This window comes from Centropristis striata, chromosome 8 (genome assembly GCF_030273125.1).
Source record: "Centropristis striata isolate RG_2023a ecotype Rhode Island chromosome 8, C.striata_1.0, whole genome shotgun sequence".
NCBI classification, from domain to species: domain Eukaryota; kingdom Metazoa; phylum Chordata; class Actinopteri; order Perciformes; family Serranidae; genus Centropristis; species Centropristis striata.
The window spans coordinates 7,720,833-8,009,190 of NC_081524.1; the positions used below are offsets into that span (position 1 = coordinate 7,720,833).

General features: G+C 39.6%; 9 protein-coding genes across 13 annotated transcripts; 5 read left to right on the plus strand and 4 right to left on the minus strand.

Moving 5' to 3' along the window:
- Nucleotides 1-13,585: 13,585 nt before the first annotated feature.
- hamp (hepcidin antimicrobial peptide) lies at nucleotides 13,586-14,695 on the minus strand. Its single transcript, XM_059339265.1, has 3 exons — nucleotides 14,383-14,695; nucleotides 14,205-14,282; nucleotides 13,586-14,042 (listed from the first exon to the last, which is right to left on the minus strand). Exons 1-3 carry the CDS (start codon nucleotides 14,467-14,469, stop codon nucleotides 13,935-13,937), a joined length of 273 nt encoding a protein of 90 aa, XP_059195248.1. The 5' UTR covers nucleotides 14,470-14,695; the 3' UTR covers nucleotides 13,586-13,934.
- Nucleotides 14,696-23,595: 8,900 nt separating this feature from the next.
- LOC131976329 (upstream stimulatory factor 2) lies at nucleotides 23,596-45,687 on the minus strand. Of its 2 annotated transcripts, XM_059339311.1 has the most exons (11): nucleotides 45,452-45,687; nucleotides 44,957-44,997; nucleotides 42,402-42,502; nucleotides 41,142-41,261; nucleotides 37,400-37,553; nucleotides 31,717-31,804; nucleotides 29,784-29,822; nucleotides 26,146-26,204; nucleotides 25,699-25,793; nucleotides 25,474-25,602; nucleotides 23,596-24,589 (listed from the first exon to the last, which is right to left on the minus strand). In XM_059339311.1, exons 1-11 carry the CDS (start codon nucleotides 45,484-45,486, stop codon nucleotides 24,500-24,502), a joined length of 951 nt encoding a protein of 316 aa, XP_059195294.1. In that variant the 5' UTR covers nucleotides 45,487-45,687; the 3' UTR covers nucleotides 23,596-24,499. The 2 variants fall into 2 exon arrangements, with proteins under 2 accessions (XP_059195294.1, XP_059195295.1); XM_059339312.1 differs by lacking the exon at nucleotides 29,784-29,822.
- Nucleotides 45,688-51,422: 5,735 nt separating this feature from the next.
- On the plus strand, nucleotides 51,423-59,920 carry LOC131976235 (nuclear inhibitor of protein phosphatase 1-like). The gene is made up of 7 exons (XM_059339164.1): nucleotides 51,423-51,475; nucleotides 53,098-53,158; nucleotides 53,503-53,656; nucleotides 54,128-54,345; nucleotides 55,577-55,721; nucleotides 56,487-56,551; nucleotides 57,759-59,920. Exons 1-7 carry the CDS (start codon nucleotides 51,423-51,425, stop codon nucleotides 58,110-58,112), a joined length of 1,050 nt encoding a protein of 349 aa, XP_059195147.1. The 3' UTR covers nucleotides 58,113-59,920.
- A 550-nt stretch (nucleotides 59,921-60,470) lies between these two features.
- Nucleotides 60,471-81,339, minus strand: LOC131976232 (cytochrome P450 4B1). Of its 2 annotated transcripts, XM_059339162.1 has the most exons (13): nucleotides 81,197-81,339; nucleotides 79,402-79,461; nucleotides 70,629-70,773; nucleotides 70,421-70,465; nucleotides 70,194-70,321; nucleotides 68,974-69,098; nucleotides 68,687-68,841; nucleotides 68,394-68,500; nucleotides 65,424-65,614; nucleotides 64,393-64,526; nucleotides 62,870-62,934; nucleotides 61,898-61,980; nucleotides 60,471-60,958 (listed from the first exon to the last, which is right to left on the minus strand). In XM_059339162.1, exons 2-13 carry the CDS (start codon nucleotides 79,441-79,443, stop codon nucleotides 60,781-60,783), a joined length of 1,398 nt encoding a protein of 465 aa, XP_059195145.1. In that variant the 5' UTR covers nucleotides 79,444-79,461; nucleotides 81,197-81,339; the 3' UTR covers nucleotides 60,471-60,780. The 2 variants fall into 2 exon arrangements, with proteins under 2 accessions (XP_059195145.1, XP_059195144.1); XM_059339161.1 differs by lacking the exons at nucleotides 79,402-79,461; nucleotides 81,197-81,339 and adding an exon at nucleotides 74,496-74,763.
- On the plus strand, nucleotides 77,072-79,663 carry LOC131976234 (uncharacterized). Its single transcript, XM_059339163.1, has 7 exons — nucleotides 77,072-77,206; nucleotides 77,344-77,655; nucleotides 78,389-78,613; nucleotides 78,718-78,942; nucleotides 79,026-79,142; nucleotides 79,265-79,305; nucleotides 79,410-79,663. Exons 1-7 carry the CDS (start codon nucleotides 77,140-77,142, stop codon nucleotides 79,545-79,547), a joined length of 1,125 nt encoding a protein of 374 aa, XP_059195146.1. The 5' UTR covers nucleotides 77,072-77,139; the 3' UTR covers nucleotides 79,548-79,663.
- On the plus strand, nucleotides 81,217-84,171 carry med18 (mediator of RNA polymerase II transcription, subunit 18 homolog (yeast)). The gene is made up of 3 exons (XM_059339165.1): nucleotides 81,217-81,356; nucleotides 81,536-81,638; nucleotides 83,498-84,171. The coding sequence occupies exons 2-3, from the start codon at nucleotides 81,566-81,568 to the stop codon at nucleotides 84,052-84,054; spliced, it is 630 nt and encodes a 209-aa protein (XP_059195148.1). The 5' UTR covers nucleotides 81,217-81,356; nucleotides 81,536-81,565; the 3' UTR covers nucleotides 84,055-84,171.
- A 6,223-nt stretch (nucleotides 84,172-90,394) lies between these two features.
- LOC131976988 (forkhead box protein O3-like) lies at nucleotides 90,395-123,001 on the plus strand. Its single transcript, XM_059340226.1, has 2 exons — nucleotides 90,395-91,759; nucleotides 121,269-123,001. The coding sequence occupies exons 1-2, from the start codon at nucleotides 91,271-91,273 to the stop codon at nucleotides 122,982-122,984; spliced, it is 2,205 nt and encodes a 734-aa protein (XP_059196209.1). The 5' UTR covers nucleotides 90,395-91,270; the 3' UTR covers nucleotides 122,985-123,001.
- Nucleotides 123,002-215,369: 92,368 nt separating this feature from the next.
- LOC131976565 (polycomb protein SCMH1) lies at nucleotides 215,370-247,181 on the plus strand. Of its 3 annotated transcripts, none has more exons than XM_059339662.1 (17): nucleotides 215,370-215,428; nucleotides 216,011-216,143; nucleotides 220,415-220,486; nucleotides 221,272-221,349; nucleotides 221,623-221,693; nucleotides 222,116-222,350; nucleotides 223,565-223,653; nucleotides 224,202-224,448; nucleotides 231,391-231,635; nucleotides 232,474-232,668; nucleotides 234,021-234,147; nucleotides 234,919-235,119; nucleotides 236,514-236,684; nucleotides 238,202-238,324; nucleotides 239,615-239,743; nucleotides 243,073-243,206; nucleotides 245,868-247,181. In XM_059339662.1, exons 3-17 carry the CDS (start codon nucleotides 220,462-220,464, stop codon nucleotides 245,985-245,987), a joined length of 2,190 nt encoding a protein of 729 aa, XP_059195645.1. In that variant the 5' UTR covers nucleotides 215,370-215,428; nucleotides 216,011-216,143; nucleotides 220,415-220,461; the 3' UTR covers nucleotides 245,988-247,181. The 3 variants fall into 3 exon arrangements, with proteins under 3 accessions (XP_059195645.1, XP_059195644.1, XP_059195646.1); XM_059339661.1 differs by lacking the exon at nucleotides 215,370-215,428 and adding an exon at nucleotides 215,557-215,753; XM_059339663.1 differs by lacking the exon at nucleotides 215,370-215,428 and adding an exon at nucleotides 215,892-215,912.
- An 11,178-nt stretch (nucleotides 247,182-258,359) lies between these two features.
- cited4b (Cbp/p300-interacting transactivator, with Glu/Asp-rich carboxy-terminal domain, 4b) lies at nucleotides 258,360-261,174 on the minus strand. Its single transcript, XM_059339381.1, has 2 exons — nucleotides 260,938-261,174; nucleotides 258,360-260,019 (listed from the first exon to the last, which is right to left on the minus strand). The coding sequence occupies exon 2, from the start codon at nucleotides 260,008-260,010 to the stop codon at nucleotides 259,237-259,239; it is 774 nt and encodes a 257-aa protein (XP_059195364.1). The 5' UTR covers nucleotides 260,011-260,019; nucleotides 260,938-261,174; the 3' UTR covers nucleotides 258,360-259,236.
- Between the last annotated feature and the right edge of the window lie 27,184 nt (nucleotides 261,175-288,358).

Genomic DNA, 288,358 nt, shown 5'->3' on the forward strand with positions numbered 1-288,358 from the left:
GAGCCCTTAGGTCATCCTGGCATTCCTCTAACACACACGTTCACTGTGGAGTGTGGCTCTAGCCGAAGGCGGCACTGCACAGATCCATAATTATGACAAATAGTTACCTTCATGACACTGCCGGCAATATCACAAGTAGCTGAATTTAATCCTGGAAAATACATTTGACTAAAAGGTAGTTTGAAGCAGATGATGGTGTTTTAGTACAAGCTAAATCCCCACTGACAAAAGATATCATACCCAGCTAGATTAAAAAAAGGCTAGATTAAAAGATTTAAAATATGACCTTTGTACACATAACTGTACAATTATGTTAGTGAAAGTGTATCACTGTCTGTGTGATGTAGATAGAGAGAGAGATTGTATGTTTCCCGAAGATTTTGCCATCAACATCAAAGTGTTTTAGAGACTCTGTAGACACAGAGGCCTGTGATCAGTGTAAACACACAGCTTTCTTGGGAATGATTCAATTTTTAATAACAAATAAAAACCAAAAAAAAAAAAAAACTAAACTGTGTAAGCTTGAAAATAGTAACATGAGAATTGTGACGGAGTACCAAACACTCACCAGTACATCAAATATTGTCCCTGTAATGGTCACAACAGCACCATCTCCTTACTATCTGTTGGAAACACATTTATCTCATATATGACTTATACATGACAGGCTACAGTCTAGGATCACAACCTGAAAGACGATAATTTCAACAGCTGTAGATATCTTCTATCACACAGGATTTACACCACATGATTGCAATGATCACACATTTTACTGTGCCACCTCCCCCAATACAGTTTATGATTCTGATTATTTATCACACACACACACACACACACACACACACACACACACACACACACACACACACACACACACATAGTGATTCATTCATTCTGCTCTCCATAGGTAGACTTATAGCAAATAAAATACAGTCTATGCAGCAGGGTTTCCATCATATCACATCCTGGCAAAGATACAACAGCCCAATGTTTTCCAAAAACATCAAATGTCAGCTGCTTCTCATTGTAAAAACACAACACCTTGGGGACAAGAATAAATAGACCAAATTATGATTTAGGCCTAAATGTGTTTAAATATTATGGGGGAAAGCCTCCGGTGTTTCCATTATATGTAGCAGCTGCTTCATAATTTAAAGAAATATCATGAAGTTGACTTCAAACAACTCTAAGAACTATCTCTCTACTTTGAGGATGAGCAACTGGAATAGTGAAAGTATGTCAATCACTCACAAAGTCAGGACAACCAACAGGAGGACAGTATTTAATAATAGATAGATAGATAGATAGATAGATAGATAGATAGATAGATAGATAGATAGATAGATAGATAGATAGATAGATAGATAGATAGATAGATAGATAGATAGATAGATAGATAGATAGATAGATAGATAGATAGATAGATAGAAAGATAGATAGATAGATAGATAAAATGACTCCAACCTACTCCATGAGGTGCTGATAGACTCAGGAGCACCTTCAGTCAGAGATTGCTGGCACCAAGATGCTCCACAGATAGACACAGGAAGTCTTTCCTACCTGTGAGCATCAGTCTCTACAACTCCTCCCTCAAAATATCAGACGCTCCAAATCAGGTCCAAAAGCTTCCAATCTTGTTGGTGCAATAAAAGAGGACTATTCCCTCACATGCATACTGCACTTTAAACTATCAGTGTCTCTGCTCTGTACAGTCTCCCATAAACACAAACTATCTTATAAGGTTTTAGATTTATATATTGCTCGCATTGATTTTCTTTCTTTCTTTTTTATTTATTTAACAGTTACTTGGTTTTTCAGGTTAAGGTTACTTGGTTTTTACTGTCACTGGTTTTATTTAACTGTTATTTATGCCCCATGTATATAGTGTTACATTTTCAAGTGTTAAAGTTTTTTTTCTCTCTTTTTGATGTGATCATATGTATAGTGTTCAAATGTGTTTCTCTTCTCATGCCATTTCTGTCTGATCTATCTATCTATCTATCTATCTATCTATCTATCTATCTATCTATCTATCTATCTATCTATCTATCTATCTATCTATCTATCTATCTATCTATCTATCCATCCATCCATCCATCCATCCATCCATCCATCCATCCATCCATCCATCCATCCATCCATCTTATTTTCAACATTTAGACTCTATTGTCAACGTTTCAAAATTGTTCTCAAAATATGGACTTTATGCTTGATATTTGAACTTTATTCTCCACAATTCAACTTTATCCTTAACATTTGGATTTTCTTCTCACCATTTCTACTTTATTCTAAAAATGCTTTTTCCTCTCCGATTATTTTTTTCTTATAATAACTTTGACCTCGTTCTCCACATTTGAACTTCATTCATTTCAACTTCTCTCTCAATATTTGGATTTTAGTCTCACTGATTTTCTTTCTTTCTTTTTTATTTATTTAACAGTTACTTGGTTTTTCAGGTTAAGGTTACTTGGTTTTTACTGTCACTGGTTTTATTTAACTGTTATTTATGCCCCATGTATATAGTGTTACATTTTCAAGTGTTAAAGTTTTTTTTCTCTCTTTTTGATGTGACCATATGTATAGTGTTCAAATGTGTTTCTCTTCTCATGCCATTTCTGTCTGATTTATCTATCTATCTATCTATCTATCTATCTATCTATCTATCTATCTATCTATCTATCTATCTATCTATCTATCTATCTATCTATCTATCTATTATACATATACATAAATATGTATAAATACTTTTAAGCTATTTTCACTTATCTGTGTGTGTATTTGTGTATATATACACACATATCCATGTTATTATTATTATTATTATTATATTATTTTAAGTTTAGTGCTGCTTAGCACACACACAATACACAAAACTTGAACGTTGGTTTCGCCACAGGCAAGCATTAACAAAAACCAACAACAAATGCAACGTTATACAGATACATCTCGTTGCTATGACTACAGCCGGTTGCTATGACTAGAGCCAATCACAACTATCCGACATACAGCCAATCACAATTGTCCGGCGTACAGCCAATCACAATGTACTCCCATTAAAGCGTACAGCCAATCATATTGTGTGACGTTATCAACAGACAAAGGACCCTGAGCAGAGGCAATCTGGTACCTCCAGTTGACATCACTGTGCTTTGAACATATACTATTTGGTTTCACTGACTTTCCTTTTGCAAAGGAAAATCAATACTATATAATCAATCTTATAATACAGTTGGCCAAATGGCATATCCATAAATGTTGCTACATTAATCGAAAAACCTCTCTTTCTTGTCTTTGTAAATGAAACCAAACAGTATATTGAGTCTATTAAGAAATCTTCCAATTTGAAAGCTGTAAAAACTTTGAATTCATGTAAACTTTACAGTTTTTTCGTATGAGGACTTGCCTATATATTGTTGAGACCCCCTGACGGGGACGGCGTTTTCCATTGTTATTGTATTGTTGGTGTATTGTCTTGCATTGTTTTGCTTCAATAAAGTTTAAAAAATAAAAAAAACCTCCAGTTGACAGCTGCCTCTTAGAAACAGTGCTGAAACAAAATTAGCTCGCTAGCTAGCTGTCCTGACCCACAAAGTAAAATTCCGCTGCTGCTGAGAAACTAGTCCCTCAAAATGTTTTAACATTGAAAATGCAAGGTTGGTTTAATTTCTAAAATTATTCTATCAACACAGACATGTATATCGATCGTCCGACGTTATAATGCATTTGTCTCGGGTGTTCTGCGGAGCGGGTAAAGCTGTTTTTAGTGACAGGCTGGATGTTACTATTGACGTGCGCTAGCTCAACGTCAGTTTAGCAACAGTGACTTGTGCAACTATAAGGACTGCATAAAATGTGCTGAAAACGGTCTCCACCGACCTATATCAAACCGGCTAAGTTGGAAATTAGGTCCTATGTCCAAAATTCCGAACTATTCCTTTAAGTCCAGTTCAGACTGTATTCCCAGTTCAGTTTTCATCTCCGCGGCGGTGCTAGAAAACGAGCGCTCCCCTCGGCGGTTTGTTTGTCACTTGTCACCGGCAAAAGTTTCAACATCCAAAATCTCCCGGTCACCTGACCTCTCAACGTCATCATCATGACAGGCACGGCCAGCAACCAATCAGAATATAGCTCTTATTTCAAAATAAAGTAACGCTGCATTCATTGGTTGTTATTTTAACACACACTAAAAATGTATTTGATGTGATTTTGAAAAAGAAAAATAAATAAGATAGAGAAGAAGAAGACAGGATAAGACAGAGTTGGTGGGTTTTTGGAGGCCCCCAGAGGTTGGGCTGACAATCCATGCTTTCTGCCCTCCTAAATGTGCTAAAAAGTCATATCCATGTGCTATTATGTTATGATATTTTATCTTATTTTAATGCAACAACACATCAAATTCTATTTCTTAACTTTAAGAATATGGTGTGCCAGAGTGCATCAAAGACAGAACTGACTGCAAAAATGTATTGGATTAAATGTTTACTTCCTCCAAATTCATGTGAAAGAAGGCTGTTTTTGTTTTTGTTTTTTGTAGGACATATTTCGTGTGCTTGATCCTTTCGGTTGAGGGCCAGAGGGTAGAGTGTGCGCATCCAGAAATGTTTTACAGGGTCATCAACTAAAAATAGAAACAAACAAAAATTGTGGCCAATAAATTCAACAGAATAATTTTATAATCTTATGGAGTTAATTGGCCTTTTTTTCACAGGAGACATTCTGATATGACACAGTAAGTATTTTGACATGTTATAGCATGACAAGCTGGGGTGAAACAAATGTCCCTGACAATGACTCAGTTTCATTAAGTTTCCCTATAAGCCATGACAGCATGACAGTGAGCCATCAGGACCTCCCCTGTGCAGAATGCTACCATCATGAATGTTCCTAAATACACCTGTGCTTTTTATGCTTTGACAACAGACAAATGTTAGGGTTTGTCAATAACACATTGCAAAGCAGAGCTGAAAATACTGTGCTCCAAATCACACACTTTTTCTTTGATGTGCAGCAGCCACCCTTACAAAGTACCTACTGTTGCGTGCAGTACACTGGAAAAGAAAAGAAAAAAATCTGGTAGTAAAAGCTGCCAAACACTTACCTTCAAATAGCAGTAAACAACCGGATCTGTAGAATAATTAAAGTTTGGTTTTAACTTTTGGCAACATTTGCTGCCAGACTTTTTACTGTTGGTTTTTTTTTCACGATTTCTTTGCACATTTATTTTTTAAAATTAAAATGTAAAGTTGTCATAATTTTACATTGAGCAATATGATGTGTATTTTTTTTTTTTAATTTAATTGACTGACATTTAACAATCAAGACCATTAAGCAATTGAATAATACTGTTAAAAATATGTTAAATTGCTGCATTAACTATAGCTATTTTGTATTTTTATAGGGACTTTTCTATTTCTGTAGAATAACTAAAGTTCGATTTTAACTTTAATATATGATGATAAGTTTTTGGCAACATTTGCTGCCAGACTTTTTACTGTTGTTGTTTTTTTTACGATTTCTTTGCACATTCCTTTTCTTAAATTAAAATGTAAAGTTGTCATAATTTTACATCGAGCAATATGATGTGTATTTTTTATCTTATTTTATTCACTGACATTTAAAATTCAAGACCATTAAGCAATTGAACAAAACTGTTTAAAAAATATGTTAAATTGCTATATTTTTTAGGGCTCTTGGAGTGTGTGTTTGTTGAAATACGAACCAAATAATCTAATTGGTTGCTGGTTGTTGTCATGGTGATGACGTTGAGAGGTCAGGTAACCGGGAGATTTTGGATGTTGAAACTTTTGCCGACAAACAAACCGCTTTGGGGAGCGCTCGTTTTCTAACACGGCGAGGATTAAAACGGAACAAGAGTGTGTCAGCAACACTTGAACTCTTTTTTATTTTATTTTATTTTTTTACTGGGAATACAGTCTGAACTGGACTATTTTTCGAGGACAAAGAAGACCGGCATATAAGGTGGGGCAGCTTTTTATAGCAGCGGCTGGGCTATGCTAGCTAGCTAATTCTTCTTTCACTTGTGAGCTGATAAACCCCAAATAAATCAAATCCAGTGCCCAATATCTCTTTTTTTTCCAAGCTACTGGAGCTATTTCGCCAGAGCCGCCCGTGGCACTTGGTTTTTATAGTAACACAGCCGTCAAGGCGTCACTCTGCTTGAGGAGAAAATACTGTACTCCTGTTGTTTATTTGGTTGTCCTGACTTTGTGAGTGATTGACATCCTGTCACTGTTGCAGTTGCTCATCCTCAATGAGGAGAGAGAGTTCAGTGGAGTCCTGCAGTGGCAACTCATGATATGTTATAAAATTCTCAAGCAGCTGCTGGATATAATGGAAACACTGTAGGCTTTCTCTCATATTATTCACACACATTTAGACCTGTATCACAGATTTGGTCTATCATTTCTTGTTTCCAGTGTGTTATGTTCATACAATGAAAAGTAGTTGACATTGGTTGTTTTAGGAAACATTAGGCTGTTGTACCTTTGCCATGGTTTAAGATTTGCTATATACGGTCATGGAAAAAATTACCATTGTTTTCTTCAATTTTATATTCATGTTAATGCCTGGTACAACTAAAGGTGCATTTGTTTGGACAAATATAATGATAACAACAAAAATAGCTTATAAGAGTTTAATTTAAAAGCTGATATTTCGCCATTTCCCATGGTTTTCTTGTTAATGATTTTGGTTATTATCAAGAAAATGAATGTACCATGAACAAGAAATGTAAGGAAACAAGGGTCTAATATTTTTTTCCATGACTGTATGTACCTATGAGCAGTATAAATTGATCACTGAGTGTGTGATGAAAATTAATCATAATCATTTAACTATATTGGGGGAGGTGGGACAGTATGTGCTTGTGTATGCCATTGAGCTACACCTTGTATGCTAACTTGATATTGTTGCCACTAGCCCAGTAAACTATTGTTGCAATCATGTGGTGTAAATCCTTTGTGGTAGAACATATCTACAGGGGTTTCCAACAGATAGTACACTTCAGACCAAAAGTCTAAATAGTAATGTTCGACTACTGGATTGTGATGTTTGGATGTAGTGTAGGGTGTGGAGCGGCCTCAACATTTTTATTCTTGGCCCTAACCGGAGTTTTCTGTGGCTGCCCACTTCTGCTGTCGTCTGATCTTGTACACTTCACAGGCGAGGTGCTTTGACTTTGGCCTTCTTGCTCATATATGCAGAAAACAGACAGAAAAGAATGTTGGCCTCCATATTGTAAAATGTGACAAAATGCAGTAGGAAACCCTGGTGTTTCCTCTCCACTTCCATCCACTGTACAACACTGAGGCCTAAATATTCCAGATATAGGCGCTGCCATCCTGCGCTGATGATGTCACCTGGAGCCAGAGTCTGCGTAGTAATCACAATATCCCTCATTTATCAAACGAGCATACGACAGAAAGTGAGCGTAAAGTGGGCGTACGATCATTTCTACACAAGGCTCGGCATTTATCAATTTGGACGTGAGCGGAGGGTATGATCAGATCTCATAATCTCATCTCTGATTTCCTTCCTTTTCACTTTTTATGCTGCCAAACAAAACCAGTTTGTTTTGTTGCAGCTGTTGGACCTCAGCGTTTCACTTTCTGCCTCTGAGAAATTTATCTTTTTTTGCGATTAAATCTTATTTTAAAACATTGTTTACCTCCTGGCTGCAACCAAAAAGCTGTGAAAAAAAAAGTCTGTGCTACAAATGTAAAATATTCAGTGATAAGTACATTCATATTCATAATTCATAAATCTCCATTGCTGCATATTTCTGTAAAATGTCTATTTCGCTCCTGTTGTTATTTATGACGGTGCACTTTACTTATAAAGCTGACTTTAAAAAGTTTTTAAAAATCCTCTTTTTGGCCGTATTGCGTCCTTGAGTGGCATAAACTCTCGGGGCGAGCCATCTGAGTCGGGTATATTTTAGGGCGTTGTATTTAAATACCACTTGTTTCGAGCCGCCACATTTATCAACAGCCAATCATTATTACGCTGTGATTGGAGAGATACCAACGTTTGATAAATCCCATATGAACCCTGTCGTAAGACGAAAACTGTCAGATCTGAGCTCGTTTCTACGCTCGTTGGATAAATGAGGGCCAATGTGTGGAGCCCACTGAGCTCCCACAGTCGTGTGTCAATTACAGCCACCAATCATGGTACAGCTCCATTTTTTTGTACACTAAATAACGAATTAAAACCAAACCTATTAGAAAAACACTTTAACAAACACCAGGATGGTAAGAACTACCTAAACTGACAGAAACCATCTTTGTGAACAATTTATTTCGTTTAGTTTTGCTTCTGTCCATCCATGAATGGACAGGTATGATTTCTAACCTATAATACAGCCCGCCTCCAGGGGGTGATCAAGATGTTCTTGCCTCACTAGTGTCTGTCATGTCCTCCATCTTCATATACAGTCTATGACTGGGACATACTGAATAGCATGATAATATGGGAACTGGAATGCACCCATACACTGCATACAACCAACACTTGTTACTCAGGTGGTTGCAATCTTCATAATTAAAATGAATCTGCTCCCCAACTAAACCAATTACAAATGGACAACACAATCTGATGAACCCACAGGGGACAAAATGTCTCTTTTTATATGCTCTACAATAGATAAAATTATAACAATTAAAAACTGATTAATTTTGACTGAATGGGAACCCATGAGTTTCTCTCCTAGGCTTGATCCAGTTGTGCTTTCCATCAGGGATTCACCTCTTCCCATAGAAAATGAATAGAAGTGGTGTCTTCACACAGCTTGACACATTCATTCTGGTTGTCCCTGCAGTGTGTTAATTTCCCTGCCATGCCCTACCTGTCCACCAGACACCCTCAGTGAGTTTCACCTGACACCTGACTGCCTTTGTGATCGGCCACCTGCCTGCACAGCTGCTTCTCATTTGCTTATTAACTCCCCAGCATATAGGGAAGGAGAGGTTTCCACATCATTTATGTTGTGTGCTGGTTGAGCTGTTCATGGCTGCCTGCTAATTTTTTCATTGTCAATTCTAATTGCCTGCCTGTAACCCCGATCTTACTCAAAACGTGTATCTGATTCCTTTGGCTGTTATTCGTATCCAGAAGTGGTCTCTTCACCACGTTTTTCTCCTCTGACGCATAAAATTCCACACACGCATTATCACACTCGATGAGGTAACTTTAATTTGAATGGAATCCAATAAACAAACTTGCCTGAAGTGGAACCGCTAAGCTATCAAGGATGAGACTACACAGGGATCATTGTGCTTGTTATGCCTATGGCATGCATTCTTGTTGTGCCATTAAAAATTCTTATTGAAGTAGTATTTGCCTTCAACCATGTTGATTTTCTTTTGATGACTCTTTTCCTTGCTCCTCTCTAGCATTTCACTATCTCTGACATTTTTTAAAGGCTGGGTTTTGGCTTTATTATGCTGGCCAAATTAGTTTATTGGATGGACTAGAGCTTGGACTGAGCTCTCACTACTCTACTCCTGTTGTTAAGTACTGAGAAGTACCCCATGATGTGCAGCTGTCTGGCATTGGCAGCCACTTGATTTCTAGAATAACTCAAGGTCTGGGTCGAAATGCCTCACAAGGAGGACACAAATCTGGATTAAAATAACTTCAGTGTACAGTGCCAGGCTTAAGTAACTCTGAAATTAAACATTTTACCTGCTTTTCATTTCAACAGACACTTAAATGAAAGGAAATGGTTTTCCATTAGAAACTAGAAATTTGTCAGGCCATATATTCGGGTTATTTGATTCTGGCTTTCTTGGTGCCTTAATTTGATGTGAAAATCAGCAGTTGATCAAATGTAAAACTGATTCATGAAAGCTTTTCTTGTATTAAACAGGTTAAGCTTTTCTGAGAAAAAATATCTGGCTACAAGAAGGGTTGTAGTTTACATTTACACCACAGTGATGGCTATTTATCAGCTAAATAAAAAGGGGGGAACATTTAACTTTACCTACCCTCACGGACTGCTTAACAAACACATAATCAGGCCAAAAATGTAGATTCCACATTAATCCATCATGTGAAAAGAGTGACACAACAGAGATGGCTGTTGTTAGATGATGATAAATGTTGATGGATGTCAGTTGCAATCTTACACTTGAGTGTGCATGGTGGTTGTGACGATGACAATACAGGGAAGACATGGCAATATATAAAATTATCTCCCATCATTAGACCCTGAGTGTCAGAGCTGAGTGATTGCAGTGATTTCTCTGTGTGTGCATATGCTCTGTTGCAAGCCAACAGGGGACATTCCAGAGGTCCATGGCTGCATTAAACCATGCTAAAATTATTTGGCGAATTTCCTTTAATTGTAGCCAAAAGAGTGTTTTTTTCTATTGTTTTTATTCTATCTATCTATCTATCTATCTATCTATCTATCTATCTATCTATCTATCTATCTATCTATCTATCTATCTATCTATCTATCTATCTATCTATCTATCTATCTATCTATCTATCTATCTATCTATCAAAAGGGGACTTTCAGGTGTGTGTGTGTGTGTGTGTGTGTGTGTGTGTGTGTAGATAGATAGATAGATAGATAGATAGATAGATAGATAGATAGATAGATAGACTTTATTTATCCCAAGCTGGGAAATTACAGAAGTTTTAAAGTTCAAACTCAGATGTGCTGTTTTACTGTTTGTTGCATATGAGGTTGTATGATTTGGAGGACACGTTGGATTTGTTAATGCCTCTGTGGAATATATAAAAGTTTCATGGCGTGTTGAAGGCTGTTTGAAGTACTATAGTAGTTATGCATGGAGTATATGTCTTGGCTGTTGCAAAATAGTGTGAAGTGCTGTGAGGCATAAATAAAAAAGCTAAAAGAAGTAAATTGCAAACTGGTAAAAGATGTTTTTCTAGCAGTAAAACACTTCACGTTTCCCTCCTTTCAAGCATCAGTCACTCAGCCTGTGAGAACTCAGTCCTTCACATTTCTCTCAATTTCGACTGCATGATTTTTTTTTGTGGCAGAAGTTTCTGTATGTGCTGCTCTTCCCTTCCCTTTTTCTCCAGCAATGATGGCTGTCTCTGCTTCTTCTTCTTTTTTTTCTTTTTTTTGCTCGTGGCGCACGTATGCAAGCACACACTCAAATACTCCCACACACACGCATCTTCTCTGTCGAACATACAAGGAGTGACATTATGACAACCAAGAGTATCTGTTTGAGATCTCAAATTCCCAACCCCAGCCATACTTAATGTGTCTTGACACACCAGCATGACATCTCAAAATAGTTTTTGCCTTGAGCAGTTAGTTAATGAAAAGCAATAGCAGGAAAGTAACCCACGCCATGCGACACACAACAGCTCGTTACAGTCTGCAGTAAAATAAAACGGGGGTTCACAGATGATCACGTCTTGCAAGGTTACATGCCAGTCATTCATGTGGGATAACCCCATCACTGTTTAATCTGACGGTCCATCAATGATATAATTTTTCAATTGATAATCCAGATTGGGAATTCAATCTCTGCTGCCTGTTTCTTTTTTCTTTTTATGTGAGAACACCATGGGAATTCTCACAACACAATCGTATTTCTTTTCACAGGCTTTTATTGATTATGATTCGCCACGGTTCAGTAGTAGATATTATGCTCTCTGAGGTGGAATAGTGAGGGCTACATCTTTGAGTTAACTGATTATTTTCTCACCAGCTGCAGTAACTAGCAGAGCAAGCAGGGGGCACACTGTTGATACTGGTAGTGTGAATACCACGGTGCTTTACTAAATTTTTCAATAATATGTTTCACACAGATAGTGAAGAAGCATCTCTGCTCCGACAGATCACAAATGATGTATGGATTTTTTTTATTATTTTGCTTCCTAAAAGTGTTGATGCTGTGTAATTGTGTTGATATCTGAGGCAATTGTAAATAAATATGAAGTTGAGCTGCTTTTGAGGTCGATAACATGCATTGCAACAATATTTTTTCTAAAAGGCAGCGATAAAAAAATTGAATGTTTTACTGTTAAGTTGTAAAAAGGGGTTCTTCTGACATTATTTAGAAAAATAATTGGAAAGCAGGAAATCCTGTCTGCACTTCCTTTTTCCATTGAATTGTAACACTGTTGACTAATTATTCATTCTTTTAAAAAATGTTGTATAATCTGGGGTAAGTTTGCTTTCATTTTCTGTAAAATTGGTTAAGTTAATTTGTTGCCATATGGCAACTGCAACCCCAATCTAAAAACGTTGTTACCGTGTAAAATGTAAAGAAAAACAGAATGCATCAAACTCAGTTGTTTATTTACAGAAACAAAAGTTTATCAGTTTGAACAGAAATATATTGTCTTGGTGCAGTTTTCAACTGGATGTGTCACAAGGGATTAGCAAATTATGGAATTCTGTTTTATTTACGTTTTAGACGAGTTCACAACTTTTTTGGAAATGTGGTTGTACATGCAAATAAAGTCATGGATTCTTAAATTTTTTGTTTACTTGAATGCCTGGTACAACTTAAGGTACATTTGTTTGGACAAATATAATGATAACAACAACAATAGCTCATAAGAATTTAATGTAAGAGCTGACATTTTCCATGGTTTTCTCGATAATAACCAAAATCATTATCAAGAAACCATGGAAAATGTCTAGATATCAGCTCTTAAATGAAACTCTTATGAGCTATTTTTGTTGTTATCACTATATTTGTCCAAAACAAGTGTACCCTTATATGTACCAGGCATTGAATGAACAATTAATTGAAGAAAACAAGGGTGGTCTAATATTTTTTTTCCATGACTGTAGAAAGTTGCAGATCAGGAACCAGGTTGTCTCCAGGGGGACTGACTAGCTGGGGCTCCAGAGTTTATAACTTTTAAAATGATATAAATACTTTATCATTTCAGACATTTTTAACCTTACCTTAATATCTGTACTACAAAATTCCACCACTTGAAATCAGAGGAATTTACAATATACCACACAAATTATATGCTGGTTCACTTTTTGTACATTTCCAGTCAGGCCAGGACAATTGGTGCCTATGCTATTTAAGACATTTTTTAACTTAAATTTCATATGTGTACATATGATGTTCGAACAGCACTTTTTAAAGCTTACTGTCCTCCACTCTATAGAGCCCACTTGTGGTGAAGTAAAGTGACGCATTCAGAACATCATATGTTTGGACAAGTAATGTCCCACCTTTTTTAGACTGTGCTGAGTTATTTTAAGCATAACTGACTCAAAGTGTTTAAAAAACATGTAATCATAATGGCCTAACTGACCCCAGTTTTCATCTTGTTTTGGAAACACTGGAACAAATGTCTGTATGTGTCTTAAAGGACTTATGAAATGCAGTCATTAGATCTATGTGTTGCTATGTTCTTTTTGTATTGTACTGTATTTTATCATTGTTATACTGGAGTGGACTAGTATATGTCTGTACATACTATTAGATTATATTAGAGTATATGTCTAGAATAAAGTTAAAGTTATAACATTTAAGGAATGCCCTGATGATCATGATACCGGGTTAATAAAGACCTACTGCTGTTAAATATTAGACACAAAAATCCTTTTTGTAGTTGCTTCAACATGTTAATTATTTATTCAGCACCGAATATTAACTTGTTAGACTTAATTTAGATGAAGAAACAGTTTCATCTGGATTATTTATAGAAACTAGAAATTTACATATCATTGAGCTTACAAAAAGACTTACAGGGTGAAAGTATTAAAAACATAGAAAATAAATACATTTTTTCCCAGTGCTCTTGCATGAATCATACCTCCTTTAAAAACAATGATACAAAACAGTGTAGCACAGGCAATGCATTGGAGAAAGAAGTCAAGAAAAGGTAGTTTTCTTGGGGTTAAGACAATAAAAGCGTAATAAATTAATATTCCAAGGTGGTTGCGGGAATCTTCAGAACCTGCAGCAGAAGCCACAGCCCTTGTTGGCCTTGCAGCAGTTGCAGCAATACCGGCACATGGAGAGCTGGCTCTGGCGCTTCTGCCTGATGTGATCTGGCATCTGTGCGAAAGACAAGAGACATGAGCGGAGCGTTCATCTCCAGCATTTCATCCTCTCCTTGCGTGGAGAGAGCACCAGGGCACTCCACGGGGAAAACACATCCACTTAAATTTTAATTTGCTCACGGTAATTGGCTTAATTCATTCAGTCAATTGAACATACCATCCTCGATTCCATTGACATTTCTTGATATGCCGCAACTGGAGTGTCATTGCTCCCTGCCTCCTCCAGCTCCTGCACCTGTTAATGAATTATGCACATTTAGGAGCCACATCTTAGCATCCTGACAAAACATTTATAGCTAATAAGCAAATGAAGTGAGTTTAAGTCAAATTCTTACCCCGGTGAATGGGACGGCGGAGCTCTCCAGAATGCAAATAAAGGCGAGCACGAGTGTCACTGCAACTGCAATGCTGAATGCCTTCATTTTAATGGGCTTTAAATGGTTTAGTTATTAAATCCTTTGAAGGTTAGAGTTGATCGGTCTTCTTTCTCATGGGTGTCGGGCCACCGCAGAGCGACACAATATCTTCAATGTATTCTTCAGCTGCCGTGATGGATGGCGATTGTCTGGGGGAGAGGATTTCTTCAGATCTTTTGGTGACCCTTGTCAGTTCTTTAGAGTCCTTTGGCTGTCTGATGGCTGAGTATGCAGAGCGCTCTAGTATTTATACACACTGGGGCTCAGTGTTGCCTCATCGCTCTGGGAGGCCAGGCCCTTTCCTGGCAGCAGTTACCTAACTCCACTGGGGAAGTTTTGACCTCTCTTCTCCTCTCTCCGTAGTGCTGCAACACTCACGGAAAATCCTCTGCTCTATCTTTGATTGTGGGCCCCCACTGTTCAGCAATATCAAATCAACTATGAACTTTTAAATTAAATTACTTTCCGCACACAGAACACATAATCCCACACATGAACAAGCTGCTGCTGCTGCTGCTGGAGACCATCATTTTTTACAATATATGAGAGCAATATGTATTCTGTATTGACGTAGTGTTTCATTCTTGTTGAAATTCATCTAAAAATGTGACTTTTTTTCTGGGAACAAGCTGGAGATTCCCACAGCAAAGGCCAACGCTGCACGGGTCAATCTATTGCACGGCCGACTGAGCTGCACTTGTTACGACCCAGGAAATCCTTCACTAAGGAGAGGGAGCCACTTTGGAATATCCATTGCTCAGTCTAAAGGATGTAATTACAACCTCTCAAATGGAATAATTAGCCCCTCATTTTCAACACATTCAGTTTTTGCATAATACACAGGAGCCTGCAGTTGAACCAAATTAAATCCCTTTGAGAGCAGCGAAATAGTAGCCAGGATTAAAATCCTCTATTTGAGAGTCAAGGTGTTTCAGTATGCATTAGTTTAAAATGAATAGTGTGATCTGATGAGGTTTATTATGTCTGGACAGAGATGAGTTGCATTTCCCCACAACAAAGAAAATCTATTGTATATCGTGACTTTTTAGTACATGATACAATTTCTCTTTTTTATGCTCAGTCTGTATTTCAATATAACAGAAATAAATATACTTACAAAATGACTAAAGACAGCTGCTTTTGTTTCATTAAAACACCATTAGTAATTTCCTGGCACACAGCATGTTAACAATTGATGGGTTGATAAATATTTCAAACAGTGTGAAATTACAACAGTGTGAATTTAATGACAATAACATAATAACAATCACAAACCCAGTTCGGTAACAATTGCAGAAAAACCACAGCTCTGAAATTGTAAGAATAATTTTCCCCCTTATCACTGAAGCAGCGATAAACACCTTAAGATTAATTAGCCTGTCAGGGTAAGAAAACTATTCTACAACAACATCAGGCTGTGAATAAATACAAAAATCAATAACGGTGGAAATGAAATAACAGAAAAGGCGAAATAAAGGTACAAACTGATAAACGGTGGGCTGTGCACGCTGATAAAATCAGGGGGCCATTTGAATTCTCATTATACCTTCAAAGTCTCTCCAAATTGCCTGTGCTGACTCAATTAGTGAAACAACATGTCGTGGGACCCCTGCGTCAGTCTGTCTCGTTCACTGATAACCTTGCTGGCCCGCATGCTTGCTTTGGATGACCACAACATCAATGTCAACAAATACAACCATGAATGGCTCCACGTTTGTTGGAATCTACCCATGCTTGTCTCATATGTAGGGAGAGCATTGCATCTTCAGTTTATGCTTTTTGTGTGTGTGTGTGTGTGTGTGTGTGTGTATGTGTGTGTGTGTGTGTGTGTGTGTGTCTGACTGAGAGACATAAATGGGCTCAAGTCCACTACTTGAACTAGCACATCATGTCCACTCACGATGAACACATGTCATTTTGTTTTCCATGCTTCACTAGGCCTGACTCATCTCATGAGAAACCTGAATATGACACTGATGGACTATACCAGGAGAAAAAAAATATTATCCAGGTTCACTGTGAGTGTCAGCACATGGGCTCACATTAAAAAAATAATAATTAAGGACTGGGTATGTTGATCATATAGGCCTAAGATCAGATTTTGTTTGAGTTTTCTTTTTTTGTTTTGTTTTGTTGTAATTGTCTATGTATATGCATGTCCCTTTTTCTTTATTTATTTTCTTTCAGAGAATTAAAGTGAAAGTCCCCCTTATGTTTGAATTGTTCATACTGTTAATACATAAAAATGTTTTTAAAAATTGGGCCTGGGAAGAAAACTGATGTTGATATATACCTATGGATACAGATGGAAAATCCTGACCGTTATCTTTTCTATGATTTTCTTTTCCTTTTCTTTGCTTTTCCTATGTATCAGGAACCTGTAAATCCAAGATAACTTATGTTTTGTTTTGTTTTTTAAAAAGGAAAAATATCCTACATTGTATGAAACCTGTTGGCCTCAATAAAGATAAAATAAAAATTAAAAATAAAATAAAAAAGAGCTTTTAGGTCGGGGTTTTCCAAGTGTGCAGAATTTGATCTGTGTTTTCCCGAGCATGTGTGTCTCCTATCAGCCACTGAGGCTATCAGCAGGAATCTTCTGGCCAAACAAAGACAGGCACCAGCATGGCGGACAGATTCACCTCAGCAGGCGCCACTCTACCTTTTTCTCCTGGTCGAGGGCATTGCCCCCGTCTGTCCCTGTTGCGTCATCGTCCTCTGTTCCTGTCCCTGTCCACTTCTCACCCCCTTTTCCCCTCCTCCTCTCTGGCCCATCTGCTTTATATGGAGCTGCAAGACACTCCACATATCCAGCTCATCCTCTGTCAGCTTTTCTGGTATCAAACCCACCAAACACAACACTCAGCACCCCCACAAAACACAGCCAGACACGTGTCCCATCTTTAATCAAAAGTAGGACATGGAAGAGCCAATGTTGATACAACAGTAATATGTCAATTTGTAAATAAACACGAGAACTTTTAGTAGCAGCCTGTGTTAAACAGGTGCAGTGTCACTTTTTAGCCTCAGGGGGCAGTATAGAGCCCATGTCTCTGCATGCTGGGAAGGGTGGCTGTGGGGAATTCCCCAGTTTGTGAGGAATTTGAAGCATGTTACAATATTTCAGTGGAACTTCCAAAATGTCAATCCTAGTGCTATTTAAGAATTAACCAAAATTCCCTTAAAATGCTTATAATAACGAGAGGATTAACCCACAATCATATGGTGCCTTTTCATAAAATAATGTAGCTCAAAGAGATACTGTAGAATCTGAGGGCATGGATCCTCCAGTCCAGTGTTTGTCCATTTGATTTTAAGTTTTTACTGCCTGGATTTAGTTCTAATCTGGTTGTTGTACAGGGCTTCAACTATTTTATGTACATATATAAGTAACTGATCTACTATAATTAAATGTTAAAATTTAGATAAATACTATAAATAAGAAATGAATTGCATTAAAAAATAAATTGAAATAATAACTTCTGCAATAGTATCTTTGATCTTTTTCTGATCAGAGTCAAATGATGTTCCCATTTCCTAGGAAAACAGAAACATACCCCTAAACATCTTTTTCTGTAAAATAAGCACAGTAAAGAGAGAGTGCAGATCTACCTAAAAGCAAACAGTCAATACAGACAGTAATACTTTAATAAATATTGTAGAAAATATCTGCATCAGTGATTTGAAAACCCCATATAGATGACCACTAATCTTGGTAAAACCAGGTCACGATTACTGAAAAAAGACACAACTGTTGAGTTTTTCAAACTCTGTAGCTTTGAGCACCACAAGCAAAGAGCAATCTAGTTCCATTATATTCAAGGGAAGGCAAACATCTAGACTGATAAATAGCAAGAGGGAAAACATGTAGCGTAACTGTATCCCAAGTCGGACATTGTTCGGCTTGCATTCTATCAAAATTTCACATTAACTACGTATATAAATGATCATGTAATGCTTCCTATAAATTAAATGGTGTGAAACTAAAGTCTAAATTATTATCTTTCGATATTGTTTTAACCGTGTGCGTTAGCCTTGGGTTTACCAGAGTCGGCTAAAGGATGCTAATGAATTAGCCATGCACTAACTGTATCCCAAATCGGACACTTTTGTCTCGTTGCTGTAAAACAATGGGGGCTGCTGAGTTTTTGGGGGAAATTGTATGTTTCTGGGTAAGCCAAATAAATAACACAGTTATCAACCATCGTTATCAACACAGCTGGACCGTTCTTCTGTCCTTCACATTAAAATACAGTTCAGTAAAAATAAAGTGTCACTGGAGCGTTCTTACTGCTTTCTCTCATCAGATTAACTTTCGTATTGTAATTAGACATGTAAATCTCCATGTACAAAAATGAAATTTCACACATAGATAGTTAAATATGTATAAATCAATGATACCTAAACTGATGGTGGCAATCTTGTAATCTTGAAATGAACGTGAAAACACCCGATTTGCAGATGAGTCCAATTTGGGTTACAGTCTCTACTGTTTGAACTTCAAATAATAGGTACTTAAGTAAATAAATAGTGACATTTTTGTACTATTCTCCTGAATTATATCATAAGCATTCGTTTCGGAAACTACACTTGCCACTGTTTCTTCTTATTTCTTCACTGTGCTCCCAATATTTAAGTCAGAAATGCCCACGTCTTACATCAACATATTCAAATAAAATTCGCCTGTCAGTAGAATCAAACATCCAACACCATGGCAGCTAGAATAAACTAGAATCTGAGCTCATACCTACCCTCCGATCTCTTGACAGCAGCAGAATACATACCTTTGTGCTGATACTACTATTACGAGCGAGACAGAAGCTGTGTAGTTATTAATGTAGGCCCAGGAAAGATGAGAGTCAGTGTGGTATACAAGGCATGAGGAGCATTGTATGTCAGATGGAATAAGACTCTTTCTGTCAGCCATTTTTCAACAAATAACAACCTCTGAGAGAGGGAATGTGAAACAGGCTGAGGCAGTGGACAATACATGCTCCTGACACAGTGCTCCTGTAGCTCAAAAAGCACAAAGGCAAGACATGCCTGCAGGACATGAAACTGTGGCTTTCCAGCAGAATGTGTTGGCCAGCACGGGTTCAATGAAAATCAGTCATCCATGTGCTTTTTGTAGACGTGCCTAAACACAAATCTGAAATGGTATTTTCCAATTCGCATAAAGGATTTTACGACAGGTGGCTTTATCCCACCCTGCAGGCAAAAGTGGAAACATTCATTTGCTCAGTACTGACCAGACAAGGGCCATTGTTTCAATTCCATTAAATATAATTTCAGCAATAACAATTTATTGCTCAAAAGCGGAGACACTTTCCCCTTCCAATTAATACATGAATTAATTGTAAGTGAGTTATCAGCACTGAGAGATAAAAGTGACATTCGCTGGTACTTGCATCATATTACATTTATTAGGGGGAAAAAATCGGCACGTCGTTTTAGATTTCTTTCCAAACTGACATCATTTCAACTCTGCATGGTTCTTTTCGGAGAGCTTTTACAGGTTTGGGTTGAAAGAGGCAGACAGACAGACAGAGAATAGTATGTCCCAATCAGAAAGGTACGTGGGATCAGAGATCAGCCACTTCAAATAGAGACAGGGACACACAGACGCCTGCCTGGCTAGCTGTGTGTGTGTGTTTGAATGGCAGCTGGAGACACTGGAGGGGGGCAGCAAGACAAAACCAAGGCAAATTCAACACTAATGAATACTGATAGATAATAAGAGTGTTCGTTATAAATAGTCTTACTGTTTGGGCGTGTACAGCATCCCAGTCTGCACTTAATAGATTATCTAAATCATGGCTGCTCTCTTTTTAACAACAGCAGAATGATGCTTAAATGCCTTGACCCGCAAAGTCAAACTCAATCTCACTGAGGGCTTAGATGGGCCTTTTATCCACCATTGATCTTTCTCACCCAAGGTGCCCTCTGTGTGTTCTAACTACTCACTGGTTTCAATTTTACCAGTGTGTTGATCAATCGATTGGATGAAGTGAAGAGTTCGCAGAGGGTGCATGCTTTCTCCAAGGATGCATAATCCTCCTCTAAAAAGAACATTTAATCTTGCTGATTGGATGAGCAATACCTGCCTACCATGTCGAGGAGTATTAGAGCTTTGTGCACTAGTTTATTGTGGGATTTTTCAAAGTAGTTAGACTTTTGCATTTGTGTCCATTCAAATGTTTAATGTTGCTGTAGGACCATCTGTAGGTAAACATACTGTTCTTCCCTCCCTCCATCTGTTTTTCCCTCATACAGTCATGGAAAAAATTATTAGACAATTTTTTTCCTTCAATTTCTTGTTCATTTCAATGCCTTGTACAACTAAAGATACATTTGTTTGGACAAATATAATGATAACAACAAAAAATAGCTCTTAAGAGTTTAATTTAAGAGCTGATATTTAGACATTTTCCATGGTTAGGGTTAGGGTTAGTAACCAAAATCATCATCAAGAAAACCATTGAAAATGTCTAAATATCAGCTCTTAAATTAAAGTCTTAAGAGCTATTTTTTGTTGTTATCATTATATTTGTCCTAACAAATGAACCTTAAGTTGTACCGTGCATTAAAATGAACAAGACATTGAAGAAAACAGGCATTGTCTAATATTTTTTTCCATGACTGTTTGTGTAAAAAATTTGGTCAAGTCCATGTGCAGCAGCTAATCTCAACTAAGCCACACAAACAGGACATTCTGCATGTTTTGAGGAATATTTTGGGTCATCTTAAAGGAGCAGTGTGTTTTTAGGATTTAGGAGGATTTATTGGCATTAGTGTATAATCACATGAAACTAAGAATCGTTGTGTTTTCGTTCGCTTGAAATGAACCCTTAATTTATTCATTAATCTACATATAGAGCAGGTCCCCTTCCACAGAGCCTGCTATGTTGCATCACCATGTTTCTACAGTAGTAGCCCAGAATGGACAAACGAAACACTGGCTTACCCCAATCCCTCCCTGATGTTCTGAAAAACCACTGAAAAACCCCAATATGTTCTCTCCATGCTTGGAAACAGAGGGTTGAGGGGAGGGGTATTCAGTCAGTTGCAATCTGCAGCCTCAACCTCTAGATGCCACTAAAATCCTTCAACATGAACACTTTTTTTTGTTTTGACAGATGTCTGTATTGGTGTTTAATCCATTTTTCTCAGTTGGAAACAGGTGACATATTTCTGCACACCAATCAGAATTCGGCATTCAGTTGGCAGGTTGTTTAAAAAACAACTTGCATTTTCCCCTCCAAACTTTATCCTGAGAGTTTGAGTCACAAATATATAAGGTTATAGAGAAATGCCTAAGCGGCTTTAATACCTTGCGTGCCAAATTTGGTACTGGATGGGTTGAATGAAATGAACAGTTGTAAAAAGCTAACAATTCAAGTTGGCCGACTATGTTAAGGTGGAAACAGGCAATGACAGCCATATGTAAGTCACATGACATGACTTGAGTCAGAGTCGAGTCACATTTTTGATGATTTTAGACTTGAAATACTTGATATCTTAGCCCAAGCCATGCTATATGCTATTAAAATTTCAATGTCGCTGCTATTTTATGAATACGTTATTTTAAACAAATAAATTCAAATTTAAAAAGCAATAATTTTTGTATTTTTAATATATTATTACTAACTTATTTAGGACTCCAAATTCACAATTTAAGGCTTGAGACTTAACCTGTGACTTGCAAAACAATGACTCAATCCCACCTCTGATGAATTAAAACCAAGAGAGCAAGCACATTATGTTTCTTCTCACAACTCATGAACTGTGACGTGTACAAGCAAAATTAAAGTGAAGCCGATTACCCAAGTTTCACTCAGATCATTTGTAATATTTTAAATACCCTGGTAAAAATGTTGACAGAAGTCACAAAGTATTGATGTTTGTATATGTCGACCTGCAGAAAGAAAAAGAGCCATGACCAAGTCAATAAAGGTTAATAGCTAGTGAAAGTTTTATTTTCCACCATTTTACTTAGAAAAGATGTCTTAAAATCTAACCTGAGAACAGTGAGGCTGCTACAGAGAGAAAAGGAGTCTTTTTTTCTTTCTTTTGCCATTTCAAAAAAGAAACGCGAGAAAAAAAGAATTAGCCACAAGTGACCTTTCATTTGTGAACATCCTTCTTCCAAAGCATTATTCATGTCTTCACATTCAGATTCACATTCTCTGCTCTGCTCTGCTCTCACTGAGGTGTAAAACATTCTACTGCAAAACATCTATCATTCAACTTTGGCTAGGAGCCTCGTTTGATAGATCAGACACTTGCACTATCCATATCAGATTTGAATCTAGCAGTCGTAGCAGAACAGCACTTCCAAAGCCCAAGCTGTTAACTTGCCGAGTCTGAGATATTAAAATGTGATAGTCTGCCTGATTTTGCCAGGGGTCTGAGTGTTGGTTTTGCTTTGCTGGATCCTGAGCTGTTGACACAAGGAGAAGCAATCGCGCTCTAATAAGTGGCTCCGAAGCTTGATATCTCTCTTCCACTTCCACTCACATCGCCCAAAGCGGAACAAAAACACATCATGTAAATTCATTCACAAAATCATCAACAATGTTAATATTGGCATTTGCTGTTTGTACAACCAATTACAGTTTAGGTATTGTTCGCCTGAGTGGGTGGAGAAATGTATGAGATCATTTCCAAGTTTCCCCACTTTCAAACTATTCCTTCATTTCATGGAGAACGAGTAGCGCTCAACTAAGGAGTGCAACACAGAATTTCTGTGTACTCCTTTTCCATAGTGAGCAGAGAGTCTTTGAGTGCCGCTCTCCAGGGTGCCTCCCCCCCTTGTGCGTTGAGCTGCATTTGAAGTGTTGCAATACCAAATAGAGCAAACAGCTAGAAATGAAACATGTGGGGATTATTCTTACACGTATTGAGACACCGGTAAATCACACATGAACAAAAGATGAAAATAAACCCACAGTATCTATATATAGTTTGGCAAAACTTGGAATTTGCACCCGCCCGTCTCCAGTCCACAATCCAGCGTGCCGGGTTTGTTAAACATGATCCACACTTGTATACCACGCTATAATTAAATAGTATTTGAACAGTCGGATCTTTGAGTGATTTTGTTGACTTTTGAGTTATTTTTCTGGTTAAGCAAATGCCCAACAATTCAAGTATACCATATTTTTTTTTCTCCAATTTAAGCCCCACGATTGCACACACTTCATGCTAATTATTATGACAAAGGGCCAGCATGAACTTAATGAGTTATTGATTGTTTACTCCCAGAGATAATCTGCTCTAACATTCTGTAACATCTGTATTAAAACACGAGAAGTCTTATTTACATAAATCAGCCCAGAAGCACAGGCCAGCACAGCTCCTTGTTTGTCTTTGGGTGTAGGTAGGCTGCGTGTGTCACATTATTTCTGTCTGTAGAATCATAATGTTTTTGCTTTGCTTTGATGTTTTTCTCACTTAAAATTCAATCTGTTTCTCTGGGGGTGCATGAGCTTCTCTGTAACTGGTCTCCATCAAGGCTTCTGTCAGCAAGCGGACTAATAAATTAAAGCAGCTAAAAACAACATATTAATACAGAACTCTAAAACACAAACACAAAAAAGCATGAACTAAGTCAAAATCAATAATTTTCGGGGGAAAAAAATACACTGACGGGGAACAAAATTAAATGACAAACATCATAGTCCATGAGTGAGGCTACATAAATACAGAACAAAGGAGGAGTTCAGCAGTGGTTCTCTTTCAAAGCTAGTGCTAGTGAAGCACTCTGATGGTGGTGAGAGGGCGTCTTTTCTTGAGCACATTTCTACTGAGTCGTAACGGGTGGTTATCTCAATAGGGTCGGAACAGTCAAGTACAGCCGCAATTGGCCGGTAAAGGGTTCGCAAAACCTGGGAGACCCAGGGAAGGATGCGTTCACTAAAAAAAGAAAGTGATTCTTCACAAGTCCTTTTGTTCTCTCCATCATCTCGCCTTCTTTTCCATCATGCCGGTGGTATGTCTGGGTCGTGGTGCTGCTCCTGTTCCTTTTGTCTCGGCTTCACTGCGGCGGTGTCTCTCCGACCATCTCGATGCCGTGCTGCTGGAGTTGTGCTCGGAGCAAAGCATTTTCATTCTTCAGCTCTTCAATCTAAAGAACAAAGAGCAAAAAAAAAAAAGAAAAATCTCATTATCAACATCTTCATCCCCGTGACAGCTAAATATAGCTCCAAGTTTACAGAGCAAACTTTTTCGTTTGAAGACTGAGAGTGCGTCTGTGTGTAATGTACACACCGGGCTATTCAATCCCTGGGATTAAAGAGTAGTATGTGCTGCCTTTTTTTAGAAACACCACTGTCAAAAACCAACTGGATTATGAAATCTTGAGGTATGTCACTTCCCCTACATTTCCCTTGGGTGAATCCTGAATTCTCTGCCTCCCCACTGAGGGACTGAGGAATGGATATTGAGCTTTGAGCATCAGAATAAGAATATATTGCCGAGAGCCTCGCAGACCTGGGATTCAATGGGGAGATGTGGCAGCCTCGGAGCTGCAAAATTTCACAATACTTTGAGTGCATTAGCATGCAGTTAGTTCTCACACAACCCCTGTGTATACTATTCCCACAGTCTCTCAAAGAGCTGATTTCAGGTAACTCTTCTTATTATATAAGCGCAAACTCTTTTGATCCTTTTTGTCAGGCTGTGATGATCAGCTACACAGGCTCAAGTCGCAGGGGGTTTGTTTTGGAGGAATGAAGATGCGTGTGGAGCTAGGTGGATTTCATGCTTATGAGACTTAAGTGAAAGGATGTTGCAATGCACTCCAAAGCAAACTAATCTATTCAATGCAGTGGCAATCTTCACAGACACATATGCAGCCTACTATGGCCGCCTCATTATATATGACTTTATTTATCTGCTACACCCGACCACCTCAAAGGAAGATTTTGACATTATCATTCATAGGCCTCCTTTACCCATTATTGGTGTCCTGGAAACCTTGCTTGATGCAAATATTTGTAGACTTCATACCTGCTGCCTGCACAACTCGTTGTCCACTTGTATCCTCTCCACCTCCTTCAGACTTTCCTGCAGTCGCTGGTTGCTTTGCCTCAGCTCACGGATGTAGTCACAAGCTTTAGACAGGATGCCTCCTTTGCTCTTGAAAGACAAAGATGATTGGTGACCAATTCAAATTAAAAACAGACACGTCAGTGGAAAGTCTGCAGCAGTGCAGAGTGACGTAAGACTGCTTACTGCTCCGGTCTTGGTGCTGTCCATATTACAGTCTGGGATGATCTTGGAAAGCGTGACAATCCAGTTGTTGATCTTGTCTCTTCGCCGCCTCTCAACTGACAGGAAGTTGAAAAATATAAAATATATATATATATACAAAAACAAACAGCATTTCCTGATTTAGATTTTTTAGACTCAGAGATAAAAGGAACTTTGGTTTAAAGGAAAAGGTTTAATTTCCTACATCTTTTCATTTTAAGTGCACCATAGATGCCAAATACTGTCTGACTTCTACAGATCAACAGCACCCTCTAGTGGTTGGCTCATAAACATGTTATCTATTCTTAATATTTTTGACGGGCCTTGGTGATTTTCTTTCAATAAAAAAAATGTCCATTTATGCACCACACTGCATTGTGTTGGACAGTCTGATGAAATCAAAAGCCACAATCATTGCTAATTACCCACCTTCATTATGTTGCGCTCTTCTCCTTTCATCTCTTGGTGTTCGCGGGCCGTCCATTTTCCTGCGGACAGACAGGAAATAAAACACTTTTCACACGCTACAATATCTCCCATCTCTGGCTACCCTACAATCAGGAACAAAATCCAATTCCAATCCCCCAAATTCACCTAATCCTGAGCCTATTGAAAACCATTCTTCACTGTTATCTTTAAATTCAAGCCTTTTGTAATCACAGCCATTGCCTCTACCAGTGAGTTATTTAAAAAGGCCGTTGTGTAGTGCCTTTGGTAGCAATACTGAAAGATGCACAGTCATATGTGGCTGCATATGCAGCCCTGATGCCCTGAAGCCGGGATGCTTTGACTGGAGTACTGAGCCCGTCCAACCTTCTTATTCATGTTGGCTGTCCTCTTCCCAGGTGCGGCCCGAAGGGAACTCTCTGCTTTATTATGCTGTAAAATTACAACACTGTAAAAAACCAGATGCTGTCTATTGGAGTCTGGGCTTACGGCTAATGACACAACTGTCTCTTGTCTGTGTCCTCCCTTAGGTATTCTGTTAATTAAGTTCCCGAGACGTGACAGGGAGACTTATCCAACCGCCCATCGCAGCATGAAGAGACCAATAACACACTCCCATAATAATCATATAGGTGGCCTACTGAATATCTTAACAACTCACTCAGTGAAGTTTTCCCCCTTTGCTACAGAAAAAAACCTTTAAAAATGCAACTATTGTTTATCGGCTGAATTTCTGCTTACTCGTCGCATTAAGTTAATAGTGTCCTGTAAGGTCATTCTTGTTCCTTGTCTGTCTCTCTGCGACACATCTTCATTCTACAGCAGTGAATGTGTGACCCATCAACACAACTCCACTGCTGATATCTCTGTTTGAGATAGTCAGCCAAGCCAAACTGCAGTCTCTCTTGTATCTCAACGCATCTTAATGGGATTTCAGCTGTATAATGGATTCAGCCCAACAGTACTCTTAGGCAGAGTGTAAAAAAAAAATGTGGATGACTGTATGAATAACTAAATGTACAGACCTAGAGGGACGTCTTTTTCCCCCCCTTTAACAAGTTATAGAGGCACACCTCATATGAGTGCTCCTGAGAGTAATTGTTGCTGGGGAAATTCAGAAAATGAGCAGTACACAACCCCCGCTGCTGAAGTGCTTTATCCATATAATTGAAGCATGGATGCAGAAGAGGACTAAATTTGTGTAGTGTTATATTGATCCTCGAAGGAGAAATGCAATTGTCACTCCTTCTGCCCTCCCGTATCATTAGGGCTGCAGAATTACACCAAGGCAGGGCCTTGACAATAATTAAGTTAAGTGTACATTGAGATACAAGTGACTGCAGTTTGGGCTTGATATTCTCTCAATTAGATGTTATGAACAAAGAGGAGCCAAAAGGCCTTTTCACACCGGGGCTTTGACGAGTAAACAACACTGAAAAGCAAAAAGACTAGCCTATTACTATTTCCTACTATTCACACTGGCGATTTTGCAAATTTGCAATACAATTATCGGATCGGGACCGGATATCGGCAACTTTTCTATTACAGGTGCATCTCAATAAATTAGAATATCATAGAAAAGATTATTTATGTCAGTAATTCAATCCGAAAAATGGAAATAACACATTATATAGATCCATTCCACACAGAGTGAAACATTTCATGTCTTAATTTCTTCCTATTATAATCTATTATATAACCTATTACGGCTTACATAGGCCTGTCACAATAATTAGTATATCCACTTATTGTTAGATATATAAAAATGTACACGATAGTTTTTCTGGACTCAATATATTGTCGATTAAATGCGTGATTTTTTTCTGCTTTTTTGTGTTGTTTAAAGTAATGCTGCAAATGTTGGACTGGCACTACGATTTGCCAAAAAAAAACTATATTTCCCAAGCAGCCATTCCAGCTGTTTATATGTTATTTTAACAATAAAGTAATATAATACATAATGATTATCTCATTGCAATGTTTTGTTATCAGAGCCTGAAAGTCTATTTTATTCATTTTGGTATGTATTTATGTTTTATTTATATAGGATATTTTAATATTTATTGTCCAAATTTTATTGTCAATTTTTAATATTTTTGAGATTTAAAAATTCTTTGCTGTGGAAAAGGATGTACTTATTTTGCTCTAATATCATTTTAAAACTAAAACAACATCGATACAACGATACTATAGTTTAACGTGATAGTTTCTGGGAAAATGTATCGTCCTAAAAAATGTGTTATCGTGACAGGCCTAGGCTTACATTTAATGAAGACCTAAAATTCAGTGTCTCAAAAAAATGTAATATTACAAAAACATTTTAAAAAGTATGTTTATTATGGAAATGTTGGCCTCTGAAAAGTATGTCCATCTATATGACTCAGTACTTGGTTGGGGCTATTTGACTTGAACTACTGGGAATCGACTTTTTCCATCATATTCTAATGCATTGAGATGCAGCTGTAAATAACTCCTGGTGGGTTTTTTTTAAATCGCACTATTATAATATTCCTGTGATAGCACTCAGGACAAAACACTTACAAAAATATGTATCGACAAATTAACTGTACAAGAAAAAAGGCCCCCGGTGTGTAAAAGCCTTTAATGGCCAGTTCGTAATTAACCACTTCTGTGCTAACAATTAGGCCTGTCACGATAACACATTTTTAGGACGATATATTTTCCCAAAAACTATCACGATAAAGGATAGTATCTTTAAAGTCGTTTTAGGACCATTTTATGCCATTGATGATAATGAAATTAGAGCATAATAATCCAAGTATATCCTTTTCAACAGCAATTCATTTATAAATCATTGGAATTGTAATTGAATTGTGGAAAAAAAAATGTTAAAATATCCTAGATAAATAAAACACAAATAATTAGACTACAATCAAAACAAATCAAAAATAGACTTTCAGGCACTGTTAACAAAAAAAATGCAGAGATAAATTTTAGATAATTTTTTTCGGCAATTCATACTGCCTGTCAAACATTTGCAGCATTACTTTAACACAAAAAAGTACGTAAACGACGATATATCGAGTCCAGAAACAAACTATTGTGTCCATTTAATATATCGAACGATAAGTCGATATAGTCATTATTGTGACAGGCCTACTACCAATCATGTAGAAGAGACAAGCAACACAGTTTCCTTCCTTCTTTCTTTCTTTTTTCATTTGCCCCAGTATTCCTGTCACAGCTACATAATCCAAGCAAATACTGTAAGTAACTCATTAAAAACTAGGCTAACTGAGAACAAAAATCTAACTACAACAGAGGACACTTTGAAAATCATACTAAAATAAAAGTGTGGAACAAGCCATTTGTTTCCAGACGCTGACCTAATTCTTTAAGTCCTAATGGAGAAACAAGTTTGCCACGAGCACAACTAACAACAATGGATCGGGGTCAGCAGTGAAGAAACACTACATCTGTGTCTTCACACATCAAGAGCAGGGAGAATCACCAGGGACTGATGGGAGGGGAGGTGCGGAGAGGAGAGGAGGGCATAGGTTTGTGTGCTTCTTCTCTCTTCTTGTGATCTAATTTGATTGGTTCATTTGCGTGTGAGAGTGTTCATTTGAGTGTGAGAGTAATGTGGAAACTGTCCTCACCAGTTTAAACCGTCATGCTGCAGCAGCTCGTTTTCATCTCTGCGAACGGCACAGGGTGGGAAATTTTCATTCATTTTACTCACATGTCAACGATAATGTCACTGTTCATTAGTTTACACCTAAATATAACTCTGACGCTTGTGTCAAAAATCATAAATAATTCATGGAAGAGGAAATAAATATAGAAACAAACATATTGCAGATAGGCATTGTGAGAGATGAAAAAAAACAATTGACTTTGTATTTCAACACATTGCAATGCAGACGTACACAGCCAACAAAGCTCGTTCTTTACTCTTGACTGAAAAGCTGTCTGTTGTACGCTGTGAATATCAAGCGACATCAAAAGCGGCAGAGCTGCTGCCAAAATTTAAGGCGGATCTACAACTCCCCGTAATGCTGCCCACAACAAAGGAGACTAAATCGTTGAGGAATCCAAAGTTCTTGAAAATCACAGAAGCAGTCAAAATCCTTGTAATGAAATCATATACGGTTTTACCCAAAGCCAACAATGATAAATGAAAGACAGAGACAGCTAATAGTGTGTAATGTCAGTCTCCTGGAGTGTTTTTGTTAAATAATTATCATAAAGAGAAGATAAACAGGAGCTTATGTGCTAAATTGAACAACCAGTGTTAATACGCTGTGTCCTTAAACAACTGGTAGTCTCTCCTAATGGGTGTAATACAGTTTAATATGCAGTTTCACGTGTGAAAGTTAAAGCCTTGTGGGAAATGGAGGGATATTCACTTAGGTCAATGCTAACTCAATTGGATAATGGGTCATGTGGTCATTTTGGATGACCAAATGAGCAAATTGCTGTGCTTTTACCAAACAAGGGGAAAAAACATAGTTACAGGACCTTAAACTAAATTGCATTTCTCAGCACTGTGGCTCATGTGTCAATGTGCTTAAGCACTCAAGTGAACTCTGAATCTGCAATAAAGTTTGTTAGAATACCTTTTTCTGAAAAATATCTGCAGTAGGCCAGGAAAAAGGCTGGTGTCATGCATTTAAAATGACAACTCAGTTTGTCTTCGCTCACGTGAGCCTGCTGATTATCTTAATAATGGCAATCACCAGCATGTGGCTAACAGTTGGAGAGAGCCTTCTGATGCATGATTATAATGATCCATGTTGTGAATTTTAGGAATAAACAACATAAGGAGGTTTTGGAGAGGGAGAAAAGCCTGGATGTGCTAAAATAAAATTAAAAACGTCAATATAAAATAAACCTTCGGAGCAAACTGAGGAAAAAGATGATGTAGACTCCGGTAGCAGCAACACTACAGTAGCATGTCATGCTGCATAAATTGAGCTTCATGGTAGCTCAGATAGGCGTGGAAGTTGTTTTATTGTCATTATGTCAATCCATCGCTCAACCATCAAAGGTGGTCCACATTAACAGATCTTGGTGCTCTTTCTCTCTGCATACACCTCTGCAAAACATCAAATCCCTGCACGCTTCCCAGCTATTTAACTCCCTCCACTTCCCCAGCCTCCTCCTGCATTAGCATTTAGATTTATGTGAATTCAGCATGCTTTGTTCACTCGATATGTATTGATGTTGATTTAAGTGTTGTATATCTCAGGATTTGCCAGGTGGGGTTCCTTGATCTGAGAGAAGTCTGTGTAAAGCTTATGGGGATTTGTTCTGGAGCGTCACAAACTCTAACGTGTGTTATTCCTCCCAAAAATGGTTCCAACTGTGACAAAAATGTCATATCTGAAATGTAATGCAATTAATAGCCGTGAATGGCTCAGAATACTAAACATTAAATAGCAATTCGTCCCACTTTTAAACTCTGACCAGAATTCACCTTCAAGCATTTCACGAGTTGTCTGCTAAAACCAAATGACCAGTTTCGAGTGGCATTTCCATGGAAGATAATAGTGTTTTTACAAGACGGCGACTGTCAGAGCTGATACTCACGCAGGGTAGGGCTGTGTGCGTGGGGCGATGGTTCGCTGTGTGCCTGTCTGAATGACATCGGGGGGGGTCATCATCACATAAAACTGACCTGTGGAAGGCATAGCAGTCATCAGTTAGCAATGTGGAAAACATAAAAAGGGTAACATGACATAAAAGACTGACTATTGTTGCTTTAATGAAATATCGCACAACAAATAAGAGTATTTACACTGTAAAAAAAAAAAAAGTCATCACACCCTAAATCCTCAGGGACAACCACAGCAAACAACACTTATTAGGAATAAACAACACTCCTGGACGCTGTGCAATCTAAAAAACGTCAAGACTCCCCTCTGCCTGCTCTGGAGACAGTCGCAACAAAAACCTCCAATATACATTTTTGAGAGAAAAATTCATTTTGCATAGCATTTAAAGACATGAGCCCAAAACTAAAAGCCTCTACATTTAAAACCATCCACATAACAAGACAGGTACAGCCCTGACTCAAAAAAAGTTTGGACGTTGTCAAAAACATAAATAAAAGAGAATAGAACATAACATATATATATACAATTTGAAACTCTAGACAGACAATAAACAACTTTTTTTTCTCTTTCCACAACTTTATAGTATGAAAACTGGGTTTACAGTGTTCTCTTGCAGCATGAACAATCCACTGATATCTGCAACCCGCCAATGGTTTTTAAAAGATATGTCTTTTTGTTTTTTTTAAATCATCAAAAGTACAATATTTATTTTAGAAAAAACTGAAATTGTTGGATTTTTTTTTTATTTCAACAGTCCAAATCTTAGATTAAAATAGTGATATTTTGTCAAAATCACTTTATTCTATATGTTGCATTGAAATTTTTGTCAAAAATTGAAATAAACAACAACTATGTGACAAGAATTCAGTGAAACTTGGACTGAACTGCAGCATTATTACACAGAGCAGAGAGGACAAGGAAGACTGCAAGTAGTTAAATATGTTTATGCTTATGTTATAAGCTATGCATATTGTTATAAGCTTATATGTGCGTTGCCTTTAACGGCATAAGGTCACCTTTTTATCGCTCTCCATAACTTTCATATGTGAATGATTTTTGAACAAGAATAAGGTGTAGAGAAATCCTTGTCTTTATTTCATTGAACTGCTCTCACTAAAAGCACAATTCTATATATTAAAAAAATTCAAAATAAAACAACAACGAGACAACAAACATCTTTCTACATTTATAATAAATGAAAAGAAAAATTGTTCTGGAAGCTTTTTTTCCTTCCATGATCTGTTATTTCCACCATTCAGATTTATTATCGATATTATTAAAGTTAAAAAAACAATATATATATATTTTTAAATATATATACTATAGATAGTATATAGTATAGATACAATTATCTTGTGTTTATTTTTATTTTTATGATCTCTCGCTTCGTGCCAAATTTGTGCTGTTTGGTGCGTGATTTATATATTACAGTGAAAAATAAGATCACAGTGAGTATAATGTGACAGGAGCAAAAAGACGTTTGTTTTTTTTTGTGCAAAAATACTGTTGTAAAAAGTGAGAATCTGAAATGATGATGGTTGCACAAGGACATTTGATACTCGGCAGAAAGGTTAAGCACTTGCCACCCCTGGATCTAGTCGGGCCAGAATGTGCTTCATTGCCAGAGCCCCATGCACAATCCCACACTATCCCTCACCTCATAGGAGATGGCAGCTTGTAAAGCACTTTCCACCCACACCCGACAGTGCACTCCTCAGCCAGTGTGTCATGCCTGCTTACACTGCCCCAGGCTCACAGAAGAGACAGACAGCTGCCCACTTCCTCCTGCAAGGCTCTGGCTTCAGTCGTTACCACAGCGAAGACACCACATGGTCTTCTTCCCTTTCTGTGGTGACACCAAGCAGCCGCTCACAACAAGCAGCTGGTTTTTTGGGTTTTTTTGTGCTGCTGCATTTAAAGTGTATCTTAAAAGTTATAATTAAAGTGTGTCAATTGACACTGCTAACTGGCCTTAAGGGCGTCAGACTTCTCTGAATGTGCGTCATTAGGCGTGTTTCCATTGAGTACTTTCTGAGTACTTTTTGGAAAGTGGCTGAGTGTTTTGGCTCCGCCCACTAGTTAGTTACCCTCGGCCTCCGTACCCATACAGGTACTTTTGTAGCGGCTAACCAACTGGGTTTGAATGTTGCCAACTTAGCGACTTTGTCTCTATTTATTTATATATATATATTATATTTAGCGACTATACAGACTTTCAGACATTCAGCAACTAGCGACAAATCTAGCAACTGTTTCTGTTGTTATTGGAGACCTTTGGAGACTCGTTCCTACTCTTCTTAACAAGTTGCAGGCGCCGTCCTAAAGCACTCACAACGGCCCAGTCTTACCACTGTTGCATTAGCCTCAAAAGATGTTAATAATGGATGAAATGCAAGAAAAACTTGTTAAAGAGGAGCTCATCAAAAATATAAAATAAAAAAGATTCAGGGAAGGCTCCCCCTCTGAAAGAACATAATGACCATGACCAAACAGATTAATTACTAAAGGCAAGGTAGAACAGATATACTGTTATGAAACACTGTAGTTCCATGTGCAAACGTGAGTAAAACTATTAGCTTTTACAAGCTGCATTTGTTTTGTGTCCAGCTCTGCTTTACTGTGTATGCCTCACATGAATATATTCATTGCCAGTTGACTAGTCAGGAAATATTCTGATAATTCCTTCATTGTTTCTATTATTTTTCAAGCAAAACTGCAGAACATTATCTTGTTTCAGCTTCTCGAATGAGAGGATCTGCTACTGGGTTTTTATCATATATAGCAGTACTTTGAATATCGATGGCTTGTTGTGTTATCCGGACAAAACAAGCACAATAATCAAATTTGTTTTAAAAAAAACATTATAGGACTTAATTAAGAAGATAATGCAAATTGATAATGAAAAGTATTGTTAGTAGCAACCCTGGATTTATATACAGCCATGAAAAAATGATTAGACCATTGTTTTCTTCAATTTCCTGTTCATTCTAATGCCTGGTACATATAAAGGTACATTTGTTTAATTTAAGAGCTGATATATAGACATTTTCAATGGTTTTCTTGATAATAACCAAAATCATGAATATGTTGTATATGTATGTATATTTGTCCAAACAAATGTACCTTTAGTTGTACCAGGCATTAAAATGAACAGGAAACTGAAGAAAACAAGGGTGGTCTAATATTTTTTCCATAACTGTACGTATATTATATCCACAAACAAATCTCTCCCTGTTTTAAAAAGTAATAATTAGGATACATTAGATCAGATGGAATCAGGTCTTGTTTAGGCCTCAGTTTCATGCCTGTGCAGAACAAAAGTCCGGGCCAACAGTGCGGCAAAAAACACAGACACTAGCAGAAACACAGGGTGATTAATTACAAGGTCCTCTCATAAACACTGTCCAGGCAACAGTATGCCAGAACAAGCAGATGCTGCTTGTGTCTAACAGAGCCAGAGGGCTACATCCTGCTCTATAGGTCCACTTTGCCCTGACCACGTCACTGACAGTCCACGCGCCTCATCCCGATCACCACCACAAAACCACAAGGACACTTAGTGGAGCCAGACGGGGACATATGGCAGGAAAGAGGAAGATAAGTAGAGTGGAGGACATGTGACATGAAGCACACAGTAATATGACCAGCGTAACCGACATCAGTTCAACCTCTTATGACATTTGACTTGAACTGTTAGAGGAAGTATATTTCAACCACTGCAGATTGATTTTGGGCTGTTTTGGGGTTTTATGCCTTTATGAATAAGTAAAGTCTCAGCTTTAAGACAATGTTAACATTAAATTTGAATTTCAAATGATAAGTATAGTTTTTAAGCTCTTAAACTTAACGTTGTCAGAAAGTTTTTTTTGTGGCACACAGCTGTTACAGACAGAGGCTGAATGATGTGGTTGTCACATAGTGGTTGAACATCGCTAGATTAACTGGATGGATTAATGTGAGAAGTACATTGCAAAACTTTTCAATTTAATCAGAGTCAGAGGTGCTACATGTGATGATAACTGGACAGAGTTAATTATGGACTAATTCACCGCACCGGTAGGTGATGAGAAGAGAGAGAGAGAGACAGCGGGCCCTCCGACTAGGACGAGGATGGTCCGGCTAACGTTAGCCAAGATAATGCTGGAGAGAGTGAGTTGGAGGAAGATGAGGAGGAAGATATTGCACTGGTGGATGAGCCCATGGTAGCATACAATGTCTCTGACTGTAGTTATCTAAACGAGGACAATGTTAAAGAGACTGAGATAGCACGGGAGTACAAGTGCAGCCGCAAACTTCACAACTCCACCAAGTTTAAAGAGATGACTAATTGTAAGTGTTTATAGTTTAGCTACACAATCCTCTTTTTCTAAGGGCTAATAAAAATCATTAGAGTAGGCTAAGAAAGCAGCTAATAATGCTGTGTGATAACGTCAGTGTGTGTAACGTTAGCCCAGGTGTGTGTATCAGGTGTCTACTGTCTCCTATAAATAACCTTTATTAACATAATGAAGAAATGCAGTCTTTCATTTACTCAAAAAAGTGTTGTCTCTGAACATAATCCAGGCAGTGATTATCTTATCACCACATAACTTAATATTTATTAAGCAGTAATATACAAACATAATTTGTAAGAGACAGGTTTGCTGTGAGAGACACAAAAGGTGAGGAGATCTTTAGGCTGAAACAAAATAAACAGCCTAATGTATGGTAAAAGTATTGTTAAAAAGATCTGATATGGTGAATCATAAACTGTATGGGGAATATGTTATGTTTCTGAATATGGGGTCCTGTGCAGTCTGTCTATCAGTGAATGCACTGATCATATTGAAGCAATAACACGGAAATGATCAGGCCTCATTCAACCATGATTCAATATGATTTAGCCAGCCCCAAAGGTCATTTATGCGATCTTATTTTGTAGATGAAAAACATTTGGTCCATCTTGTGAAGCTCCACATGACTCTGTCAGAGGATGCAGTGTGAGAAGCAGCAACACCAGAGGACTGCCTACTTCCTTGATGCATGTGACAGTTTAATTATGAAATAATAATAAATAAATATGAAATAATATAAAATATATTCTGTATTATTATTATTATTATTATTATTAATATTATTATTATAATAAAAGGGCAATTGTCTGTATGTATATATTTTTGTATTGTTTTTGTATCTAGACATTTTCCATGGTTTTCTTGATAATAACCAAAATCTTTATCAAGAAAACCATGGAAAATGTCTAGATATCAGCTCTTAAATTACACTCTTATGAGATAATTTTGTTGGCTAAACAAATGTACCTTTAGTTGTACCAGGCATTAAAATAAACAAGAAATTTAAGAAAAAAGTGGTCTAAATTTTTTTTCCATTTTCCATTCCATGTATGTCTACTCGTATCACATATCGTATCTCATTGATAGTATTTAGAAAAAGAGGCAACATCATTTATATTCCAGAGTATTTTGTAGGGTCTTGTTTTTTTCTCATCAGCTGAAACTGTGGGGATCTTGGTTTACTTACAACCACTGAGAAAAGGGCTGCTGTTCTCAAATTACGGTACTCAATACACTCCTGTTTGCTGTGGGGCTAATTTAGACATTATTCTCTGTGACTCTGTGGTGAGCTTCAACCCAAATTAAGTGTGAGAACCGACTCACCCCCTGCCTGTGTGAGTGTGGGGTCCGCGGCGGCCTGCACAGACACAGTCCCGTCGCTCACCGCAGTAGCAGGGAAGTAAGCGAAGCGTGTCTCCCCTCCCACCGCCTCTCCTGCTGGGCTTCCTCCATTACTGAAAGGGTTTTGGATCACAGCCTGTGACAGATAAGAGAGACACAGAGGAGAGGCTTGAACAAGTAGCAATGGAGCAGTCACAGCAGGTAAACGCACACCTCAGTCTCTGTCAGACTCAATACTGGTATCCCCCTCCGGACCCCCAAGCAAGACACAGTTCAGTTTGACAACTGGTATTGATAGAGGCAAAAAGAAGTAGCAGTGATCTTGTTAGCAAAGATAACAACGAGGTCAGTGATGTTATCAGTGCACCGCAAATAAAAACAAGTTGAGATCTTCCTGCAAGGACAATTGTCTGTTTTTAACCAAAAATATGACCATCCAATCCAATCCCCTTTATTTATATAGCACAATTTTAGCAAACACAAGGTTTCCAAAGTGCTGCACAAACAATAAATACATAACACAATACAAAGAGATGTAGTAAACAATAGATCAGTAAGATGCAATAAATTAAAAATGGGATAAAAATAAATAAAATAAAATGTAAAATGTACTGCCCGCACAAAATAAAATATGCATGAATACAATAAAAACAAAAAATCATAAAATCATAAAATCAACATAAAATCAACATAAAATCAACACTCTACGTGGTGTTAAAAGCCAACGAGAAGAGGTGGGTTTTAAGAAGAGATTTAAAATGAGACAGTGAAGGAACTAATTCATTAATAAATTTATACATGTACTTAGGAGACAATAGGTCCAAATAAAACACTGCCAAATTAAGCTTGTTTATTGAATATTTACAGTTTTTAAAGATAATCAGTGTTACAGATTAGCTTCATTTCACTGTCCATGAGCTGTGTCATTTCAGACCATGAGCTCTGCTTATGTGCCTTATTTTGATTAAAAAAATCAGCAACTGTATTTTTAATTAGGCCTGTCAAGATAATTACAATATCAACTTATCGTTAAATATGTAAAAATGAACACTATAGTTTTTTCTGGACTCAATATATTGTCGTTTACATGCGTGACTTTTTCTGCTTTTTGCCCAAGCAGCCATCCCAGCTGTTTATGTTATTTTAATAATAAAATAATATAATACACAATGTTTATCTCATTGCAATGTTTTGTTAACAGAGTCTTAAAGTCTATTTTATTTGCTTTGGTTGTAGGTTATTTATTTATGTTTTATTTATCTAGGATATTTTAATATTTCTTTTCCAGATTTTAATTCCAGTGTTTAATATTCTCAAGATTTAAAAATGAATTGCTGTGGAAAAGGATGTACTTATTATGCTCTAATATCTTTATAAAACTAAAATGACACTGATAGTTTCTTGGACAATATCGTCCTGAAAAATGTGTTATCGTGACAGGCCGAGTTTTAATCTCTGCAAGAAGCTCGGTTTTGTACCAAGGTTATAATAGTTTTGGATTTTTCATTATTTTTAGTTTTAATTTGGTTGTGATTTTTTGTTTTCAAATTCTGTCAGTTTTAATTAGTTTTTAGAGAGAGTTTGCTAGTTTTAATTAGTTTTTATTTTTTGGAAAATGCTTAGTTTTGGCTTAGTTTTTATTAGTTTTAGTGTTAGTTTTAGTTTTTTTTGTAATGGGGTATTTGTTGGGTGCCAGATTTAAAAAAGTCACAATAAATGTTGCCTTTATTTCCTTTGTCTGATCCATCTCAGCCCCAATAAGTTTATTAAGTCATAAAACCAGATAAATGAAATAGATTTCATATCAACCAAAAAGGTTTATGTATGAAAAAAGTTGACAAAGACGAAAACGAAGGACATTTTCACGAAAAAATCTTTAGTTTAAAGTTTTTACTTTTATTTCAGTTAACGGAAATGTTTTTTCAATTCTAGTTTTCGTTATTTCGTTAGTTTTTGTTAACTATAATCTTGTTTTGTACAGACATCATGCTCAGACACATGCGTCACTCTTTACACTGCTTTGCTAGTTTGACCTTCACCTGCAGCTTTAATCACAACAGAGGAATATGTCACCAGTACAATGGAAACTGAAATTTGTGTTTGTATTCAGTAGTCTTTCCACAACATAGGGTTTTGTGGAATGACAGATATTAGGCTGTCTAGAGATTCTACATTTCTTAGCATGCGATGAGTTAAATTTCTTTAGGCAGACTGTTGGAATGATACAATCTAAAATCAGGCTTCATACAGCTTTTAAGAGTAAAATTCAAGCACCTTTGAGCACATTCAAGGTTCTCTAAGCCTATATCACATTTAAAGTTCTACTATAAATGCATATGCCTTTAATTAATAGTCAGTATTGTATATTGACACTGTTATTTTACCAGCTGTTCATATTAACTTTGAATAATCTTAATCAAAGTTTGCTTATTTCCAGAGTAAGGAATCATCAGTTTATTTATCTAGTTAGAAACAAAATTACATCTTTCCTTCACTGAATCTTACTGCTGTCAAAAACAGACTTGTATAATTACATTTTTAATAATTTAAAAAACAGTTTCATGTTTGCATATAACAGCGAGTGCAGCAATATGTGTATCTGTTTAAACAACAAAAAGGGTCAAATAAACAAAATGATCAGATTATCCTGAGAGAATATTTACTAGGGTTGTAAATAAGAAGTTTTATCGAAACATATTTGCTGATATCACAAAGTCCGCCACTTTACGATTACAATTTGAGTCAACTCCGTTACATTTATATAAGCCTACAAAAAGCAATTCATTCTGATGTCAACATTTAATTATTGAGCTCTTACAGATATTTTAAATAAAAACAATCTATTATTTTTAATATAAAGTGGACATTTTAAAATTAAGGCTTAAAAAAACATGGATGATATGTATTGATATTTTCATTTTGCATCGATGACAGTGGTTGGATCACTGACTATTGAACAGATAGCCCTAATATTTAGTAGTCATAGCAACTCATTCGGTTCTTTAACTTTCTCATTAAGGGTTAGGGTCTGCTCTGGTCTGCTCTGGTCTGCTCTGAGACAGACAAACAAATAAGATGACAGGATTGTTTCATTTCAGATGTTTTGGTGAAGATGAGACACCAAATTGTTGGGGAAAAAACAAGCATTTTTTAACCTTATAAAGCATATTTTATCATACTTTATACACAAGTTTTTGAGACCTCTACATCATCAGTGTGATATTTTTTTCCTGAAAAACCTGATGTATACATGTGTTGAAGATTTAAAAAAAAACCCTGAGCAACAAATTGCACAAAAGTAACTATTGAAACAAATGACTATCAATATAGTATTAGGTCATTTAATTTTAAATCAAATTTGGATGAATGAGTAATTTTTGACCCATTTGTGTAAAACTGATGTAATAATACAAAAACTATTTTTCTTCATAAAGTATGAAAGGAAAAATGGATATAATGATCAGTTGTAATAAAAAAAAGATATTCAAAGAATACTTGGGATATTCAATCATAAACTAAATTGATTTAAAAAGATGGAGCAAAGAAACACACAGCAAGCATTAAATAACACGGAAAATGAATGCGGGTCATTTTTGACCTATGTTGTGCATTAGAAGGGGTGTCAATATGTTGTGCATCAAAGGGTTAAAGACTGTGGTAGTACTTGAAGAGTAAAGCATGCAGTTAGTCTGTTCTACCAATAAAAAGGAGGGGGTTTTGGTACCTGAGCCACAGCCTGAGGAGCCCCAGTGAAGGCGGCTGAGGAGACGACACTCACTGCTCCTCCACCATCGTCTCTTCCCTCCAGCTGCTGGTCAGTCACATGAACAACACGGTACGTCACCTGCAAGGTGGAGACACGAACACAGACAGAAGAGAACATTAGAGGGAAACAAGCAGGACAAACATTTGCTTTTTATGCATTTAACCACAGTCCATATGACAGATCCAAATCAAAACTCTACCTGACTTGTGGATTTGTTAAGCATAGCTAGCGCTTCAGTTCATCCGAGCCTAGTTTCTCGCAGTGGGGCATTGATCTCACTTCAGGCACATTCTGAAGCATGAGCATATTGTATCCCTCTCAATTTGCTTATGCTTCAGAATGTGCCTGATTCAATTTTGAAAACAGGTCAAGAAAATGAGGTTGTTTGTTCCAAGAATCAGTATTTGTATCCCTCCATCATGTGACTCTCCCCCTGACTGACATGTGACAGCAGCCCCATGCCAATCCCAGACCAGACTGGAATCACATGATCGCTCACGCTCCCCTTGTTTATGCCAAATGAGCCACATGGGTCACTGACTTAATTCCCGCCTGTTTAAATCATCCTGATAGGGATAAAGCAACTTATTTATCACACATTTCCTATGTTTTTATTTGCGTCACTGTCCCATTGTCCATCATTGACCACCTTATCCTAACCCTAACCGCTGGAGTGAATACCACATTAGTGGACGGCGAGGAGAGACACTCTTAAAGGTCAGCAGTCAATCACGGGACTAGAAAAAGAAAACCACACATTCATACCTTCAGGCAATTTAGAGCCTGCTATCCTCCTGACTTGTCTTTGGAAAAAGAGGGGGGAGCCGAAGCGCGCTATAACATAACGAGCAGAACACGCAACCTTACACAGAAAGGACTGACTGTGAGATCGACTCAGGTTTTTTCTCACCATGAGGGAAAACCAAAACACTCAGTCACAAAGCCTAAATCACAGAGAGTAAGTACATGTGGGGTGAATCAATGTGTAATGGAGTTCTGTCAGATGCTAATTATGCTTCTGCACAGGACATTTATTTATTCAACCTGACACTCAAAGTAATTCTGGAGTGTTCTGTTTTCTGTGTGCTGAGTGCTGAACTGATGCAAGCTTACCCTAAAGCTCTAAGCCAATATGCAATTAGGTGCACTTTGTGTCTTCTTTTAAAAAAATTGGCCATAAAAAACAATCATAGGTAGTGCCATCCATCAGTTACTTACCTGACCACCTTCTGTGCGGAACTGATATTGTATGTTATGTTCACCAAATGCCTGCTGAACACTGGCTATCGTAACAGCTGCCTGCTCTTCTCCTGTTCCGTCTCAGGGGGGGAAAAGAGGACAGAAAAAGCCAGTTGTGAAAATGTTGTAAAAAAGTAAAACTAATAAAAGACAGCTACCTTTTAGATCAACTGCAGAAAACAATATAGGTGCTTGTTGCATATTTTGTAACTCAACGTATTAATAACATAAATCAGGTTTGATTTATGTCGAAAACCATCCGTTATATATTAAAAAGCAATGATACAAAATATACACATCACTACTGTGAGTAAATAAAGTCATGGAAAAAATTATTAGACCACCCTTGTTTTCTTCAATTTCTTGTTCAGGTACAACTAAAGGTACATTTGTTTGGACAAATATGATGATACCAACAAACGTAGCTCATAAGAGTTTAATTTAAGAGCTGATATCTAGACATTTTCAATGATTTTCTTGTTAATAACCAAAATCATGATCAATAAAACCATGGAAAATGTCTAGATATCAGCTCTTAAATTAAACTCTTATGAGCTATTTTGTTGTTATCATTATAATTGTCCAAACAAATGTACCTTTAGTTGTACCAGACATTAAAATGGACAATAAAGTGAAATAAAACAAGGGTGGTCTAATCATTTTTCCATGACTGTAGGTGCATGTTGCATATTTTGTAACACAACGTATTAATAACATAAATCAGGTTTGATTTACGTCGAAAACCATCCATTATATATTAAAAGGCAATCATACAAAATATACACATCACTACTGTGCAGGCGCCAGATGTTGTCAGTGACTAATCAGTAAATAAAATCATGGAAAAAATGATTAGACCACACTTGTTTTCTTCAGTTTCTTGTTCAGGCACAACTAAAGGTACATTTGTTTGGAAAAATAATGATAACAACAAAAATAGCTGATAAGAGTTTAATTTAAGAGCTGCTATTTAGCCATTTTCCATGGTTTTCTTGATAATACTCAAAATCATGATCAAGTACAGTTAAGCAGGCACTTTATTGTCCCAAATCACTTTCTGTCTAGCCCTGCTGGAGGCATAATAATACTCATTTCATTGCTCCATGACACCCTGTAGCCTCTCATGTCTACGCTGAAGAACATCAACAAGGTTTTCATCTGTTTTTTTTAAATCATATTCCAGTCTTATAGTTGTTATAAAAGCCATCTCACTTTATTTATTTCTAAACAGTGGCAGATCCAGACCTTGTTGACATTCAGGGCTCAGTCAAAGCCTGGAGGGTGGTCAGAGGGCATGTAGCTATCTGCACTTCAGTCATGGAAAATTTATTAGACCACCCTTGTTTTCTCCTTGCTTTCTTGTTCAATTGTTCAATTGTTTTTAATGTCTGGTACAACTAAAGGTACATCTTTTTTCGACGAATGCAATGCAAAAATAGCTCATAAGAGTTTAATTTAAGAGCTGATATCTAGTCATTTTCCATGGTTATCTTGATCATGATTTTGGTTATTATCAAGAAAAACATGGAAAATGTCTAGATATCAGCTCTTAAATTAAACTCTTATGAGCTGTTTTTGTTGGTATTATTATATTTGTCCAAACAAATGTACCCTTAGTTGTACCAGGGATTAAAATGAAGAAGAAACTGAAAAAAACAAGGGTGGTCTAATGCTTTTTCCCCATGACTGTATGTTGCATGTTGCATTATGTTGTTGCATATCGTCACACTGTTAAAATAATCGCCTAAGTCATTTTTTGTCAAAAAAGTTGTTTTTTTTGTGTATAAATCATCTCCTCATGACGCCGGCCACCTATGGTAAAATCACCAACGTCCTCAGTTGATCGCATCATGTGATTTTACCCCTTTAAGATCATCACTTCTTTGACAATTTGCAACATTCATAGGCATCAGATAAGAACCCAGCAAAGAAGAGCTAGAGGGAGGTTGTTTAGTTATCAGTTTAGTTTATCAATGTTTTATTGTTGACACTAATATTGGTAACGCTTTATTTTGAAGGTGTCTACATAAGAGTGACATGAGCGTGTCATAAACATGACATGGGATGTGTCATGAACATTAATGACACTTTGAAGTAACATTAATGCTCATGATACTTGTCATGTCATGTTTCTGACAGGCTTGTGTGACTCTTATGTAGACACCTTCAAAATAAAGTGTTACCATGTCTTGCTTAAGTCACAAAGGCATGTTCAAAAAATTGCCTAAGTCATTCATTTCTCTTAAGTTACATAATTTACACACAGTGTTATTACTATGCCACTAGCCATCCTTTGTTACATCCTTTTTGAGTGAAATGATCGATAAATGTCATATGTTACACTTTTGGTAAATTTTTTGTGTTTCCTCCAAAATTTGAAAAAATGAGTTAGGCGATTATTTTAACAGGATGACGATATTATGTTGCCTTATGTTGTTGCATATTTATGTCGGAAACCATCTCTTATGTATTACACAAAATATACACATCACTAGTGTGCAGGTAGCAGCTGTTGTCAGTAAATAGATCCTTACCTTCAGATGCCTGGACAACCTCTTCTTCTTGCTTTTCTTGGCTGCAAACCAGATAAATATACACCTTAGTTTTAAATTAACTGGATAAAATAGTCCATTCACTTTGTCTTAGCTGAAGCCAAACTTGTGCCAGTAAACTGACAGTGTAAAACAAACACTGCTGCTGTCCTCAGGTTACCTACAGTTGTTACCAATAACACAGTTGTTTGTGTTTTAACAGCTAGCTCAAGCTAACTAGGCTATTGTAGTGTTATTAGCTAGTAATCATTGTGTTTTTCACCACTGGATATCGGTCTTCTGCGATACAACTAGTCAACTGTCTAGCTCGCAAAGTCGTCCACTTCTCTATCAAACTTACTCTTTAAGATTTAATTAGTTTTGAAACGTTATTTTTTTTATAGGTCAGGCCTTGCTTAGCTTCTAAACTAGCTATGTGAAATAGCATGTTGTCGCTAGCTTGCCCCAGTTAGCCATTTTGGAGCGACTCTCGGTTACCTTGCGCTGTCCAGACTCTGTTCGAGCATATCCATCAGTGTGAGGATAAAAAGTGATATTCGGTGTCACAGACGGAGATGGAAGTGCTGATCACGGGAACAAACACTCGGGTCATGTGAGAGAGACAGCCCAGGACACGTGAGGTGCGACTCGGTGTCGGAGAGGAAATGGAGGCCGCTGCTGCCGCCGAGTGACCCGAGCTGACTCCTGGAGCTCACAGCTCAGCGGAGAGAGAGCAACATTAACACGTTCAAACACTACTAGCTCCTCTTTCTACACACACTGATCACAATGCTGTGAACCACATTATCAGCCCAATTCATACAGTCATGTAAAAAAAAATATTAGAACACCCTCTTTCTTCAATTTCTTCTTCATTTTCTATTGTTTTCTTCATCATGATTTTGGTTATTATCAGGAAAACCATGGAAATGTCTAGATATCAGCTCTTAACCCTATAAAGCCAAGTGTATCATATTAGATACAGTCATTTTTGAGACCTCTACATCATCAAAAACCTGATGTATACATGTGTTGAAGATAAACAAACTGAGCAACAAATTGCACAAAAATACCAGATGTAGCAAAAATGATATGCAGGTTCCACGAATGGATCAGTCATTGCTGCATTAAAAAACTTCATATCAGCAGATGTATGATGTTGTGTTATATGGAAAAAATGTGTATTTTGCATGATTGAGGAAAAAGGAAAAGTCAAAGTCTTAATAGGTTAAAAATGTTAGGGTTTATATGTTTTTGTTAGTTCGAGAAAAACAAACTTTGTGAGCAACAAAATGCACAAAAAGACCTGATGTATCAAATATGATACAAATTAGAATTCATATATGCAATTTATTTATTTCTTAAAATTCGTCAGCAGGTTAATAAGCACTCATTTTTTACAAAAATTGAATTTTCTGGCAATTATTTCATGTTTCAGGCTTTATAGGGTTAAATTAAACTCGTATGAGCTATTTTTGTTGGTATCATTATATTTATCCAAAATATGTACCTTTAGTTGTACCAGACATTAAAAACAATTGAACAAGAAAGCAAGGAGAAAACAAACCCTGAATGTCTACAAGGTCTGTATCCACCACTGTTTAGAAATAAATAAAGTGAGATGGCTTTTTAACAACTATAAGAATGGAATATGATTTTTTTTTAATCACAGATGAAAACCTTGTTGATGTTCTTCAGCGTAAACATGAGAGGCTACAGGGTGTCATGGAGCAATGAAATGAGTATTATTATGCCTCCAGCAGGGCTAGACAGAAATTAAGGGCAGCACAGGAAGAAAGGACAGTAATTTTGGACAATAAAGTGCTTGCTTAACTGTACTTGATGATGATTTTGGTTATTATCAAGAAAACCATGGAAAATGTCTAGATATCAGCTCTTAAATTAAACTCTTATGGGCTATTTTTGTCGTTATCATTATATTTTTCCAAACAAATGTACCTTTATTTGTACCTGAACAAGAAACTGAAGAAAACAAGGGTGGTCTAATAATTTTTTCCATGACTGTATTTACTGATTTGGCACTGACAACATCTGGCACCTGCACAGTAGTGATGTGTATATTTTGTATCATAGCCTTTTAATATATAAAGGATGGTTTTCAACATAAATCAAGCCTGATTTATGTTATTTATACGTTCAGTTCAGTCATAAAAAAAAAATGATTAGACCATTGTTCTCTTCAATTTCTTTTTCATTTTAATGCCTGGTACAACTAAAGGTACATTTGTTTGGACAAATATAATGATAACAACAAAAATAGCTCATAAGAGTTTAATTTAAGAGCTGATATCTAGACATTTTCCATGGTTTTCTTGATGATTTTGAAAGAAAAAACATGGAAAATTCACCATTGTATAAAACGTTTATGGACTTTTTCGCATAACATTATTATATTATTGTTGTTGTTTATCTCCAGAGAATGATGACTAAAGGTGTTCCTGCAAAATGCAGCATGCTGTTGTTGGTGTCTTTCTTCTGGTCATTTTACTTATCATTTAATGTAACCATCAGTGGTGGAATAATTAAATCTTAGTATTTTTATTCGGGTGTAGTAAAAATGTTAAATTGTAACTTTAAAAGAAATTGTGCTTGGGTGAGATGCTGATTTAGTTGCAGTTCCACAGTCGTCCAGTAGGGGGTGCTGTCGTCAGATACAAGGGGTAAGAACTGCAGGTCTGAATCTGCAGTCTCTTGCAGTTCTACGTCCATCCGGTAGGGGGCACTGACAGGTCCAGAACTACAGGTCTAAATCTGCAGGTCCAGGTCTGCAGCCTCCGGGTCTGCAGACACAAGCCGCATCGACTGTGGAGGGACGTGCCTAAAGCGCCGCCATCTTGGTACAGGGCTAGCAGAGACAGCGTAGCATCAATTTACAAAGGAAAGAGGTAATCCTCAATCTCAAAGTAGAAATATTCACTGAATTTTGGACCGATTTCCAAACGTATTGATTTGTTAAAAACATCACACATGAAGCTATGATACAGGGTGCTTGGGTATTTAAAAAATGCTGCTTTTACAACCCAAATACAAATTCTACTTAATGTTATCAGCTTCTGACGGAAGATCTGTGAATGAAAAGATGTCGGTTTGTTGTGCCGCGTTATGGCGGAGATCCGCTGTTCCTCACGGGAGCACACACACAGCGAAAACTACATTGTAAGGATTCCTATGGTAAATTCCGAATTAAAAACCATATAACACTCTTTGTGTGCTTCATCAATGACGATATATAACCTGCTGTATGAAAGTTTAGACTCAACAATGTTTTTTTAGACTGATTTGTTACATTTTTTTTGTTTGTTTTGTTTTTATTAAAGTCGGTCAAATAGTTGCTAATAACACCTTTTGATTCCTTTCGCAGTTTTATTTATTTTATATGCATCATCCTTAAATCCTGTTACCTTGTTATTAAATGAATGTAACTCACACCATCAATCGAAAATGGCTCAATATATGTATTGAAATAAAGTTACAATGTGGATGCAATATGCAGAGGTGGGACTATATTTTATTACCTGCCGAGGTCTGCATCCCCCTGTTATTTCAGTCAATAATAATAAAATAACATAATTATAATGATAAGAATAGTAATGATAATTATATATATATATATATATATATATATATATATATATATATATATAATTATCATTACTATTCTATATATATATATATGTATATATATATATATCTTTACAACTGAGCGATTTATTATCACTTTTACTGTTAGGAACACCATTCCTCCATAGACGGCCCTCCTTCCGGCCCTGTGCCAAGATGGCCGCCCTGTAGGCACGCCCAGAGCACGCCGCTCCAGTGGGCAGCAGCAGTCAATGCGGTGTCTATGTATAAATATAGTTGGTACAGGTGCATTACCGCCACTTACTGGACTGGAGTGTGGAGCAGATTGACAGGAAAACGAGGACAGAAAATAATAATACTGATAATAAAAAATATATAATAAAATAAATAATAATACAATTAAGAGAAATAAATGATTTAATTTAACAATTTAATGAACAATTGTGTGAATAATTATATATGACATATATGATATGCACATTACAATACAAATATAAATAATTAAATACATAACTAAATTCTCTTTATTATTTCCCTCCAGTAATTAAACAGGGGCTTGTTTTCTTTACATGATTTTTTCCCAAGAAGACTTTCCAGGGTGTTACTGTGTTTTTCCCATCCTCTAGAATCAAATCAAATCAAAATTACTTTATTTATCATTGAGGGGAAATTCATTAAGTCTGGTAGAATCTCTGTTAGAATGAGACAGCCTGATGGCTGTAGGAGTGAAGGATCTTTTGTATCTCTCCGTCCTGCAACGGAGAGAGAGGAGCCGTCCACTGTTGCTGTTTTTTTGGTCCATAAAGGTTTTGTGTAGCGGATGATCTGGGTATTTCAGGATGGCCTCGAACATCTTGACAGTGCATCTCTCCACCACCTCCTCCAGTGTGTCCAACCTGGCTCCAACCAGATGGATGCCTTGCATCTCTGTGTCTGATGCTGCCTCCCCAGCAGCATAAAACAACACACTACCACCACAGACTGATAAAACATCTGCAGCATCTTACTACAGATGTCAAGAGATCTGAGCTTCCTTAAGAAAAAGAGATGGCTCTGGCCCTTTTTGTAGAGAGCGTCAGTGTTTAGGGACCATGTGCTGGCATTCTACCAGCACATGTTTGACTGTTTCTTGTTCATTGCAGTGGCTGCAAAGCCCTGTAGGGTGCTTGATAGAGGAGACATAAAATAAGAGACATGGGATGCACCATGAGTCAGAAATCTGGTTTCTAAGGACCTCCAGTGATTGTTGAGGGAATTTAAAGGTTTCCTTGTTTTCCTCCCTTGCTGTTAACTCACTATTATGAAAATTTCACCCAATTTCAGTTAAAATTGTGGACATAATATGTGTATATGTTAGATTTTGTGCTTTTATTTGGATGTAATAATGTTAGAATTTTAACCCATAAGAACCCAGACCCAGTAATCCGTAAAGGAAGATTATGGGGGTGATACCGAAGACCAAGTGAACCACATAGAACACATTGATGATGTTTTTTAAATTCTACCCCTAAATGTGAAAGATCTGTGATATGACATATATTCGATACATTGGGTGTTTATGGTATTTGTGTTTAAAATATTTCTTATTTTAAAATAAAAAAATAGACACATTTTCTGCTTACAGAAACACACATTTGTCTTTTTCTTTGCAACTCCACAACATGTATCAAAATTGTGACATTAATAGTGCTGTTTAACAATAAATCATTTTTCAGATTTGTTTTTAAGTAACAAAATAAGAAAAATCAATAATAAAAACAAATGACCATTTGCCTTTTTGTTTGCATCTCCATAACATATCAAAATGGTGACATTAATAGTGCTGTTTAACAATAAATTATTTTTCAGTTTTGTTTTTAAGTAACAAAATAAGAATAAATCAATAATAAAAACAAATAACCATTTGCCTTTTTGTTTGCATCTCCATAACATATATCAAAATTGTGACTTTAACTTGTTCAGGAAATATAGTCAGAACAAGTTAAATGCAACCCAGGACACCCTATTAACGGATTAGAATTGTTAAATAGGTTTAAACCTTGTAACAAAAAATACGCTTTGTGAAATTAGCTACCTTTTCACATTTCTGTTTCCAGTCACACACATATTTTGGAGACGTTAGTTCTTGTCACAGACACAGTCTTACTAAGGGACTTAATGAGTTATGGTGAAGCATATAGCTGCAGAGGTGGAAAAAGTATTCAGATCTCTTACTTAAGTAAAAGTACTAATACCACACTGTGAAATTACTCCACTACAAGTAAAAGTCCTGCATTCAAAATGTACTTAAGTGAAAGTACAAAAGTATCAGCATCAAAATGTACTTAAAGTATCAAAAGTAAAAGTACTTGTTATGCAGAATGGAGCCACTTAGATTGTTTTATATATTCCAAATATCATATTATATTATTATTATTGATGCATTTATGTATACAGCGTTTTAATTTTCTCAAGGTAGGGCTCATATTGACTATTTAATATTCTGTTATGAGGTTTATTTAAAAAAGTGTCTAATCACCTAAATTTATTGTGTTTTTTATGTTAAACCTCGAGTGAAAAGTAACTAAAGCTGTCAGCTAAATGTAGTGGAGTAAAAAGTACAATATTTGCCTCAAAATGTAGTGGAGTAGAAGTATAAAGTGACATAAAATGGAAATACTCAAGTAAAGTACAAGTACCTCAAAATTGTACTTAAGTACAGTACTTGAGTAAAAGTACTTAGTTACTTTCCACCACTGTATAGCTGTATATGGGAGATTCTAGAATGCATGTCACCAGGGGTTCTTATGGGTTAAGACTACAACTCCCAGTCACCCAACGTGACGTTTACCCATCATGCAGCTCGTCTATGAGACGATAAGGCAAGATGGCGACTAAAACAAGCAAAGAAAGTGCTCCTCCTTTTGATTGTCCAACATGGTGAGAAAATGCACATGCTAAAGTAGTAACTGGTTGTTTGTAACGCAGTACCTGTTGCAAATGAGCAAAGCAGCGTTCACTAATTTACATCACTGAGCTTTAAGTCGCAGTGAAGCTTCTAGTTACTAATGCTAACGTTAGCAACCAAGCTATCTCACAAGCTAACCCGTTAACGCCGCCGTTGACTTACAAATGGCGTTGGATGTTTTGCGTTTTTTAAGGAGATGCTTTATATGTTAGAGCTTAAAAATGTCATTTATGTCTAGGAGATGCCCTGTGATATAGATTGGGTATTTTAACATTTCTAAATATTTGTCTTGCTCCTGCAATGACGACCGCTATCAACGTTTCCATGAGCTGATGGAAACGTTACAGGTCCAAACACTCATTTTAATGAATAAACCCTTTATAGGGCACATTGAAAACATCAACCCCGAAGTGTTATTGGAGGATATTACAAGATTTTTTGCAAAATGTTTCATTTTTATATTGCAAATCGAGGTCAATGAATTGAGTCATTATTATTACTAGATCGTCACAATGTTAAAATAATCGCCTAACTCATTTTTTCAAGTTTTGCAGGAAACACAAAAAACTACACCAAAAGTGTAACATATGACATTTATTGATTATTTCATTCAAAAAGGATGTAACAAAGGATGGCTATTGGCATAGTAATAACCATGTGTGTAAATTATGTAACTTAAGAGAAATAAATGACTTAGCAATGTTTTAAACATGCTTTTGTGACTTAAGCAAGATGTGGTAACACTTTATTTTGAAGGTGTCTACATAAGAGTCACACAAGCCTGTCAGAAACATGACATGACAAGTATCATGAGCATTAATGTTACTTCAAAGTGTCATTCATGTTCATGACACATCCCATGTCATGTTTATGACATGCTCATGTCACTCTTATGTAGACACCTTCAAAATAAAGTGTTACCATATCTTGCTTAAGTCACATTTTATTTTGACTTAGGCATAATAAATCTGCTTAAGTCACACACTTGACATAGGCCATTATCTTAAAGGGGTAAAACCACATGATCTGATCAACTGAGGATGTAGGCAATTTTACCATAGGTGGCCGGCGTCATGAGATGATTTAGGTAAAAAAAAATTACTTAGGCGATTATTTTAACAGTGTGACAATATTTATTATAGTCTCTTTCCCACAGCAACCCTAAATAGACAATGACACATCATTTGCATCCATCTCCACTTTATCTTTTACCTTTAAAGTATTTATTATCTTTTTAGACTACTTATTACATATGCGTAATGTCTGAATGTCTTTTTTTAAAGCACCTTATATATGAGAAGCACACGTAAATTTAGTTGTATACTTTTTTAATACAATGACAATAAAGGAAAGCTTGAATCTTGTATGATTTACTGATTGGTCAGGGATGTAGAAATCCATATGGTTCTATGACCTCACGGAGAGCGAGGAGACCTGTTATAGATGTCCACTCAAGTTACCAAATATGGTTCTTTGCCTGATGAAGGGTTAAGCATGTCAAGAGAAACACAGCTAGGGCGTTTATTTATCACCTCTATTTGCATAAATGTCCAGAATACAGACTTTTTATTTAAAACCAACTGTTTTCTTTCAGGGCAGGCAAGCCGCCCCAGGGGCTCCATTTAGACGTCATGAAGGGAGACAAACTGATGGAGGTAACGTGGAAATTGTTACTTCAGGTCACGGCGACCTTGTTACTATGTTAATGTAATGTAGCATTTAATATGGATATTACTGTGGGGTGTGGGTTGATTAAACGCACCAGATACGAGCCTGACAGTCCACTTTTTCCCAGATGTGTTGCACTCTGGGATCTTCTATGGCTGCATGGCTTCAAACGGTGCGAGAGCAGCATCAGCCCTGAGATTTAAGCTTTTCAGTGGAAAGCAACACTGTTAAGTTATGGCTCAGAGGCACAGATACATTACAGACTGTTTTATAGACATTTTAACAAGCCGTTTGCATCACCATGATTCACAGAAACTGCCTCTCCCCATAGAAACTGATCATAGATGAAAAGAAGTACTACTTGTTTGGAAGGAACCCCGACTGGTGTGACTTCACCATCGACCATCAGTCATGCTCACGTGTCCACGCTGCTCTGGTCTACCACAAACACCTGAAAAGAGTCTTTCTCATAGACCTCAACAGCAGTAAGACATCATTCACAATCACACTTTATGTTTACAGGGTCCCCACAAATGCTGGAAATCCTTTAAACCACTTGAATTTTAATGATTTGTTTTCAAGCAATGTGTGCAAAGCTTTTACCTTCATATGCCAACCGCTGAAAAATGAATTAAAAAAAGCTGCAAAGAATAATTTGTACTGGTCAGGAAATACACATTTTTTTATAATTGTTTTGTCATTTTTAAAGTAAAAAAATAAATAAACTTCCTCTGGTTCCAGCTTTGTAAATGCGAGGCTTTCCAGCTTTGTTATCTCTATATAGCTTTTGTTTTTAAAACTATTTTGACATTTTATAAACAAAGCAATTAGTTGCTTTGCAACATGCATTGCCACCAAGACTGAATCAGTTCCACATTAATGGATCATTTAAAAACTATGAATAATCTGTCTTAAAGTATGTAAACATCTTATTAATTTGATTGTCTCCATTTTAGCACACGGTACTTTCCTTGGACACATCCGCCTGGAGGCACACAAGCCTCAGCAAGTTCCCATAGACTCTACAATATCTTTTGGTGCCTCAACGCGGACCTACACCATCAGAGAGAAACCCCAAACCCAAGGCACCGCAGGCACGGGAGACAGTAAGACAGGAGAGGATGAGGAGCTGAAAGGTCTGCTTGGGCTTCCAGAGGAAGAGACAGAGCTGGAGGTACATTTAATGTCTCATTAATAAATAAGGACTGAAGCAAGGCACATAACTCCTCCCACTGCTCTTAAGCATGGTGTGTTCACTGGTGTGTAAAAATGATTGGTTAAATGCAGAGGTTAAATTTCCCTGTTGTGTGACTAATAAGGGAATCTTAATCTTAATAACGATATTCTCAAACATGATCTCATGGATTAAAGTTCTCCGTCGCTATGACAGATTTCCGTCATTTGGAGTTCACAGCGACCACTTATGAGATCATTTTAGCCTAACCCTAACACCAACCCTAAGGCTATGCCCTCTCAAATGTCCGCTCACTCTGCGTGTCTCCATTACAAAAAGGTCCCCAGAGGGATTTACTAGACTCCGGAGGTGACATATGGTTTTCGACCGTAGCGTAATCGCTTAGCGACAACCGTGATCACATGGCTAATTATGCACAGCATCTCCGCTGATCATAAACATTGTGATAGTGAATTAACTGGCATCTCTCGCTGTGCACAGAGTGTCCTCTGCTTGTTGTAAACAAACAGAGATCACTAAGAACACCTCCTGCAGCAGCAGCACATGCACACTGTACTGCTACAGAGCTAACTGTTAGCCTATTAGCAATTTCATTGTGGTGTTGTTTGTTTGGTGCTTGTTCTGTTCGTTAAGTTTTTTGATAAGACAAAGTTTTTTATTTCTATTTTCTTATATATAAAATGTTTACTTTAAATAATAAGGAAAATAAAAACATATAATGAAAAGTTATGTAGATGCTTGATTTTTTTAGAGAGTAATGACCAGCTTTGCAAAAAAAAAATAATAATAATTGAAAAGACAAAAAAAAATGCAATAGATTCAATAGAACAGCTGTTTAAAATCCTCTTCCTGTAAAACAGTTTTGGTTGAGCATTTAAATGTGATGGCTGCATTTGGTGCTGAATTCTTATGCATTAGTATTTCTTAAGCAGATGTCAAATAACCTGACCTGGAACATGTTTCACACACTGCACGTGACTTGGCTGTAACGCGCATAAAATTTCAGTCAGAATATTTTTTTTCACTTTAATCCATGTGAACTACATATAAGAGGAAGAAAATGGCTGAACAGTTTACATCTTTTCTATTAACAAGTAATCTTTTCTTAGTTTCATGATTCTACCACTTATTATCCTGCTCAGTCGAGTATATTGTTTTGTTATAAAGTAGTAACACAAACTTTTTCCTTTTGCCGTCTGCCTCCTGCCAGAACCTGACAGAGTTCAACACAGCTCACAACAAGCGCATCTCCCTGCTCACCATTGAGGAGGGTAATCTGGAAATCCAGAGGCCTAAGAGGAAACGGAGGAACTCCAGGGTTACCTTCAATGAGGAGGACTCCATCATTAACCCAGGTACGAATCAAAGTGAAGGCAGTCTTAAACAGGGTTCGTACGGGTGCTTTAAATACTTGAAAATTCTTGAATTTAAATGTTGTATTTTCAAGTTGTATTTTGGATAAAGTGCTTGTAAATGCTTGAAATTCTTACTGTATTTCTCTTGCAATCTGACTATATCCATCCATAGACTATAGATAATCACATGTTCAATGTGAAAATAATGAGTAGCCTATCTAAAATGAAGACCGTTCCTCCTAAAAGTGTAATACCATCGCTGTTGGTATGGTTCAGTGAAATCTCCTTTTAGTATGTAAAACATGCAATTTACAACAGGTGTAAGATACTGGAAAAGCTTGAAAATTGACCTTGAAAGTCCTTGAAAAATGCTTGAATTTTGCCACTGCTAAAGTGTACGAACCCTGCTTAAAGTAAACACAAAGAAACACTCATACCATGAAACAAATCTTTGTTTTACTAACAGTGTCAAACCAAACTTTTTGGGTTTTGGTTGATTTCTCTCATTTTGAAATGTTTTTGTAAGCTTTTTAAGATCCTTGTGTGGAAGTTTTACAGTGTGTACCTAAAGAAAATTAAACTAGAGCAGCCAAGACTTACAGTTAACATTTTAAGCAATTTTCTTAATTTGATTGGAAAGGTTTTTAAATTAGAAGCCTCCTTTCATGCTGTACACCTATATCACTGATTACATATTTATTTACACTTTTTAAGGGTAGAAATGTATTCTTCTTTTTTTAACCCTTCTACTTTTAATACTTACAGAGGATATAGACCCCTCGGTGGGACGGTTTAGAAACATGGTGCAGACTGCTGTCATCCCCATCAAGGTAAGCTTTTTTTGTCATTTAAAAATGTCTAATTTAGTTTATACATCAAGTGTAATGAGCAGGTGGGTGGGTACATTACTTTTAATATGTTTAAGAAAAGTCTCGCTCACTAGCTGAGCATGGCACCAGTATTATCAGAATCTGTGGTTCTGTTTATAACAAAAATAAGTAGTGTACTTCTAAAGTGATGTATAACAAGTTGAACATTTACAATGGTTGAGATGCATGGCCTGTATAGGTAGTGACTGTGTAACGTCAGGGGCTACATGCATGACCTATCAGGTTAAAATTATACTATGCCAGATATTCTTAAAACAATAACAAGGTATAGACTCATATGATCTACTAGGAGTGTGTGTTAGTATCTGTATCTGCAGAGACCCCACCTACTGCCTGTATTTTCTCTTTTGTACTTCGGTTACTTTTTGTATTTCGCTGTGTTTTGGACTTTCCTGGGCAACAGCAAAGAGGCCTGGGGCCTGATATGGGTGTGTAACCCCCAGTTAATAACACTGTTCGGCCCATTCTGTTCCCAGGTTGTCAAATATTGCCGCTTCCTCTTCGCTCCTCTGCGTCTGATATGGATGCACAAGGGTGCTGTTTTCTGTTTGACCAACACACACATACAGTGACAGAATGAAGCTCTGCATTCACATAAAGTCTGACAATGTCGCCTCTTATCGCAGGGTTGTACACAGGTGTGGGTCTGTTTACTTGTGCTTCAGGCTGCGGCCTCACATACATTTTTGCCTCCCATTCACTTCTATTCTGTGAGAGCAAAGGGACAAAGAAAATATTTTCTTCCAGTGGTAAAGCAAATTTGTGTCTTTGCATTGTGTGGAGTTCAACTGTGGTAAACTCAACAGAGAAAACACAGGCTCAAACAACAGATAGACCAATGTATGCGGTTAACCCAACTTGGCTGTCAAACAGACCAGCAAGATAATATCTGTGTGTGTCACATCCTGCACTGCCTACATATCAGCATTTGCACATGTGTGACTGCAGTCTTGAAATGTAACCTGTATGAAACAAGAAAAAAATGTAATCCTCTGCTTCACAGCTTTGTTCTTGCCGATGCAGCTCTTTGTTCACTGCCTAGCTCTGTCTTTTCATTCGTTCACTGACAACTTCTGAACGCTGTGTGTTTACAAACGCCAACCGACAGCAGCACAAACCTTTTAACACTATCTCCTCCCTGCTGCAGAAACGCAGATCAGAGGGCCACAACACTCTGGGTCTTGAAGACGTGACTTCAAAGCGCATCCATGGCTACAGCTTAAGCAGCGGCCTCTATGGGGACTTGCCTCCCACCAGTCATGAGAACCAGCCAACAGGAGCTCCAGGAGGCGCTGCTATGCAGGGAGGGCTTCCTCTGCCCTTCCCCAATCCAGCACCAGAGGTGGACCTGGCCCCAGAGGCTCCCCAGCCCCCTGTCACACTCAACCCCACCCCCGTCACAGCCCCCTATCTACCAGAGACCCACAACGAGCCACGCAAAAAGAAGTATGCCAAAGAGGCTTGGCCGGGAAAGAAACCCACCCCTTCACTACTCATCTAACAAGTTTCTTAAAGCTGCTGACTCTCAGGTTACCAGCAGATACATCAGGGACTGTGACCTGGCAGAGGTGGAGTCATTGACCGACTCAAACTTCATTTTTTTTATTACTTGTTGTGTTACTCATTGTCATCACAAAAAAAAGGCACCACACAACGTCCTTGTGGTCTGTCATCTACGTTGCTAGCACAAGTCAGCAGTTGATAAATTGACCAGTATACAGCAGAAACGTGTGAACTGGAAACACAATTATCATTCATTTACAAGACTTTGCAGTTAGTATTTGAACCTCAGAGTGGCAGTTAGATGTTTGTCTGCAAGTGACAGGCTACATGGATACGATGGGTCATTAGCTATGTTTTGGATGTAAAGTTGGATTTTTTTTTTTACTAAACGAGTTTCAATCTTTCTTTTTCACTCCTTCAGTGTTTTGATAATGCTATTAAACAAATGGCAAAAAAAGTACTTTTATATAAAATATTTTACTGTGAGAAAAGTCAGAGAATCCACACATGAAGTCAGTTTCTATCAAAACACAGGGCTGCTTTTTATTAATACAATGTGAAACATTTCCGTTATGTGTTAGATCAGTATGACATCAACTGAAGTGTCTTGTAATTGTCCAGTTAGCCACTAGATGGTGACTTGTGCACAATGGTCGGATAGTTTTCAATGAAGTTTAACTGCAGACTTTATCATCGTTTATGGCCTATTGAACTGACCATAACCATGTCCTTATCTATGTGTGGCATCCAATGAAAGTGCTGCTGCAAGCCTCTTGTTACTCATTTGGATCTTTCTGCAGATAAAAGCCATTTAGCCTGCCTAACAGTGCGTTGATCATTGGCTTTTCCCAGTATGTTATGTTTTGAATAGTTTGTTGCCCTTTTTCCCAGCACAAGTGTACAATAAATACAAATATTTTACAGTTTTCTGCTTTGGAAATTAGTTGGACTTAAGTAGTAACCGAAAAAAAAAAGCAGAATTGAAACCACAGCACAGTAACAGAAATCAATTTTGCAGCAAAAAACCTCACAAAAACGGTAGGTTTGGTTTTAGTATGTTTTAATGGTCATGTAGCCTGTTAACATTTTCACATGCAACAGAGTACAGTGCAGCTTATGCAGCCAACTGTTCATATTTAGTTTGCCCTGAACTGACTTGAGAAATAGGAACTGTATTTGCACAGTAGCAGAAAATCCTAGGTAGCCATGTCAAACTGGCGGAACACTGTAATTGGCTTATATAGAGTGTACTCCAAGTGTTAAGGTCCTATGAAATGGTATTCTTACTTTTTGGGGACGACATTTTTGCTTCGATTCGGAGGTAAAATGGTAGAGAGGGGACAGGAAATGAAGGGAGAGAGCGAGAGGGGGGGAAGGGACCTGCAACATCAAATGCCTACACACCAACAACATTGTGGTCACAGAATATGGTATGCACTTTAACCACAGGCTACCACGACTTCACATGCTGTGGAGACATTAGACCATAAGTCTAATGTCTCAAGAGCGTTCCTGTAAAAAGGCAGGTTGAGTTGTTAGAACATGCAGAAATATCAGATGGCCTTAATGGTTTCATTTTTATTTTAGTTCTCCTTTGGTACAGTATGAGGTAACCACTAAGATGCTCCGTTCAAGGGTCCATTTCATGGGACCTTTTTATAAATAAAAGGTTTGAGATCATACATAAACAAAAAGATGAAGTGTTTCACTTTTACAAACTGTGCTGGTGACTTTTTGTCATTGTGGGAGTGTGGATTTTGTAATCATATGACTGTAAATAAAAAATGAATTACTTTTGACTCATAATTCTGCAGTGTTTTCACCAGTGATTATATAATGTTTGTTTGCATGGTATTTTCTCTGATATTAACTGCCTGTATTGATCCATGAAAGGTCCTATCAGGGTAGGTCATTTGGCGGCTTATATAACCACACAACACAGACTGAGAACAGAGCTAGTGCCTATTGTTTGTGATATGTGTATACACATATCATATTTCACCTTAATGCATTACTTTATTGACTTGTTCTGGAGATATGCATGGGCACTTTCACCTGATTCAAATGAGTTTATGCAGGGACAAGTCCTGTTCATTACATGGATGAGTAAATCTTCACACAAAGGCAGTAAACTGTTAATGTTTATGTTCCTAAGTACAGAAATTACATGATTGAACTTTCACACTGAAGAACAAAGAATCAGAAACAAAGTTTAATTGGACTATAAAACATAATAAAAATCATTGTACTGCTTTGACCTCAACCTCAACCTTACTGGGCTTTTAAAATTACTAAAACAAACAACCACTACATATGTTATAGTGGATATAGCTTTTACAAATGAATAGAAAGGAAATATTTTCAAGCATTTTTTATTTCTCACAAACTGATTTGGTGCAAATGTATTAACACAATCTATGTACTATTCCTAAAAGTGCAGAAATGTCTCATTAAAACTCTTCCAGTGTGACACAGTGATTATAAAAACATACAAATGCAAATTCCCCGTCAGTACTAATTCACCCGCAAAATACATATGATCTGTTTGTGATTCTGTTAGTGCTTAAGGTTCAGTGAAATACAAGAACTTAAAATATTTCACATCCTGAGTAATTTCTGAGTAATGTTTTATCTGGTTTAATAGAATTTCCCACTTTTATCTCCCTTTACTCTTGTGGGTCTACGGGTTTGATCTTGATGTAGATTCCGTTGATTGAGCGAAGCACCAGTCTAGGGATTAACTTGGGCTTCAGAGTGGGGTCCTCGATCAGCTTGTATTTCTTCAGCGTCATGGCTGTCGCAACTTTCAGCTCGTTCATGGCGAAGTTCTGACCAATGCAGTTCCTGAGTGAGGAAAACGGCAACAATTTGAGGAATATGGTGACAATTCAAAGCACCGGCACATTACTTCTTCATGATGTGACGATATAAAAATGAAGCACCACTGAGCCTTCAGCCATCAGCTTCCCTCTAAAGTTCTGGCTTGAAACTCCATGCCAATTTTTTTTTGATGATATTCAGCCAAGAAAAACCGGAGATATTGTCAAATATATTTATCATCATTGGAGATCATTTTAGCTGAACAGCCTATAATTGTTTGCACCTCTTTATAAGTTTTCCACTCTCCAATCAACTTTTTAATCAAAGTACGCTGTTCTTCTGAACAATATCTTGAACAACCCATTTTCCTCAGGCTTTCAAAGAGAAATGCATGTTCAACAAGTGCTGGCTTCATCCTTAAATAGAGGCCACCTGATTCACACCTGTTTTTTCACAAAATTGTTGACCTCACTCAGGGATGGGCAACTGGAGGCCCGGGGGCTGCATACGACCCGCACCCTCACTTGAAGTGGCCCTCAGTACAACTACATGCATTGAGCATGAAATCTTGAAAATTCAATGTAAAAATGCACAAAATTACTTCTTGCAATTAATGTTGGTCTGCTGTTCTTGCACTGATAAAAAAAGAAATCACAGTAAGTGGTTATTTTTTATCTGCTTCAAACCTTTTGTGTTCCTATGTATACTGTTATACATGCATTTGAGCATGAAATATGTTAAGTTACTGCACTGTAAACTTATTTAAAATTGCAGTTTCATCATATCTGGTTAAGTGCACGGTCCTATATGTGGCCCTCTGGCAGTGTCGATGAAAAAATTGTGGCCCTCTCCAGCATTTTAGTTGCCCATCCCTGACCTATTTGACTCTGATCAGTTTTTCTTGAACCCAAAAGGCAGAGTTTTCTATCTCAGTGTTCATGTGTGAGTCATGTGAGGACACACCTTGGACCAGCAGAGAAGGGCACGAATGCATGAGGCGACCTCTTAGAAACGTTCTCCGGTAGGAAACGCAGTGGGTCAAAGACCTGTGTTGACACAAGGTGGACAAAACAAACACCAGAGTCACAAACCATAAAACCACTAGGAGTGGACTACAGATTAAAATGAGATTAAGCTATATCTGGTAGTGTACATTAGGGGTGTGCCATATCTTATCGTTCACGATTATACTGGTATATTTTTTTCTATGAGTAAAAAAAAAATGCATATCATGATATTTGCAACATTCCTACTTCTTGACGCCGTGCCTACCTGTCTGTATCAGTCTCGTGCCGTTCGTTAGCCGCAAGCTAACATTAGCTAACAATTAAAGTTGTGTTAATCACAAAAAACTACTACTACTACCTGTCGCTAAACACATGCAGCTTTCAAAACAAGAGCACAGAATTTACATGAAGGCGGTTATTTTTTATTACTTGCTAATACTCAAGAGTCAAGAGTAATTTTTGTTGTATTTGGCAACTGTTGAGATTTGCACTTTACACTACATTTTAGATTTCTGATATATTTCTGATTTGTTTGACGTTTTTTATTAATTTATACAGACTAAAAAAATCATATTTTTAATGTATTTTTCAGTATTTTGTAATATCATCAAGAATATCGTTATCGCAAAAGTACCCTGAAATATCGTGAAAATGCTTTAGGGCCATATTGACCACCCCTACTCTACATGTAACATGCATTGTCCCTGCAAAATAATCAATAATAAATACATTTTCTTCATTTTTCCACTGAACATTTTGGTTTATGCTCAGTCCACTAATACATTGAGTGGATAATCTTGGCAGCTTGTAAGTACTTAAGTTTGTAGCTCATGTTATTCATGTTATTTGACACATTTTATGTAGAGGCATATGACTTCATGAGTTTTCACTTCATAAAGATTCACTCATAAGGATCGTGTTGACTTACGTCAGGGTTTTCCCAGACAGTTGCATTCCTGTGAAGTGCGAACACACTCATTCCAACATGACTCCCTAGAAATAAGAAAAATGAGGTGTAGTTTAGTATGACTGCAAGGACTCTAAAACAAAGTGTATACATACAAATAGACCAACATTTAATTAGAGGTGGGGGAAAAAATCGATACAGCATAGTACAGGGTTCGTACACTTTTTCAGTGGTCAAATTCAAGCACTTTTCAAGGTCCATTTTCAAGCTTTTCCAGCACCTTTCAACGGTTGTAAATGACATGTTTTAGATGAGTACTTCCATACTAAAAGGGGTAATTTCACTTAACCATACCACCAGCAATGGTATTACACTTTTAACAACTAAAAGTAGTTTGCTAATCTCATAAAACATACTAGTATGGGAATCTAGGGGTAAAAATAAGTTCACAAAAATCATCAACCAGCAGCTGGTGGAACTTTACACGACCCAAACTGGGAGGAAAGACCCACAAATAGGCCTACTGCAGGAGCCCTCACATCCACTAGGAATTAGAAAAACTCCCTTCAGTAAGAAGATACAGGGTAGAGCAACAAGAATCATCTCAGAAACAAGAAGATGCAGGCAGAGCGGTCTTCATTTCAGATAGGCTATAGGCGATTCAGTTTATATATATTTTTCCATTGAAAGTGCGGTTATCTATAGTCAGATTGCAAGAGAAATGCAGTAAGAATTTCATTTACGAGCACTTAATCCAAAATCCAAGCACTTTCCTTGAAAAACCTTGAAATTCAACATTAAAATTCAAGCATTTTCAAGGATTTCAAGCATCTGTACGAACCCTGATAGTATCGCAATGTTTTTTTTTTGCGGAGGCCGTAGCGGGCTCACTTTTATGAATATAATGGAGATACTGGTATCATATGAAATTAGAAGATCTAAGGAATCTATAAACTCCATCAGGATATTGTGTTGGGAAGTTGTTGAAATAATGCTACAAAGTTAAGGTTTTTTTTATGTTTCATTACAAAAAATCTGAGCAGTGAGGCTTAAGTTGAGGAAAGTTTGAGAAAATGCTGCAGTTTACTGTCGTCCATACATGTTTGATATCAGTTCAGTTCAGTTTGACTGAATACTTTGCTGGTCAGTCTGTGGGTTTGGCTCTCTAGTGGAGGAATAAAATGACTGAAGTGAGAGAAATTTTGTCTTAATTGACGAAACAATTCTTAAATTAATTTAATTTTGTGGACGCAAAATGCAGTTAAATTGCAATAATATCGCATCGTGACTTAAGTATTGGGATAAAATCGTTTCACGGGGCCTCTGCTGATTCCAACCTCTACATTTAATACAGATAAGCGTGAGGCACATTATTGTAAACCTAAGCTTCTACAACTTAAACATGTGCCAAATATTATGCAAGCCTGGTTTTGAAAAACAAAGTGGCCAAAGGTCACTATGGAAAAACAATCAAAGCCAATATCAATACAAGTTAATATTTGATCTTTTACCATATGATCTTTACATGAACATAAAGTACAAACCTGCCGGCAAAGTCCTTCCATCAAAAAAGGTCATGGGTTTGGTGGTGATTCTGGATATGCCTGGTACAGGCGGGTAGAGACGGAGGGATTCTTTTATGCACATAGTAGTGTATGGAATTTTGCTGAGATCCTCCCTGACAATACAACAGGCAAGCGTTAGTTGACAAAATTCTCAACAACAGCAACAAAAATTGCTTTCTTTATACTGCCCTACAAAGTCTAACTGCAGTAACTACGCAAAGAGTAAGACTGAGAAAAACTGCTTTAAAGATTATTAACGTTTTTTTAAATGGCCGGCAAAATGGGTTATAAGTAGGTAAGTAAGTTTTTATGCTCAAAATCATGACGATTTATTTGACCTTTGACCCAAAAAAGTAGTTACTGCACTCTGGTTTTGCGTTTCTGTAAAATGTTCTAATAGCAATGCACAAACAGTGCAGTAACTACAATGTTGTCTTCTTTCAGCTTTTATATTTAGTTTTCAATGAATAAACATTTTCAAATTAATTGTCTTCTAAGTGAATTTAAGTGTTTAACAAGTCTATTCAAAGATTTGTGTATTTTAGACTTAATATTATAAAGTAATGTTACATTTTCATCTTAATATAATTATATCTTACTTTTTTCTTAATTACTATCTAGATAATAATTTCCCTAACAAATAAACTCATAATTTCTATTATCCTTGTCTTCACTTTTCAACACAATGAAGAAATGCAAGGTTACACTGTATCAGACTGTCTGCTTTGGTTTTATGTTTAAATTTGTATATATATCCAAAGCAGACCGTGGTAAGTGCAATTACTGCAGTCTGCTTTGGTTTTGAGTTGGATTTTGTAGCTACTGCAATTTTTTATGTCATTATTTCTCTGAAATAAAGCAAAATTGAAACCTAAAACTTTGCCACAAGATAAAACAGACATTAAGGAGTTCCTTTTTAGCTATAACTCAGTTTCGACCACAATTGTAGTTACTGCAGTTAGGCTTTGTAGGGCAGTATGTATGGCAATGTTTTCAACTTGCAAGCCTACCACTCCATAGTGTCCTTGCCATCCAGGACTTGAAGGATCTCCTCCCTGCAGAGCTTCTGGTGCTCGGGATGGCAGGCCATAACGTAGAGGATGAAAGACAGGCCGCTGGCTGTGGTGTCATGGCCCTCAAACATGAAGGTGTCCACTTCGGCTCGTAAGTCTTCATCTGACAGACCCTGGTCATTCTCATCCTGAAGGTGTGGTAAAAGACAAAAATACAGAAAAGAACAAGAAATAAAAAATATTTTTCTCATCCCCTTCTAATGCACAACATGGGTCAAAAATGACCCACATTCATTTCCCATGTTATTTAATGATGCTGTGTGTTTCTGTGCTCTATCTTTTGATATCAACTTATTTTATGATTGAATATTCCAAGTATTCTTTAAATATCTTGTTTTTGATAACAACATATTATTTCCATTTTGCCTCTCATACTTTATGAAGATAAAAAGTTTTTGTATTATTACATAGCTAACGTCTTGGCTAAGTAGCTTGCTAAGCTAACTACTTAGCCAAGAAGTTCGCAAAGTAGTTAGCTTAGCAAGCTACTTAGCCAAGAAGTTAGATAAGTAGTTAGCTTAGCAAGCTACTTAGCTAAATACTTAGCCAAGAAGTTAGATAAGTAGTTAGCTTAGCAAGCTACTTAGCTAAATACTTAGCCAAGAAGTTCACAAAGTAGTTAGCTTAGCAAGCTACTGCGCCAAGAAGTTAGCTAAGTAGTTAGCTTAGCAAGCTACTTAGCTAAATACTTAGCCAAGATGTTAGCTAAGTAGTTAGCTTAGAAAGCTACTTAGCTAAATACTTAGCCAAGAAGTTAGCCAAGTAGTTAGTTTAGCAAGCTACTTAGCTAAAAAAAATGGATTTGGGTCATTTTTCACCCATGTTGTGTATTAGAAGAGTAGTGACACAAAAAGGGATTTTATTAAAAAAAAGGAAAACATAAAAGTAGAATGTATGATGATCAAAAACAAACTAATTGAGGAAAACCTGGAACACTGAATGATGAAAATAATTTATTGCAAAGATATAGAACATATAAACTCATATATATCAGGTCACTTTAGACCCATGTTGTGCATCAAAGGGTTAATGGACCACAATGGGTTTGTCATATTTAGTTCTTTTGTCATGTTCGTTATTCTTTTCTCATATAAATATATTTATTTCAGAAAAAGATTGGCTTATTTTATTTCATAGGCAATTTTTATTTAAGATATTTTTATATTATTCACATGTGCACTTGATGCACATTGAGCATTGATTTAAAATAAATAAATATATATATATACACTAACTATGCACTTTTTTGAAAAGCACAGGGAGACACTGGAGGTTAATAGGAAAAAAGTTTAACTAATATATATCAACATAAAACTTACATTTTTAAAGTATTTAATATATGTATGTATATATATATATATATATATATATATATATATATATATATATATATATATATATATTTTTTTTTTTTTTTTTTTTAATACAGATAAGAAACTGGAACATTTAGTGTTTGTTAGTGCTCCTGAAGTGGAGATTTCTGTGTCAGAAAAACTCATTTTAAGAAAAACAGCCTCAAGAGATATGTGTTTTAAGCTCCATATATTTTGCAAAATACTTGGGGTAAACGGTTTTTAACTCTTAATGCTACACATTTTCTGAAATGTAATGTTTAAAATTGCAAACAAAGCATTATCTAATACTAACTTTTGGTGCATGTTTTCTTTCAACTAGCCTGGAAAAAAAAAAAAACGTCATGGAAACAAAAGAGCCCAAAATCTTAAAATTGACCAGTTCATGGCCTTTAGTATGTCACCTTGAAACAAGTACTGCATAATGCTATCACACCATAATAAAAGAGATTATAAAATAAAAGATAAAAGATAAGGGCAATCAGATTGGTGCTGAGATAGCAAGTCTGTTGGCACAGAGTCTTTCATTATTAGTGTTTCCCACAATGATCTTTGTCCTTATAATTCCTCTACATGTTTGTGTAGTTTTCCCTGCTGTTTTATTCGATGTAGGGTGTTTTAAAACCTTGCATGAACATCAAAACTTCCCTCGTTCCACAGTTATTTTGAGCTAAAAATGTTGTATACCTTGATGGCTGTGTGTTTGTTGTTGTTCTTAAGTTTGCTACTTTAAGGCTGTTTGTGCTTTAAAGAAACTACAAGGAACTTTGTAACTGGTTATTAAACACTCTTTATTTCTTATTGATGCCTTTATATGACCTACATTAGCAAACGGGACAATTAACAACAATACTGGCCTTTTCTATATGGATATTTTTAATGACTGCCACAGTGGAGGCCCATACTGTTTTGATGGGCCCACTGAAGAGAAGGGAGGCATGGAAGAACCAGAACCGGGACTGAGTAGGACAGACTGTGAGATCCTGCAGACATTGCCAAACTCAGCACAAAATTAAAGTTATTTGTAGCTGCTTTAGTTGTCTCTTATAGTACTGTCATTCCCACTATTTGGTTGTTTTCTCTATATAGGGCTTTGTAACTTCATGTTTTTAGCTAAAGTGAGATTGTCTAATTTTCTGAATTCAGTAGATTGTGTCTGACGTATCACATAACATACTTTTGCAAGATAGATTTACATTTTGCATAACGAGTACTTTTAGTTTTGAAACGTTGAATACATTTTGATGCTGATACTTTTACTTGTAGTGGAGTAACTGCTTAAGTTAAGGATCTGAATACTTCTTCCACCAATTAATATATGTTACTGTGTCAGATTTAGCCACAAGGCTAATAATATGTAAAATATGTATATGTGAAGTATTGTAATAGCTGTCAAAATATATATACAATATTATTTTTGTTATAACAGTACTGTCATTCCCACTATCGGTTGTTTTCTCTATATAGGGCTTTTTAACTTCATGTTTTGAGCTAAAGTGAGATTGTCTAATTTTCTGAATTCAGTAGATTGTGTCTGACGTATCACATAACATACTTTTGCAAAGAGAAGGATGTCCAGAAAGTCCAGGTATCTCTTGGCCTGTATGCGGTCCAGCTCCTTCTCCTCTTTCAGTGTGTCTTTCCTCATTTTTATGACGTCCTCTTTAAAAGACAAGATAATGAATGAGTGTTTGCAGATATACTCAAAATACAGCAATGTGTAAAATATCTATTATGTATACCCAAAGTTTAGTGATTAGGCCTGCCACATTGCAAACTGATCAAATTGTTTTATATTTGGCTTTTGTTTCTGATTGCCATTAATCTAATTATGTGCGAACATCTTACCTGTATGACTGCAAGCCACCTTGACTGCTTTTCTGTATCTGTAGCCGTGTGGGCTTAGATAGAAAATGAGGTCATTGTGGTATGGAAACGTCCTGACCCGCATATTAATCAGATAACTCATCTCATACACTGCTTTGATGTATTCATTTGTTCCACTGCAATGAGAATGTAGGCAAACATTAAAAACGTGATTTCCTCCACTCATGATTCAGACAGCTGATGCAGTAAACGGCTGAGAACCGAGACATGCATTTGTGAATGGTGGGAAAAAGTTTGTATAGACTCACCTATCGGTCTGACAGTTGCTCTTGTAGCTGAAGGCGCACTTCATTATAGTGTCTAGTGTCATAAGGCTCACGTGTCCAAACAATTCAAAGGACTTGTTGGTGTTTGCATAACCTTCCCATTTGTCCTAAGAACAGCGAGAGAACAGATGTGACATCTATGTAGGAGAAAAAAAAAACTGCACAAAAATAGCTCCCTGTTGACTGATTTTCATGCAAGTGATCGCAATCCTTCAAAAGGGTATCTGGTGTACGGATTTTCTTGTTTCTGCTAGTTATTTTACTGCAGCTAGCACTCATCACATAGCATGTGAGAGACATTTCATTCATCTATCTATAAAAGCAAGAAGTGTGTGTGTGTGTGTGTCTAGCGCATATCTCACTGACCGTTAGTCAGACTGACCTAAGATTTCGTATGTGGCTTACGCATGGAAAGAAGGTGTGCATCCTTGATTTTGAAGATTTTTTAATTCATTTTTCAAAATATCATTATTTACGTAGGATGTGTTGCGGCATTGCACTGTTTCTGATCAGACGCCTTTTAGGGGAGCTCCGCCCCATTGTGTGATAGGCCTACACCTGGTCAGTAACACAATTCACTCAGGATTTCCACCCTGACTCATCTCATCTGTAAGTCTATGTAGCCTACCTATCTTTCAGAGTTTTAAAGTGTGCTACAAGGTTCGATTTTCCAATAATATTCCAATAGTTTCCAGTCAATATCAATGTTCAAGGTGTATGTGCTGGATGGTGTGGGACCTTATGAAAAGTAAGTGTTTTATGGAGTTGCAGACGTTGTAGTGGTGTGCATGTAATGTGCAAGTTCTGTTATTCGTGATTAGCATGCTAAGTGGAGATTTAGCTTTATGCACTTCTTATGTTGCATTACTATGTAATTCAGGGATGACATTCATGTTGCTTAGCGTAAAGCCCCTAATCATTTGATATGAGATACTTACATGCAATATAGTATATCAGTTAATTGGGTTCTTGTCAATGTACTTTTAGTGCAGAATACTGCGTAATGTACTATCTTACGATTAGCATGCTTACGACTTCCTACTTCCTACAGGCACTGCACTAGTTTTTTTAAAACTCCAACACACTCTGATAGTAAGTATGTCATCTAGACAGCCAAAACACATCATTAACATTACTTCACCAATGTGGTCTTTGTTTACTTTGTTTATTCATTTCAAACTTGTGATTAATCATTTACATACCAGCATAGTTTTAGTAGAGTCTGACATCAGTTTTACGTATGGTTTCAAAACATCATAATGGAAAGCTGGGGTCAAAAGTCTCCTGTGTCGAAACCACTTCTGACCTTGTGACACCAATAAGCCGTCACCTGAAGACAGACACACACAGTGGGACACAGTGGTGAGCTTAATAAACAACTCAGTAATGAATGGAAACATGCTGCAGCAGAAAGGCAAAGCAGTCTTACCAATCCAAGCCGTAAGAAATCTATATGCAAAGGTGTCCTTTGGCTCTGTTAGGAAACAAACAAATAACAATTATGTGACATTGATCTTTGGTTTTAAAAATGTAGCCAATGTCCCCAGGAGATTATAAAAATCACTGAGTGTATTGTAGTTATTTGTTACATAAAGGAGTATCATATTTGTAATTATAAAAAATAAACGCTCACACACCTGTCGACGTCATTATCGTTTTCATATAATCTGGATGGTGAATGGTGAGCGTACTAACAAAGGGACCAAACCACATTGGGAAAGCAAAAGGGTACTGTTGTCCCCATCTCACAAGCTTGAAAAGGTCTTGTCCATCGAGCTTAAACTGAGAGAAAAAAGAAAGTACAGGAAGCTTAATAAAAATTATTCACAAGTATTATCAAAAAATTACTTACAGACATAAAAATTACATAATGCACACTATAAAACCCTTTTCACAACTTATAAAACCTTTATAAAGTATGCCTTATTAGAAAGTGATATGCAAAGGTTGAGGAAGGGTCTAAACCAGGGGTCTCAAACTCAAATTACCTGGGGGCCACTGGAGGCTTTATCAAAATGACCATAAAAGACACAAAATTACTAAAAAAAAGACACAAAATGAGAGAAAAAAATAAATTACTTAAAAAAGACACAAAATGACCAAACAAAGACACAAAATTATTATAAAGACACGAAATTACCAAAAAAGACATGAAATTACCAAAAAAGACACAAAATTATTAAAAAAAACACAAAATTATCAAAAAAAGACAGAATTACCAAAAAAGACACAAAATTATTTTAAAAAACCCACAAAATTATTATAAAAAGACAAGAAATTACCAAAAAAAGACAGAAAATTATTTTAAAAAGACACAAAATGACCAAAAAAGACACAAAATTATTTTAAGAAAGACACAAAATTCTTAAAAAAAGACACAAAATCATTATAAAAAAGACACAAAATTACCAAAAAAAGACACAGAATTACCAAAAAAGACACAAAATTATTTTTTTTAAAAGACACAAAATTATTTAAAAAAAGACACAAAATTATTAAAAAAAGACACAAAATTATTTTAAAAAAGACACAAAATTATTATAAAAGACTCAAAATTACCCCAAAAAAAGACACAAAATTACCAAAAAAGTAATTAAAGGGACCTTCCACACACAACACAGCAAAGTGCCATTCATATAAAACTCACATTAACCTTTAATATCAAGGTGTGGGCCACAAAATATCGTCACGAGGGCCACAATTGGCTGCGAGTTTGAGACCCATGGTCTAAACTGAGTTAATCTGAACTACTCCTGATAGATTGTGATTCTTATACATCATTGTTTTACAGAGTTGTTGCATGTTTTTCATGTACTTTACCAGTGACAACACACATTAAATAACATGAATACATGCAGTGGTTGAATGTAACATTTCCTCAAGTAGTGTACTTAAATACTATTTTGAGGTACTTCTACTTTACTTGAGTAAGTAAATTTAAGAGGCAAATATTGTACTTTTTACTCCACTACATTTAGCTGCCAGCTATGGTTAGTAGTTACTTTTATAAGGGTCATGATTTAATGTGAAAAACACGTGATTAATTTCAATGATTAAATATTTTTATAAATTAAACCACAAAAAAGTATATTAACCCTTGTGTGGTGTTCGGGTCTGTGGGACCCTTTTCATTTTTTATTAAAAGAAAAATGATACAATTAATTAATTTTTCAAACTGAGACTCACTGACTTTGGCTCATTTTCTGTGAAGAACATACATCAGAATACATATTTAATGACCACACACCATACACCCCCCCTACACATTTCTATTACATATAAGATGTCCGGGTCCACTGGACCCGGGGCTAATAGAAGTGTGGAAATTGATGTTCTGTGTACCACACACACACACGCACCCACACACGCACACACACACACGCACACACACACGCACACACACACACACACACACACGATGTTCTGTGTAGGTACACAGAACATCGATGTTCTGTTTAGGTACACAGAACATCGATGTTCTGTTTAGGTACACAGAACATCGATGTTCTGTTTAGGTACACAGAACATCAGAGGGTCAAATGTGCGAGAAAATAAGAGCAGACAGTGTTGACAAACAATGTTGCAACCTTGTGTGGGAACCGCAGGTTCAGAAACACAAAAGAAGTAGCAGGAAAACACAATATACATGCATCAAGTGCAAAAAGTATATCTGCAACACACATAGAGTAAAGCTCTGCCCCTCATGTGTTGTATAGGCTAGTGGCTAAAGGCCATGTGTTCAATGGGGCTGATGTGTTGTCTTGACTGATATGTTTACTCTGTGTTCATGTGTTCAGCTTGTGTTGTGCACCTGAATGGGTTAAATTTCAAGTTCAAAGAAATAAAAGTCAGTAGTTTTGAAAAACCTTGCTTCACTTGTAACTTTGTTTCCACTCATATCTAGATTTTAATTGATTTTCTTTATTATGTTTGAAATAATAAGTTATAAATGTGACCTAACAAAGGTAAAGGGCAAATATTAACCATATATATTGTTTATACTGCTTGTAATTGGGATAAGGTAAACATCTGTTCAGTATTTTAACATAAAAGTGTTTGATTGTGAGGCATTAAAAGCCGCAAAATGCAACGGGTCCATCAGACCCACAAACACTGGCTGAGTAACAACAATATGAACATTACACAAGGGTTAAGTAGTTAGAATTAGCTCTACCCTTACTATAGTAAAATGCTGCTTGAAAATCGCATCAATCATAATAATCCAATTATATATAAACATCCCCTTTTACTGACATTAAGACAATGATTTCTTGTATCACACATTTTCTAAAATGTAACGTTTAAAATTGCAAACTAAACATAATCTAATGCTAACTTTTGGTGCGTGTTTTCTTTCCACTAGCCTGAGAAAAAAAAAACATTATGGAAACAAAACAGCCCAAATTCTTAAAATTGACCAGTATGTATGTCACCTTGAAAAAAGTACTGCACATTGCTATCACACCATAATAAAAGAGATTATAAAATAAAGAGATAAAAGCTAAGGGCAATCAGATTGGTGCTGAGATAGCAAGTCTGTTGGCTCCTTCACCGGGTGAAAGTTGGAGTAACGCACTTGAGTATGTTTGGACAGATTAATTTGATTACGAGATGTACTTTTGGGTGGAAAGCAGCCATGATTTACAGAAATGTTGTTGGTTGGCATTTTGTGTCTTGATAGTCATGTAAAAAATTATTAGACCACCCTTGTTTTCTCCTTGCTTTCTTGTTCATTTAATGCCTGGTACAACTCAAGGTCCATTTGTTTGTAATATAATGATAACAAAATGATATAATTTAATTATAAATATTCACAACAAAACAAAAATAGATCGTAAGAGTTTAATCTAAGAGCTGATATCTAGTCATTTTCCATGGTTTCCTTGATAATGATTTTGGTTATTATCAAGACAATGTATACTGTTTAAATATCAAGAATCTAATAGTATTTTTCCACAAAAGTCTTATTCCTATTTTACTGACCTACATCCCTAAGTCAGCCACTGGCAGCTCAGGGATGTTTAAAGCAAGCAGAAGCTTTGTAAAGCCAACAATGTAACATTGTCCTAGTAGGTCTTCTTTATTAGAAAAATTTGAGTTTTTGCCTCCAGGTCGCTGCTAAAGAGTGCTTCATAAGGCGACAAAAGACTTATACATTTTGCATAACGAGTACTTTTACTTTTGAAACTTATAAAACACACTTTGATGCTGATACTGTTGTGCTTTTACTTATAGGTTTTGAATTAAATACTTTTACTTACTAGTGGAGTAATTACTTTAGTAAATGATATGAATACTTCTTCCACCACAAAATGTATGTTACTTTGTCAGATTTAGCTACAAGGCTAATAATATGTAAAATATGTATCTGTAAAGTACTGTAATAGCTGTCAGAAAAATATAGATACAATATTACTTTTGTTATAGTAAAAAGGATAGTATAGTACTTGTATTATTTATTTTTCCTTGGTTTTGAAAGGATTTAAATATGCTGCTATAGTTACCTCTTTCACATTTCCAAAAAGCCAGTGTGGAGGTGGTCCTGGAAATTGTGCACAGCTTCGATGAGAATGCTTTTTTTCTTTGAGCAACGCCGTTAATTTGTAGACGATGGCAACAAGACAAACCAGCGCAAACACATACTGCATTTGAAGCCAGCCAATCTGAGCTTTAAGGAAAGATTTAGTTATCTCCATCCCTGCTGCGCCTGGAGCTGGAGTAAAAACTGTGGATGAAGCAGGTGTCCTGCTTGATGGTGGAATGAATCAGGTGCAAAACAAATCACTAGTTATTGACTATGCGTGTGGCGTGTTAACCGGTGGGTGGAGAATGTGCCCGGACCGGATCTGTCAAATGATGAGTTCAGGTGCTGACGGAAATGCGGGATCTTTCAAAAGAAAGATGATCGTCACCGTGTTAAAATAATCGCCTAACTCTTTTTTTCCAAGTTTTGCAGGAAACACAAAAAACTTCACCAAAAGTGTAACATATGATATTTATTGATCATTTCACTCAAAAAGGATGTAACAAAGGATGGCTATTGGCATAGTAATAACACTGTGTGTAAATTATGTAACTTAAGAGAAATAAATGACTTAGGCAACATTTTTTGAACATGCCTTTGTGACTTAAGCAAGATATGGTAACACTTTATTTCGAAGGTGTCTACATAAGAGTCACACAAGCCTGTCAGAAACATGACATGACAAGTATCATGAGCATTAATGTTACTTCAAAGTGTCATTAATGTTCACGACACATCCCATGTCATGTTTATGACACGCTCATGTCACTCTTATGTAGACACCTTCAAAATAAAGTGTAACCATATCTTGCTTGAGTCACAAAGGCAAAAATTGCCTAAGTCACATTTTATATTGACTTAGGCATAATAAATCCGCTTAAGTTACACACTTGACATAGGCCATTATCTTAATCCGGCGTCATGAGAAAATGATTGAGGCAAAAAACAACAACAATTTTGACAAAAAATTACATAGGCGATTATTTTAACAGTGTGACGTCATGAGAAAACATTGAATTATAGTTAAAACATTCGCACAGGTCACAGGTGGCACTAGGAATGGTGCGTTCAAGGTCTACACGAATGTCAGAATTTGTGACGTTGTTCCGAGTTCCAAGTTCAGACTTTCAAGTTCTGACTCTCAGTGTAAATTAAACACACCATACGACGTTACGGTAAGAACGTGTTAGACCCGCCTCCAAAATAAAAGCAAACACATGTAGATTTCAAAATAAGAGCACATGGATGTGTTAGCAGGGTCCAACACAGAATTTACAAGAAGACTGTCAAAATAAGATGCCTTAAATAAAACATAGAAGAACCCATATTCTCCTTTACAATAATTCTCTAAAATATGCAATGATTAAGATGGAGTAGTGGCATTAGAATGTGCTAGAGGCAACAATTTTAGGCTTTTAGGGCAAAAATGTTCTCCGGTGGAGTATGCCCCCGGACCCCCCCCTACTTTGTTTGGGCCCCCCCCATCATAGTCTTAGAAAATCTTGCGGGAAACACTGATTCTAAAGGCTTGACAGACTGTACAGACAAGAAATTGCCCAGCAGTATGTTCAGGGTGATGAAAGGAGGAGAGATGTTTTTGGGTCCTTCATTGAGTCAGCTTCAAGTCAGTAAATTTGTTTGGCTACACTGGGAATTTCATGTACAAACTTCTTTTATTTATGTAAATATGTTGGTTTTTGTTTACACTACAGTTTAATAATGATTTAAATGTTTAAATAAAAAATATTTGGGTTAAGGCATGGAGTGGAAAAATAACACATTGAGTTGAAAATGAGTTAAAATGATCTTTGAGAATGTTCAGTTTTGTTTGAAAGTGGAGCATTTTTTAATCATTTTTAGTATGATCATATTTAAGTTTTCTGGTGCTGTTGATCAAAGGTCAAACTAAAATAGGCTGTCATGTTAAGACTTGTCCACAATCAATGTGAAATGTGAAAAAAATTACAAAATCAAAACTTCAAAGAGCTGATAACAGAATGATGAAAGATATTTAAAAGGTTAGTGAGATTGTGCTTACGTGACTCATAACTTGTACATGTCATGCAACTTTTTCCACTGTTGCACTTTCCAGACTTTGTGTTGTAGTGTCTGCTCTCCATTGATTTAAATAATCTATGAACTTTCACCCTATATTTAAGGAAGTAAATATTGTCACTACAAAAAAACTCCAGTTATTTTTTAGCTTAGCAGATGAGTAAATTGTATTTACAGCACAATTCAAGTTTCTGTTTGACTCAAATACATTAAATAATTTCTCAGATGTATAAACAGCAGTGCAAACAAACAGTTTGACACCTTGGATGAGAAATTACACTTCTTATTGATGCACATACTGTATTTCAACACGTATGCAAATGCAGAAGTGTAATAATTATGCCTCACCAATCAGAAAAAAACAGTGTGGGTGAAAAAACCACGATAATTTTCCTCTGCATTGGCTGTTGGACCACTTCCGATGTGTCAAAGTGAATTTAGATGTGAGGCTCAGTCTTCTGATGTGATGTAGAGTCTCTGATCTGTGTTTAGATGAGCAGTAATAGCGTAACCAGTGAGGGGGTGTTCAGCATTGTCTTGATTTCTGAAGAAACTTGAGTGCCTCAGGCATGATGCAAAAAGGTTTTCTTTTTCTACTGCTTGTTTGGAACTCATCCCCTTTTACCCGAGGAAACAGTAAGTAAAGGACCAAATTATTTATATTCAACTGTACTTACTATACAATTGTAAGTAGTTAGTGATTTGTGCTAAGAAAGTATTTCTGTTTTACATTTTCAAGCTACTTGTATGACAGAAAACTTGTATTTTGGCAGCCACAAAAACCCTTCGATTCTCGCTGGGATGTCAGGCTGTGATACCTTGTCGGAGTTACAAAAGTGATTCACGTTTGCCGGGATGGTTTTACCAGGACCATGAACGCACCAAGGAAATCAAGATATATTCTAAAGACAATAAAGGACTAGACATCTATGACCAAGCCTTTCGCCACAGAATAGGAGTGCCGCGCAACGGCTCCTTGGTCATTTTTAATTTCACAGAGGATGATCAAGGCTTTTACTGGTGTCAACATTGTTTTCAAGGCAATTGTTGGGATAAACAGCAAACTGTCATCAGCGTGGAGAAAGGTCAGAACTATTTTGATTGTTATTATTTCTAATCTTACAATTGAATATATGTAAAGAGCCCAACTGCAGTTACATACACTGTAAAAAATGTCTGTAGATTTTACGGTGGAAAAACTGCTAAACCATGACAGTAAAAGACTGTAAAATGATAAATGGGTTAATTCAGTTTCAGTAACAATGAAAACCGTAAATGTATATATCAGCCAAAACAGTACTTTTAACTTTTTTTTTTCAATACATTACTCCACTTTAAAATACTCTGGCACTATGTGTGTAACAAAAATATACTGTTTTATATATACAAGCATCACTGTAATTTTTGCATTTATCTTTTATTAAAAAAAATACTTTTTCTCACTGTTAAATGTACTAGACACTATATCTCTAACAAAAATATACTGTGATATTTAATGGTAAAATCTTTAATTTATGCAGCATTTATAAAGTATTTTCTTGTCAATTATATGGCAAAACAGTGTTTCTTCTGATGGAAAAACTTTCTATTTACAAGGTGAAAAAGTGAATAAAATGGCAATCTTAAACATGAAATCAACAGTGCCATTATCTTTTTACCGTAATATTTAAAAAAGTTCTACCGTGTTTATTACAGTAAAGTTCTGGCAACCACAGCTGCCGTTTATTTTTTAACTGAAAAAACAACAGTTTTTTTTTTTACAATGTACATTTTCAAAAGCCCATTCTCTCCTTAAATAAAATCTCTTTTTCCCTCCAGAAATTCTTAAAGAAACTCATGAGACAGTCTACGTTATAGAAGGCAACAATTTTACTCCTGCATGTCCGGGTGAATTGATAAACTTAAAATGGACACGTCCATCCAACACGTCTATACACATTGGAAATGTAAAAAGTGCAGATGCTGGGAATTATATCTGCTGGAAAATTGGATGTAATAAACACTGGCAGAAGCTACTAACTATCAACTTGTGTGTAATTACAGGTGAGAAATAACACTCATATACATAAACAATATATATATATATACAATGTCTTATGTAAAAAAAAAATGTTGTAACTTATTTTTTTGTTGTCGCCATATTACAGTACACAACAATGACGATTCATCTGTTTCTTGTACTGTGAAGTGTGGAGTGGAATTCAGTACCATCAAACTAAACAGCACATTTAATGTGGAAACAAGCACAAGCACAATATCAGTGCTTGTAGATTCAAATGGATCTTTAAATTGCCGTGCAAAGCAGATGTTTAATGGATACAGTACAGTGAGTAGCACTCATGGACCATCGACTGCTTTAATCAAAACCACAGGTGGGTGTTTTGCAGCATATCTCTTTAAGTAGTTCATGGGCCGAATCACAGGAATATCAATTCTTATGTTTTTGGTTTTACAGATATATCTACAGAGCGTGGATATCTGATTCCAGTTGCTTCTGGAACGTCAGCAGTCTTTATATTTCTTATTTTCTTAGTTATTTTAATTTGCTACCTCAGACCAAGACTGTGTGCAGGTAAGTTATGCAGCTCTTTGTCTTTTTGAATTTCCTGTTTATTGTTTGCTCTGTGGGCTCATAGTCTGTTTGAGCGAGCCATACATGTCCCCCCATCTGATTCTGTTTCCATCTCTTCAAAGCACTTCCTGTCCCCCTTTGCTGCCGTTGCTTAAATGGCAGGGTAAGTGAAATATGAAGATGATTTTGGCATAACCAAATACTCTCTATCATGTTGTATTCAACAAGCATGTGTGCTGTGTTCAGTAACATTTCTTACTTTTCCAGCAGGTGGACGAGGAGACTTCAGTGGTTTATTCATCAGTTATCATCAAGACGCCTGCTAAGACAAGAGACACATACATGACTTACAGTGACAATAGTTGTGTGTATAGTGAAATAAAATTTGAGAGAACGATTCCATAAATTCCACTGTTGTATAGTCCCCTTGTATTTCGTGAGAAAAAAGTGTTTGTGACTTCACCCACACTGTTCTGAAGGGAATTTCTGAAATTAGGACATTTCCTACCTGGGTGAATTGACTGAATTCTCTGCACAATAAAAATGTAATTTATTATTTCCTCTTTTCTTCTTTTTTCCCCAACAAAACAGGAACATCCTTTCAATTATTTCCACCTTATGTGGCTGAAAATACAGGTTTTCAAGCTAAAATATTAATTTTGGTAGGATACTTTACACATTACATTTTAATGGTATTTACTTTTACTTTAGTATTTACCTTGCAAGCCAGTGAAATATATATTTCACCCCTTTACTCCATTACACTTATTTGTTTGTCAGCTACAGTTGCCTTGCAAATTAAACATAAAATAAATTGCTGCACCTCCACTTTGACCAACTATAACAATTATTGTGGCTTACATGGCAGCATCAGTTTATAATAAAACAATATGTATATTATACTTTAACATTACATGTAATTATTTTACATTTAATACTTTAGGCTCATTTCCATTTCCTTAAGTAGCCTACAGGTACTAATACCACACTGTGAAAGTACTCCATTACAAGTAAAAAATTATGGAAGTAAAAGTACAAACTTATCAGCATTAAAATTGACTTAAGGTATCAAGTATCAAGTAAAAGTATTTGTGTATGACAATGGACCCACTCAGATTGTTATATTACAAATATATTGTTGGATTATTATTTTTGATGCTTTTATGTGACCAGCATTTTAATTTTCTCAAAGTAGAGCTCATCTTAACACCTTAATATACTGTTAAGACGTTTAATAAAAAAAAAAAAAAGTCTAATCACCTTAAATGCATCATGTTTTAATGTTAAATCTCGACCTGAAAAGTCTCTAAAGTGTCAGCTAAATGTAGTGAAGTACAATATTTGCCTCAAAATGTAGTGAAGTAGAAGTTTAAAATTACATAAAATGGAAATACTCAAGTAAAGCACACGTACCTCAAAATTGTACTCAAATCAAGTACAGTACTTGATTAAATCTTCTTAGTTACATTCCACCAGTGAATTTTAGGAAATATTTTATAATGTGCATGGTATTGATACTTTTACTCAACGAAGTAAATATTGTTTGTAGTTCTTCCACCGTTTCTTACCTGTTAATGTACCATAAAGAATAATGTAATGATGGTCTATCTATACACTCAAAGTGGCCCTTATGAGAAATTGAATACTAGGTATGTGTTTGTACTTTTGACTGACTTCAAAAGGAACATTTTGCTTTGTATGAGTAAGACATTTTAAAGTAGCATGACTTAATCTCTTCCATCACTTTCCATAGAGGAAAATAATATGTGGGCTACTCCAGTAGGTGGCTGTAATGCGCCTCGCAGTGGGATGATAATCTCAGCGGAAAACAGAGGGAGAAAGAGGGGAAACATGGTTTCCATTCACCGATGCCGGCTGTGTTTATTCTTTCACTGACAATAAACCAAGCAGTTTGGCTACATTCGTTTAAATTGCCCCCTCTTTTTCTACATATAGATATTTATCAACCCATTCGAATAACTACGTAGAAACGCCTTGCGCAATAACGTAGGTAACATAGCAACATTGGAGCTAACTGGTGCTATCTAACTTACCGAGCTAGTTGCAGGCTAGCTGGGTAGCTACTAGCCGTTTGAACGAACACGGTGAGGCCTAACGGATCCTCGGTCTTTACTGTGGTGGTTCTGCCGAATACGTGTTCGGTTCGGCGCCCTCTCCTCCAACCGAACAGCTACATTGTTCGTGGTTTCTCAGGTAAGAAAACTACTATTGCAGGCGAGTTAGCGATAGCTTTTGCTAGCTGAGCTACATGAAAAAGCTAGCTTCCTCCTTATATTTAGCTAACATTACGCGTTAAAAGTTACCGTTCTGATGTAGACTGGTTCCTTTACGCCATAAATACACCGCTAGCTAATAATATTTTCCTCCTTCAGGTTCAATAGCAACTTATTGACTAAGGAAAGATGGAAGCTCCTCCTGTCACAGTGATGCCTGTCACTGGAGGCACAATCAATATGATGGAGTATCTGCTGCAAGGTAAGATAAATCAGATATATCTACAGCTGGAGACAAAAAATGCTATATGTACTATTAACTATGCATACATGCGGTACGTAGCCTAGATAACACAAAGAAAACATGAGTGCAGGACTGGAAATAACTTCCGGAATATCCACCAGCCAGTCAATAGACTTTATTATTTATTTTTTTAACTTATAAATTAATTTATGTTTTGGCTGGCGAGTGAAACAGATCTAGTAGCCACTTGCCTATTTTACCAGTAATTGGCTGCTGGCTGGATACTACAATTTTTTTATTTATTTTATTTAACCTTTATTTAACCAGGTTTTGTCCCATTGAGATCCAAGATCTCTTTTTCAAGGGAGACCTGGCCAAGAACGGCAGCACATAGAACGTTTCAACACATAGTCACAAACATTGGTCAACAATACAAATACATACAAAAACAATTGAATTGGAAAAAAAGAAAAAAAAAATGGTTAAAAGAGTTTGCACTCAAATAAAACATCTACACTCCTGAAGTCTGGATGTGATAGAATTTAACATGGATTTGAAAACATTTAGTGATATCAGGCTTTGGAGTTTGAGCTCTTGTTGCAATAAGTTCCAAGTATTCGGAGCTGAAAATCTAAAAGCTTTCTTCCCTAACTCTGTTCTGACATTAGGAACCTTAAGATGATAAAAGTCCTGGGAGCGGAGACTGTAGGCCCTATTGTTCACGGTTAAAAGGGAAGATAAATAAGATGGAGTCATCTGAAGAATAGCCCTATAAATTAACTGGTACCAATGGCTGAGCCGGCGCACATATAGAGATGGCCAATTCACTTTACTGTATAAGACACAGTGATGAGTTTGAGCTCCACAGTTTGTAATACACCTCAAAGCACCGTGATACACACTATCGAGCATGTGGAGGCATTGTGCATTTACTATAATATTATGAAATATAAGAACTTTAGATGTTAATAACTCAGTCATGTTTGAAGTGCTGTAACTATATATTAACTATATTAATCATAATTTCCTATTTTTAAGCTAATGTCCACAGGAAGCAAACTGCACGAAAGAGGAAACAGCCAAGTGTGAATGACCTCATTTATGTGGTATTCACACGGTTGATGAAAGGAAAACAACCTGCCAGAATTTGTTGACATGCATTTCCTGAAACTGTTGTGGTGGGATGTACACCAACCGATATTTCCTCAGCTGTTGTCTTGATAATGGTGTTAGAGAGCACACAATAACATTTTGTTCCAGATAATCGCCCTCATTTACATAAATGGAGTCGACAAGATATTAGAAATTCACTTAAGTTGAATCAACCACTCTTTAAAAAAATCATGAAAAAATCTTCACGAAGTAGGATTTTTTTCTCGGACTGTTGTATTTAAGGATGCATGATATGTATCAGGCTGAGAAATTGGCTGATAATGGGAAATTTGTTATTCTGTATCACACATCTCAGCCGTTTTTACCTTCAGTCATGCATTAATTAAAGGTTCTGATTTTTTTTTTAATAAAAAAATGGGAAGTTTTCTTATTGGATTTCTTATTGGCCATGAGAAGTAGGCTATTGGTATCAGCTAAAAAATACTAATCTCTTGTGTTACAATTTTGTATGAGGCTGCAGTTAAACTGACCAAAAACTGACTGAAGTGTAAGAACAATCATTGTGTTTGTGACAGAAGTCCATTCCCTTTCTCTCTCAGCTCTCTGTGTCTGAAGAATTCATGTTGGGTGTTTTGCAATGTTTATTGTGCAAATGTACATTGACACTAAAGTTTTTAATGCAATGTATGATGCACTCCAGATCATCAAACCTTATTGTTTAAATATGTTTTATGCATCTGTTTCTCTCCCCTTTATTTTTGCAGGCAGTGTGTTAGACCAGGCCCTGGAAAGCCTCTTGCATCGCCTGCGAGGTCTGTGTGACAACATGGAACCTGAGACCTTTACAGATCATGAACTGGTTTATCTTCTGAAAGGCCAACAAGGGAATCCTTTTATTCTGCGTGCGCGGCGTTCCCTCTCCCACCCCACATCTCCATGGCACCTACGCTACCTGGGCCAACCAGAAGTGGGAGACAAAAGCCGCCATGCCCTGGTGCGCAACTGTGTTGACGTGGCAGCATCCCACAGCCTGCCGGAGTTCCTCAACGAGATGGGCTTCCGCATGGACCACGAGTTTGTGGCCAATGGGCACATTTTCCGCAAAGGTGTTATGAAAATCGTTGTTAGCAAGCTGTCGCGTATCCTCGTACCGGGGAACACTGAGAACACAGAGCGTCTATCACTTTCATACCTGGTGGAGCTGAGTGTGTTGGCTCCCGCCGGACAGGACACTGTGTCAGAGGACATGCGCAGCTTTGCTGAGCAACTGAAACCCCTGGTTCACCTGGAGAAGATTGACCCCAGCAAACAGAGACATTAAATGATATCGTTTAGGGTCAAGTCATCTCTGACTGCCATGGACATATTAGACTTCTTATTTTTTCTACAATGTGTTTATATTTGAACTGAAATTAAAAACAGTGCAACTTTGACTTAACGGTTACACTTCTGGTCAATTTCTTATGCAGACTGTTCTCATAAACGTTTTTACAGTCATGGAAAAAATATTAGACCTTGTTTTCTTCAATTTCTTGTTCATTTTAATGCCTGGTACAACTAAAAAGGTAAATTTGTTTGGACAAATATAATGATAACAAAAATAGCTTGTAAGAGTTTAATTTAAGAGCCATTTTCCATGTTTTTTTAAAAAATGATTTTGGTTATTACCGAGAAAACCATGTACCTTTTTAGTTGTACCAGGCATTAAGATGAACAAGAAATTGAAGAAAAGAAAGGTGATCTAATATTTTTTTTATGACTGTAGATATATATGAAAAGTCTATTGAATTGTGTAGCTATCCCACAAAGTAATTGCACTAAATTCTGTAGGTATCCCAACAAATGTTGTCCATTTATGTTGCGTACAGATTGCAGAGGGATTAAGGGCTGACAGGAGGGGAGATGGATGGTATAAACCCAGGGCTTTGACCCAGGAGAACAGCTTTTGAAACCTCGCTACACATGCATTAATACTAAAAAACTTTATTTATATAGCTCCTTTCATACATCGAATGCAGCCCAAAGTGCTTTTCACAGCATTAAGCACTGCATCCAGTAATTCAGCAATTTTAAACTAACCCTATTATCCTATCCTTAAAGAAGTAGTTCTGTATCACAACTTTACCAACGTGTTTAAAACCGAGTTAATTAGCAGTTTAAAACAGCAACCGTTACCTCCTAGGCTATTAAATGAATCATGTTACAAATGACTCCTTGATTGCTAGAGAATACTACTACATTTCAGTTTCATTTTTCAATAAAGTGTGGGCACACACGTTTTGCCATTGTGACCTATTTACCACTTCACGGTTGTGGTGAAACTCAGTTAATTTAAGTATTTGCATTTTGAGTAAATCCATAAGTGAGTCAGTGCTTCCATTGAGTGTAAAGCTTTAACTATTTTTATTTATCCAATATTTATTGCCAAAAAAAAAACAGCAGACAAGTGCTATATGTCATTATAACAGTAGATCTTGGACATATAGTTCATACAGTTGCTCCTGTAATATTAATTTCTTTAAATGGTTTAAGACACATTTTTGCATACCTTTTTTCTAAAAAATGCATAGATTTATATCCCTATATGAGGCAGAATTAACTCCTAAGAACACTATTTTATCAGTTTGTATTTAATTTGACACTACAACTGTCCCTAGCATATGATGTACTTTGCACAAAGATGTGTGTTTAACTGAACTGTCTTTTTAAAAATTTAATATGATTTGTGTTTTATGTTTAAAGCTGTTATTTATAGTTATTGTATTATATATTGATTCTGTAGCATCTCATGAACACCTTTTCCCACTAGGGGTCTCTCTTGCTCTTCATGTAATTAGCTCTCCTGCCAGCTGACTGCTACCTCAGATCATCTACAGGAGCTGTGGTTGCCATGGAAATAATTAGCTGTGAGATCTGCACATCTTTTCCCCCCACTCTAATTAGCTTTCTCAATTGCTTAATGATACATAGACCTGTGAAAGCCTTTCTTTCTTCCCCTCAACAAAAGCATTGATTTTCCCTCTCTTCCCCTCTCATTTCTACTGTTAACCCATTAGTGCCTCTTTCATGGGAACTTGAGCTGGGACTATTACACATGAAAGCCCTACAGCTGCCTCAGGTTCTTCACTCTTCATGCTGAATTCTGAAATGGCTTGTACACTAGTGTGTCAACATTATGGCCAATCTGCAGCAGAGTCTGAAGTAACTAATGCACATCCTGTCAGTTATGATAATAATGTGGGCAATAAGACATGAGTGCTTCTAATAATACCCCTACAGGAAGCTGCATTTGCAGGGGTTGCGATGTAAAGTGACCGTGTGCGTGTCTGAAGGGAGAGCTGGAGGGCAGATGGCTGTCTCTACATGTTGACCTACCTGCATATCAAAGCTGATGAGGACAAGCTCGCTGAGGTGGAAAGGTGAGATGACATTGCTTCCATGTACATTTGATGCACTTTGAAAACCATCATTTGAGCACTTTTATAAACTACATTTCATTGCTAAGGGGTTCTTAGAATTTCGCTGTTTTCAAAGCAAATCCGATCTTTGCTCAAATTGAACCTAATTTGTACTTAGGTATTTCGTATTTGAAGTTGCCTGTCAATGAGAGAGCAGATTATCTGATGGAGACAGTTTTATGTTCCTACAACCAGAAACAGAGTACTGGCCCTTAGGACTAAAGCATGATGTTTCAGCTCTGAGTGAATTATGTATTAAAGAGGCAGATGCCTCCTTGCCCAAGGCTTTATATGTCCAGCATGGATACACTACAGTCAGCTGGCTTTCTTCCACTTAAACTTGTGTTTAGCACAGTGCTCTTTGGTGATGAGCTGGACTCCCACTGCACCTCCACTCCTCATTGCCTGGAGAACAGAGGCATAGCTAGGCTAATCAGTGTCTTGGCATCAGGCCTTCTCGACTATTGTGGATGTAGCCAACCACTGACTTGAACAACTGAGGGATTTGGCTTGTTGCCGGAGGCAATATCATATTCTGCATGTTTTATTTCAAGAAAATAAGTCTAGAGTGACACCGTCTTCCAACACATATATGCAAAACTCCTGATCTAGTCTATGAATACGGTGTAATAAGACGTTACAGTTCCAGTATGTGACTGATCATCAGCCTGATTACTTTTTATGATGGAATTGTTATTCTGAGTTATGAGCGCTGTGTTGAATGTGGGGTCGTATAGGTGCCTCTATTTTCAGAATGCTTGCAAGATTAATACTGCGGCAGAGCTCTAAGTATTTTTCATTTTTATTCAAATTAAAATGATGTAAAGTGGAGAAAAGCAGCACATCCTTACATCTGAGGAGCTGGAACTGCTTTCTTTAAAATATATACTGTATATATTGAGAATATGATTAATAGATATTATATATTGACACCTGAGGAAAAGGGTATAAGGTACAATTAAAGTGCATCAGTACATAAAAGTCCCAGGACGATAAGTCCCCTGACCCTATCCTCAGGCTGGATAACTGTCCTTCTATAATGCATGACGTTGGCGGTTTGCGGTTCAGATCCAGTGGTCAATGAACATGTATTTTTGCAGATTGCCTCTCATAATGCGTTGGGCTGGGTGCATATTAAAAAAACCTGACCCACACATCTCTAAGAGGGAGAAAAAATAGCCTAAGGAAATTAAATGAATCTCCAACAGACATACAAAAAGTATAAAAGAAAGTATAAAAACTGCAACGATATCGCACTCTGTCTTTGACAGTGGAGGATTCTTTGACAGTTTATTATAATACAATTATGTTGGCTGCACTTTTGGGTATTAGAGCAGTGAACACTGATTTTCCTTTTGGGCCATTTGGTTGTTCTGGGTCTTTAACTGTTAAATAAAATTAATTGGCCAGGGCAGATAGAGTTAGTTAATCATATTTTGTTAGACCTCTGGAATAGGGAGAGCCGCCATTACCTGCACATGCCTTTACTTTCCATTCCACAACACAGTCTTAATTAAAACTCTTGGCACCAATTGTCTTTGCAGCCTCTGAACATAATGTTCATAGTTGGCAGCGCACATGCCAAGATGCCACAGAAAACTGGCTCTTGCTCGGGGCAGGAAGTCTTTAAGTCATCCTACTTTGGGCCAGTGCCATGAAGGGGTGAAATCCAGCTTCGTCTACTCAGGAACGTTCCCAATACTTGGAATTGAGCCCTCTCCTTCATGTGTCATTGGGAGCCCATATGCTTGTTAGAGAGTGTGGGCTGTTTGCTGAGAGGGGAGGAGAACTAGGAGAAGTGTTTTCCCAAACAGGCATCGATCTCCCAAGGGTGTTCTTGTGGCTTCTCCAGCTTCCTCTCGTCCTAATCCCACTGGGCAGAGTGGTTGCACAACATCATGAGGTTGCGAGGGACGTCTGGAGTGCCAGGGCCACGGAAATGAGGATGGGCCTTGCGGAAATGGTTAAGGGGGGGAAAAAGTGTCCCTGTCCTTATGTGAATGAAATTCCAGAGAACTTTTTCAGGGTGCAAATTGACAGGCACAAAGCTCTGCCTTGTTGTTGATGTGGTGCTCTGCCTTGCTTGTGGCTGGCTGAGGTGATTACTGCTGTGCAGAACATGCTGTTCCAGGATCAGCCACTCAGAGCTGAAGCCAGCCACGCTGCCTCTGGAATGTCTGGTATGGGGACAGCGTAGCAGTCAGCCTTGAGGGGACCGAACACATATGTAGTTCTTAAAGTCGTGCTGCCTGGGCCTCCCTCCTCTGTGTCTGTCTGGGTCTTCTCCTCTTCCTCCGAGGCTGGCCTTTCTTGAGATTTCATCCTGCTGCGAGCCTCTGAATCCGGTCATTTGTCTTCACAATTACTTTTCTTTCACTTTAGGTGTAATCAAGATGCATTGTGTCGTCTTGTGTCACCACCAGTCTGGCAATCAGGAGTACTTGTGAACATGCATCACAAGTAGCAGCAGACTAGAGGTTATGAAGGGTTTCATCATTCTTTGGCACTGGTTACAATTTTACATTTTTAAGTAGCCAAATGTCAATTAAAACGGAATAAATCATTTTCTATGAGTCAAATGTATAGATGCAATAGGGCTTGAGGACTTCTTACACAAACAAACTATTAGCAACATGGCATTTTAACCATCTGATCCCACTGATGTTCAGCATTAAGTCATTTCCATGACACACTATGACACATCCTCCCACATTTAAAAGCGTGCTATTTTTGACACACATTTCTCAACATCAGTCATGTCTGAGTGCACACAGTGTTGAGCAACTTTTAAATACAGCTTCCGACAATGCACGCTTTGCACGAAGAGGGCGAGGCCACCTTGCTGCACAGGTGCTTGTTTACAGGTTGCTGGCAAACTCGTGTAACTCCAAACTATGAGGGTGTTTTTATTTCAACTATAAGTGAAATATGTTGAGCAGAATCCCCTCTTCATTCCCTGACTCTGCAGCTGGTGAATATTTTGACTGCTAGTCCATCACACCAGCATGCCCCCTTAGGTCAAACTGATTACCCATAGGCGGCTAAAATGCTTGCATGGATCGACTGCCTAACGTCCAAATATTATGAGAATTTGTAGCTGTGTGTGTAAAAGTAGGGTTGCCTGTAAAAGTCCATGAATAAGTAATATTGTCCCCGAAGCAACCATCACCATAACAGGTGTGAATGTACATTAAAATGTGAAACTAGCAGTAGAAAAGCCTGTGAGTTAAGCAAATCTTTTGGATAAAGGTGAAAGGTGAGGTGCATTAAGGTCACCATCCATTTTTCTGTTTCACAAAAATAAGAAAAAAGCATGTAATGGCATTTATGAGGGAAATGAGCAGCCAATGGGATTCAAACACCTGTGACTGTGCCCGCCCTGCTGTCAGATTTTGGGAGGAGGTGGTGGGATGGAGGGGCGGAATCCCCCTCGGTCAGTGTAGCACAATTACGCACACGGGTCTGTCCAGGGCTGCGTCTGCCAGAGCAGCGTGTCTTTGGCGTCGAGGCTTGGCAAATGCGATTTGAGATGATAATGTGCAAGTGTTTTTTATGCCTCCTCACTTTGGTTTGGAGTGCGGAGCAGAGATGATCTTTCAATCTGGCCTCTGAAAAGCCCCATTTCACCTCACTCTTCCCGGATTCAAATCTAGGGTTACCTAATCTCTCTTAATCTGGACTAAATCTGTCTAATCGGCATAGAAAATTACACTGGCTGAGGCAAAGCCCGCAAATAATCAGCAGAGGTGAAACCTCCTGCGCACCGTGAGTTCTCCCTGGAGGGCATTTGGACGCTGCACACGTTGCATGGGACAATTTGTTACGCACAAAGGCAGAACAGACACTGTATTTTTTTTGAAAGACAAAAAAACACCCTTGTCGGGATTGTGCAGGAATTTCCCCCTTGTGTAATTTTCACATTGTCTCGTTTTATCACCGCTGGACGTGGAGGCTGGCACACAAAGCGCCGTGTGACGCTCCGCCAGAAAGATCATTATGCAGAGTTTTGATTAAGAATTTGGGGTTTGCGCCCTCTGCTCATATCAGAGATGGTGGAGAGGGTGAACGAGAGAGAGAGGGAGGGAAAGAGAGCAAGAGAGAGAGAGACAGAGAGAGAGAGAGAGAGAGAGTTCGGGATTTCGCTGTAATCATGTTCGGAGAGTATTGATTTCGTGAGCGCACTCCAATTGGCAGCATCTCCACTACAGCGCCGGCGCGTCATCCTCGGTTCACATCGACGGAACGAGTTGTAAGCAAATGAGAACATGTGTGGGATCTGAGAGAGTGAGAAAAGGCAAGGGGGGATAGAGGGGAGCAAGAGGAGGTGTGATAAAAGACTATTTATCAGCCTGACAAGTGGATACGAAATTTGATCGCTGGACTATTTTTTTTTTCTCTCTTTATATTTTTCAGACTGGGAATTTATCGATTCGTCACATGCGCACGCCTCTTCATTATAATTGCAGACAGTTGGGTGCTGTTCAGGCTGAATGGACTTGAATGTGCCGCTGCCAGCTTAATCCGTGCAGACTGGAAGATTTAATAATTCACGGTAATCACGCATTATCGCCTCAGTGGATGCTCTCAACACAGCTCCGGTGATTTCTCCCTCTCTTTGCCCATTCTTCCTGTTGTCTTCTGGAGGATTTATCGACGGCTGCTTTGCAAAATATGCTCCTTATCTGAGATATCATCTGTTGCTGCAACTGGATTGAAAAGCCCCCATGACTGGCTCTGACACGCGCTTCAGACTGACCGCCTGGAGGTGATGTGGACTAAATAAGAAGCAATTTAATCACGTTTTGATATTTACTCCAGGTAAAATGGACGAAAAATTACTATTACTTTTATTACTTCTCTTATCTCTACACGCGAGGCTGTGATTTTGCTCGTACACATCATGATCCTTTTACTCCGTTGAATTGCCTCTTATTGATTCAGACTGTAAGCTTAATAGCAGTATTACAAGGCGAATTTCAGCGTGAAGTGACACTGAGGACACTTGGATACGGGGATCGTGGAGGTATTCCCCTCCCTTACTCTTCATTTGATTTATTCCATTTTTCAACTGAAGGGTAAATGTTGATGATGGAGGACGACGAATTAGACGCTCATCAGGTTGATTCGGATTTCGAGCCGCAGAGCCGGCCTCGCTCGTGCACCTGGCCGCTACCTTGCCCGGAGGATTTCCCCGGTGGACACGAGGTCAGCGGGGGTCTTCCGCTGGCCAACATCAAGGTGGAACCGGAGGACGTCCCGGCTTGCATAGCGGGGCTCGTAGGCGGAACACCGGGAGAGCTGAAGCACCCAGCCGGCGCCCCGGCACCCACAGGCGCGACGCACCCATGCCTGGCTGGCGCGGCGCTCGATGTGACCGGACCGCTGCGCAAAGCCAAATCCTCGCGGCGGAACGCGTGGGGGAACCAGTCCTACGCGGATCTCATTACCCGCGCCATTGAGAGCACCCCTGAAAAGAGACTCACGCTGTCACAGATATACGACTGGATGGTCCGTTATGTGCCCTATTTCAAGGATAAGGGCGACAGTAACAGCTCAGCTGGCTGGAAGGTAAGGGATAAAAAATAAAAAAACACATGATGGGGTTTTGACGTGTTAATCACAGAGTGCCTAGAGATTATATCGAGTATTATTCCTATCCACTAAGCCATGATGATTTTTTTCACCCCTTGTGCCATACACATGTCCCCGTGGGATTCCGTGTCGGTTACGCATGAATGGTGCCATGCGTTATCTTGTCTTAGTTCATTACTGCCGTCAGTCATTCTAATAGATCATTGATGGCACAATGTAATAGACTGGAGTGTAGTCACTGGCTGTGTGTAACAAGGCTTTGCTCAGCTCATGATGGGCAACAGTAGTGCATGAAATGCTTTCACCAGGAGCAGGACCACAATGGTTAATGATTTATTTCCATATCTGCTGCGAATAAATGAGGCAGTTAAATAGAATTCAAAAAGCCTTTTTTTTTGCCGTGCAAATGGGCAACACGGGGGTTTCTTCTACATGTTAGTTTCAAAACACATCAACAGAGGGACACTTGTAGGAAGAGATCACAGGTCAGCTTTCCACAATGTAAATATTCACAACTGACCACAGTCCACCACCACCACTGCTGCCTGTCTGGCTGAGAGCCTAGAGTAACCTCCTGGACATCTGCCCATGCTATCAGCCTCTGCTCCCAGCCTCATCATGTTGCTATTCATTATGGCCATCTGAGGACAGGGAGAAGGGGCAGGGAGATCAGCAGGGCAGCAGAGCTTGTCCTCATGGTGCACTTTTACTAAGCTCAGACCCTCAGTTTGCATCTGAGAAGATTATCATTTCCGATGTGTGAGAAGTCAGAGGCTGTGCGGTGTGATAGCTTTTTGTGGATGCATGAATCTGTTGTTTTTTTTTTTTACTTAAGCAACAAACATGACTTCACATTGAAGAGCCATTCCCGTTTTCCAGCATAAACCCATTATTGAACAGAGTGTTAATGCTGATTGCTGAATTTATCCCATTAAATACTTACAGGAAGAATTATTGAGCTGGCAGAATCACACGGTTTTTACCCACACAAAACTATCTAGGCGCGCCATTCATATCATTAAATATAATCAATGGCATGCATCCAACAACATGCATTCATATTTTTGCCTCTGTGTGGAATCAGTCTGCTGTCAAAACTTGTTGCTGTTGCATAACCTCAACTCTGTCACCTCCCGAAGCTTTAATCACAAGCACCTGACTTGACACCCTGATCCTGTCCCATTAAAGTGAACTCTGCTAAGGTGTGTCTCCAGGTATACTGGGGTTCAGCAGTTGCACCAGGAGGCTCCAACCACAGGGCCTCTTTATCTTTAGCACCAAAGTCCTAGTCTGCTATTTATGAAACTGCAAATTAGGAGGGGGGGCTGAGAGTGGCAGTCTGAAGTCTTAGGCTATTTCAGGCCACAGGCGAGACATGGGGCCCATTCCAGGTAATGACGGGGCATTAGGTAAGTCGTTTACAGCACACAGCCATAATGTCAGTAACAGGGCTGACCTGGTTTTGAGACAGAATGGCAATGTAAACATACACTTAGGAGTCATATGCATAGCTTACTTACAGGAACCTTACAAACAGCATATGGAAATATTCACTCAGCAGCAGCATGTACAGTGTAACAATAATTTCTGATGCAACGGCCTACCTTGGCTCCTGCAACAACCGTTGTTCAACTTTTACGTGAACTTGGCTCATCAAATGAGAATCCCATTTGAATATATAATAAAGCCCTGTAGAATATTTGTTTTGTTGGAAGTGTGACAGAAGGTTATACGCAAATTAGGTCTTTCTTTAAGGTAGGTGAGGAATTAAAAGGGTGTGGAAACATCAAACATCATCAGAGAAATAGCATGTATAGTCAAATACAAGTTTGACAAATGATGTCACATCCAATCCACGAACCCAGCAGCCCCAATCACACTAGCCCCCCCTCATCATTTGCACAGGTGCACTCTCATACATGTAATTTTACAATCATATCAGCCAATTATATTTGACAGCAGCATTTGCAAGTTGGGAAACATTACTTGTACCATCCACTACATTTTCATCTCAATCAACAATATCACGCACGAGCAAAGCATTTGATGCAAAACAGCCTGCTTTTTGTGTTGTTGTGGCTGGGAAAGAGGGAAAAAAGATAAAAGAATTGTTGGTAAGCTGCTGATGAAATAAAATGAAATTAAGTGGTATAGCTTGGCAGTTGCGTAGGAGGCTGGCGGGCGGACGGGGGGTTGGGTTGGGTTGGGGTTGATGGCTTGATGATGGGTGCTAGACAGCCAGTACACCTAGATAGTGCCATTAAGCTCCTATAAATACCTAATGGCTTCTGATTTCTAGGAAGGCTGCAGCATCCTGAGGTCATGACTTCCTAATCACGTCCTCGCTAAAGGAGGTTACGTAGAATTGTGTTCTTGTGAACCTGATTACACTTTCCACAGTCACTACTGCAGTGTAAAATAAAGGCAACTTCTGACCTTTATTTTTCCACCGTTCTGTTACTGATTCAACATAGAAATTTGCAGGATGCTGTGGAGCTAGCGATTGTCTCTGAAGCCCTGTGTTTATGGTTGTGTTTTATGTCTTTATGGCTAATTATATCTAAATATATCCATGGGTGCATGTGGATGCATACTGCATTTGTGCGTGGGAGAAGCACATGTCAATTGCAACAAAGCGTCAGGGTTGGTAGTGTTGTGTGTGTGTGTGTCTTTGTGGGGGCTAGTGCAGGGGGAGGGGCTGTCTACTTCTATAGGCGTGTGTGTTTGGGCCCACTGATTGGTCTGACAGCATGTCACTGCAGAGAATGCTGCGTAGTCTCGCTCTTGACTTCATAATGCCTCTAATGGTGGGGTTTAAAGGCAACTTGGTGTGGGGATTGCCCTGTAGGCGCCCAGAAGTTCATTAACTTCAAGGGGGTTAGATGCGGCCATTGTTATGCTGGGGGGTTGGCTTTATTGTCTATGTCAGTGTGGGTAGTTATGGGATACAAAAATCCATAACACACTAACACATTCGGTGTATTAAGTATATTTTAATAGTGTGTGATACATGCCTCTAAGGTATCATCACATCATTGAGTGTGTGCATTTTCAACTACTAGTGTCAAATACTGTGTTGAATTTGTCTGTTATTTTGCTTTGCACATGCAAAATGAGCATGTGTATATCAATTACTCACTTACCTTGAATACTTGAAGAAAAATTAGCTTTTCCTTATATGCCTCAACAGTGAACGGAAGATCAGAAAGTGGAGAAAATTCTGGATGAATTGAAATAATTGGAGGACGTGTTTAACAACAGCCAAACTAAATTAAAACTTAATTTTTTAAAACTCTCACACGACACGTCAAGTATAATCAGTCTTATTTATTCAGCCAGTTGCTTAGTACTTCCGGCAAAACCTTACTATCTAAAACATTTCTGCGTAAACCGTCACACAGGTGCGCTTACACGGTCGACTAGTGCGCCTTTACAAGAACTGTTAATTCTTTTTACATTTTACTCACTGTCGCCTTGTTTTTTACTGCTATATATAAGTCCTGAGCCTCTATGGAATTACAATCATGGCTAGAAGTCAGAACAACATTTTTTTTAGTACACAGTTATAATAATATAAATCATAAAAAATAGAAAAAAATGCAAGTTGAATTCCTCTGATAAATTATTTTTTTTAATTGGAATCAAACGGAATTTATTTATAAAACACTTTTCAAAGTGTCCGCAAGTGTCATGAAAGTTGGGGAAAAACATCGGGTCTCCACAAGCTAAACAAATTTAACTATTTGCATTTTTACAACATCTACTTCCAACTTCTCTCCTGTCCTCTCCTCTCTGCTCTGTGTAAACAGCCTGCTGCTGTTTTACTTCATTTTTCAGTGAATATTTGTCATGTGAATGTTCGTCTCCACAGAATCAATTCACAATGTCGCTGAGGAGTGCAGAATTTAATATTTTCAACAGCATCTAGTTTTTACAACAGTTTATTTATTTATTTATTTATTTATTTGTAGACGTTTTAAAAGAGAATAAAGTGATTTTGATAGAATTATCACAACTTTAAGCTTTGTTTTGGTTACTTTTTTAATGAAAACACTCACAACTTGTGATCCATTCAAGGACCGTCAGAATTTTTCGACAATTTCGACAATAATGCCTGTTTTTACAGTAGGGTTCAGGTATATTTTTGGCGGCCTTTGAAAGAAAACGTACATTTCAAACCCACCGGCGGGATGGTGGGGTAAAAAGTACTGTATGTTTTTGTGAAAATGCATGTTTTTGAGTAGGCCAGCATTTACTTTTTCTCTGTTTTTAGATTTTCCGTTCACTATGGTAATGGTCATTTTTAGGGTTAAGTATTCCTTTAATGTACAACACAACCCGAAAGTGATTTCGGAGCTTTTTTTGGCGTTTGGTGCAGTTGGATGCCAGGGGATTTCGCAGCAGGTCGCCAAGGGTGCCAGCCAGTCACTCAGACACTTTAATCCAAAGCGACTAGACTGTTATTTATAAAGTGTCTTTAGGTAGCGGTCGGTTACAGGCCAGCAGGGCAAAAGGTCATGGGGCTAAAGGACAAAAATCAGTCCGAAAAAAAATAAAATATAGAGAAATGTGACAGCGACTGTAGGGCAAAGAGAGGATGAACTGCATGGGAAGAAATAAGGAGGAGATAAATAACTATGTCTCTCTAGGTACAGTCTTATCTTCTGTAAAGGCACATAACCCCTGTCTCTACAGGCACAAGTATTTATAACAGTGCTGGATCATATCACTTTATCTAATTGATTTATAGGTAAAGAGACAGACAGACTCTCGTAATCCTGTCACTATGCACGGGCTCCAGCAGCTGCAGAAGAGAAACACTTGTCAAATTTGAGGGATATGAATGTCAAATGTGCAGCAGAGAGTGTGTTTGACAGAAGCTTAGCATGAAGTGGAGAAGACTTGAAACTTTCTGAGTGTGTGGTGTTGCCTGCGTGTGTCTGGTGTGTGTGTATGTGTGTGTGTGTGTGTGTGTGTGTGTGAAGGAATGCACGCTTGTGTCGCTTGTTGATGGTTGGGGAGTCTGGAGAGACTGGAAAGTATCCTAGACTTCAGCTGATTCATATTTTATCCTTCGTCTTGGCTCAGGGGAGCAGAGTAATTTGAGAGTGCGACAGACACACATGCACACACACTTACACTCTCAGAAAATGAGAGCATATGATGCATGCTGGACAGATTTATGGTGCAGGATTATGAGCACCTTACATCTCCCCTTGGCTCCTGCAGTCGGAGCCAGGTTGGGTTCAGGCAGTATATATTCGGGTTGAGCCGGGTTTTTCTGATGCCAAGGATCCCGTTCTCACCGCCTTTTCCCCCTGCAGCCGTCAGGCAGCCATGGCAGTTCATTTCTCACTGAAAATGATTAATGTACATGCAAATTACCAAAGCATGGGCACGCATTCAAATATGGGAGACAGCAATCAGGAGACAGTAATATGAAAAACAATATAATTTTGCCTTTGATATTACTTCGCTCTCTCCTATCACTTCATCTAGCAGACACACGTTATCCCCTCTTTTATCTTTCTGCTTTTCTCCTTCACTCCATCCATCCATCCATCTATTTGACATTCTATACATTTTTTCTCTCTTTGTGGTTTTTGGCGCGCAGGCCAATTGAGGTGAGGAGTCTTTAAGAGCGATATGGCGTCAGTCTCCTGCCAGTGATCTAGACTGCCTTAAGCGCCGTGCCTCCTCTTATCCAACCGAGATCTCATATCTCACATTATCTCAGAGATAATAGGATAACAATGCTGGATTTTCTCCAGCTCGACTCCTCTCAGCTACCGGGTCTTTTGGAGCAGAATACAAGTGGATGAGACCGTCAAGTTCCCAATTCGACAGGGTTGAACTAATTTGGATGTTCTTCTCAGCTGAACTGAACTTCAGCTGTTGAAGCATTTCTTATCAAGGCTATTACCCCTGGCTCTACCATTTTTATTTATTTTTTATTTTCACAGCCGTTTGATGACATTTCCCAGAATATTAAATACTCTACTCATTTCATTTAGTTTTTCTGAAGCTGAAGGAGCAAAAGAAATTGTCATTCTTTTCCCATTGCACTATTTAGGGTGATGGTTTCCACTATTCCCTCTGGCTCATGCACACACACACGAATTTTGCACGAAAAACACACAACACACTTGTGCCTCCTCAAACCACCCATGGAGGAACACTCTGTTCTTGGGTGGGGTGAACCATTTTTGGGAGAGGAGGGGGCTGACCGAGAGCGGAAGCGACTTTCTGTGGTGCTGTTTTGCTGTCTGATTTGTTTTGAAACCTGTCTGACTCGCGGCGATTGGCTCATGTGGAAGGCGTGGCACTGTTTGGTAAGCGCCCGCGGATTTTTTGGCAAAACCGTTCACAGCTGCAGGGACAGAATGTGGTGTGTGTTTCTCTCTGGGGCTGTGTAAGTTTGCTGTCATGGAGATTTGATGGGAGGAGGGGGGGGGGGAGGAGGTGGGGGGGGGGGGGGGGGGGGGGGGGGGGGACAGCCTTGAGTGTTACACCAGTGCAGGGTGATTAGAACACATCTCTTTTTATTACCAGGGAACGAGTTATGAAATTGGGGAGGAGGGAAGGGAACAGAAAAAGGTCTTCTTCATCTGGGGTCTATATGTCACGCTTATGGCCACAATACCCACATTTCAATAAAACGGGAGCAAAAGTCACTGCTCACTTCCCCTCCAGCCACATCCTAGTTACACCAGTACCCTTGTGACTTGTACTCCTACCAAAAAAACTCAATATTTTGCTTATATTCTGCCAATATAGAGGCTTTTCTGAACTAGAACAAAAGCAATACTTGTATATCTTTGTCAGCTCATTAATACACTTCTTAGAATAAAACATTTTTCATTCATGACCATAAATACTTTCCAAAATGACTAATAGACAATAAATGACTCATCTAATAACTGGCTCACTTCTCATAAATGAAATCCCTCAGTATGTTGTTTCTCAATATAATGCGGTTAAGGAAATGCCCATTGTTATTACACATGCTTGATCATTAGAGCGAGCTGAGTGGACAGGGTTCACTCACTGAAAATGGTCCCTTTGCTGTGTGGGATGTCTCTTTTTTTTCTCTTATAAATTCAGTCAAGTGTTATGTTGTCGTTTATTCTAATTCAGAGGAAAGTCTGTCAGTTTCAATCCGACGGCAGCGTATGAAGTTATTTTGTCCCAGAGAAATGTTATTTGTATTGCAAATATTGTAAATGGCTTTGGATATTCACTTCAGTGTGTGAATAAAATGTGTTAGCCCTCGTGGTGCTTGAAATTTCGCTCTGTGTGTAGCAGCATGCTTGTTGCTCATCTGTGTCAATGTGCATAATGTGTGATTGTCGCTATGTGTGTGTGTGTGTGTGTGTGTGTGTGTGTGGATGTTTATGGCTGCATTTCTCTCCCTTTTCCCTGCATCAGTGTTCGAGTGTGTTTCTGTGTGTGCATGTGGGTGTGTTGGGGGGGTTGATGGGCTCAGTGGGAGCCCGGGTCCCGGGGGAACAGCTCTCGTTAATAATTCAGACGAGGCTCATTATCAAGGCAGCGCAGATTTCTCCCTGATTCCACCTTAATTGCAGGCAGGCTGCTCCACTCAGGCAGGCGGTAGTCACGCTGGGTCGACTCTCTCTGTCTTTTCCTCCACCACTACAGGGCCCGCTCTGCTCCACTCTGTTCTGCTCCGTCTCCAGTACTCACCCCTATCACAGCAAGACGGCCTCAGGCTGCCCTACTCCGTATTAGCGTACACCTTAATAGCCCTAATGTACTATGAACATGCTATTTTCTTTGTACTTAAAGTTGTGCCTCATATATTTCTGATTAGATGCAGACCATGCACTGGTTGGGCATCGCTAAGGAATGTTGGCTTTTGTTGGCCAACAAAGACGCAATGTGCAGGATGATGTTATATAGGCTGTGGTGCTGAAAGAATAACTGGATGAATCATATAAGTTGATAAGCTGAAAATGAATCAACTACTGTTTTGTTTAAAGATTAATCATTTGGGTTATTTATCAAAATGTTTGTTGTTTCCAGCCTCTTAGATGCTGCTTCTCTTGGATTTATATCATTAGAAATGGAATAAGTTTGAATTTTGGACTCATCCTTCACAGATTTCTGATATTTTAGTTTAAAAAAATAAAAAAGGTCAACTGATATGGGATATTTAAGAGCCATATATATAGCTACAAGAAAATAGTTGCAAACTATTTTGATAATCAAATAATTGTTAAACAATTTTTTCTTGCAAAAAAGTCAGAAAATATGTTTTTTATCCCTTCAAATATGGTAATTTCCTGCTTTTCTGTTTTATATCAATTTAAACTGAATATCTTTGGGTTTTGATTGGACAAAACAAGGCACTTAAAGATACCTTGGGCTTTAAAAAACTGAAATGGCCCCTTTTCCCCATTTTCTGGCATCTTTAAATGATTAATTGAGGAAGTTATCATTAGATTAAATGATTAAGAAAATATTTGTTAGCTGCAGCCCTAGAACAATACTGATTTTAGAGGGGAAAGATAGTACATTTTTGAGCTTGAATGCAAACAAACCTGACAAAAATAACTTTATTATGGAATATTGAACATTTTTATACATTATACTCACAATGCAATACACCAATAACCAATTCTAGAAATAAAAAAACAGAGAAAGTAAGAACTAAAATAAATAAAAAACTAAATAAACATCAGTACTGTGAGTTCAGTGTCAGTCAATCACTGACCAATTAAATATGCAATAAAGAAAATATTTAATAAAGATAACATCATTTCTAAATCACCCCAAGCTTTTTTTTATGCATTTTATGTCCTGTAAAAAAAGTTATTCATATCAGGAAACATGTATTCCGATAACGCTAGCTAACACCACTGTCTGTGCCAATATCCGGCGATAAAAATAACCTTTATTGATAAAGAAAATAATCATTAGCTGCAGCTCTTGTAGGTTGTATGATTTATGGCTCATTATGACTGAAGTACCATTTGTATATTTGCAGCTCCATCTAAAACATAAGCCATATAATGCCCTATGATGATGCACACTACACAAACCCTAATGTGTTTTGCTGTGGTTATATGCTTTGTGATATATTATAATGGCAAGTTTATCCTTGAAATAGCCTATAGCATATTATCATACTGATGACACTATAGAAAGCGTGTTGCCGTGATTGATTTCGGGCTACAATAATACTCCTCTTTATGCCCATCTATAGGCTTATGTAATGTATCTTGTCTTCATAATTTACACTGACTGATGGGTTTCCATTCAGTCCATTCACTGAAGCCCCGCCGAGAGAGCAACATAATGGGCCTGATCTTGTCATACATGTATATGAATATTTCAAATCAAGCCATTGTAACTAGATGGGGCTTTAGATAAACAACACAGATGCTTCTTCCTCTTTGCTCTCGCTGTAAGATGAAGTGTGCTCCAAGCTGTATTTCTCTCCCGGCCACAAAACTCGCTTCCCACAAATCACAGTGCCCATATTTCCTAATTCAATTTTTCTCTTCGTCGGATATCTCTTCCTGTATGCACGGGATTGATGGCCCTATGCATGTGTGTAAATGTGTGTGTTTACGTGCACGCATATTGCCATGTCTGTCCCTGAGAAAGAGATGATGTATACCGAGCTAAACGGTGTATTTCACCACGCTCCATCTCCGGACTCTTCCTGGCAGCCACGTGCCGGGTCTCTCGTCCCTCTCCGCCTGTCCATCAAGCCCCTGTCATAAGGAAAGGATTGTGGGAAAGGGGGGAAAAGGAGGCCGTATGAGGGCCGTCGATCAGTTTACCTGAGCTCGGCGGTCCCGGCAAGTGATGGAGGGAGCCGGCTCACAAAGGGAAATGTAGTTAACGTTGACTGATCGGAGCAGGTGGGTAGAAAAAAGGAGGGCAGCGTAGAGGAGGAGCGGCAAGAGTTATGTTCAAGAATAGATGCTTGTTATGCTAATGGCTGGTGGATACGCTGTGAGCCCCGCCGCTGATGGATGGAGCTGAGGAGGTCACCTCGGGTAGAGGCTGGTCAGGAACCGGGGCGCAGCACCCCGCTGAGCTGTAATGTCTGCTCACCTGAGCTGAAAAGAGGAAACTGACCTTGGAAAGAAATCACTTTACACGTGTGGCTGTGCCTGGGCGTGTGCTTTCTGTGTGTGTAAAACAACCCATGTGTGAGCAAATCTGTGTGGGAGCCAGCATATGTGTGAGGAGGTTACAGGATTGGGGCGAGGTTGTTGGGTTATGAGGTGACTGTGAGACCAGCTGGGATTGAGGGGGAAGGGGTGTGTGTGTGTGTGTGTGTGTGTGTTTGAGGGGAGGTATTGCCAAACAGGGGGGTGAAATTCTTCCCTCCCCAATTGGATTTGTATGTCACTGGCTTGAATCTGGGTCAGGACACTGGGTCCGGTGTTTAGTATGCTGACCGTGTGAGGTCTGAACTCCAAGTCTGCTCATAGCCCTGAATGAACCCAGCACGTCTGCCTCGCTCGCTCTCCTCTCCCCCTTTCTCTCTTTCTCGTGGACCTTTTTTTTCATCCTTGTCTGTTCCCCCTTTTTCTCTCTGTGCCGAGAGCCTTTTTCTATCCCCTCCTCTGTCTCTCTGCCTTTTTTCTTTCCGTACCCCAGGCTTTTTTTTTCATACCCTTCTTTCTCGTGCTCTCTTTTTCACTGTCAGTCACTCACGGCCTTCTCTTCTCTCCTCACTTGTTCTATTTCACACTCTCAGTCCTCCCCACAAAGTAGCCTTTTTATCACTCATTTCCCTCTTCCCTCGCTCATTTCTCCTGCTCCTTTCATGTGCTTTTGAAATCCCCTTTTCATCTTTAGCTCTCTCTCTCTTTCTCTCTCTCTCTCTTGCCTGCTCTCCCCCTCATACACACACACACACATACTGGCTCATTCAGTCATTCCTTTATTATCCCAAAACTAAAGTGATAAATGGCTCTCTTTCTTCTCCGTAAATGTCACTCGGGGAATTGTCTCTGCTCATTGATTGACTGGAGTAGAAGGATGGCCGCACATGCACATGCGCCAGCCTCGCACACACGTGTACGCCGGCACAAAAGAGAAAGACAGGAGAAGAAGAGCGAGCAGGGAAATGATCTATCATTAGAAGTACAGCTTGGCTGTGACTGCAGCCGTCAGGGTTAACATCTGGCCCTTGCAGGTCCAGCTTTCTCTCAGAGGCTGATGCATCATTTGAAGAACTTGTGCGGTTGGTTTATAATGAAGCATCAATTCTCAACAGGACTTGGCATTCACAGCAGTGCTGGGAAGCTGGAGCTCGACAAGGGATCAATCACAGTTAAACAATCTGAGCAGGCAGGCCCGGCCGGTCCTGCCATTCTTTTCTTTCTAAAGTGACGTGACGCAGAATGCATAAGTGTTATTCCCAGTCTGATCATCTGTCTTTAGCATATCTATAAGTGTCAGAAAAGTGGTGGCCAAGGAAATATGCATGAGATCCATTGTTCAGACCAGAAAGTGCGCCACATGTGTGTGTGCAAGAAAGTAGGGGTTAATAATGCTCAGTCATTTTCTTAATGTCTCATTCACCCTGCCTCAGGCGCTAGAGCTTGATAAAGGTCAAGACTACTGGTGGTTGCATGTCGTCTTCCCTTATTTCATTCTCTTCGCTGCACAGCAGGGAAGGAAGGAACTAAGAAGAAAGGGAAGTCCGCAGCCAGCCAGCCACGATGCTGATCCACGTCTCTTCATTCTCAGAACCAGGATGAAGAGATTTAATAGGGAGACAGCGAGGAGACGGGGGCGGCTGGCTCAGTCAATGAAGAGGGGATGAAAATATTAAATTGATAGAGAGACAGAGATAGAAAGACAAGGAGAGGGTAGGGAGGAAAATGGAGAGGGAGAGCAAAGAGAGCTAGAATAGTAGAGAGTAGATAATAGGGCATCCAAGCAGGACTGGAAGCCAGACTTGGCTGCACTTCAGCTACACTCTGCACTTTTCAGCTCAAGTGTGCGTCCATTAGTGCACTCCCATTGCACTCAGAGAGCCATGCACTTCGAGATGCAACACACACGCACACACATGCACATGTACACACACAAACACGGTACATTTATTTCTTATGTAGTTTTCTTACATGCAAAGCCCCACAGACGTACAGTACTGTTTGCCTACAGTAGAGCTGTCCTCACTCACATTTATCCAAAAAGCTACACTGACCCAGTCCTGCTCCGTCTCTCTCTCTCCCTCTCACTTTCACACACATACACACACACACACACATTCACGATCCCTTCACTAGTAGCCACCAGATTGCTTCCCGTCAAAATAAATAATTAAATGCGTGCAGTAACGGCTTCCGAAAAAAGATCCCTCAATTAGTGCAAAATGGGTAAATGGCGTGGGGTAGGAGCTGCGGGGGGGAGAGTGGTATTTCGGGAACACACACACACACACACACACACACACACACACACACACACGTATGTATACACATACACACAATCTATTACGTAAGGCAAATCATGACCCAAGAAGGTTTTTACGCAGTTGTGCAAGGGTAATTTGCCCCCCCTCCCTTTTAGCAATCAGCTTAGTGAAGTCTTTTCTCAAATCCTTACAAGTGATCCATGCCCAAAGACCGGCCGGGGAGAGATCTAGATGAGCGCCAAGGAGGTGCAAGAGGGGCAGCTGAGGGGATGCTGCTGGGGTCAAGGCTGTGTGTATTTGTGGAGCTGTCTTTGTGCATTTCCAAGGCTGTGCTATCTGGAAATGTGATTAGGAAAAGGTCGTAATTCATGCACAGGGATTGCACAGTGTGTGTATGTGTGAGGGAGTGAAAGAGATACTGGACTGGATGCTGAAGTTCCTCCTTAGAAAGGTGTATGTGTGTGTGTGTGTGTGTGTGTGTGTGCAATCTGGTCTTTGGTTTTGAAGCAAAAATAAATGTCCTTGACATATTATAAAATGTTTCAAGTCAAAGTGCAGATATCACACACAGGACTTTCTGCATGTAGAACCAAATGTCAACGTTGAGTCAATTATGTAACAATCATACTCATATTAACCCTAACCATGATCTTTTACGAAACCTTACCAAGTTGTTTTGTTGCCTAAACCTAACCAACACACTTTTTTGTTTACCCTAGAGAAAATACCATCAAAACATAATTGAGAATGCACTTTTGTTGTATTGGAAGATAGGGCTGGGTGATATGAGACAAAAGTCATAACCCAATATATTTAGACTGAATATGGATCTATATGATATATATCCCAATATTTTTTATCGCAAAGTGAGAGCAAAAGTTCAGTCGAAGTCAAAGCCAAATATGACATGTGTGAAGGAAATTTCACACACAAGTAACAAGTAGTTTTATTTTTCTAAAATATATATATTTATATGAGAAAAGAATAATGAACATCACAAAATAACTAAATTTGACAAGCCCTAGTAAGGGCAGCATTTATATATAAAGAAAGAAAAAATTGAACTATATGGATATATGCGATATGGTCTAATTTCATATCACATTTAAAAATATATCAATATATATATATCAATATCGATATATCACCCAGCCCTAAGTCAATTATGTAACAATCATACTCATATTGACCTGAACCATGATCTTTTAATAAACCTAACCAAGTTGTTTTGTTGCCCAAACCTAACCAACTAAGTTTTGTGTTTACCCTGGAGAAAATACCATAAAATCCTAATTGAGAATGCAGTTTCGTTGTATTGGAAGGTAATTTTGAGGAGATATGGTTGGTGTTTTAGTATCAAGCTAGTGGCAGAGGATGTGTAATAAAGGGCATTGGTTGCGATGTTACCTGGCTGTTACTACAGACTGAAGAGCAGAAATAAAGTTCACTGTGGGTGGCTCCATCCTGGGAGCCCTTCTTAACTCAGCTAATCCAACAAAGGGGCAAAGAGGTGAAGCATGGGTGAGCTGAGGCAGTCTGATGCAGCTGGGAGCCACCTGGGCAGCCGACTGTCGCTTAAAGCTGCCATGCCCTAAATTACAACTTTAGACCTTAATATAAATGTGTTAATGGAAATTTGCCTAAGACCAAAACTGTTTTTGTTGTAAAAATGTTTATTTCTGCTGTAAAGTTGGGCATCTTAACATGGATGTCTATAGCTGCTGACTCCCTTTTGGGACAAGCTTCAAGTGGCCAGTTGAGGAATTACAGTTTTTGTCATTGGTTTCACTTTTCAGCCCCAGAAACTGTAGGATAGAAACATGTTTATTGACAGGGATTGTTGTGATTCTGAGATTTACAGCCTGTTTGACCGTGAAGATCAGTAATTGCATTGGAATTGCCAAATCCCCTTGTCGAGATAAAAGCATGATTCACATTTTAATAGGGTTGGAGCTTATGTTTTTATTACTTAATCTATGGATTATTCTAATTAATAGATTAGTTGTTTAGTGCAAAAAAAGAAGAAGAGATTATAAGGACAAAAACCTTCTGCAAAGGGTCATCTTGAGCCCATGTTCTCTTTAAAACAGCTCCAAAAGTCGGAGACTTCAGTTGTTTCAGTGTTTGTCTTGTAGCTGTCACACTGTCCTCTGTTGCACCTGGTTGGTCATGTGTTCCTTGTGCTCACACGCCAGTTTAATTTCTGACTCCACGCCATCCAAAAATCTTTCAGCAGAGCTGGCATCTGGCCAGATTGTACTGTTGTCATCAGCAGGGCTATAATACCAAACTACACTCACAGCAGGTGCCAAAACCGAGCTCGCAAATGTTTCACTGGGACAAATATATTACAGAACGGGCCTAATCTGTGTGTGATAAATGCTACGACCGCACAGCAAACAGATGGATCCCTGAACCTTGAAACCTCCTGAGTTAGCAAACCCGGGGAGAATTAGCACTTGTGCTAACACTGCTAGCTTTTTGGAAGCTGTTCTGTTTGTAAAATGTCAGGCATGTTGATTCTGGTATTCAGCAGCACAGGTCACAAACCTGCAGGGATAGATGGAGATCAGAGGGATCACTCTGACTAAAGAGAGGGAGTTTGTGAAGGGAATGATAGAGAGAGGCTGATGGTCGAGTGGTGCACGAATGACTGTGGATGTGAAGCATGCTGACACAAAGTGTCAGATGAATGGAGGGATTGATGGGGATGTGTACAAATGAATAAGCCGATGGTTGAAGGAGTGAAGGGCTGGCACGAACAACATGCAGGAGATGAAGTGCTGAGACGGAGCAAGGAAAAAGTGAAAAGAGCTTATGTCTCACATGTGTAGAACAGTTGTTTCACCTTGCTGCGGTTAAGAGTAGGTCAACTTGCAGCGATGCTTAGTGCACGGAGAAGAGCGTCTGTGCAACGCAGAGTGGGTGAAAATGGGAGCAATGGGCTGAAAAGGAAAGATGTAAGCGGAGAAGGGAAGTAGGATGGATAAATCTGGAGCTGGGGAGATGAAAAGCTGCAACGCACCATGCTTAAGTGAGGGTGCACGTCTTGAGAGATATGGGGAGGGACAGAGAGGGTCAATCAGCGATGCAGGGTGAAAGGGGGTGAGATGGATGGATGGAGGGAGGGAGTGTGACAGAGGGGAGAGAATGACAGAGGAGGGGGCCACGGTGGGGTCTTTGCGGTGGGGCGATTGCGTGACTGAAAGGAAAGTGCACTGCTGTGTGTGTAATGCTCTCAAGACGGATATTAAGACGCACTGCCCGACTCACACAGTCACTGCCCCTCTCTCCCCTTTTCTCCTTTGCTCTCCTCCATTCTGCTCCCTCTCTCGCTCCCTCCGCGTCCACTAATGATCCTCGCGTCCTGCCACACTGCCAGGCTGAGTGATGCCCGTTGACAGTCGCACTCAGGCGGAAACGCTGCACCCCCCCTTTCCAGGAGTGCTGTGACACACACACACACACACACACACAGAAACATACAGAGGTGTAGCACTCTCTCACATGCATGTATCAGCTCATGCAAAGCTGCTGACAGATGTGCATGTGTGTGTGTGAGTATATGACCATCAGCCTCTCTGCAGACACACCACACTCCTCCCTGGCGCTCTCAGTCACGCACTTACTGTAAATATGCTTCCATCCGTCTGCATCTGTCTTCTGGAATTTTTATGTGATGGATAGACGTGGGCCATCGAGGTAATCACGGGGTACAGCTAGCTCGATAATGATGCTACCAGTCTGTCTTTTGGCCTGTGAGCTTGATGACAAATGAATTTGTAAAAGCAGATATGGTGAAAAAGACAAGACAATACACTCTGGATGATAGATTTTAAAGTTGTAATGGAATGGTTTGCATAGAAAAACAAAGCTACATAGAATGTTTGTTCTTGCAGGTACGGCATCAAAGTTGCAGATTAGTCATTGCACATGCTGCATATGTAATTCACTTTATTTTGCAATTTAGATGACAGAATTAGACAAATGGTGATAAATGCACTGAAGTATCCTGTTGACAGAAAAGTGAATTTCGAACGCAACCTCTTAAAGTACAGCGAGCACTGCCAATGCAGTCCCTTCTCAAAGGTTAATTCCCCTCTCAGTACCTCCACTGGTTTCCCTCTATCATGCCTACAGTGTGTTGGCAGTCAAGGCAGGGAACGGGGGGGAGAAGGGGAGGCAGAGCAGCTTGTGGTGCTGCTAGTTTAAGTCACAGTCTGTGGCTGCAGCCCAAATTCATGGGAGCATCCTGTTGAGGTGGCATTTGTAGGTAAGTAATAGAAGTCTTTAGTAGCAGGACTCTAGTACTGAAGAACTATTTTTTATGTCTTTTTATATACAACCATTGGCTGCTCTTGAAGGAAGAATACAGTGGCATAACCAGAGAAGATCAAGTAGAAAATGTATCAGAAATGTGAAAACGTTGATGTTGACCAAAACATTTCCTGAAAATTAACTTATGGTTTACATGAGCAGTCACTTAAAGCAACTATATGCAACTTTTATTTTGTGTTAATTTTGGCGACCCCTGTGGACAAAAGTGGTAGTGTTTCCATGAGCACCATCACATTGTGTCGTAACAAACTTGATCTGGCTAGCTCATGCATCATTTTGGAAGCATGTGAAAGGCAGACTTAACTTACTCTTATTTTTAACACCATTTTTTCTTTTTGTTTCCGATAAGCATAGTGATTACGTAATGTATATATTTGAGGCTATGTAATATTAATAACTGTAATATGTCGATGGTGACACAAAGTTTGCTTTCGCCACCAACGTAAATTCATATGTCTCATTTTTCCATGCCTGTCTGGAAGGAAGAGGGCCAATTCAGGATCAGTTTTGAATCCTTTCAGATCCTACAACTCTCTCCATCTGTTGAATGGCCGACCAAGGTTTAATAACCAATCTTCTTGCGGATGATCTTGTTTGCTTATGTAAGCACCAGTATTAAACTGAGACTTTCTGATAACAGTTAAAAAAAACTCCTTGTAGTTGCTTGAAATGATTGCAAATTTGTAAGCAAATTTGATATCTTTTATGTTTTTTTTTTCAAGGAAAGCAAAAAGAAAAATACTGCTGTAATCCCATCAGTGACCTGACAACAGCAGCACACATTTATGGTCAACAAATTAACCCCGACATCTCTAAAGTGTCATGTAGAATGAGAGGGTGTGTGTTTGAGAGCCAAAAAAACCCTGAAGTTTCATAATGGTCTTAAAAAAGTGCAGTTTAAAGTAAAATTCATGGCGAGTGTTATATTACGTTTTGCACGTTGGTGTCACACATTGAATTCAGCTGCAGCCACATGAAGGTATCAGCCTCTGCTACCTCGATTCTGTCTCTCAATATTCCACAGTCCCATCACGGCCCCTGTCCAATTTGTTCCGATTCCCATACTTCAATTTTCCCGCCCTAATCTAGCCGATCCGAGCAGAGGCTCCAATCCTGACTGCCGAGGAGAGGTTAGGAATTAGGTCACAGCATCTCACTCCTCTAATTAGATGCAGTGAGTGTATGCATGGCCGGTATACGTATGTGTGTCTGTATATGCGTCTGCACGCTGGATGCTCTTAATCCGTACGTGGCCTCTATGGTAATGGAGAGTCCTGGGAAGACGCGCTAACCCACATTTCTGTTACCCTCCACATGTTATCGAAATGTGCCTGATGTCAGGACTTGAAATGATGATGAGGAGAATAGTGAATGATGGAGATGCTGAGGTAAAAAGTACCCCAGGGGTGACAGAGCAGGTCAGATTCGGCTATAAAAGATGCATGTGAAGCATTAACAAGCTCCAGTTAAGAGGGCGCTTTGGCCTCTACACGCCCTGCGATGCGGGGAGGTTAGGATCCACACATCAGTGAGATGTAACTTCTCAGTGGGAGTAAACGGCATTTAAGGTGAAAGAGCTCTTCATCTTGCTCTGCGGATTTGTTCCATCCTCTTTCAGGGATGTAACCGCGCAGGGGGCGAGGAACGACATACCTGCCTCTAAAGTTTTAATGTCTACTCGTGTTTTTTTGTTTATCTGAGGAATGCGAGTGTGATAGCACGAGCAGGAAACGTTATCATACGTTATCATAAAAAGCCTGCTTGAGTCACTTTAAAGTTTTATACTCAGAAATCTATTGTGCATCAGCTCAGCGGGGTGTGTGCAAAGGGCAAAGGGGGTAAACAATCAGCAATGTACTGGGAGGACGGAGGATGGATCATAGAGAATTTTTGTGTGTGCAGGCATGCGAGTAGAAGCCAGAGTGTGTGCGTGGGAGAGGGAGTAAAAGAAAGGAAGAGTAGCGCGGGGCTAGTCTTAATTAAGTTTTCAGGAGGCTCTTAAAAGGTCATGGCACGCCTCTGTCCCCCCTCACCACCACCACCACGCCCCGCCGAAATTTCACTTTCCCCCTCCCCTCCTCTCCCTCCCTCACCTCCCCGTTGCGATCTATCCAGTCATCAGCCCCCCATCTGTGCACATTAGCCATTCATGAACACACTCATTAGGGTGGGAGTTTGAAGCGATTGTGTTCACTAGTCTGCGGCTGGAGCGTGGCGATTAATATTTCAGCGTCTCCCGTCGAGGAGCTGAGAGCAAGTTTGGCCCTCTTAGGCTAGAGAGAGAGAGAGAGAGAGAGGGAGACAGAGAGAGAGAGAGAGAGAGAGAGAGAGGGAGACAGAGAGAGAGAGAGAGAGAGAGAGAGAGAGTGCACCCATCCCCTTACTCCCCCAGCAAACCTTCCTCCCTCCTTCCCCTCCCAGACAGTCTCCACAACTTACAGTACGTTGCCCCCCTATTTCCATTTATTGCACACACACTTATGATCCAGATACACATTTTTGCGCATACACACACACACACACACACACACACACACACACACACGAGACCCTAACTCAAACTGACTTAATTGGGCTCTTTTTGTTTCAGGAAACGGAGAGAGGAGGGGGGAAGGAGGCGGGGTAAATCCTGTCTTTTCTTGTCCCCCATCTCCTCATTCCTCTCAGTTGGACAGGAGTGTCTTTCTCTCGCTTTCCTTCATTTTCTCTCCTCGTGAGGTCGCGCTGAACCAGTCAAGCTGGGGTCGGGGTGGGAGACGTTTAGGTGGGCGGTGGGTGGTGTTCTTAGCCATATATAAGCACACGGAGTTCATTCAGACCAAATCAATACTCTCCCTCGTTCATACTGTACACTGCTACTTAAAGTATGAGAATATGAGGCAGCCAGGAGCATCATGGGTTATCAGGCAGTCAATATTTGAAGCGCTGCTCCTGAATACAGAACTGACTTTGACCCTATAGGAGCTGAGCTCTCCTCTCCTTGATTTTACAAGTATTCTGCTTCTGAGGCTGTGTCCACACTGGCGTGGATTCATTTGGAAACATCTTTACCCCTCTGTTGTAATTCATTTTGGAAAAGCACTTATATATATTGCTATTTTTTTCTCATGCATGTTATTTTCCTGTCCTTTCTGCTAAAAAAAATGATGTTCCCATACAACAAAACAGCATTCTCAATTTCATTTCAAGGGAATTGTTTTTGTTTGTTCTGAAATACAGTCGCAGTTTGAAACACATTATTAATGTTGCGTTTTAACTACTTTTTTAGTTGCAGGAAAACCTCCTTGATTGGGTCAAATATGTGTGCATATTGCATTCCTTACATTTAATCAAAATAAATCTATGCTGACTTTTGTTTTTTTACATGGCTCCTTTCTGAGCGGAGTTGCAGACTTTGATTCAGGGCTGCAGCTAACTATTATTTACATCATTGATTAATTTCTCGATCAATTGATTAATCATTTGGTCCATAAAATGTCAGAAAGTAGATAAAAATGTCCATCCCTGTTTCTGAAAATCCAATGTGATGTTTTTAAAAATATCTTGCTGTTTATGCAGTTTAATTTGATATAAAACAGAGAAAAATATAAGCACAACTCCATATTTAAGTAGCTCTTCTTGAATTCAACCTTATTTCTGCAGCTCTTTATGCTTATATGGACTAATAAAAATATTTCTTCTTTTCCATTTTTCCAACTGAGCTTGATGACATTACAGCTCATTCCATTCAGTTCCATTATATTCAAGAGAAGGCAGACCTTATCTGTACGGCAGATATCTCCATCACTCAGCAACTCACAACAACAATCTCGTTTGATCAATAGAACTATGGGTAAGAGGTAAAAATATGTGTTTTTTATTCTGGAATGAGCTGTTTCTACGGGGGAAAAAAACAACAGATCTCTGTGTTGTCCTTCAATCTTCAATCAAACAGAGATACACCTGAAGATTATGCATGTCCTTCCAAGTGGATAAATCTGAAAACTGTGCTGGATGCTCATAAGTGCTACTTATTAACCAAGGCCAATGGCACTTGTGGGCTGCCACATTAGGATGATTTAAAAAAAAGTGCAAAACAGTTTCACATACTGATAATTTAATCAAATTAATAAATCTTTTTGTCACAGAGATATTTGCAGGTTAAGATGAGGCGCCTTGGTTGTGCTTGCAGGAGCTTGATAAGTTGTCAGTCTTATATTAGTGTTTTCGACAGCTCCGTAAACAGGTAGCGTTTATAGCCGTCATTCACAATCAAATCACTATTTTATCATCTGACAAAAGAAACTGAAAGATATGTCAATGACAACATCCGTATTGTGTTATACATAAACCTGAAAACTCCCTGTGCACAGTAGAGCCTCTCCCCGGGTGCCAAACTGCTGCACTGCAAACCAGTAAAATAGAAAAATTAGTAAAACTAGTTTTTGATATCTGTGTACTTTGCACTCTATATATATTTAAATGTTTACACTCTGGATCTACTCATCCTCTCTTTTTATAATAATTACATCCCCCACTTGTAATATATCACTGTGTATTTTGCACAGAAGCCTCTTCTTCATTTATTTAATCTCACTGTCTTGTGGAATTTGAGATGTAAAGCTTGTGTCTAATTTGTATGCTAGAATTGTACTTGCTAAAACTTATCGTTGTTCACTTTTTGAGATGTATTTGTATTCCATGATGTTATGTTGGATCCTCTGCTAACAATACACAATTATTCAAGTACACATGATAGCAATCAAGCACAGAGCGAATCTGATGAAGCAACGTGCGAAACATGTAGTTCACTTCTCTTTATTTTTAACGTAATTTGCTCATAAATTGTGTTTTTTCGAGGATCATAGTGCGTGCTGAAACTTAGATGTAAAAAAAAAAATCTACTGTGTGTTTAATAATTCAACACACAATAAGAAATCACAGAGAGTGTGAGGTGGCTGAGCAGAGCATTAACCCTGAGAATTTTTTTACTGTCTATCTATGTGTTGGCCTTTCCATTGTGCTTGGCAAACTTTTAGAAAACAATCTTAAATACTAACAATGTAGTGAAAAACATGTAAACAGCATTTCCAAACGACAAATGACTGTGGCATGAGAGAAAAAAGTGATAACAAATGGTAAAACAGCCTATAGTATATGGTTGAATAACTTCTCAGGCTACACAGGAACAGTTGCAGTTGTATACTTTGTCATGCAGTTGCATTGTGCACAGAAAAAGCTCATGCACAATGCTGTGTGTGTGTGTGTGTGTGTGTGTGTGTGTGTGTTTGGCTGTGCAGTGCTGTTCTGTGGCTTGAAGGATAGAGGCTGTAGCTGAAGGTCAAGGTTGGTTAGGAGGAGGCACCGTTACAGAGGGAACTGCTTTCATACAGCCTTTAACTACCACTCTTTCAAGCGGGCCCCCACATTCTAGACCCTCTCTAACTCTCCTTTGTTCCCCCATCCTCTTTTTGTTCTTCACCCACCTCTGCCCTCTCAACCCCTCCCCCTGCAGATACACTCGACCCCCCCCCCCCACCTCCCTCCGTCGCCAACTCCCTGCTTTTCATTCTAAGCATGCCATTCTCCATCTTCTGCTCCGTAAAGGTGTGCGAATAAGTGGGAGTGTATGGGCTGTGCGTGAGTAAGTGGGAGTCTGCAGGCTGAAGTGTTGCATGTGGGTAGGCATTCATGGGAAGCAGTGGTTGGTGTGGCGCACACTGATGGCTAATGAAGTTCCTCTGCACCTCATAGCCCTATTAAACCGCTGCCCCCTACCTCTACCCACTTCACCCCCCACCTCTTGCCTTGTTTCTCCCCGAGGGAGAGAGTTGGCAGGGAGCGAGCCGGCTGCTATGGCAACAACAAGGAACCCTCCCTCTCCCACAGGTCTCCTTAGCAACTGGTAGCTTGGCATTGCGGTAATGAGTGTGCCCGGTGTGCCAGGCTTTGTGTCATGTTGGCATGTGTGTGCAATGTAGGTGTGTGACAGAGGGAGAGAGTGTGTGTATAGGTGTGTGTGTGTGTGTGTGTGTATGGTTGAGCTTGGTTGTTTGGTACAGTTTGCCAATTTAGGTGAGAGTTAAAATGTGTGATGACAAAGAGATGTGGAGCCACTACTTGGGGCTGGTCCAAAAGAAATTGTGAAGCTTATTTTATTAAAATGTAACCAAAACTGGCACTTGACTGATGCCACTTATCTCTTATCTGCCTGTGTGTGTGTGTGTGTGTGTGTGTGTGTGTGTTTGTTTGTGTGTGTGCCTATGTTTCTGTGCATTATTTTTTCCCTCACCGTGATTGCGGTCATTCTTCTCTGTACTGTGAAAGTGAAGCAATTAAAGGGAAGATCCGATGAATTTTGCATGGCTGCCTATGAGTTTCCTGCTCTGCTGAAATTAAATTAAACGCTGAGAATGATGTTTATTAAAGTGTGATCAGAGGTGTGCACTGACCTTTAGAATGTGGGAAATGAGATTCTCATTGTTATGAATGAGATTATGTGCAGGCCGAGTGTGAAAAAAAAAAAGCCTGCATTGATTCCATCGTTGGCCGACAGTTTCTTTGTATATAGCAGAGGGAGGTTGCAATATAATCAAATCCACACTGTGGCTGTTGGCTATTAAATGGACTGATACACAAATATAGACACACAGGCGCTCACATAAATGCAGATTGACTTGTGCACGCTTGCACACACACATATCATGCAGATCTTGTAAAAAGAGCTGTAAAAAGCCTCTCCAGAAACGTGTTGCTCTTTAACAAAAGCATGGCAAGCCCAGTGGAAAATGTTAGTTTGCTCCCTAGACGAGGTGTGAAGTGCGAGCAGGCGGCCGGCCCCACAGGTGGCCCAGCCCAAACACCTGTTGTGTGAATCCTCAGTGGGAGGGTGCGAGCTCTGCCTACCTTGCAGGTCCCAGTGGAAAAACCACACCCATGCTATCCTGTGGCACGTGCTCATTTCGTGCGCTCACACCCACTCCGAGGCTCCCCCGTTTTGCGCGTGGGCGTCAGATGTGATGCCCAGATTGTGTCCCCTTTGCGCCCACCGGAAACACTCAGCTGTCCCTGGCATCAGGCGAGCGGATTTTCCGATCCCCTGTCCGGGTCTCAGATGCTCTACTAATCTGTCAGCATCTATTTTTACCCACTAAAGCTGCGGCAGCCCTTCTCTATCCCACACCCTGCCACCCCGATGCCAACCCTTCCCTTGGCGCCGGGGTGGGCACGGCTGAAGACTCGCCAGCCATTGGATGCAATTAGTGCACAGTCAGGCAGGAATCCCCTACCAACTCCATTACACCCCTCTCCACAGCCACTTCCTGATCTGAGGCTACCAGACACACTACCACACACTTGCTTTCCATTTTAAGCCTTTTTATAAATGGCACTCCTGCAGTGTTGTGGAATAATAGGGTCGAATACAGAGCACCTTTCACAGTGCTTGAATCACTCTACTGTGCAAACTCAGTCTATTCAAGTACAATGGCAGCCAAGGGAATGCACATTTGAATTGTACCTGTTCAGATTTGGCGTTCGTTTAGATTAAGCGAAAGTTCTGTCTGTAATTGACAGCTATTGGGGAAAAGTCCTTGAGTCACTCCGGCTCACTTAAACCTTTTCTGTAGTGATTGCTGTAGCCGGAAGTTTTTTTTACTCTTTCCTGTAAATCGTTTTTTTTCATTCAAGAAGAAATTAGAAATGCTGCCAATCCTCAGGGACCCCACAGTGATACACTGAGATAGACCCAATTCCTAATCCCAGGTTTATTTCTTCCCCAACAAGGGCTGTAATGTGCCTTGCATGCCAATGCAGTCGTGACCACTGCTGTGGAGGCGATGATGGCATGTGGCAGAGAAGTAACTGTTTCTCACCTCCTAATAAAAGAGACTCCTTTTTAATCTTTTCAATTTGATTGCATTCCAAAAACAGGCCTGTCTGCCCATCTGTCTCTCTTAAAGAAGCCTCCTAAAGGGATTTTAATCATCTGACTCTGGGCTTCTCAGGCAAATAGCTACATCTCTCTCGCACACACTCTCTCCCTCACACATTCACATACACACACAAGCAATTTCCAATTTTCTTTCTTGTACTCACTGTCATAGTCTCACTTGTCTTCTCTCACTCTCTGATACACCATATCGTCTCAGCTCCATTGTGCCATATCTGTGCAGCCATTAGGCCCTTCAGTCCCTCTTCAAGTCCCCCTCAGACACATAAAATTCCCCCAACCCTGTCCCTATTAATCCACATGGCTCTAAATTCTTTATTTTCCTTCAAAGGGACAACGCAAGCCGTGACATCAATCATGGAAAGCGAATATTTAGCCGGCGCTAATTTCCACCAATAGCCTGGAGACAGGCTTAGCTGACAAAACTCATTCCTGTGCTGAACAAAACTGCTTGTGTTGAAACCTCCCCTCCCCCTGATCCCTCCTGCCTTCTGCACAGGCAAAAACAGCATCACAATAAACACAGTTAGTGCTTCTGTTACTCCCCCTTGATTTAGGCTTATCAAATGAATGTGCACCATAGAGGGATACCCTTTGACAATACATAATGGCTCCATTCTGCATGAAATGGTTTGGTAATACCAGTCGAGTGTGGCAAACGGCTTTACCCGGTGCCACTACAAGAACAGCTGCTGTGTTCTTAGCTGGGCAAGCGCACCACGCTGCTTCACCCTTGAGGTTGTTTGAATCGGGTGAGTGGTTTCTTTTTGCTGGTTCCCAGACCCCACTCACAGTCCTTAGTTCGTCACTCAGTTCTGTTTGAATGAGTGCACATTCGCCACAAGATGGGTCCTATAAACCGTTTGACCTGTTTCCTCGCCCCTCTGTGTGTGAGCATGTGTGTGGCTGTGTGAGCGGGAAAGACCCTGAGTGGGTTCTGATGGGGGACTAATGGAGGGGGATGGGGGGGCATTTTGAGGGCACCCCTTTGTGTGCCGTGGAGGGGGCCCCTTGCGGTACCTCTATATTCCCACTCCCAGGCCCCTCCGCCTCCTGCTGTACCCCCCCAGTACAGCTGCCCCCCATGCCAGTCAGTCAGGTTATCCCAGATAAATTATCGGGCCCAACATAACAACCCCTGCCCCCATAAACATATACTCCCAATGCTAATGCTTGACTGACATCTTGGGAGAGGCTACAGAGGGACGAGTTGGGCGCCAAGCCAATTTGCACAAGTGGGCACAGCCACTTAATTGACAAGCCTGTGGCAGTTAGACACTGTTGTGCGAACAGTGGGGATATGGCATATTGAGCACCCATATTGGCCTCATAATGCAGGTGGATTGTGTAGTTAGTCAGGCCTTGATGTGTGCTAAGCCTCGGCACTGATAGCCATTAAACTTCATTGATTCTCAACACTAAATAGGCCTCTCCAGCCTCTGAATCAAACCGAGTTTGCTTAGAAGAAGGGAGGGGGAACATGAGAACAATTGATTGGTATTGTACGATTTCCAAGCGCCAAATGAATGGTTCTTAAAGAGATTATTATGGATGAATTCCAGGAACGTGTTTCTGCTCATCAACAAATTATCTGTTGGATTCAAGTCTTTTTCTGTCTCCTTTCTTGAGCCAATAAAAAAAACCCCTCTTAGTGCTTCGTCCACCTGTGTGCTGTGGAATAAAGTGTCAACATGTCAGATTGGCTCAAAAAGAGCCTAAGCTTTTAATCTGTGGACAAAGAGGACTGTCCCGCAGCTTGGTATCTATTGTGTAAATATCTAAATCAGCTATCAGGATTTTTCGGCCTTAATGAGAGTTGAACCCAAGCTGATTGTTGTCCTGCGTCCAGGAGAACTTTGTCCACCTTAATTGGCTTTTAATTGGTCCATAAACTCTTATCCTCTTTTACTTTATGTCCTATTCAGCCCCTTTCAGCCTGATTGAGTTGTGTTTGTAGACTGAGGACGAGGGTGAACGACAATGATAAAACTAAAAAGTCACACCACTACTTATGACTCTGTCTGTTCTTCTCAGTATTATAGGACCAGGCAGTGCATCTCTCTGCATAAGCCCAGCCACTGGTTCATTCATTATTTAGAGCCCTCTCCACTAGACCCATTGTATTAAAGGGGTATGATTTGAATAGGAAGCAGCCTCCTGGACCCGGGCGTGTGATGTGTGTGTTCCTCTCTGTCATTGTATGTTTCTGTGGGCTTCATCCGTCTGCCTCAGCAAGCCAGGGGGCTGAAAGAGAATTTCCATTTTATGAATATTTAATACATAATAAAGTTTTCAATTTTATTCTATTCAACCCGTAGGGGTAAAAACGTGGCAAAGCCAACCCTCAAGGACAGAACACAGAGTAAAGGTAGTTGATTCGATGGAGGCATCAAAAATACGGTGAACATCAGGTCGCTGCTTAAAAAATCTACTAAAATGCACAAACATTAGTACACTAGTTAACACTGCACACTATAAGGGGTTTATAGTGTCCCTTTTTTTTCTCATTTTAAACTTCCCTTATGCTGTATTACTCTTGGATCATAGCATATCCGGGCTGCCCGCTGTGTCCATGGTGACCTGGCATGGCTCTGTGTGAGACACCCAGCTGGGAGTGCCCCTGAATCAACTTGGGATTAGCCCAGGATTGTCTGGGATTACTCGGGGATGGAGGGGGATTAGCAGTGACTGCTTGTTTCGGGGGCGTGAGGGCCATAGGCTGGCCAAATTGCCCCTGACTCAGACTCAGGGAACAGGAGGCGGACAGAACCACACCCACGGTGGAACCACCTGCAACCTGAGCTATTCTTAGTGTCTAAAACACACAAACAGGATGACAGAGAAAAACATGTGGTGGTGGAAAAGTACACGACAGGAAGCCAGCAGCTAGTGGTGATGATGATGATGATGATGCCATGGCTGGCCACTGTCCGAAATCTCTCAAATCTCTCTAGCAGGTGGATTCATCAGATAAAGAGGGTTTGGGATGATGACAAATCCCTGCAAGTTCAATGGGGCTGCTCTTCCCTCATACAGGGATAAATCGCAATTTGAATCAGACAGGTCACACAGAGTTGCAGCATGAAGTGGTTCAGCTCTCTGAAAGATGCCCCATTTACAACCCGCCATGGTGGAATGGCATGAAAGCTTACATATGTTTTAATTCAGGCATGCACAGGACTTGATGGGGATGATTTGGAGTGGTATGATAGGTGGATGATCCAGCCAGGGTGAGACAGGGAGTTGGCGCGGCACGTAGAGAAGCCGTCAGAAGCAGGGAGCGGGCATCCCCTGCGGACCTGCACTGCCGAGATGAAAGGCTGTTTAGTGTTGGAGCAGCAGCATCAAACAACCGCCTCCTCTTGCATCCTTTTCCCCCATCCCCCACTCTCCCTCCATCTCTCTCTCTCTCTCTCTTGACTCTCACCACAATATGATATAGTTCTGCCGTTGCACGTTTACCCGGTTGCCATGGTTACCCAATGCCGGAGGTGTCACAGCGAGATAACCCAAGGAGGCATTCACAGATCACCTGAATTCAGTTCGCCTCCCATTTATGTGTTCTCCGCCGCAATTTGATTCATTTGTTTCCCTGCCGTGCAATTCAGTGTGAATACAAATAATCCACAACATAATGGAGATGGTGGAAGTGTGAGTACCCCTCAATCTGAAACAATCTATTGTCCCACTATATTCCTAAACCACGGGAGGTGCTTTTGATTTGATATTTTCCCGCATCAGCATCAAAATGCCTCACGCACAACAAAGAGCAGAATTGCAACGACAGACTCTGTTGCACACCAGGAACCTTCAGCATTCAGCAACCCTTGAGATGTAAATGATATTAAAAAAACAGAACTATATCCTACGAATTACCGAGTCAGTGACTGTACATGCCGGTGTAGAGGATAATGGGAAAGTAATTGGTGACACACTGTGTAATTGAAGGCACAGAGATAGAAAGCAGAAGTGGAAAATGACTGTTGTGTGCAAAGAAGTGTGTGAAATAAGAAAAATACAAAATATGTAGTACTCAGTGACAAAAGAGAAAGAGGATTGTGATAAAGACAGAACAAGGGAGGGAGAGGGAGATAGGCAGTGAAGGTAGATGTCGGAGGGTGGGATACATCCATTAGCCTTCCTTGCTCCCGGCTCAATCTTCCGATACATCCCCCCATTCAAGCTACGAGAGCGAAAGAGACAGGGCTGGCACTAAGCCAGACTGGCACCGACTTCAAACATACAGTACGCCCAACCACAGCAGCTTACATCAGCCCGGCTGAAAGGAGAAGTAGAGGAGGACAGATGGATTGATGGAAATGAAAGTGGGAGGATTGACGTACATAAGGAGAGTGTCTCGAGACTGAGTCTCAGGTCGTTTCAGGTTGGTTGAGGCTGACAGGGTCGTGATCCGTGCCAGCTGTAGCTGTCCTTCCAACATGTTTGTGTTTTTTAAATGTGCTCTCAATTTTCTGATGTTTGTTGACACTGGTTGCATAGAGGGTTCCATATCTACATCTGTGTGTGTGTATATCTAATAATAGATGTGGAATGACCCCATAATTTGGCACATTATGTATAAACTGAATGATTTATAAGTAGGTTTGTCTGCATTGTTGATTTTTATGTTTGATGTCAACAATTTTTTATTTCCTCTGGAACATTTATATCATTTTTATGCAAATTTCACTCATTTAAAGTGCTCACCTCAGAAAGCAGTTTGTGTATAAATGATAAGTGATGTGATGTATGTATTACAATTTAATTTGGCTTCTCTCTCACCGTGTGTCTCTTTCATCTCTCTGCAGAACTCCATCCGACACAACCTGTCCCTCCACACGCGTTTTATCAGGGTGCAGAATGAGGGAACAGGGAAGAGTTCTTGGTGGATGCTGAACCCGGATGGAGGAAAGATGGGCAAGTCCCCCCGCCGGCGAGCAGTCTCCATGGACAACAACACCAAATACCTAAAGAGCAAAGGCCGCGTCAGAGGTAAGAGGATTGGCCGTCCCGGGATAGGAGCAGGGTCTGTCGTGGTTGGGCTCCAAGGCTCCCCAGACCATAGCAGTCCACCACAGAAAGGCCTCCCAGGAACTGGAGGTGCATCTGCGACGGATGGAGAGTTTGACGCTTGGACCGATCTCCATTCCAGGGCAAGTTCGTCAGCCTCCACACTGAGTGGGCGCCTGTCACCCATCCTCGCAGAGGGAGAGCCAGAGGAACCAGAGGAAGGTGGCCTGTCCTGTTCGACCTCCCCCCACCTCTACCCCTCGCCAACCAGTGCCCGCTCTCCATCCATGGGTGCAGGGAATCTCTGTCCTCCCCTTGAGCAGCTGCCTCAGTTGGCTAACCTGACAGGTGCCATCAGCCTGGATGAGCAGCTGATGGAGGACAGTTATCATCACCATCACCCGTCGCAGCAGCAACATCAGCAGCATCCAGCTGTTGGCAGACACAAGCACCAAACCCCTGTCTACCACTACAGCTCTGGAGTGAAGGGGCAGAGCTCCTACGGTGCAGGCGTCTACGGTGCAACAGGCATGGGGATGCTGCGCCACCACTCACCCATGCAGACCATCCAGGAGAACAAGCCCGCGAGTTTCTCTGGAACCATGCGGGCGTACTCCAGCACCAATGCCCTGCAGAGTCTGCTAACAGGGGGGCCAGCTAGGCAGCAATACTGTTCCAAGGACATGATGCTGGGACAGGAGAGGGAGAGCCACCCTATGATGGCTCAAGCTAGTAACGGAGTAAGCTCCAACCATCACAGCCACCACCCTGGCCACCACAATGGCCACAGCCACAATGGACCTCATAGTCACAGCTCAGCTCATAGCCATAACAGAACTCACAGCCATACTAGTAGTCATAATCACAACAATGTCACCAACCACAACCACAACTCACCTCACAGCCTCGCCCACAACGGTCACAACCTCAGCCAGAGCCATAACCAGACTCCGCCCCGAGCTGTGGCTCTCATCCCACGTGGAAACAGCAATCAGCTGCAGACCTACAACCACAAAGCCCCCTACCTGTACAGCCCCCCATCACACGCCCACCTCCCCGCCTCCACCACCCTGCCCCCAAACCCAGCAGGTATGCTCGGCATGCCCCAGGACTCCTGCCACGTGGCCGCTGCCCCACACCCCCGTCACAACCATTACCCCGACCCACAACACCAAGGCTTGACTAACGGACCGTACCTCCATGGCCAGGGGATGGGGAATGGTAGTGTTGGTAGCAACTACCATAGCTATCACCAACCGCACCCCCATGAGAGACTACCAGCCGACCTGGACATTGACATGTTCCACGGTAGCTTGGACTGCGACGTGGAGTCCATCCTCCTCCATGACATTATGGACTCTGGGGAGGAGATGGACTTCAACTTTGACTGCTCCCTAGCCCAAGGGGTGGGCATTGGCATGGGTATGGGCATGGGTGTGACCATGGGCATGGGGATGAGCAGTCTGACTGGTCCACAGCAAGCCCACAGCAACCAGAGCTGGGTGCCTGGCTGAAGTCTAGGAAGTCACATCCTCTCCTCTGAACTTAAAGAACTACCCTACCCATGAAGCACTGTGCTCAACTGTGACATTCCTGACTTGACACAGAGACTAGGACCAACGCTCCCGCCCCGCTTTGTTGTCTTGACAATTCTTCTGTCACCCTATCCTCTTTTGATTTCCCTCCCCCCTCCCCGAGAGATCTAGTTCATGTCACATTAGGTTTTTCTTCATATCAGCTATACTGTGATGACAATCTCTCAGCTGTGCTTGCCCAACATCGCTTCTCATCTACCATGAGAACTGAACTCTCAATGCACTTTATTGCAAGTGGGTCACATCTCGCAGTGCAACACGTTCACAGAGCAGCTCAGGCAGAGCTTGGCATGTTTTGTAAGGTGGCTGCAGTATTTGACGGCAACAAATGAGGAAATCATAAGCTCCTTTGATAAAGTGTCACGTCTTGGCATTGAATTAAAATTGGACTCCTTTTCTCATATGCTGTCATTGTCAGAGGTGGGGACATTTTTTTTTTGTAAAAAAAAAAAAATCCTCAGTGGCTGTTTGATTAGAGCTATGGTTCCTCAACACCTTAGACACGGATTATTCCTCATCGCTCGCTGTATCAAATTTAACATACGTATTAATTAGGGCTTTCAATTGATTTGAGAAAAGTAACTAATTAATTACAAAATTTGCTTTCATTTACTGCTATTAATTGCTTTGTTTTCTATCTTAAGACTGACGCTTATAATAAAGGATTTTTGTCTGTAGAACCCATTTTCATTAAGAGATCTTGAGGTCAGAGGTCAAGAGACTCCTTTAAAAATGCCTGTTTTAATTTTGTAGCATTATTTTCCCCCCCTCCCGACAACATAGAAGGTACCAATGGATTCCTAAGTTTCATATGATACCAACTTATTCACTTTAATGGTAACGCTCAGCCACAAACTTTTATTTTGCCTTAATTGTGTTAATTTTTTAAACACAACAAAAATACAACATTGTCAAATTTTACAATTTGACCCTGGTTTGACATTGATTTTTAAATATATTCATACAGTATATTTTAATAGAGATCTGATCGGAAACTAGTTAACAATTTTAATGGTAATGAAATTCACATGCTCATCAGATCCAATTAATTATCTTACACCAGCAATCCTGTTATTTACAGCTACATGCATTAAGTCCTTGGCTCTTTGACTTTTCTCTTGGATGTAACATTTCGTCAGTGCCCTTTTGCATTCGGTTAGAGAATATTGTCAGGACACCGTTAAATGGATTCTATCATTACTGGCGAGCATGCAATTTGGTGAATTAAAATGTCGTATCACCTTGTCTCACCTGGGATCCTTGTGCCAGTTTCTCTCTCTCTTTCTGCCTGCCAGTGGAGACAAAGTGACCATTCCTCACACCGAGCCATTAATGTGGCTTGATTGAAATTCAGCATCTTGCTTTTAATCTCCAAAGTGATGCGGCAGCGATGCGTCATTATTGAGAATCTAACGCGTTGTCCTCCCATCTCTCACCCCGGCCGCCCGGGCAGCCGCTCGCCTCTCCGTCTTAATGTGCCAAGAAAGCGAGACAAAACTGTGATTAACGCCAAGTCACTCTGCCTGCTGTCCTGCTCTGAGAAGGGCCAATGTCACTGTCCACTTGCCTGCTCACAGAGGGTACAAAAAGGAAAAGATGGAGACAAGGATAGAACAAAAGTCTGCTGTTGCAGGGGGATCAATCATCAGCCTCAGTTTACATACGCTTTGGGTGTGTGTGTCTGAAAACAGGTAGTGTATTCGTATTGTAAATCATCTCCAATCTCTGTATTTTGTATTCCCCTGTTCCCATGTTTTCAGTGCTTATACCCTGAGCTTCAAATACTCAAAAAGGTGCAAAGAGAGGGATTTAAGATGAAAACAATCAGCCAATCTGAGTGGCATGAGTCTATGTCAGAAGGGGCTGTAATGCCCCACAGCCATCCACATCCAGTTTTTGTGTGTTTATTCTGTTGTCTTGTAGTTGTTGTTGTATTGTTGAAATTCTAAGGACCAACAAGGACAGCGCTGAAATATCTATAGGTTAAGGAAGGAATATAATGGTGAAATGATGTTGGTAGTGCAGCATGACCTTCCTATGCTCCAATACCATTCACCCCTCCCACACGTGCTCTGCTCAAATTGTCTCTGTTTGTGAGTGGGGGAGTCTGAAACTTGTTTCTCACTGGCCTTGAGAGAGAGAGAGAGAGAGAAAAAAAGACGCTTATTCTCTAGTCCCAAGTATGGCACACAAAGGAAAGGATGGGGGGGGAAGAGTGGGGTGGGGGTTATTGTTATAGCCAAAGGTCAAGCACGGCACAGACTATCAGACCCATTACTGAGGTAAATACCTTTATTTTAGGGCTTTTAGTTGCGCTGGTTCCAGCTAATCTCCATGTGGAAAATGCGTGGAATTTTCTAAGCAAATGGGCCTCACAGAGCAGTTATGTTATAACCTATGCTACAGACATTTAGCAGTGCCCAGCCATTGGAAAGAGAGCTATATATGATGTCTAATTTTCCTATATTTATTTATGAAAGAGATTGGTCTTTGTCACTCCTAAATGTGGTAGTTGTTTGAGTCAACTCCTATCCGCCTCCTCTTTTTTTCTCTGTTTTTTAAGATGTCACTCTCCCTTTCCCCCTTTTACTGACTTTTATTTTGTACAAAATCTATATATTAAGAATATTGTATAATAGTTTTTAAAATCTCAAAATAATATCAGTTTTGTTGTCTATTTCTTTTTTAAGAGAATGTATCTCATCATCTGGTGACTGTTAAATAAATGAAATTAAAAAAGAAAAAATCTCTGTCTTTGCGTTTTTGTGAATCTGACCATGAAGATAGATTTGTTTTTGTTCATGACAACACAACAAATTGACCTTTTCCTCACAATTCACAGAGTCTGAAGTGGATTCTCCTGTGCTTACTTGTGCTTGTCAGGTGCTATTTTGCTCATGTGCTCATATGCAGTAGCTGACAAGATGAATGAGCATGTGTTGCTTGTTAATTTATTTCTTCACTGTGTAGTTTGTTTCATTTTTATTATTTTTTTAATTCCTTTCGCACATGCAGACAACCCCTCTTGGCAGTCGTGTTTGACCAGGACACCAAGTCGCTGAGTGGGAGGCAGAAAGAGTGGGCTGTATGAATGAAAAAATTGGGAAAAAAATGTACCTTTACATATGTCGGGAAGCATCACTTGTGTTAGAGACTGCAGGAGAAAGAAAGAGAGAAATATGGTGAATTTTTCTGTTTGTGTGTCTGAAAGAGAGGGAGTTCCTGACAGACAGACAAAACAAGGACAGACAGCCAGACAGAGTTGGCAGCATTGGAGTAATAGGTGTGTATATGTGTGTGTGTGTGTGTGTGTGTGTGTCATGAGGCTTGTTATGGCCCATGAAGCAGTATAGGTTGGCCACAGCTGTCCCGGTCCCATTGGAGGCGTTTTCACAGGAGGAGTGTGCAGCGCTACAGCGCCATACTGCCAGGCCCCAGGGGAGCCCCCGCCTCTACACTCACTCAGACATTTGTGCACACACACACACACACACACACAGACACAGACACACATACACAGACACACACACATTTGAAAATACCACATATTCACACATTTACACAAAGAAGCACACAGCGCAGTTATGAAACCATACGCACTCACACGCACACTCAAACAGACATTTCTCACTTAGATGTACAGTTTTAATTGACTTCACTTGGCAACGCGTCCCTGCAGGGAGAGGAGTGAGAAGTGGAGGGAAAGGGAAATATATAGGTGTTGAGGGAGGAAGCCATGAGGCATATATCTAAAGCTAAAGATGCCTGACACCAAATCACACACAAATGGTGTTTTTCTAAGCCTTTTTAGGGGTCTGATGAGCTCAATCATGGTCCAGTAACTTCATAAGATGTTTCATAATTTCACAATTAGACCAAACGGAGTGTGATTGAGTGTAACTGAGACTGCGAGCCTGGCGTACGGCCAAAGTCTCACTCCTTGCTGCCCATCTCCTGAGAGAGAGAGAGGCTGAGGTAGACAGGAAGGCTGTCCAGTCCAGGTGCTGTGCCTCGGGGAGGGTCTGCTCTTCTGTTCCTCATTATCAGAGAGAGAGAGAGAGGGAGAGAGAAGCTGTGTTACAGTGTCATTATTCATCCACTCAAGCATCTGGGAGCAGGTCCTTCCTTGCTTGGCCCGGTGATATCGTTGTAGAGACCGCCCTTGGAGCTAAAGGCTGGCTGGGGACGCTGCTAACTGCTAACAGACAGACCCACCCAGGCAAGGCTCCAGGGTACTGATGTCCTTGAGTGCTTATGAGGATTCAGCAGTTCTCTCTTTCCGACTGTGCTGCAAAGTGAAAAACTGCTATATCTCCAAAGTTCAATTGTTCATAGAAATGATTAATTCACCAATACGGAAGGGTGGAGTTTGATGTAATGCCTCCACAATGAGACTTGTGCTCAGCTACTGCAGCCACTGCAAAAATAAATGTAATAATCACCATACCACCAATATCATTACTTCATCATGATCAAGTCTATGAACTAGGAGTTGAGTATAGCATGTAACTAAGCTCCACAGATGCATACTGCAGCCTAGTCTCGAAAAAGATTATTAGCATTGTACGTTTGAAAACCAGAAATACGCTGATATGAAAGGCTCACGGTCCGCTGAGGTTGGAGGTCGGGGTCACACAAACAACTGGCCGACTTTCAACCAGGAGACTTTTATTTGGTTTTATTTGGTCCTGTGTGAAACCAAAATGCAGTACTATTGTTTTAAACTAACCTGTAAAATAAGTTTCTGCACTAAATATGTCACATTCTATGTGCCGCTCTACGTCACCTATGCAACTGCATTAAGTAGTTTTTATTTTTTCAAATCTTTATTGAAACTGCATCCAGTAGTTACGAACAGAAGTTGTTTTTTAACACATAAGAACCCATGGTGACACCTGTGTAACACACTTTAGACTTTAAATCTTCGAGAATCTCCCATATTCAGCTTTATGCTTCACATTAACTCATTAAATCCCGAAGCGACACACCCTGGTGTGGTGTCATGTGACTTTGACAGGAAGTGACTTCTCCAAAATGTGGCTGTGACTGGAAACAGAAATGTGAAAAAGTAGCTAATTTCAAAAAGCTTATTTTTTGTTACGAGGCTAAGTTTAAACCCATTTAACAATTCTAATCCGTTAATAGGGTGTCCTTTATTGCATTCAACTTGTTCTGACTATATTTCCTGAACAAATTAAAGTCACAATTGTGATATATGTTGTGGAGATGCAAACAAAAAGGCAAATGGTTATTTGTTTTTATTTATTATTGATGTATTATTATTTTGTTACTTAAAACAAATCTGACAAATACTTTGTTGTTAAACAGCACTATTAATGTCACAATTTTGATATATGTTGTGGAGATGCAAAGAAAAAGGCAAATATGTGTTTCTGTAAGCAGAAAATGTGTCTAGTCTTTTTTATTCTAAAATCAGAAATATTATAAACATAAATACCATAAACGCCCAATGTAACGTAAATGTCACATCACAGATCATTGACATTTAGGGATAGTATTTTTTTTTTTTAAACATCACAAATGTAGTCCACTTGGTCTGTTGTATATCCCCCATAATGTTCCTTTAAGGATAAATAGGTCTGGGTTCTTATGGGTTAACCTTTAAACGGATCTATTTCCTAACCTTACACCTTTCACAGCATTAACCACATGATTAAAAATGTGACCCAGTGTGCCACGAGTAGCAATTGAGAACAGGTTGCGGCATTTTAAACCATTAAGATGCATTGTATCTGTGGTTTGCAGAAACCTACAATGCCAGCATATTTTGAAGAAGTCTACAAGCACAAATGCTGTTTAATGTGATCTTGATGTAACCTCATGTAGGAACACAAAGGGTTGATGTCATCTAAACAAGGAGGGATTAATACATGGATGACTTTCTGCAGATCAGTGGAGGATAAAAAAAAAAGTTTAACTGTGGAAATATCTCCTAATGGAAAAAGTCATGCTGAACATGCTTTCCTTTTACTTGAACATGTTGTTGTGTTGTCCTGAGGATGCCAAATTATCCTAATGATTGTCCTCCAAATTAACTCCATATGGGAAAAGAGCTCAGGGAGGACACCAAAGACCACCAGGAGAGGGTTGCTGCTGGCTGAGCTGTTGAATTTGGAGATTACATGTTGTACTTTGTTGTACAAAGCCAATAGCAGCATCATGGCCCAAACTGAAGCATAGAATAAGGACTTCTATGAAGAAATGGAGAACTGTGCTTGTATCTGCTAGTAAACTAAGGCCAAGAGCGGTCTGTGAGCTCTCTATTCCTAAGATTATATCTAAATATATCATTTGGCCACAACCGTAAGCACTGTAAAAGCACTTAAGAGACAGCCACAGTTCACAGGATCAAGAGTTTTCTTAACAAGGCGATGATCCATTGAGGTTTCATCTGAAATGAAAAAAATCTAACTGTTCGCTCAAGAAAAACGACTGCATCAGTTGTTCCAGAAAAGAGAAAGATCATGTTATATGCAAAGATTTTTGTAACCAGTAATTCTTCCTAAGTTAAAAGAAATATTCAATTATTATATTGCATTGTACACTAGTGGTATTGCTTTAATTGTGCTTGCTCTCAAAAGCAGTGACAGCATCAAGAACAGAGTCAAAGCAGAGGTGTTAAAATGGCGAACAAGCTCTTTATGGTTGAGGCGAGGCACAGGGGTAGTGTTAGAGGAGGTTGTCAGAAAGACCTCTGAGAATTTTCTGTTGAAAGCAGAGTTAAACGCTGTGGGACTGGTGCACAGAGAACAACACAATAGTAGGACAACAGCATGTCTAAAATGGCCTCATGGACAGATAGAAACATTTCTTTGAATGCAACAAATGACATCTGTGTTTGTGTGTCTCTCTCTCTTTCACTAAGAACTTAATTTAAAGTGTTAAGAAAATAAACACCATGCTACAGTATAAAAATGTTATTTTAGTATCATATATTACAGTTACTCAGACAAATCATGAAATATTGCACAATTTAGTTTTAAGGCTCTGTAAACTACACCACAGAGATGTCTTTGCATCATTTCACATGGCTTGATTTTTCCTCACATTGATGTAAACAAACCTCAACAGCATCAGCAAACATTAATAACTTGGATTCAGTTGTTGTCCGGTGTTAGAGCCTGTATTAAAAGACCTGTCAATCTATATGGGCGTCATTTCAGTGCTGTGCTTTTGGCAGTGAGGCTACTCTTTTATTTATTTCTGAGCCTGAATCCAGCAAACTTGCTTCCTCATAATAGATGTTTTGGGATATCAGTGCATCAACCATGCAATCAACTATTTCTTGTCAGCTTTAGACGAAAAATAGATTAAATAGCTTACTAAGATAAATCGAGGCCAGTTATCATGAAACAAGTCTAATAATCTGGTGCATATGGTGCTTGATAACAGTATTTATCTTTAATAAGAAACAAATGAGATCTCATCCTTATAAAGCAGGATCTTGTGACTTTCCTAATTTGGATTTGGCAGTGCAATGAGATCTTTATTAGAATACTTTGTAGTTGCTCGAAGGCTTGTATAAGCAGTCTATCAGCTTGGATTCAATCCAAACACGATGCACACTGAAGTAACGCAGAAGCAGGGTAGAAATATTAATTGTGCATACAGCTTATCCAAGTCTCCATCTCCTTGAGAGCTGAGAATCCACGTTAAACCTGAAGGCGGATGTTTAAGACCCACCCCTCCACCTTGCTGGCGTGTCCCTGAACAAGACAATGAATTCCTATATGCTTCAGGGTCCCTTTCAGCTCTGACTAACCACTGCAGGGCTGTTGTGGGGGATAGATGGGCTCTCTGTTCAGTGATCAATAGCGAATACAAAAAAATCAGTCACAAGAGATGCCCAAACGTTACTTTCAGGCTAAGATATACTATAAAGCAATGTCTCATAAAATCTGCCTCAAGATAGGGTTGCACCATGCTATTTGTGAATACAGCACTAACTTTTACAGCATTAACAACGTTTTTGTTGTTTAAACTAGTGATTTAGGCTACCACATCAGGTTGCACCAAAAAGCTAAAATGTCTTATTATTATTATTATTAGTTTATTTAAAAGGGGACAGTGCAATTTCATAAAACACATGATTATACATGGTTAAAAAAGCCAGTTAGCCAGAAGGCTAGTTTTCATCTGTAGTCCCCTGGCCATGATGTAAAAAAGCAGAGAATTACGAAACAAAAAATAAACAAGGCCTACTTAAGTAACTAGTGCAGTGCCCATAGGAAGTATGTATTTGTATAGTGGGAGATTAAGTAGATTTTTCAAATTATGGCCAAATGAGGCTGTGTGTGAAAGTGGGATGTACAATGAGGTGTAATACTCTTAATGTGTAGTGTTAATATACAAAGTGTATATTGGGTAATACATGGATGTACATTGAGATATAAAGAGACACAGAAATAGATGTTTTAAGAAAAAGAAACTTAATCATTCAACATGGTTAGACATATATGCAGACACAGATATAGGAGGGAATAAGTTTACATGCAGCACAAACAGATGGATGTGAATAATGTGAGTAAGGGTTGTTAGGTGTGTTGTGGAATGTGTAGATTGATTGATAAATATTGTGTTTCATATATTGTTGCTATGCAGACCACTACAGCGTCTGCAACTCCATAAAACACTTACTTTTCATAAGGTATGCACACCATCCAGCACATACACATTGAACATTGATATTCGCTGGAAACTATTCAAATCTTATTGGAAAATCGAACCTTGTAGTGCACTTTAAAACTTCGAAAGATAGGTAGGCTAAATAGACTTACAGATGAGTCAGGCGTGGAAATCCAGAGTGACTGACCAGGTGTAGGCCTATCACACAATGGGGTGGAGCTCCCCTAAAAGGTGTCCGCGCAACATGTCCTACATAAATAATGATATTTTGAAAAATATCATTACAAAAAATCTTCAAAATCGAGGATGCACACCTTCGTGCCATGCGCAAGCCACATACAAAATCTTGTTATAGCAATAGTTCCAGTACTGTATAACCGCACTCTAAAAGCCTCCAATCCAAACAAATGAGTTGGTTGGAATAAACTGTCTATGTAAACTTGAAGAAATAGCTGTATTTCGGAGTTAGTGTTATTTAAATTTAGCGCTAGAGAAAATATCCAACCTGACTAATGCTAATTGGTAGCCTAACTTTTGTGCCACAGCATATTCCAATTTGGGATAAGTTGTGTATTTTTGTGAAAAGTAATTAAAAACAAATCATTATTTAGCATTATTTAGATCAAGTGTCAGGTCAAATATTGTTTACCATGCTACATTACTTCATATCTTAACAGGTCGTATGTTAGCAAGCTAACATTAGCTTTTCAGTTGGTTTAGTTAGCTTAGTAACGGTTACACTTGGCCGTCACTGAGAGTAAATATTAACAACTAATCTTGAATTTAAAATAAAAATTACAGCTGTTTTATTATTATTCATTTGTGAATTTAGTTCATGTGTATGCTTACTAGATTAATAGCTGCACTGTAGCTTCTTAATGCTGATATTTCACTGTTGATACTGTTTCTTCATGAAGCACTAATTGGACAGCTATTTTAAAACCGACTATTATTTCCTTGTTGCTGTACTATTTTATTTTGACATTATATTTTGGTCAAGTTGTTCTTAATAACATCTCAGTTTCTAATTTGCAGTCACCATCATTTAAATTGCTACTATGTATGCCGTTTCACAGTTGCTGCCCCTATAAACTTCAAAGGCCAAATCCTTATCTTCAACCTTTACTGCAAATGTGTTTAACTGGCTTTATAGCTGTGCACGTACATGAATAGGGGAGGGCAGAATATTTGGGCCCTGATCAGACAGAGGGCTTTTTTTAGCAGCCTGGGGCAACTTTTTGTAATTGTTTTCAATAAAAGTGAAGCTTTTTGCTTGCTGCTTTTGCGTTGCTTGCGTCTTTCTGCTCTTGCGTTTATGCAGGAGCATCATGAATGGCTTGAGTTGAAAGAACTTCATCCCAAAACGAAAAAGAGTCCAGTGTCATTTGCGTTTTTTCCCCCCCCATTGTTCGATCGGATGAATTGAGAGGACAGGAGATTCGGTGGTTGCCTAGCAACAATTCAAAAATGACACCGCAAGATGCTCTTTTTTTTAAAATTGTGGGCTTTTAAAACATTTCTTAATTGTAGGCCTCGCATTTTACAACCTGCAAAAAGCGCTCTGGTCCAATCAGGGCCTTAAATTATATATAACTAAGTTTAAACACAAGAACAGTTAAACAGCATAAAATAATAACATGGAAAACTGTAAATTCTGACTCAAAGCTTTCTCAAAGCCCATGTTATTAATTATTTCTCAAAAAAATATATATTCTCACTAAAATTATCCAAACCCCCGAAATAAAACAGATTACATAATCATTTCAAACGTCCCTTGGGTCGTCCAGGACTACTGAGTTTCTCCTGATTAAAAGAAAATGACCTACCAGGAAATCCTCCTATCCCCTATCGCTCTCCTCTGCGCTTTATTAAACCAATCACTGTCCTTAATGGCTCCAAACCCCCACCCTCCTCCACCTCTTCCCTCTTGTCCCCGTTTCACCCTCTTTCAGTGCAGACAGACAAGACAGATCTAATCAGATCTTTTCTCTTCTCATCCGCCAATGATCCACTCATCAGGAGTGGGAGAAGAGGAGAGGTGTGTGTGCAGGGGAGGGGAGGGGGTGACCTAAAGCGGCGATGACACAATTAATGTCAAATTAATGCTCCTCCTGAGCGCTGACATCGCCTCACCTCCCTCTTGTATTCCTCCCCGCCCTCACCTCCCTACCTCTGTCTCTCCCTCCTCTCTTCCTCCTTAATTTCCTCCCAACACACACCCAGCCTGCCTCACCCATCCCTCCCTCCTCCTCCTATGCTCCTATCTAACCGCACGTGGTCTAATCTCACACATGGGGGAGCTCATCTCGGCATTGTGCTGTACTGTGCAGCATTTAGCTTAGCTCGCTAGCACACAGAGTATAGTGTGGAGTGCTAATAGGGACTGAGGGGGGGGGGGGGGGGGGGAGAGGGGAAGCAGAGCGGGGGCCTGATTGGTGTCTCTAATTACGGCTTGATACTAAAGAGTAATTAATGAGTTTGTGGCTGATGGCAGCAGCTTTGGAGCGTCAGACTCGATCGCAGGAGATAAGAGCTGTTTGTGCCGAGGCCATGCAGGATCCCATGGGACGGGCATACATACAGACACACACACATATACACTGAGTGTGCTTATTGTGGTGAACAGTTACTTTTCTCATGAAGTACACGACTGAGGTGAATTCAGGTAAAATAATGAACCACACAAGAGCTTTTATTAAACCAGTCAAAGTAGAGAAGTTAATGCAGTCTTTGAAGCATTAAAATGTTGTATATATGTCATATAGATTGATGATGTCATATAGGTTTTGGTTGTGCTGCATTTGCATCTGTTCTGTACATTCAGTATAGTCTAGAACAGGGATGGGCAACTTAAATGCTGGAGGGGGCCACAGTTTTCATGGACACTACCACAGGGCCACATATAGGACCGTGCACTTAACCAGATATGATTAAACTGCAATTTTAAATATGTTTACAGTGCAGTAACTTAACATATTTCATGCTCTAATGCATGTATAACAGTATAAATAGGAATACAAAAGGTTTGAAGCAAATAAAAAATAACCACTTACTGTGATTTCTTTTTTTATCAGTGCAAGAACAGCAGACCAACCTTAATTGCAAGAAGTACATTTGTGCATTTTTGCACTGCACTTTAAGATTTCATGCTCAAATGCATGTAGTTGTACTGAGGGCCACTTCAAGTGAGGGTGCGGGCCGTATGCGGCCCCCGGGCCTCCAGTTGCCCATCCCTGGTCTAGACTGAATGTATGATTCATTGTCATAAAACGGCATCTTTCTAATGTGTAAAAACACCTCCGGAAGTTCATTTTTCTAGAAAGTCAGGCAATTTATTCCAAAACCACTTTAATTAAGAAAAGAGAGGCTAGACTTGTACTTAGCTTTTGTGATCAATAAGTCATAATCGAGAAATACCAAGGCACACGGCTTTGCAAAAATTAAAAAGCCTTTAATAAAAGGGCTTAGGCGTTTTAGCTCGCAGTTTAATTTTGTACCGTCAGTCATTTCTTACAATTATTGCATATACTCTTATGTAGGTGTTATATTCATTCTTCAATTCTGACTTTCACATACAGATGAAGACATCAATATAATAAGCCTATACATGCAACCATGCCCACGTCTATCATACAATCCAGTCACGATGTAGCCAGGATGTTAGAAATACTGAGATAATGAGTCCAGAAATAAAAACTTAATATTTTGATTCATTCATTCAGTTAACTGCTCATTCAAATTGTCTGTGAAATGTTATTTCTTAACATGAAAATGATGTTCCTGAGCTTTCTATACTCGATTTGTTGACCTAAAAGTAGTCAAAATAAAAAAAAAAACATACCGGAAACGATCAGTGGTGAAAAGTAACTAGAAGAACTACAATCAATTAAGAATTACAAATTACAAAACAACAATCAATCAAGAAAGTTATTAGCAAAAAACAGCTTTTATATTGATATAAAAAAATCTAGTGATATAATTTAACACAAGGGATAGTTTTCTGCTAGACTGGTTATAATACTTTTAGTACATTTGATTATACTTGCATACTTTTACTTAAGTAAGATTTTAAATGCAGTACTTTTACTTGTAATGGAGTATTTTTACAGTATCGTATTAGATCTGAATACTGTCTCCACCACCACCAAAATGAAGAATGTAAATTTCCCAGAATGTCCCTGATTTATATTCACATTTACTTAGACTAATGTTGTTCAGCTAAGAGTAAGGGGACAAAAACCATGAACGTACCATATATGGAAGCAAATTTTAATGCTGCATAAAAGCTGTATTTTAAAACTTGGATAGCAGAAACTCCAAAACAAAGTCACAACAAAAAGCTTGGGACATACTACATCAACGTGTCTAAGATTACTAAGGCTGGTCCAATAATTACTTGTAATATTTTGAAGACTTTACCATAAAATGTAGTGATTAGTGTCCCTGTGCTGCAGGAAACAGATTTAGATGTGAGGGATAAAAACCCAGGCTCAAATCAGTGTGAATTGCTACTCCAGCTACTAATGCTTTAACCAAATCTGGGTATTTTTTGATGAAAATCTGTAATAAACTAAATTGATGAGCCTTGTGATTAGTGTTGTGTACGAGAGACAGATAAAAGAAAGATAGTGATTCTAAAAGAGAGAAAGAGAAAGTGAGCAAAGAGAAATACAAAGCTTGAAGGACAATATGTGTGCCTGTGACTGTGTGTGTGACTGTGTGTGTGTGTGTGACTGTGTGTGTGTGTGTGTGTGTGTGTGTTAGGCGCTGTGAGACAGAGAGAGAGGAAGCTGTGAGAGAGAGGGATAGAGAGAGACAGCGTGCTGAGGAGTGTCTCTAAAACAGGGGCAGCTGTAGTGTAGTTAATGAGGCCTGCAGTCGAAAGCCCAGTGTGTGAGCACATCGTGTGTGTGTCGGCGCGTGTGTGTCTGAGAGAGAGATCGAGAGACAGTAAATGTGTGTGTTTTCGTGTGAGCGAGGTGAGTTACCCAGTGTGCAGTCTTGCTTGACCCTCAGTAAGCCTGTCACCTGGAACCAACAGGCCTCAGAGAGGAGAGGGAGAGCAGGAGGGAGGGCGTGGGGATGAAACAGAGACCGTGAGGGAGAGTTTTTTTTTTTTTTTTAAAGACGCCTCTCACTCAACCGAATAACTGGAGCAGACTTTAAGCATGGCTGCTAACAAGCTCTCTGTCTCTCTTTCACTCTCTCTCTGCTTCCTTTCATTTGTCTCTCTCTCTCGTTACCCCTCCATTTCTTAGCCCTCTCCAGAGTGGCACTTTAATGAACGGAGTGTGCGCTCGTAGTGGCCAGGTTACCATAAGAGATGCCTCACAAGAGCTTCTGATTATAAAAACCCATGTAAAGAGACAAAGAGAGAGAAAGAGGAAGGCCCCTAGTGAGACAAGCTCCAGCTTTTCACAGCTCACCCCCACAGGGAACCGAGCTGACAGGCGATATGAAGTCCACTGCCTTCATAGCAGCATGCTAGGCTAGCCGCTAACAGCTGCTCCCTCAGTGGATCCTTAATGGACTTTTTGTTAGAGACGGTCGCTATAACAACAAAGCTGCACTGGAAAAAACCCAACCTCTTATTGAGTCACTTTGTTAAAAATTGAATCCTTACATTTTTTTTCACTTTTCTTAAGGGATTGTTAGGAACAGTTCTTAATAGAAATACTCATATTACCGTCTTTATGTGAATGAAATGAGAGAATTGATATAGATCTTAGACATGAAGATGATACAGATCTTTTTGCCACACTCTCAGAAAGAGACCAAATAATTCGATTAGACCAAAATCTTACACCATTTAAAACAGATGAACAATTTTGGCAGTAAGGCTACTTCATCCTGCTTCTAATACAACTTGTCTCCACTATTACAGACATACAGAAACTAATTTCTTGAAAATTATGGAAGCAGTTTAAGACAGCAAGATCATGGTATCATTTGATATACATTTTTTAATTTTTTTTAATTGTAAGATTTCTGCAAGAATTGCATTTTTTCGTAACAGGATGGCAAGCATTTTTGTTCTGCAAACTAATGAGAACCCCCCTTATTGTTTATATACAGAGGAAAGCCATTCATCCTATGAATGCCCTGGTTCTCTCTCTAGCTTTGTGGTTGAAAAGTTTCATTAGGCTGTGATTATCCTAGAGGTCACAACAGGTCAATTTATACAGCGAGGTCATGTTTAAAAAAAAAGGAAATGCCCTCACTACAATGAAAAGGTACTATGGGGACTAACATCAACACATGAATAAAACGGGCTCATTAAATCTTAAAAAACTTAAAAGAGTCTCAGCTTCCCAGTAGTAAGCAATTAATGCAATTCTAAGAATGTTTAAGGACCCCAGGATGCAGAAATATTCAAATGTAATGGGCTTAAATAACACATTTATACTGCATGAAAAAACTGCATGGTTTTTGGCACAAACCGCATGGGATTAGCATGTCTATAAAGGTGAGACTCACGGGTAACCGAAGCCTTCTTCATGACAAGATATCACGCCATCATGAGCCCGCTACAGTCTGTGAAAGATGGTCAGGGCCATTGGATGGTTTAAGGGTTAAAATATTCTGATATTTATCTTAATTTGTGTTGGAAAAAATAGGTTTTTAGGATACAGCTATGGTGAAAATGATTTGATAAGGTGCAGAATTTCATTGTGCGGCATCACGAGGGAGCAGACACAGGTATCTTTCGAGCTTCCTTGGTGGATTTGGTGGCAGTATGTTTTCTATTTGTGAAATATTGAAGCAGCCTAGTGGGCAAACGGAGGCAAGAGTGGAGATGGATGCTGGGAAACATGTGTAACTGAGTACTTCTGGTGACTTTGCCGGTGGAGAGGTCTCTCCAGAACAACAGAGGTCCCCCTGGTGTTAGCAGAGGTCCCTGTGGTGGAGCTCCGCCATTGGCTTGCCTATCAGGAAATAAAAAGGGGCCTCTGCAAGAAGAGTGTGCATGATGGTGGGATTTGGAGGGCAGATTTTTTTTTGTCAGCCTGTGAGAGTAGAGCCCTAACAGGCAATCACAGTGGAGGAGGGTGTGTGTGAGGGCATCCATCATAATATTGTCTGCCCAAGGGCCAGTTTCTCACACACTCGAATTATAGAGATAGCAATGACAGTAGTACACACTGTCACTCAGACAGGTCTGCACGATATACACAAACAAGAAAAACACACATTCATTCCCCACAAAATCTGCCAGTGTACCCCTCAAACACACACACACACACACACACACACACACACACACACTCACACACACACACTCACATGGCCGATGCCTTCACATACTGCTTCTACACACCTCCTAGACACACTCTCCCCTCTCTACACACACACACAAACCTTGCCTCTCGCTATTCCCTCAGCAGCAGCAGCAGTAGGCAGGCAGGCAGGCAGGCAGGGTACAGTGTGTGTAGTACAGTGTGGTGTGGTGGTGGTGATTCTTTGCTAAGAGGAGCGGTCCAGTCTAGACGGAGGCGATAGACATCTCATTAGGCTCTCGCTTGCTCTCCCTCCTCTACAGCACCCGCCGGCTAGCAGCCTGTCCTCACTCTGAGGGCCAGGATAGAGAGGAAAGGAGGGAGGAAGAAGATGGAGGGGAGGAAAGGTGGGGAAGAAGGTGCTGAGAGACATATCAGAGAGAGAGAAGGAAGAGGGAGAGGCAGATGAAATAAGAAGGATGTTGGGAGGGAGTGAAGGAGGGGAAATTAGACAATGATAATAGCAATAATAGTCTTGATCCTCCAGGAGGTCCACTCCCAGAGGCTCCCTCTCTCTCATTCTCTCTCTCTCATGCTCCCTCTCTCCTTCAGTCCCTCTGCCGCCCCCCTCCCATCTTCCCTCCTGCTGCTGTTTCACTCTTAATTAATTTCTCACTACTCACCAGAGCCCAGAGCTGCAGCTCTCCTCAGCCGGCCTCCGAGACTGCTCTCAGATCAGCGCTGCCGTTGCCTCACAGCCACAGCAGCTCATCTCTGCCTGCACCGGCTTCAAACCAGTGCTGAAGGTAGGCCTGCGCCGTGACATTGCCACGAGATATGGATCTACACTTAGATCAGTTTCACTTGCTTAAGTCACTGTTGGGCTATGTGCTCTGTCAGTTCATTAGGCTTCACAGGGGTCAGATGATGTGCACTTCGGTGTGTGGCAAAGTCAAATGGCCTGCGCTCATATCAGATTGTTTTCTTCCATAGCCCCAAAACACTTGTGTGACTTTTATAAACTACCCCTGTCATCTGTCTGCATATTTTGGTGCTAATGTGGAGAAATCCAAACAAGTTAAAACGCAAGAAACAAACTTTTACAAACTGTTTCTTCGATGGACGCAGTTAAAAGTGAAAACTTAAAATATGGTGGAAAAACGTATTAATAATAATAAATCTCAGTGTTTCCCCTATATTCACCGCCGCTGCTGGATTACGTGTGCCGCTGCTGAAATTTCACATGATCATTAATATCAATACGCCACTAATGATTTGTACTCTCACTGTGTGAGCACAACAACACACAACATTATTTTGTTTTGAGTCATCAACAAGCGCATCAAATCTTGTTAGACCCTCTTAGGACAATGTAAGAGGTAACATTTAAGCTTTTACACGGTCGATATAGTCAACGTAACAGCGTAGCTCCTTAGGGCAGTGAGCGGCAGTGTTGCCAACTTTGTCGCTAGATTTAGCGACTTTTCAGAACCCCCCTAGCGACTATTTTTCAAAAAAGCGACAAGCGACAAATCTAGCGACTTTTTTTCTCTGGTGTTACTGGAGACTTTTGGAGACTTGTTCTTATGCGGCTCGTTAAGATGCATAAGTAACGTGTCAAAAGGGCACAGTCCTCCAGCAGCAGTCTCTCCCAGCTGCAGTCACAGAGCCGGAGGGGATGTTAACCCTTAAGTGTCCAGTCTGCAAATAGCGCACGGTGGAGTCGCAGCTGGCTGGTTTACAGTCAGTGTCTCTTTTGGGTCACTTTAGCCGGTCCCGAGGTTGGATCAAGGAGGAAATTGTGACAGAAGACAGGGCACTTGCAGTTCTAAACATATTTGGGTTTTTTTCTCACTTTTTGTCTTCCCCACAACGTTATTCCTCTCTCCTACAGCGTCCATTACAATTACTGCACATGGTAAATTATGCAAATTAGACGATGACGTCATTTAGCGACTTCCAGCGACTTTTTGGAGCCAATAGCTACTTTCCTTACTGAGGAGTTGGCAACACTGCTCATGGCCACAGACACGGCAGCACCGCTGCTGAAAAAAATTCTAGGGGAAACACTAGATGTCCATCATATACATAAGTGGCCCCCAACCCATTTTGGAAGGTATGAAACCAAAATGCACAATAATGTCTTTAAAAAGGTAAAATGTGATTAAAAGGTTAGATGGACAAAAGTAATCTATCTTCTAACATTATACTGATCTGATGCATTGTGTTTGTAGAATCAGACAATCAGACCGAATCAGCTGCCAGGAGCAACTTGTCTTATTGTTGATAGCCGAGTCTGAAACGGAGACAATTCCGAGTCAAACTTGGCATGACACTAAGACAAGTTGACGACTTTAAAAAGTGGTCTCAATACTGGACTTGAGTACTGCAGCTCTGGGTGAAAGCATCCAGTTTTTCCACAAGAAAAAGGCAAATATTAGAACAAACTACAAAGAATTTGGAAAGTACTGTACATCAGTTTAAATATCAACTTCCAGAGTCAAATTTGACCTACTTTACTTGCCATACTTGTGCACAAAAATCAGTTTTTCTCTGCAGTGAGGAATAATGCTGACAGTTTGGCTCGCTTTCAGTTTTTCCTCCAAATCTGGCTTAACCTGGCTTGTTTGCAATCCGTCTGATTATAAGACTGCTCGAGTTATTTGCCCTCTCAGATCTTATTAACAATGTTACTGTGTTCCCAGATTTCTCCAGTTAACCAACTAAGTATAATGGTATTACAATGAACACAAAACCATGGCCAAAACTATGAAAATAAGACACAAGTTGTGAAAAACTGATTCCCCTAAACAGTTGCTGGGTCAGTTCCAGCTACTGGATCTCCGCTTACATCAGCAGCACCTAAACACACTCACAGAGTCACACACACTCACAACCCTACACACACTTAGCCCTCCGACCTTTGCCTTTCTCCCCAAATCCCAGCCCATGGTAATCCTAGCCCAGGGCATACCCGAAAGTGCTCACTGAAGCTTTTTTTTTCTCCAAGCTATCCATTGCATCAAGAAAAGAGGAAGGGTCCCTGACCTACGGTTTACTAACACCCACACACATACACACACACACACACACACACATGCAATCACACAGCTTCTTATACCCCAGAGCACAGGGTCTCTTCCCTTAGCAGAAATTGAGATTCCTTTATTTCTGAGCTTCCTATAGCAGTAATTGTTCAGTGAGTTAGCTGAAAGATGGTAGGGCAAAAAAAAGGAAAAGCAAGAAAAGGAGCAGACATTCTCAAGGTCGCTGTGCAGTGTGTGAGTGTGTGTGTGTGTGTGTGTACAGAGAAAGAGAGAAAGAAAATGCATGGATGAGCTTAAGGGCCGATCTGTGTTGTGACCTTCCTCAGGGGAACCAATCACTATTGGCCTTTAGGTTTGACCTTTAACCCCCATGGCCACCAATTTAACTAAGAGTAAACCCTATGTAGCACTGCACTCCCTGTCCTCCCAGCACAACTACTCACAATGTTTATCTCTCCCTTTGGAGACCACTTGCCTTCTCTCTCTCATACAGTGAACTTTGCTTACCTGGAGAGTCTCAGCTGTCTGTAGATTGTCTTGAATGACACGTAACCAGAAACCTTGTTTTCTAAATTAGGGTAAAGGATGAAGACAGAGAGGGTTAACATAGGTAGATTCCTGCTAGAGAAACAGGATTTATTGTCTGTTTTAACCCTTAATAGGGCACTCATTGAAATACTTGCAAATTCCAAATTTCAACCCTAGAGAATAATACATACTGCCAGAATGTGGACTGTGTAAAAAAACATACAGACTCGGGGGAGGGGGGTCATATTTTGAGAAATAAGTTTACGAGATTAACGTTTTTTCCCCACTTTTTTCTCTTAAATCTGCGACTTTTTTCGCACAGATTTGCCACTTTAAATATCTTAAATCTGCGACTTTTTTTCTTGTAGCTTTGCCACTTTAATCTAGTAAATTTGCAACTTTTTTCTCTGATCTTTGCTGATTAGCTGGAAGAAATCCATGCGGTTCTACGACCTCACAGAGAGACATGGGGACCCCATTTTGATATCCACTGAAGTTACCAAATATAGTTCTTCGCCTGATAAAGGGTTTTAGCAGGCATTTTCTGAAAATGTGTGCAAGTATATGACTAGGACTTCAGACAGGGCAAGTATCAGTCTACAGCGGTGAAAGGAAGCAACATAACTCAGAACAATGTGTCCTTGGATTCAACATGATTCAGTCTACAGTCTGACTAAAACTGAAAAGTTTTAATAAGTCAGTTTTCAGGGTCGCCGTAACCCCATTTCACCCAATAATCAGGGTTCTTTGTGCATGTAAATGTAGTCATTCATTCCTTTTGACCAAATCTCCCTCTGTTTCTCCTCTCCTCTCCTCTCCTCTCCTCTCCTCTCCTCTCCTCCTTCCCTGGTTAAATGAGCCACAGGGGAGCATCAGACAAGCCATAACCTAGCAGCTGGAGCTTCCAGCTGGGTTAAGAAAGAGAACGAGAGGAAAAGGAAACGAGAGACATAGTAGATTCTGCTCATGGAGATGGCAAAACGCAGGGCTTACTGGGATAGAGTCTGATGCTTAAAGTCAAATGTGCTCTTTGTGTGAGTACACAGTTTACAGCATAGCACAGAAATCTCCCTATCTTTCTCCATAGTCATTTCTGTTTTTGTACACTAACATGCACACTTGTATCTCAGTTATGATCATATTTTTTCTAGTATGCTGTTATGTTTATGTGAATTATATCCTAGCTTAAGAAACCTGGATAAAACCATATCCCTGTTCTGAGCAACTCTGTCTCTTAAAAAATTCTGTTCTCATACTGTGATTCCCCAGAGTACAGTCACATTTTTGGACATCGAAACAAAAATATGGTTTAGGCAACAAAATACTTGGTTGGTTTGAGTAAAGGATCATGGTTTGGGTTTAAATTAGTAAGAAAGAAAATAATCTTCCCTCAAAATGCAATTACAATTCAGTTTTGTTGTGCAATTTTGTAATTTTTAGGAGAGCAGGCTGATGTTGAGACACCCAAATATACTTTATCCAGGTTCCTGATCACTATCTGCTCTCAGGACAGGTGAGCAATTTAACTTGAATAATGAAGCACTTGCAAAAAAAAAGAAGAAAGATTATGACAGATGATATAATAAAGATCTACATGCTGAAGTGAAAATGAAGTTAGACAAAAAAAGTGGATAAGCTGGGTATCACCTGGACTTTTCATTTTCCATTGCTAGTGATAAGATAGAGGACTAAATCCAGCAGACAGTGTAAATGTAGCGGTGCACCTGTTTAATCTAAAACAGATTAAGAATCATAATCACGATAGTAGTGTACATGCAGACATACTCCATAGAAATGGGTCTTTCACAATCTTCTCTCACCCTGAACTACACAAATATAAACCTTAACTGAAACCTCTCAAACCAAATATTGAAATGCAACCAATGCATAAATGTATAGATTTGTACTCTGGATCACTGCCAGTGTGCAGCCGCCTTCGTTCTCATACTGTTTACTTGATTTCCATCACATTTGTCCTACTTGTGTCTCCAAACCGGATGGAAATCGACTTGAACTGATGAGAACGGGTCCAAGCCAGATTCATCGGTTGTGATCTCCTCCAGTAACATGTAGTATTAGTAGCTTCCAATTACCACTTTAATTGGAAAGACATGGCATGGTTGGATTTGAGATCAGAAAAAAGCTATTCACTTTAACATGCTTAGATGCATGCCATCGTAGCCTAAAGCTGTCACTTGCAATTTATAATTATTTATCAGTCAGTATAAATCAGATAATTAGTATAAATAATGTTATATGTTATTCATAGGGTCTAATAGGATCAGGAAGGATTGAACCAATGAATGAGTGGAGCGGTCTGGCTCCGATTACGTAACTATCCTTATAGTCCTGTAGGAGGGATGTTGACCTGGGAGGTATACTTAGAACTGGAGTTGTAGGGGGTTGCTAATCCAGAAAATTCGAACTATTCCACATCACCTAAAAATGTGCAGCTTCTTATACCTTGAACTATAAATTTACACATCACTAAAGTCTTACGATAATGAGATTTGAAATGAATAATAAGATTTGAAAACATGCAGAGGAGCTAATCTGGGATTGTTATTTTTGATGCCGTTTTACAATTCTTTTGCTACCATTTAATGTTTTATGACAAGCCTACCTCACCATCTGTGCACCATGAAAACCATGATAAATGTAAACGTCTGACTTGAACGTGGCATCCCGTGGGATTTCTAAAATTTTTTCCTTCATGTTCTCACATTTGGAATAACACAATTATCACATTTAGGGAATTATATCAGATCAGACTGTCAGGAATCCCCAATGGCATCTCGTTCATTATGATTTAAAAAGCCCTGAAGTGAACCTAAATCAGACCTCCTATTGTGTACAGTGGTGAAAGGGGGGAGGCACGGGGGTCGATGGTACAGGCCAACCGTGAGCAGGCGAACAGGCCAAGTAGACAGGGACTGCTCCCCAACCTCCCACCCGTGAACACTGACACTAATTGAGAGGTCTATGAAATATAGATGATCTCTGTGGTGGCCCCCCTCTCACTCTCCCTCTCCTCTCCACTCTTTCTCACATCCTCTGTCTGCCTGCTTGAGTGACTCAAGATCAAGATTGCATGCAGACGCCGTGTTGGCATGCACATGCCCCACTGCACACTAGGTATATCAGGGATGGTCCAATGGACATGATCGGTCAGCCCAGTCGGTCAGTGTGTGTGAGACGGACACAGTGTAGAGATGGAGGAGGCGAAAGGGAATTGTTATAATCTGAACATAAGCAAAGGAGAGAATAATTCTCTGGGTATAACACATTTATATGCTCTACATGAGTGCGGTTTTGCTCGCTTTTCTTTGTTTGTATTCTTGTGATCACAAAATATCCTGCCAGGGTACAAAAAGAGAAGCATGAGAAAAATACTTGAAAACAAAATTCCCCTTGCTTGGAGAGTGTTTTAGTGCTAGGTTTAGGTTTAGGTTGAGGTTGAGGTTGTGGTAAGGTTTTCTTGTTTAACATGTCCACATCAGAAGGGGCATTTTGGTGGTAAAGAGTCATGGTGGGCAAGAATGTGGTGGTGGAGAGGAAGTAGTGAACCGGAAACATACGACCCCAAAAGACCACATTGTTGACCAATTTAGGTGACAGTGAAGTGGGTGGCAAATAAGGCTGTGGGAACATTTTCACAAGTTCTCTCCAACAGCCACAATCAAACAAAAAATGCTGCACATTGTTTTTGTTGCTAATCTAGGGTGACCATATTTTGATTTCCAAAAAAGAGGACAATCGGCACGGCCTCGTGACACAAATTCAGACAGGCTTCTCGCAGGTTGATGAACATGCTTTATTATGCTTCAATGGTGCAAAATTAACTTCTGTAATAAAATAAAATGAAATCTGTAAAAACTTGTAATAAAAAAATACCTCTCGTAGACTCTTTTCAAATAAATGAATAAATAATATGAAATAATGTTCTAAATATGAACTCTTCTGTTAGAAAATCTAGCTTCAACAATATATCTCTTAATAACTGCAATAAGATAAATAATAAAGGAGTCTCACAAAGACACTAACTTAACAAACAAAAAGGATCTATACTTTTCATCTTTAGTTGTCTTTGAGCTTTGAGATCTCCAGCACCTTTATTAGACACTGAGACATACTGTATGTGCCAGCATTGCACACGGTGCACTCCGCCTCCCACCTGTCCCGACAGGGACGGTACGTCGGAAATTTTTTTTGCAGTTCATCTGTGAAGCTGCACTTACGCTTCGGCATTTCCCGTGCAATGTTGCTCCGCTGTTCGATCTGCCCTCTGTCTGCTCTGCTCTCTGTCTCTCTCTGTGTGTGCGCAGCGCTGACCCGCCCACAAGGCAGCCTCTTGGTAATTACGTCTCGCAACATTGTGTGCAAAGCGCCGGTCAATTTACGTGCACGTGTACTGGTCCTATGAAAAACAGTGAACACCGGACATTTTCGTGAATTTATAAAACCCGGACAGGACGTAAAAAGTGGACATGTCCGGGCAAAAGAGGACGCTTGGTCACCCTAGCTAATCTGACATTTTGTAAGAGTAGGCCTACTCCCACCCTTTATTTGTAGTAGTGATGTTCATACTGAATCCACAGCTTGCGATTTACTGTATCTCCAATGCCAAATCAATTGACAATGCTGGAAGTGATGGTCCATTCATAGCAAGGTGGAAAGAAAGGGTTGGAGATCAGGGAAATGGATAGGTGTGTCTATGTGCCTGATTCCAGAAAGTTGCTGCACCTAGCCAAATATTTGTAGTGTCTAGAAGGTAGACCCTAGAACATGGCAACGAGTTTACACTTTCATAAGACTCACTGCTTGATGTTTGACTGCAAAGATCAGACTGGTATGAAACTGCTGGTAGGTTGATTTTTTAAACTTTGGACAGAGCCAGGATAGATTTTCCCCTGTTTGCAGCTAAGCTAAGCTAAGCGGCAGCTAGCTTTAGCTATATATTCAAGTTCAATTTAAAGTTTAATTCATCATATCAACCACAATTTGCAGAAAAGCAGTGGCTGGCAATGGAAATACAACATTTTCGGCTCCTTTCTACAAGGCTAATTAAATATGTGTAAAAAGGACAAGAAGAGTAGAAACAAAATGAGAATGTCAATATTAAATAGTGCTCTTACAAAGGGGAATATAATATAACATAATAAATGAAGTAATATAAATTCTACACTAATTGCAGTGAATTAACTGAATGTATATAGTAATGTAGTAAATTTACTGTTAAAAAGGTGTCACCTGATGAGCTCAAGAGTTCAGCAGTCTTATGGGCTGCAGGATGAGTCCCTGAGTTCGGTGGCATGGGACCGAATGTTGTGGTATCGTCTGGGTGGTTGGTCTTTGAGAATTCTTTTGGCTTTTGGTCCTCTATGGATGGCTGCTCTGTCCTGGTGATGTGCTGGGCAGCATACACCACAATCTGTAAAGCCTCAAGGCCATGGGCGTTGCCTTTAGGGGCTGTAGCCTCAAGGATTTTGTTTTTCTTTAGCCCCAAATATTTTGAGTGGTTCATTGTCACTAAACGGCAGTGTCATAATTTTAGTGTATTTAGTGATGCGAGCACCACAAGTTATAGCGGGACATGTAGAGCTGAAATAGCAGATTTATGGAGATTTATTTCCGCTTACATCGACGCAGAGTGAACATATCAGTTGGCTCTTGGCTGTAGTGTGTTACAAGTGCAACTTTTTGGCCCAGACATAGGGATCATGAGGCAATGCAAGAGTCAGCTTTCACCACTGCTAGTTCTTTGATGTCCATTTGGTTGGTCCTTAATGGTTGAGGGTGGTGCAACTGGCCAGGATGCTCTTGATGGTGCACCTGTTAAAGTTACACAGTACCTCAGCCCACAGAGGAAGAGGAGCCAATGTCTTGCAGTCTTTGTGATGGTGTTGAAATTGTGAGTTCAGGTCAAGTCCTTACTGATGTGAAGGTTCAAGGTTCAAGGTTCAATTTATTGCCATATAGTGTAAACACAATTGGATTTTTTTACAGCCAGTCATGCATGGATGTGGTTGACAGAAAGGACATATAAGACAAGACATGATATGACAAGACGACAGTGCAATGGATTGATAGGTGCTGTAAGTGATAATACTGATAATGATAATAATGATGATAATAGTAGTAATAACAAAGTGCAAACAGTGCATTCAGTCCTGGTGGGGTATTGTGCTAGCGTTGAGCAGCCTGGCGGCCGTGGGGAAAACGCTCAGAGAAACCTGAAGCTGCAGACTTTACCGTAGTCCATTTTAAAGAGGTAGAGTGTGTCCTTCTCTCAACCACTTCCTGTAGTCAACAGGCAGCTGCTTAGTTTTGCTGACATTAAGACTGATGTTGCTGTGCCATCACCAACATGTCAGGGCTTTGGCCTCCTCTCCGTCAGTAATCAGGCTGATGACGGTTTTGCTGTCAGCAAACTTAATGATGGTATTGGAGCTGTATGTGGCCACGCAGTGGTGCATGAACAGGGAGTTTAGGAGCAGGGATGAGCACACAGCCCTGAGGGGCTCTGCTGCTGAGAGTCAGGGTGGAGGACGGGGTGGTGCCTATCCGCACAGCCTGAGGCGTGCCCATCAGGAAGCTCAGGATCCAATCACAGGGGGCGGTGTTGTCCAGGGTCTCTGAGCTTAATGACAAGCTTGGAGGGCGCGGTGGTGTTGAAAGCTGAACTATAGTCATTGAACAGCATTCTCACATATGTGTTCCTTTGGTCCAGGTAGGAGAGGGCAGTATTAATATTAATCCTGCAGACACGAGAGTGGAATTGATCTTCTTATGTAACTCTCAGCAAGAAAACAGAAAGTGTATTTTCTAACATGTCGATCTATTTGTGTAACGTTAATTATACATTAACCATACTGTAGTTGATATGCTGATATAGAAATAAGTAATTTAAAAAACATTTACACAGAATGAACAAGGGAAATATAAATTACATAATTGTCAAATATCAGTGTTTTGATCATAGACTGTATAAAAAATGGATGTAGTGACCGTGACATCACCCATTGGTCTGTGGACTGCCCATTGGAAGCATCGAGGTAACCGTTACACTCGTCGCCATCTTGCTTCCGATACGCGGAGCAGACCAAATTTGGACTGTGGAGGAGCAAGAGGGATCTGATCACTGACTACAGCCTCTCTACACCTCAACCTGACTGAGAAAAGTCACTGCTAATTCATGTTAGCATTAACTGGAGCATTAACTGGGATGTTCACTTTGGCTATCAAAAAACAAAACAAAATGTTTGTTACTTACCTCAGAAAAATGAACAGAGGCTCCTTGGAGTGTCCAAACGCTTTTAATGTAGCATTTTAATGAACAAAACATTCAAATAAACATTATAACACGTCATTAAGTGAAAATACAGTGTGAAAGGGTCAAAGTTATGAGACCAAACCGGTAAACGTCCTTTTTTTTATATCTATATAACGTTTTATGTATAACTTTATTGACATGTTGCCGTGGATAAGCATTGTTCTGCTTCTCTCCTGTTGAAGGCTGGCCTTGTTATTGACCTGTCAATCAAAGATAGCCAGGCCCCAAATCATACGATTCTTTATCTTTTTTCTATTTTCTTCTAAATGGGGCCATTATTTACACTATTAACATCAAATTGTCTTGAAGAAGATTTTTACTAGCGATTGACACTATAGTGTTGTCATAAAACAATTTCTGTGGTAATAAATCAAGTTTTTTAATTTTTTATTGAAATTAATGGACATAAATCTTTCTGCAGCCAAACTTAGCGCCCCCTGCTGGAATTTTCGGTAGAATGCAGCTTAAGGCACTTCCTGGTTTGCCTCCCTGCTCAGACCCGGAGGTTGCCGCCTGGTTTTGATGTAAACATGCAAATTGGATTTGCAACCTATAGTGAACTTCAGGTCAGGTGATAAATGTGTTTTTTTGTCCAAGAAATTTCAGTCTTGACTTGGCCATGTTGACAATCAAATTTGTGCGATATCTACACAGCTTTCCAAACAAGGTCAGGAGTTGGTACTTAAATGACCCAGAGACAGTCTGTCAAACAGTTGAGCGAGCGGAGCTCCACACTGACTCTGCCTATGTGTTCACAAACTTGTTTGGAGTCAATTATCTAACAGGCCCTTGGCCTTACCATCATGTGTAGTGTACTGAGTGGAGGTCAGGGTTAGAGGTTAGTCTGTGAAGGTCTTCACCAGTGTAATTATACAAACTTGTATGTGTGTGTGTGTCTGTGTGTGTGTGTTTAGAGGGAGCACAAGGATGTAGAGGTCACTGACCTGCCTCGCAGCTGCAGAAGAGATGTTTAAAGGCCAGCGGTAGAGGACGGATGGAGGCCCTTTGCCACTGTGGTTATTTTTAGGGGATCCACACCACACACACATAGTCACAGTCCATGAGGAATTACAGTATAACCTTATATCTAGACTCTCTTATTTCTGTCTTTCTTTTTTCTTGTTTTTTTTTTTTTTGCATTATATTTTTTTGCCCAATTTTCTATTCAGTTCAGTTCAGTTCAAATGATATCAGTTCAGTTTATTTAACTAAATTGAAATAAAGCAGCTATTTTGACAATTTCATATGAACATCATTAAAGAAAGATGTCAAGATATTTATCTTAAACAAAAAAAACAAAACCTAACCCATTATAAAGCTCTGCCTCAGTATATGTATATCTGGCACACACACACACACACACACACACACACACACACACACACACACACACACACACACCCTCCTATCCCGGCTTTTGAGAATTCCAGGAGAATGTTGCTTACCATCAGCACTTTGCCTTGGCTGTCAGTCGTCTCCCTGCTCTCTCCGACGGCTCACACACAAGTGGGATATCGTGCCTCTGTGCGAGTGTGTGTGAGCACATGCAGTGTGTGCGTGCTCTCATGTGCAGATGCACTTGACTGTTAGAGTACATGCGTGTTTGTGCATGATCAGCTGAAAAGCCTGGCGTCGTTCTCAAACTGTACTGTGGAACAATGCGGCTCAGAGAAGCAGCTCGCTCCGTCTGGAAATAAAAGATCTTAGTTTCGATGGAGCGCCGGTGCTCAGTTTTGCCCTTTTCCAGATGATAAGTGACACAAGCTGACACCGGGGTCAGCGATGCAGTCAATTGTAGAGCTGTGGAAAGCCATTCTGGACCACTCCAGCAGTGTTAAGCCCCTTTAAATCTCATTATCTCTCTCATTGGCATCTGCAATGCATTTTCCACCAAATGTCATATTATAATGTGTGAGAGTCCAAATCAACCATACTTTTCTTTACAGGTGGGTGTGAGAAAATCAATGAAGTGAGCTACAGTAGAAAGTCAGGGCATGGGAGAAGGAGACATGCAGTAGAAGAAGGACAAAGCAGAGTAGTTGCTGTGCATTCTTAGTGTCCATTAACTTTTGTTTCCTCCACTTTGTCTTTCTTGTTTTCTGTCCTTTTCACCTTTATTTTCTTTACCAGCCGTGACAGCGTGTGGTCGGTATTGTTTTCACCTTGTGAGTCTGTGTGTGTGTGTGTGTGTGTGTGAGATCGTGGTAAAATTTTGTTCTGGAGACACCTGCTGTAGTGGGAGAAGCAGTTTGAGTACTTTGCTACCGCAGTATCAGCTTGCCAAGTGTTTATATGTCTGTCTGTGGACAGATTTTGTCACCGCAATAGCGTCACAACCATGTAAGATGCAGTAATAAAATTTAACAGGCGTGTAGTTGAGATCAAAATGAAGGCAGAGCTCAGAGATGGGTGTGATCTGAGCAAGGGTGCTGTAAGAGGGGTCGGTGGGAAATACAGGAGAAGGTGCCCAACTTTACGCCACTGGCACGATTTGGTGTTGCGGCTAATTTGATCGCATCACAAGTAGTGTAGTTTTAACTATTTATGTTACCACTATCTGAATGCATCATCTAGAACAGGGGTAGGCAACCTGTGGCTCCAGAGCCACATGTGGCTCTTTAGGCCATCTGCAGTGGCTCCGTGTGGCTGTGACCAAAACATTTATACAAAAAAACAGTTATTTTTTTACATTTTCATTTTTATTTAACATTGGTGTAGACCCAAAGCAATTATTATTCAATTGAAAAAATGTGCAGCTTATATTCAGCATTGAAACATTTTTGAAAAACTTTTTGGTCAACTTAAATGTGCATCATAGCTTATGAAAGTCTACTGCATGACACCTTAATTTTTTCCCAGAACTCAAGTCTAGTTTTAAGTTTCCCTAGCTAGGCTAGCTTTCGATTCCAAACCTCCTGAGATATGAGAGATGAGTGTCAAGCCTCTCATTTGCACTGCTTTCTGACAAAATCATATTGATAAATGCTCACTATAACCTATTAGTAGGCTAGTTTAGACTTACTAGGTTGTTTTATTGTCATTGCAAGGCTTAAAATAAGATTTGCGGCTCCATTGCGAAATTTTTTCCCTTTTTTCGGCCAACAGTGGCTCTTTTGCCCATAAAGGTTGCCGACCCCTGATCAGTAGACTGCTGTTGGTTTATCTGTAAGTTTCAGGGGATGTTCATGTGATTTTTCATGTGAGTCTGGGAGTATTTTATTTCTGTTTATTCCAACATTACATTTTGTAGAGTGATTCTGTCAGCGTCTGGGGAAAAAAAGAAGCTGGTTGTATGAATAGAGAGTTGAGTGTGTAAGAATAACAATACTATGCATCGATCAAATAACACCATATCTATTAAATTTGGCATTAATTACATTTAACAGTGGTCTTTGACTGACGTGAGGTGTCCTTTATTTGTTTGGTTCGCAGGAACTTCTGTGTGAAGTCTGACATGTCGGAGCTCTTAGAAAAATGTTTCCAGTTTTAATTACAACTTGGATGTTGGAAACTCATAATTACGATAACTCTGATATGACATGAATACAGCATAAAACACAGCTCTCAGGAATTGGACCTACAGTATGTCTCTGCAGTCTTGACTCACTGTTTTGTCTCTGCTATCAGGCGAACTATGGTGCAGTTTGTTTGTGATGAGAATGCATCATGAGCAAGCTACTACGACTTTTATAACACACCAGTATTGTTTGTGAAACTGATACTTTTATCAACAATGTAATTACAATATGCACGTAAACCGAATGAACCATGTTTTCACCCATTTTATTGTGTCTGATAATTAAAGAAAACCAGTCGGTCAAGCCAGTGAAATAAAAAGTGAAAATGTCAATGCGTAAAAATGAGTGAATCAGTGAAATAATGAATGCAGGTTTCGTTTCAAATGTTAATCTAGTTACATCGAAGTAGTCAGACAGCTATAATTACTCACCTGCAAAGTGATGTATGCAGTACTCACGAAAGCCACTCCTCTTCACTTTCCTCTATTTTCTAGACTTCCTCTCTCTTTCGTAGCCCTCCACCTCCCCAGTGTCTTCTTTCATACGGGCCACAGTCTCTCCATCCATCTCCCAATTCATCTGTTTCTTTCTTCCCCAACCCACCCACCCACTCTCCCTCCCTTCCTTCCCTGTCCTCCGATTTCCTTCTCCCTCCTCACCCAGGTTTGTCGTCTGCCACTGTGGCATGCTAACACTCTGACAATGCAGGGAGCTGAATAATTGATGTGTGGATGTGAAAGTTTGATGCCTGACTCGCGGGCAGATTGAACCTGCAGGCAGCATGCCTTTGCCCATCAGCCGACTCCCTGCTCTCTGCGCCACTCAACACTCTCCCTCTTTTACACACACACACACACACACACACACACACACACAAACACACACAGCGTCCTTACCGTACAGTGCACATATCTCCCAATGGACTCCACCATTTCTTCTCTCCAACTGATTGTAAAACCTCAGATATTTGCTGCAGGATTCTGTAACTATTATGTATAGAAATTGAAGTATGTGTTGTACTTATCACCTATCACCTTTTATGATATACTTATGGAATAAACAATATTTTCTGGAAGGGGAAAAAAACCTAAAGCACAAGTTAAAAACACCACCTAAGCAGACAGAGGAAATAACGTATTTCATTGAATGTAACCAGAGCAACAAAAAAAACCATACACAAATACCACAGTTACAGAAAGTGAAGCAATAAACAGAAACTTACAGCATATAATATGTAGCATTCGGAGTAAGTAAGGTGTGCTGCATTGGAATCATGAGTCTTGGATCATTTCACTTGATTTATCACCTGAAAAGCCAATCTCTTCTGTAATGACTAACCAGGAAATGTCTTTTTTAATATTACCTTCATAAAACTTAGACTGGCATCGAGAGGTCCGGATATCGTTATAGCTCTACAATACGCTTCTCCTTGACAGCTGCAGTTCCCCCCGGAAGAAGATGTGTATCACCAACCTAGAAGAGTCACTAAGTGCTGTGTGTGCAAGACTTGGGAATTTCAGTGTCAGTAGCATTATAAGTAAACTTTCACTACAGTTTACACATATTTCCCAAGTGTTAGGATGTGCTTTATCCATCAGTTACTTATAATCTTAGTCACATTAAGAATTTAAACTGGTTTACTTAATGAAAACTTGATTTATTAGGACACTATCTGGCCCAAAACCCCTTCAGAAGGCATTTTGTCAACAAAAACTGTAAGTTTATGTTTCCTATAAAGGACAACCTACAACTGCATTTGCTCTGAAAGCATTTAATGATAATAACTGTCTGGACTGATTTTCTAATTTCTATCAGCATCATTCACATTCAGCACCTGCACAAATTAAAGATGAAATCCGAACTATATTTAGGAACTCGTTTTTTTTGCCTTTGCAGCTAAAAATAACTTGGTCTGCACTTTTAAAAAAATGCCAGTACATTATTATATTTGCACTAACAAATTAATACAATGAACAGCGTTTATCATGGTGGTGTACATACATACTACAACTATGTACCAATCATTGATTTAGATTAATGATCTCGAAAATGTTTATTAAAATAAATGTTTGTCAAGTCACTATCATCGGATGTGGTAACAATGGTGATTGAGCCTATGGCACACTGAAGAAAGTACTTGCATTTACACTCAGGAAACCCTACGATCTGGGTATCCATGGCGACATTCCTGGGGACAATCATTAGTGGCACACACCCAGCAGTGGCTGGTCCACCAGAGAGGACCTAGTCTGACTCACCAGACTCAGGCTGCTACTATAAGCCTACCATTGGTCACGTCTCTTGTGTGCTATTTTTGTCCCACTCCGCTATCGCCACAATTTTTTTTTCAGGGACACCATTGGTACATCCAAGCTTTGGCACTGCCCAAGATGATTATAATTGTGATTGATATATTAGGACCAAGAAAAACAGTATTCTCACATTTGAGAAGCTGAAACCATTGTAAATTAGTTTTTGTTTAAATTTCTGTCTCACTTATGAAAATGCCCCTCTACATTTGCTCTTCTGCATATTTCAAGCTGTGAAAGCAGGCAGAGTCGGCCTTACTGTGCGTTTACTGGGGACTAGTGCGGTGCCCGTTGGAAATATGTATTTGTTAGCATGCTAATCGTGAGATGGCTCATTCGCAGTATGCTGCACTTCAAGTACATTAACATGAACCCAATTAGCTGATATACTATATTGTATGTAAGTATCTCATATCAAATGATTATGGGCGTTACGCTAAGCAACATGAATGTCATCCCTGAATTACAAAGTAATGCAACATACGAAGTGAATAAAGCTAAATCTCCGCTTAGCATGCTCATCGCGAATAACAGAATTTGCACATTACATGCAGACCACTACAACGTCTGCAACTCCATAAAAGACTTACTTTTCATAAGGTACCACACCATCCAGCACATACACTTTGAACATTGATTTTCGCTGGAAGCTATTCTATTAGTGTTGGAAAATCGAACCTTGTAGCGCACTTTAAAACTCCGAAAAATAGGTAGGCTAAGTAGACTTACAGATGAGATGAGTCAGGCGTGGAAATCCAGAGTGAATTGTGTTACTGACCAGGTGTAGGCCTATCACACAATGGGGCGGAGCTCCTATAAAAGGCGTCCGATCAGAAACAGTGCAATGCCGCAACACGTCCTACATAAATAATGATATTTTGAAAAATGAATTCTCAAAATCGAGGATGCACACCTTCGTGCCAAGCGCAAGCCACATACGAAATCTTAGGACAGTATGAATATTGGTCAGCAAGATATGCCCTAGACACACATCCACACACACACACACACACACACACACACACACAGACGCTTCTTGCTTTTATAGATAGATGCTCCATATTTCCAGGCCCCCTGAACTAACCACTGATTTGTTCTGCAGTGCACCTGTGCAGATAAAGTTGCAGGAGAAAACTCCAACATAGATACACAGCTGGCTTGATATCTGTTGGACACGTAATGTAGCTAATGTTAATTAGTGTGCTAGCCCATTGGTTTGTTGACCCAGACAGTGCGGCACCAGCTCACCTGACAGCAGTCTAAAATTTAGTCAAATTGGGACTAAACATGGGGCCTCAAGTTATCTCTGTAGTTTTGTACAACTGCTGCTAGATGTTAAGGAAAAAAACATTTTGCTAATCACGCCCTAAAGCATTAGAGTCAGCGCTCACATGCTCAGATTTAAAATGCCTCGATTTAAGCATTTTTTCTTTAATCTACAAGGCCTCCTAAGTGTTTGCGCTCTTTTAAATATACTGTGGAAATTACTGTTTATAGCCTCAGGATTTGTGTCTCATATTTCTCCCTCAGGTCAGAACTAAAATGGGCCAAAAGTGCCTCCATGAACTTCATCTTAATGGAACTCAAAAACGGCTTAAAGCAGCAGGATCTTGTCTCCAGGTGAGTTTAACCTGTTAATGAGAAATCTTATGGCAGACTCAACATAGATGTGTCCTTGGTTTGTTCAGTTAAGATTTAACCAAGCTTGATTAATGTGAACCTGCATGTTTTGAGACTGGACTAAAGCCAGCTGGAACACGCTGGAAGTACAAAAAAAATTGCACTGATAAAACAGCAGTAGGCGGCACTTTGCAGACATATTGTTGAAGTTAATTAATTGCCATTTATGAAGCAAATTGCATTGGTTCCAGCTTCTTGACTGTGAGGATTGGTAGCTTTTCTTATGATAGTAAACTGAATATCTTTGAGTTCGGCACCATTAGTCAGACAAAGCAAAATATTTTATAGCTGCAGCTTTATTTTACAAAATGAGTGTATTCCGTGTGTGTTGGATTTGGTGTTTGTATACATTGTACTTAACGTGTTGGCATCCTTGTCGCTCCCTCTCCATCTTCTTCTTCCTCACTGTATGTGAATGTGTCGTGGAGGACACGTTAGGGCCCTGCCTGCTGATTTATTCATGATATGACTTTTAATATCATTTACTGGGACATGGGAGTCTGCATCTCAAATAGGCCTGCAGGCACCTTTGTGTGCCCGTGCAAATGTGTGTGCGTGACAGAGAAAGAAAGAAATAGACTGCACTTAAAAGTGTGTGTGTGTGTGTGTGTGTGACAGAGAGAGAGAGAGAGAGAGAGAGACAGAGAGAGAGAGAGAGAGAGAGAGAGAATTGCCTCGTGCATGTGTGCATTTTTTATTTATTTTTCATCAGAAAAAATGAAACCGAGACAAATTGTGTTTGTTGCAGAGTGTGTTTGGGCCAGTGAAGGGGTGGACCTCGTGATGATTGCCTATGGTGGAGTTGGGATTGAGTTATCGGACAACAGTAGGAAGTCATTGTGTAATGGGTGATAGCCAGCATTGGGGGCCGATACCAATCTGTTAAGCAGCATAGGGTGTGGAGAGGAATGTAGGAGGAGGTGTCTAGTTTCTGTGGTGGGTGACTGTTTTGTTAGCCAATGTGCATGCTTGTGTGTGTTTCCATTTGATTTATTGCTATGTATTTGTCTGCACACGTTTGACAGTTGACACTGAGCACTGCCAAGACGGCTAATGTAAAATTAGTTTTCCTAGTCTATGTTAAATTCAATGTTTCATTAACACAAGATGGATATATATTCAACTTACGACTACAAAGAATTCTTCCACATGTATTTTTGTCAATTAGCTCCATATGTGTGTAGGGGCTTTTTTTTTGTCTCACCATACCTATTAGTGACTATAATTAAATGATGAGGAATAGGTGGGTGGATGGAACAGGAGGCAGACAGAGAAGGGGGCGGCTGGAAAGCGTGATTTAATTTGGTTATGATCTAATTTGCTTTGATTAAAAATGTATGCAAATCCCTCTTAGCATAAGGGATCAGTGAGGAGAGGCGACACCTCTCTTACTCTCTCTTTCTCTCTCTCTCTCCCGCTGTCACCCCCTCCTCCTCTTCTACTTTCAGTCCTCCTCCTCCCTCTGTCTGTGGCCACTAAAGTGAGATGTGTGAATTGGAGAGCGCAGTGTGTACATGTGTGCATGTGTTGTCGGAGGTGTGTTCTTTTGTAAAGCGACAAGAGAAACCCACTCACATTGGGTGTTATTGCACCTCATATCTATTGGCTGAGTATCTGCTACAGGCTGGCTTTGGGTGTGAGGTGCTTCTGTGAGAGTGTGTGTGTTTCTGCATGTGTGTGTGTGTGTGTGTGTGTGTGTGTTTGTTTGGCCTGACCCCGTCTGCCAGTGAGCCCTGTGTAGGAGTGACTTTGCCAAGCCGCCCATGTCTCCCTGAGGTTGATCCTCCCCACAGTCCGACACTGAAGGTCACACTGCTGAATGCTATCTCCTCTTTCCAGTTTCCTTCAACATTCTTCATTTCTTGTTGATCTTTCTCTCCTCCTGTCTTTCTTTCTTCTTTCTTTCACACATGTACACACACGACCTTACCCTCCACCTCTGCCCAGTCTGTCCTCTGTGCTCCCGGCCACTGACAACCTTCAGACTGAAAAAAAAAAAAGAAAAAAACTGTGCACAGTGTGTATGTGCACCTCCACTGTGGATGTTTTTCTGTGTGTGTTTGCCAGCTACTCTCCATTTTGTGTTTGTGATTCTATTCTGTTGTGTCTGTATAAGGAGCAGGCCATCTAGGTAACTGCATCTATTTGCATGGGGCTCAGAGTATTCATGCCACTCTCAATTTCTTCCCGTCTCTGCACTCTCTCTCAGCCTGTCACCACTGCCTCTCCAAGTTTACTGTAATGAACTCTGGTTTGCCTCTGTGCTCACCTCTTTCCTCTTCTCTCCATCTCTCTCTCTCTCACTTGCTTGCCTCACTCTAGCCAGCCAGCCAATCAGATTTTTAATCAGACATCCAGGCAGCCAGCGTACCTATCAGTCATCCGGCTTCAGTGAGTCTGACAGCTGTCACGTCAGGAGGATGACTAGTTAGTGGGTCAGCATCAACTAGATAGTCAGTATTATAATTGTTGACTCACTTACAGTTAGATTCAGACATCACAACGTCCTAAGTAGACCAAGTGCATTTCAGTCTTGGCCAGTTGTTGTTGACCTTCTCTGTGAGCTTTGCTAAATTATGTACTATTTTGTATGTATTAGTTATACTTTTTGTGATTGACATTGGACTGTAGTGGTATGTTACTATGGGTCGATCATCAGGATAAGGAAATCAACTTATCATTCCTCCTGCCGACATGCTATCTGGTCAAACGATCTGGTCAGTGGTTCGATCCCTGACCATGGCAGTCTACATGTTGAAGTATCCTTGGGCAAGATACTAAAAATACCCAAAATGTCTCCTGATGCTGCGTTCATCAGTGTATGAATAAATTCCCAATGGTGGCAGGTGGCACATGGAGAAGCAAGACCATCTCTGTGTCTACATCTAATGTAAAGGCATCTCTATAGGGAGCCACAGGAATAAGTTCTTAAACCAAGTAAGCAAGTTAGCATTTTAGCGCCAAGGGGGTTAAGGTCTATGGCTCTGTGGTTAACACAAGCTGAAGAGATGTTCGCCTTTTGAATTTGTAAAGTTTGTGTGTCCTTAAAAAAGTGGTTGCTAACAAGTGGCTAAATGAGACTACATGGGTTAAATGGTAAATGGACTGCATTTATACAGCGCTTTATCCAAAGCACTACAAACTGCGCTCATTCACCCATTGACGCACACATTCATACTGGTGGCAGAGACTACCCTACAACGGTGCCACCTGCCACCATTGGGTATTCATTCACACACCGATGAACACAGCATAACGGTAGTTACGTTCAAGTCATGCGGCCGTGGTGTAGTTCGCAATAGCACAACGTTAGCTTTCTACTTCTGTTGGCTGCATTAACGCTTCAAACACCATAAAGGTGGTGTTCATTTGTGAAGATTATCTTGCTGAACAAAACGGGTAAGCATTAGAAACGTGTGTTTGCCACAGAGATTATTTTCTGCCATAATCCAAAATCCAATGCAAAAATCCCATAGGCAAATTCCCAATAGACCCAATGGCGATGCAACAAAAATGTGTCATTTTGCTTCCTCTCTTTATTAGAGCAGGCACCAAGCAGGTGTGGAGGAGTTAAACACAGGCTTTGTGGACAAATTAAATTGTGTCGTGTGGATCTTCTCTGCCGGACATCCTGCTGGCCGGTGTACAGGTGTTGGATAGCGGGCTGGGCGGCCTACGTGCTCGCATCGTGTTCCAACGGGATGTCAAGAACTGTGTTGTTCCACCAAGGCTCGGCTGGATCCTGGAGCGCTGGATGGTGTCTTTCAACCAGGTGACTTCTTTTCTTCGTACCGATCTGAAGGAGCAGAAGAATTAGACAAGAAAAAAAGGAGGAGGCGTTCTGATGGGGAACATCAATGCAGAAATGATTGAAGTAACTGTTGTGATTACATTTCAGTGGAATTATACCCTTTATGATTTTATGTGACAAGTTAAATTGATTGATTCGGATAAAACACCACAGTGTGGTGTTTAAAAAATACTTTCGCATCACAGCGGGGGAAAAGTCCAGAATGAAAACTGTCAAATCATGTAGTCTTTTACAAGGGAGAGGGTATTATCTTCTGATCCAAGTAAGAGTTTCCATGCAGAGCCACAGCTTACCTTGTCGTTCAGCTGCACACTTATGGATCTCTCTTTCTTCCAACTCTCTCAGCAGAGTTTTGCAGTATTTTTTTCTTGCCTTTGCTTGCACATTCCAGCATAAATTTGGGAGGCAAACTTTTTTTTTTTCAAGGATTCCTGTTTTGGTACAGAAGCACATTAAAATTTTTTCACAAGAATTCTGGGGTTGACTAGCAATACAACTAGCTTTTTTATTTGATAGTTGACAGTGTGCAGATTGACAGGAAACGTGAGAGGAGAGATGGTAACGAGGATACCTCAGCTATGCAACTCTAAAAGTGTAGTCGCAATTTTTTCCCTCTTATCTCTTTAAGTTAACGAGGCTGATGCATAAATATCCAGAATACATGCAATTTATTTTTTTCATATTCTTGGCTCACCGCGTCTTCCCATTGACTTGTATGCAACGTGCTACCTCTAAAATAGGAAGAAGAAGAAATGGCCTAATTAGATGTTCTTTATTTCCTAAAACTGGAAAAGATCAGGTTTTCTTTAAGAGGGCCTTCAAACAAATTTGGGAAACTTTGGGGGGCTTTTTCAATTTGGTTGAGAAGCTAAGTTTTGTTGATATTCCAACTGATTTAATGTATATGTATTTTTGTTTTTATCCTGTTTTTTTTTTTTTTTTTTTTTATTTTACTCCTGACTGGTGTTACATGTTAGCTGTTGTTTTTATTCTATTTATTTTCTTAATCCTTATCCTACTTTCTTAATGTTATTTTGTCTTTAAAAAAAAAAAAAAAAAGTATACATATTTATATATTGCTCTTGATTACCTTTCAATGTATGCATATATTGCGTCACAAAATTGTTTCACTGTAACTATTTTCAGTTTTGTCACCTGTATGGCCTTTCTTGTTGTCTGTTTTTTGTTGAGAAAAGCAATAAACAAAGTTGGGGGGGAAAAAAAGAAGAAGAAATGGCCTAATCAACAAAATCTGCAATGCAACAAAATCGAGACACACTCTGAAATGTCCCCTTTGTGGTGTGAAGCCATGCCGAAGCACCCAGAACGTGGTTCCAGCTGCATCCGGTGGAATCCGCGGTCCGCATTTCATCTCTACCTCTCAGAATGACCGGCATCAGACTGCAGCTTGTCTTTAAAAAAAAGTCCTCTAGCTTCTCGATGTGACACTTTTAATGTCATGTCTATTACCTTTGCAGTGGTCGAAGCATTTGGTCGAGCTTCTTCTTTCTGGTTGTCAAAAAAATAAGTTTATATTGATGCAAATGGTTATGTGTGTCTAGGTTTTGTAAGTTTCCATAATCTAAAAGTCAGCCAATCAGTCAGTCAAGTCAGACAGTTTTGGGTTTTTTTAAAGTTTGAAATTGATTAAATCAGTCAGTTTGTTTACTGAGTCAGTTGGTCAGTCAGTCAGTAACTCAGCCGTTCATCCAGCCAGTCAGTTAACTCAGTCAGTCAGCCTGTGTCTGCTCTCTTACATAAGCTGGGCGACAGATGCTGAATCATGAGCTGCCCGCTGGAATGCTCTCTCTACCCAGAGGGTGCCAGGAGGGAAGACACACACACACACACACACACACACACACACACACACACAGAGACTCAAAATCAACCGTATGCATTCATGCAAACATTGTGCACGCACGCACAAACACACACACATTGCATGTCATGCACTATTTCACATGAGACTCACTCCTCATGATTGAACTCCAGAGGGGAGGTAGTAGAGGAGAGCGAGACAGAAGAAGAGACACACAGGGGTGAGAGAGAGTGAGAGAGGTTGAGTGTGAGACAAAAAGACAGAGAGAGCGAGAGGGAGGCATGCAGAAAGACTGACAGTGAGTTCAAGAGAAAGAGAGAAGAAAGGAGAGTGAGATCTTCCCTCAGCTGTCTGTGAGGGTTTTGATGTGGTTTAAAGGGTTTTTCATGTTACGCAACTTTGAAGACGAGGCGTTTGATGTTTAGTTTGCTAGTTTGTTAGCTATTGGATTAATCTCTCTACCTTCTACCTCTCTTTCTCTGCAATTTATCTGATTAGTGCTAGGGGGCTTGCGTCACCCTCTTTTTGCCTTTTGTCTCGAACGATACTCAGAAGGGTGTTTTTCAGCATCTCTTCAGAAACTTGGCACCTATCATCTATTTATGGGAGAAGCAATTGAAACTGGAATAACGGCCCTATTTGCCTGCCTGTCTAGCCTTTCAAAAACACGACTGAAATGCTGATGGAACAATGACAACTATTTCTCCCTTCTCCCTATTCCCCCCCCCCCTTCTCATCTCCCAGTTTCTCTCACTACCTCTTCCAATCTCGCCTCTCCACGTCCCCTCAGCATGGGTGATTCATTTGTCTCCAACACAATATAGCACAACATGGGCTCGCCACCGTCCATATTGCCACAATGCTTATTTGTCGAACGCCGGGGATTTCATAAATGTATTTCCACATTCTCTCCTTCCAGCGTTTTCCTTCCCTGCCCTTCGTCTTTTCCCCTCATTCACTTATTCCCTTTCCTCTCCAGCAGCAACACACACATTCCCAGTTTCTCCCCCGCTCTCCCTCTCTCTCTCTCTCTTTTCCATCCCTCTCTCTTTCCCTCTCTCATCAGACGAATGTAAGAATAGAACAGGGGAAGCCCTCTCACCTCTCCCTGCACACTGGCTAATTAGCATATTCATGAGAGGTTCCATAAATTATACATGAGATCCGGAGGGGAAACAGAGGCAGAAGAATGAGACGCAGACACACACATCCTCTCTCTCTCTCTCTCTCACACACACACACACACGTGCACTCCCATATGCAGGTATGCTCACACACACACACACACACACAGACATATAAACGTACACACTTTCTCTTCCTCTCACACCCTCTCTCAATCACACAACACAGACGGAGAGATACAGACAGGTAATTGGTGAGAAAGAGTGTGTGGTACAGTACATTGGCAGTGTGCAGAGGAGACAGCGTACACAATATTGAAAGGTAGAAGAAGAAGAAGTCACTCACAGGCACAATGCTTAGGTTGGCTCTATTTTTCTCCACACTCGAAGGGAAGAGGGTTTAGGCACTTTGAGGCACTAAGTAAGGTTAATGCAGGTAGGGTTAATACTGAAAGGAAGCGGTGGGAAGTGGCAGATTAAGACAGATTTTGAGGTCACAGGTTTATATCATAAGCAATAAGAGGGAGAGCGGAAAGGCCAGAAGGTCCCTGAGATTATTCTTAAATGTGCCACCCATGTTAAATCACAGATTTAATAGCTGAAAAAATAATTAAAACACCACAAGGTCAGCCGGTAGTTGCCTTTTTGGTCGAGCAAGAGCCCAGAGTCATGCACGTCATGCACCATCATTCAAGCTATACCATATTTGTTTTAAATCCAATTAATGTGTTTTTCTCTCTAACGTGATGGATACCCCAATTTGGAGCCAGACTCTGACTCAGCATGCTGACGGATGACTAGACATCTTTATCCACATATATCATATTTACATACGGTCCAAAATAAAAGATTAAAGCTGACAGAAGACTGGAGCACCTCCAGGTTTCTGCTCTTTTGGATGAAAAGGGTCTTTTTCAGCCTTGGAAATAAAGCCGCTCTATAGCAGCGCCACTTAAAATGTCTTTATATCCTTTAAAAATAATAATTTTATCAATACATGAATTGGGAAAATGGTAGTTTACCATAAAATGGTAAAAATTGCCTATTATGGTCACCTAAAGTCAAGATATGGACGACAAATTACTTGTTCATCATACAAGATTAAGACAAGCAGCACTTTATATAAGAGAGTACCTTTTATGCAACCTTTACTCCTCTACATCTCAGATAAATATATCATAGGCTACTCTTTACTCAACGACATTTATTTCATTTTTATCCCCATCCTGTCCACTGAAAACCATGTATCTACACATGATTTACACTGTGAATGTTTGTGATAAACTAAAAGATCAAATGTTCCTTTATGTGTTGAGAAAATACTCCCACTTCTAAAACAAAATAAACTTTTTGAAAACTATCATTGATCAGCCGAAAAACGCAGCCCACAATGCTGAAAACTAGGCTGTTTTTCTGACTTTTCAGAGATACGTTATTCTCAAAGGACAGCGATGCTACAGACATATGATGATCATATAGAATATGATGCATCGCTAGAGACTAAACTCCCTGACAGTGTATAAAAGAGTTAAAATCAGCACAGCCTTAAACATCTACAGCAGTAAAACACAACACACATTTTAATGCAGCAGTAATATTTATCCAAAAACATTTGACTGTACAATACATTTTGCTGATAATACTTACATACATTTAATCTGTAAGGTTTTATATGCAGGAGTATAACTTATCGTGTAGTAAGTAAAGGATCTGAATACTTCTTCTGCCACTGCACATCGAACAAGCTGGAACTACAGTAAATTTGCCATTTTTTACTTTAAAAATGACTTTAATGATTAATTAAAGAGGTACAGATGCCACCACTCTCTCAGTAAAATGTTCTACTTAGTTTTCAATTCTTTATTGTTTAGCAGCGGGCTCGGAAATCAAGGAATTTTGATTGTTCGGTGTGATCAATTCTATAATCACACCTGAATGGCGAGGCAATAACAGGCTTCTTCATAGAGGCAGAATGCAGACAGTAGCATATTTATGGGCCCAAACCCAACATATCAATTAAAACTAAACAGACACAATTTACACATTACATTTTCACTCTCTAATACATCTCAAAATTAAACTATTTTTGATGGTAGGTTGACTAAATAGAATTTTAGATTAAAATACGCAACATCAAGAGAAAATATGGCGAGCAGCTCGTGCACACATTACCCATTCTAGCTGTTAATTGCTTTCTATCTGCATTTAAAAGCCTTGGACTTGCCTCGATATATTTCTTCAATTAAACCGATTTATTCTTTATACTATGTAACATATTTGAATTGTACATTTGTCGCCTCATTTGCAGCCACTAGAAGAGCTGCAAACAGGTTGTTGAATAAACATACTGCACATCTATATGACAACTATAATTCTACTTTATGTGCATCAAGAAAAATGCTCGTTCGAGGCTGGGGAACTGCTTGAATTAGATTAGAACAAGATGTGCTGTTATTAGATAATGCTGTGCAGTGTAGCTCCACATGCCAGGCATGACTGCATGATAGAGGTCCTGATGAAATGATGTGGATATGGAGAAATTAAACCACAGCCTGCAGTGCAGGCAATTGATTTCAGAGAGTTGCTTCGATACTTGACAGTATGTTTAAGTGTTTTATGTTACAGCTGGAAGGTCCCCCCTCTGGCGTGCATAATGCTCTGTCACCATTGTAGCCTGTGGATAGGCGGTAGGAATCCTGCCATACATGCTTAAGTGCTTGTGACAATTAGCTGTTTCTGGGTGGTTTGGATGTAATTTTAACACGAGGGAATGAGAGTGATTGAGAGATTTGTTTCTCTAGTCTAGATCGAATATTCATGAGCATGTTGCCAGGACTTATCGTGTTCAACCAAGTCCTTCAGTGTTCGCCTGAGAGAATCTGCTTTCTTTTATCTATCGGTTTCCTGCATCCATCAGTTTTTTTATTTAGAAGCAGACGCTGAAGATTCATTTTCTTATATGTCATTTAGTGAGTTGGTGTGTATAAGATGTGATATCTACAGAAGATTTGTCACTATATGTGTGTCTATAGGAGTCGGTGTTACTATATGCACATGCATTTCTTCGTGGGTACCTGTTGATTGCTCTCATGTGACAAAGTAAGTGTTGATTATATATTAAAGCACATCTTCTCATTGTTTTTTCCTTCCTTCCATTTTTTCTTCTTTCCTCTCCTCACGTTGTGCTGTATTTCTTTTCTTTCGTCTCTGTCTCCCTGTCCTGTCCACCTCTGTCATATTGTATGTGTGTTTAAAGTATACGTTTGGACTGGTTGATGTCCTAGTACTTTACGTTACTCTGTGCAATGACAATAAAAGAAAATCTGACTCTGACTCTCTCATCTGAAGTGATGGATAGGTGCGCAGGAAAAAGTTTATCATGTAAAGCAAAAGGTTGAATTTGCACACACTGGCGGTACATTTCGAAACATCTCACTAACGGACCTTTAGCCATGACTGGAACACTGTCTCTAAAAAAACTTTGATGCAAGTATTGGACCTTTCCATTCACTCTCATCTACAAAATTTGTCTGCACACACTGATTTTATTGTCCCAGTTTAACGGTTTCATGCTCTTCCTTATAAACAGAGGTTGGCGGATTTTAAAAGGCCGTACAAAAGTGAAATTTTGGAGCAGGAAAAAGACGATGGTAAACGAATTGGTAGATTTATCCCACATTTTCAGACCCTACCGCCAATGAAATTTGTGAAAAAATATAATCAGTAATGTGGATAGAACTACTGTGGGAAAAGGCAAATAATAGAACAGCTAGAGCAGTCTGGTAAGTTCAGAAAATTAAATCACTTTACTGTAATGCAGCCTTTCACTTATCACTAATTTTATGATATTATGAAATCTAAGATGATATCTAGTCTGATATCACAATATTGATATAACTGCAATATATAGCCCATCCCTAACATCCTATTTCAAAGGCCTATTGGATGCCATCAAAAGTGAAGTGTCATATAGCTAAAAAAATATCTTTTAGCTGGTACACATGCATTCTTGGGTTGAAGGAATAAAAACACAAAAATGAAGGAAATGCTCTCCAAATCTGCTGCAAATATTAGAATACTAACAAGAATGAAAATACAAGCACTGATAGAAATAGACTGCAATTGCAGTGTGAAACAATGACAAGCTGGTAGTTACTGAGTTAGCATTAAGAACACCACCTTCAGTCTAGTATGTGTTTTGATCTTTCTGTTTTTTTTGGAGTCTATTGCCTTTGTCCTCAGGGGACACCATAGTTTTCACCCAAAAGCAGTTCTGCTCTTTTTCATGAATATGAATAACTAATTTAAAATGTGTGTGTGTGTGCGTGTGTGTGTGTGCGTCCGCCGCCGCCTGTCTACATCTGTGTGTGTATGCGTGTGTGTGTGCTCCTTTAGTGCGGGTGGCAGGAGCTAATATCAGATTACGGATGTAAATTGGCAGAGTGGCTCTCTCTCATTATCACTAATAAGACTATGGCCTCGCTCTCTGCGCCCTCTCTCTCTCTCTCTCTCTCTCTCTCTCTCTCTCCTCGCTCTATGGTCGGTTAGATGAGAGAGAGATGAGCTGATAGAGAGGGAGAGAGAGCAGGGATGCTGCAACCCTGTTCCTGAAAGCAAACGCTTCCAACATGCACACACTGATACGACTCACTTAACACAAATATAACACATTACACACCAACAGCAGGCCAGACTAACTTTTTCCACACAGAAGAATGATCTTTGGTGAAGATGTACATAAAAATAATAATTCTATGTATCGAAACTTAAAATAATTAATTAATTCCAGTTTTGTTCTCTCCTCTCTCTTTATCACACATCTTGTACACAGCTGCTCAGTGTCACAGTTTTCTTCCCCCGTCTTTGTTTCATACACAATTACACATGTATGCACACAGCCATTCTCCGCACATCAGTCCAAGGACATTACGCTAAACACTAAACGAGACGGAGATTTATTTATAGTCGCAGAACATTTCTGATGCAGAGCTATCATTTAATATACAAGCCAACACAGCATTACTGCTGCTACTTATTGCCACAAATGCACAGCAGCTCATAATTTAAGCAGCAAATCTCTTTATTATATATGTATTTCAGCAAAGATATGCATTAAGATTGACGATGCTAGAAAGACTCACGAGCAGTTCTAATGGTACTGTAGGGTCACAATCAATCATGGCGCTCATTGGATGTACGAAGCAGTTCAGATGTGTCACCGTGAGTCATTTGAACATATGCTTGTTAGGAACGAACAAACAAGACAATGGTGTGTTTGTGTTTGTGCTCAAATGAAATGTGTGCTTGTGGTCCGGCTGTTCAATGAATATTTTTATACCAAATGTACTTTCTCATTTAAAAAAGCAGACATTTAAATATGAAGATTAATATTCGAATGTGGGGGGAAAAAAGGCAACACTACAGTTATACTATCTGCCTCTCGCTTCGGCAACTGTTTTGATGAAGTTACTGTTAATCAGACCACAAAATAGGCAAGAATGGCTTGCTAGAGCACCAATCGGCTCTTTGCCTCACTCCCCCCTGCTGGCTGACTACTTTTTAGGGTTGATAACAGACAGGAGCTCCGAAGTAGTGATGGGAATTTCGGCTCTTTTAGTGAGCCGGATCATTTGGCTCAGCTCACCAAGAAGAGCCGGCTCCTTCGGCTCCCAAATGGCTCTTAGTTTTATCACTTATACCTTTTATAATTCAGCCAAATTTAGCGCTGTTTTGACTTGTGATTTTTATTTCAAAACATATCTCACTTAATTTTAATAAATTGCTGCAGCCAGTTGCATTTATAGTTGTAAAATCCCTTGCAACTCTTTAACTTGCTTGAAGAACTACTCTGCTACACAAAGCAGATAGAAAATGCCTATAAAAATGCTCTGCTGTTTGGTATGATCCTTGTCAATCCTCACATGGTTCGCACAGCATGCATGTAACACCTGTAGTCAGCGTCCGCAGCACCTGCAGGTACTTTTCCTAAGGAGAAAAGTTTTAAAAAAATTGTTTTTAAAAAGAACAGCTCGCTGACGGTCGTGAGCCGGCTCCCATCGTTCACTTAAAAGAGCTGTCTCTTTGAACCGGCTCGTTCACGACCGACACATCACTACTCCGAAGATGGCTGGCTAGTTAGCTCGCTTGCTAATTCTGTCATACTTTCATGCTAGGCTTGTCACAAAAAAAATAGCAGAGAAAAAGATGTCACTTATCTGGCGACATAACAATGTGCTAAAGAGTGTGTGAATTAACCTTTTTTGGTTGTTGAATTTTACTCATTTAGCAGCTGGCTAGTTAGCTTGCTAGCTTGTTATGGGGCTAATACTAGCAACCCACCACAGCGCAGAGAGAGAGAGAGAGGCCAACAGTCTTAGTTTTACAGTGCAGGGCATTGTTTTATTACAGGTGCATCTCAATGAATTAGAATATAATGGAAAAGTCAAATTCCAGTAGTTCAAGTCAAATAGCCCCAACCAAGTATTGAGTCATATAGATGGACATACTTCTCAGAGGCCAACATTTCCATATTAAACATACTTTTTAAAATTGGTCTTTTGTAATAGTAAAAATCTTTGGAGACACTGAATTTTAGGTCTTTATTAAATGTAAGCCATAATCATTATAATTAGAAGAAATTAAATAAATTAAGACATTAAATGTTTCATTCTGTGTGTAATGGATCTATATAATGTGTTATTTCCACTTTTTGAATTGAATTACAGACATAAATAACCATTTCTATGATATTCTTATTTATTGAGATGCACCTGTATTTTGCAGTGTGCAGGTATGTATCTTTTAAAAGCATGTTTACGTTGAAATAAATATACCTATGCTATACTATTACTTAAGCTGTATTGGTTTCGCCTCTTATGGACATGATGTGGGAAATTTATATTCTATATTTTTTTTTTGACATAGAATATAGGAACATTATTGTTGGCTACTTTTGAAAGCTCTAATTTGTGGATAAATATGCATAATCATACCAGCACATAAACATTGCAAAAATCTGCACAAATGTATGCATTGATTACATTGTTCTGACTACACACTGCACCAGCACACTCAATGAATGTAATAATCGCCGTCTCTCTCCTTTCCTCTCTGTCTTACTCATCTCTCCGTGGACCACATTCGTTCAGTAATTACATTTCCGCCATTATTCTCAGCTGACATTTCTGTACAGTTAATCATGCCCATTTTGCCATCATGCACAGGTCAAAGTGTGAGGGTAAGTATGAGAGAGGGAGAGAGAGAGAGAGAGAGCGAGAAACCTAAAAAGGATAAAATTACACATGAAGCCGACCAGGTTGTCTGCAGCGAGCATCCTCTTTACTACATGTGTGCTTGCATTAGCTGCGTATTTGCATGTATTACCATCTTTATTTATCCGTCTTGGGATTGTGTAATTAATCTGTCTCTATAGCCGCATATGTACATGTTGCTGTACATGTGTTTATTTGTCCTTACACTTTGTCATGGCACAATATACAACCAGGGTAATGATGTGTAAAGTGATGATGTACAGCCACCCACTCTCACCAGAAGGGTCACAACCCCTGGCCTTGGATGCACCCTTGCATACGCTTTTATTTGCGTGTGTACGTGTGTGTGTGTCTTTCAAGCCAATCTGGCTGGCGTCTGCTCACTCCTCTATCCACTGCAGGCCGTCTGCTGTCTTTTATTTCTGCTTTAATGACCTATAAAGGGACTGTTACTTTTTAAATAAACCATAAAGCAAGGGTCATAAAAGGGGAGTGCAGTGCTGGGCACAGGCCAACCTCTGAGAGAAGTGAGTCTCTCAGTGTGTATATGCGCTCGGGTGTGCACTTGTGAGTGTGTGTGTGTGAGTGTGTTTTCATATGTTACCAATGTACACTGAGCTGAACCCGCAGCCAAGGAGATATCATAGTCTGAGAGAGCTCTGCAGCTCTGGTCTGTGAAATGATAAACCTACATAAGTGGTGACCTTGCTTCACATAGAGATGAGTGGGTGGGTGAGGAGCAGGTCCAAGGCTAGAGCTTTTTTTTTTTTTTTCCCAAGCCACTGTCTTAGAGCTGCTGTAGTGGGTGTAGAAAGAAGCGAGCCTGGGGCGGCTTCAGTAACGTTCCGTACAATGCATAAAACCCCTTTGCAGCAACTTATATCACGGAGGACTCTTTTATATTCCCACGATCGACAGAGGAAGCTTATGAAAGTGCTTAGAGATGCTGAGAAGTGGTTGAGGCAGGTTCAACCAAGCACTACTGACAGTAATATATGGGTCTTAATAGGTGCATGGTGGTGATATCTGCAGGAGGTGTAATTTCAGTAATGCTTGTGACAGAAAAAAAGAAAAAAAAGTTTAGGAAACAGTAAAGTGCCTGTCTTAGAAGAAAGGTCTTTGCACCATGCATATTTACGTCTTAGTTAGAGGAATGTGTGGGTGCAAGTCATCGCTCCCTGTCTCTCTCCTCTACCCCCTCCTTATGCGCTGCGATTCTAAAGCCAAACATAAAAAAGGGGGGAAAAAAAATAATTGCCCGTTTTAGCAGAGTGTAACGTCGAAAATGTGTGTCGCTCATGCAGAGCTTCAAACGGGCTCGGCGAGGAACAGAGAGCAAATCTTAGCACGCCGCGTTTAGGACATCAAACGGGCCGCAATCAACCGCTTCGCAGAGAGGAGGAGGAGGGGGGGGGGGACAGGAGAGGCTCGGAGGTGGCGGCGGCGGGGGCTCATTTCCTTTGACGTTCATGCACTTCTTCTTCTCCCATAAGAAGAAGTTTAGCTACTTCCAGCATCTATCGAGAGAAAGAGAGAGAGGCAGTGACTGTGAGACAAACGTACGGGTGATACCGACGTGTGGAAGTGGAACAAAAGCTGCAAGAGGTTATGCAGAAGGTTATGCGGGTTATGCAGACAGGTACAGAGGGATGGTCGACGCAGAGTGGCAAAGTGAAATCCCTGACTATTTGAGATGTTTCCCCGAGATGTCATCATCCGTTTATGGTCTTTTCCTAATTAGGAGGCAATCTTATTTTCCATGCTACTGACAAAACAGACCGATCTAGCTTTTTTCATGCAAACATATCTTGTTGCAGTGCTCAAGAGGAGCTGAGGAAACTCTATGTTAATTTAGACTAGATGAAGGGCTGGTAAAAATATAAGTCAACAGAATGTTTTTTCAAAGCTTTATCATGAAGTACAACTAACCGTTTTTCAGTTCGAGTAATCTACCAATCACTTTTTGGATGAATCATTTAGTGTATAAAATGTCAGAAGATGATGAAAAACTGGCAACTTGGAAGATCAGTTTACCACCGTCGAACCCAACCTCAGCACGCCACTATGTGTGTGGATAACGAGTGAAAGAGAACGAGCTGAGGAAAAGGTTACTAGTAAGTCATTCTGCCAGTAAATGTACAATATACTCTCACCGGCCACCTTATTAGGTACACCTGTCCAACTGCTTGTTATCGCAAATATCTAATCAGCCAATCACATGGCAGCAACTCAATGCATGTTGACATGGTGAAGACAAGCTGCTGAAGTTCAAACTGAGCATCAGAATGGGGAAGAAAGTTGATTTAAGTAACTCTGAACATGGCATGGTTGTTGGTGCCAGACGGGCTGGTCCGAGTGTTTCAGAAACTGCTCATCTACTGTGATTTTCACTCAAAACCATCTCTAGGGTTTACAGAGACTGGTCCGAAAAACAGAAAATATCCAGTGATCGGCAGTTCTTTCGGCCGAAACGCCTTGTTGATGCCAGAGGTCAGAGGAGAATGGCCAGACTGGTTTGAGACGGTAGAAAGGAAACATGGGCTACAGCAGTAGAGGACTACACCAACACTGTATTACGTACACTGCAAAAAATGAAAAGTTGGGTGAACTCAAAATTTCAAGGCAACAAACTTCGATAAAATTTTAAGCTGGAGAATTAAACTAAATATTTTAAGTTTTGCTTTTGAGTTTGCTCAACTCTGAATTCAGATTTTTGTCAACTGAACTTTAAGTTGAAACATGATAAGAGCTGCTTACCTGGACTCCAGCTGGAGGCAGCAAAGCCACAATGAGACTTCAAGTGCAGTCAAGAAAGTTGGCTTTCCGCATTTCACAACAAAGAAATAAGAGTTCGCAGAATTATTGCTTCTTGTTTTGAACCCCAACTTAAAGATATAAGTAACAACAACTCACCAACTTGTTTTTGAGCATACACATTGTTGTGCTAACTTACATTATTGCCCTAAATACCAATAATTTATATTTCCAAGTTTTACCAACTTAAATCACTGTTTCAGGCCAAAAAATACAAGTTGGCTTTTTTGCAGTGTACACCTCGCTAGCAAATAAGGTCATCGGTGAGTGTAGGCTACAGTGTGTCAGTTAATTAAAGCTGCAGCTTCTCAAGACCAACACATTATTGTCTGCTATCCCAATTATTAGAAAAGTGAGGGTGTTGGATCCTAAGTAGAGGTCTGGAAACTGAGTAGGAAAGGCCAACATTGCTGCGTAGCGAACCATCGTTCATTTTGGTGTGATTATTTCCTTTTAGAAGTTTTAAATCCAACTTGCAGTGTCTTTTTGGAGAAAATAAATCCATAATGATAAACTTAACACTTAATGTCTGTTTAGTCTGTCTTTGGATCTTTGTAACTTTCCCATTACAAAGATCCTTGCCTCCAATCACCTCTTCAAACACGTCATCTCCTCACTAGTCGCTGTATTTCTCCTGTCCTTGCCTCAACTCTCCTTTCTTTCGTCTGCCAAGTTTGTCTTTTACTTTCTTTCTTAATGTTAATTCACCTGTGATCTTTCACTGCTCTCACCTTGTAACGCTCCATCGTTGGTTCCGGTTCCATTCTATCCAGCTTACAGTGTCTTTTTGGAGAAAATAAATCCATAATGATAACCCTAACACCTAATGTCTGTTTAGTCTGTCCTGTACTTTGGTCCAGACTGAAATATCTCAAGTTTTGTGTCATGAATTGTTTCATAGTCATTTGTGTCAACTACTGACTTTGGCGTTCTCTTGAATTCCATCCAATGCTACCAGCTGATCAAATATTTCACTTCTCTACCATCATCCCCAACTGAACTTTGTGTTTAGTGCTAGTTCGTAAGCGTTATAAACAATGTTTAACTCTCTGAAATCTTGGGCTATTATGTACGTTAAAAAATCTGTTAAAAATCTTCATCATGCCATGTTGGTATCAGTTTTTTCAGCGTTACATCACCTATATGTCCTGATAATTAATTTTTAACATTGACTTACTTGATCAAAATTTTGAACCCAAAACAAACAAAGGAAAACATAAAATCTGATCTTGAAAATGATGTTTCACACACAGAAATGTACAAATATTACATATAACAGGTAAAATGAGGATAATATCTAGTTCTGTATCTTTATACTAAATATATTTGACAATATCTCTGGTTTTACTTGGCCGAATATTATTAAAAAAAAAATCTGGTATAGAGTTTCAAGCCAGAACTTTAGAGGGAAGCTGATGGCAAGACTCCACGTTGCTTCATTTTTATGTCTTCACGTCATGAAGAAGTAATCTGCAGGTGGTTTCATGGACTCCAGAGGGTTAATACCTGTTCAACATCACCATGTTGGCATTCTCATTTTCAGCATTTTAGCATTTGGCTTAAAATGCATTTGGCCTCTAGATTCTAAATTAGTCATTCAATCTATAAAATGTCACAAAGTAGTGAATAATTTAAAAAAATGTTCAACAATCCAGAGTGTGATTCATCAAATAGCTTGTTTAGTCTTACTCACAGTCCAAGAAAGAACATTCAAAAGATTGATATTCAATTTAGAAAGCCCGAAATCAGAGAAAAACAGGAAATCCTCACATTTAAAAGACTTAAACTCGTGAGTGTTTGGCATTTTTACTTTATCTTACAATTGTCAAAAGTTGTCAATACATTTTTTCTCCTATCAGTTACTGACTAATTGCTTCAGCACTATGTATATCATCATATTGGATACCTTACTGTATCCAGGATATATGTATGTCATTGAAACAGTTATGGAGACGCTTAATGCACCTTGTGTAACAAATATGTACTTTAAAGCGGTGCGTTGACATTACTTGACATTGACATTTTAAAAGACCATTTTCGTCAACACTTGTCAAAAATTGTTTCTACATTTGTCCTTCACAATCACGCCAAACAATCACGCACGGGACTTGTTGTGGGGAATATTAACATTGCGAACATTATTAACAGAAACTGCCGAACGGATGTTTTTCTCTCGACGTGACAAATATCTGCTGACAAAAACCATATTTAAAATGTCAAAGTATGCCTTTAATTTCTTTGAAATGTACCTTTTCCAAATGCTACAAATGTGCCCTTTTATGGGCACTGCTTAGTGACAAGCTATTTGTTGCAAGCTGTTCTTTTAGATGCAGACAAAACACGCAGGGAGAAACATTTCTCCTTGGATGCTTACTTCAGTGTAACAGACTTTTATTTTATAAACCTGCAGTAGATTGACAGGCTGACAAGCTGCAATAAAGTGTTCTTTGATCCGTCTCACACTCAAAGCTGCACTCCGCTCATTCCAGTCTTCAACTTAACTTGTAACTTTTCCATTACAAAGATCCTTGCCTCCAATCACCTCTTCAAACACGTCATCTCCCTGCTAGTCGCGCCGTATTCCTCCTGTCCTTGCCTCAACTCTCCTTTCTTTCGTCTGCCAAGTCGCTTTGTGCCTTTCTTTCTTAATGTTAATTCACCTGTGATCTTTCACTGCTCTCCCTCTTTCCCTGCTCTGTCTTTCTCTCTTTTTTCCCCCTCGTTCTTTTCTCGCATCTCTCCTGCACTTCTTTTGTCCTTGATTACCTAGTAGTGAGCTCCTGGCTGTGTCTCCCTGCCACTGGGTAATGGACTATTTGCATGCAAATGGCAGTGCCTGGAAAGATTAGACAGGGTGGAGTGGATGGTGGAGGAAGCAAGGGAGGAGGAGGAGGAGAATGAGGAAGGCAAGGAGACAGACAGACTTTATTGAAGGAGGGAAAGGAGGTGGAAAAGAAGCTCAAAACCAGATGAAAGGCAAGGATGAGTGCGTTCTGCTTTTTATCGTTTTGGCTGTCTGGAGGTCTAGATGATTGTCTTCGTTAAGACGCTATTATTGACAGTTACTTCTATGTGTGTGCGCGCATGTGCATCCCACTGCAGCTGTGTGTTTGTGTATGCGAGTGTACGTGATGCTCAAAGACTGAGAGAGAAAAAAGTTTGAACGTCTGTGCCTCAGTATTTGCATGTTTATGTGCGCCTAACTAGCTTAGCTCCGAACTTGGGGAAGATAGGGCACTGCGGCATCTCTATTTCTGAAAAATTAAAGCTGGAGACCAAAGGTTTTTTGTCTGGAGAGAGAAGCCCAGGCCTCGCTGCCTCCTCCCCCTCCTCCGACTCCTCCAAATAAATAAGAATTTTTGATTACAGTAATCAGGGCCATTAATAATGCAGACGCTGTGATGATGCAGAGGAGATGAAAGATGGCTCTTCTCAACCTTTCTGTGTTAGGAGCGAGGGGAGATAGCTGCTAGCTAGCCGCACACACACACACACACACACACACACACACACACACACACACACACACACACACACACATTTGCACATGCATACGCACACACACGGGCCCGCGCAAACACTCACCCACAAGTATTCAGCATCAGTGGAGACTTGAGACCCAAAACACAACCTTAAAGAGATTTAAAGTTTTAGGGCTATTTTCATCCAACTCCCAATTATATTTGGTACAACAGTCCCGACTAGTTTTACTGCGTAGAACAAGGGTTACGTGTAGGTCGCTCTGAGAGTTGTTGATAGACACTATAGGTATAAGGCACCATAATAAGGAGCTGTTTAGATTTTTATGATTTCACAGAGAAGATTGGTGTTGTGGATTGTCGAAGTTGTGAATTGGATTTGAAGCATCTCATTGTTGTCTTTAGCACTCTTTGAATGCTCCACCTTGCACCTACCTCTCTCTCTCACACACACACACACACACACACAGAAAATCAGAACATATTACATACCTCACCTTCCTCACTTTCTCTCTGCCACACACACACACTCCTCACACCGTGTATACCTCTCCCTCCCTGAGGGTGAGTTGGCAGCGGGCCAGCAGTGGGGAGAGAATGCATAAAGAGCTATTGTGGCTGTTGTCGTTAATCAGGCCCGTATGCTTTCTGACAGCAGCATGCGAGGAAGGGAGACTGTCTCTCCTATAGCCTCTCCATACTCTCGCTCTTCTCCATTAGCTTACACCAGCCAGACAGACAGTCTCCAGTTACAAAATGCTAAAGCGTAATGGCACACAATATCGAAAGAGAAGAGGAGGCAGAGGGAGGCTGAGACGTGGGAGAGAGGTGTATAGCACCAGGGTGGCATAATCTGGCGGCCCCGCCACCCTACCAGCGTCCTGAAATTCACATTGGAGCCAAGCTGTGGGTGAGTGAACGGTGATAAATGAGGGGTTAAAGATTGATGTGTGTGTGTGTGTGACTCATTCTCTTTAGTGTGTCTGCATGCTGGCTGCCGATACATCTTCTGGCATATCCGTGAGCATGCACTTCTGCCCGGCACATGGACATATGTACATCTGGAAGCATGCACGGCCATGCATACGTGGTTATACCAGCGTGCGTGTGCGTTCATCACAGATCCACAGAGACCATGTCAAAGACTGCGTCTCCTACAGGTGTAAGCCCCGAACATCTGGCTGGCACATTTCAAACGCTCAGAAAGGCAGGAGGGGTGGGGCGAAGCCACAGTGGAGGGCTGTACCACAGTCATTAAACAGCAGAGGGTTGGGGGGGTGGGGACCAGGACTGCACCACTACAGCATACACCTGCTCCTTGCACGTCTCTATGCCCACAAACCAGTATTCTTCCACTATGTGTTCATGCAGCGCAGTGGCCAACCATCAGAAAACGACAAGGCTAAGAAAGCAAACATCTGGAGCCAATCAGGACCGCAACGGTTCATCAGCAGTAGAAGGGGAATACCAGTTTACAAATTTAGGTGCATTATTACCACGGCAAAGCCAATTATTGATGATGAAACAAAAGTCCTTTCAAGCTAGAAATCAGGAAACTATGATCTTGATGTTTGATTAAATAGGTTCACCCAAATAGAAGCACATTGATTTAATTTACCTGATTTGAACTGACTGTCCTCAGAAGACACTCAGAAGATTTTTTATATGCCTGTTCTGACAAGTTTTTGCACGTAGTTTATTTGGAACCCTTAAAGATGGTTACACGGTCCTTCAGACATGCTGCTCGGACAGTTTCATGAAACGAAAAAGCCACTTTTTAGAGGGTCTGATAATGGGCTGTCTCTTGCCCAATTTTTTTTGACTCTCTAAAGCATAAAATTTGACAGTCACCCCCGCTTTCCAGAGTGATTGGCCAGGTGTGAAAGGTGTGAAAATAGGCAGAGCACCAAGCGTATTCTCTGCGTTGCCAGCAGTGGAGGTGTTGCACTCTCAGAAAAATGAGGAGGAAAGTGACTGGAAGCTGATTCAAGTTCTGAACAGCAGAATACATGATAAGTATCAAATTTGATCCAATCGACAGAATCTTCTTTCACTTCAATTTAAACTCTTGCATTTGGTTTTAAAGGTATAATATGCAACTTTTCTGCATTGGAATGTCTAAAAATGACTAGACCTATGTAATATTTTTGAGTTGTGTACTTATATTATAGCAAATGTTTTCAATAATTTTCAAACCCAGAAAAATCTGTAATTTTAATCAGGGTAGTGGCCTGTCAATGGCCTCATCCTCTATTACAATACACTTTTTAGATCTTCGGATGTTTTTAACTTAACTGGATGAAGGAATGTTAGTAATTTGATGTCTGGATCATAAGTTATCAGACAAACAAGCGTTAGTGGCAGCTGTCCACCAAACCAAGCATCAGAAAAACACATAATTGTAACACGACACTGCTTTATTCAGTGTTTTCACTGGTTTTAATCACCTGGTCCGTTTGTTTTGGAGGAGAGAAGACCTCTGTGGATAAAACCTCCTGAATAATGAACACTGAAGGAATCCTAACGGGGAGATGCTGACTGCAGGTGCTACAGGCTGCAGCTGGACAATACTGAAACTCAGCCTTTTGTTATTTATTGATTAAGAAACCCATAGCGACAGAAAGTGACATATCGTGCGTTTCAACACATAATAGAAGATGCAGCTACCTGTGTGCTTCATATAAATGCTGCATTGTGTTTTCTGCAGCAGTTTCTTGCTGGTGTTGCCTTGTGAAATGTCAAACAGTCTCACTGTACGCCTATTAACCCAGTTTTGCTTTTTTGCCCCAAAGAAAACCCATCAGCATAACGTTAATAAGCTAATTTCCAATCAACTTCTTTCAGATCTAATCTAGAAAAAATAGATTTGATGCAGAAAAGATCGCTGCAACTCTGTTCTGTTCTGCATCTGCTGTGAAAAGCTAGATTGATTGACACATGGGCCAGATTGATATAGGCAAATTTTTCTGTTCCGCTTAGCGTCTGGTTAACCCGCACGCACAGTTGTCTTTACATTGGTGAGTGAGGGGGCTAAAGTACAATACAATTTGCCAGGACAACAAAAATTAACTCCAGGATATCAGGTAATTTTAATACATTTTTATGTTTCCATGACCGGGAGAGGCTGCACGGTAGTATTGGTGGTCTTGCCTCGCAGCAAGAGGCTCATCAGTTCAGCTTTTTGGCAAAGATATCCTTAATTGCAAGTTGTCGGGAAGTGGAGGGCCCTCCATGTTTTCTGTTCCCAGCTGAAGAAATTGGGTGGTTGTGTTTTAAAAGGACTTTGAGGTTTGTTGTGTTACGACTTTTTGTTGCGACTATCTTCATACACATTTGACATACAAGCTCGTTGATGTTAACAGGCTCTCTGCGTTCATCCGGCTTGAATCAAAATTGTTCCCACACCGCCGCTGTGGCATTAGGCTTTGGAACTAATTACATTTATGTCACTTAACTTTCTGTAATTGTACAACTACGGCCGTCGGAAAACTTAGCTTCGAGTGCGCTAATTCTTTCTTTCTCTCTGCTTCAACACTGTCCACAATATCTGTCTGTGTGTGTTTGTATATGTGTATGTGTGTGTGAGCCCCTCCTCCACGCAAGTTGACTGACAGGAGAGGGGAAAAAGTAGCGTGACTGAATGTTGATGACTTATACACAGGGGATGCACATTTTTGGGGGGTGCTACCCACATGTTTAGCCCCGTTGCTCATTCCATGAATGCACGATCCTTACAAGCTGTACCTCGTTGTAAAGGTGACTAATCAGGCTTTCCAACAATATACAATTCATCACCGGTTGGTATTATTAAAAGGGCAGTTTTTATTCATCATTGATTTATTCGTATAACAAATGCCTGCCACGGCCACTAGGGGGCGCTTTTGAGGTGGCCCAATATCCAGATTTGTTTGAAACATATTCACCAACACATCTACCAAATTTCATGCTTTTATCACAAAATGAACGATTGTTCAGCTAATCCGCCCCACTATTATGTAAACAAACACGCATGAAAACGACAATTTATCGAGTCAAGGAAAACTATCATTTCCATTTTTGTTTATCGAACAATAAGTCGATATATTGATTATCGTAGGGCATAATGATGACTAACGTAGGACGTAATGAAAGATTATCTGTGATGGCAGTCTATGTCGACATGTTGACCGCATGAATTTAGATTGAGTTATTTCTACCATATACTGCTGAAGCATTTCGATACGGCAGTAGAGTATTTATGTAAGCCTAAGGCATTTACAGTATGTTGATCTCTGTAAGATGTTACTGCCACATTAATGCACTCATTACATCCTGCGCAGTCCAGTAGTTATCTAAAGACAACGCTTGACCTCTGATGAATTCCAGTTACATCATCTCCAGTAGGGCTTCCCACTGTACACATACCCAGCATGGAGTTTACACATGGATGATGGAGGCACAGTGCCGGATTTAACATTCACACTATGGGCACTTACATGTCAGCACACATCAGCTGGAGTCAACTATGCTCATGGTGTACGTGATTCACATGACAGAGTGGAGAATTAGACTCTCGGTGGGGTCCGTAGCGTCGGACACGTCAGCTTCAAACGTATCCGGTGACTCAGGTTGAGGGGGTGATGCGTGGTCGGACTCCCGATGCTTGTTCTCTGGGTTTTTATCTCAACCTGCCTGGATTCGGCTCATAGCTGCTTCAGTTGTGATTCAGACTGATTCAGACTGGACGTCCACTCAGTTTATCATCTGTTTTCATTTGACAGAGAGTCACTTTATGTGACAGCGGAGTCTCTCCACCTCGACTCAGCATGAATGTGCCGGTCCAATCTACTCCAGTCACAGCCTGTGAGTCGTGTAGCATGTCATCTGATGCCTGCTGTGCCTGCAGATGCCAGGGCGGCTACCTCAGTTGTAGGATAGGGCACAGGTCACCACCCCTCTGCCTCTATCTGTCTCTCTTCACCTTTTTTTCCTCCTTTTTCCTCTCCTTCAATCTCTCTATCTCCTCTCCTCTCTTCTCGGCTGCCTCTCCCTCCCTCCTCTTTTTCACTCCTCTGCACTGACACGTTAGTCAAATCTGCCCATTATGCGCTTCGTTGGTCATGCATTGCTTTTTATATCTGGCATAAAGCAGTCAATGACACTGAAAAGAGAGAGCACATGAAAAGAAAAAAAAAGGTCCACGCACAGAAAGGAGCCTCGTGGTTTGGTAGCATTTAAATGTGAGCATCTAAGAGTAAATATCAGTCGTCAGCGTCACTGTTTGTTTTTCTGAATGCTTCCTCATCGATGGTGTACACGGGGTAAGACAGAAGGCTTGTTACAATAATTACACACTCTGCAGTACGGCCTATCATTTGGCACAAAAGACAGGAGCATGTGTCTCAACAAGAGCAGGCCAGAACGATTTTACACATACGATTGTTGGGGTGGATGACTTTTGTATTGTTGCTCCGGCTACAGAACTCGGCCATTTGTTCGCTTAGATGATTTTTAACGGACAATATTGGCCCATCACAGTCATATCAGGATCTGTCTGTATGGGCGTATTATATGCTGTCTGATACAGGCAAAGAAAAAATATTATTTTTATAATAATGCAGAAAAATCATACACTGAAAAAAAGATTTTTTGGCTCTGTAGTTATTTATATCATCTATATAAATTCTACAAAGAAATACGAATTCAGTGCTTTTACTTTGAAATAGCAGTTTTCCATGTAGTTCATTACTTAGTGATTGTTATGTGTCCTCAGTTTTGTATGTAAATTGAATCATTCATTCCAAGTAATATTCACTAAACCAGTTCATTGGCTTAATTGAGGGACATCAGTGAACTCAGGAGGAACTCTGTGTACTCAGGTGATTTAGAAATCGGGTCAGCTATTTTTATCAATATTTTTTTTTTTTTTATTCAAATGGTCAAAAATCAACCAATATTGAACAAACAGTACTGATATTGATTTAGCTTATTTTGTTCTTCATTTTCACAGTTTTCATTTTTGGAATTGTTTGAGATTGGTGATTGATGTATAATAATGTTTAATATTCTTAAATAAAGAGATTTGCCTCTGAAAGCAGCCTTTTGTATTTTGGTGCAAATCAGTGGTCAAATCAGTGTAAAATACATAAGATTTTCTTTTGTTTATTTTTTTAGATTAAAGCTCAAAACTTCACTATATATGCCGCCATTTCAGTAATCTATGAATGTTTCCCCTCTAGAATTGGTATCAGTCTCAAAAATCTCGTATTGGTCGGACTCTGTACAGCTACTGTATACACATAAATATACACTGATCATATGTACAGTATTTACAGATATTATACTTTTCTGGTCGTGGCAGGGCTGCTTCACATTTAAATTGTTTGACAATGGCACCCATATGACACCTGACTTTTAATACCTCAGTTTTATTGTGAAAGAACCAAAAAAAAAAAAACCCCACAGTGTCGATCATATTTACGTTTTGTCCCTCAGACTTTCAACAGGTATAAGATAAGATAAGATAAGATAAGATAAGATAAGATAAGATAAGATAAGATAAGATAAGATAAGATAAGATAAGACAAGATAAGATAAGATAAGATACACTTTATTGTCCTTGGAAGGAAATTTCTCTTGGACTCCAATGCTGTCATATAAAAACTGCTTTACAGTAATAACAGTGCAGGCACAGACAATACGTACATATAGGCCACAGGCCACATATAGCATATACACAGTATACAAGACAGTGCAATGCACACATACACACACACACACACACCTGCCCTGACCCTCCCTCGCCCACTGTATTATACCATGGTATAATACTGGTAGAAACTTTACTTTGAGGCATAACCTTTTTTTTTAAAGCCAATGTTGGCTCATGTTGAAATTGCACAAAATAAAACAGTCTTTTGATTTAAATCAGGAACCATGTGATCAAAGATCTGACCAGGTACAGACACATTTTCGTCACTCCCAAAAAAAATGTCCCATTAGGCCTGAATACTCTATTTTAATGCCAAGCAGTCCAACGGTATGGCTTTTAAATTCCGTTCCGGGAAGCCAGTGGCCGAACTGCTGGAGGCATAAAAGCAATTCTGGATCCTGCACAGTGTTGCAACTTTTTGAAAATATAGGGCTTTGGCCGTGGCTATAGTTGCCTGTGATGGGAGTGAGCTGTGAAGACTATAATCAGTGTCAGCTCACACAGCCAGACCTGACACCGCACACTGAGACGCAATATCTCGCCCTCTCACACACTCATACAAACACACATATGCACATCATGCACACACACTCTCTTTCCAAATCTTTCTCTCTTTCTCCCTGTCTCCCTCTGTCTCAGTCTCACACCCACGCTTTCTTCTCTCTCTCCGTCTCTCTCTCTCTCTCTCACACACACACACACACATGGATGCTGGGTACCATTACAGTGAGTGACCAAGCACACAGGCATCTGGGGGTGGGGGGGACTGGACAAAGAGATTGTCACTCCACATTCAGTGTGTTGAGTGTGTATTGCTCTCACCAACACGAGGATGGCAGGACTTGTGTCTATCTATGTGACAGTGGATGTGATTCCCAGTGAAGTGTGCGCATGTGTGTGTTTGTGTGTGTGTACTTATGTGCATTCCTTGCCTTTTATCTGGGTATAGCCTCAGAGCAATTCACAGCCTGTCACTCACTCTCTAGGACTGGCAGTAAGAGTGAGAGGGAGAGAAGGATGAGGCTGGAGAAGGAAAGAGAAAGAGAGACTGTGCAGCATGAGAAAGAAGAGGGATTAACAACAATTGGGAGATGGAGAAGGACAGTGAGAGGCTGAGAGGGAGGACAAGAGAAGGAAAGGGGGAGATGGTGAAATAGAGAGCGGTAGAGGCTGTTTGCTCCCTTGGGTGCATGGGTTAGGGCAGCCCGCGGGCGCAGTTGGCATGCAGCTGGGCGCACTGTCGCTCAGTCCCTCCGGCAGGCTGTGTGCTCGCACTGCCTTCCCTCGGAGAGCAGAGGTCGAAGGGAAAGAGGAGTGTATGTGTGTGTGTGTGTGTGTGTGTGAGAGAGAGTGTGTGTGTATGTGTGTGGCTGCTGCCTCATCAAAAATGCCAACACTGCTACACCATAGCCCATATCTGTTTATGGGCTCATTGCTCAGTCCCGTTGTTGCTCAGGGGGACCATTTGCAGTCACACTTGCATAATGATAATAATAGGGTGACTTGGAGTGGTTGTGAGTGTGTATGTGTGTGTGTGTGTTGATGCATGTTTATGTGCATATTGGCTCCTTCCATTTCCTCCCTCGATTCATTTGTCCGTCCCTGTCTCCTCGGCTCTCCTCATCTCATGCGCTCTCACACTCAATCACCCCCCCCCCCCCCCCCCCCCCCCCACCACCACCTCTTGTCCTCCTCTTCTTTTATCGTCCCCCTAACTCGTCCCCGCCCTGTTCCTGCCCCGTCCTGCCTCCGTCGACCGAGCACCCACACACATGCCCTGGCATGACCCTGCGGGCACGCCGCAAACTGCCGGGGCACGGCCCACTCTAACCATACGCTGGACGAAAGGTGATGATTGCATCACACGCATCGCCGGTCTTTTAGCTCCTCCACCAAAACCAACACCCCACCAACCCATCATTAGTTCACATGCCACATTGGGTGCGCTCATTTTTCTTCCTCCCCTTTTCTAATTTTACAGGGCTGGGATCATTTTACACCCAGCGTGTTTTTTTTCTTTTTTCTTAAACCACAGGGCGGTTTGGGCCTGCAAAGTATTTTACAGAGGGAGAGAAAAACAGAGACACGGAGAGAGAGAGAGCGGGATCTCCTTGAGTGCACTTTATATACACAGTATCGTACTGTAGTGTGTGGAGGAAACATAATACAGAAGTGTTCACAATAATAGCAGTCCAATGTGACTAACCAGATTAATCCAGGTTTTTAGTATATTTTTTATTGCTACATGGCAAACAAGGTACCAGTAGGTGCAGTAGATTCTCAGAAAACCAACAAGACCCAGCATTCGTGATATGCACGCTCTAAAGGCTGTGCAATTGGGCAAATAGTTGAAAGGGGTGTGTTAAAAAAATTGCAGTGTCTGCCTTTGACTTCACAAACTCAAAACTGAGTTTTTTATAACTGCTTCACATCTGTGTGGCATGGAGTCAACCAACTTTTATATAACTATTATTTTGAACACTACTGTACATTTAAATTGATTAAACACAAAATGAAACAATAAAAATAAAAAAAGGAGAAAAAGTAAAATGCATAATACATCATTTTCTGTTGGTATGAAATCTCTCAAACAGAACACTAACAAAAGACAGTCCAATATGTCCAATAGCAGCCTGTAGCACCTGCACCCAGCTTCTCCCAGTTATGATTCCTTCAGTTTTCATCATTTAGGAGGTTTTGACCAGGACCTGAATGATCTGCAGAGGTCTCCTACCCTACAAAACAAAAAGGCCTGCTAATTAAAACCAGTAAAAACACTGAATGAAGCAGCTTCATGATAAAAATGTTTCTCCAACGCTGTTTGGTGGACGCTAACTGTCGCTAACGTTTGTTCAGCCGGTTTCTCTGATGACTTAAGATCCCAACGTTCAAGAGGTTATTGCTGGGAACCAAATTATCCACGGAGGTCTCCTTCCCTGAAAAACAAATTGACCTGGTGATTACAACCAGTAGAAACACAAAATAAAGCAGTTTCATGGTAAAAAAAAAATGTTTTTTCCAACTCTGACACTGTACAACTGGCACTAATGTTTGCTCAGCTTGTTTCTTTTCTAGTCAGATGTCTGACTAAAATCCTTCATCTTGTTAATATATATAGTTGGAAACAACTAAGATGTAAAAGACATATCATGAAAATGTGACTTAAAACTTTTAGAAAGTACATTTATACACTGAAAAAAATTGGAGTGACATTTACTTAAAAAAAAGCAAATTTTTCCACACAGAAAGTGTTTGTAATTTTTACTGAGGCTGTTTCTAAGTAATATATATTTAATAGAACCACTTATTGTTTTACGAAAATACACAAGTAAATTGCAGATTCACTGATGTCCCCCAATTACATTTTAATTGGAAATATCAACTAAATAAGCCAATGAACTGGTTTAGTGAATATTACTTGGAACGAATGATTCAATTTACAGACAAAACTGAGGACACATAATAACAAACAATCACTAAGTAATGCACTACATGAAAAACTGCTATTTTAAAGTAAAAGCACTGAATTCTTATTTCTTTGTAGAATTTATATAGATGATTGAAATAATAATTACAGGGCCAAAAAATCTTTTTTTTTTCAGTGTACCAGCTAGAAAGTGTTGTGACTCCACTGACAGGCGACCAAATAAAAAGGAACGTTACCTTGATTATAAAGTATGTTTTCTCTTGGTTTGAGCATTGTTTGAAGTTGAAAGCAAGTCAGTTTTTCAGAAATAAAGACACAAAAGTTTCTGAAAAGTAGCTTTATTTTACTTTAACTGTTGAATTTATGCTCGATCAATGTAGCCTGGCATCACCACCTCACAAAACTAAGTAAAAACATTTTTTCTATCTAGTCTTTATCTTACTTTTTCCAGTAATTATAGAATACACCGAGCAGTGATCGGCCTTCATTATACATTTAATACAGAATAGAGTGCTTTATTTTTGAATTGGCTGTGTGTGAGTTCATGTAAACTGGAATTGAATTAGTTTCACATCATCTAATTTTACATTTAACTGAAAAATAAGCAACTTTATTGATGTAAATTATGGTGTAAATTATGTCCAGCCTGACTGAACCATCAGCTGGCTTATTTTCTGAAAAACTTAATATGATAATTTAAGCCGCAGATATAATCAGCCTATCGGTATGGGTGTATATGTTTTCCAATATGGACCAATATGAAAACCATTTTTAATTGGTCATGTCATGCCGTCGATCTGGTTCTAGTTATGATTTCCCACTTTAGAGAAGAACTGCTCCCAGTGGTGGAAGAAGTATTCAGATCTCTTACTTAAGTAAAAGTGTTAATACCACACTGTGAAATTACTCCACTATAAGTAAAAGTCCTGCTTTCAAAACCGACTTAATTAAAAGTACAAAAAGTAGCATTTCATTTGATCAAGATATGTCTCATTTTAACTACTTAATATACTGTTATGAGGTTTAATAATAATAATAAAAAAAGTCTGATCATTTTAAATCTATTTTTAGGTTAAATCTCGACCTGAAAAGTAACTAAAGCTGACAGCTAAATGTAGCGGAGTAAAAAGTACAATATTTGCCTCAAAATGTAGTGGAGTAGAAGTATTAAGTTACATAAAATGGAAATACTCAAGTAAAGTACAAGTACCTCAAAATTGTACTTAAGTACAGTACTTAAGTAAATGTACTTAGTTACTTTCCACGTAAGCAGCATTTAATTTGATCAAGATATGGCTCATTTTAACTACTTAATATACTGTTATGAGGTTTAATAATAATAAAAAAGTCTAATCACTTTAAATGTATTTTTTAGGTTAAATCTCGACCTGGAAAGTAACTAAAGCTGACCGCTAAATGTTGCACAGTAAAAAGTACAATACTTACCTCAAAATGTAGTGGAGTAGAAGTATAGAGTTTCATAAAATGGAAATACTCAAGTAAAGTACAAGTACCTCAAAATTGTACTTAAGTACAGTACTTAAGTAAATGTACTTAGTTACTTTCCACGTAAGCAGCATTTCATTTGATCAAGATTTGGCTCATTTTGACTACTTAATATACTGTTATGAGGTTTAATAATACATTTAAAAAAGTCTAATCGCTTTAAATGTATTTTTTAGGTTAAATTTCGACCTGAAAAGTAACTAAAGCTGACAGCTAAATGTATCAATGAGTAAAAAGTACAATATTTACCTCAAAATGTAGTGGAGTAGAAGTATTAAGTTACATAAAATGGAAATACTCAAGTAAAGTACAAGTTCCTCAAAATTTTACTTAAGTACAGTACTTAAGTAAATGTACTTAGTTACTTTCCACCACTGAATGTTCCTTTATTCCACTGGCAAACATTTAAATGAAATGAGTTACAGTGAGTTTGGCTAATTTCACTATTTGCATCTCGTGAATGTTTGCAATGTGAGATATGCTCGCTGAGCACTGGCGGAGAAAGACTGCTGTACACTTGATATACAGGTGTCTCATGGTGATTTATGCTCGCGAGGACTGAATGCCTCTGTCAAGACGTCTCTTCTCAGTCTCAAGGCCGCTTGTCCTGCCAGCATAACAAACAAAAGTGCTGCTCATCCTGCAAATTCAAAAAACTCTGCTCTTGAATAGACCAGGGACAGAATTTTTAAAAGAAGACTGTTTTTGATCACATTATGTGGTGCCCATGTCGTATGAGCATCTGTGCCCACATATGTGTCTCAAAGGCAGAAAAATATGTGTGTCTGCCGTGCCACATTCCTGCCATCTGACTAACCACATTCCTGCCATAGTCTGGCAATTAAAAGCCTTTACCTCCAAATCCCCACCACATAACCTAGCCCAGCAGTGAACTAAGAGCACAGAAAGCCCATTAAAATGGGAAGTGCATGCCAGCTTCTTAATCGAAACACATGTAAGCCATTAAGAGTACACTTTGAATTCTTCTCTGTGAGCTAAAGGGGGAAACAAGGCACAGAGGGAGCGAGAGCCAGAGACAGACGTCAACTCGGAGAGAAAATTTGGGATTCTCGGCTCACTTAGGCAACTTCAAAGTCAGCAACAGAAGGAAAGAAAGGCAGATAATAGAAAAGGAGACGTGGACGAAAACGCAGGGAAAGTAAAGAGACACTGAGGGCTTTGATTAACGGGCCGGGTGATAGCACTAATATGGGGTGCATAAGCACTAAATCCACTCTCTTGCTGCGCCTTCGCATCTTCAAATCCCCCCCTTCTACATCTTTCAGATGGTTTGGCCGGGGGTTCTTTGAATTGGGTCCCTATGGCGACAGCCCGGCTGGCGGCCAGAGAAACACTCTTTCCTGATGCTGTTTGGAAGTGGCAGGGATCACAGAAGGCCACTTCTGAGCACAGACTCTCTACCAGGGCTTTCTGTCTGTCAGTCTAGTGAATCTACCTCTCCGACTTCAGACCAATTATCACAGGCAACATCATCAATTCCTTCTTATATTTCTGTAGTTGCGAGCACCGAATGAAGTTTTATTTCATGCATCCGTATAAAATGTTCTGTCTGTGGTTCCCTTCTGTCACATTGTCTCTCTTTTTATTGCCCTCTTCCTCGATTTGTAATTCCTAATTCAACCTCCCACTGTCTGTGTCTTGTGGTTGTTACATAAGTGAACCCAGCTTCACACATGCATGCACACACACACACACACACACATACACACACAATGCCCATTCATAGGCCCTTCTCTCTCCTTAGACACACATTCACAGCATCTCTGTTCAGGTTTAACTGTTATGTAATGTCAGAGGGAAGCACCAATATTTTATGGATTTAGGCTGATGGCTTTTTCTTCTGCCAGTTTTTAATATCAATAGATTTGACCTTACTTTTTTACAAAGCAGTAGTTTAAATATAGCACCTTGGATAACATGATGATAAAATGAATGATGAATGAGGTCAAATCAATGCATGTACAAATAAACAATTTATGCAAGGCTGTATTCGTTCAATCATAGCTTGAAAAGATCAAGTAAATGTTACAGGATTCTCATGGAAAATATTTATGTGATCATATTATGGATACTGCATCATATCCACTGTAGAATTAGCAAGTTACCTTGATCCTGATCCTGACCCTGATCAATTTAGTTTGGAGACAATGGCCAAACCAGTAGTTATACTCATTAAATATATTTCCTGTACCAAATAGTGTTATTGCTATTTTTATGCCTCTGCACCGGAGTGAGCAAAGAAAGGAAATAAGGAGAAAAAAAGGAGATAGTGATCAATATGGACTAATGTAAACGTTGGTCTTTTCAAGAGCTTGCCAGGCAACAAGACAGGCACCGAACAAAAGTAACATTAGCTGGCTTTTTAAGTATTGTGTTGCTCAGGCGGCAACCTCCGGGTCTGAGCAGGGAGGCAAACCAGGAAGTGCCTTAAGCTGCATTCTACCAAAAATTCCAACAGGGGTGCTAAATGTGGTTGCAAAAACATTTCTGTCCATTCATTTCAATGCAAAATGAGAAAATTTCTCACTTGATTTATTACCTCAGAATTATTTTTTAGGACAACACTATGGTCTCGATCGCGAGTAAAAAATCTTCTTCAAGACAATTTGATGTTAATAGTGTAAATAATGGCCCAATTTAGAAAAAAAAATAGAAGATAAAGAATCATATGATTTGGGGCGTGGCTACCTTTGATTGACAGGTCACTAACAAGACAAGCGTCATCAACGTCATCAGGAGAGAAGCAGAACAATGCGTATCAATAAAGTTATATATAACGTTATATAGATATAAAAAAGGACGTTTAGCGGTTTTGGTCTCATAACTTTGACCCTTTCACTGTATTTTCACTTAATGACAGTTTATTTGAACGTTTTGTTCAGTAAAAATGTCTTGTTCAGCGTTTGGTTGGACTGACACTCCAAGGAGTCGCTGTTCATTTTTCTGAGGTAAGTAACATACATTTTTTTTGTTTTTTTGCTAGCCAAAACTAACATCCCAGTTAATGCTAACATGAATAAGCAGCAGCTTCTCTCAGTCAGGTTGAGGTGTAGAGAGGCTGTAGTCAGTGATCAGATCCCTCTCGCTCCTCCACAGTCCAAATATGGTCTGCTCCCCGTATCAGAAACAAGATGGCGACGAGTGTAACGCTGAACTCGATGCTTCCAACGGGCCACAAACAAACGGGTGACGTCATGGTGACTACGTGAATTATTTATACAGTCTATGGTGTTGCTGCACTTGCTTGATGTTTGCCTGAGTTCGCAAAATTGTCTTGTAGTTTTTGATGTGTGAACAGTTGAGTATTGTATTCATTAAAAATGCCATAAAGAGGCAATAAAGAGTATTTGAGATCCAATCAGGACATCCCTACTGTTTTGCGTTCTATCAGAATCAGCTGTATTGGCCAAATACATGAACACATACAAGGAATTTGACTCTGTGTTTTTGTTTCTCTCAGTGAACTTGCACACAAATAATTCAGCAATACAGCAGAACAAGATCAACACAGCTTAACAAAGTCCAGTCAATCAATTCCAGGTACTTATATGAGTACACCCTCCTCAGTGTCTCTCCCCGGACGGAGAGTTCTTCTGGTTTTTCCATCACAGGCTCAGGCTGTTGTTGCACCATGTGATGGAGCTCTCTATCAGTCCTCTGTACTGTAAATAAAGTCTCGAAGTGAAGCATGATTCTCACTGGAAATTATTAACTGGAATCATGTCAATATATTGATGATTTCCACTTCGGCAAAAATACACTGTATGCCTTTTATTACATTCCTTCAAAGTCTTCACAACATACAGTATATATGAGTCGGGACAGACATGGATGTAAACTGCAGCTTGACTGGTTGGTGGAGGCGTACATCCACAAGGCAGTAATTCTAGTTCTTTGAATACTAATGTTCCCCCAGTTCATAAAATATGTATTGCTTTTTTTGGTGGTCCTAATTTCAGACGAGGGTGCCCACCTCTGCTGTAGAACCCTGCGTTGCACCAATTTTGTACGAGGGTTAATCAACTGTCCCAGAATATTAACAAAAAACTCTCTGCTAGTGAACTCTGTTTGTCTTTCAGCGTCCTCTAGAAGTGTCCTGGGCAGAGGGAGATTCAACTCTGCCAGATGCATGGGACACACACTACTGAGAGGAAGTCTTCTCATGGGCGATTTCCAAAGTTTTCTTCATCCTTTCTGTCCTGTTTTTTTCTTCTGTTGTCCCTCTGACTTTTTTCTTCCTTTTGTTGTTTTGATGCCACTGATGTTTTTATATTCCTCTTCCTTTTTTCTTCTATCTTTCTTATTGTCAAGTCCCTCATGCACTCTCTTTGAACGTGTGGACGCACACATCACAAACACTCATACTCTTCTCTCCCTGACCCCCTCATGCATCTCTCCTGTTCCCCCTGTCTCTTCCTTTCTCCCCTAACCTTTCCTCCTCCTTTCCTTCATCAGTTCTTCTATTTTTCTTTGTCTTGTTTTAAATGTTTATGCCCTCCTTCTCTCTCTAAACCCTTTAAACTTTCACTGGGATGTTTCTCCTTCCATCTATTGCTCCCTCAGTCTCCCTCGTTGCCTCCCTAGCTCCTCCCTCCCTGTCTTTGATCCGGCCGGTCGGCCTGCCCGACCGCTGTGGGCTTATTGACCAGGGTCACAGCAGAGGAATCCCCGTTCAGCCCCTCCTCGTTCAACACAGTCATGTCTAGCGCATGGTCTCGGTCACACTTAACGCTGACAATAAAGGCCTGACTCTCTCTCGCTCTGCAGCCTCTGATCTCCTTACACATTCATGAAAGGGAAAAATGACAAGATTAAGGTCTTTCCTGCTGTTGAGACTTTGTGTGTGCACATGTATATACAGCATGCAGCTTCTTTTCAATGTGCATACATACAGTCATGGAAAAAATGATTAGACCACCCTTGTTTTCTCTAATTTCTTGTTCATTTTAATGCCTGGTACAACTAAAGGTACATTTGTTTGGACAAATATAATGATAACAACAAAAATAGCTGTTAAGAGTTTAATTTAAGAGCTGACATCTAGACATTTTTCTAGTTTTCTTGATAATGATTTTGCTTATCATCAAGAAAACCTTGGAAAAAGGCTCTTAAATTAAACTCTTATGAGCTATTTTTGTTGTTATCATTATATTTGTCCCAAAATATTTGTGCCTGTTGTACCAGGCATTGAAATGAAGAAGAAACTGAAAAAAACGATAGTATTATAATTTTTCCATGACTGTTTGTGTATGTGTGGGCGAGGCTTTCACCTTTCAAATACTTCATATGGTACCTGGAGAGTGTGTTTGCAACAGTGACAGCCAACCATCAGTGTGTCAAACAAGTTGCAAACGTCATTGACTTTCATTCAAAAACAGGCAAAGCATGTGTGGCCTTTGCCTATTCCTTGTGAAACTCAGCCACTTAAATGAGCAGTGTGCAGGATTCAGTGGCATCTAGCTGTGAGGCTGCAAAATTGCAACAACCTGAATACCCCCTGTGCTCACCCCTCCCTTTCCAAGTATGACTGAGAACCTAAAGTGGCCTTCAGGTAAGTTAGAAACACGAAAGGCCCTCTCTAGAGCCAGTATTTGGTTTGTCCATTCTGGGCTACAGTAAGAAAAAGGGATGCACCAATTGTAAAATTCTGGGCAAAGAACAGCAATTTGACTGACAGCTGATGCTGATATGGATGTTTTTGTTGTTGTTCTCCATTTAGTTTTGCTATTTATTACCCCCTTTGTGTCAGGGAATGAAATAAATCATTATTTAAAAAAAACGTTTTAAAGGACTGTTTTGTCCAAGTCTGAGTGCCAATAACACACACAACATTTAGTCAGTATAAAATTGATGCGACACATGAGATAAAAATCAACCACTGTCATCACTGAATGTCCTCTTGTTTGCTGATAGGCCAATGCTAGTCAATAGCCTCTTTGAATAGAATAGAAACTTTATTGTCATTATACCAGCAGTACAATGAAATTCATATGTGCAACTACTAAAATCAATGCAGTACACACAATCACAACACAATCACTTCCACATGACAATGAAATACATACAGCATAATGAAACTAAAAACGATCATTATCATCATCATCATTACCAGGGAGCACAGGAGCAGCATCAGAGAAACAGATTTAAATATTGCATTTAAATCATTACATTGGCCTGCATGTAAGCATACATATGCACACCATACATGATGTTTGCATGGCTTTTTTTACACTTCTATATCTATCTATAAAAGCAAAAAGCATCTGTGTGTGTGTGTGTGTGTGTGTGTGTGTGTGTCTAGGACATACCTCGCTGACCATTATTCAGACTGACCTCAGATTTCATGTGCATCCTCGATTTTGAAGATTTTTGAATTCATTTTTCAAAATATCAGATCGGACGCCTTTTAGGGGAGCTCCGCCCCATTGTGTGATAGGCCTACACCTGGTCAGTAACACAATCCACTCTGGATTTCCACCCTGACTCATCTCATCTGTAAGTCTATTTAGCCTACCTATCTTTCACAGTTTTAAAGTGTGCTACAAGGTTTGGTTTTCTAATAATATTTGAATAGTTTCTAGCAAATACCAATGTTCAATGTGTATGTGCTGGATGGTGTGGTACCTTATGAAAAGTAAGTGTTTTATGGAGTTGCAGACTTTGTATTGTGGCATGTAATGTATGAATACACACTTCCTATGGGAACTGCACTAGTGTTTTGGATGTATGGAAGTGTTTTTTTCTACCAAATCCAGCTGCATAGCCATTTGCTTAAATGGTCAATTTCTTGACATTATGGTCTCTGACTGAATTGTGGACAATGTTTTGTTCTGTGATCTATTCGAGCAGTTTTGCTGGCCTATCTTGGCCCGTACTGAAATGAAGCGCCTTGTTTTTTTGAAATTCAAGTTAAATTCATTGACGGTTAAACGCTCTGACTTGCGGTTTGCGGTGCGTTTCAGCCGCAGATGTCTGCACGAAGGGTCAGGTGGACGGTCTGATTCTATGCAGACTGAGATGAACAGACAGAGAGAGAGAAAGAGGAGGGGACCGAGGACAGAGACAAAAGCAGGAGCAGATGTTAACTGCCCAATGACATAGCAGAAGGGTAATTGTACAGTGACTGGATTCCTCTGGCAGTCTATATGTGCACGCATAGACTCGTGTTTGTACAGTATTCGTGTGCGTGTAAAGGGTGTGCGTGTGTGCGTGTGTGTACATTGCAGCCACAGGCAGACACATGGGAGCCTGAGGAGCGGTGAATATTACAGAGGAGTGGACCACAGAGGGACCAGGCCCGTAGCCAACAGACAGGCCCCACTCATAAATCCTCTCCACACTGACGCCTCTCCCCTCTGTCTCTCTTTCTCTGTCAATCTGTCTTTTCTCTACTTATCCCACTGTGTGTGTTTGTCTCTGTTTTGTCTCACTCGTACATTTTCCGTGTCTCTCGCTCTCTCCTTAGCTGGGAAAAGTGTCTATCATATGAACAATTTGTAACCCTTTAGGTCTATAAGCATGGGCTCTTTGGACTGATTTGATTGTAATTGGAGGTAGAGGAGAGATGAGCCCTATTCACAGCGGCTGCATCTCACTTGTAAATCTGCACAACAGCTCTGTGGTGCATGTGAAGGAATCTCATTTTCTGACCACTTTGTACAGATTTAACTACAGATTTAACAGGAGAACTTGAAGAATCTGTCTTTTAAATTGAGATAAAAGTTTTCTTAAAAGTTTCTTAAATCTAAGTTTTATTTTCATACACCGATGGAAAAAAAATATTAAACCACTTTTTTTCTTGTTCATTTTAATGCCTGGTACAACTCAAGGTATATTTTCCATGGTTTTCTTGATAATAATCAAAATCATTATCAAGAAAACCATGGAAACTGTCTAGATACTGTATCAGCTCTTAAATTAAACTCTTATGAGTTATTTTTGTTGTTTTCATTATATTTGTCCAAACAAATGTACCTTTAGTTGTACCAGGCATTAAAATGAACAAGAAAGTGAAGAAAAGAAGGGTGGTCTAATATTTTTTTTTCCATGACTGTATATGTCCTTTAGCCTGCAAATCACCAGACCACAGTGTCTGAGCTGTGCTGTTATCGGCTGCTCCGATGGTTGTGTCAACTTTGGAAAAGCCTGAATGAAAATCCATAAGCTTCTGCTCCATTAACTCTTCATGGATTTCATTTTAACTCCATGAAACGCTCATGTTCCATCTGAAAAAAACTTGAAATTGAATCAGATTAGAATGGACATTCCTATTCAAATCAATGTGCAGCAAGGATGGTTCAGAATGGCCTCCGTGTTTGTGTGTGCTAGAGCCGGCTGATGTAGGTCTTTTAGACTGATGCCGATTTTAGAGGGGAAATTTTCATAGATTACAGATATGCTAGGTGATATAGTGATTTTTTGAGCTGGAATGAAAATATAATTTTCTTTATGTGGATTCTGCACAGATTTTGCACTTATATGACTCTGCAAAGGTACCCAGAAGGGTGCCTTTTTTATATAAATAACTTTATTAAAGAATTTTTAACATTATTATATAACATAAATAGGCCTGTCATGATAATTACTATTTCGACTTATCGTTCCATATATAAAAATGGACACGATATTTTTTTTTCTGGACTCAATATATTGTTGTTTACAGCTGTTTATCTGTTATTTTTTAAATAATAAAATAATATAATAATAATAATAATGATTATCTCATTACACTGTTTTAACAGAGCCTGAAAGTCTTTTTTATTTGTTTTTGTTGTAGTTTATTTATTTATTTTTTATTCATCTACGATATTTAAATATTTCTTTTCCACATTTCAATTCCAATGTTTAATATTCTCAAGTTGTGGAAAAGGACGTACTTATTATGATGTAATAACGTTATAAAACTAAAACAACATTGATACAACAATACTATAGTTTATGGTTATAGTTTCTGGGAAAATATATCGTCCTAAAAATGTGTTATTGTGACAGGCCTAATCATAAAATGCATTAAATTGTCAACCAAATGAGTACTGACATGATAAAGAAAATAAATATAAAATTAAGTGTTAAATTAAGTGTTGTATGTTCAGTGTCAGTCAATTTCTAACCATTTAAATAAATAATAAATAATAAAGGAAAGTAAATATCAAAATAATAAAATTTTTAAATACCATTTTCTGCATCATATCGCCAGTAAAAAAAATTTACACGGCGGAAAATATGTACACTGATACCGACTAAACTGATTCACCTTTTTTATTAAACCAAGAAACGACGTTTAATGTCTGTTCTTCTCTGATTTACTTTCTATAGAAACAACACATTTCCACGCCACAAGAAAGAAGTTGTTGCATTAAGAAGTGGATTTGTTTTAGCACAATTGTTTGCTAGGCAAGTGTGAAAAGTAGGAAAAAGTATGTGATTTAAGTAGAAATCCGTGAAATAGCCACGGATTTCGCTTAACTCAAAATCTGTGGAATAGCCACGGAATCGCTCAAATTTCCGAGAAACTGACACGGATTTTGCTACAATGCAAGTTAATGACAGTCATATCCCATGGCTATTCCAACATACAAAGTGATTATGTACATTCACTGAGTGAATATTTAGAAAATAAAACATATATTTCTCGCTAGAAATGTGATCAAAATCCATTTTTATGTAGAAACTAAGTCAAAATATTGATTTTTCACTAAAAATGAGAGAACTGTCCGCCATGTTTTTTATTCTGACGCTGGGACCTTGAAAGGCACGTGACTTGGAACAAACCAATAGCCACGGGATATGACTGTCAATAACTTGCATTGTAGCGAAATCCGTGTCAGTTTCACGGAAATTTGAGTGATTCCGTGGCTATCCCACAGATTTTGAGTTAAGCGAAATCCGTGGCTATTTCACGGATTTCTGTGAGACCATGTTGAGTGTGGAGGTCAGTGAAAATGATAAAGTTTAAATATTATTATATCTTTTAAAATCTATGCCACAACCAATTTTACACCAGTGTTTTAAGACTGCACTAAGCTTCCTTTGTCTGTCAGAGGTGTCAGTTGCTGACAGATTAATTCAGACATCTGTTCTTTCATTGTTATATTAACTGTTAAATTCAGTTCACTATGCCAACACAGTAAGGGCAGTGTCACCAGAGACGCACATAAAAACACAAGTCTGCCAGTGGATTAGTCTAGAGGCTTACCCACTCTGCCCTGTGGCGCAAAGAGACCAAATTTGCGTGTACTGGTTGATCCAGCACCCTGCAGCTATAGAGGTTAGGACACGGCCGCTCTTTCTGAGCCCTGCTGACCTCAGAAGCCTAAATCAAAAACTGTGAAGAAGGGAGAAGTTGGGAGGCTAGGAAGGGTCGGCGTCTGCTGTGTTGTCTGACCATGTTGGAAATCAAAAGTTTACTTTCTTTTTACTCTTCTACTTGTTCGGAGCGGCCACACAGGAAGGCGGAGTGAAAAGCCAGCTGTCATAGAGAGGGGAGAGACACAATATCATATAAATAAGGGGATCACGGCACACATTCTCAGACAGTCTCTCCTGGAAGGCATTCATTGTGCTGCTTTGTGATAAGTGACATGTGAAGAATGAAAAAAGTAAGGGGAGAAGTTCAAAGTTGGTGTGAATGTTGGATTGTCTGTTTAGGAAATGGTCAGAGCTGGTCTGGGACAAAAAAAATATTTTGGCTCATACCAGCACCACCACAGTCAAATACACACTTTGTGCTCTACTGAATATGTTTACCAACGGTGCCGCTCCCTAAAACCATAGCTGCGCAAAACGTGACATGAAATGCATGCATTACATCATAATTTTATGCTGTCTATTTTAACAATTTCAGTGCACAAAGTCATGATAACAGAGTGCAAATTTCCAGAGCAAGAATAGAACACAATTACATAATAAGATTGATAATAAGAACTCAGATTTCTTAGAAAATGTGATTCCTACGGTGGCCCTGAAAGCTCATAGCACTGCAACTTAAAAAAAAAAACACATGCAAATACACAAAACACAAGCAAATTGAGAAAACATTAATTTGACAACACAAGCGCAGCATTTAGAAAACGTGCTGCAAATAGACCAGAAAACAAAAGAAGTGTTTCCAGAGGACACTTAAAAATGATGCACACGTCTGGACGCGCTTGTGATATTATCACGTTATTTCTAGATAATGATAATTTCATGTTATAATGTGATATATAGCGTTAGCCCGCTAGCCCGTATCAATCACAGTGTAGTCAAGCACATCAAATAAATTAAACATTTTATGTCTAAAATATTCACATATGTGCATCACTTTTAAGTGTCCTCTGGAAACACTTCTGTTGTGTTGTGGTCTTTGCAGTACGTTTTCTAAATGCTGCACTTGTGTTATCAAATTGATGAAGATGTTTTCTCAATTTGCTTCTGTTTTGTGTATCTGCATGTGTTTAAGCTGCAGCGCTGTGAGCTCTCAGGGCCACCGTTAGATTCCTCTATATCTGATTTTTAGTGATTTATTTCCCCCTGGAATTCCACTTTAAAATGTTATGGTAATTTGCACGAAAGTTGTTAATTAAATTAGAAAATGCATACAGTATTAAATGCATACTTTATCAAGCTATGAAATGACCTAGTAGGAAAGAACATTTTTGTCATATCGCTCAGCCCTTTGTGTCCTGGTATCAATCTATTTTTTCTCTCATTTTTTCTGTCTCTTCTTTCTATAGCAACCATTGCCACCACGAAAATAAATAAATAGAAAACAGCCCCACCTACCTGAATATATGCCTCACAGTTTCTGATGTCTAGTCAAAAAAAAACAAATACAGTAGAAACATGGGTAACGCTTTATAATAAGGTCCTTAATAACCATTAATTAACAAGTAATAAGGCATTGTTCTCGCTTTAGATCCGGCAGTTGCAAAAAGCATAGTTAACTTATAGTTAACTTATAATAGATGAGCAATAAAGTATATTTTAATATCAATAAGCAAACAAAATAAGATTAATAAAGGCATGGCAAAGACATAATGGGTGGGTCATGGGTGTTTGTAGTGCCATTATTAACACTTATATAAGCTTATAAACACACAATAATGTTAATAAGCATCTTGTAAGGACTTACAAGGGCCTTATTACTTGTTAATTAATGGTTATTACAAGGACCATAATATAAAGCGTTACCGAAACATGGTTTGATTGCAGAAATAATATTTGTGAATGTCTGTAAAAAATATAATAAAAACCTCCAGCAGTGCATCTTAAGCGTAGAAGGCTACATTTCTTGCCCATCTGTCCATCTCAACTTCCTCCCTTTTCTCCTCCAGCTGAGGTGTCAGACAGGCAGAGATCTTTTCAGCAGGCAAAGTGTGTTGTGAGTGGCAGAAATGAGATTGATTTTAATCAGAGAGCCTATAATTACATTGCTGCTGTTGTTGTCACTGATGCTGACAACAGCCAGCCCTCCTATCTGCCTGTCCTTCAGTATGACTATATCTCTTTGTCTCCCTGCCCGGAGCCTGTCTCACTGTCAGTCTGCCTGTGTCTCACTCTGCCTCTCTATGAAGCGGCTACCTGCCTCCCCGTCTGCCTGCCTATACATACGTCTGACTTTGTTTCCTGTCTTAAAGCATGTTCTTTTGTCTGTGTTCCTCTTTAATGGCCATGTAATAAGCAGTGTAATTACTTGTTTCTTCGCGTGTTCTCCTGACACACACATACAGGAACGCTTTTTAGCCAGAAGGGACAAAGAGCGTGGCAGCCTTGGAATGGCAGCTCAAAATAAATGACCTTGATTCACAACCTTCTGCTGAAGTCTGTCCTGCTTCTTGCTTGACTCGTTTGTGTGTCTGCTGTTGCTTGTTTTGTGTCCGCCTTACCTTGTGTATATGAATGTACTATCTCTTTGTAATGACCGACCTTGTGCATCCAAAGACTTTTACAACACCCGCCTGTGGCTTCGCCTTTGGGTCTGATCACAGCCATTCACATGGCACTCTGTCTCACAGTTTCATTCAGGCCTATTCAGTGAAAGTTTTCATATTCATACACACACCTGCATTTATGTGTTTGTAGGATGTAAACTTTATTGAAAAGGCTGAAGCTATTCAAGCCGCACAAATGTTACAAATTGTATGTGTAAGTGTCTGCTTTAAAAGAAATCCAATAAAAGCCAAAACAAAATATTGAAAAAATATATGGCGCTTGTGGCCTTTTAAATACAGGTGCATTTCAATAAATTGGAATATCATAGAAAGTTTATTTCTGTCAGTAATTCAATTAAAAAATAATGAAAACAGAATAAACGCACAGAATGAAACATTTCATGTCTTAATTTATTTAATTTCTACTAATTGTAATGATTATGGCTTACATTTAATGAAGACCAGAATCCAGTGTCTCAAAAAAAAAAAATTACAAAATACCGATTTTAAAATGTATGTTTAATATGGAAATGTTGGCCTCTGAAAAGTATGTCCATCTATATATGCTCAATACTTAGTTGGTTCTATTTGATTTGAACTACTGGAAATGGATTTTTACATCAGTTTCTAATTTATTGAGATGCAGCTGTATGTCAAATGTACTAATTTGTTCATGCAGACCTTGTATGACAAAAAGCATTTCTAATATTAAAACCTAATATACAACATTTATCTTGCTTTCTCTGTGACACAAAGAAATTGCAAAGGTATTAAAAACAAGCAGTGTTTACATGAACAGCAGAGCCTTGCATGCTGTACTGTCTGCAACAAGTGTGTGTGTGTGTGTGTGTGTGCGTGTGTGCGTGTGTGCGTGTGTGTGTGTGTGTGTGTGTGTGTGTGTGTTGACGGGATAATGTATGGGGTCACAGCTCAACAGCTGGCCAATCAGAGCTCCTGCTGCCATGTATGGAGACCCAAAGTGTTTGAATGACTAAATGTAACATTATGAAATGATCATATGAATAAATATACACAGTACAAAGATATGTGATTTAAAGTCCAGGGGGGAAGCAAAAATATACATGTGATCTGAGTTTTTCGCACCACAAAACAATGTGTTATTAAACACCCTGCCAAATTAGAATCAGAAAAAAATCGGCTAGTATAAAAACTAGAAAAAAATATATGAATGCATGGCCGTTTAGGGCTTCCGTAGAAAACTGATTTTTGCAAAGGAAAAACAGAAAAAATCTGTTTATTGTTATTTTCAAAATAATGTACAGCACATTGTTGATACAATCAACGACAACCAGTACAAACAGCAAAAGCATGAGTATGAAATGCATGCAAGAAAATCAAAATTTTCTTTAAGAATTCAAGGCAACACGGGGTGAGTAACTGATATACATATGAACATTTTGGGGGAGACTGTTCCTTTAAAAACTGCGAAAAAAATAGACATGACCTGCAGTAAAGTGATGTGAAAAGATGATAGATGAGTTTAGAACTTTATTGAAGTACTTCACAATTTAATCGTTGCATTGTATATTTTTCTCTGTTTTCCTTCATATGAACACTTGGGTCTCCATACTTTGTGGGCTGGACAGCGCTCACATGTCTGAGAATGTAAATGTTGACGAACAAGATGATTTGCGAGATGCAATACGATAAAAATGTAAACCTTTTTGACGAATACATTTTTAATTCAACATTTAAAGGCAGAATCAGGAAACTGAATAATTAATTGGGGAGTTTAATTGTCTTTTTATTCCAACGCATAAATCAAAAGGCTAATTTAATTCACTGATTCATAATTGCTTTTCTAAATTTATCAATGTATTAATTGATCATAATTAAACAATTAAAGCATATAATTATTCCGATGGCACTCTCCAGACTTATAAAGGTTAGTAAGCGAGCGGCGTATTTAGAACAGATACTTTAATAGAATCGATTCTCTCCCGTTTAAAATAAACATTCACATCACTTAAGCTTCTCTTTTACTCAGGCTTTAGTAATTCCAGTGCAGTAGATGCATTGATTTTTCTGTCACTAGAACTATCAATAAGGTGCAAAGTTTGAATTGAACATAATCCCATAAAATTAGAGCTGCGGCGCTCCGTCGTGCCGGGGCCAAAAGGTCCCGTGGCTCCTTGTTCAGGAGCCGGTGCGTCCGTCTGCCTGTTGGTGCACTTTCATGTCTGACATGGCAGGCTGCAGCGTGGTGAACTCTGCTGCCCGGTGGCGCAGAGGAATTGTGACACTGCTTATCCTCCACACAGTGAGATGTCGACGCCGCTAGCAAGACAGAATGCCATAGGTCAACTCCTCTCTTCTTCCTCCATCACCCTCAGTGCCAGCGGTCGGAGCGGACTTCCAATTAAGTGACTGTGATTCCCCTCATAAACAAGGTCAAAGAGACCGGGATCAGTCAGAGCGTGAGTTTGGACCACGGAAGCAAAGGGGGGAGAGGACAAGCTGAGGGATGTAGCAGCAGAAGATAGAGGCTGTGTGAGTCAGGGCGGAGGGAGGGAGCAACTGGGAGGGAAAAAAAAGAGAAACTGAAAGAAGGGAAAAAGAGAGGGAGATTTGAGAGACAGAAGGAAAAGGCAGTATTAATATTCACAGACTCCCAGCGCTTCCTAAATATTTTATTACTTCCAGCTGTTTGATGTTAAGGAGACTCACCAGAGAGCCCCCCACTCACACACACACACACACACTCACACACGCACACACACACACACACACACACACACACACACACACACAAACTCGCACTAATAAAAATGGATGCATGCACACACCATCACAAAGCCACATTCACAAAGCCACATGCAAGTAAATACCAACACATACACACACAAACAAAATCTCACAACCACAAACTCACAGTCACATGAACACAGATGTACACACACACACACACACACACACACACACACCAGCAAAGACACATTGAACACACACACATGGACATCAGCAATTACACATATGTGCACAGCAGGAAACACACAATAAAAACATGCATGTTTACAGCCCAACTAGCACACACCAAACCACATGCAGCGTGGATACATACCCATATATAACCATAACACACAAAAGTAAAAATTTGTGTTTTTGACTCGCACACACACACACACAAATGCACGCCACCGACTTTACATCGATCATAATCTGTCTTTCAGGAGTTCTGTCACGTTTATTCATTTATTTATTGGCTTATTTATTTATTTGTGTATTCATTATTCGTTGGACTGACTTTCTTTTTATTTGCCAGCTCGGTTCCGAGGGGAGAGCGGGAGAACATTCATCTTCTGATGAGAGCAGTCATTAATTCAGAACAGGCCCATCCCTCGCTCTCTCCCTTTGTCAGTCTGTCTCTTTCTCTCTGTCCATCAGGCGGGCTCTCTCGCTGTCTGTCTCTGCCCATCAGCCCAACTTTCTGCCACCGTCTCTCCCTCTGTGTCAGTCTGTCTCTCCTCTTCTCTGTGTTTCTCAGTCTCTCTTTTTCTCTCTCTCTCTCTCTCTCTCTCCCTCCCTGAGCATCTCTCAGATTCTGCTCATACTAAGTGGATAAATTATGAAAATCTAACTCCTCACTAGAGTTTTCACACCATTTTCAAAAAGATCTCCTCACACTCAAACACCAAAACAATAGGAAAATTGCAGAATCTCTCTCTTATTTGCTGTCCGTTTACAGACAAAACAAAGCAGCCAACATCTGGGACAGACATATCATGGCTACCCGCTGATTAAAACTGTTCTGTCCTTTCCTGCTCTCTGTCAACACCTTCTATGTTTTAATACAGCCAAACTCAGAGAACTGAAAGAGCATAGCAGTGGTTTAATTGTTGTTATCCTAACTGCTACACAGATTCTGACCAGGCTTCTTTAAAATCTCGGTTTTTCCCATTAACACTGAAATGTGAGGCCGGATCTGAAGAATATCACCTTATTATTGGCTGACTTACAGTTGTTCAAACTATAAAACAGCACCATATTCCAAGGTCACATATTGTAAAAAGTGAGATTTCCATGCTTTCATGAAATAAGTACCAGTATCAAAATGCGCAATCCACAAATAAATGCACACAGCCTGTACCAGAAACTGCAGTTAGGACTTCTGTAAGGTTGTAAAATTGCAGCTATAAGTAGAAAGTGCAGCTACAGTGGCATCATTTTTTTTTTATTAAGCTAATTACATGGCTAATGAAAATTAATGTTCCACTAATATTCCTGTTTGCATGCAGACATGCTTACTGGGATTAACATGGAAAAGTGGAACGGCTGATACTGTTTGTGCCATTTTGCGCCTTTGAATCATATTAGAAGTTTTTTCAGTTAGACCTAGAAGTTAGATAGGTGTAGGTGTGTGTTTCTCCTTCGGACCAGAAAAGTAAGTTTTTCTTTTGGGCATACATCTTTTGGTTTCTGTAGAATAACCAAAGAAACTTTTACAACACAGTACTGACCATAAATAGCAAATTGTGTCGTAACAAATTGCAGAAAAAACGGCTAAATTGAGACACATATTTCAATATGGTGTATCCAAAGAATGCTACTTAAACTGGCATCATATCAGCATATCCAACATGTCTAAATCTGAAAATGCTACATCCTGAATAAGGTCTTTTCTCGTATTCCGCGTTATGGTGAAACATTTGTGTGCATGTAAATGTAGTCAATAGTCGTGTTTCCATCAATCAATTTCTATGTAGATTTTGAACATTTACATGAGAAAAGCTTGATGAAAACACCAAAGATCAATAAAACTTTAAAAAGTGAGCATTAACCTGTTACCATTCAAAGACCTTTTTGGTGGTTGTGGGCAGTGGATGTTTAGGGGGAGATAGCAGGTCAACAATAATGCCAAATAGAAGTGGTGACATCATCTGAAAGCTGCGAACCTGAAGATTAATTTGAAATGGAACTCAGCACTGTGTGTGAAGTTGTTCTGGTCAAAAACATCTCATTAAAATTACTTAATTATTTATTTATTGAAGCCTATTATGGTGAATAAAGGGTCATAACATTAGTGGACGCTTTCTAAAGTCCAGTCCATGTTTAACTGTGTCCCACAAGTTGTTGCAGCAATTTTGGGGTTGATACCATTTGCTACACACATTTGGTGGTCAATAATGCAATTATTTTACTTATATACTCCTAAAATTGAGGCAGCTACGCCCTCCGTAAAAAAAAATGTGGCGTATGATTCTGCCGGCCCGCTGGCGGGACTTCTGAATAGTAACAAGTTAAAGTTTTTATGCTCGCTGGAGGTGCTTTTGGTCTTTCTGAAAACTAGTTAATGTTCTAAACAGGAGATGGAAACGCTTTTTCTGAATGAGTTTTGTCATAGCGAACATGAAACTCACATGACTGACAAGCTAACATGAAAGAGCAATTATAAGCTGCCCAATTTAATCTAATTCTTAAAGACTCCATTTTCTCTTGTGGTTGGCCAAAGTTGTCTGATTAGCAACCTCTGTTTTGTTGTTTTTTCTTTCTCACGCAATCTCTACTTACTTACTCTACCATTTACTGACAGATTAGCCTACAGCAATACATTACACTGCCACCTTCTGACCAAAATATGTTTATGCAGCTTCGTTTATTTGCTCTAAATCAGTTTAATCCTAAAATGCATTTTTTTTGTGACATTTCAAAATTTCGCTTCCAAACTCAATACGACTTGATTGGAAACACGGCTAGTGATTGTCCAACGCTTTTTGTTGCAGCAAAATTTCCAGCTTCAGCCTTTCGTTCTCTTTTTTTTTTGCATCAGTATCACCTCTGTGCAAACACCAGTGTTGGTGGGAACGTAGTCTTAATGTGGACACACTCTTACTTGCATACCCATCTTATTCTTTCTCTCCGTCTCTCTCTCCTCCCTCTATCTCTCCCCCTCTGATCCGTCTACCCCCCGTGTTCCCAAGCCTGTTAATCAGCAGATTGTTAATGAAGGCCTGAGTTCAAAGACACAGAGAGAGAGAGGCAGAGGAGGCACAGAGTGGTGAGATAGGGAGGAGTTCTGGACCAACTGTCTGTTTGTCAAAACATGTCCACCCGTCTGTCTCTTTGCCTGTCTTCTCCTCTGATGTGAGTCCCTCAATGAGCTCCCCACGAGGACCACAACACAGCATTTGCTCTTTGGGTTTCCCTTTCATGTTCCATTAAATGTGAACGAGAAGGAGACAGAGAGACAGCCAGAGCGGGTGAGAGAGAGATTAATTACATGTTTCAATAATGGAGATTAATTAGTATTATTTAAACATTGACAGTATCAACTAGACGTCAAGCATTTTGCGAAGCACACACTAGAGTTCTCACTTTAATGGGTGAATTCATGTCTCTCCGTGGCAGCCTAAAAGTCATCTCTTCACATCTTTTCCCTCCTTCCACTGCTCCTTCAACACTGTACATCAACTCCGCTGGCATCCCAAATTGTTGTTTTCATGCATATCATTTCATGTTTATTCCTACCTATATTAAGATTCGCAAGCTTGAAACAATCTTCCTGACATTTATCTCTTGCTGCTTTTTCAGTACACAGAAGAACCGCAGCTTTTATGAAAGACAGCAGCACAGAGAAAACTCTCAAAGTGGAAATGGTCAAGTTAGAAGCACTAACGAGTCAAACCCTTCCCCTCCTCTTTCTTCTCCTGCTGGGAACCAACACCAAAGTGGCAATACAGAAACAGAAACAGAAATATCAAGCACAGTGGCTGTGAAGATGTCACACAGTCCCTGAAAAGAAGCCAGTGCTCTCCAGCCTCGCTCCCAATCTGAGAGGGTGACAAGAAACAGTGAGGGGAAAGATGGCAGAGTTACTGTAGCGAGGAGAGCGTGAGCTCTCAAACCACATCCCGACACCACAGGCCGACTTCACCCTCTTTAACAGCACCATATTTCCCCAAAATGTATCAGACGTAGCACGTGATAGCCAAATGGCAGTGAAATCTCTGATAAATCCAGGGAGCTCTGTTTCTCTTGAGGGAAGGGCTGTCTGCTAGAGTCATTTACAAGGGAGTGACGAGGAGATCTACAACTTCAAATAACGAGAATAAGTAAAAATAACTCAAACGTATTGGCTCTCATGGCCTCCATACATGCTCGACCACATACACATGCATATAGCGATGTAATGATACACTCCACATGCCATTTCCTCACAATTATTCCTAAAAATAAAAGTAGATTGCGAGATAATTCTGAGTGAAATAGATTCCTTTGTTCCTCAGGGAAAAAAAGGAAAAGAAATATACACTTGTATGTACGCCCAATGAATGAATGACCGAATAAAGCAGAAGGTTAAGTCTTTCTTATGATGAGCTTTATTTCTGGTTCATGAAATGATGGCCATTTTTAGACTTAAGTTGCTTAAGTGTCCTCTTTAAATAATCGATGGAGCTCTTTGGGTCTCTACAAATAAAAATCTTTGGTTAAATTGCTCCCAGTTTAATCTGTGATGTGGGTTCCCAAGTAGACTATTTAAAGGGTCATAAAAGCAGGCAACAATGTCATTTCTGTGGTTAAAAATGATAAAAATGTATACTGACTCGCAGCATGTGTAGATAAAACGCACGTACACACTTTTCCACAGCTCCCTATGTGTGTGCCCTCTCATCAACCTATCTATCCATCGACTTGTTTTTAAAATTTTTGCTCCTTGAGGTAGGTATGTTTTTTTCTAGCAAAGACCAGCTTCACATTTATGGCTTTACATGCTCTGACACTCGAGAGCTATCTGGTATTGACCTAAGGTCTTTTACCATGAGCTGCTCCAATACTGAAGACCAGCGTGAAGCTACACTCCATCTATATCGAGATACGCTACGTCTGTGCGAGGGTTTGAGATGTATACTGAAGTAACAAGATCTCTGTTTGAACTCTCACAAGACGAAGATGAGGGAAGTGAAGAAAAACCAAACAGCGGGCATCCGCCTCATACTCGGCTCTACGGGGTGCATTTGTGTACGTGCGTGCATGTGTGTACGTTTGTGTGTGTGTATGTTGTGGGTGTTTGTGTATCCTTTCTCCAGCAGGACCCCCAGATCAAAACCGCAACCCACTCTCCCTCCCCATGCTTCTCTCTTTCTCTCTCTCTCTTTCTCCGTCTCTCCACCCCCTCTCTCATTAAAAACTGCAGGCCCTGGCTTCTAATTAAATCCCACTTGAAAAGTCTTAAAGTCAGCCTCAGATTGATTCAATTTGCATTTCTGAACAGAGAACATTGCCTAAAAGGATTAATAAATTGGACGAAAAAATTCCTTCTTTCTGCGCCACGCCGTCAGAGCTTGTAAGACAACATCCAAAGAGAAATATCCCCCCTCAACAAACGTCTATCCAACATATGCTCTTGCTCTCTCTCTTGCACGTCCCTCCCAGGATGCCAGCAGAGATGGGAAGAGTGTATCAGGACTTTATGTGTGTGTGTGTGTGTGTGTGTGTGTGTGTGTGTGTGTGTGTGTGTGTGTGTGTGTGCACGCATGTCCTCGTCTGTGGAACAAGCGCAGAGTCCTCTGAGGCGCAGTCGGGAAGGAACACACGCAGTCTGACTCTCACTGTGTGTACATGTGCATGTGAGTGTGCGTGTCTACTTATGCCTGTGTGTGTGTGTGTGTGTGTGTGTGAGAGGGGCGACTTTGTTGGAGCGTGCCAGAGTGCTGAAAGTGACAAGGAGGCACAGTGGGAAAAGATCCTTGCTGTACTGTCTGTATGTGCAGAAACAGACCACGGCATTGGAGCCATGCCATTGGCTAGTGGACACCTACAGCAACATGTTTGGAAGTCCAAAAAAAAACACATTTCCAGTGAAGAGAGCCAGATTCAATTAGTGCGATAAAATGAAAAGAGCAAGTAAGATATTTCAAACAAATCTGAAAAAAACTGATACCGCTGCCAAAAGAGAAGAGCAAACACTAATATGAGAATTTACATTTGTGTTGACACAAAAGGTCTGCCTTGAAATTGTGCGTGACTGTGGAACCATGCAAGATAAGAGGAAGATTGCCTCTAAATTTTCTTTAGATTACAGCCATCAAATGTATTTGAACCTGCAAAGTGAACATTAGAATTTTCTTATCTTTCCTGTACAAGTGCTTTTCTTTATGATTACGGTAATTTTGTTTCATCTGGAAGATAATTTCTGTAAATACTGCCAAAAATGTGAAAAACTTTCAGGAGTTTTTCCAACAGGATTCTCACAGAATTGTATCTACTAATGCGTTTTGTGAGTACGATTTGTCGAGGCAAGGGAAAGTGTGATTAACTAGAGCGGACTGTTGGATGGGTGACACATTGTCACTGTTGTTATTTGCCCGTCAAATTGGCCCGTATAATGGCTGATGGACTTTCATAGGCTGCTGGTGGCTCAGTGGTTGGAGCCTTATTAATAATAAAACTAGAACCACATGGAGATCCTTGCAAACAGTCAGGCACACAATATACAGTGGGCATGGCTTCATGGTTTGCCTTTAATTACAGTAACGTAGACAGAAACTAGAATACGATCAGTCCTCAAACACACAACTGCATGAAAAGGAAGGAAAGCCAAAGAATTTTACATAATAAAAGAGAAAATATTCCTTGAAAGGAAATAAAATCCATAATCATCATTAGAATAAAAGTCAGAGAGTTTCAAGAGGATAGAGAGTGTGAGTGTTACGGTGCTGTGCTCAGAGGAAAGCACAAAGTAACCATGATGAAATGAATGTAGGGAGAGGAAAGTGGCCCTGCTTTGTATAAAACAACACTGACCCCTAGTGATAAAAGTAAGGACCATCCAGAAAGTGATTTGCATAATGCCTGTGTGCATGCAAGTGTGAAAAACCGTATGTCTCTGCATGAAGATAAATACTTCTGTATGAGTGTGTGTCTGCAGGTGCATGCTATTTTTTACTTATTTTTTTGGTTGTTTTTTTGCACACATGTGTGTTCATACACATACACTATGTGCATGTGTGTTTATTTCTCCACATATGTACAATAATGAGAACATTAGAGAGTCTGCGTACAGTGCGTGTGCATGAGGTGTGTGTGTGTTTGTGTGTGTTTCTAATAATGGTGCCTGGTGGACTGGGGCTTCCTTTGATGCGATGAAGGCTGACAGGCGTGAAACAGGTCCAATCAGGCGCGTGGGCACTGCCAATTAACCCTTTTCACCGTGTGAAACCAAACATAATTGCCTGGGGTGCAGGGGGCCACTGGGCCATGGCCTGCCCAGCGTAGGCTGAAATGGGCATTAGCAGTGCTGCCAGGTGACCATTACACACAATTGAACTGCTGGGTGTTTCTCCAAATCACACAGTTACAGTTTCTACCCAGACGTAATTGGCATGGCATTACTAAATGGCCCCTATTTCTAATTTTCACACCTACACAATTTATCTGGAATATCTTTAGAGATATTGTACTGTGCCGGGTTTATTACTCTGCTGCAGGCATACTGTACTTCATTGATATTTTTGCTGTGATTACACTCTGGGAGCGTGGATTACATTATGTTTGAGATATTAAAATTTCTCTATTTGTTGTACATTTTGCCACGATTCTGTTCAGAATGTTATAATAATCTTAACTGGAACAAATAGTGGTTAATAAGTTAAGCCTTGTGTGCACTGATAATCAAATTTTATTCATGTTATGCTCAAGGCAAATACCCCAAATTCTTAGTCAAACACCCAAAACTAGAGCACAGTTTAAATGAAACTGGAGCAGTACTCTGTACGGCAGGAATGCTGCAATAATAATGTTTACTAAAATTCCACTCTTATTTGTCGTCTTTTAATATTCTTGCGATAAATTAATCATCATGGTTATCAACATTGTGTGATAAAATGACTGCTTATTATTAATGAGACTTTATTTTAAATTAAAGAGCGACATTAAAATTGAAAACTCAATTTCTGCAGCTTTCGCAGTCTCAGCAGCTCTGGTTGGAGTTCTCGTGTTGGGAAACTATATTCACTGTACTGTACAATATGCAAAAGCATTTAAGTAAATACTGTTAAAAAGCAGGCATACTGTACTTATAATAAGTATTAGCATAATATAATTAGTAACATAAACCATTTGGTTGAATACAAATAATTTAGCATATTCAGCATTTACAGTTTCAATCAAATGACCGTCAAAAAAAAAGCGCTCACTACAAACTACAGCAATATGTGGGAAGATTTTTCTGTTGTCTAAGGTTTTGTTGCTGCTGTTTTTCAATCAAAGTCCAGTATATCAAATGGAAAAAAAATGTAGTCAATAATGACAATAATTGACAATGTAACTGTAATCCAATTGCCCGTAATCTAATCTAATTTTTCGCTTTTCGCTGATTATAGTTACTTATTTTTTGTAATCTGATTAGTATATATACAGTATATAATCCCAATTATATTTAGGCCTAATCAATCATGCAATTCCACTTTCATTAACATTATTATTTTTAATTATACTTTTTCAGACGTGTTCAGACGTGTGTGTGTGTGTGTATGACTGGGGGATATTTCAATATAATCATTTATCTTCTTTCCATGGTGTCGTATCATGATGAAATCATATATTGAGATATCATGATGATACACAATTGCATGATTTCAATTGATAATACGCTCATATGAACTGATTCTAATTCATCAGAACATTTTTTCCATGTATAATTATTTATTTATTTTCTCAAAAATTTCACTTAAAACTTTTGTTACAGAAAAGTTCTTCGTTAAATGAGGAAAAACTTTTCATTTGTCAAGTACTTTATTCACACAGGAGTATACAAAAATCAGTTTTTACTATGATTTTTTCCAAATAGAATATATTTTATTTATTGAATTGTCAGAAAACTTGTAATATTGGGATATTTATCATTACCTTGATATATGTGTGCATACTATATATAAACTGCAGCGTCAAAAATCACCATGACTCCAACACTTCTCAAAAACTGAACATGAAGGTTGAATGTTTTGCAGGACTATTGTATTAGACTGCTTTAATTTCAGCTTGGTCTGCACTCACTATATGTCTTATAACTACACCCTGCTTAAAATGAATATTATGTAGTTAAATACTACTGCACAATTTGCAACCATCTGTATAATACAGTAAGTAAGTGCAGCAGATGTTTTGGTATTGCGGTGTAAAAGATAGCAGATAATGGATAATTTGAATTTTAAATTGACTATTTGGTTTACCCAGGGGCCAAAACTAGAGAAAAAAAATATATTGTCACACTGTTAAAATAATCGCCTAAGTCACTTTTTGTCAAAATTGTTTTTTTGCCTAAATCCTCTCCTCATGACGCCGGCCACTTATGGTAAAATTGCCTACATCCTCAGTTTATCAGATCATGTGATATTACCCCTTTAAGATAATGGCCTATGTCAAGTGTGTGACTTAAGCGGATTTATTATGCCTAAGTCAAAATAAAATGTGACTTAGGCAATTTTTTGAACATACCTTTGTGACTTAAGCAAGATAGTAACACTTTATTTTGAAGGTGTCTACATAAGGGTGACATGAGCGTGTCATAAACATGACATGGGATGTGTCATGAACATTAATGACACTTTGAAGTAACATTAATGCTCATGATACTTGTCATGTCATGTTTCTGACAGGCCTGTGTGACGTCATCCATTTCTCTTAAGTTACATAATTTACACACAGTGTTATTACTATGCCAATAGCCATCCTTTGATACATCCTTTTTGAGTGAAATTATCAATAAATGTCATATGTTACACTTTAGGGTGAAGTTTTTTGTGTTTCCTGCTAAACTTGAAAAAATGAGTTAGGTGATTATTTTAACAGGGTGACGGTATTATGTAGTTAGATACTACTGCACAATTTGCAACCATCTGTATAATACAGTAAGTAAGTGCAGCAGATGTTTTGGTATTGCGGTAAAAGATAGCAGATAATTCATAATTTGAATTTTAAATTGACTATTTGGTTTACCCTGGGGCTTAAACTAGAGAGAGAGAGAAAAAACATATACACATTTTTTTTAAATCTCAGTTTTTCTCCCATGCGTCATGCCATGTGGCCGCCAGGGGTCGTTGTTCTGCCTCTCTCTCCATCCTCCAGCCTGCCTGCTTGACTGCCCACCAAGAAATGTTGGCAAAACACCCCCTCCTCATCGTGTAGAGGGAAAAAATGGCGGACAAGCGCTAAATCCACACCAGAAACAAACACACACGTTACAAAGCAAGGTAAACATCCTCGGATACACCGAGCAACGTTGCCTGTTAGCGCTCCGCTTCAGCGTTGAGCCCAGGTTAGCACTGGCTAGCCTCTGTGTGCTGCTACGCTCCCGTTTCGCTAATGCTAATATTTATAATCAGGTCAACGAGCTAGCGAGCCACCTAGCATGCTAAGTTAGCATCCCGGGCAGTGGGCATGTCTGTGTGTAGCCGTGCGTAGCATAGCATGCTGGAAGTGGTGTCTGCACTGGCTGCACGCATGTTTTGGTTTCCCTCAGTGGTATTATTATCTGATGAGAACAACGCCAATATTGTGTTATTAACTCCTGATAAGGTAATTAGCGGCGCTGTCACGTAAATGAGCATCTCGGGGAGGGGGTCCCATGTGTTGGCTTTGTGTTTTGAATGGGACTCGGCGAATTTCTGGCAACGTGAGACGCGTTTTTCAGGCTGTAAATTGAGATATAATCCCGTGTAGATGTCAAGAGAAGTGGTAATAGCTGGGGCGCCGAGTTGTAAACTGGGGTTAGCAACAGGAGGAAGGTGTACCTGCTGAGTGAGTTAATGCGTGTCCTCCTGTCACTTTCCCAGACTGAAGAAAACAGGGACCGGGCCGCTTTAATTTGGACGCCACCCCCCTTGGCGGAGGAAAAAGGCGCACTTCCATTGAAAAGAAAATCATCCGGGGAGGAGAAACGCTGCTAAACGGTTATGAAGTTTTAAGGTACGTATACTTCTATGAACTTATTTCATGTGGATTGTGGGTCCTGTCATTGCGCTTTAACACGTGTTTCTGTGACTTAACAGTTAATTTACAACCGCTCCAACAGTAAAGCTGTTATGCTCTTCTCGGCAAATTCAAATATTTGGCAGATGATTACCAAGATTCGCTGTGTCAAGTTGCTTACTCGTTTTTGACCCTCTGGAGTCTCCAAAAGCACCAAAGCATGACTTCTTCATCACATCCAGACTAAAAAAACAAAGCAGCGTGGAGCCCTACTGTAAATTTACCTCTAAAGTTATGTCTGTAAACTCCATGAGGCCAGTTTCACTTTGATTTTTGTATAAAATGATAGAACTGGATGTAACCCTCTTATATGTTATATTTGCAACATGTGTTCACATTTGCAACATTTAAAATTCTTTATTGAGCATAATAGTGTTTTGAAAGTTAAAAAAAAAGATTCAAAATCACATTTTATGTTGGACTAAAGGACTAAAAAAGACACAAAATGACCAAAAAAGACACAAAATGACTAAAAAATAAACAAAATGACCAAAATTGTTACGCTAAACACACAAGACACAAATAAAATAGAGTCCTACTAGAATAAAAAACAGAGTTGGATGACAGAATCACACACAACCACAAGATCACATTCATGTTGTTTTTTCTTTGTTTCTTTTTGGTTCAAAATGCTGATCCAGTATGTCAGAATGAAAAAATCAAGTATTATTGGGTCATATAGGTGAGGTTGTGCTGAAAAATAAAATACCAACATGGCATTTAAACATTTTTTAAGTGTTGTATTCAGGCAGGAGGAAAAGGATTCAAAAATGGACAAAATAGCCCCAGACTCCATAGAGTTAACACATGTTTCTCTGCGAGTAAACAGTTAATTTACAACCGCTCCAACATTAAAGCTGTTATGATCATCTGCCAAAAATTCAAATATTTGGCAGATGATTAACAAGTTTGGCTGTGTAAAGTTGCTTACTCATGTTTAATTCCTCACGTTAATGTTAACAAGCTTTATTTTCTACCTCTGCCCTGCATTGGTGTTATCCAAAACTACTACATATTATAGTTTTGGATAATTTAGATTGATATTTTGTCTAATGTTTGTCTCATTGGACTGTGGTTACTGCCAGACAGGGGAAACAACCACTTCAAGCACTTGTTTAAATCAGTCTGACCTGTTTGACCTGGATGTTGTGTCTGGTTGGTAATGTTGGTTAGTCCAGGTTTAGGGTTACAGGAGTCACTGAGCCTGAAACACGTTTGCCTTGTCCAACTCTTGCTCACTGATTGATGACTTGGGAAGCACTTATCTGACTTTTTTTTTAATTCATTTAATCAATAAGCTGTGAGCCTCACTGTTTGGAAGTGACTGGAATAAATCATTTACATGTAAGGCAACACCAGACTTGACTAAACATTGCTAACTTTTTATAACCTATTGTAACAAATACAGTCATGGAAACAATTATCAGACCACCCTTGTTTTCTTCTATTTCTTGCTCATTTTAATGGCTGGTACAACTAAATATAGCAAATATAGCTCATAACAGTTGAATTTAAGAACTGATATCTAGCTATTTTTCATGGTTTTCTTGATAATGATTTTAGTTTTTATCAAGAAAACCGTGGGAAATGGCTAAATATCAGCTCTTGAATTAAACTCTTATGCACTATTTCTGTTGTTATCATTATATTTGTCCTAACAAATATAGCTTTAGTTGTACCGGGCATAAAAATGAACAATAAATTGAAGAAAAAGGGTGGTCTAATAATTATTTCCATGACTGTATACATAAATTGAATGAATTGTTAGAAATTATTACAGGAAAAAATTGTTCACCAGCACACAATTAAATGCACCAACAAGTTGTTTGAACAAATTGCAAAGTTCTCTTTAATCAAAAGGCAATAGGTTTAATTTCTTTATGAGATAATTGCATGGGTGCATTAAATTGATGTGTGGAATAACAATAATATTAATAGGAGCTGAGTTATACTGACAAAATTTAGACAGATGTGTTCAATTCATGGTGATTAGGAAGCTGCTGTGCAGCCGTTTTATTATTTTGCTGTTTACTAAAGAGGTGTTTCTAAAATTTTGTCCCCTATTTTTTTTTATTGATTACTTCCTGAATATGCAGTGAGCACAGCAGGGAGCTTCAATGTATTTGATCTTTAAGGGAATCCATAAAGTGTAAAAACAAGCCAATTAAATCCATATGCAGTACATTGTTGGCATGCTCCTGCTCCCTTTGTTGAACTTGCCTCTGGCTGCCTCCCATGATGACCCCCCGCCTGGAGAGAAGGCCTGTGAGCTGCAAAGATAACAAGGGCAGCTCTCTGGTTTCCCTTTGAAATTCAGTACAGTTTGCATGTGGTAGCCTCACCTTGGGTCTGACTACTGCTGAGTATTTAATTGGTGTGATCAGTTATGTGAGTTAACTTTTGCATTCTTTATTACCGTGTTGTTAACCCCATCACATAAACTTTATTTCCCTTTTGTCCCCCCTTTTTTGAAAATTTCTTTTGAACTTCTAGAACAAGACTACAGAAAAACACAAACAGGAGACCACAGAGGACCCCACTATGATACACTGACATAAAATAAAAAAATAAAAAAGAGTAGATAAAAAAAAACATGTAGTATAAGATAATTTCCCATCTCACTGTATCTGTAGTGTATGGATTTGACTGCATTGCCACAGTATGGGGATGTAGAAGTATGATTTTAGAAAGCAGTTCAAACACTCAAGTGGCATATATATATATATATATATATATATATATATATATAATCAGCATGCACTACCTTGTTACAGGCGAGTTGGTTTTCTTTCTGAAATAATCAATAAAGGGACCTCAAATCTTAACAAACTTACTGGATTAGTCAGATACAGAGGACCTAATTCCCTCCAGATACAAAAAGAAACCATATCATTGAGCAACAAGGAGCACTGGTAGATTTTATTGTCCCAAAATAACCCTTTTAGCTATAACCATAAAAGACATTAAAGCCTCCTGGGTCTCATGAGTTAGTTTAGCTTTCAAAACAAGCCAAAAACCAAAGCCCTTAAGTGGGTTTAAGGTTGAAGAAATCCACAGTCGTATCACACAGTATCATGTATATTTGTTTTCAGCCTGTCCCAGCTCTTTGTTTGTACTATTTATTGTGTTTATACTGAGTGAAATATTCAAACTTTTGACTGTTTTTGATGTTTTCTAAGGCTGCACTATCAAGTGGAGTTACGTGGGTCTGTCACGATAACACATTTTTTAGGACGATATATTTTCCCAGAAACTATCACGATAAATGATAGTGTGGTTATATCGATGTTGTTTTAGTTTTGTAAGATATTAGGACGCTCAAAGTGAAGTCGGATCAATGATAGGTATTATGGTTTTGCCAAAAATGCTTTCTGTTCGAGGCCAGAAATTCCAGTCCACCTCTGGCTGCTGTCATTCTTTCCGAACACTTTGGTGCGGCTCAGCCGTCTGTAAATGCGATATATAAATAAATCTGACTTGACTTGACTTGACCAACAGTAACAGGTGTCAGTTAATTCTGTTGATTGCTTTGATCTGATTGCCTTTGATCTTTGATGTGATTACAGTTACAGATGCACACACACACACACACACACACACACACACACACACACACATGCACATGCACATAAGCGCGCACACTCCTCACACATGCATACACATGCTTCAAACACACGCGCACGCACACACACACACACACACACACACACACACAGGTAACTTTATGTGATTTTAATTACACACACACACACACACACACACACACACACACACACACTTTGAGGTTAAAGGGCATAGTTTGAAATCTCTGAAGAATCTCATCATAGTGTACACATACCGGCAGTAGCCCCCGTGGCCCTTTCAGAATTTACCCAGAGGAAATTTTCTAGTTTAAACGACAGTTAAATTAAGAAGGTTTGGCTGTACAGCATGAGCTTGTAATGACCCCCTTCAAAAGGTTTAAGGGAGTTTGGTTCTTTTATTTGTATTTTTTTTAAGTTAGATGATGCTTGCCCCTTGTTTGTTATACTTGCACTATTGTAGCAAATGCAAATATTTTACATGCCATGTGTCATTTCTTTCAATTTCCAACTGACGATGATATGTCTGACGTCTTGTTTTCGATGTTTCGGTCATGACTAAAATTCACAGTTTGATACTTTTTTTTCCACACGGCTGTAACTACTTTGTTTCTTTCTTGTCTTTAGAGTGGAGGCCGCTGTTGTGTTGTGAGCTTGGTCAGTATTGTTGGAGCATGAGGAAACCTGTGCCACAGAAAGGTAAGACTTTATTATGCTTCTCTCAGTATGATAGCAGCAGTTCTTTCAAAAATGATTAACAAACAAGCGTTCATAAAAGCTTGCAGGTAAAGTTAAAAGTAGGGCTGGGCGATATGGACCAAAAGTCATATCCCGATATATTTAGGCTGAATATCGATATATGATATATATCCTGATATATTTATTCCAGAGAGAGCAAATGCTCAGTCAAATTCAAAGCCAAATATGACATTTATTGAAACTGTATTTAAGTGAACATAAATACTGTATAATAAAAGGAGCACTTAAAAAAAAAATCAAAGCTCTATAAAGTGCACATTTTAGTAAAAAAAACATCCTAAATAAAAATAGCCTATGAAATAAAATAGGCCAATCTTTTTCTGAAATAAATATATTTATATGAGAAAAGAATAATGAAAATTACAGAAGAACTAAATATGACAAACCCTAGTAAGGGCAGCATTTATATATAAAGAAACAATTTTAAAAAAAATATATCGATATATGTGATATGGTCTAATACCATATCACATTTAAAAAAATATCTATGTCTTTTATACTGATATATCGCCCAGCTCTAGTTAAAAGTATGACACATTTTAGTTTGAGTTAATTCCAACCAATCACTTTGTTTTTACTGTGCAGCCAGATTCATATATTATCCTGTACCAGTCTTGTAATCTCACATGTTTGGAGCAGTGAGCGAGGCAGGTACTGCAGGAAACTGACTGATGTGAAAATCACCTGCAGTTGAGAGCTTATTCTATCTTTCTCCGGTCCTCTAGCTATAGAGTGGAAAGATGCCAGAAGGATCAAGCATGCTCGGAGTGGACGGCCCTCCCGGGTGCCCTCACAGTACCAAGGTAAATAACCCACAGCAGCCAGTGATGTATGAAGTCAGCTTTGAGCAGTTCCAACAGGAAAAGGCGCCCAAGGATTTGATTCAGTGTTGTTTCATTAATCATCAAGACAAAGTTCACTACAAATGGGGACAATAGATTTTAAGCATTGTGTGTCTTTGTGTTGGGGATCACAAAACATACAATCATCTCAAAATTAGTTAAAACTTAAGCATTTATTAAACCTCCCACTAATTATATGATTAATTTCTTGCTGCTCTTGGTGTTATTTTACAGGCCATTTCAGTTGGGAGAAATACCTGAAAGAGACGGGCGCCACTGCTGCACCCTCTGCTTGCTTCAGACAGGTGAGAAAGACAGTATGACATAAAAAAACAAATTATTGCCTTAATCCGACTATAACTGGACAATGAAAGGCATGTAAACATGTTAGTCCAACTAATATCGGAGTTCTCCAACTCCAATTAAGAAGCCCAGATAATGCGATTGGAATAGGATTTCTGCTGGCATGTATGACAAGACGACGCATATCACCACCTAGTGTTAAGGAGGAAGACACGTTCCCCTCAGTTATTCGATTTTCTAAGTTTCATGGGAACTGGGACAAAGACAGAAGTCCAATTAGATGCCAAAATCAAATTTTAAGCATAGCTCGTTTAGAGTCTATAAGAGTCTATCCTGCAATCAATTGATTACACTTCATTCTTTCTTTACTGCTGTTATTATCTTTCCACTCTCCAACTAACACTTGTGTATTGTCACCACCCAGAGCCTCACACCTCCACTTAATGAGTTCAAGGCAGGGATGAAGCTGGAGGCTCAGGACCCTCGAAACACCACGTCCACCTGCATCGCCACGGTGGTGGGCCTGACAGGCTCGCGGCTGCGGCTGCGTTTGGACGGCTCTGACAACAAGAACGACTTCTGGCGCCTCGTGGACTCCTCAGAGATCCAGCCAATCGGCAACTGTGAGAAGAACGGAGGCATGCTGCAGCCACCGCTAGGTAACCACACACACACACACACACACACACACACACACACAGGCTTCCTCCTGACACTGTATCTTTTCTCCTTTACATTTTTAGGGGTTTTCATTTCTGTCCACTTGGTGTCAGAGACTAACGGCACAGAATGTCAATGTGTCATGTTAAAACCAGGTTAATGCCTATAAATAACTTACTGACACCTTTAAAAAAAGCCTCCTACACAGGACATTTCAGTGAAAACCTAGGGGAAAAGACACAAGAGCACTCCATCTGTCTGCTGATGTGTATTGTTACCACAAGTGTTGTTGATCGTTTTTCCGGACTGTAATTAATTATTCTTTTTTTTTTTTATTATTCATCTGCTTTTTATAGTGAAAAAAATAATCTGAGCCAAGGTCTTATATGTCTTGCAAACAAAAAGGTGTAACACCCACAATTGTAAAGTACTTATACTTAACAGGTGCGTCTTAATACATTAGAATATGATGGAAAAGTCCATTTCCAGTAGTTCAAGTCAAATAGCCCCAACCAAGTATTGATTCATATAGATGGACAAAATTTTTTAGAGGCCAACATTTCCATATTAAACATACTTTTTAAAATTGGTCTTTTTTCTGAGACACTGAATTTTAGGGCTTCATTAAATGTAAGCCATAATAATTATAATTAGAAGAAATTAAATAAATTAAGACATGAAATGTTTCAATCTGTGTGTAATGGATCTATAAAATGTGTTATTTCCACTTTTTGAATTTAATTTCTGAAATAAATAAACGTTTCTATGATATTCTAATTTATTGAGATGAACCTGTAAGATGCTCTGCTGCATGTTTTTTATTATCTCTATTTTTACTTATATTTCATGAATTGAATGCTTTTAATCTGTTTTAATTTGTTCATTTTTTATGTCCGTTTAATGTGAAGCACTTGGTGCCTGTAATTTCTTTGTTGTAAAGCACTTTTGCCTGACCAGCAGTCCCAAACTCTAAAATATATTACATTTATAATGCAGCCAATATTCACTTTTGAGAAGCTGGAGTGGAGTTTTTGCATTAAAAAATGACTGAAATCAGTGCTTAAAATAGTTGCAGATTAATTTTAATTTTATTGACTGAATGATTAGTCTTTGCACTTCTGTCAATTTTCCCGTTATTCGTCTGCATGCCCATCACAGTCTTGGATCTAAAGCTGGTATAGTTATAATACAAAACTGTCTTCTTTTTCTTCAGGTTTCCGTCTCAATGCGTCCTCTTGGCCCATGTTCCTTCTGAAAACACTAAACGGAGCTGAGATGGCACCCTCCCGCATCTTTCACAAGGTACCTGTACAAGACTCACAATCTCAGTACGCTCTGAAACACTAGTAGCTTTCCTGCATCAGGGGGTCATACAGTCATGGAAAAAAATATTAGACCACCTTGTTTTCTTCAATTTCTTGTTCATTTAAATGCATGGTACAACTAAAGGTACATTTGTTTGGACAAATATAATGATAACAACAAAAATAGCTCATAAGAGTTGATTTTAAGAGCTGATATCTAGCCATTTTCCATGGTTTTCTTGATAATAACCAAAATTATTATCAAGAAAACCATGGAAAATGGCTAGATATCAGCTCTTAAAATCAACTCTTATGAGCTATTTTTGTTGTTATCATTATATTTGTCCAATCAAATGCACCTCTGCAATGTCATTCTGCAATACTAGAGTTCATCAGGATCCACAAAAAGATAACTGACTGCCATAATATCTGGTAGAAGCAAAAATCCAGCAGAATTTAGTTGATTTCACTGCACATTTTTTATTCAAGAGACTACACATGCCAACTTCATACCTGACCCCCTTTCTTTCTCTCCATGTTACCCAGCAGGAGCCTCCCGCCCCGGAGCAGAACTCCTTCCAGATAGGCATGAAGCTGGAGGCGGTGGACCGTAAAAATCCCCACTTTATCTGCCCGGCGACAGTGGGTGCACTGCGTGGTGTCGAGGTGCTGGTCACCTTTGATGGCTGGCGGGGAGCTTTTGATTACTACTGCCGCTACGACTCGCGTGACATCTTCCCTGTTGGCTGGTGCTCCCTCACTGGAGACAACCTTCAGCCGCCTGGCACCAAAGGTCTGGAGCTTAACATTATGCTGGAGTTTTTAATGAAAAAGGGTGTCACATGTGATTTTTTTTCCTGCTGAATAACAGTCAAAAAATTATTAGACCATTGTTTTCTTCAGTTTCTTGTTCATTTTTCTTGATAATCACCAAAATCGTTATCAAAAAAACAATTGAAGGGGGTGGTCTGTAGCGTAGTGGGTTACACAGGCGCCCCATGTGCAGAGGCTACAGTCCTCGCTGCGGCGGAGCCGGGTTCGAATCCGGCCTGAGCTCCCTTTGCCGCATGTCCTCCCCTCTGTCACCCCCTTTCTATCTGTCTCACTATCAATAAAGCCTTGAAAATGGCCAAAAAAAATATCTTAAAAAAAAAAAAAAACATTGAAAATGGCGAGATCTCAGCTCTTAAAATCAAGTCTTATGAGCTATTTTTGTTGTTATCATTATATTTGTCCAAACAAATGTACCTTAACTTGTAGCAGGCATTAAAAGGAGTAAGATATTAGAGAAAACAAGGGTGGTCTAATAATTTTTTCCATGACTGTATATTCACCTCGACTGTATTGTTTAGGAGAAAGAAATGCAAGACATGGATATTGAACATTGAACATGTCCGCAAGGCTAGATAAAACGAGAAGCGAATATTGCTTTTCTTTTTTCATTTTGGATTAATTGACCCCTCAAAGAGTCGTACACTTAGAGGTGTTTTTTGTATTCACCTGATTGGATTTTTGCCTGTGCTTAATTGTCATATCCCGCTCTCTCCAGTTATGTTATTAAGTTAAACTTTTATCATTCTAATCTAGAGTGTTAAGATGTGACGTGGTCTAGACGGGGAGGTTAACTGAACACAACTTTCTGAATTCAAGATATATTACAGGAAAGATCTGTGCCGGCTTTTCGCCTTTCGTGATCCATTGAAGGTGTGATATTTGTGCCCTTTCATATTGCAGTCTGGCGTTGCGGAAGAAGGTGGGAGGAGACGATAGTGGGAGGAGACGATAGTGACGTGCGACAGAGCAGCAGCGGTACTGCACAGTAGCACAATGCTTATAGGCTACACAGTTAGCTCTGTAGCAGTACAGTGTGTATGTACTGCAGCAGCATGTGTTCACTTCGGGACCACCGTTTGTTTACAACAAGCACCAGACACTCTGTGCACAGTTAGCGATGCTGGTTTGTTTACAATAAGCGGCGGACGCTGTGCCCAGTTAGCGCCGGTGGCCACAGTTAACAGTGAATCGATGGCTGTCGGACCAAGTGGGAGGTGTATGTTAGACGTCACGCGTGATATCAAATATCCCGCTTCGCCCAATGACACGTTCATAGTGGTCCTGCTTCCAACAGTCCCACTTATTTCCGCCTCTGTGACCTCTGGAGGAGGAAAATTGGTGGGATCATTTGATCCCAGCGTCCTGCTTCAGGCACGTTCATAGTGGAGGCGAGATGTCCCGTCATGAAACGGCACCATGAAAGGGGCTTAAGACTAACTGAATTACCTTTTTAACTCATCGCAAAACAAAACTCACCAAATCTGCCTTGGTTAGTCTTTCCATTGTTCTAACAATCACCAAGTCTAGTTTGGTCAAAATCCTTCCTCAAGTCACCAAGTTAGATGTGGAAATATGCTGCTGGCTCTCTCTGTCCTTGCTGGCCATAAACCAAGAATTTATACCATAAATTTCACACCAATGACTAATAGGATAAAATGATGAAGCGATGACATTTTCTGTCCAAAAGGTGAAACGTCAGCTCCACGTTGAAATCAAAATGTTCTGCAAAAACACTTTTCTGGCCATTATGTAACGCCATAACTCAGGAACAGAAGGGGGGCTGTGACTATATTTCACATTAGGTTGGATGCTGAGGTGGTGACACTAATCTTGGGTATGCTCCTTAAAAACTCTGATCTGTGATTTGTGATTGTATAGATCTTCTGTGCTGCCAGATCGAAGATCTCTGTACGGCCTCCAGTTTTTAGAATTTGTAGCTTCTCTGCAGCTACTCTACTGTCGTGGCTACATATAAGTCAAGACAGACATGGATGTAAACTGCATCTTGATTTGTTTTTCAGAGGCATGCAACGCGGTAATTCCAGTTTATTCCAGTTTAAATCTGTTGCAGATTAGCAGATTACTTGCCACACTAATAAGCAGCTTTCATTAGCAATTTCTTCTGGAGCATTTACTTTGACTTTCCATGGTATTTGTGCGTGTGTGTGGTTGCTGCAACACGGTTTGCAGTGTGATGTAAGAACATCATCTGCCTGAAGGCGTCATTAGCAGCAGTTGATCAAGTCATCAACATGAGTGTGCTATTTTTAACTCCCGTTGCTGTTGAATCTCCAGATAACTTTGGAACTGTGTTTGCAAAATTGACTTCCAATTTGCAGTAACAGCTAGTTCAGTATGTAAAAATGTTAAAGCATGCATGTCTGTGGTTTTGCCTCAGTTTGTAACACAATGTGACAGTGAACAGAACTGCACGATATATTGTTTCTTTTATTTTTCCGTTTACCAAAAAAGGAGGTTTCTTGTCACCAGTCAGTTTCCCTAAAAGCTGGAAATTTTCCGAAGTTGTAGCTATATTTGCAACATGAACCAGAGGAAGCCATTTGTTATACAAGAAACATAAAAGGAAGTGGATACAAGGGTTATCAGCCACGAGGTCAGCTGTACTCATCTGTTAGAATCCACAGAAACTGTAAAATGTGGGAGAGGAAGGAGGGATATAGGGAGGCAGGACATGCCTTTGTAGCCTGCTAGTGTTTTATGAAGGCCTGGCACTCCCCCAGTTGGCAGAGTCGGGCCATGACGTGGTTAAACGAGCCCGGGTGCCCCTCCACAGGCCTCTCATTGGCACCCTGGCTAACGGGGTCTGATTAGGCACCTCAGAGAGAATTGAGTTAAGAGAGGAGTTTAGAAACGAAGAGAAAGGACGGACAGACGCTGTGAGAGGTGGATTGTTTACATTGTCAGCAGATGGTGGGAGGAGAGAAGAAGAGAAGGGAGGAAAAAGAAAGAGAGGAGGAGCAACGCAGATGAAGAGTGGGAGAGGAGGACAGGGCTGGAGGAGAGGGTGAATCTGAGGACAGCTGTGCAGACAACCACACACTTTTGACTTTTCTTTGAGCTCGAGAGGTGAGTAAAGATGAATGAAATTACAGAAACGCAGTCGCAGTGATAGATTAAAAACTCACGAGAAGTTATCTTCCTGTAATGTGAAGCTGGCAGTGGTGGCTTTGTGAACTCAATGAACTCAGTGCACTCATGGGAGAGGGAGAGAGGGAAAAAAGAGGACTTGCTCGCTGCACGTTTGTTTGGCTGTATTTACAAGCACTGCCACTGATCAATGAACATGTAACCTGGAGCTCTTTAAACCTTTTAAACATATTATCGAGGAATGGTCCAATCTGTTTAGGATCAATCAGGTGTCTTGTTTTCGCTGAGCTATACAGTGGCTCCCCTATGAAACGTTGCAGGAGCCTGCAGACTGAGCTTTGCATTGATTGGTGTGCCGTGTGAACGTGTGTTTAATAAATACAGCCCCACGGGCCAAGACGTGTGTTAATGAATGTGGCCGCTCCTCTCGTAAATCTGTCCTTGGTTGATCTGGGATGAATACTGTGTGTGTGTGTGTGTGTGTGTGTGTGTGTGTGTGAGTGTGAGTGTGTGTGTGTGTGCTTGCAGGTGCATGTGAAGCCAGCTTTCCAGGATATACTGTGGTTCTTTCTTCTGTCAGTGTGTTTGTTTTTACCCATGCACACATTCTTGAAGTTCTGCCAGCTGTGTTGGTTTATATAAACACATATGTACATGGCTTATTCAGTTATTTTTATGTATTTAATATAGGCCCGGCTCTAAATGATTTTCACCATGTGCCTGTTCCCTCAGTGGTTTGTGTGATTTTTCAAATGCTTCCCGTCAGGAAGGGAAGGGTGTGCATTCACGGGTGGGAGTATGAGAGATAAATTTTAAGACCGTCTCACAGCTGTCAGCAGCTTACTTCTTTATTAGGGTTTATTCCTCAGGCTTTTTAAGGTGTTCACACATTTCTTCTTTTTGTTCTCGTCGGGAGGGAGTTGAAGTTAGACCACAAGAAAATCATCTTTGATTACTTTTTGTTCTTTCTTTCAAAGTGTTTTTTTTTTTTTGTTCTTTTCACATCTTGCCGGATATCTTTCAGTTCTTGTTTTTTGTCTCTTTTATCTTCATCTTTTGTTGTTTATTCCGGTAATGCCTCTTTGTTTGATTCCACAACACAATACTGAAGTGATATAAAACTGTCAACCACTTCTTTACTTTACTTTTAGTGTGGTTAGACTTTTTTTTTAAATAATGTCCCACTAAAGAGCTCCAGTCTTGGCTCCATCTCTGGAGCTGGGACCCATGTTGGAAAATGTTGTGCTAAGGTGGAAAATCAAATGTGCAGCATATAGTTTTTTAGTGCTTGTTAATAAATAAGTAACGTAGTACAATTAGTAACGTAATACAAGTAATGTGATCATGCATTTAAATGTAATGTTACATAATATGAGTACCTGTATTCTGTTACAGTTACGGTTTAGATAGATGGCATTCTGAATACAGTTCAGTTCAGGTCTTTATTGTCCCTCAAGGGGGGAATTTGATGTACAGTAGAGGGCAAAAAGAAAAACACAAGACAACATAGAGAGGACATGGGACATTAATCACAGTTACAACAAACAACCAACCAAAAAATTAAAAGTGAAAGTATCAAGCCATTGAAATAGAAGTCACGGGAAAGTGCTGCTAGTAAAGTGCCGCTAAGCAGTGCAAACAAGAGTGCAAATTAAGTACAATCATTGCACTTGGAAGAAAGGAAAATTTAAACCTATTAAATCCTCCGCAAAACTTGTCTGTCGTAGATATCTGCTAAAGAAAGCTGCTGCATGCCAATTACTTTGCTGGCTTCTTTAACAATACTGAACAAACTATTTTTGTTTTGCACTGAGAGGTTCCCATACCAATATTTATAAAATAAAGCCATCAGTGTCTTGTCCACATTAAAAGTATTCAGTCTAAGCAAAAAATAAAGTCTCTGCAGGCCCTTTTTGCAGATGTATTAACCCATTGACGCCTGGAAAGCGGATACGTCGTTTTGTATTTTTTGTATAAGCTCTCAAATACCTTTTTGAATTTCATTTCTATCTGCTACAGAGGCTGAAAAATCTATTATTTAGTAGAAGAGTTGACACTTTTTTTCCCGAATTTTCCAGAATTTCCAGAAAATTAGAGCCTTATTTTAAAATCACCCAGCGATTTTTCAGGCCTCAATGGGTTAAGGTCGTGGGTTAAGTTCTTATTGACCACTGTTCCCAGGTACTTGTAGCACTCAACCGTCAACAAGTGAGCCCTTGATTAGAGTTGGAAAGGTTGAGTGGGAGGCTTTCCTGAAGTCGATGGCCATATCTCTGGTTTTGTGAACATTTAACTTCAGAAAGTGGTTGTCACACCACTCTACTAAGTCTTTCACAACCGGCACATGATCAGCCTCTCCATCCTGGAGCAGACTGATTAAAACAGTATCACCTGCGAACTTCAGGAGAGGCCTACCATCCTAGTTACTCCTACAGTCATTTGTATATAGAATATACAATAATTACAGTTTCTATCTTTAAAATTACATAACTTTATTACCTCCTCCAAGGAACTTGTGAAAAAGAAAAAACAACTTTGATTTTCATTAAACTTGGTGGAAGGGTGAAGCTTGGTCCAAGAAATAACCCAGTAAGTTTTGGAGCAGATCTTATTCACAGGCGCTTACATTAATTATTTTTTTAGACCCTTCTTCAGGTTTTTAGATATGTGCATTGGTATGGACAAATGTCTAACAATATCTTCTCATGCATCTAATTTGAGGTTTTATTGTTCATAGTTTACTGGAAAATGTGTATTATTGTAATGTGGATGAAACCTTTAATATTGCAAGAGAAAATACCATAATTTCCATTAGCAGCATAGTGATTATTTTCTCTTCTGTAATCTGACTACCATGAAGAGAAATCACACTGCAGTGAATTCCTCAAGAGTCCTGCGTCCTTATTTATATGCAGCTTATAAGCCGTCTAAACCCTTTAAGTTCACAGGAAGGTGAAAATTCAGCGAGTGAGCAGTCTTCTGAAGCGAACTGGAGCATGCACTTCTAGATGTAACCTCTCACCCTCTTTCCTTCTCTCTTAACCGTTCACTCGCTCACTGCGAGGCACTCTGCAGTGTGAGAGGTGCAGCATGGTGTGTCCTCAGGCTTATAACTGAGGAAGGAAGTTCAAGTGAGGAAAAATGTTTCACCGCCGAGAATGTTTGACCTTCTCTGCTGCTGTGCGGCTGTGAGAAACTCAAACTCAGGTGTCATGAACACTCTGGATATAGTTCCGCGTGGGAAATAACTGAAGGATTTGGATTTTCAAAGGCTTGATGCTACAGATTGTGAAAACGAAGTGGCATATTACTTCTTGTTGTGCATTTGAGAATTGGTATTTAAAGCCTAGGTGAGTAATACCTGCTGAGCCACATACAATGAGAGCGTGTAATGTGTGTATATAACACAACTTGCTTCTTGGTTGGCTGCAGCTCGAGTCAAACTGGGACATTGTTGCCCACAGCGTGAAGGGAACATGAGTCATTCTGATGTGTGTTGGTGTTATGAACATGTTACACAAGTGTGTGTGGTGGAGTTGATTTTGAATGAACAAATATCTGTTCCTCCTGTCATTCACATCAAATAATGCAGTCTAAATTTCAGATCAAATACTTAATGGGGAAGAAATCTTTGAAAATACTGTGCAAACATTATTAAATTTTAAATACACCCCGTGTGATTAAATGCGTAGCCTGGAGCTATAAACCTTAATTAGTTGAGGTTTTTTACTGTTAAGCCACATCTTTTTACTCAACTATGTTTTTGTGTGTCTGTCTATCTTTGCCCATGCAGTAGTGTTGCCTAAGAGCCTCGGGGCATTGACAGAAGGGAGTGTGGAGAGCCCAGCCATGCACCCCGCGCCCACCGTGGGCAGACCTCCAGGTCAGAGAGGACGCAAGCCAGGCCGGAGGAAAGCCAAGGTGACGGGGCCTTGGAATCAGAAGGGCTCAGTGTTGGGACCGCCGAGCATCCCGCCGAGCAAAGGCCTGGAGCCCATCAAGATCCCCAAAAAACGAGGGCCCAAGCCTGGCAGCAAGGTAGGCATGAAGTGCTTTAGAGATCCCCCATCGGGGACAGACAGTTGTCTTTAATTACAGCTTCAGTTCACCCAAATAATCTTTCTTTTTTTTTTTTCTCATTAACATCTAATGGTGCCCAGACATGCAGACAGTCTTCGTTTTATTTCCCCAGCTTTTTTGATATTCGTGTCTGAGGACGCATTCACACTAAATCGATTTATCTGGGTGATTTATCAATATAATATAAAAAATATATCGATATATTATAAAATGTGATATGGAATTACACCATAGTTCAATTTATTCTTCTTTCTTTATATATAAACGCTCCCTTACTAGGGTTTGTCATATTTAGTTCTTTTGAAATGCTCGTTTTTCTTTTCTCATATAAACATATTTATTTCAGAAAAAAGTTTGGCCTATTTTATTTAAGATTTTTTTAATTTAAATGTGCACTTTATGGAGCTTTGATTTTTTAAAAAGGTACTCCAGTTGTGATACAGTATTTATGTTCACTTAAATAAACAGTGTTTAATCCAAAAAATTGAACTATATCAATATATGCAATATTGTCTAATTCCATATCACATTTAAAACTACTGTGAGTGTATGTTTTATGTTCACATTTTTGGAATCAGGGTTGTACTATTGGAGGCGCAATAAATTAAGTTGAGTGAACCAAGACTAACTGACGTCTCAAAATAAGTATTATTTTCTCTGACACGCGCTTTGTTAAAATGTAAACATCTTTGACCTTGTGTCACAGCTTGCTCCGTGTTGGGAGGGGCTTTATTATCATGGTAGAGAAGAGTTTCTCTCCACTTGACTTTCTGTCTCCTTTGCTCTTGGTTTGCAGTTGGGCTGGGCAAAGAGAGCTGGCTGGCTGGAAGATGTCATGGCTGGCCCAGGACGGCCACCAGTGACAGGCCCAGGACGAACCAGGGGAAGACTTCCTGCCAACTGGGCACAGAGGATAGCCCTGCACGAGGCCCAGACTCAGGCAGAACCAATCAAGATCCCAAAGAAAAGAGGGCCCAAGCCCGGCAGCAAGGTAGCCATCCAGTACACACACATTAACACTGAACCACAGAATATAACATTCTACCAGCTGGCTGCATGAGGAGGAAACTTTTTAAATGCTTTTTTAAAAAAATTTTTAGATCACATACGGCACATTCTTTACTTAGAAAGACGATATGTTTAGTCAGAATCAGACCCAGTAAAAAAAAACAAAAAAACCCCATATAATTATTGTTTTTGACACTACACTTGCTCCTTGTTATCTTTATTCCTGTTACTTAATACTAGAGCTGAAATGATACGTCAACTCATTGACTACTAGATTGACAGAAAAATAATTGCCAACTATTTTGATATTTGATTAATCCCCACGGTCTTTTCACATGTTTAAAAAATTGCAGATAATTCTGTTTTCTACATCTGTTTTATACCATATTAAACTGAATATATTTTATTTTTGGACTAATAAAACAATAAAATGCATCAACTTGGACTTAAATATAGTGAAAACTGCCCTTCATAATTTCCCAAACATATTATAGACCAAACAATTTATAGAGAAAATAATCTGCAGATGTATTATAATGGAAAATAGTTGTTTGTTGCAACATTACTTCACAGCTTTCTGACCAGTTACACCACAAGAGAATATATTTTAAAATCCTGAGCGGAATGAAAAATCTTTCAACATTTTTGGTGTATCTTGGGTTAAAATATCTACATGAATGTCATCCTGTTTTTTTCATGTTTTTCCAGTAAGGCAGATTGAGCTGGTTTCCATTTCAAAAGCCACAACTGTTACAAAAACACAGGGTTTGTTTCACAACAACAAGTGAAGTAGCTTCACTCAGCAGGTCCCAGTAATGTACTGAAGTGAGATTAACGGACTTGGCAGAGTTATGAATTTTCCTTTTGATTTTTGTTATATTGTTCCAATATAACTCCATGTTACATTTACCAGAAGGTACTTTGTTTGGAAGGAATACTTAAACCATAAAATTAACATTTTTATATCAGTTATTAACTCTGTGTGATCTGGAATTCTTGAAGTAAAAGGACAATGGAGGCTGAGGTGTTGGAAATAGTAAGATTTTAGGAAAACTGCATGTGTTTCCAAAGAAGTGAGATTTGTGTGAGAGTTAGTTAAGAAGCTGTTGTGAAATGCTGGGAGAAAAAAAAATTCAGGCTAACAATTTTAAGGGTAAAGTATTCCTTTAAAAGGTCAAATATAAAAATGATAATTCAGAGCAATAAAAACCATCATATTTGATCCAATATTTCAAACTGTTCAGATCAGTGCATCGAATGTACTGGTGGCTGCGAACCAGCAAAGAGACAAATGCTGTGAAAAAAAACAAACTTAATGTGTGTGTTTGTATCCAGAGAAAACCACGCGTGGTACCTAATCCAGTCCCCACGTCTCCCACCAGCAGCACCCCAGAGCCCGACACCAGCACTGTTCCTCTGGACAACGCCACCATCCCCAACTCTGCACTACAGGCGCCCACAGGTACACCACGTCCACACAGAGGGACATACTGCACATTGTTATTAATGGGTGTACCTGTCTGGGATGCTCAGTACATCAGTCATGCTGTCACCACCTTGTGTACTGTGTTGGCAACAGAATCTGGCAAATAGTGGTTAATACATCCAAACAAGGCTGAAAATAGACAAAGTTGTCCCTTTTATCACATTACAATTGTATTGATTCAATAATTCACACACCCTTCTTGTTGAATCAGTGTATCATTCGTTCTTTCCATTTTCAATCGGCAATCAAAAATCAAATAATGAAAAATTTACTGGGTGTTATTTGTTTTTTTATTTTAGCACAAGAAATGAAAAAATTGCTTTTTTTTTCATATTTCAATATTAGGCTAAAAAATATTAGGATCAAAAATATGAAATGGAAAACGGGCACAAGGACTGAATTTGATTTTGATATTTAATTTGTCGGGTTTACGTGACCCGGAACTAAACCAGCCGTCCCTATATAATGTAGTGCGCCCGTATTGTGATATTTATGGTAACTATATAATGTAGTGCGCCCGTATTGTGATATTTATGGTAAATATATAATGTAGTGTGCCCGTATTGTGATATTTACGGTAAAGTCATTGAAACCGCTCCAAGTGAGCTGACATGAAGGATAAACACTTTACTGTCATACTTTTTCACTTTTTTTCAGTACTTGATTTTTGATTGCCAATTGAAAATGGAAAGAACAAATGAAACACGGATTATATTGACTCCTCTGCCTGTTGGTTCTCTTCCTTAGTTTGTGTGTACCTAAACAAGTACGGCAAGGTGGGACCCCATTTGGACCACCGGCGCATCCAGCAGCTGCCGGACCACTTTGGGCCGGGCCGGGCCTCCTCGGTGCTTCAGCAGTGTGTTCAGGCTTGTGTCGACTCCGCCCAACATCAGGGCACAGTCTTCGCCTGCCTCAAGTCTGGGCAAGGAGGAGAAGTCATTTCAGGTGAGGGGATTAAACTCTATGCATCACTCTCCTGCTTATGTGCAAAGTCCTGGTGAAACAAACAAATCTCTCATTTACATACATGCACACTTTATGCCAACCCCATGCAGTTTGGGGTCAAAGCAATGCTGTTGTTTTGCATGCAGCATAAATGGGTGTGTTTTTTTCCGTCTATTCTAAAATAGTGAATATTTATGCATACTGAGGTCCTTAAACAGTCTTGGATTTTGAATAAATTGACTGGAAAGTTGATAATCTTTGCGATTCATTGAGCCCAATTTTATTCATATGTGATGTCAGTTAGGCCTGTCACTACAATTACTATATTGACTTATCGTTCGATATAAAAATGGACACGATGGGTTTTTTCTGGACTCAATATATTGACTTTTTGTGCTTTTTTTGTTGTGTTTAAATGTTTGACAGGTAGTACAAATTGCAAAAAAAACACCTATATTTCCCAAGCAGCCATTCCAGCGGATTATACGTTATTTTATTAATGAAATAATATAATATATAATGATTATCTCATTGCAATGTTTTGTTAACATAGCCTGAGAGTCAATTTATTTTTATTTGGTTAATAATGGTAGTTTATTTATTTATGTTTTATTTATCTAGGATATTTTAATATTTCTTTTCCACATTTCAATTCCAATGTTTAATGTTCTCCAGATTTAAAAATTCATTGCTGTGGAAAAGGATGGACTCATTATGCTCTAATATCGTTATAAAACTAAATCAACACTGATTCAACAATACGTCCGTTTATCGTGATAGTTTATGGGAAAATATATCCTGATGAAAACCCATTGAGATCAGGATCTCTTTCACAAGGACGACCTGGCCAAGAGGTCAGCAGCACACATCATAAAAACAATTACAGGGACGTGACAGTAGACATTAAATCATATAGTTTTCAAAGTGCAAAAGTGTTTTACAATAAAAAGGGGGGGAACTGTAACACAACAATTTAAAATTTAAGAACACAAGCACTGGTCTCTTCCTCAGGATAGAACGGAAGGCTCCAAGTGGGAGAAATTCAGACTAATTTCATTGCAGTGAGACAGTGAAACTTAAGCGCTCTATATATAAAAATGACTTGCTGTGACCTTTACGATAATCACAGCCTCATGAAACTTTACAGCCACAAACTACAGACCTAGAGCATTCAGAGGATGTATGGCTATGTATACTGACAGAAGTGCTCGCTATCAAATTGCTGAAAATCTGCTGAAATCTCTAAAATGTCAAAAGCTTTTGATCCGCATGGATCATTTTTTTGTGGTGTTACTCAGGGCTGTGTATTGATATCACTAATTTTTCCATGTAAAACAAAACCGTAGACTATATTGAACAGCATGTGATCCTCTGCTCCTGTCTGCCTTGTCCAGCCTACTTTGACCAGCAGCAGCACACCCTGACCCTGCCCACGGTCAGCAGCGTCACTTACGTCCTCCGCTTTCTGGAAAAACTCTGCCACAACCTTCACTGCGATGCTCTGTTTGGCAGCCAGCCTGTAGCCAGAGGAGGCCTGCACTACGACAGTCACACATACACTACAGGTCAGTGCCACTCACTGAGCCGTCACATGCACAATTACATTGAGATACTACAGTCATGGAAAAACTTATTAGACCATTGTTTTCTTCAATTTCTTGTTAATTTTAATGCCTGGTAGAACTAAAGGTACATTAGTTTGGACAGAAATGATGATAACAACAAAAATAGCTCATAAGAGTTTAATCCATTTCCCATTTTTCTTGATAAAAACCAAAATAATTATCAAGAAAACCCTGTAAAATGGCTAGATATCAGCTCTTAAATCAAAGTCTTATGAGCTATTTTTGTTGTTATCATTATATTCGTCCAAACAATTTACCTTTAGTTGTACCAGGCATTAAAAAGAACAAGAAATTGAATAAAACAATGGTGATCTAATATTTTTTCCATGACTGTATTTGGTTAATGCAAAATGTCATCAGTGATTTATAGCATATATGGTGGGATTTTTGTCCTCATTAAGATAAACAAATCTGATAGCTGGGGTTTGATATGTCAGCCTTTTATTATTATGCTTGAAAGCAAGAGAAGACGTTAGACCATGGGTCTCAAACTTTGTAATTTTGTGTCTTTTTAAAAATAATTTGGTGTCTTTTTAAAAAAATAATTTGGTGTCTTTTTCTTGGTAATTTTGTGTGTTTTTGTAATAATTTTGTGTCTTTTTTTGGTCATTTTGTGTCATTTTGGGGTCATTTTGTGTCTTTTTTGGTCATTTTGATACTGCCTCCAGTGGCCCCCAGGTAATTTGAGTTTGAGACCCCTGCATTAGACAGACAGCAGGTAGATTGCATATGTACATATTTTTGAAGTTGACAAGAATGTAAATATAAACAGCGCTACATACACAATGCGTTTACTATTGATTCTACTCTTAATGTAAGCAACCTTTAGGGCACCAGTGATGCTCTTTTCCTTTTGTAAGTTCTTTAGAAGATAAAAAAAGTCCCAACAGGAAAAGCAAAGTCTTGTCTGCCTTACTCATGTGGAGATGTTGGCAGGAACCTTCTAAGAAACAAATCGTGTAAATACTCCAGGGAGGTGCACCATGAGCCTCCTCTGAGTATCTGCACAGTGTTTTACACTGCTGTACAAAAGGCAAATAACTTGTGCCATGCCTCGAGTTGAGATTCCTTGGGAACAAGATAAATCAGACATGAAAGACATTTTGTTGGCTGCCAGCTTTAGAGACATTATTTAAAAGTGTACTGACAACAAGGACAAGAAGTTGTACGAAATGTGCTGTTCATTGCCAAGATAGATGTTTGTTGTGAATGCTGTAGATTGCCTCCTAAAAACACTTTTTCTTATTGTGTTTTCCATAAAGACATCAGAAATTTTTCGTTTTTTGATCAAGGCTGCCGCATCGTAATTCTCTATTTTTGTTGTTGCTTTGTTTCTTTCGCCATTCACTTTGACTAAAAGACTAAATTATTTACAGTCTGATCCACACATCTGTACCCTTCTCACCTCTAACTGTATCACCTTTGGCTCCTTCCTGCATATTTTCTGTTTTTTTTAGAGAGGAGAAGTTTTGGAGACAGCCTAACGACGGGCCCGGGCCGAGGCTCCAAACGGTTCCTCCAGGACTACAACAGTCCCCTGCCTCAGAAACTGTCCAAAATCTCCCGACACTCCACTGATGGTATGTTAGTTCTGTGATTTTTTTTTTTTCTTGTCTTTTTATGCCCTCGCCCTTATTCCTGATCTCATAAATTATTTTTTAAAAAGCCACAACTTTCTGCTTGTTTATATTTAGACAAATGGAAAAGTCTCTTTCTCTGACTATGGACATAAAGATAATATACCATAATATACCATTTAATGCCATTTAAGAGATGATATCTAGCCATTTTCCATGTTTTTTTTATTTTTTTATAATAACCAAAATCATTATCAAGAAAACCATAGAAAATGTCTAGATATCATCTCTTAAATTAAACTCTTATGAGCTATTGTTGTTGTTATCATTGTATTTTACCTAACAAATATACATTTTGTTGTACCAGACATTAAAATGAACAAGAAATTGAAGAAAAAGTGGTCTAATGATTTTTTTCCATGACTGTAAGTGGTCACATGGCAGTCATATCTGGACAGAGAACAATGTCAGTGCCACATGGGTGGATTTTCAGATATGCTCACCTTAATACTTACACTGTAATAATACTTTTTACTGACTCACTTTCATTCCACTATTAGGACATAAAAATAATGTCTTATATAGGAGTGTGCATTACTGGATCAATGCACTCCTGCTGCTACTTGCTCGTAAATTTCTGGGCGTTTTTATGCGTCTGGGTCGTGCTTTTCTTTGATTTTTCTTTGTAAGTTTAAAAAAAAATAATATGAAGTGCACTTAAATCAAAGGACTCCACTGATTAAACAAGCCTTCCACTCATGTGTTTAGTATTTGTTTATATAATCAGGGGCTCTCAACTCTAATGCTGCACTGCTTTTTATGTAGGACATTTAATTCTAATAATCGACTGCTCTGAGTTGTCCAGTAAAGCCTTATATAATCATATAAAAGGAGGTAGTTAAACAGAAGAAGCTCTTGGCTCAGGAGGGAGTCGTATTAAGTTCTGGGGCGGGAGGTTAATCATTTAATCATCTTTCAATTTCCTTAGATTTTAATTAAGTTAATGGAATATTTGAAGAGATTTATGGAAAAGGGTAATATCACCCTTAAAAGTGCCCTCCACTCCAGACAGCTAGAACACAATCAAAGCAGGGTAGAACTTCCTGAAGATAACAGGTATATCAAAGTGAAATATATCATCAGAATAAGTCACATTTGGCATTTTAATAACTGTATATTTGTATATATTTCTTTTAGATTTCATTTTAGGCTGATTGTTGTCACTGTGGTAATATTTCAGCAGCTTTGTGTTTATTTTGTCTCACTGGTGAGTTTTCTGTGTTTTGTCTGCAGGTGAGTCCTTCATAGAGAACAGTGTCGTCACGTCAGAGCACTTAAAGAAAAGCCCTCTCTCGCCAAACTCTACGGTACAAACTCCCGGCCTGAGGTCTCCCTCCAAGCTGCTGCATCATAACTCCACAGGTAGGAAGAAGCACGATTACAGGAAATATTTCCAAATTTGAGTGCTTCACTGTAAAAACTTTTTATCCTCCTAAATAGGTGTTTGAAGGCTTGTCAGTCTCCAAATAAATATATAAAAAACAATGAGACAGAATTTCTTTGAAAAAAGTTATCATGTCAATGACCAGCAGCAACCTCAGGGCCTATTAGAGGAAGTCAATGTGGATGTGCCTTAAAGCTGCATTCTTTCTAAAGTCCAGCAGGGGGCAACACCACAAGTTGCAAAAAGAAGTCCACTTGTGTGCAAGCGATTAGGAAAATGACCCTACTTTACTTTATTTATCACCTCACTAAACATTCTTTTAATGGGTTTATGGTACAGCTGGGCAATATGGCCCAAAAGTCATATCCCGATATATATTTAGGCTGAATATCGATATACGATATATATCCCGATATTTTTATCGCAAATGTTCAGTCAAAGTCAAAGCCAAATATGTCACAAGTAGTTTTATTGAAGCCATTTATTTAAGTCAACATAAATACTGTATAGTAACAGGAGTACCTTTTTTTTCAAATCAAAACTCCATAAAGTGCACATTTAAATAAAAAAAATCTTAAATAAAAATAGCCTATGAAATAAAGTAGGCCAATCTTTTTCTGAAATAAACATATTTACATGAGAAAAGAATAACGAACATTGCAAAAGAACTAAATACGGCGAACCCTAGTAAGGGCAGCATTTATATAAAAAGCAGCTTTGGAGGAAGGATCGCAGTGCAAATTTGAACTATATCGATATATGCGATATGGTCTAATTCCATATCACATTTAAAAATATATCAGTATATGTTTTATATCGGTATATCGCCCAGCCCTAGGTTATGGTCTCAATGGCTACTTTCAAGTATTCTTCAATACAGCAATATGTTTCTATTTAGAATAACATAGATGATAATCTATTTACATCAACCCCAGTCTGTGGACGCTTTGAAAAAAAGGGCTTAAAACTTTTTTGTTCAGGCAGGCATTTTTAGCTTGTCCCTAGATGTTTTTATTATTGTCTCTGCACCTTAATCTCTTAATAATGTACTTTATTACCTGTTTTTTATCTACTGCTGATTTTAATGTGTCTGATTTTTCTCTTAGTCTTTTGTTTCTGGTTTCTGTAGCACTTTGAGATTTCTTTATGAAAAGTGCTTTACAAATAAAATGTATTATTATTATTATTATTATTATTATTATTATAAAGCAGGGTATGCTTTAGGGCGGGTCTATCTTGTGATTGACAGGTCCCTACCACAGTGCACTGTGTGTTTTCGTCTTTGAAAAAACCCTGTGAAAAGGTCAATGTTCACTTATCAAATGTCATTGTGACATTTTGGTCTCTAATCGTCTTGTTCAGTGTGCGGCTGGACTGAAAGAGACTCCAAGGAGTCGGCTGTTCATTTAGATAATGATTGCTCCTTGGTAACCTTGTCAAGCTTGGTTTCTAAGCATGCTACCAGCAATGCACGCTTGCTCTTATTTAATTGGCCAACGAGGCACTTTGCCAGATGACGACCCTGCATTTCTTTTTGCTGGAGCCCTCTGTCTGCGTTTACACTTCTGCTGCTTCGCTGGAAAAGTCCCAATTAAATGAACAAGGGGCTTCGTTTTTACAACACAGTGCTGTTTTCTGTCTGAAGGCACACTAATCAGAAGATTCACAGTGACTCAACTGTAAGTAGAGGCTTTAACCAACACAGGTTTAAGGCTGATAATGATACATTTTAACATTTGTATCACACTTTATAGTCAGTGAATAGACTTAACATTATTTGTTATCTTCACAAGATGAATAATATCTTTAGATTTACAGCTTTCAGACCTCTCACACAGTTGAAATCACTTGTGGTGTGTTAAGGGGCGGATGTACAGTCATGGAAAAAAATTATTGGACCACCCTTCTTTTCTCCTTTTTTTTTCTTGTTCATTTTAATGCCTGGTACAACTAAAGGTACATTTGTTTGGACAAATATAATGATAACAACAAAAATAGCTCAAAAGAGTTTAACTTAAGAGCTGATATCTAGACATTTTCCATGGTTTTTTTGATAATGGCCGATATATCGGGCTGATATTTGCGTTTTGTTTTTTTGCGTTCGCCATTCAATTAGCCCATTTCACTGAGCCAACACCAGACAAGGCTCGGTGCAGCATCTGCCATTCTCTGGTGAGCTGCTGCTGATACCGGAAAAAAGAAAAAACATCAAATATGTGGATCATCTGAAGTGCCACCAACTCGAGGCCTAGAACAACATACAAAAAGGAAAGGAAGATCGAGCAGAAGAATGTTCGTTTTGTTAATAAATGTTTTTTTTGTTGTTTAAATTGAGACTTGTGTAACAATGTTATCATTGTGTCATTTTTATCATGTAAATGGAGGGAGAAAAGGACATATCGGCTTCAAGATTCAGCCCAAAAAAATCGGCAGCACATATCAGGATCGGTTAATGATGTCAAAATAATCGGTATCGGCCTTAAAAAACCTGTATCGACCGACCACTAATCACTATATTTGTCCAAACAAATGTACCTTCAGTTGCACCAGGCATTAAAATGAACAAGAATTTGAAGGAAACAAAGGTCTAGTATTTTCTTACATGACTGTATTCTATAAATAGTGGATTGTTGTGTTTATGGTTCAATGATGTGATCTAACACAGTGTCAGTTGGTGTAACCAGTACATTTTTCCCATAAAAATCTGATTATATAAAGGAAAATAAATGTGAACTAAAATGAGAGAAAAAATACAATCCACGTTTACATTGCAAAATTATGGTATATAACAAATTTTACATAATTTGTCAAAACTTTAGAAAAAAAATGTAGAATATGTTCTGCTCATTATTGACGAAATGTGTAAATGTAGAAATACTAAAAAAAAAAGGGTGTTCCCGGTGGCACACCTGGTAACCCAGTCCTCGCAAGCGGGCGGCGCGGGTTCGAATCCAGCTCGGAGCCCTTTCCCGCATGTCTTCCCCTCTGTCTCCCCCTTTCACTTTCAATATCTCTACTGTCAATAAAGCTACAAAATGCCCCAAAAAATATATAAAAAAATAAAATAAATAAATACTAAAAAAAAAAAAATTAATTTGATGTTTTTTAAAATGAAGTTATTATATGTAAAAGTCCACTTAAATACAACGTAGGGGGATGAAGTATTTAATATTTATCCTTTTTTTGTGGTTACACCATTCACATGATACAGTTCACATGATAGAGCAGCATACACACAGCAAAGGCTGATTGAATACCCAATGAATGACCATCTTCATGCGTTGAATCTGTGCTTTTGCTCTCTCAGGCTCAGGCAGTTTCCGGGAAAGCCCTCGGCCGAGTGGGCAGGACCCCAACGTGTGGACGGTGGAGGATGTCATGCAGTACATCAGAGATATCGATCCAGTGCTGGCACCACATGCTGACCTTTTCAGAAAACATGTATGTATTCTTTCATAACGGTCCAGATGCTTAAAGAGATGGTTTGTATTTATTGATGTGTGGCTGTATGAGATACTTACCCATAGTCAGTGTATGTCTACAGTAAGTGATGTAATGCTGGCTCCGCAGCAAAACACAATCCAGTTTAAGTGTACACTATATTTAGAATATTTTCACCGCTTTACCTAGCTGTCATTCATCTCTCTGACGGGGAACAGAAGCCGCCTGTGCTCTCTTCAAAGACTTCTTTGACTGAGACAGTAGTTTTACATCTCAGAACACGGGAGTTGTTGCCTCCATCAGTTCATTTGTTTTGTGTTATTGTGTGACTTCGGTGTTTTTAAGGGTCAGTTCAGATTCACCAAAGTCACACAATAACACCTACAAGCTGAACGAATGATGCAGCAAAAGAGCAGAATCTCCAGTGTGCTGTGAGGTGAAATAACTGTTTTTGTAAAATAAGTTTGGTGACTTGGAAGATGGCATTAACGGCTTCAGTTCCCTGTAGGAGAGGGCTGTCTGAGGGCAGAATATTCAAAATATCTAAGTCTAGCATACACTTCAACTGATATAGATTTTCTTTTATTTAAGTTGGCTAAAATATGTTTATCTAGTGTCCCCCGTCCTCAACAGTACGTTGCTTAGCTTCCACATCAATACTCCTGCCTGCAGGCTGACTACAATCTGCTGTAGATATAACACTGATTATGGATAAATACCTCACAACCACACTTCAAAAACATCTAGTGTTCCTTTAAAATCACTGTATTCTGCATCAGAAAATATAAACTTATGTTGTTTTTTCCCCCCTACAATATATATAGGCTAAAAGTTTGGAAGCAAGATCAGATTTGTACAAAAGATTATAGTTTCATTTGTATACTTTGTAACAAAATAAACATGATTATTATATAAAGAGTCACTTATCAGAACACATTTTAACTCAGGGTTCGTATTGGTTCTTGAAATCCTTGAAAATGCTTGAATTTAAATGTTGTATTTTCAAGGTTTAAAAAGTGCTTGGATTTTGGATAAAGTGCTTGTAAATGCTTGAAATTCTTCCTGTATTTCTCTTGTAATCTGACTATATCCATCTATAGACTATAGATAATCACATGTTCAATGTAAAAATAATGAGTAGCCTATCTGAAATGAAGACCGTTCCTCCTAAAAGTGTAAAACCATCGCTGTTGGTATGGTTCAGTGAAATCTCCCCCTTTTAGTATGTAAGTACTCATCTAAAACATGCAATGTACAACAGGTGTAAGATACTGGAAAAGCTTGAAAATAGACCTTGAAAGTGCATGAAAAATGCTTGAATTTGACCACTGCTTAAGTGTACGAACCCTGTTAACTTTAATTATCTGGCATTTGGGTTTTTCTTGCTTAGACTTTGCTTTCTTCAAAGTAACCTCTGGCTTTAACAACAGCATGGCGCATACGAGGCATTTGTTGCTCAATTTTTTTAAGATATGTGCCATGAATTGCATTCCAAGCTTTCTTAAGTTCATCAGTGAGAGACTGCTGATTCGTGGGGTGCACTTTTATGACCGATTGATCCAATTCGTCCCACACAAGCTCAAATGGAGAAAGGTCTAGAGGCTGGGGGGGGGGGGCAAACCAATTTTTCGAAGAACACTTTCCACTTCTTTTTAGTCTGTGTAACCCTGACAGAGCTCGGTAGAATGCTTTGGGTCATTATCTTTCTGCAAAACAAATTTTAAGCCCAGATGGAACTGCATGATGCTGGAGGATGGAGTGGTACTGTTCCTGCTTCATGATACCCTTTACTTCAAAAAAATCTCCTACTCTATCTCCTGCAAAACATCCCCGAACCATGGCACTACCACCTCCATGCTTGATTGTGGGTGTTACGCATGGTGCTTTTAGAGGTTCACCAGTTTTTCTGCAGACATAGACTCTGCAATTTGAACCAGATAGTTAAAATTTTCTTGCGATGGTCCAGAGAACTTGTTTCCAATCATCTTCGGCCCAATTTTTTTGTGCTTTTGCACACTCATGTCTATTTTTGAACAGAAAATTGAAGTTGTTTGGCCTATATTGTCCTTGCTTCCAAACTTTTGGCCTGTAGTGTATATAAATATATATTATATATTATATATATATATATATATATATATGGTCATGGAAACAAAGTATTAGACAACCTTTCCTTTCTTCAATTTCTTGTTTATTTTAATGCCTTGTACAATTAAAGGTACATTTGTTTGGACAAATATAATGATCAATATGATATATATATATAATATATATTGAAATAAAAATAACAACAAAAATAGCTCATAAGAGTTTAATTTAAGAGCTGATATATAGCCATTTCCATGGTTTTCTTGATCATGATTTTGGTTATAATCAAGAAAACCATGGAAAATGTCTAGATATCAGCTCTTAAGTTAAACTCTTATGAGCTATTTTTGTTGTTATTATTATAAATATCCAAACAAATGTACCTTTAGTTGTACCAGGCATTAAAATGAACAAGAAATTAAAGAAAAAGGGTGGGCTAATCATTTTTTCCATGACTGTATATACGCTTTTCAGATTGCACTATATAAAAAAAAAAAAGTTTAGTACATTAGTTTCGCTTGGTAGACTGCCTTAACAAAAAAAAAACAATTCTCTACCCTCCCTTTGCTACAGGAGATTGACGGCAAAGCACTCCTGTTGCTTCGTAGCGACATGATGATGAAATACATGGGCTTGAAGCTCGGCCCCGCCCTCAAACTCACCTTCCACATCGATAAGCTCAAACGGGCTTGAGGAGTTCAGCCAAGCAGCCGCTTCCTTCCAAAGGACTAAACTCGAACCCCGTCTCCCTGTTCTAGGATCAGTATATCATGCATTGCATATTGGACACACAGTATACTGACCATTAACATGTAGCAGCTTCCATCAGACCACCATATCTGGTATTACATACTCCTGTCCTCACCTCATCCAATGAGGAATGTTTATTTTGTGTAGCACAATCCAGCCCTAAGGCAGCATGGGATACGTAGGATCACCCACTTGTCCTTCATCTGTTTTGCATTTCAGTATAACTTGAAGAGTCATATGTGGCCATTTTAACTGTAAAAAGGCTTTTTGGCCTGCTTTTATTATGTTACATTTATTCTGTACATTTCATATTTTGTACTTCATGGATATATGGACTTGTATTTTTGCCTTTTTCAACGGTTTGTGTGGGGATACGCTAAAAGAACCCTAACGGAGGAAAAGAAAACGCTACGGTCATCCCAATAATTGGGAATGCTTCTGGTTAACGTCTCACTTTGAGGCACGATTTTTCCAACTTCAACAATAGGAGGAGGGAAAACAATGTTTTATGAAAGGAAAAAAACACTTTATTCTGAAAATACTGCCATGAGGAAAATCTGTTTCTTTATTCTTATTCTGGATGTTGTTTACAATGCCTTGTCTTGTCTTTGTTATTTGTACTTTTTTAATTTTTATACTATATTATTAGAGTTCCTACATGGAGAGCCCTATCATACTTAACATTGTTCAATAAATATATAATAATACCACTGTTGGGGAATCTTTTCTGTACTTTTTGTTTTCTAATATCTACTTTTTAAAGCCACAATTTATGATAAATGCTTGTTTACACTGTTTTTACAACATAAATTGTTTTGTTCACTTCTTATATAAATTAGTACAATATTTTCTACTTTTAATTGCCTGACCTTTTCATATCAACTTATTATATCCCACGTATCAATGGTTTGAGTTGACATTTTGGGAAAGTGCTTAATTTCCAATGTTAGGAATGATTGATTTTCGTTTCATGTTTTCTACAAAACCTTTTATGTAAATGGTAAGAACTTTTAATATTTTAAATTAAATCATCTCATCTTCATATTTGTTTGGTGGGTCCTCAACCCTGAAAGAAATTCTAATAACAAGCACTAATTATGAGCACTAAACTCTTTTAATGTAAAGATTCTTCTGAGATATCTGATCAGTTTGTGCATTTGATCCTGTTGTTTGAATAGATACAGATATTGCTGTACTTGCAAACTTGCAATATGTTTTTTGTTTTTATTTAAAGGCTGTCTGTTCTTTGACACCTTTTAAAGACTTGTGTTTACTTGTCATTCAAAGCTGGAAAAGTCCTGTTGATCTTAGCGAGCATTTCATAATCATGATCAAAACATACAGAGTTAACCCTTAATAGGGCACTCATTGAAATACTTGCAAATTCCAAATTTCAACCCTAGAGAATATTGGAGGATTTTACATACTGCCAGAATTCGTAAAAAACATATGGACCCAGGGGAGGGGGGTAATATTTTGAGAAAAAACTTACGAGATTAAAGTGACAAATCTACGAGAAAAAAATGTGCAGATTTATGAGATTTAAAGAGAAAAAATTAGTTTTTTTCACTTTTTTCGCGCAAGTCTTTGACTTTTTTCGCGCAGATTTGCCACTTTAAATCTCTTAAATCTGCAACTTTTTTGTTGTAGATTTGCCACTTAAATCCAGTAAATCTGCAACTTTTTTCTTTTAGATATGCCACTTTAATCTAGTAAACCTAGATATCCATTGAAGTTACTGAATATAGTTCTTCGCCCAATAAAGGGTTAACAACTGACTATTTACACTGAATAAATTCAGTGAACATTTACACCCAATTGCATATAAAGTGACAATTCAGATGTGATGATATAAAGGTTTTTAGAGTGGATTTTTTTCAATGAGTCACCTTGAAAGGGTTTTTACTATTTTATTTACTCATAAAAAGCTGTAAAAACCCTTACATCAGGGTCTCAAATTGTGAGGCTGTAACACTTTTTTTCTCACCTCCTGAGTTAAAATTATAGATTATATTCTTATAGAAGAATACTTTTTCTTAAACAATATGTTTATTGTTTTTAAAGAGAGCATAAAGTCAAAGGGACAGTTACATAACAAACATCCCAAACACCTACCTAGGAATGGAAAAAAAAACTGTGAAAAAAGTAAAAATATGGGTATAAATATAAAATAAAACACAAAATCAATAGTGGTCGTATTTATTTATAAGAGGCATGCCAGCTTCCACAAGCGCCGCCTATCAAATTTTAATCGTTAATGTCAGTCTGATCACTGAGAAGAATACTTTTAGTGCGGTTTACTTTTTCAAATTGTAGTTGCAGTAGTTCTCCAACAGGGGGCAGCAGAGCCTCGTCTACCTGTTTGCAGCCATGTCTCCTTGCTGTTTCTCCTTGGGTCTCACTGACATACACTGCCATGGGTGGCCATATCTCCATCTGGTAGACTCAGCATGATGATGTCAGTGATATTTTTATCATGTAAATATTTCTTTTCATCATTATTTTGATGTTCTGTTGGCTATATTTCTCCTGTATTGCCGTGTAGTAATTTAATGCATTCTCCTTAATTATTCAAACCCCCCTCTCTCTTTTATGATTATGTCAGCCTATTGTTCACGCTGTTTCTGGTAAATATTGCTGTCATTGTTTCTGTCAGTACATGAGTGGGCTATTAGGCTTGTGGGCGAAAAAAAAATGACTTGTGTCTACTGAAGCAACTCAGAGACAAGACAGAAAATCTAACCACATCCTCCTTGTGAAAACAGGAAAACATATCACCTAAGGTTGAAAAACAGTGACCAAACCCACTGATTCTAACTGACATGGATGAGTATGAATGCATTTCTCTGTGTGTGAGCATATGACACATACTCACAATCTGTGCTGTGTTTGTGTGCTATGCTCAGGCACATGTGACAAGCTCAGAGCTCGTGGCTGATGCCTGTGCTTGTTGATGTTGATGAATAGTAGCCAAAGTGTTGTGCGTGAAGCCAGTGCTATTTATAGAAATAACAGCTCCTTGTGCTGCATATTGTGTTTGTGAAGTTTGTGAAACCAGTTTTTACTTTAACACTACGGTGTGATTTTTATCAGGCGCCATTCTTGCGTTGCCATGGGGCAGCAGGGACACGTCTTTAAGTATTGAGGTGAATATTCAACATGACTGGCTGGCTTCTCTGAAAAATCCTCTTTATTGTAATCGCATACATTGGTATTAGGTGCTTCGGGGGAATTTTGCACCTGATATTTACCAACTATTCTATGCAGCGCTCCTGAGTCATCTACTGCCTTTGTCCCAACAGTTGTAGGCACACCATATAGAGCAGCGAGTCAGTTTCAGAATGTATGAAAGGAAGTTTTGCGGGCTAGCAGATCAGTCATAGCTGTGAGCGAAAAAAAAACGACTTTCTCAGGTCTCTTTGCTCCAGCTTCTGTCATGTTATTGTGGCACAGAAACACCACAGTTACAGAGAAAGAATGAAAAAATAAGGTGCTCAGTCCACCACTTTCTCTCCTGCTGATACCAGAATTCCCAGCATGCTCTTGGGCTGACAGTTGAGGTGCATTGAGGTGAGGGTCCTGCTGGCATCAGGTCTCAGTGTATCTGCAGAGCCCTTGAATTTTTTTTGTCAGGTTTCCAGATTGTGCTTAAAGTGCATTTTCTTGATGCTTCAAAGAACTTTGAGTACACGGGCCTACTTTTCAGTAACTCAAGATACTGTTTAACTTATTATTTTAGTTTTAAATTTTTTATATATTAGAAAGCAAGACAGAAAGTCATACCTTTGTTAACCTCTTTAACTCCAGATGCCAGTTTCCACAGCCAACTTTCTCTCTATCAGAGGCTGTGTTGGGATCAGTGAAGATACTGGTATCATATGAAATACCAAAGACATTGGTTCAGACTATGTCATGATGTCTTGTTGAGAAGTGGGCTCGCTCAATTTAGCCTTAACTTTAGCCATAAAAAAATGGGTTCTATAGGTACCCACGAGTGCAGTGCATACAGTTTTTTACATGCAGTACAAATATATTCTGTTCACCAATTGTATTTGAATATTTCTGCATACTGGAATCCTTAAACCGTCTTGGAATTGCATGAATTTGGATTGGAGAGCTGAGACGCCCAATTTTATCGTTGTGTGATGACGTTAGTCCCCATGGTACAATAGCATGGCAAGACATGACTAGAAAAACTTGACACACACTTCTGAACCTCAGTTCAATTTATCCTTCAGGTTCCCATCTTCCACTTCTATCAGAATTATTAGAATATCATAGAAAAGTTTATTTATGTCAGTAATTCAATTAAAACATTTGAAATAACATATAGATCCATTACACACAGAATGAAATATTTCATGTCTTATTTTTTTTTTTATTTCTTCTAATTATAATGATTATGGCTTACATTTCATGAAGATTCAGTGTTTCAAAAAAATGTGTTATTACAAAAGAACAATTTTAAAAAGTATGTTTAATATGGAAATGTTGGCCTCTGAAAAGTATGTCCATCTATATTAGTCAGGCGGCATTGGACCAGATTTTAAGAAGAATGGGGACACGCCGGACAAAAGCTCCACATTTTTTCCACATGCTCTCTTTCACTATAGGATTCAATTTTTGGTAGGAGCCACTTCGTCAAGATTGCGGATCAGAGATGGTAGCCATATAAAGTCTATGAGAACCAATATATCTTCCAAGCCACTTAGAAGGTCAATCTTGGTGTCAAAATATACATTTTCTGTTGGGAAAAATGTATATACAAGATCTGACATGAGATGAAAGCTTTCCCTTGATTTGTTTGAGCAGTGTACACGGCAGCTAATCCCACTCTCCCGTGAACATTGATTCCAAACATTTTCAACTCAGGATTCCCTGCTGCAGCAATTGAAGCGAGTTGCCTACAAGTCTGAGTGAAAATGAACATATCTATTTGATCAAATAATCATCTAGTGATATTCTCAATAGCTTTAAATTATATTTTGACACCAAGATTGACCTTATAAATGGCTTGGAAGATATATTAGTTCTCATAGACTTTATATGGGTGCCATCTCCGATCCGCAATCTTGATGAAGTTGCTCCTACCAAAAATCGAAACCTATAGTGAAAGAGAGCATGTGGAAAAACCTTGGTGCTTTTGTCCGGCGTGTCCCCTTTATTTAGCTAAGCCGCCTGACTATATGACTCAATACTTGGTTGGGGCTATTTGACTTGAACTACTGGAAATTGACTTTTCCATCATATTCTAATGTATTGAGATGCAGCTGTACTGTTGACCTGCTATCCCCCCCTAAAAATCCCCTCAAATTATTCACTCAGTTTTTATTTTTACACTTACTTTTATATACACACATGCACAAACAAGATACATACATGAATTGAGACATGTTGGAGTGAGGGTCTCACCTAACACCTCACCAATGTACAGAAGACGACCTGGGGAAACTATTCCCAGGGATTTGTCCCTACAGACTGAGCTACTGACGCCTACATTCTATACATTTTGAATAAATATTTTATTACTTTGCAATGCAGTTGTTCCATACAACACAACACTGCAGTATTGGACACTTTTGTCTGCTTGTCAGTCATATAACAAAACACGAGGAGGGTTTATATAACCGGATAATAAGGGATGGGAAAGGAAAATGTGATCACAACTCAGAGGAGCCACGACATCTCAGAGAAGAACACCGGAAGCTTTTTTTAAACAATATGAAATATGATTGTTATACATGGCATTGACAGCCACGTCTTTTTTTCCTAAAATCTGATTACATTACCTTGTATAAATGAGGCAGCTGACCTGTTTCGCTTTGCTCGTCTCCAGCGACTTTTGATTGGGAGATAATGTCTGCTGAGAACACTGTCTTGACAGTCCTCACCCCGACACGCTCTCCCTGTCAGCCTCGTGCCTACAGATGGTGTGGGCCGGCTAATGTCAGGATTTTCCTACGAGGAAAGTGTTGGTCACACGGCATCGTGGGTATTATCAATTCTCTAGTGCAACAAAACCACACGGATCACACAGAAATAACAAATACAAAGGTGAATATGACATGCATATGATTTTCCTTGGCACTGACACATTAGTGGAGGTTTCACTGGCAGGATAATACTTGTAAAGCCTCACAAGAACTGCTCTCTTGTATTAAAACCACCCCCAGCCTATAGCCTGTTACTCTGCCTTTGGTAGCATGTGCTTGCCACTGTCACCAGATTAGCACGCAGGCTTAAAGCCCTGCTCACAAAGACACTGTGTACAGAACATAGCCTGTGCTAATAATGTTTCCCTCTATTCTAACCTGTAAGTCTCCTGGGCAAGCCCACATCATTTCCCTGCTCACATTCAGCGAGCCGGAGTCAAATAAAATAGCCAGTACAGGATGTGAACACAATAATATGAACTTCTGAAAAAGCCTGGCAACAAAATAACACCTTTTGTGAAGCTTATGATGTTCTATTTTTGTCGATTCATCTATATGTTATACAGTGCAGTAAAGTGTCACGACTGGAATGTCTTCTTTATACAGAAATGTAACCTTTTAAAGGGACAGTTCACCCAAAACTAAAAAAAAAACTTTTTTTCTCTGACCTGTAGTGCTATGTGTGAGTTTAGATTGTTTTGGTGTGAAATGGTAAATGTTCTAGATATTCTTTTGGTGCTCAAAGCGCCAAGAAAACATTTGAAAAACAAACAAATGTCTCTTTCCAGAAATCATGACCTGTTTCTTATACATGAAACGGCCACAACGAGGTCTGACCCAGTTGGGTCAGGATTCCTGGAAAGAGATGTTTGTTGTACCTTTTTGCATTTTGAGCACAACAAACAAAGTGCCATATAGTTCAATAATCTTTTAAATAAAGCCGACATTTCTATGCAAAATATCTCAAATATTGACTCAGGGAGAACTGTACCTTTTAAGCCTAAATATTTGCATTTGTTTAGATTATATTATATTATGTTTAGTTTCTTAAACGGATAAAAGTCATCCTAATATATGTTAACATCTCAGTACTGGCATATTTCTTTCTCAGCAAGACTATTACAGTTTACCGATTTTCCTGTTCCATTGCTCTGGCTTTGCTTGACCCTCTTTATCATGCTGCTTTGAGATATATTTCAGACTCAGGCTACAGGGCTCATCACTGCACGCTGTATACTCGCCCGGCTTTGTGCAGATTGCAGCCTCCTGCACATATGTTTTACGTGTTCAAAATACCTACAGTCTTACATGCAATATTGGGCCATGCCTAAATGTGCAGCCTGTGCAGACTGAGACTGGAAAAAGGAGCCTGTTTTATTACGGTTCTCAGTCTTGGAATGACCTGCAGGCAATTTTCAAAAACTAGACTCCTTTATCTCTCTGAATAGTTTTAGACAAAAGCTATCAGAAGAATGTTTTACCACAAGCTGTTCTTGTTAAAATGCAATGCAATTTTGTAATTCCTTTAATGGCTTTTTGTGATTTTGTAATTATATTATATATCTGTGGACATTGGTTTCTGTTCTGTAATCAACTTGTACTTGATTTGTGCTTTCTCAGTCAGGCCTCCATTAGAAAAGATATTTTATCTCAGTATTATCTGGTTAAATGAAGGTTAAGTTTTTTATTTAGAGAAAGCATCACATTACACACATGTTGCTGTTAAATGTTAGTATCTCCTTGTAATCTGTTTGGCAGGTTTTGAGACATCACACTGCAAGACAATAAAGGAGTTTGAGAGGTAATTTCAGCTTATTTCTACGGCTGAATCAGTTTGAATTACATGATAAAAGCCTTTCCATCTGGCAATCCGTGCAGTTAAAAAACGAACAAATAAAACAAGATTTTAACAAGGGATATTACGGCTCTACTGGGTAGCGCTGACACCAAGGTTGACTTTCTGCCACTGTTGGGAAACCGCAGCTCTGCTCAGTTTGGCTCAACTGTGTAAATCATACAACCCTTAAATATTTACCACCGTTAGACATTGTTGGGACACCTCGGTGTGTTTGAGCCGGCTCGATGGAGAACTGTCAGCTGTGTGCAGGAAAATAAATTATTTACACCCCCTCCTTCTACTTCAAAGAGCTGGCAAACCATTCAGCCTCAGATTTGGGGAGGGGGGTCGGAGGAGGAGTTGCTAGTCACTAGGCAACCTCTATGTCACCTGCCCCGACATGCCAAAATCAGCAACTTACCTCTGGAGGCTGCATTCGTGAGGTACACGGCTGCATTTAAAAGCCTCCTCAGCAGGATACATATGGAAAACAAAACAATTACTGAGACACAGCTAAACTATGTGGCCCTGGGAAAGAAAAGTGTGATGTGATTATATTGCTTTTTCCCTCGTGTGAGAAAAAAGGAAAGGTTTTGTTGCTTAGAAGATGCTGAGCTTTACTAAAAAAAGCCCGGGAGCAGAATCCAACAGTGCAACAACTGATGTTTTCCAGAGAGCGCCTGTTGCATTGAAATATCTGTGATATGTTAGTGTTTTTATGATGGGAACTCGGGAGCGCGGGGAGGGAAGAGCAGCGGCCAATAAGACTGCATGTCAGGTGGTGAGACGAGGTGATTGTTCAGCTAGAAAATCAGGAAGTTCGGCTTGTGCAACATGTCCACTGAATGAACTCTGCCCTGAGGGATCTGCTGTTTATTTACCCCCTGCCAGCACACACACACACACTCTTCCACCACTACACACAGCCACACACACACAAGGTTAACATAAAACGTGCCAAAAAACTCCATACACTCTTGTTAAAGCAGGCAAGTTCAAACATGTGCCCTCTTCACACAATATCCACACACACAGATAGAAACGTGGCCCTTGTTGTCAATAAATAACTCATCTGGGAAGTTTTCTTCTCACTTTGTTTTAAGATTTCACTGTGGATTTCACTTTTGGCTTCTCAGTTATTCTCACTTGGGGATTCTTGACATGACTCCTTTTTTTTTTAATGTCAGAATTGGCACTCTAATAAAAGGTAATGCTCAGATTAGTCATACTTTTTCAGAATTAGAACTTTCCACCACTTCTACTACACTACATTAAGTCATATTGTCAGGGTTTTTACATCTTTTTAAGAGGAAAATTAAAGCTCTTTCAAGGTACCTAAAACAGAAATTTCCAGACTCTCAAAAAAAAGAAAATATACAGAATCTCTTCAATTCCACAGCAATCAATGCATATTGACAGTTTATTTTACCACGCTGCAAATTATTTGTTTCTTACCAAGATGAAAAAAACATTAGAAGTGTTAGATATTTATCTTGTTTTAAGGCTTAATTTCTTATTTTAAGTGTTCAACATGCTTATTTCTAGATTTAACAATCTTAATTCAAGAAATATTGTCAAGTGAAATTATCTGTCCATGCAGCAAGATCATTTCCCTCAGATTTAGTGTTTTTATTTTGTTTTTAGACACCCCTTTTTTTGCAGTGCAGCTGTATATTAAGTTTAATTGTAAGTTTTGATCATGACTTTTTAATGCTTGCTAATTTCCAGAGTAAGGGATTGACGGAGGACATTTCTAGCTGAATGTCAGGTGAAAGAAAGGATTGTTTCATTTCAAATACTAAAAAAAATGTGGTTTACAATAGGGATTGTGTAGAAAAAACACCAGGTAATGTTTAAAAGTAAGCATTTTCAAGTACAGGTTTCATACAGCTTCTTAAAGGGTAAATTTCAAGCACTTTTCAAAGCATTTTCAAGGTAATTTAACCAAAAACGCCCATACTCCTGCAGCATTTATCACAAGATCTAAGTTCTACCTATGAATTAAACTGTGAAACACACTTCCTTTTCAGTTAATGTCAGACAACATAATTTCAAAATATTAAAAGACAATCACTCAGTATGATACACGATTGATTGTGTCAATGAAACAACAGATTATTGTGAAAAACGTTTTTTAGTGAGTGTATCCAAATTCAAACACATCCCAAAGCTTGAAAACACAACAGCTAAAATTAAGCATCTTACTTTCAAGACCTTGAATGCACCCTGTATTTCCTGGATGTTCTTTCACTCATTTACACCTACACCAGATCCACCATAATCTACCAACATAGTGTAGGTGTAAGAATCACAATGACAGATGAGACATAAATCCTTTATCTTCCCCTGACTCTACACTGATATTGGGGTATCCCAGTTAGCCTGTTTGATCAGGTTGTGTGCTGATGCTGTGAGTGTGTGTGTGTGTATGTGTAGACCTGGCCATGCATGACAACAGCAAATGACCACCTATCCATCACTGGCACTAGGGCTCAAGATTACCACCAGCTCAGGCTTGGCACCAGCTGGACCAAAGCCTGGAAAACTAGACAGTGCTCAATGTATAGACATATACAGTTCATACAGAGATATGTGGCAGAAGAGAGGAATGTTATCTGGGTTGCATTTAGCATACCGTGCATGCTGTTTATTGCAGGGTTTTAAATGGAATCATAAAAGTGTTGAGGGAAAACCCAAAGAAATCCCCGAGGACTTAAACAAAAAAATCCCTCCACCTAGTTGCTGATTGCAAACTTGAGAGATCCTTACATTTTCTCTCACCCTCTTTTCATGTCTTGCGTCTTTCACTTTGCCTGTCTGCCTCTCTATCAGAATGTGGCTTTTGCCGTCTGACTTAAATTGAGAAAACACAGGAAGACACAGCGTCGTATTGAGCAGTTGATGTGGGTGGGCCGAAAACGAGAGAGAGCAAGAAAAACAGAAGTAACTGTAAACGTCTCCGAGTGTCCCACCCTGCTTAGCATGCGTCTAGACTGGCCTCTGTGAGGCGGGCGTCAGTCATAACAAGGGATTGGGAGAGCAAACATGGCTGTTTAGTGTAGTTAACAATTCGTCTATAGAGTCACAATCAAGAAACAAACCCTCTGCATTTAATTGGGGCTAAACAAGGAGCTCACAGTGCAGCATACAATTATGAGATATATGAGGAGACAGAGTTCTGACAGTATGCCAACAAGCCCCATGTGCCACACACCAGAAGACCATCTCACCAGATTGGCACTGGGCAAGGGACCTGCAACCGTTACTAAGCACTGTGCCAAGGCTGTTGGCCTACTTATGAGCCATTCTCTTGACAGTGCAAAGCCAAGAAAATCCACACACACACACACACCCTTAAGCTAGTCTCTGTTACTTGAAACAAGCCCGCATTCAGGCCAGGATATTTCAGTTTGGATCATCCATGATACCGTGTTTAGAACTGAGCACCCTTTTAGCACAATTGGACAAATGAGAGTAGACGAGGCTGCTTTAGGAGCAGAGTTGACTCAAAAAATTGAGCAATCAGCAAACACTATTCCTGGTTGGCAACAACAGTGCTCTCATTTTCCCCTTGTTACTCACTAAAGATGCCTTTGTTGACAATGTGAAAAGCTAGACGCGGTGATGACATTCCCAACATGACCTCAATCAAGCATTTTCATAGCCCGCAGGCACAAAACAATCCAACAAACTCAGCCACTGCAGAGAATCTCTTTACCCTCATTTCATAATGAATGCAATTATATGAGGAAAATTGTTTTACTTCTCCAACTGGCTGTGACTTAGACTGAAGAGGGGTTGTCTTGAATTTGCATAAGTCTTTTGTTATTATTTAGAGCCAATGGTGAGTTTCTCTGACCATCCAGTGGGAGAGCTGGAAAAAAGCAGCACTGTCTTTGAGTCAGGGCTTACAAGCTTTAAGTCAGTTAAACCCCCATCAAGGTAAGCATTCTTTGGTCCTTTTCACCTCCCCCAACCACACACACACACACACACACACTCATTACTGCTTACACACACAGAGAAAAGAAACAAATGTTTGTGGTGCTGCAGAGAAACCACTGTTATTCAAATGCTGCTTTTGTAAGCCTGCCAACCTTGGAATGAATATCTTGCCATTATAATAAACATTAGTACCACCTATAATGTCACTGCATGGTATTTGCATTGATAACCATCAAGAAAAGTGTTGAATAGCAAATCACATTTGACTATCACTACCTGCGATGTCACCAGAGGAACACATGTAATTATCAGTGTATGTCAATCATGTTGCCATCAGTGATATCAGTGGCATTAATAGCAATTAAAATGGCACAATAGAGAAAAGGCAAGGATGCTGAGAACCCAGGAGACTTGTGGTAGAGTATATATCCTTGTCAAATAGCATGAATGTTGTATCTGTTTAAACATTTCCAACCCAGATTGAAAAGAAACTGAGGTTTCCCTTCACCCACAGGTTAACTTAAGCACTTAGCAAGCTCTCCGCTGCCCGAGGGAAGAACTGTGCAATGAATGGAAAAGCAGGCCACATTTCTATCCAGGCCATCTTTATTGATCCTCAAAACCCCCTTCACAAAGACCATCCCCCCATCTTGACCACAAAAAGGGGACAATATAAACAACCAATAAATAAGAATCTGCGCGATTAAGGCGGTTCTACATCTCCAATAGAACACAACAGTGTGGACATGTTGGAGTTATACAGCTTCATACAGTAAAAGCAGTAGATTTTTTTTGAGAACATCACATCTAAAAAAGGCAGCACTTTAGCAAAAAGTGAACCGTTTTTAAAATCTGGATGAGGCTCCCATTCAAATGAGATAACATTGTACTTCTATCGTGTCTGTTATGATAGAAAATCCAGGCTCTTTTAGGTGACCTTGTCATCTGAGCTTATTTAAATACTAGGCCAAATAGAATGGGAAAAAAAATCATGAGCGGAGAACTTAATTTAAATTTTCTCTCCCATCCTACTCTCGGAAAAAAATCATTAAAACCACTTGGTTCCCAAAATGGAGAAGGTGGTTCTTCTTTATATCAGTTTTCTCAGATAGGAATAAATAAATACACCTTTTTACTGGTAAACTGTCATGGAGTCCAGGCTTGCAGGCTACACAGTGTCACAGCATTGTTCAGAGTGGCTTTTAAGAATTTCAGCATTTCTTTATTACATTCATGTCCAGGAAATGGGAGAGGTGGAACTGGGCCGCCCTCTGGCCACTAGCACATGTGAGACTGGAGCACTGTGTTCCCTGTGGATATCCAGAGTTCTCTGCTGTGCATCCTGTGCCACAACTGGGCTGAGTTGTACAGGGAGGTGCTCACAAAATAAAAAGTGAAGAGATGAGCACTCTTCATCCACCCTGGACAATTCTCACTCTCCTGTCTCCGTTTGTGCCCCATTGCAAATCAGGTCCTCTCAGCAGCTAACGGTGCTGGGCTGCTGTTTGCTGACAAAGTCTGAGATGAAGTCAAACTCATTCTGGCCCAGGAAGAGTTCTGGCAGCTCCTGGACCCGATCCAAACCCAGCTCCATGACCAGCGAGGTCAGAACCTCCTCGTCAATCATATCCGCGTCCATGCCGTTCAGGGCCAGGGCCGGCCCCGCCATGTGCTGCATGTTGGCCAACTGGGCCGGGTTCATGCGGTACTGGGTCGTGGGCCCCATGTGGTTCCCGCCCATCGGCCCCAGTGGGTGTCCATGGTACTGGGTGTTGAGTTTTTGCAGCTGCATGCTGGCCATAAGCTGCTGGGACGTTAAGCCTCCGTTCATGAACTGTTGTTGCTGTTGCTGTTGCTGCTGCTGCGGGTGCTGGACTTGTTGCTGGTGCTGTTGTTGGTGCTGCTGCGGGTGCATGTGATGCTGCTGCTGAGGGTGATGCTGTTGCTGCTGGGGCTGACCATTATACATCATGTTACCAGAGGTCATCTGGTGGTGGCCCATCTGGGCTCCGTTCAATTGTCCATTCATGGGTCCAGCCACCATGCCCTGCCGCTGCCTCATGGCGGTCTCCATGTTGGCCTGGGCGCCACCGTAGTGCATCATCTGGCCGTTGGGCAGCGCCCGCATGCCCTGCTGGTTGGGATGCTGCTGGTGACCTGCCTGCAGGCCGCCATTCATGCCCATCCTGTAACCGTGGAGACTGGCGCCCGCTGAGCTGTGATTCATGGGCATCATCAGATGGTCTGCCATGCCTCCTGTCTATGAACAGAGAGGAGACAGTGTTAGAACAGCGCAAAGGGCAGACAAGATGTTTGGGAGCTGTAAAAACATTTAAGGGGAGGTGACGCTGGATCAAGACTGACATGACAATAACATATGTAGCTATCCATTTGCACCAGATATATTAAGATGCACAATATTTGTGTTAAATGGGATATTGCAATGTAAGGGATTTTACATTGCTGTGGTTAAAACCAGTTTAAATCCCAGCCAATTGACTTCTCTTACATTGACCACACGATGCTTCTTCATTGAAAAGAAAAAAAGATTCAATTTCCCTTGTAATGTCTCAATTCCACCCCAAGTTAAACCACCGACAAGCTTCCGGGGGAAAATATATATGCACGGTTGTTTAGCACTGAAACCCTTACTCGTGTGTTTAGTCTTCCTAAAACCTCCCCTCTTTGTGCCAAGGAATGAACGCCCAGGTCGGAAATACAGGTTAACATACATTGTTTGGGTACATTTTTCAGCCGGATAATTCATGCACGACTGGATCGGCAAAAACGGAGAAAAAATGCGTGCATCGCAAAATGCATTCCTTAAATCCCATCTATGTTGCATGTCAGCTGAGGCAGAAAAATCTGTTACATTTTACGCACGTAAGGTTGCAACAAAGAACACTGACATCATGCAACATCTCCCCAACAGCTGAATCACCACATTTCTAACAAGGCATCAAATCCAACAAAGGCTTCGGTTTTCTCCGATTACTTTCCACCGATGTGTTAAAATGTTTATATTCAATTACGCTGCACATCGTAGCCTAATAATATCCGTTTTGTTAACCTCGAGTTTGAAACAAGGGAATGCAAACAATGGAGCAGCAGCCCCGTAGACCACCACACACCAAAACCCCAATTTCTCCAACAAATAAATCCGATAAAAATCACTTACCCGTATCCGCTACGTTTTCACAAAGTTGCGCGACTTTGCTTCGGCTCCGTCTATTTAAACAGTTTTCCTCTGCAAGGCAAAGCTCCTCTGAAATTACAGTATGTATTCCACAGGGTTACGCTTCATGCTCAAGCGGGGACGGTGTGCACAAAGACTGCCGCATCAGATCTTGAAACGACTGCCTATTTTCTGGGTCAACTCAGGGATTATGTACATCTAAAAAGCTCAGAGGAAGGCAGTCGGGGAGAGGTGGAGCCTCGGTCCTGCCTCTTCTTTGTTCCTATTGGCCCTACTTAATATAATTGTGCATGGGCGTAGAGAAAAAGGGGCTGTTGGAGAGCTGTGACACAGTAGCCAATTTAAATACCCTCCTCCCCACTGTTTCTTTTTGAAAGAATATTTGGACATCTTGTTTGTCTTTATAAGTAACTGCTGCTGTTTTGGTGGTGAAATATTGACAATGGGGCTTTTATTAAGTTTAAATAATGATAGATAGATAGATAGATAGATAGATAGATAGATAGATAGATAGATAGATAGATAGATAGATAGATAGGAATCTCATACATGTATTGTTTTTATACTTTATATATATATATTTATTTATGTATTTAGGTGTCATGCATGCTCATATCTCCCAGTGTGTTTCAGACAGCATAACATTACTGTAAAAATTCCTGTTCCCAACTTGTCTGCACCTACTTATCTATTTGGCCTGTGTGTATGTGTAGCCAGAGTGTTATCCTGCTCTGTGCTCGTACACTTCATCTCCAAGATCACTGTTGGTCCATGTGACCCACCAGTCTGCTGTGTGTTCGCCTCAGCGAGGCAGTGGAGGGAGGGCAGAGGAATGTAGCCTGTGTGCTATTCTAGGCCACACTAGCTGCAGCGGCAGAGTAACTACTGCTGTGCACGGATGTGTGTTATCCTGCTTTACGTGTGTGGACTGTGGATGCAGGCATGTGTGTATGTTCCTGTGTGTGAGCGTGCCTACTCTCTGCAGATGCACACATCTCTTGATTGCCCACTTCAGGACAACGACCTCTTGCCTGCAATTGCAAATGAATGGAACCACTTTGGGAGAGCGAGCCAATCTATTGTCCTGGGAATTCAACTATAAATGGGCAACCACTGGCAGGCGTTTGTCATTGTTTGACATTGTCCAGCCACTTTGAGCTAGTGTTAATAAGCCACTCCCAGGTGTGGGCACTATCAGGAACAAAAACTCACCCAGCCAGTCAGTCCAAAGAAAACACACAATCAACATAAGTTTCTCTTGAGCTGCGATGAGCTTTTAGTAGAGAGTGTTCTGTGTGCAAGGTTACTGCAGTCTGTGACAATATGACAAACAAGCGTTTTAAAATGCATCAAAAGAGTCTTTATTTTTATCCCAGGGCCAAATGCTCCTAATGGTGTCATTTGCATTAGAGAGTGCAGGAAATGTGTCCAAACCTTCTGGAGCTCACCAATCACATCACTGCGTCTGCTTAAAACCCAGGATATTTGCATGAAATCGCAATCAGCCATGATTGTAGTGGAAGATATGCATTTTGTAATTATATATCCATTGAACAGGCTTGTGTTGTTGTAATTAGATGGAAGGATACACTGCAGTCTTATTCCTTAAAGGGTGCTTTTCTGTACATTGTGTATGTTTCACATCTCCTCTATGGTTTGGGAGAGGAGCCTACAAACACCATGCCTTGAGCCATTTATTGACTTCTGTGCTTATGTGAGCAAGTGTGTTTTTATTTCAGAGATAAAGAGCAAGAGAAAGAGGACATGTGACTGTGTTTATAGGAGCAATAGGCAGCAAGGAAGTGTTGCTCTCTTTTCCAGCTTGGACACACCCCTGTGCCAAACTGTAAAACATGCAATAAAATCGCTGCTGTTGGGAGGATTGATTCATTTCACACAGGTTTCACGCTCTGAACAGGGTTGTCAGAATTAGTAGCTCATGTGTAGTCCACACTACATGACTCTGGCCCTCATTTTCCACGGCTGTGACTCAGGAGGTAGAGTGGTAGTCCACTAATTGGGAGGTCAACGGTTCGATCCCTGCAACCTGCAGTCTACATGTCAAAGTGTCCGACATGCCATGTTGGCGTAGCGCTCACAAATTGGTGTTGGAGCGATATGTGTGAACTTTTTAAAGACGTGATGGCTGAGTCTTGCTGATGCATCGCAGACACATTCCAGATATCTAGCAGGCTAAATATCTGAACCTGTCAGGGAGCTATGGCTGGTGGGAGCGCAGGCACAGGTTGAGGGGAAACCTGGGGGAGGTTTCACCTAGAATGTACTGAATGTGTTGCATTTACGGCAAGCTAGAAATAGTAAAGCAGAGTGGAAAAGGACTATTTTGTGAGTATGTGTAACATTATTTTCATTTACAAGCATGGCTATAAGCAAAGTTCCTTGCATGGCTTGAACAAAAAAATACTGTCTCATGCATTTTTTACATCATTCCTTGTGTCAGTTCTCGGTGTGTTTTCGTTTAAAATGCAGGGCTGTGCTGCCGTGTAGGAGTGTCACTTAAACGCCCCATTTCTATGATGTCATGTTATAAACTTTAATCCCCAGATGTAGCACAAGTAGACTATATTTCACAATTGATGTTTTCCGTCAGAGTGTTTTTTATGATCTTGACTAGTGATGGGAATTTGGGCTCTTTTTAGTGAGCTGGATCATTTGGCTCAGCTCAGCTAGATGAGCCGGCTCTTTCGGCTCCCAAATCGCTCTTCATTTTACCACTTATACAGTAAAAAAGCGTTAAATTTTAAAGCGCTAAATTTGGCTGAATTATAAAGGGTATAACTTATACCCTTTATAATTCAGCCAAATTTAGAGCTTTTTTGAGTTGTGATTTGTGTTTGAACACATATATCACTTAAATTTCAATAAATTGCTGTAGCCAGTTGCACTTATAGTTGTAAAATCCCTTGTTAACTCTGTAACTGGCTTGAAGAACAACTCTGCTACACAAAGCAGATAGAAAATGTCTATAAAAACCTAAGCATAGAAATTAAAAAAGGACAGCTATTGGCATTTTAATTTTTTTTATTTAAACACACACACCTAAAAAAACAAGTAAAGTACTGAAAAAATTGAAATTAAATACAGCAAACAAGTAAATGTGCTTTGTTAATGCCAACTACTGACATCTGGACAAAAAAACAAACAAAATATTTTTGGTATGGAGTAAAAATAATAATAAATAAAGAACATAATAAAAAGAAATATAATACAATCTGCAAAACAGCAGCATCCAACAGTTTTAGGTGTCTCTATGAACGAACCACCATCATCTATCTAACTGTAAGTTATTCATTCATTTCACAGCAGCTAGACAATGGCTCCAGTGATCATCAATGTATTCAGCTGTTACATCTGTTAACTCACAGAAAGTTGGCAGTAATTGCTTGTGTTTTGTTTTTTATCTTCATATTAGATGCAGATGAAGATACAGACACTTGTTCTAAAGTTGTTTTAACTCCCATCCCATAGCAGCAAGAGGAAGCCATTTTTTACTCTTCTCTCTAAAGGATTCTCTGGTTATGTGATTAGCCACTGCAGCGTGGTATCGGGTTGTGTTTCTCCAAAAGTTGATTCAGTTTTAACTTTTTGCCACAGGCTGCTGCAGTTTTTCAGCATCCCATATGGTCCCCACTAGTGCATCCTAAACAAACTAACCCCACTCAAATGAATAGGAGGACAGGTGTTTTAGCCACTCTGGCCGATTTACTAATAATAATAGTAATAATAATACATTTAATTTATATACGTTAACAGGCAATAGGGGTGGACAGGACAGGAAGACAGGGATGGAAGAATTAACCGTCAACCTGTCCATACATATACATAAACATACATACAATAAACTTTGGTTTGGTGTTAATGCAGCCATATTTGTGTTCTCCGCAAATCCCCATTTGTTATTCCAACCTTTGATGCGCTTACCCTGTAAAAAGCCTCAGCATTCTTTGTTGACTCCTCTCTTTAGTGACAGCAGACAACAACATAGCTAATAACTGCTTTGTCAGAACACTGTGTACAACTCAGCCTACTCTGTCGGTGGGTGCTTCATCTGCCTGGGCATTAAACTGCTTCTACGCTGTAATTCCCACTGTCTGAGGTGACTGCACTACCTTCAGCAGCCTTCCTAGCTGTTATGAAGTTGGCCATAAAGATCACAAAACATCTTGATGCTGCTTTCAGGCAGTATATATTAGACTTCAAGGGGGCCGACAGTCTGTAGAGATGTAGAGGCCAATGTTTATTGCTCTTCAACAGGGTCTTTGAGTGTATGGAGAGCCCCCCTGGAGCAAAGGCACTCACTGGAGTGTAGTGGAGTCCGATGTTCTGCACAGAGGAATTGCCTGCAGGATGATGCATTCACTACCAGCTTTATTTCTGGTTCAGCGACTTGGTAGAGAAAAAGCTTGTGGAAACTTTACACCCTTCTAAAGAATGACATAATGTAGGAACAAGTTCTTCCATTTAGTATCCATGACTCTGTTTGGTTGGTCCCGGTTGGATCCTTCTGCACAGCATTGAAACCTAAAACTTATCTGAAGTCAAACTATCTTCATACAATGGTTTATATGAGATCTTACAAAACAGTTGTGCTACATTTTCTTAGCAGTATCTTACTAATGTCCAGCCATTGCTGCGGTTGCGCAAGCCTGCTAAGGCAGGCTACACACAACTACTTGGTAAGGCTTAGCAAAAGATCATGATTTGAGTTTGTTACGTAACTTACGTTAGTTAATTACATAAGTTACTTAACACTGAACTAGAGCAGCAGTCTCCTGGGTTAAAGTCATGTATTTGTATGAATCCTTCCTTCCACCACAACCTGCTCCCTCTGCTGGCTTTGTCGCTCTTTATACTATGCCACCTGACATTTTCCTTTGAGGCAGCCCTGCCTGTTCTGGCTTATGGCTCAAGATTACTGATAGGTATAAGTAAGAACAGTGAATGAGAGCCACCTGCTGAAGTAGACACACTTTAATTCCAGTATTATTACTTCTGCAATACTTTATACCAAATCCTGTATGTTTATGATAGTAAATTTGAACTCAGGCCTGTATCTGTGCAGATTCACTCACACAGAACACTTATTTGTTCATCAGTCTGAGATGAGCGACTTATTCTGTGTGTACAGAAGATTAGATGGACAAACTGATAGGCAGCTCTATGAGCTACAGTAATCACCAGCCAGTGGACACTGAACTGATCACCCAAGTCATCTTTAATCTCTGTCACCATCAAGTAAGACCAGCTGACTCAATCCTGCCTACCTGACTAATCCTCCCAGCGCTGTCTCTGCCAGTAATTACTGGCGATGTTAGTAATGTATAGAGCCTTATGACTGGTACAGACATGTGTGTGGAGAGAGGTGGAGCCATATGGCTGAGTACTCAGGAAGTGCTGCCACATCCTTAAAATAAATTGGTTTCACTTGCATCAGTGGATTGCTGGTATTAACATTCTTTATATACAATGTGTTGGCTCATCTCAGATAGAACTAATACCCACTATATGTGCTGTGTGCTTTATTAAAATATACACATGGTGCTCCAGCAGGAAATTGACATATAAATACTTTAAACTGCATATTTCTGCTGATCTATGAATATAAGCCCTTTCACTTATAGCACTCACGAGAGTCAACAAGACTAACATAATAATACTGGAACATAACATTTAAATGGCACACTTTTCAAAACATGCCAGGAGTTTGCTATCTATATTTCTAAATTAAAACCATGAATTAACTATGAGTCACTTTCAACCTATTCTGATATAATTGCGACACAGCATCAACGTGATTGGACAGTCACTTTATTCAACAGGACAAAGTGTGTCCTAGTATGCACATTTCCCCTGAGATGTGAAACCAAAAGTCAGTTTGCCTCTCTTTCTCAGTGTGGGGGAGGGTTGTTATTGTTCTGGTAAATGAGAGAGTCTCTATAAATACTCCCAAGGCTTCCTTCTCCGCCTCAACCACCAATCAACAGTCACTGTTCAGCCGAGCAGCTGAGAGGGAGCAATAAGCCTGAGTCAAGGCTAACGGGGGAGGGTCTGACTCAAACATACTGTGGCGGAGAAGTGGGTAAGGGACTTTGGAAAGGAGGGAGGGGGAGAAACCTGGTAACTGCCACTCATGGACCTGAGGCCACAAGTGGGGGTGAGGCTTGAGTGAAAGTAGTGATTCGGTGGAGTGGGGGGCGGTGGGAATGGACCACATGAAAGCAGCTATCCAACAACTTTTGTTATTGTTCCATTTGAAGTTGAATTAACATTTTTTCCCTTCAAAAAACTTTGGTCTGTCACCGTTTGACAGTGAAACACTTTTTGGCTTGTTTTTACACACTTGAAAAGCTCTTAAAGGCCTGATCCCTAACTTGACTTCAAACAAAGTATAAATCAAGACTACCCCAATCAGAATTACCAGAAAAGGGCTCATAGTTTGTCAGGTGTGCAGAAAGTTAGGCCAATCCTTTTATGTAAGGCAGTACATTTTAAATCAAAATCACACAATAGGAATACTTTTTTCTATGCAAAATATGTTGAATTATGGCCAATGCTGTAAAATTTGAAAATAATCAAATTGAGGCTCAGTGCAGTTAGCTGTGATTCAATGTTTTAGGTAGATTACTTGGCCTCCAGCATTGCAGCTTCATCAAGAACTGCTCATCCAAACAATCTCCCTCTTGACATTGAGCTTCTTTGGATCCTGAGCAATACACCTAGCTGCGTTACCTAGCAATGCTGGAGTACAACAGCTAGCTTCTTGGGATCAGGCTATTTCCTTGTATGAAACATTCCTTTTGAAAGTTACATCACTGATGCTTGAAATGTTTGAGTTCGCGATAAATGTAATGTCTCCGGTCTGTATTTTTTCATTTCTTGTTAAATGTACTGAAGCAAGCCACAGAGAGCAAGCTGTACCCAGCACACCATTACGCCTGGATTCCACTGGATGCGTAACGGCTGCAGATCGGTCGTCGGAGCCGTTACGCACCCATTATAATCAATGTGTGAGATTCCACCGACTGCAGATCCGCTGCGTAATGAGTCCGACAACGCATGGCCATCCGACAGCCCTCGCAACACTTGCGCAGAGCTTCTATTTTTGTCGTACGACGGAGCACTACGCATAAATTCAGCACAGAGGAGATCGTTCGGGACAGGAAGTCTTGCACAGACACAAAATAAAACACCGGTATATTTTCAAAATAAAATACCTCGGGTTCGCTAACGAGGTCGGCCGGCTCGTTAACAAGCCGGCCGACCTCGTTAGCGCTTGTTAAGACGGAGTCGCTGGATTTGTCTCCAGTCATTAACGAGGAGATGTTGATTATCTTCCAGTTATATCAATTGATTAGGCGTGAATTCGCGAGATCTCGTGCATCCTCGGGACTCTGCTGTCCGCAACAGCTCCGACACAGACGGATCCGGTGGGTGTTGACGGACTGCGTAGATACGCAGCCGTTGCGGACAGACCCCTGTCGGAGTCGTTACGCATCCAGTGGAATCCCGGCGTTAGGCTGTGTAACAGTCAATCGGGGTCTGTTTGTACACAACACACTACTAATAAATCACTACGTTAACATGACGCTTGAAAAAAAATAATTATAGCCTTAATCTGACTACAACTGGACAACTGAAGTGCATGTAAACGTGTTAGTCCGACTGATGTCGGAGTTCTTCAACTCCGATTAAGACACCCAGATTAGGCGATTGGAATAGGATTTTCACCGGTCAGTAGCGACGGCACAAACTGAGGTCAAATGAAAAGAGGGCCATATTAACCCGCTGAAATGACGCATATCGCCACCCAGTGTTGGGGAGGACGACACGTTCCCGTCAGTTATTCGATTTTCTCAGTTGCATGTAAATTGGGACATTGACAGAAGATCTCTCTCTCTAAAATGTTCTACTTTTAACAGATAAGGTGACAATCCTGCCAACTTTACTCAGCTATTTTCACGGTGTTAGGAGGTGTCACGCAAGGCTCTTCTCCACTTGCTTGGTACCATTCATTTTTAAATCTTCCATTGGCAAAAGATGTGGATAGTACCTGGTGCTTTTTCAGTATCACCTTTCCAAGTGAGCTGAGCCGACACCAAAAGGTGTAGTTAAATCCACCTAAATATTTAAATTGCCATTCTAAAATCAATAGCTACAGCATTTTTTTATTCCCTCAAGAGGTTTCTCTGTTTGGTTGCAGATGAAACAATTCAGCGAGAGAACACATACAGTCATGGAAAAAATTATTAGACCACCCTTGTTTTTTTTCAATTAATTGTTCATTTTCAGTGCCTGGTACAATTAAAAGTACATTTGTTTTGACACATATAATGATAACAACAACAACAGCTCATAAGAGTTTAATTTAAGAGCTGATATCTTGACATTTTCCATGGTTTTCTTGATAATCATTTTGGTTATCTATATTATATTATTGTTCATGACTGTGCGTGTTCATATTGCATTGTAGATAATGACAGGGCTGCACTGAACTACTGTCTGTAGTAGAAAACGAAATGCAGAAAAGTAGCTAAGCAATAGTAGACTGTGGAAAGTTGGCAAAAGTAACACAGGATCTGAATACAGACAATCTCTTGTGGGCTATATGTGTGTAAGGGCAAGTCCGGACAATGTCCTGAGAGTCCGGTCTGCACATTGTTTGTGGTTGCCCTTTCCTTGCCTTTTCAGTTCATATTAGGAAACGGCTTACTTCTTTACAACCACTCACACAACACCATGATTGCCTCAAAGGAGAGACGCTCTGAATATGCTCTGTTATCCCCATTTGTCTCATTCACCCTACATTCCTCAACTCCTCCCCTCCCTGTGACAGCAGGCCCCCGAGTCCGAGTGTGACCATTCAAAATAGGTATTAAAACTTTTGCCTTTATAGTAGTATATAGTTTGTTGAAGAAAACTGGGGCCTTCAGTGGAAGTAGGAAAAGAGTTGTCATAATGCCTCAAAGAATGCAAAGTTCCTGTCAGCTGAGAAAGTGGAGACCACGAAGGGATGTCTGAGGCACCAGATAACCACTGAAACAACTTCCCCGCTCCAGCTGAGAATTCCCAGTGTACTTATCGTGATAGCAGAGACATGATAAGAAGTATTAGTGCCTGCAGGTGTTCACACACCCCATCGCTGACTGTTCTAATGCAAGCTATACAAATACAACTGGAGTTGACTCCCTGGTTTCATGTATCCAGTCTTGGCTCATTACCAAGCAATGTCAGTCATTTACAGTCAGCACCACAAGCCCACTGCCTGCATTTTCAAGCAACACCATCCTTCAGCATTTACTAGCCTGAGGGATCATTGTCGACACAAACACTAATCATATCCCCTTCGCTGCACTTCCTGCCTTAGAGCCACTGATGACGCTTGTAGTTACCTCCAGGAACGTGCACATGCAGCGCAGGAGCACGGGGGACACAGACACTGGATGGACAACAAGAGCCAGCACAACCTGTCAAACAAGAAGCTGTGTGAAAGGAGGGAGTGGGAGAGAGTGGGAGAACACAGTGACGATGTGAAGAATGACCTATTAATCATTCATTATCTCCCAGCACTGTTAATGAGGTGACGACTCTTAAATAATTAGCAATGTGACTGAAGCATATTTCCATAGCAGTAGCCTGAGGACGTGGAGGGCATTGGGGACGAGTGGGGAAGGGAATATGGGATGCACCAGGCACAAAAAAGAACAGCCCCCACACCAGCTTAGCAAACAATAACTATCCTGATAGGGGGCTCTGGGAGGCATGGACAGAGAGATAGAGATAGACAGAAGAGAAGAGAGATAATGAAGCTATATGCAATATTGAGAGAAGAATGAGCCATGGAGGAAATAACACATTGAAATAGTTATGTCTATATGTAGTGGGCGTTTAAGTTGTTCACCCAGCAGCCTTCATTATCCGTCTGTCTCATTTCAAGAGGGGCAGGCCAGGGCCTTCAGGCTTTTCTAACACACAAGTCAACGGGGAACTGCGGCCGGCTAGCACCCCGGCCCGCCATGGGCCTATTCATCTTGCACAAAACACACAAAAGAGCAGACCATGAGCCACATTCTTGACATCCAACCTCATCACCCCCACTACCCTCCCACCCCTGGCCCTGACTAGCGCCCCTCCCCCAGTGCCTCACACCAGGCAGGGCAGACAGGAGCTGCTATGCAACACTACCTAACTGGCTGGCTGGCTGGCTGGTTGGTTGGAGTTGTTTGGTGGAGGAAGGGATGCATGTAGGGAAGGGGAGGGTGTGGGAGAGAGGGGGCAGGGATGTTTTCTCTTCAGTCAGCTAATTGACTCACAGATGTCAGGAGGAGTCGGGTTTGTGGCAGGGCTAAAGCACCCGGTGACACTTTTCTCCTCCACAAACAAACACAACACTCATGCATGCAGGCAAAGGATTGTGCACACGCCCGCATACACACACATGCAGATGTATACCTGTGGCCTTACCCTCTGTTCTCTCTCTCTCACACACACACCTCTTCAGTAAACAGATATGTCTCTGTGTTGGGCAGGGGGGGATTAGGGGTGGGCTTCTTTTTTTCACTTCTCCAAAATAAATCTCAAGGTGTAAATATGACAGTAAGCTGTGAGGTAGCTCTGACTGTAGCCAGGGTTCCTACGGGTACTGGAAAAATCTTGACAACACTTGAATTTAAATGTAGTGGTTTCAGGGTTTGAAAAGTGCTTGAATTTTGAATAAAGTGCTTAAAACAGCTAGGTTATATCAGAAGCCAAGATAACTGACAAAAGGTGATGTATTTTGAAATGTCTTGTTTTAATTTGTCACTCTTCTGTAGCGTGCTGTCACATAACATAATTCTGCTAGTTTAAAGCACAATAACATGTAATTTATATGTCCCATATTGTAAAAGTGAGGCTTTCAAAGTATTTTTTTAACCATAAAGCAAGTCTACAGACTCAATATACACTGTGAAAGTGTCACAGTGCTTAGTCCACAGAGAAATGCACACAGCCCATATTCAGTAAGACAGTGATGTCATAACTGTATGATATAGAGGTAAATAGTGCCTTTACCACACCCCCAGGAAGAGCAGCAGGCTGTAAAGCCTATTTGACATTGTGGTGAATCGGTGGTAGTGCAATTTCTGGGTACATCACATGATGCCATCGGGCCCTGAAAATGCCTTTTCCCCTTGACTTACACTGGGAAAGAAACATTTGTAAATCAGCTGAGAATCTTTTTGAATTTTTGATTAAAAAAATAAATTAAATTCACTATCAGAGATACATCAATTTGGTCTGATAACTACTGGAAATGGAGAAGAGCTGAAACATTAAATTGTATTATAACCATTTTACAACCAAGTTAGCGGAGCACTTGACTGAGGATAAATACAAGTTTATTAAGACAGACAATATGATCTAAATATGTAAGTATGAACCTGAAAACAAGAAAACATGTCCTTTTTAATCTAATGAAGAAGTGAAAAATGTGTGTTTTGTTTATACTGTTTGTACCATGTATAAATCTGTTAATTCCCACAGTTGCAAGGTGCTGTAAAACTTGAAAATGCTTGAAAAGTGCTTGATTTTGAGTTTGTAAAAGGTGTAGGGACTCTGCGTAGCGCAGCTCCACACACAAAAACAACAGGAACTAACAGCCTTTTGTGGACAATAACAATCTGGATTGGTCTGGGCATAATTTCATTTTTCTGTTTACCATCTGGGGAGCTTCTGTGGCTGTCAAGCTAAAACAGGTCTCATCTACTGATACATCGGTGCAATAACACTTGAGGCAGTTCAAATGCTGTACACAACCTATGATATGACCTATTTTCACGCCAAGGTTTCATGTCGTGCCATGTTTGCACGGTGCAATTTCATCTGCTACATGTATGCACTGCAGAATTCAAATGTCTTCTCCGAACACCCAAACCACTGACAGCTGTGTATGTGTGTGTGTGCATCTGTCATCATGTTCATGTGTTTGTGTGTTCCAACTAGACTGCTAAACAGCTGAGCCCAAATTGAAAGTCAGTGCTGTCATTCCCTATATTTACCAAATGACTCACTCGCAGCAGAAATCTGTTTGGACACACAGTTAGTATTCAAGCAGTTGGTTACAACATCGTTGACAGCAGCAAAAATAATTAGGAGGTAAAGTGTGAGTGAATAGGGAAAATATTGCAGAATTACCGTGGTCCACTGCTCATATCCTAAAAAAAAACAAGATAGAATAGGCAACCTTTGCTCTCTGGGGTGGCAGTAAAAGCACAGCCAAGCTCTGAAAGGCACAATGTTGCATCTTTTCAGAGTGTATTCAGTTGAGCGATCTGTACATTTTCAGAGATATTCATCCTCCAGAGGGACATTCAGAGGAGCAATCATGCTGTACTACCAAGAAAACACAAATCATGCATTATTGAGTTCCCCCAAAAGCTCTGTGCCTGAGTAAAGTTCCCCCTGTGGCCTTTGTCCATTGGTCTTCCCATCATGAGGTCTGTTAATGGTGGAGCCATATCCCGCTCCTACCCCGGCGCTGACAGCCAGACGTCCCCTCCAGGAAACAGCTAGTTCTCCTTCCTGACCGGGGAGCCCTATTTGTGTTACACCACCATTGCTCCTAAATGTTGAGCAATGTCCTGGTGAGCACATGTCTTAGCGGGTTAACACATATGCTGTACATACACATGCACAGGCTTTAGCGCAGACACGCGAACATAAACACACACACTCAGGCCAATGCACTGCCCGCTAGAGCTGTCTGCCTGTCCTCTTCCTGTTTTTCCACTCACCCACACTGTTGTCACTCTGGCCAGGAAGCTGTGGGAGAGATACGCATGACAAAGTCTCTCTTTATTAAATTGGCAGAGTGTCTGTAGTGCTTTTGGAGTCCTTGTATGTGTGTGTGTGTGTTTGAGAGACAGAGAGAGAGAGAGAGAAAGAGAAGGAGAGCAAGCACTAGAGAGATGGGGGTGGGGACCTAAGCCAAGGGCTAGAGGCTTATCCAAGATCCACTCTAGGCTCATCCCTGGATATTGCTGTTTGAAACCATGAATCAAGAACAGAGGATACAGAATAAAAACCAAAAGGCTGCAGTCATATATCCATAACAATATCCATCCACTGCAAGAAACTGTCAAATAACATTTTCAGATTCTGATTTAATAACCGGCTGAAGTGCATGTTCAAGCATTTTGCTAATATCAATATTATCCAGTGAATGTAATATAGTGCAGGTGTGACTTAACTATTATCTATACATACATCAGACACTGGCAGAGAGAAGCATAACAGAGACATTTTGGACAAGCTGAACTGTCAGTGAGCTTTTGCCCAGAGGTCAACTTTGTTGGACTTTGCGTCATTGACCAAAAGAAACTGTCTCAACAATGGTGACCTTTCAGAGAAGGGAGGATGACATTAAATTAGGAGGACTCCTTCCCCAAAAATATCTCAAGTCATTTGTACAGCAGTTTATAATGACCCATATATACCTTTGTAGTTAGCGGTATCCTCTACTGGCTGTTGTAATTATAAAAGACGCCAAGGTCGGAAGAGGTCTTGCAGAGTGTAAAAGCAAAGGCGGAAGTAAGGAAAATAAGCTAAATTCTTATTTGACTATTTGACAAGGTGCGGAGCTGTGGAATGACATAAAAAATCTAACAGAATCATGTTCCTCTTTAAATACATTTAAGACCAAGTTAAAAAATCCCTACAGATGTTCTAATCACCTTTGTATCATTGTTTTGTTTGTATTTTTGTTTGTATTATTTCATCTAGCTATGTAATTTAAGTAAAGTATAGTTATTTATAGCTTTGAGAGGGAGGGTCGCTTATAAGGCCTTTGGACTGTTTGATCTTTCCTGCACTTTTAAAAAAATATGTGTTTCTTGTACTGTTTTTTTATGATTGTATGTTTTTTAAGTGCAAATAACAATAATTCTTTAAAGTACAAAGAACTACAAAGTCCACTTAGGATTTTTGCGACAGATATTAGATGGATCAAACTCACTTTGACCAAGGAGACCGGTGTTCATGTCCCATGTTAAACCAAAAGTTAATATTGATATTTGAAATAACGTAACTTAACTTCCATGTACGTCCATGTTGAGCTTTATGGCACATCTTATGCCATCTACATAACCTCATTCGTAGTTCAATCTATTTATTTGACTTTTTTTAATCTCTTGCTATGCTTAACCATGCACGTTTTTTGCTTACCATAACCTTAAAAACCATATGTTTTGTTGCTTTAACAAAACCAAACTGTTACTGTTTTACAATGTTAATTGTGTTTTACCAGGTATGTTTAGGTGGTGAATTGATTACATTTTGTGTTTATCTGCTCTACATAAGTTGCAAATGTTAGCAACCTCAGCTAGCTGGCTTACTCTCTACAGTGGCCCCTTTGATAGTGCGGTCCCCTAAATGTCCCGCTATATTGCCGGAAAGATCTGTGTCGGCTTTTCGCCTTAGGACTTTCATAGTGACCCCACGAAGGCGTGATATTTGGACCCTTTCATAGTGCAGTTCGGCGTTGCGGAACGAGGTGGGAGGATAGTGGGAGGAGACGATAGTCAGAGCAGCAGCAGTGCTGCGCAGTAGCACAATGCTAATAGGCTACACAGTTAGCTCTGTAGCAGTACAGTGTGTATGTGCTGCTGCAGTATGTGTTCACTTAGCGACCTCCGTTGGTTTACAACAAGCACCAGATACTCTGTGCACAGTTAGCGACGGCGGTTTGTTTACGATTAGCATTGGACACCACACGTACAGTTAGCATGCCGGTTTGTTTATAATTGGCGGTGGACGCTGTGCCCAGTTAGCGACAGGGGCCGCAGTGAGCAGTGATTCCATGACTGTCGGGTGTTAGATGTCACATGCGACGTCAAATGTCCCATTCATAGGCATAGTTCATAGTCCCACCAATTTTCCACCTCTGTGACCTCTGGAGGTGGAAAATTGGTGGGATCATTTGATCCCAGCATCCCGCTTTGTTCATAGTGAGATGTTACAGAGCCGTAAATGTCCTGGCATTAAACGGCACTATGAAAGGGGCTTTACTCTCTACGGTGTTAGTTGCTGACTAACAGCATTATTTCCAAATAGAGGAAGGAGCACATTATTAGATAGCTATTTTTTTTAATGTATGATAAGGAGTTATGCACGGCCTAACTGACACTTTTCCTGTGTTAAAAACAAACTGTTACATTATTGTCCAGTTAGCGAATAAAAGCATATCTAGTCATTATGTCGCCAAGCTCTCAGCACCACTTATTTTGTATGGAAGTGTGAATAAATTGAATGTGCCACTTTCTAGCTTCACAAAAAACTATTTGTTTTGGCTGAAAAGCTATTTCCTTTAGATTGTTCTGTACAATAGGATCCGACTTTTAAAATAACACATATTGTATCTTGGCTGTTGGCCAAACCAAATCACACTTTTTGCATTTTGGAGGTGAGAGGGAATATTCGGAGCAATTGTGACATCTTGGTTTTTACTTAAGAGCAACTGCAGGCTCAAGTATTTATTGGCCATATGTAGTTTTAACCTTTACGTGAGTTATTTTCTCAACAGACTCTGGCAGTTAGAGGCAACACTTTTATTCATATAAAACATTACATTCCTATGTACATTTCTACTGGCAGCAAACAGCTGTGTACAGTCTCCACGTCCATGTGCAGGAGATAACGACAGGGAGGACAGAGGACAAGATAAGACATTGTGCTCTGCGGTCAGGGAGTACGCCCTCCTCTCCCTCCTCCATTCTCCCTCCTCTCCTCTGTCCCTCTTATCTGCTGCCTCTGGCTTGACCTCCACCCTGCTGCATGGTGTTTAGTCAGGGGAGAAAACAGCATGGGACTGGAACAAGTACAAGTGAACTCTGTTAAAAACATTCTCCAGAGCACTCCTCTCATAGAAAAATAAAGTTGATAATGCTTTCATTCTGCCTGTGTTCAAATAGAGCGATCACACTGTTGCGTAAGGGACAGTTTTAAGTTTTGAATGCAATGCGTTGGCTACAAAAGGCTGTTTGAGCTGCTTGTTCAGGCTTCTCTTATTGAAGCGTTGACCTAAAACATGGTTTGACATTTTAAATAGGAAAAAAAAAAACTTAAAGTGTGTCTTACATGGTAAGCAATCGCTCATTGTGGCAGTGTTCCTGCAGCAATTTATCAAGCATGTTTACACAGGAAAAACAGCTGATTTATGATCAAAATAACTTTCAATTTCAATTCACATGTTTGGTGGCTGGACTCATCTTTTATTACAGCTCTTAATACTCCCCAGTACAGTATGCTTCACTGCACTTTACCCTTTTCATTCTAAATTGCCTAGTTCAACACCAGTGCATAACGACTTGATTGTAGACACCTGATTAACATGTTTAGCTGCTGCTATATTAGGAATGAATGCATTAACACGCTGATGGAGACTGGTTGACTGAATACATGTCTTTAGTAAATATAAGAAGATAATGTGTTGAATGTCAATTATTCACATGTTTTATGTCCCCAGGAAAACATCACTTTCTATTTATCAGTAGTTACACAGTGTATAATTGGCAGGTTTTTGTGTTTCAGGGTTATTTTATATTTATTTTCTCACCAAAAGACTTTTCAACTTGTTGAGAAGCACCTGAGTTTTAACTGTGCAAACTGGCACAACAAAAACACTCACTGTTTTTCCTGTTATGACACAGTTAAACCATGATTTCTATTCATTGTAGAGTGTTATGAAGGGAATGGCCCTGAAGCGCAGAGTTCACAAATGCCTGTGTGTTTGCAGCCTGACTTGGTTTCTAGTATATAGTCAATTTTAGCTCCAGTGGGCCATTGAAGTATTATCGACCTTCATTGCACTTTGAAAGACCGCTGAGGAGGGACAAATCACAAAGATGCAAATGTTTTTTTTTTTAAATGTATAGATTTTCTATCAGCAACACAGACGTCATGCGTCAGCCATTTGTTTGAATACGACCTTCTGCTTTCTGCTGGGTAAATTCAGTCATATAACTGTGTACAATACAGACGTTTTATATTTTTTACCACTCAACTTCAAACTGACGTGTTCATCTCACATCATCTACTCGTGGTGGTTCTGCTGTATGAAACCATGAAGGTGACTTCTGATGTTGCAACTGTAGAGATTACAACAGGCTGTGAGTCAACATACACCAACAAACGACTTATAGGAACCATATAGTCAAATTTGTTTCTTTTACTGATGTTGAAATGTGGTGAGGCATGAAATTACATATTGGTCAATCTCCCCATACTGACAAACAACAAGTAACTGTTTTCACATGGGGAATGAAAAAGAAAAAACCTTTTAAAGTGGTTTAAAAAAAGAAAAGAGAGAAAGAATTCTGCATTATATGGATCATTGGCTTTTAAATAATCTAGTATCTCAACTCTTCCCACAGCAGCCACCTGTTGGTTTTTCAGATTGTTTCTCAGTGGAAGACAATCATGGGTTAATGTGAAAATGTGGTGTTGATACACACATTCTTATTATAACAGCTGTGCAGAAATTGTATAACCACTTCAGACAGTCAAGTATTCAGAAATCCTTATCACTACTTGAATGCAAACTATGTTGAACTACTGCAGCACAGTATGTTCAACATTATAATGGTCTAATCGAGCAATTTACCAACCCTATCATTTCAAAGTCACACCTGAGAGATTCAATGGATGTCTGAGTTAAGAGGGAAAAGCTACTGGCAGCGACTCACATGGCTCAGCCAGAGCCTCTTTCAGATGTTATTAGCAATGTTAACTTTGGGAAACTAATGAAAACGTTCACTCATTCCCTGTGCTGTTATCTTTTAGTTATTCAAAGCCCCTTAACCCTCTGGAGTCTCCAAAAGTGCCAAAGCATGACTTCTTCATGACATCCAGACTAGAAAACAAAGCAGCGTGGAGCCCTACTGTAAATTTACCTCTAAAGTTCTGGCTGTAAACTCCATGAGGCCAGTTTCAGTTTGATGATGATATACCAAGTAAAACTGGAGACAAGCTCAAATATATTTTTTATAAAACGATGTACACATTAGCAACATTTAAAATTCTTTATTGAGCATGATAGTGTTTTTTGAAACGAAAAAAAAGATTCTAAATCACATTTTATGTTGGACTGAAGGACTAAAAAGACACAAAATGACCAAAAAAAAAGACACAAAATGACCAAAAAAGACAAAATGAGAAGACAGAATGACCAAAAAATTCAACAACAACCTTTCAGCGTAATGTACAGTTATTCAAGTGGTCTGAGAGAAAACTAGAGTTCTGCTCTTTCTCTTTGCTCTTTTAGAAATCTAGCCGGTGACTGGAGACTTTGGCCATTACAAAGCAAGGTCATTCTTATTGGCTCTTGGCTACATGTACAATGCTTAACACATTTATTAGACCACCAGTTTATGCCACATCTATCCTAAATTAACATTAATAATTACCAAAATCAGTTTTATTTTTCTGTAATGGTAGATGACGTAACTACATATGGAAATGAACTTACAGGTTAATTTAAAATAACAACATTGACTAGATTGCACATGAACTGTACAGGGGTTTGTTCCATCTTCCACCTCTACTGTCCACCCTAAATGGATCTTTGCACTCTTTATGTTATGTTCATTGGTCTGACAACAAGTCCTACAACATAAACGACAGAAGAGGTTTTGTGTCAGTTCCACAAATTACAGCACGTAGGCACGTAGGCACGTATTAAGGCATTGTTGCGCAACTTGCGGACTTGCGGTACAACGGCGTGTTCAAAAAATAGCACACACGTACGGTCCGCGGTTGTAAAAAAAAGACTGCAGTTTCTGTGGATTTATGTTGTAAAACCACTGACCTTAGGTTTAGGGCAAAAACTTCTGGTAAGGCGTTATAAAAGACAGTTTAAACAGTAACAAATGTACGGAAATTAAGTAGTTACAAGGGACGATACCGCAATTTACGTGATTCACGTAACTTAAGTTAAAAATCGTTTAATTTTGTTTTCACACAGGATGCAAACCCTGCTCTCCCGGGTTAAAGTCCATTGCTTGTTTGACCCATCGACCATCCCAACCTACAAATGATTGTGGGAATCCGTCCTTTTAAACTTTGATTCGCTGTCAATCACTATTACGTTGGCAAGATGGCGGCGGCCGCATTACAGCAGACGGTAAATTTTGTAAATCTAGCTTGTTTTTTCGCTGCCTCTACACACAACCTATATTGACGTTTTTGACAGGAGGACAGGCTAGGTCTAAATGTCTAATAATGACCCAGATGGGTTTATGTTGGGGTAAATGGAAAGCCCAGTGGGTCTCATAAAGATGCAAAAGGCTGCCTTGTCTGTCAGTATGTGGTGCTGGCACTGACCAAGTGTCAGTATCTGATGAGTCTGGAGTGAGAATGGGTTGTCTGTGTCACACTGCCTCTCTGATATAGCTCTTTCTTTTGCATGTAGGAAATGGGAAAAATCTGCACACTTTCAGTTATTCTTCACCCCTAAATCTCAGGGTAAAAGTCTCTCACGATGATTACTTCTGGAGACATAACTGGTACAAACTGTTTGTAAAATCAAAATGGGCAGCAATCAGTCACTGGCTAGCAAAGACTTTCTACTTAACAATTTACCGGTTTTACTTTTTGTTCCAGCTGGCTCTGTGAAATGCAGAAGATGAAATGACTTCACACCTCCAGTTGCATTTTGGAAGGTGTGAAGTTTATTGAAAAAAAATGGGGACACAAGGTCAGTTTGCCATTCCTGCCAAGGGGAAGAATACAAGTAGAAGCCATTCCCAAGTCAGCTTTCGTAACTCCACTTCCTTGTGAAAAAACTGCGATCGCCCTGTTGTGATGTGCCATTCTGCCACGAGGAACTGAAACACCTACACAAACCTAACAACACTGCTGATGTGTTAGAGCAATTTCAAAAAAACACTTTTAAATGTTTAGCAGTTTGGAGCTGTGAAAAACCACTGCTAAATGCTGCTGTTGTCTTTTAATGGTTCATAAACATGCTGCCCTGCCAAAATCATTACCCGTACATGATAAGAAGTGGAGACAATAGGTTTGGTGATCCGTGATGGAAAATAGACTCATCCTTACTTGACAGAGCTCTTTTACCAACAGGACAATGATGGCATTATCTCTGAAATGGGATGAGGTGCCACAAGCTGCCTCCTGTGGGGATTTCCTGGCAATGTGGTGATCAGGACACACACTTCCTTACAAAAACATAAATACCATTGCCTATTTTATGGACTTATATCCTGCTTCAGCCGGTCGAAACACATCTCCCAAAGCACCAGTTATTACAGTTTGAGCCCATGACTGTTTGACTTGTGATGCACATGAGTCATGAACAAATTCATAGAATGACATCTCAGTCACAGTTGTCTCGAGTCACAGGCTTCCCATAAGTTATTCTCTTGTTCAGACATCAAGCTTTATGTGACTGATAAAGTGACAGTTTCTGTAGTCAATTGAGGATAGCAGGAAGGCAGCATTTGACAGAAAACAAAATGAAGCCTGTAACTGCAAAATACTTTTCCTTTATCTATAGTCACGACAACTCTACTGTGACAAACAGGAGTGCATTCCACATTAAGCTTTCGCTGTCAGACAATTTCATCTCCAAAACTGGCAGCTGATTTAGTTTCTATAAGAGGTTTTTGCAGCAATGAGGCAGTAGAAGAGCTACAGTTTAGAGCAGCTTTCTTGGCTCAACTGAATTCAATACAGGAGAAAATAAATTCTTCACAGCATAGCAGAGGAGTCTTTGTCACTGTCTCCTTCTGACTCACTGCTTTGTTCCCTGTTATAATACAGCCATACCTGAAGCCTTCAAGGCCTTTTCAAAATCCCTACAGCATGTATAGGAAGCTGTGGGAATCAATACGTTTCAAGTGCTAAATTGTTTGCAAGCTATTGATCGAGTGGAATCTACATCTCTGTTATTCAATCCGCCTAATAACAACCAATTATTGTTTCCCCCTGCTTGAAATCTCAGAGTTCGAGTCCCCTTGCCTTGATTCGATTCCAAAGAGACAAATCTATATATTGATGCCTCGCTTGTTTTCCTCGGCTGACCTTTTACAGGTGTGAGGTTGAATACATAACTGTGTGGGAATATGTGTGAGTGGATGGTGGCAATACGCCTACACGTGAGCCACTGTTGCTGGCCGTCACAGTCATGTTTCTGGGTGTTGACAGTTATAACTGTCCACGGACCTATAACAGTCAAGTCAAATCAGTGTGCCGGGCCGCTGAATACACTTTATTCTGCCTGGCATGACATGACCTTTAGATACTGTTAATGCATTTATACATGATAAAACCACTGGGCCATGGCTGCTAAAATGCAGCTGGTCATTGGGAACAGATCTGAGAGCTGCTTTTATTTCGTTCAACGAAGAGAAAGTAATTGAAAGAAAGGTTTAGACCGTTATAAATTAAATGTATGTGTTATACACTGCACAAACTAAATGAGTCCTGGGGTGATTAAACTCCAACTTTTTATGTGGTGGTGTGATCTTTCCCTTTTTCATGCCGGGACATTTACAGCTCTGTAATGTCTCGCATGCACTATGAACCAGCCTGAAGCGAGATGCCAGGATCGAATGATCCACCAATTTTCCGCCTACCAGAGATAGTCACAGAGTCAGAATATTGGTGGGATTGTTGGAAGCGGGACCACTATGAACGGGCCATAGGGGTGAAGCGGGATATTTGCCACCGTCACTAACTGTACACAGTGTCCATTGCTTATTGTAAACAAACCGGCATGCTAACTGTACATGTGGTGTCCGCCGCTGATCGTAAACAAACCGGCATCGCTAACTGTGCACAGTGTCTGGTGCTTGTTGTAAACAAACGGAGATCACTAAGTGAACACATACATACTGTACTGCTACAGAGCTAACTGTGTAGCCTATTAGCACTGTGCTACTGCGCAGTACTGCTGCTGCTCTGTCGCACGTCACTATTGTCTCCCCCCACAATCCTCCGACCTCGTTCTGCAACGCCGGCCCGCTCTATGAAAGGGCACAAGTATCACGCCTTGGCCGGATCACTATGAACACCCTAAGGCGAAAAGCCGGCACAGATCTTTCCGGCAATGTTGCGGGACATTTGCGGGAATGCACTATGTAAGGGGCTATAGACTATCCCTGAGGGAGTTCATCCAGTGCTGGAGTTAAGCACAATAACAACAGTCAGGATATGGCATTTTAGGGAAATATGCTTATGCAAGAGTAGATGAGAACTTGAATGGACAATAAATATGATGTTGCAGCCAGGAGACAAATATGCCTCATTTTCACTGCTTGGTTTATTGTTGGCAATGCCGCATGAAACTGCCCGAGACATCATCTTCAAAACAACATTCGCTAAATCTTTTTACCAGCAACCAAACAGAGTATTGTCTGCATTTGTGTATGGCTTAGTTTTGCAAGCTGCCATAAAATCTTGATTCTCCAGTGAATAAAAAAAAAAAGGTGGCTATTGACGGCTTAGCTATTTAAAAATGACAGCAGTGTTTTAACTCCACCTTCTACCAGGTACTATCGATATCTTTTGTTCATGAAAAATCAAAAAAGAGCAAGTTGAGTAGGACTGAGCTTTATCCTGCACTAGAAATGAGGCATTAGCTTAGTTTAGCATTGAGACTAAAGACAGCTAGCCTGACTATGCAGAGGTAAACAAAACCTGCCTTCCAAGACCACTGAACTCATTAATTAGCATGTTAGTTTAATCCATAGAAACTCTGACAGGTTGTAATTTTAAGGAAAGATACCGTACGTTCTGGAACAAGTTGATAAGGGACTTCCTGGATTCTTTGTTGCCTGAAAACTGTGACTTCAGGAAGTCGTTGCGCCCAGAGAATGACTCCAGGCAGGAACTCTTCACAACTTGTCTTTATGTATACATTTTTCAACAAACAAGATTCTAGCATGTTGAGGTGCTGGTTGGTGATTTTATTTTAACATTGGACAGAGCCAGACTTGTTGTTTCCTCCTGCTTGTAGAGTCTATGCTAAGCTAAGCTAACCATCTGTTGGGTCCAGCTACATAATGTATTTGGTGCACAAACATTGGAGTAGTATCAATAATTTAATTTAACTCTGGACAAGAAAACAAATAAGTGCATTTCCCAAAATGTTGAATTTTTCCTTGTAGCTTTGTAGCTGCATGGATGTGAGCTGCAGCTCGATCACACTCTGGGGCTAGCTCTGATTAACACGAGAGGTCGAGGGGTGGCAGTGGGTTGTCTCACTTATGCTCTAAAATGACAACTGACAGCAGCCCAGAGAGTAACAAAAAAATGGACAGCAACAAGATAATTGGTTAACACAGGTCACAGCAAAATGTGACAGCAGGGAAACACCCTCAGCCTGTTTATAAGGCTTATTTAAGGCAGCATAACATTCGGGGGAACCAGAAAACAGAAATTGGAGAGAGCAAGAAGTGGAAAATGTGAGAGTTTTAGATGATTACTGACCCTGACAACAGGAACCTTATCTTTTAATCTCAATTAGGAAGATCCTGTGATAGGATCACAGGCACCGGAACAGCTACTTGAGTGTTTTTCTCAATAAAATTGTCTTCTTGATTGACTCAGATTAATAGTCCACAGCCTCAGTGAAGAGTTTATCCACTCTGTGCAATAGTATGGATAGAAACTCCCTACAAAACATCTTAAACAGTGTGATGCAACAACTTAACATGGGAGGAAACAAATGAAGCCAACGAGTCATTGCGCTTGAAAACAAGTGTTTCACCAAAAGGTGCAATCCTTAATGAAACACAGCTCAGCAACAAAGTGGAGAATATATGTCTTCTCTGTATTGGCGAGATGGTGATTGCCTTATTAATATTTGAGGGGCAAGGTGAGTGATTTATAGGTTCAGTGACACAGTGACCATGTATCTGAGTGGGGCCTTGCCACCATCTCTCCAGACTTCAGGGGCTTCAAGTGGAAATGCTCGTAAATAATGTTAGTGCAGTATGCTTGTGTGTTTTGGGGGAGGGTCGGGAGGCTCGAGGCATTGATCAGTGCTTGTGTGCATATTGTGAGACTTTGCATTATATATGCCCGTGTATGTGTGATTGTGCACACATGGTATATTGTGTTACAGGCCACAGCATCCAATCTTCCTCCCTTCTCCTCTTCTATCCAATGACACCCCCACTCTGTTCTTCCACCAGGCTTATCTTGCCCAGCCGTTCATTCTTGAGAGAAGCAGCGTTTGGCAGAAAGAGACATCTGCTCAGTGAGAGAATGCCCTAATTATTCATGACCATTTAACCATTCAGGATTTGGTCTGCGCGGCATATGTGGCGTTTCTCATAAGTGCGCGTCAGCCACACTTGTTAAATGGCAGTTTCATTACTGTTGTTTTGTTTTCTGTACCTCCAAATTATCACAACACAGCACGCAATAATTCCGCTCCGTCTACCAGTTGTTGGTCATTATAATTCAAGACGAAATCTATTTCTGTTTGTTGAAAGGAGAAAAACACAACACGAGAATGGGGATGAAGTGTTTTCTCTGCCCTTATTTTTCTTTGGTGTGTTTTTCTTGTAATTTGCTTCAGCTGGGGCTGATGTGACATCACACTGAAACACCTATTGTTAGGCCCTCTGTTCTTTCTCAGGTGTGTTCAGGAGGTGCTCTCTAGAGAGGATTTCAGACCCACACAAACACAAACACATGGCCAAATTGCTGTCCAAATTTGTGCCTTTTTTTTTTTTCCTTTTCATGTGACTTGACTTCTCATGCTCCCTCTCTGTCTGCCTTTCTGCTCTCCCTCCCTCTCCCCTCATCTGTTTGTCCTTATCATAACAAAACCTTGTCACCACGGTAGCTGTGGCCACGTAAATCAGCCCGGCCAGCATCATCTGTTCCCAGCTGTTTACCTCCAGCCAAACAAAGGAGTCTGCCTTTTTGTTGTCGCTGGGGTGGAGTGCTGCGTCGGCTGAGGGCTGTTATTCAACAGCGCACGCTGCTATCAGCCCCCCTCTCTGAAAAGGCCAATTCAACACAGGAAATCAATCGAATAGGAGGCAACGAGGGGAGATGTCAATGTGGGGGTTGTTGGACACTTAGAAACTATAAGCCATCCTTCTTTCCCAAAGGAGCCAAGACAGACGGCGCACAAAGGAGGCACATCACAAGCAAACGTGAAAAGCAAATAAATAGTTGCGCATCCCCTCTCTTCTCAGCTCAGGTGTATGCAGGAGCTGTTCTCCCGGGAGGAGGGGTTCAGTTTGTGTCTCCAGAGGAGGCTTAGCAAGCGTTGGTAGGAGCTGCGAGGTCTCGTTTGCATCTGCAAATGAGACAGAACCCGGCTGGCCCATGTCACCTTGGCAACAGGCCATCAGCACCTCCCTCTCCGCTATATTAGCAGCCATGGTTGTCTGTCTGCTTGTCAGTCTGCACCCTTCCTCTCTCCATCCCTCCACTGCAGGTCTCATCACCACATCAGCAGCAGTAGCAGTATCCGTCTACCTGACTAGACCCTCAGGATTACACTTCTCCCTAAATCTTTCATCGAAACCGTCAAATAAAGGCAAAAACAGCATTATAAAAGATGAATGCCCTAGGCTTTTGTGGGTGTCCCAGTGAATCTGACTCAAAGCAAAGAAGTGGCAGCGGTAACATGCTGTGGTCATGAAATTTACATGGTGTGCCTTTGCCAAGTGATGGGAGGCTGGCAGCCTGGCTTCTTCAGGGTTTTTTGGATAATGCATGCTGTTGATCAATTAAGTGCCAACAAGTTGCATACAGATACCAGGCAGGTCTGTGACACTGCAACTAAGACAACGCAAACGGAGCTAACTCAGCTTTTCAATTATCTCCACTATTGATTTCCAGAAGGTTGCTGATGTGTTGGGTGTGCTGCTCAAAGTGAGCTGATGTTTCAGTGTCATGTGTCAGACGGATCAGCGACAAAATGTTGCACATCATGTTTTTTTCTTCCTCTTTGGAGAACTATTTTTAAAACACATGAATGTCAAATGCTGCGTGGCCACATAGTTTTCTTGTCTGTCACCTTTTCCACCTCAATCTTTATTGTTTTGACTGCTGCCAAACAAAACAAAATGATATAGAGAAATTACAAGTGTGTGTAAAACTGCTCTTCTTTCTTTCTTTCTTTCTTTCTTTCTTTCTTTCTTTCTTTCCCTCTGAGCTTGTGCCTCCCCTCCCCCTCTTATAACATGCCACACACTTCCTGTTTACTCTTGATAGCCTACAACTGGAAGAGAAGAGGAGAAGAATATTTGGTTTGGATTTTCATCCTTAAATTTCCTTAAGACATGCACGACTAGTAGTAGGCATTATAAAAATTCTGTCAAATCATCTCTTATCAATTCCACTTGAGGCTTATCCAAATGCTTGATTATCTTAATCTTACTGATTAAGCTGTTATATTTCAGTTCATGTCAAGATTTGAATCAAACTAGTTATTGCACACAGAGTGACAGACAGTGGAGGATCTCCTATTCAGATGATGCAAATATGATTTCAGTGGAAAGGATCCAAACAGTTTGGGCTGAAAGCAATTAAACTCAACTGATGCAACTCTGCTTGACTGGAATTCAGCACATGCTTACATCATCACATCCAGAGTGGCTCTTCCCATAAGAAAACAAGTGATTGCGGGTGTATTGCTCAGGTCCCAAGGAGGTGCGGTGCTGAAGTTGGTGCAATTTGGACATGCAACATGTTCAGTATTAAAAAACATTTTAAATAAATAAGGGAACAGCATCTGTGCAGCAGCGGGGCTTCGTGTGCATGTCGTGTGAATACCTCCGCTAAATCCATGGCCCACTTTAAAACCACGGTGTGAAAATGTCAAAGCATGTGACTGATAGGCAACTTGTAGTTCACTTTACCGCTGGATGCTGGATAAACAACATTACAGACAGACTTATCTTCACTTCCCTTGAGTTATCGAGCATTGGAGCATATTTTGAATTCTTAATGTATGTGTTTCTGTATGCGAGTTGCCAAGATTTTGGTGTGTTTTTCAGAGGCGGATTTACTGGTTTGAGGCTTCAGGCAAATGCCGTTTTGCTTTAATTTTCACCCTTTCTCTAATTGGGTTTGTTAGTATTGGCAGTGGTAAAAGGAACTGTTTTTCTGAATTAAGATGCTTATCTATTAATAGTAAAACCACACAATGAAAATTCTGCATTCAAATTTTAACTTAAAGAGAAAGAAAAAGAAAATATATCAGAAAAATATAATTTAATTTACTTAATGTGTGTTCAAGTGGGAACCATTCATTCTGTTTTAATGCTGGCTAGTTTAATGCTTCTTATTGTATTTTATTGTTAGTTTGCATAAAATCTAAAAATTGCAACACAAACAGTAACACTTCTCCGGTAGTAGTACAATG

Coding starts and splice junctions, on each gene's coding strand:
- LOC131976232 (XM_059339161.1), bottom strand. CDS start 74,687: ATGGAGATAACTAAATCTTTCCTTAAAGCTCAGATTGGCTGGCTTCAA. Junction 69,099..70,193: donor ACTCTACTAAAACTATGCTG/GTATGTAAATGA, acceptor CGCTGTTCTTAG/GACAAATGGGAAGGTTATGC. Junction 60,959..61,897: donor CCCTTCTCTGCTGGTCCAAG/GTGTGTCCTCAC, acceptor TTCCTCACTCAG/GAACTGCATTGGTCAGAACT.
- cited4b (XM_059339381.1), bottom strand. CDS start 260,010: ATGGCAGACCATCTGATGATGCCCATGAATCACAGCTCAGCGGGCGCC.
- med18 (XM_059339165.1), top strand. CDS start 81,566: ATGGAAGCTCCTCCTGTCACAGTGATGCCTGTCACTGGAGGCACAATC. Junction 81,639..83,497: donor GATGGAGTATCTGCTGCAAG/GTAAGATAAATC, acceptor TTATTTTTGCAG/GCAGTGTGTTAGACCAGGCC.
- LOC131976565 (XM_059339662.1), top strand. CDS start 220,462: ATGAGGAAACCTGTGCCACAGAAAG. Junction 231,636..232,473: donor GGCCCAAGCCTGGCAGCAAG/GTAGGCATGAAG, acceptor CTTGGTTTGCAG/TTGGGCTGGGCAAAGAGAGC. Junction 236,685..238,201: donor CAGTCACACATACACTACAG/GTCAGTGCCACT, acceptor TGTTTTTTTTAG/AGAGGAGAAGTTTTGGAGAC.
- LOC131976235 (XM_059339164.1), top strand. CDS start 51,423: ATGGCGACTAAAACAAGCAAAGAAAGTGCTCCTCCTTTTGATTGTCCA. Junction 53,159..53,502: donor AGGGAGACAAACTGATGGAG/GTAACGTGGAAA, acceptor CTCTCCCCATAG/AAACTGATCATAGATGAAAA. Junction 55,722..56,486: donor GGACTCCATCATTAACCCAG/GTACGAATCAAA, acceptor TAATACTTACAG/AGGATATAGACCCCTCGGTG.
- LOC131976988 (XM_059340226.1), top strand. CDS start 91,271: ATGTTGATGATGGAGGACGACGAATTAGACGCTCATCAGGTTGATTCG. Junction 91,760..121,268: donor ACAGCTCAGCTGGCTGGAAG/GTAAGGGATAAA, acceptor ATCTCTCTGCAG/AACTCCATCCGACACAACCT.
- hamp (XM_059339265.1), bottom strand. CDS start 14,469: ATGAAGGCATTCAGCATTGCAGTTGCAGTGACACTCGTGCTCGCCTTT. Junction 14,283..14,382: donor CCGCCGTCCCATTCACCGGG/GTAAGAATTTGA, acceptor ATTCATTAACAG/GTGCAGGAGCTGGAGGAGGC. Junction 14,043..14,204: donor TGTCAATGGAATCGAGGATG/GTATGTTCAATT, acceptor TCTTTCGCACAG/ATGCCAGATCACATCAGGCA.
- LOC131976234 (XM_059339163.1), top strand. CDS start 77,140: ATGATGCAAAAAGGTTTTCTTTTTCTACTGCTTGTTTGGAACTCATCC. Junction 77,656..78,388: donor TGTCATCAGCGTGGAGAAAG/GTCAGAACTATT, acceptor TTTTCCCTCCAG/AAATTCTTAAAGAAACTCAT. Junction 78,614..78,717: donor CAACTTGTGTGTAATTACAG/GTGAGAAATAAC, acceptor GCCATATTACAG/TACACAACAATGACGATTCA.
- LOC131976329 (XM_059339311.1), bottom strand. CDS start 45,486: ATGGATATGCTCGAACAGAGTCTGGACAGCGCAAG. Junction 37,554..41,141: donor CTCCTCAGGCTGTGGCTCAG/GTACCAAAACCC, acceptor TATCTGTCACAG/GCTGTGATCCAAAACCCTTT. Junction 26,205..29,783: donor CAGCATGACGGTTTAAACTG/GTGAGGACAGTT, acceptor GTCTGTCCGCAG/GAAAATGGACGGCCCGCGAA.